Source organism: Lissotriton vulgaris, chromosome 1_1 (genome assembly GCF_964263255.1).
Source record: "Lissotriton vulgaris chromosome 1_1, aLisVul1.2, whole genome shotgun sequence".
Lineage (NCBI taxonomy): Eukaryota > Metazoa > Chordata > Amphibia > Caudata > Salamandridae > Lissotriton > Lissotriton vulgaris.
In genome coordinates this window covers 1,993,504,180-1,993,792,537 of record NC_141685.1, presented here as the reverse complement: position 1 = coordinate 1,993,792,537, position 288,358 = coordinate 1,993,504,180, and the positions used below count along the sequence as shown (strand labels likewise).

Below are 288,358 nucleotides of genomic sequence, written 5' to 3'. Positions count from 1 at the left end.
ACTACACATCCTGGGACCGGTTTCTGGCTAATCAGCCATCATCATCGCATGAGGCATAGGGTCAGACTGATTTGCATATGGCAATGTCTTAACTAGGGTGGTGGAGTGAGCTAAAGAATGATGATGGATTAAACCCAGATCAGTTGACTTGGAGTGAGTGCTCTCAATGTGCAACACTCCGTCCATCATCCCCTTTGGTTTTACAAGCATCTTATCCGCTTTGTTAGCTTCACAGAGTTTGAGACCCTTAAATTTGTTCATCCACACTCCTGCACGTTCACTTAAAATGTTGTTGTATTCATACTTCTTTTGTGTAAGTTGATTGAGAACATTATTGTTTAGAGAGTTGGCATGCAATAATTCCAGTTGTTTAATCTCCTGTTCTAGCTTAATTAGTTCTGCTTTTCAACATTTGTTGATTTTCAGTGTCACTTTCAATGCATCCCAGAGAGTTAACACATTTGTCTCCGGGAGACCGTTATTTTTAAGATTATCCTTAATCGCATTTTAGATTTTCTTTTTGTCATTAGGATCTGTTAAAACATTGTTGTTGAATCACCATCTTTTGAGTGGAGGTTTAGAGTGGCTGCCAGCTAACATGGTGTGAATGCATGAGTGATCAGACACAAGTTTAGGCAAAATATTAGTCTGGGCAATTAGGTGTGTAAATGAGCCCGTTATAAGTATATAGTCAATTCTTGAATACGTGTTATGTGTTGCTGAATAAAATGTGTAATCCCTAGAGCCAAGGTGCCAAGAGTCCTTGAGATTATATTTACAATCAATTATGTTTTATTGCGTGGTAGAGGATCTTTATACACAGCTTAACTGCCTACATCCAGTTGCCAGCAGAGCTGTAGTTTATGGTCGGTACACAGCATATAGGTCTACAGACCGGAGGGCGACCCCGCAAAATATTCAGACCTCCGCACATAGACAAGGCAACTGGCTGAGATACCACTTTTATAAACAAAAGGAACATGAAAATAAACAAACACCCAACCCTCCACCCCCCAGACCCCCAACCCCCACCCCACTCCGCATCAGTCTTTAATCAATACTCCTACCCCACGTAACAACCGATCACAGGCCAGATATATGCAGGCTAAGGTTTTGTGGACCCTGGCTGCTCCAGATGGATGAGTTGCAGTATTTGTAAGTATTTCGGGCACGTGAGTTCCCTCATTTCTTTGGTAAGGAGGTGCAGGAAAGGGGCCCACAGCTTTGCATATTCTGGACCAATCCCATTGCTGCTAAGCGAGAGATGCTCCATTGCCAAAAGGTGCCAAAGCCTTTGAATCCAGTTCCGTGGGTCAGGGTTGGCAGAGGAACCCCATTGTGCTAGAAGAACCTGTCACGCTGCCAGCAATGCTAGGGCTATCTGCTTACCCCTCAACGAGTGTAAAGAGAAGAACTTAGCATGGGGAAGCCCTAACAACGTGTGTTCAGGTGCCCGTGGGAATGTAATCTGAAATGCAGTATCCAGATCATCAAGGACCGCCGACCAGTATTGCACCACTTTTGGGCAATGCCACAGTAAATGCACTAAGGTGCCACGAAGACACACCCCCCGCCAGCAGAGGCCTGATTTAGATCCATCCCATAATTTAATGCATGCTGGAGTATAATACCAATAAGTAACTACCTTATGGGCAGATTCCGCACCCGTAGTAATAGAGGCAGAGTGGTGAGCCCGGTAAAAGATGTGCTCCCATTCTTTGTGCGTTAAAGGGCGCCCTAACTCTGTCTCCCAACAGACCTGTGCCTTTGTACGTTGCTTCTTGGGGCACGCCATAATCATCGCATACAATTCAGAAATGAGCTTACGGTCATCCTTTTTGCAGACCAGCGACTTTTCTAAAGTGGTCAAGGGATGGGACATTAGATCGAAATTGGAGGGTTGGGTCACCCAGTGCGCAAGCTGTGAGTAATGGAAAGTGTCTGACTCTGGCAATTCATAATACTCCTTACTCAGTTCAGGGAAGGGAATCAAGTCTTCTAAATCAAAGAGGGAACCCACCCTTTAATAGCCCATCTCCCTCCAATGGTGAAAGACTGGAGACGCGACCCCTGGCGGTAAATCGGGGTTGTCTACTATAGGAGTCATGGGGGATGGAAACATAGACCAGCCTCTGTGTCACGCTAACTGATCCCATACTTTAAGAGTCGGCGAGGTCACCGGAGAGAAGTAAAGGCCCCATGGCCTATGTTTGCGTGGAAGCCAAAGTCCAAGCCAGATGTTACAACCACCCACCAATTGATCCATTAAGTTACAGTGTTTTCTGGAAAAAAAGTCTGCTCCATTCTGTGATATAGCAGAGACAGGACGCCTGATAATAAGCCCCCACTAGGGGGAAGCCCAACCCCACCCCAGCCTTCGGTGCAGTGACAAGTGATAATGCAAGCCTCTGCTTTTGATTGCCCCACAAAAATGTGTTAAGAAGCCCCTGTAACTTCCAGGGTGTCTGATGGAGGGCATTCTGGGAGCATCTGAAACAAGTAAAGGATACGCAGGAGTACAGTCATCTTCACTGCCGCCTGCCGACCATACCATGTTAGGTACAGACGGGATCAATCAGACAGAGCCTTGGCAGTTTGGTCCATCAACAATTTATAATTGAGGGTAACCGTTTTAGGAATAGTTGACGCCAACCGAACACCCAAATACGTAATGTCGGTGGGCACCCACTGGAAGGCAAATTCCTGCTGCAGGTCCTGGACCTCATCCTCAGGGATAGAGATATTGAGAATCTGCAATTTCAAAAAGTTTACTTTAAACCCTGCAGCCTTTCCAAACTCAAGGAGCTCTCCTGCCAGATACTGCAACGTGGAGTGGGGTTGTGTGAGCGACAGATTGACATTGTCCGCATACATACTAATTTTGTGCGTGTCAGCAACAAACTTGATGCCAACAATATCTAGATTCGACTGGATGCGTTGGGTGAAAGGCTCCATATAAAGCGCGAAAAGCAGCGGGGACAAGGGGCACCCCTTGCCTCGTTCCCCTAGAAAGGGGGAAGAGGGCCGACTTACACAGACACTGGACCCATCGGACAAAGGTACCGCCAAATCCAAAAACCCTTAAGACTGCAAAAAGGTACTCCCAATCGACACAGTCAAAGGCCTTCTCCGCATCGATTGAGAGCAAAAAGGCCGGAGTGCGCGATCGGTGGAGCGAATCTACAAGGTGGAGGAGCCGTTTGTTGTTGTCCCCTCCTTGCCGCGTCGGAATGAAGCCGAACTGGTTTGGATCAATAAGGCCATCCATCAAGGGGGCAAGGCGCGCATCCAGGATACTCGCAAAAAGCTTTGCATCGATGTTCAGGAGGGAAATTGGACGGTAGGATCCGCATTCTTTAGGATCCTTCCGCGGCTTAAGGATAACCGTAATTGCAGCCTCCGACATTGAGGGAGTCTTCTCCCCAGCATCAAGGAAGAAATTAAAAAGTCTCATTAAAAGGGGAGCGAGCTCCATGCAAAAGGTCTTGTAAAACAAAGTGGAGAAGTCATCCGGCCCCGGAGACCTGGCCACTTTCAAACGTGCAATCGCGGTTATGACCTCTTCTATGAGAACGGCGGCATCTTTAGCTTCAGCCGAAGATTTAAGTAGAGGAGTAAGACCACAAGAATTCAGATAGTTCTTTATGCTTTCCGGGCTAGAATCCCCCCTATGTACAGGCACTGATAAAACTGACGGAAAGTGTCAACAATAAGATTGTCCGTGGTGTGCTCCACTGCCTGATTTCCCCAAACGGATTGGATAGCTGACAACTGTGCTTGCGCCCTCAGCCTATGCACCAACATCCTCCCTCCCTTATCCCCACTCAAGTAAAACTTATGTTGCAAGCGCAGTAGGGCATCTTCAGCCCTATCTAAGTCTAAGTGTTTCAGCAGGTGCCACTTTGTTTGCAGTTCCCGCCACACTCTGTGGGCTCCCGTCCGCTTAGGCGCTCCCTCTAGGGCTCCAACCTCCCTCTCCAGCTCTTCACGCTTTTCCTTGCGCAACCGCGCAAAGGAAGCCGCAATCGCGATGAGCTCCCACCATGCCACTAATTTCACGGCTTCCCATACCGACTCAAGGGGTGTGTCCTCCCAATCGTTGTCTGCAAGGTAGTTAACTATAGTGTCCCGGATGCGAGTAAAAACTGATTCCGAGTGCAGAAGGGAGTCACGAAGACGCCAGCCAGGCGGCGATGGGCGCTTGCCATGGGAGGTAAACCGCACTGAGATCCGACAAGGAGCGAGGAGTAATATCTGCTGCATGCAAGTGGGGGAGGAGAGAGAGGATGTGGCTAAGAAGTGGTCTAAGCGAGCATAGGTTTTGTGTGCCACTGAATAGTAGGTGTAGTCACGTTCATTAGGATGCTGAGCATGCCATACATCACTCAACCCACAGTCAATCAACCATTGTTTCCCACTCTAGGACAGGGTACCTGCCTGATGCGATCAATGCTCAGACCTATCCATCCCTGGATCCATCACCATGTTCAGGTCACCACCCCCCAATATCGCCGCGTCTGGAAATGCAAGAACTTCAGAAAGGGCCAAGCGCAGGAAGGATTCTTGACGCTCGTTCAGGGCATATAGTGTCCTTACTGTCATCTGGGTATCTACGCATTGAATGTGGATAGCCAGGAACCTACCCTTAATGTCAGCCACATGAGAAAGTACCTTACAATGGGCGTGCAAACTAAAAAGAATGGCTACCCCATGTTTCTTAGCGGGCTGAGGACCATAGTTGCAGTGGAAAGCGCTTATCCTTCATTCATAGTATCTTTGGAGAGCAGGTGGGTTTCCTGAAGCAGGCATATATCGGCTTCAGCATTTTCTGAGAGTGAAAGTATGGCAGAGAGCTTAACTGTACTATTTAACCCTCTGACATTTAGACTTACAATTTTTAGATCCCTACTAATAGCAGCCCGGCAAGAAGAAAAAGATACTTAATTGCTCAATCTCCATAGTACCAGTGGTATAAGGATTCAAGGACCTTGGGTCAAAGACCTGCCCTACCTGCCTGAGATCTGATGCGGAGCCCCAAAAACAACCCCAAATCACCCACAAAACCCAACTCCCCACCCCGTAATGCAATAAAACACAAAAAATAAAAGAACCCAAAAGGTGATGGCAGTGACAACAGTCAGTCTTGACAGTCAAACGTGTAGGGGGACATGGCACCATCCTAGATCAAATCACGCGCCTGGTACAAGTGAGTCCTCGGAACAAAGGGCAAGTGGTGACACAACTACTCCCCTTATGCAGCACCAAAACATGTGCCCAACTGATGCCAATCATATGTAGATCACGGGACGCCCGTATTATTCGTCACTTGCGCCACCGAAGTAAGGGCTGCCTCCCTCTCTAATATTCTAGCGGACGTATCTGGCTTTGAGGGGGGATGATCTGCCAACGCGTTTCCAGTCGGTGGAGCGCCTGTGTCACCTCGAAGGAGATCCATTGTTCCCAGACTGAGGAGAAGGCCGCTCCAGTCCCAATACCACGTAAGCGACGTCCAAAGAGCGGATCTGCAGAAGCTTGCCTTGATGCTTGAAGATGAGGCGAAGCAGATGGCCCATGAGCAGGGGATGCATTGCTCCCGCATATGATTAGTGATGGGCTTAAAGGCTCTACGTTTGATCAAAGTGGAGGCCGCCAAATCCTGGAAGAGTGCAGATTGATGACCACGGAACTGCACAGGGTTGAGATCTCTGGCCTTGCAAATAATTCGCTCCTGAAGTTGGAAGAAACAAGTATGTCCGGAGGGGGAGCCTTAGGACCACACGGCAGGCCCATACTGTGTACACGATCCAGCTGCATGTCCTGCTCTCCGTCTTCACACAGGATCTGGCGAAAGAGATCACAGGCATACCCACGGAGATTATCACCTTCGCCTTTCCAGGGAACTGCCCGGATTCTGATATTGTTACGCCTGGACTGATTTTCCAAGTCTTCAGCTTGGGCCTGGAGATCCAAATTCTGCTCCGTGAGGCGTATCACATCCTGCTGGAGCTGGTGAAGCTCATCTTCTCGTCCCAAGTCGTGCTCCTCCAAGGTCGCCACTCGCTTTCCGATGGCATCCACGTCTCTCCGAACTTCTCTCAGGTCAAAAGAAAGCTGGGAGCAAAGTTCCAGGATATCTTTATTTTATTTATTATTTTATTTAGGCAATTTGTAGAGCGCATCAAATACCCGTGGGTGTCTCTGCGCGGAGAGCCGGGCTGACCAGTTTGCTTCTGCAGGAGATCCTTCAGAGGCTTGTCCTTCCTATTCCTGGAGGAAGGCATGGCACCTCAGGTAGGGACCTAAGGGCAAGCGCGTAGCACTACGATGGTTCCGCTCGAAGTGACACCAAAGACACTCAGGAGATCCCCCCGTGGGACCAGCCGGTCAAGCATGAAAGAAAGGGCGTATAGCGTGAGCCCCTGCGAGGTACTCAGAGGGGGTCCATCTGTGGCGGAGCCAGAACCTAGACTCCAGTGAGCGAGCCACTGGCCCGCGGCACCGCATGGACAATGTGGCCAACAAGGGAAAGCCAGCACCCAGTACTCAAAAGAGGGGGCAGGTATCAGGAAGGGGGTATCCACGCACTCACACAGTCAAGTAGCACCCACCAGTGCGCAAAGCGGAGCCCCCGCCTTCAGCGCTGTCACTACACCTCCACACTACACCACACCGTCCACCGATACAAAGACCGACCAGCTCCTCTGGGGGGCAGGTGAAGTCCTCTGCTACCTGCCTCCCCCCCACTGAGCATGCAAGGAAGCGGGCTGCCAGGGTCTACCTAGAAAGTGTGCGGTAATGGCGACTGTCCCGGATACCAAAGGCGAGGCAAAGCACAATATAGACCAGAGAGCCGCCTCCCGCTGACCTGCGGGCAGGCCCACTGCTCCCAGCAACGCAGATCTCCAGCCCCCAGTTCCACCACTGAGCCCAGATAATGGCCAAACAGGGGTGGGGCACCCACACCCGCCTCAGCTGCTCAGGCCCGACCGCTCCCAGGGGTCATGCCACACAGCCCCCACAACTAAGGCCAGTCTCCAGCCAACAGCAAAAGATCAATGCCCCTCAGCAAAGTCTCCCTGCTAAACGGGGGGAAAGCGGGAACCGCTGCTGGAAGGAGTGTTGCCCAGGCATAGCCAGCAATGCCCTCTCGTCACCTCCAGTGGGGAACGACCAAACCGTCCGTCGACCCACGGACTGAAACCCACAGCAAGAGGCCTGCCGCCCCGCCTCACCTCAGCACTCCCGGGCCTCCACTGCACCTCCGCTCCTCCTCACATCTCCCTTGAGCCCCAGGCACCACAGCTCTGAATAGAAATAGTGCGGGGGCAATCATCGGCTCACCGGGGGTCCGCCCGCTTCTGCGTCATTGAAAGGGTCCCCTGCACCAGGTATCGCTGGGCCTCCCGCGCTCCGGGCTCCCACTGGCCACAGTCCAGTCATCCTCACCAGCACCACAAGATGGCAGCCATGGAGCGGGCCCTGACCCGGCCCGCTCCTGATAGCTCCCCAGCCCTCTCTGTCAGCTAACTCTCTACGTCGAAGCCCCCAAGAAGCCGCCAGGCCCTGCACTCGGCCACACCAAAGTCTTCAATAAGCTGCTAGACACCCCACCAAGCAGCCAGGAGCACCCTGGACCAGGCAGGTACAGCGGCAGCAGCTCCCCACTAGGCCCGCCAGGCCGCAGCAAGGCCGGGGCTGGATGGCCCAGACAGCCCCCGTACTGCGCCACAAAGAACAGAGACAAGGGCACCGCCGATGCTAGGATAATAGCACGCCGCCGATTCGCTGAAGGGGGCGCTCGCACCAAACAACGCCTAGTCTTCCACGGTCACGGCCCCCACAGGTCTCAGCCAGGCCGTCCGCTCCAGATCCACAAGATGGTGGCCAGAGAGCGGGCCCCGGCTCGCTCCTGATAGCTCTACAGTCCTCTCTGTTGGCCAACTGGCTACATCCAGCCCCCAAGAAGCCACCAGGCACCCCACCCAGCAATCGGGGACACCGCGGGAGGAGATCTATGGCAGCAGTGATCTCCCACTAGGCCCGCCGGGCCGCAGCAAGGCCGGTGCCGAACGTCCCAGGCAGGTCCAGAAATCCGCTACAAATTGCTAAAATGAGCACACCGCCGGTGCCAGAAGATCATCCGAAGCTGCTCCACTCAAAATACAGCGCGGATGGGCATCAGGAGAGTAGATATCCAAGGCTTATGCCAGGTGGCGCTGGAGGGACAGGGAATCACGTTCTACCCCACTGTCATCTTAGCCACGCCCCTGAGATTATATTTAGAGCAAGTGTTCTGTACAACGCCCTGACATTTTGTAGGGTGGTATTTGCAAGTGGAATGGCGGTCTATTATAGAGTCAAGTGGGAGATTAAAGTCGCTGCCTACTATGATTAGGTTGTCTTGGGGTAGGCACTTTATCTTTTAGGATTCGTTTTCCCAAAAATTAGCCTTGTCAGTATTTGGACCATATATGTTTACGACATGTATGGAGTCATCTCCTCTGCACAGGTGAGTGATTAGGAGTCTGCCCTCCTCATCATGAACGTATGTTTCAAGGGTTATGTTGGATTTCTTTGCTATTAGTGTGATTACACGTTTCTTTTTGCGTTCCGCTGGTGAGCTTGAAACAGGCGATATCCAGTTATGTTTGATGAATTCTGAATCCTTGCTAGATAGTTTTGTCTCCTGCAACAGTATAATGTCAACTTTAGTCTTTGCTAGGTAGTCTATACCTTTCCAATGTTTAATCAGGTGGTTAAGACCCTTCACGTTCAAGGAAACAATATTGAGGTTGTCTGTAAAGTCATGTGTCATTGTATGTGCATGAAGTGGTGATTTGACATGAGTTTATGATTATACTAATGCATAATTGGAGTAGTGTCTCCAAATTAGTGATAAGCACAAGGGCGTTCTCAATAGGGAATGTTATAAAGCATGTACCTCTACATGTGTATAGGTGGAGATCTGATGGTATCACTTGTAAGGGAAAATGAGCAGAAGAATAGGCCAAAAATGACAATAAAAATGGTAATGAAAGTAAGAATGACGAAATAAATATCAAAAACAAGAACCCCCGAACCCCCAATCCCAACTCCCCCCCCCCCCCGCACCTCCCGATCCCTGTGGAAATTGAAAGTTGGAGGTGCGACGGCAGGAGCGTCAATCTGTCAACTTGGAGAAAGACATTGATTAAACGTTAGATAACCTTCTAAAGTGTAGATGACAAGTACGTGTTGGAAGGACTAACCAAAACTTGATTTTTGTAACATGAGAACAAAAACATTTTGTTGTGAGGTTTTACAATGACCATGGTACTTTTCCTAAGCTTCAAGTTCTGTATTAAGGAAGTGACAAGAGCTATTATATCCGGACAGTACAACTGAACCACCCAGGGTGAGATAACAATAAGCCTAAGTATACATATTAAGTAGGAAAACATAAACCTGAGTAAAGATGAGCAAAATGACAGACCGCATATACTCAAAGCTATAGAAGAGAATTCCCTCCCATAGGCATGAAAATGAATTGAGGAATCCTCTACATCGCTTATTCCCTGTTCTGCGGCGTTGATTTTAGAGCTGAATATGTTCATGTCAGCCCTATGGCGATCAACTCAAGCTGCATAGAGTCCGTGTTTTGTTTGGTTGGTTTTGCTAGGTCGTGAACATCCACCAGTTTTTTGAGGATCATTTCCATTGTGCTATTCTTATCTGCCTTTTGCTTGATAGGAGAGTAAGATGGAGACGGTTCAGCTTTGGAGCATTTGTAGTGTGCTTTAGAGTCTTTGTCTGCCAAGGCGGTGCTGGTAGTGTAACCAGAAGATGGTACGGCAACTGGGCCACAGAGACTTAGAAGTTTGAGCTCTTTGCATTGGTATCGCCCTTAAATGCACTCTTCTTGTTGGAATTGTAACTCGCACTGCTCAGAGTGACAGTTAAGGCTTGGTTAATGCAGCTACCCCTTGACAGAGTAGGGAACGGTTACGGTGGGTAGTTGTGTGACTTACAGGATCTATCTCTGCAAAGAGCGCTGTTATTGCAGATAGGCGGCAGATACAGCCAGTAAGGAGTAACTCTATCTTATTGATACTGATTAGTGTTGTCGATTTCTAAGGACTATAGGCTGCAAGGTGCAGCTTGATGTTGGTTACCACAGAAAATCGTTGCTAGCAGACACTAGATTTTGCAAACACAACTGTGTGTTACAGTCCTTTCAGCCCCACAGTGAGGTTTTGAGCTTGTGCTGTGCTTGAGGGTCCTGCACTGTCTTTAAAGAGCTTACCTATGGAAAAGGTTTAACACAATGCACACTGCAAACAGTGACTTGGCTGTGAAGCAAACCCCTAATTTTTTAAGGTCAGGCATTGAGGCATGCAGGCATGGCTGGGTTTGCTCCGGTGCCGCTACTGCAGTAATGCATTGATCCTGTTCTGTGGTTAAGGGGCCTGCACTACTTTTAAAGAGCTATCCCCCGGTGGAGGTTAAGCACAGTGCACAACACAATCAGTGGTATGTGTATGAGGCAACATCCTCCATTTTAGGGTCAGGCACTAAGGCATGCAGGTATGGCAGGTTATGAACAGGTGCAGCTACAAGGCTTTCGACACACAGGAGTCAGATGGGTCACTGGGTTAGTTGCCTGGGATCCTGCTGACATAATACATCAAATGCTTTTGGAAGCACTATCGCAGGTAAGGTACAATTTTAACATATGCTGTGCGCCATCCTGTCTGCAAAGCACTCAGGTGACTCTACAAATGTGGACCAAAGTGAGCGATTGAACAGTTATAGCGGAACAAGGGGCCACCAATGAAGAGTTGCTGGTAAGTTAATACTCCACAATACACACAAAACAAATATTGTAGCAAGGAGAGTGCAGACGATGCACGAACGGGGAGATTGAGGCCACCATTTTAGAGTCAGGCAGGTACAGGCAGCATCTTGGTACCGGTCGCCGTGAAGGGCGAGTATAGCATAGCAGTCCGAAAACAAAGGGTACCTTGAGTAGAGGAGTATAGATGGCTTCCTCACAAGTAGCAGCCCCTCGGTGAAGGAGACAGATGAACCGCTAGACTAGAAGCGCTGCAATCGGGTGCGTCCACCATTTTGGAGCTGATGTGGTGTTAATCTACAATGGTTATCGGCACAAAATTATGCCACAATTAGTGTGTCATGTCGAGTTTTGGCCATATATACAGAAGCCACACATCATGCGCTCCCCAAAACAAGTCTCCGAGCAGCCTTCTATGGCGGATGGGCAGATAAGACTGAATTATGTCTCCGCGTCAAGCGGAGAGACGAGGTCAGGCCGCCAATAGCTCTGCCATCCAAGCCACGCCCCTACTGTTTGTTTTGTAACTGCAAACTCTGTACTATCACGTTTTGGTTTGACAATCTTAGCTTTAACACTGATTTTGGGCCTACATCACACTCTAGGGGGCGTTTCTATTCAATATATGACACTGAGAGGGATCTGGTGAATGCTCTTGAGACAGAAGCAAGTACAGACAAAGTTGTCCCTACTTTTATCTGGTCGGGGCTGTAGCACAGTATTTGGCTATTGTTAGATTGGGCGGTCCCTGGGGGGGCAAAGGTGAGTACATCTGTCTCAGCCGGGGCCGGCCTCCTCTAGTTAGGATAGGGGGATATCCCCTTAGTAGTATCACCAAGCAGTCAGACTGAACCTCGAGTGCCAGTGTAAAGCATTTATGAACATATACAGTATTATCTTGCCACACTACAAACGAACACCACACCTGGTTTCTATGAAAATATAGTCTCTTTATATATTGAGTTGACACAAGGCCCAATGACCGTACACTTCCACAATAGGTCAGTTCGGGTGGGGTTCGTGTAGCAAGGGTGACTCGGTTACTCACAGTCTAAGGGTAGGGGTGCGATTCTCAAGGTTCGAGCCGTGACGAAGTCAGCAGGGCTTGCGATTGGGGAAATGCTTTGCGTACAGGAGGTACGATTCTCAAGGTCCGAGCCGCAGCGAGGTCAGCAGGGCTCGGGATGGTGAAATGCTTCAGATACCGGAGGTACGATTCGCAAGGTCCGAGCCGCGACACAGTCAGCAGGGCTCGGGATGGTGAAATGCTTCAGGTACGATTTGCAAGGTCCGAGCCGCGACACAGTGAGCAGGGCTCGGGATGGTGAAAGGCTTCAAGTACCAGAGGTACGATCCTCAAGGTCCGAGCCGCAACACAGTCAGCAGGGCTCGGGATGGTGAAAGGCTTCAAGTACCAGGGGTACGATTCTCAAGATCCGAGCCGCGACACAGTCAGCAGGGCTCGGGATGGTGAAATGCTTGGCGTATATGAGGTACGATCCGTGAGTCGCCACGGGGTCAGCAGGGCTCTCTGGTGTCCCAAAAGCGATCTGATCTCCAGTTCAAGGGTTCCCTAGTTATATCCCAGAAAGTCTTTGAAGTCTTTGATCAGGTAGGGTGTTCCCCTCCACCCAGGTCTCTGTTGTCAGTCTTTTCGGCCAGATAGCACCCTCGTACTTTGCAGGAGGGAGGCCGGGGTGTCAGACGCTCCGTGGGGCATTCTTGTAAGCAGGACACTTGCCAGGACTACCCCGCCTATCTGATCTGGCAGAAGCCAGCTACCCCTAGGCTGTGGGAGAAAGCCCAGACACTTGACTACACATCTAGGGCCCACTACGAGGTTAGGAATGTGGACATTTCTCTGCAAGGTTCGTTTTTATGCTCCGGTTCTAACCTGCATTCCTCAACAAGAATATCTCACATACCCTACCATGACATTAGGGACACTAATCTGGAGCTCCTACCATTTACTCCGGGTCAGATACACTGTTCGTGGTTATACTTTAAAAGGCAGCAATCGCACCGTGGCCCTGGTTAGCGGGGGTGCAGTACGCAGCGCGTCGTAGTCCAGCACAAAAAGAAAGAGGCCATACGTGAGAGGGCGAAAAAGTGGTTGAGGGACCCACGCTAAGGATGTCAGGTCTAACAAGTGGCATACAGTTCAGTGGCATAGAATGCAGTGGTGCAGAGTAGAGTTGCATAGATTGCAGTGGCAAAGAACTTAGCAGTATGCAATGCAGCATTGTAGGAAGCAGTGCCGTAGATAAGAGTGGTGTATAGTAGAGTGCATAGTGCAGAGTGTAGTGGTGTAGAGTAGAGTGGCACAGAGTGCAGTGCTGTGGAGTTCAGTGCTTTAGAGTAGGATGGCAGAGAGTGGCAGAGTGCAGGGGCATAGATGGGAAGCTGAGTGCAGTCACATAGAGTGAAGTGGTGCAGAGTGGAGTGTTGAAGAGTGCAGTGATGCAGAGTAGAGTGGAGTGGCGCAGAGTGGGTTAGAATGGCGTTCAGTGGATTGGCACAGAGTGCTGGGGCATAGAGTTGAGTGTTACAGGGTAAAATGCATTAGCGTAGAGTGTAATGGCATAGAGTGCAGTGGTGCAGAGTGCAGTGTTGCAGAGTGGCGTAGAGTAGAGTTGTGCAAAGTAGATTGGAGTGACGCACACTGGAGTGTTGTAGAGTGTAGTGGTAAAGAGTGCATTGGTGTACAGTAAAGTGGTGTAGGGGGCATTGGTGTAGAGTAGAGAGAAGTGGAGTAGAGTGCAGTGGCCTGGAGAGGTGTTAAGTGGAGCGGTGTAAAGTAGAGGGAAATGGCATGGAGTGGAGTATGCATGGTGGTAGCACACTGCTATTAAAGACAACACATTTTCAATTGAAATTACCGTTTAATTTGTACAGACAGTTTTACTAATAAAACTATACAACGCACAAACGATAATGTATAGAAATGGAATCATCTAGTGTACTGATTTATTTTGATCATTTTAAGTATTTGTTTCCAACACACTTCAGAATTAATTAAAAATGTGCTTCATTTGTACGTTCATAATTCTGATATGTTATGAAATACTTGCACAGTGCATTTAAATCTTGTTGTGTGCTAGAAAAACCACTTACTGCCCCTAGTATCCAGCAAGATTGTCACATAAATCCTCTCACTTTGAAGCATGAGTAAGAAAACAAAACAAAGCTCCCGAAAGACAGAGCTGGCATTTTACCTCTGTCTTTGAATGCACAGCAAATGTGAAAAGATAAGAAAAAGATTTATAATCCTGTTTACAGAAAGGAGAAATCGTGAAAGAATACAAAGGGGGTTGGTGTGAAAAGGCGTTGCTCCTTAGGAGGGAACTCACCCTGCACAGCCTAAAACAAATATAGCCAGCAAATAGGACGCCAGAAAATGTGAGTTACAAGCCACAAAGCCAATGGTAAGCAACTGGCAAAACATATTTCAAGGGAAGCTTTCTGAGCTTCTTAGGCTTATTATAAAGACTGATTTCTCTTTTCACCCTAAAATTACTTTTAAGTTTAATTCCTCACAAGAGATCATTCTTAGAGAAGTTAGAAAGTCTACTGGAAGTAAACTGCGCTATACCTGTTTATCTTGACAGATTCCGCAGCTTTGGGAGGAAAGGTTCGCTGTTTGTGACTGTGGGCTTATGAGTCAAGGTAAAAAAAGGCCTTGAAATAGACTTAGAGTAATTGACTGAAAAAACCTACAAGATTGCCCTACTCAAGTAAGGAAGAGGCAATATCAGAGATTTAACAGGCCGCCCTATCAGATCTGTGACATTTTCTTGGGTAGAGATTCAAGGAATGGCTTTGGGAGGGTTCTGCAGAGATGGCACTAGTGCTTTGAATCACACTGTCATCAGACGTTATAGACTGCCGAACGTGCAAGCCACACAGAAGGTGTTTGGTGTGGGTGTATTAAAATCAGCAGTAGGGTGATAGTTGTTTTCATTATTTTGGAAATGATTACTCCTTTGTCACTATTCGGCAGATAAAAATTCACAAAGTTGATACTTAATTGATTTTAGTTGATAGCCTGTCTAAAAACGTTGGTGGGTTTGGTATACCTCATATTTGTAATGACTGGGACGAGGATGAGGGATGTAGAGAAAAAGGCCTGATGTTGTTTGGGCAAAATATTGCCTAAAAAATATCAGCAGACTGAAATATCGGAAAATAAGTATTGTGATATACAAATATTGTGATGCACAAATATCATTAAGAAGAATATTGTTTTTTGAGGTTAGTAATATCGCTGAAAATAATATTGATGTTTTAATATAGTTTTTTTATCACATTATACAGTTAAGCATTTCTATCAGTGTACAGTTTTTTTCTTTTTACTCCCACAACCAGCAACTCCAGACTAACAAAATGTAAGATGTTTTAATATAGTTTAATAAAAATAAAAATAAAAATATTGCTTTTTAAATATTTTAATGCGTTTTAGTTGATATATAACTTTTATGTGTTATTGTTAATATAAACTTTATTAATTGTTTTTAAAGTATAGCTTGCAATTTTAAATGATTTAGAATTTGTTATTCATTTTAATAGAAATCTATAGTGCTGTAGCACGTTGTTGGGTTGTAGGGGGATGGGGTGGGAAATTAATTAGGTAATAAATAACTAAGAATGATTTAAAACATTTTATTTATTTATATTAATGATATGTATTTTGTGATTTATGTACTACTGTTATGGATCACTGACATAATATTGCTAACATAAATTTCGATGTAGCAAAATATCGGTTAAAAATATAGAATACAAAAATATCGAATCCCCAAACGGGTAAGTGCAAAAATATCGAATCAAAAATATTGTTGTAAAAAATGTATATAGTCAAAATATCGAATTTTTTAAATGTCTTAGATTTAATTGAAATATAATAAATTTTAAATATAATTAACTTAAACATACTTAAAATACTTAAATAACCTTAAAATTAATAAATATTTAATTTAGGTTAAAAATAAATAAACATACAATTTAATTTTTAAATACATACATATATATAAACATAATATTAATAAATAATATACAATATTTTTACCATAGGTTAGCGGGACAGTAAAATTTACTATTACCACTCTACTGAGTGCAACAGTAGGGAAAGCGTTGGATAGCGTAGGGGTAAAAATTACTATTCCCACTCCAGTGAGTGCAACAGTAGGGAAAGCGTTGGATAGAGGGAAGGTAAAAATTACTATTCCCACTCTAAAAAGTGCAACAGTAGGGAAAGCTTTGGATAGCGTAGAGATAAAAATGACTATTCCCACTCCAGTGAGTGCAACAGTAGGGAAAGGGTTGGATAGCGGGAAGGTAAAAATTACTATTCCCACTCCAGGGAGTGCAACAGTAGGGAAAGCGTTAGATAGCGTGAGGGTAAAAATTACTATTCCCACTCCAGACAGTACAACAGTAGGGAAAGCGTTGGATAGCGCAGGGGTAAAAATTACTATTCCCACTCCAAAGAGTGCAACAGTAAGGAAAGCGTTGGATAGCGTAGGGAAAAAAATACTATTCCCACTCCAGTGAGTGCAACAGTAGGGAAAGCGTTGGATAGCGGGAGGGTAAAAATTACTATTCCCACTCCAGTGAGTGCAACAGTAGGGAAAGCGTTGGATAGCAGGAGGGTAAAAATTACTATTCCCACTCCAGACAGTACAACACTAGGGAAAGCGTTGGATAGCGTAGGGGTAAAAACTACTATTCCCACTCCAGTGAGTGCAACAGTAGGAAAAGCGTTGGATAGCGGAAAGGTAAAAATTACTATTCCCACTCCAAAGAGTGCAACAGTAAGGAAAGCGTTGGATAGCGTAGGGAAAAAAAATACTATCCCCACTCCAGTGAGTGCAACAGTACGGAAAGCGTTGGAATGCAGGAGGGTAAAAATTACTATTCCCACACCAGACAGTGCAACAGTAGGAAAAGCGTTGGATAGCGTAGGGGTAAAAATTACTATTCCCACCCCAGAGAGTGCAACAGTAGGGAAAGCGTTGGATAGCGGGAAGGTAAGCATTACTATTCCCACTCCAGGGAGTGCAACAGTAGGGAAAGCGTTGGATAGCATGGGGGTAGAAATTACTATTCCCACTCCAGTGAGTGCAACAGTAGGGATAACATTGGATAGCGTAGGGGTAAAAATTACTATTCCCACTCCAGGGAGGGCAACAGTAGGGAAAGCGTTGGATAGCGGGAGTGCAAAAATTACTATTCCCACTACAAAGAGTGCAACGGTAGGGAAATCATTGAATAGCGTAGGGGTAAAAATTACTATTCCCACTCTAGAGAGTGCAACAATAGGGAAAGCGTTGGATAGCATAGGGGTAAAAATTACTATTCCCACTCCACGGAGTGCAACAGTAGGGTAAGCTTTGGATAGCCTAGGGGTAAAAATTACTATTCCCACTCCAGTGAGTTAAACAGTAGGGAAAGCGTTGAATACCGTAGGGGTAAAAATAATTTTTTCCACTCCAGGGAGGGCAACAAAAGGGAAAGCATTGGTTAGCGGGAGAGAAAAAATTACTATTCCCACTCCAGGGAGTGCAACAGTAGGGTAAGCTTTGGATAGCTTAGGGGTAAAAATTACTATTCCCACTCCAGTGAGTGCAACAGTAGGGAAACCGTTGGATAGTGGGTAGGTAAACATTACTATTTCCACTCCAGGGAGTGCAACAGTAGGGAAAGCGTTGGATAGCATAGGGGTAAAAATGACTATTCCCACTCCAGTGAGTGCAACAGTAGGGTAAGCGTTGGATAGCGTAGGGCTAAAAATTACTATTCCCACTCCAGGGAGGGCAACAGTAGGAAAAGCGTTGGATAGCGGGAGTGTAAAAATTACTATTCCCACTCCAAAGAGTGCAACGGTAGGGAAATCGTTGGATAGCGTAGGGGTAAAAATTACTATTCACACTCCAGGGAGTGCAACAGTAGGGTAAGCTTTGGATAGCGTAGGGGTAAAAATTACTATTCCCATTCCAGTGAGTGCAACAGTAGGGTAAGCGTTGGATAGCGTAGGGGTAAAAATTACTATTTCCACCCCAGAGAGTGCAATGGTAGGGAAAGCGTTGGATAGCGGGAAGGTAAACATTACTATTCCCACTCCAGGGAGTGCAACAGTAGGGAAAGCGTTGGATAGCATAGGGGTAAAAATGACTATTCCCACTCCAGTGAGTGCAACAGTAGGGAAAACATTGGATAGCGTAGGGGTAAAAATTACTATTCCCACTCCAGGGAGAGCAACAGTAGGGAAAGCGTTGGATAGCATGAGTGTAAAAATTACTATTCCCACTCCAAAGAGTGCAACGGTAGGGAAATCGTTGGATAGCGTAGGGGTACACATACTATTCCCACTCCAGGGAGTGCAACAGTAGGGTAAGCTTTGGATAGCGTAGGGGTAAAAATTACTATTCCCACTCCAGTGAGTGCAACAGTAGGGAAAGCATTGGATAGAGTAGGGGTAAAAATAATTATTTCCACTCCAGGGAGGACAACAATAGGGAAAGCATTGGATAACGGGAGAGTAAAAATGACTATTCCCACTCCGGGGAGTGCAACAGTAGGGTAAGCTTTGGATATCGTAGGGGTAAAAATTACTATTCCCACTCTAGTGAGTGCAACAGTAGGGAAAGCGTTGGATAGTGTAGGGGTACAAATGATTATTCCCACTCCAGGGAGGGCAACAGTAGGGAAAGCATTGGATAGCAGGAGAGTAAAAATTACTATTCCCACTCCAAAGAGTGCAACAGTAGGCTAAGCGTTGGATAGCGTAGGGGTAAAAATTACTATTCCCACTCCAGGGAGGGCAACAGTGGGGAAAGCATTGCATAGCGGGAGGGTAAAAATTACTATTCCCACTCCAAGGAGAGCAACAGTAGGGAAAGTAAATACTTCATATATGATTAAAAATAAATTAAATATTAATACCAATTACAAATTAATTAAAATTAATTATCAATTTAATATAATATCATAATGAATCCATTAAAAATAATAAACAAATTACTACAAAATAAGTACCTAATAATACAAATTAATTACCAATAACAATTATTTAATTAACAATCGAAAAATAATTACCAATTAATTCAAAATAAATACAATTAATAAATTTAAAAAATTAATTAATTACAATTAAATTACTTCCTACAGAAAATAAATTATTAACATTTACATAATTATCAACTAATCAATTAATAAAAATTAATTACCAATTATATTTTAATTAATAACCAATTAAATATGTATTAGCAATTAATTCAAAATAAATACAAATAAGTAAATTAAAATATTTAATTAATTATATTACATTACTTCCCACCCTATTCCCCTATAAACCCACAACCCGCTACAGAAAATAAATTAATAAAATTAACATCATTATCAATTAATCAATTAATAGAAAATAATTACCAATTATATTTTAATTAATTACCAATTAAAAATTAATTAACAATTAATTCTAAATAAATACCAATAAATAAATTAAAATATTTAATTAATTATATTTAAATTACTTCCCACCCTATTCCCCTATAAACCCACAACCCGCTCCAGAATTATACTACGCAAAAATTAAATACCATAAAATTAATAATCAAAATAAATTATAAAATACACTTTTAACATATATACTAACATAAAAAACACTTACAAATTATTAAAAAATAAATATTAACTTACCTAAAATTCAATATTTTTTTGTCTATATTCTGTCCTTCTATATTTTTGTTGTCTATATTCTGTCCATTCGATATTTTGTCCATTCTATATTTTGGATTCAATATTACTGCTATTCTATTCGATATTTTTGTAGTATATATTCTGTCCATTCTATATTTTGCCCATTCTATATTTTTAACTCAATATTTTGCCCATTCTATATTCGATATTATGACTGTATACCACTGTTATATTTGTCATATATGTTATTTGTGGGCTGTTAGGTTTGTAGGGGTCTAGGGTGGAAATTTAGTTAAATAATAATTGATTAACAATTAATAATTGGTAAATATTTATTGATTTGTAAATATGTAATTTTTGTACTATTTATCTTACTTATATGTTAGTTGCAGGATGCTAGATTTATAGGGGTCTAAGGTGGGAAGTTAATTGAGTTAATTGAGTAATAATATTAATTACCACTTCATTATTAATTGCTAATCAACGATGTAATTGATTTTTAACAACGTAAAATATGGAATTTATTTTACTTATATTTTAGTTCCCTCCAAAATCCAGTGCTTTACCTACAGGAGTGGGAATAGTAAATTTTACACCTCCAAAGTCCAACACTTTCCCTACTGTTCCACTGATTGGAGTGGGAATTGTAAATTTAACCCCTCCGAAATCCAACACTTCTTCTACTTTTGCACAGACTTGAGTGGGAATAGTAAATTGTACCCTTCCAAAGTCCAACACTTCCCCTACTGTAGTGCTGTTTCGAGAGGGAATAGTAAATGTTACCCCTCTGAAATCCAATGCTTTCTCTACTTTTGCTCTTTTTGGAGTGAGGATAGTGAGTTTCACTCCTCTGAAATGTAATGCTTTCCCTATTGTTGCACAGACTGGGGTGTGAATAGTAAAGTTTACCCATTCAAAGTCCAATAATTTCCCTACTGTTGTGATGACTGGAGTAGGAATAGTAAGTTTTACCCCTCTGAAATCCAATGCTTTTCCTAATGTTGCTTTGTTTGGAGTGGAAAAAGTAAATTTAACCCCTTCAAAGGTCAACATTTTTCCTAATGTTGTATAGACTGGAGTCAAAATAGTAAATTAACCCCCTCCAAAGTCCAACGCTTTCCCAATCATTGCCTAGATGAGAATGTCAATAGTAAAGGTCACTCCTCTGAAGTATGAATCTTTCCCTAATGTTACACTGATTGGAGTAGGAATAGTAAATCTAACTACTCCGAAGTCCAACACTTTTCTTGTTATTGTGGTTGACTGCAGTAGAAATAGTAAACCCAACATTTCCGAAGTCCAAAACTTTCCATACTGTTGCATAATACATAATGAGTGGGAATAGTATATTTAATATTCTCAAACTCCAACAGTTTTCCTAATATTGGTTAAATACATTCTATTGCATTTTTTGTTTTTTCCTTATTTTATATTATTTGATTTTTTTAAAAATTAATTTTAATGTTTATCTTATTTTTTGTAAATGTGTTTTGGGGATTTTTCCATTTTTAATATGTTATTTGTTGTCCACATTAATTAATTAATACATTTTTTCTCCAAGTGTTCATATTTTTATGGTTTTATTGTTTTTGTATGTTTTATATATGTGAGGAACAGTCAAAACGCGTTATGTGAAGCTCAGTAAACTTGAGTACTGGAGATATCCTTTACGTTTGCAAGAGTGTGAGTATAGATATATATATATATATATATATATATATATATATATATATATATATATATATATATATATATATAGTGCAAACCACAGTCTCGAAATCCAAGTCCTTAAAACAAACAGGTACGGGCCACAACATGCTTTCAAAATCAAAGTGCTTTATTGCATTGCAGTCAGCATGACACGTTTCGGCCGCGTCTCCGCGGCCTTGATCACACGACAAGCTAGGGCACATGACAACACATTTTATAGTGATGGGAATGAACCATTGACCAATCAGCCTGTTACATGATGTCATGGAGCTAAACAACTTTCTGTTTTTATGCAGGGAAATATGTATAACAGTAATAATACATACAAAAATTCTTTTTTTTTTTTTTTTTTTTATTTTTTTTATTTCAGGTTGCAAACACACAGAAATTAAGACAATTATATGTTACATACATCCGCGTAACACAACGACATTGTCATTTTTTAGAAGTTTACACAAATGACTATATATATATACATGTACTACTTTGCCCCCCTTTTTTTTTTTTTTTTTAGGTCGTTTCCTCTTGAATCCATTGTTGTACCGGAGCCCAAATTTTCGTCCCTAGTTGCCTCTTCTTCCTTCCCTTAGTAGCGTATATAGCTGATTCAAAATTAAGTTTTGCTAAGAGACGGGCTCTCCACATAGAAAACGATGGTGGAATTGAGTTAATCCACTCCTGAGTTATACATGCTCGATATTCAGCTAACATAATAAAAATCAAATGTTGTTGTTCCAAAATTAATGTATCTGATGAAAGTCCAAATAAAATCAGTTCTGGTGTAAGAGTTATCGATTTTCCTGTAATTCTTTCAATAAAACATTGTAATTGCTGTATAAGCCCATGTAATTTAATGCATGAGAAGAACATATGTATTGAGTCTGCTCCAATATGCATACAACGACTGCACACTATACCAGCCGTGCCCCCCCATTTCATAATTTTTTCCGGTGTGTGATAAAGGTTAAACATTGCCATATAATGCTGAGTTCTTGATCGTCCTGTAATCAGAATATTATTAGCCATTATAATTGATTCCTCCAGCATCAGATTATTTACATTCAACTTTTCTTCCCATTTGTGTTGAATTCCAGAGAGATCATCAGATAGAAAAGTCAAGAAGAGTTTATAATAATATCCTATTTTTCTTTTGACATATAGACTTTCTATCAACAAGATCAATTTTAAGTCTTGATACTTATTACGCATTAACGGGGTTAGAAAGCTAGATAATTGTAAATATTTAAAGTAATCTTGTGAAGGAATTTTAAATTTCTGTTGTAATTCGGAAAAGGAGATTATAGTATTTGCATTAGTCGGACATAGATCGCTCAGAAAATATATACCTCTGTTATTCCACCTTTTCATCACTGCGTCTCTAAAAATGGGGGGAAAGCAGTGTGAAGAATTTAGGGGGGTATATCTTATAACTTTTGGGATCCCCGCCAATTTTTTAACGATTTTCCATGCTTTGAAAGCTGCTAATATGATCTTAAATTTTGTTTTTTTGTAATAGCTCGGTTCTATTATTCTTAAAAATTGATTGTTAGAATCCTGGCCTAAAACTAATTCATAAATCGAGGGAGAGTGTGCATTTGAGATGGGAGTTTTTTTGCCCACAATTAATGGTGCAATACACGGAAATATCGTAGCAAGATAATAAAATAACAAATGCGGAACAGACCATCCCCCTCTATCCCTTGGCAGTATCATTGTTTTATATGCCCTTCTGATACCCTTGTACCCCCATAAGAATCTTCCTGACATTCTTTCAAGTTGTTTAAAATACTCCAGCGGGAATTCCAAGGGGATTGTTCTAAATAAGTATATACATTTTGGCAAAATTAGCATTTTTAATACATTATTTCTGCCGTATAGGGAAAGATGCAAATGGTCTATTCTTTCCAATGTTGAGTTCGCTTCACTCAAAACCGGGGCAAAATTTAAGTCTGGAATTTTTATTATAGGTGTAGTTAATTTAATCCCCAAGTATGGAGGGCAAGATGGCGGACGCGATCGTGTCCGTGTGAGCAGCGCAGAGCAGAGGCTCTCGACCGGCTCCACAAGTCACCGCAGAGTCACTGCAGATGAAAACAGGCAGATAACGGAGCTTAGCGGCAGCAGCGGCATTAAGCGGAGCGGCTGTTCAGACGCCAGAAACTCGGAGAAATAAATAAAAAAAAACTCACGGATTTGTTTGTTTAGCTGCCGGCTCTGGGATGCGGCTAGACCCGTGGAAGAGCTACTCGCGTTTCCTGCAAGCATCGTGGCAGCAGCGTTCCTACCCCTCCCCCGTCTCCACACCTGGTCAGAGTAATCAGAGAGGTCAGAGGGATTACCAGGCAGTACCGGAGCATACAGAACGCCTGCAGCAGATACAGCCACGGCTACAGCGTTCACAGTTACAGGGGAAAAAACGCCATCCTGGTGGACAAACAAAGATAATGGCGCCAAAAAACCCTAATACAGCGGTTCAAAGACAGCAGAAGCCAAAGACAAGAGCGGCTACAGCAGCAACACAGGAGACTAATGATGAGATGGCACCATCAGCGTTATCAGCAACTGGCGCAGTGAGTACAACTAGCACAGTTTCTGTTGGAGCCTCATATGAGAGAGTCTCTCAAAATATGACTGTAATAGATGCCTCTTGCAGCGAAATTACACCAGTAGTACAAACACTAATGGATGCGCAAAATATGAACAAGGTGGATTCTGGGAGTTGTAGGCAAGGTGCAATTCCCAAAAAAATACCAGGAATGTTTGTGAAAAAAATCGGTAGCTCAACTAACGTTCCGAAAGGCCCTGATGCTTCGAATGTACTTCCTGGAAAAGTACCTGCTATCGGGTCAGACAGTAATAATACAAATATTTTGGTGAATGAAGAATTGAGTCAACTTGAGGAGCTTCCAGAACAAATGGGCTCAGGACCACCTAATTTAGGGGAGGATTTGGAATCTATAGACTCTGCTGGAAATTTTTATTCCATGACAGACTTGTCTCAAGCCTTAGACTCAGAAAGTACTGAGGAACAGGAGCTGGAGTCGGAAAGAAGAGGCCAATCTTTGCAAGATTTTGAAAAATCTTTTTCTGATCCGGAACATAATGATCTATCTGATTCAGCAGAGTCAGATCCAGAAGAGTCTCCTAACAGACTAAGACAGGATGACAACGCACCTAATCCAGACAGCATAAATAAAGAAGGACCTGAAACACCTGAAATAACATTGGAGATTTTGTATCAAGTTATGCTACATCACAGGGAGGAGACAAGAACAGAGAACCTCCGTACTCAAGGGGCAGTAAAAAAGCTGCAAAATAATCTGAGAAAAGTAATGAAGATATCCAATGACACAGTGGCAAGGGTTGCTGAGACAGAGACCAGGATATCGCAAATAGAGGATTCTATGGTCCAGCAAAATTCAAAAATAAAGGCTATGGAGGGGCTAAAAGAAGATATCAATTGGAAGATGGTTGATTTGGAAAATAGATCACGTCGGAACAACCTTCGAGTCCTTGGAGTACCCGAAGGAAATGAAGGATCTAATCCCAGACAATATATGATTGATCTATTCACAGAAGCCTTTCCAGAACTAAAACAATGGAGATGGGAGACAGAAATTCAAAGGGCGCACAGATTTCCTTTTCAAAAGAGTAGACAAGATATGGCCGCAAAACCTCGTGCTATCCTGATCTCATTGAATAATTTTCTAGCTAGGGAAGCCCTTTATGACTTGGCCAGACCAAATAGGAAGCGTAAGGGTAAAGATATTGAATTCTTTGTACGTCCTGACTTTTGCCATGTCACGGTTCAGCTTCGGTGGCAATTTCGCCAGCTTATACCTCAATTTCAGGCTAAAGGAGCACAGGCTTTTCTGTTGAATCCTGCAAAATTAAAAATAATCCATAAAGAACGTACTTATTTTCTAACATCAGAGGAGGCTGCCAAAGAGTTATTAACTTCACTATGATCAGGAGGATAGTAACATAAAAGCTAAAGGGGGAAAAAAAGAAAAATAATAAAAAAAAAAGAAAGAGGAGGGAAATAATAACTATGATATGGTGACATGATGACATAGTGATAAGCTGGCTATATGCCCCTATAAGTATCAGGGCATGTATATATATATTTTTTTTGGCACTTTGTCTGTTTAGAACCTCGATACAGTGAGTAGTAGTAGTTAGTTAGTAGTAGTTAGTTTAAATGCACAATGGAGGTATATTATATGTTGTATAAGATCTTAAGATTTAAGAAAGTGGGGCTAAAGGATTCTTACTTGGTGTGATATTGGAGTAATAGTAACAATATGATGTGGAACCTTAGGGAGAGAGCCTCTTAGCGCCTATCACATCATCAACGAGAGGGACAAACCAGTCCCTTTGCCCTGATAGGTTGGGGGAGGGAGAAGGGGTGGGAGGGCTCAGGTGGAGCTTGGGGTGGGTCAGCTGGGGGGGTGAAATGGGGGAAAAAAAGGTTTGCAAACAAAAACAGAAATTATCTAATGGTGTAGCTGTAGGAAATGTTATTATTTTTTTCACTAAATTTTCTTGTTGTCTAAGCTTTGCGAAAGGTATGAGACATATAATAAGATACGAGATGAACTTCGAAATTTATGCTCTCAATAACATTGTATATATGATGAATGTGGTAGTAGGAATAGAAAAAATATATCATAATGCAAACATTGAGAATCTGTTCTTGGAATATATGTGGGATCAATAATAGAAAAAAGAGGGGAGTGGCTGCTCAAATGATACAGACTATGAAATTGGATATCCCATGTTTACAAGAATCACATGTTACATGGAATGATAGAAAAATGTATGATGAGCTGGGGATGAAATTATTAGTATGCACATCACAAGGCACAACAACCAAAGGAGTAGCAATTCTAATTAGAAAAGGGTTGGGGATCTTAATCAGGAACAAGGCCGATCAATATGGTAGATGGGCAATAGTAGAGTTAGAAATTGATAATAAAATATGGACCATTTGCTCAGTATATGCCCCAAATTCCGATGACCCAGAGATTCTAAACTTCTTAAATCTAGAATTAGCTAATTGGTCTCCATTACTAATACTCGGTGGGGACCTCAATCTCCATATAGATATAAAGAAGAATATACGTGACATCTCACATTATCAAGGGATTAAAAAAAAATCTTTTAAATCTCTAAATACTCTATTAATGGATCATGGGCTGTTTGATGTTGCTTTCGAAAAGAATCTCATGATGTATGGATTCACATATTTTTCTTTTCCCCATAAAAAATCCGTACGCCTGGATTATTTCTTTATTAAGAAAATATTACTGTGTGATACTCAATTTGAGATCTTTCCGCGAATAATCTCGGATCATAACCCGATTCTAATTGAAATTAAGGATAATTTGATGACTCCCAAGGTTAGGACATGGACTTTTTTTTGTAAAATTTTTATTTTGCAATACACAGAGAAAAAACAGTAAACAAAGGTACCGCATTGGGTGCATAGATGATCCCACACAGTGGGAAGCAATAAAGCAAGACGAGGCAATAATGCAATGCAGGAGAAGCAAGTAGAGTCCATGCTCCAGCATCTGCAGGAGGGACGTAGTCTCTTAAGTAACCCCAATGCGGGGAATACTCCTGGTCCAGCTGGTAGAAATTCCAAAGTCCCAAAGCCGTGTAACTAAGCCTCGTCCCAGCGGCACAAATATCCCAACAGCGGAACCTAAACTCAACTCCCCTCCCACCTCCCCCCCACCTTCCCACCCGTGACGGTGCCTCATTCACCCCTCACTCATGCAACACACATACTTAGAACTGAAACAAATGTAGGGTCCTCAACGACGCCGGGCACACTGCCGAGGGTAAACCAGCAGAAAGGAAGGACACCAGGGGACCCCATATGTGCTTAAAGTTTTTGTAGTTGCCTAGGAAGATGTCCGCCATTCTCTCAAGACTCAGGAGCCTCCACAGCCTAGCGTGCCAAAGTGAGATCGCCGGTGCCTCCTTGCGTTTCCAGGCCGCCGCCAGTGTGAGCTTGGCAGCGCCAAGGCAAAGCCATAGAATCTTCTTGTCCGCGCGAGTCTGATGCTCGAGGCCAGGATCCCTCAGGCCCAGGAGTACGAAAGCCAAAGAATTATCGATGGGATACTGCAAAATATCCTTGATATGGGATAAAATCTCGTCCCAAAAGGGTTTGATGATCGGGCAATCCCACCAAATGTGGCGGAAGTCCCCCAGTAGCCCACAGCCCCTCCAACATCTATCCGAAACGGCCGGGTAGATACGACGAAGTCGGGCGGGGACCATATACCATTGCGTGAGTGTCTTCAAATGAGCCTCCCGCAGGAGAATTGAGTGGTTAAATTGCGTCATGTCCTTCCACAACGCCGTCCATTCTCCGTCGGTAATGTCCCTCCCCACCATCTCCTCCCATTGTTCCATGTAGCGCGGTCTAGGGGAAAGGGCTGATCGAAGCAACAAACGGTATAGAAAGGAGATAGCCCCCTTCATGGTAGATGTTTTCAGCAGAAAGGCCTCAAATTCAGAAGGAGGCCTCGTGGCAGCCTCCCGAACTCCCGGCGATGTGGCCCAGTGGAGCAGCTGTAAATGCCTATATTTTTCGGTTGGCAGCACTTGGTAATCTCGCACGCAATTCTCAAATGTCAGGGGTTCAGAGCCGTGGAACAGATGGAGCAGTGCACGGCACCCCCCCTCCCTCCACGCGTCAAAGGGGCCCTCGGCTAGTGCCGGCGGGAACGCCGGGTTAAAGTGTAACGGAGTGAATGGAGACGGAAAGGTCGTCCATCGCTCGTCCCCCGCCAGGGAGTCCCATACCTTCAGTGTGGTCCCCGTGGGCGTACTAATGTACGCGTTCACCGGGCGATCGCGCCTGGGTTTCCAGGCCAGATCCCAAATGGACCGGCCAGTCACGCTCCGGTCCATATGCAACCAATGTTTGTCGGAAAATTGCTGTGACCATTCTACCATGACTCTCAGTTGGGCAGCTTTATAGTAGAGATGTAGATCGGGGAGGCCGACCCCCCCGTCATCTCGCAGCCGTCGCAAGAGTGTAAACGACAGCCGAGCTCGACCTCCCTGCCAGATAAATTTCAAGATCAATGTCCGGAGCTGTCTAAAAAAGGAAGTGCTCAATGGAATCGGTAGGCCCTGAAAAAGATACAAGTATTTGGGGAGAAGGACCATTTTAATGGCATGTACCCTACCGAGCCACGACAGGAATTTGGGCTTCCACTTCTCCAGTTCAGCCCGCGTCTTGGCCAGCAGGGGTGGGAAGTTGGCTGCAAATAAGCCCCCCACCGTAGGAGTGAGGTGGACACCTAAGTAAAGTATCGAGCCCGAGGCCCAGGCCAGTGGCGTCGATGTTTTAACCTGGGCAACGTCGGCATGTGATAAGGTTAAATTCAGGACGTAAGATTTGCCGTAGTTCACCTTAAAGCCGGCCACTCCCTCGAAGGCCAGCAATATATCCCGTACGCATGGGAGAGAAGTAGCGGGGTCAGCCACCGATAGTAGAACATCATCTGCAAAGAGAGAGATCTTGTGCTGCTCCCCAGTGAATGGAATGCCCTTCACCCCCTCATGCTCCCGGATCGCCATCGCCAAGGGTTCAATGCTGAGCGCAAACAATAAGGGAGAGAGGGGGCATCCCTGTCTGGTACCTCGTGAGTGCTGGAAGAATGCCGACAGGTGTCCGTTCACCGCCACCCTCGATCGGGGGCTACAGAAATTAGCCCGCACCATAGTGAGGAATCTGTCGGAGAACCCAAACGCCTGCATCGTGTGAAAGAGAAAGCTCCAGTCGACACGATCGAAGGCCTTTTCCGCATCAAGGCCCACCAATACCGCCGGAATGCGGAACCTGTTCGCCTTCTCGATGAGATGAATCACCCTGCGCGTATTGTCGTGCGTCTGGCGGCCTTTGATAAATCCGGACTGATCCGGATGAACAATCGCCGGTAACAAGTCCTGAAGACGACTTGCTAGGATCGCTGAATACAACTTCGCGTCGATATTAAGTAAGGCTATGGGGCGAAAGGATGAACAGAGCTCAGGATCCTTCCCTGGCTTCGGCAGGACCGTTATCACCGCCTCCGCCAAAGTCCCGGCATTCACTCCGGACGCAGCCATGTCATTGAAGAGGGCCACTAAAAAATCACACACCTCAGGCGCGAAGGTTTTATAGAAGACAGCAGTGTACCCATCCGGGCCGGGGGCTTTATGCAATTTCAGCTTTTGAATGGCTGAGAGGACTTCCTCCCTCGTGATCGGAGCCTCTAACAAATCATTCCACACCCTGGAGACTTGCGGAAGCGGTAAGCGCTGCAAGAACTCCCGCTGCGCTGTCGCATCCAGCTCCTCGCCCTTATACAGATCGGCATAAAAGCGGCCAAATACGTCCGCCTTCGCCCCGTCACTATGACAAAGAGCCCCTGTGGAGTCTCTGATCCCCCCAATGTATTCTCGTTCCCTCTTGTCCCGCAATTGCCGGGCTAAGTGCCTGCCAACCTTGTTGCCACTAGAGTACGAATGCCGCCCTAGGCGCAAGAGGGTAAGTTCGGCCCTATTCGCATAATGTGCCTTGAGTTTGCCCCTAACCGCCGTAAGTGGACGTAGGGTCACCCTCGAGGGATTGAGCTTATGAGCCCTCTCGAGTTCAAGCACCTCGGCTTCCAGTGCGTCCCGTTCCTTTCTACGCAGGGTATTAAGTTGCGAATTGAGGCCCAAGCACGTTCCCCTGATCGTCGCCTTAAAGGCGTCCCACGTAGTCGCCAGAGAGGTATCCGACGGTGGATTGCAGTCGAAAAATTCGCGGATGGCCAGGCGCAAGGCCTGGTTAGAAACCTCGTCCCTAATCACCGACGCCGGGAAGTACCACTTTCGGTTCGCGGTGTCGGGTGGCGACCAACGAAGAGTGAGCACCAAGAGGCCGTGGTCCGACACCGAGATCGGGAGAATGGCGGCATCCAGTATGTTCCCCCGTAGAGACTGGCTAAGAAAAATGTAATCCAAGCGGGAGTAAGAGTGGTGTACATGTGAAAAGAATGTGTAGTCTTTCATGGAGGGGTGGAAAAAGCGCCATCCGTCTGCCAAACCCAGCTCCCCCACCCCCTGCTGCGTGGCCTCCGAGAAGACCCCCGTGTCTGCCCTACGTCCCCCTGAGCTATCGAGGTCCCTGTCCCACACCAGATTAAAGTCTCCCAGCACGAATAGGTGTCCCCCCGCAAAGTCCCCAATCTTCACCAGCAATTCTTGCAAATACTTATTCTGACCCGCATTGGGTATATACACCACCACAAACGTACACAGCCTGCCCTGAATGTGCCCCTTAACCATCAGCCAACGGCCCTCCTTGTCGTGTCGGACCTCTACCGGTTGAAACTGCAACGAAGCTCTGAACAGAAGCGCCACCCCCCGGTGCTTCGTAGCTGCGGAGGACCTGTACACAATGGGGTATGCCCTATGGCGGAGCCTCAACTCATCCTTCCGAGCCAAGTGGGTTTCTTGTAGCCCAACCACATCAAGTTGATGATCCATCACATACTTCAGTACTCTCTGCCGTTTCTGTGGCGAATTCAAGCCCTTAACATTCCACGACCCTATACTAAGCGGCATGACGGAAATACACCCCAGAAGTCGCTCTCAGTATGCCAAATGCCATCCATCCCTCGTTCAGCCCCGCCCTCAGACAACAGACACCTAGCAGTTTCCCGATCAATCGCAGTACAATAGTTCCAATAGTAGAGTACGCACTTAGCCGCAGACACACCACAAACATCCCCTTCAGCCCCCCGTCACGGGTCCCCCCCCACCGATCCCAACAACCCCCAGTCCAGCCCCACCCCAACAGACAAGTAAACCAAGCATAGTGCAAGTCATGGAGCCTCCCTGCCCCTGAACCCCCACCCTCCCCAACACCAAACCTTACCCATAAGGAAGGGAACAACAAACAACAGGATTGGAAATCATAAAGGAGAAACAGAATACTCATCAAGTCCAGTAGTCCAAGGTTCCGGAGAGGTCTTCCCAACCGGAAGCGGAGCAGGGGTGCCAAAGGATCGACCCCCTCGGCCACGGTCCGGGGTGTCTCCCCAAAAAGTACATCCATTCCCCAGACCGAACTCCGATGTCCCTCCGGCGCCGAACCTGGTCAAGTCAAATCCGTGGTGGATCAAGCCGCTCCAGAGCCGAGTTGCGAATCCGCCAGCGTGGCTGAGGCCACCGAGGCCACTGTGTCGACCCTTTCCTGCTGACTAGAAGCGCGGTCCGGCCGCCGCCGGTCTGGGGAGGCTCCCACCCTATGCCAAGAGGACGAGCGATGACGTCTCCGAGTCGGCGAGGCATTCGCTCCCTGTGAAGGAGGGTCATCCTGGAGACCCAAGAGGTCCTTTGCTACCTGCAGAGTGTTAATCTGTGCCAGCCGATTCTGCCACCGGAAGATGATCCTGAAGGGGTGGCCCCACGAATAGGAGATGTTGCGGTCTCTCAAGAAGGAAGTCACCGGACGGAACTCCCTCCGCTTCCGCAGTGTGGAGGCTGCCAAGTCCTGGTACAGCTGAGGTGCATGGCCCCTGAATTGCAAAGACGAGATGGCCCTGGCCTTGCGGAGAATACGTTCTTTGAGTTGGAAATCATGAACACAGACGAGGATGTCAGGAGGGGGACCCCCACCGCGCCTAGGCAGTCCCACTCTGTGTACTCTGTCCATCTCGATCTCCGTCACCTCCTCCTCATCCAAAATCTGTAAAAACAAGTCCCGGACGTAGCCACGCAGGTCTCCCGCCTCGCCATCCCATGGCACCGCCCGGATGCGGATGTTGTTCCTCCTGGAACGATTTTCCAAGTCCTCCGTATGCAACTGCAGGTCCAGATTCTGTTCGGTGAGGCGGATGCTATCTTGTGCAGGTGCACATCGTTAGCCATGCTCAGATCATGGTCTTCCAGGGTCGCCACCCTCTCGCCAATGCCGTCCACGTCCCTGCGCACTTCCCTCAGGTCAGAAGCCAATTGAGCCCGGAGCTCAGAAATATCCTCCTTGATGGATGCAAACAGTTCGGTCATGAAGGCCTTAGTAGCTGGCGCCTCGTCGTCCGGCACCTTCTGCGAGCTACTGGCCCCCGGGGATGCCGGCTGCTGAGAGGACTTGGAGGCACCCTCCTTACCCTGACGACCCCCCTTTCGCGACACGTTGGCCATCTCGGCTGGTGGCACGCAGACCGGGAGGTCAGACCACCCCAGTCCGACAGGTAGCAGACGCTATGGGAGCCTGTGGGGCCCGCGAGCCGCAACACTTCCCTCCAGGCAGCTCAAACGGTGCCCCCTCACTGTCCAGGGCTCAGCGGAAGGCAGATCCAAGGCAGGCGGCCCACACGTGAGGGGGTTAGGGGGTCCCCACAACTAACTGCGTGTGATTAGGAGGTAGGGCTAGGCAGGGCAATGCAGGCACACTCCACTCCGCAATCAGCGCCGTCCACGTCGTGGTCTCCAGGAAGGGAACTATAATGGGACCGCGTCAGGCTCTGAGGTACCCAGACGTTCCCATGTGCAAGAGTGCAGCAGTCCGGCCCCAGCAATCCGTCCCTCTGGCGGGTTCGGCGGTCCAGACGGCCCTCCACCACCTACGCTGGGCCGTGGATCTCGATGCAGGTCGCCGTGGCTCCACGCGGCAAATTCAGATGGCCAGCCAGCCCACGCCCATCTGCCAAGAGCAGCGCCGCAGCTGCCGTGTGTAGCGCCAGGTCCCGTCGTCCCAGGCAATATGGCCGCTCCCGCCTTCCCTGGGGAAGCACTCACCCCGCTGACACCGCTGCTGGGCCCCGTCCTTGTCCCTGCACTGCTCGTTCCCCCAGCAGTACTGGGCCCCGTGTAGCTCCACTCCACTCCGCCGGCCCCGCACTGCGCCACCCGCCGGTGGCCCGCCGTGCCCGGATGCTCCGCGGCGCTCTCACCGCACCTCCTCCGTCCTGCCGCCGGAGTCACCGCAACTTCCCGGCCGTCCTCGCCGTCCTCTGCGACAGGGCTCCAAAGCCCAGGCACGTTTCCCTGCCGGCAGGAGCTCCGCTCCCACCGCCGGCAGGTTCTGGATGCGGTCCGGCGGCGCCTCGCCAAGCACCGCGAGCGCCGCAGTCACCAAGCCGGCTCCCCGATCACGGGAGGCCGGTGCTTCGTAGGCCCCAAAGGCTAGGGATCCCGGTAGGCGTTCTCAGCGTCACACCGCTCCTCCAGCGGTACCGCTGCACTCCGCTGTGCTGGGGGCACCTCCGCCACCCTACAGGACCCGGGCAGCTACACCAGGACCGTGCTATAAGTGGCTTTGTTCGGCCCGGCGCCGGAGAGACCCGAGAAAGCGTCTCACTCGGACGCCATCTTGGCCACGCCCCTCAGGACATGGACTTTTGATAGAAAATTGTTAGTGGATACTGAATATGTACATATTATGACTAAATGGGTAAAAGAATTCTTTGATATAAACAGAGGAACGTCCTCAATACAAAATGTTTGGGATGCATTTAAGGCGGGGGTCAGAGGGGAATCACTATCATATGTTATTAAAAAACAAAAGACAGTACGAGCAAGTGTAGATCAAGGCTTTAAAAATGTATTATTATGGGAAAAAAAACTATCAACTGCAATTATTCAAAATCTCCCAACTGAAGATATCGAAACAAATCTAGCAATCCATAAAGCCGCTTTATATGAATCTTTTGCTTTAAAACTGGCAGGGATAATAGCAACCCATAAATCTCAAATGTATGAAATGGCTGAGAATGCAGGGAAAATTTTGGCTAAAAGAACTAGACAAAAAGAAGTCTACAATACAATTGATTCAATTAAAGATGAAGCGGGACATATACATAATAATCCTGAAGAAATTCTAGAGACTTTCCGACAATTTTATCAAAAACTATATACATATAATGTTGATTCCTACTCTTCGCAAGATTGTATGAACTTTGCTAGAGCTAATACTCTACCACTTCTATCTAATGATCAAATGTCAGCTCTAGAGGCTGAAATCTCTTGGGAAGAAATTGAATTATCATTAAATTCTTTAGCGTTAGGAAAAGCCACTGGACCCGATGGCATTCCATTGGAATTTTATAAGGTTTTTAGAAATGGCATAAGACAAGATATACTTGTCACTTTTCTAGAAGCACAGAGAGGTTCCCCACCGGACTCCTGGGCCCATTCGCTGATAATGACATTTCTTAAAAAAGATAAAGATCCATTAAACCCGGCGTCATATAGACCAATATCTTTAATTAATACAGACAGTAAGATATATTCAAAAATATTAGCAACACGATTATCAAAGATAATTGCAACAATTGTATCCCGTTGGCAACACGGGTTTATTCCAAATAGGGATACAGCAGATCATGTACGGAGGGTAGTGGCTATTATGGACTGGGCTGAGGGGACGGAGACATCAATAGGGATTACCCTATTGGATGCAGAAAAAGCATTCGATAGGGTGACGTGGCCCTATCTTTGGGATTTGTTAATAATAAAGGGCTTTGGTCCGGGAATCATAACTGCTTTCAAAACCTTATATAAAAATCCAATGTCATCAGTTAGAATCGGGGCTATGAAATCAGAGTTGTTTCCTATCCAGCGTGGAACGCGTCAAGGCTGCCCATCCTCCCCACTCCTCTTTGCTATTTACATTGACATCTTTCTTAATCAACTAAATCAGGATGAATATATCGCTCCAGTGACAGTGGGGGGTATAAATTATAGAGCCCTAGCATATGCAGATGATCTAGTTGTCCTTACCACGGATATAGAGAGGACGTTTCCTAGAATTGAAGATCTGGCAAATAATTTTGGCTCCTTTTCAGGCTACAAATTAAATCTATCTAAGACGCTATTAATTTATGTTGGTCAAGATTCTCCTCCCATTGCTAATATAGTCCGGGAAGCAACATACTTGGGGATTAAATTAACTACACCTATAATACATACAAAAATTCAAGAAGAAATAAATGAATATATACATACAAATATTTCCTTTAAATTTTGAATACCTGCAGGTTCCAGAGTACTTCACAATCTAATTTGTAAATTTGTGCATACCAAAAGGAAAGTCCTATTGACAATACTGCATAGGAACCAAAGGAGCATTGAAACTCATTCCCTTGATCAGAGTTTGAAGTTGCATCTATTACCATGACAGTGCACGTAAACACCAAATAAGTGCACATGTGGTTTTAAAATTGGCTTTACGCTGTTCCGTATCCACTATTCACATCATAGTCGGATATGGATTATAAAAACAATGGGGCATATTATCAAGCCCCTTATCGCCGCGTTATCGGCACTTTTCTGCCGATAACGCAGCGATAGTGCATCGCCCTATTATCAAGGCAGCGTTAAGTCAATTAACGTGACTTAAAGCCACGTTAATTGACTTCACGCTGTCTTGGTAATAGGGCCTCTTTCACAATAAACTCATTGTGAAAGGGGGCATTCCACAGCAACACCCATTCACTTTGACGCTACCACCTATTGTCAAGCTTGGTGATAATTGGTGGCAGCACCAAATTTAACACCAGAAAAATCCTGGTGTTAAGGTGGCGAAACGTGGAGAAATGCTTAATTTCTCCTCGTTTTTGCTTTTTTCATGTGTGCTGCCCGAGTGGGATGGGTATGCTCAGACGTGAGTCCCATGCTCTCCACACCACTGGAGTCAAGCTATCCTGGCTGAAGATGGCTGATAGCCAGAAACCGGTCCTAGGATGCTTGATTCCGGTCCAGGAAAGATATGGCTTGGCAGTTCGGGCTGGACTGTTCCCATGAGGCACAGGGTCAAGGCTGATTTGCATATGGCCATGTCTGAACTGGGGTGTTGTGGAGTGCAAAAAAATGATGGATTTAGGCCCAGATCTCTGTACTGGGGTAAATGTATGAATTTGTTCTGCATTCTGTCCATCAACTGTGGTTTTTGCATTTGTCACCCCGAGTGGGATGGGTATGCTCAGACGTGAGTCCCAGGCTCTCCACACCACTGGAGTCAAGCTATCCTGGCTGAAGACGGCTGATAGCCAGAAACCGGTCCTAGGATGCTTGATTCCGGTCCAGGAAATACATGGCTTGGCAGTTCAGGCTGGATTGTTCCCATGAGGCACAGGGGCAAGGCTGATTTGTATATGGCCATGTCTGAACTGGGGTGGTGTGAAGTGCAAAGAAACAATGGATTTAGGCCCAGATCTCTGTACTGGGGTGAATGTATGACATTGTTCTGCATTCTGTACATCAACTGTGGTTTTTTAATTTGTCACCCCGAGTGGGATGGGTATGCTCAGACATGAGTCCCATGCTCTCCACACCACTGGAGTCAAGCTATCCTGGCTGAAGACGGCTGATAGCCAGAACCGGTCCTAGGATGCTTGATTCCGGTCCAGGAAAGACATGGCTTGGCAGTTCAGGCTGGACTGTTCCCATGAGGCACAGGGTCAAGGCAGATTTGCATATGGCCATGACTGAACTGGGGTGGTGTGGAGTGCAAAAAAACGACGGATTTAGGCCTAAGATCTGGGGTGAATGTATGACATTGTTCTGCATTCTGTCCATCAACTGTGGTTTTTGCATTTGTCACCCCGAGAGGGATGGGTATGCTCAGACGTGAGTCTCATGCTCTCCACACCACAGGAGTTAAGCTATCCTGACTGAAGACGGCTGATAGCCAGAAACCGGTCCTAGGATGCTTGATTCCGGTCCAGGAAAGACATGGCTTGGAAGTTCGGGCTGGACTGTTCCCATGAGGCACCGGGTCAAGGCTGATTTGCATATGACCATCTCTGAACTGGTGTGGTGTGGAGTTTGAAAAACGTTGGATTTAGGCCCAGATATCTCTACTGGGGTGAATGTATGACATTGCTCTGCATTCTGTCCATCAACTGTGGTTTTTGCATTTGTCACCCCAAGTGGGATGGGTATGCTCAGACGTGAGTCCCATGCTCTCCACACCACTGGAGTCAAGCTATCCTGGCTGAAGACGGCTGATAGCCAGAACCGGTCCTAGGATGCTTGATTCCGGTCCAGGAAAGACATGGCTTGGCAGGTCAGGCTGGACTGTTCCCATGAGGCACAGGGTCAAGGCAGATTTGCATATGGCCATGACTGAACTGGGGTGGTGTGGAGTGCAAAAAAACGACGGATTTAGGCCTAAGATCTGGGGTGAATGTATGACATTGTTCTGCATTCTGTCCATCAACTGTGGTTTTTGCATTTGTCACCCCGAGGGGGATGGGTATGCTCAGACGTGAGTCTCATGCTCTCCACACCACAGGAGTTAAGCTATCCTGACTGAAGACGGCTGATAGCCAGAAACTGGTCCTAGGATGCTTGATTCCGGTCCAGGAAAGACATGGCTTGGAAGTTCGGGCTGGACTATTCCCATGAGGCACCGGGTCAAGGCTGATTTGCATATGACCATGTCTGAACTGGTGTGGTGTGGAGTTTGAAAAACGTTGGATTTAGGCCCAGATCTCTCTACTGGGGTGAATGTATGACATTGTTCTGCATTCTGTCCATCAACTGTGGTTTTTGCATTTGTCACCCCAAGTGGGATGGGTATGCTCAGACGTGAGTCCCATGCTCTCCACACCACTGGAGTCAAGCTATCCTGGCTGAAGACGGCTGATAGCCAGAAACCGGTACTAGGATGCTTGATTCATGCCCAGGAAAGACATGGCTTGGCAGTTCGGGCTGGACTGTTCCCATGAGGCACAGGGTCAAGGCTGATTTGCATATGGCCATGTCTGAACTGGGGTGATGTGAAGTGCAAAAAAATGATGGATTTAGGCCCGGGTCTCTGTACTGGGGTGAATGTATGACATTGTTCTGCATTCTGTCCATCAACTGTGGTTTTTCATTTGTCACCCTGAGTGGGATGGGTTTGCTCAGACGTGAGTCCCATGCTCTCCACACCACCGGAGTCAAGATATCCTGGCTGAAGACGGCTGATAGCCAGAAACCGGTACTAGGATGCTTGATTCATGCCCAGGAAAGACATGGCTTGGCAGTTCGGGCTGGACTGTTCCCATGAGGCACAGGGTCAAGGCTGATTTGCATATGGCCATGTCTGAACTGGGGTGTTGTGGAGTGCAAAAAAATGATGGATTTAGGCCCAGATCTCTGTACTGGGGTGAATGTATGAATTTGTTCTGCATTCTGTACATCAACTGTGGTTTTTGCATTTGTCACCCCGAGTGGGAAGGGTATGCTCAGACGTGAGTCCCAGGCTCCCCACACCACTGGAGTCAAGCTATCCTGGCTGAAGATGGCTGATAGCCAGAAACCAGTCCTAGGATGCTTGATTCCGGTCCAGGAAATACATGGATTTGCAGTTCGGGCTGGATTGTTCCCATGAAGCACAGGGGCAAGGCTGATTTGTATATGGCCATGTCTGAAGTGGGGTGGTGTGGAGTGCAAAGAAACAATGGATTTAGGCCCAGATCTCTGTACTGGGGTGAATGTATGACATTGTTCTGCATTCTGTACATCAACTGTGGTTTTTGAATTTGTCACCCCGAGTGGGATGGGTATGCTCAGACGTGAGTCCCATGCTCTCCACACCACTGGAGTCAAGCTATCCTGGCTGAAGACGGCTGATAGCCAGATTCGGTCCTAGGATGCTTGATTCCGGTCCAGGAAAGACATGGCTTGGCAGTTCGGGGTGGACTGTTCCCATCAGGCACAGGGTCAAGGCTGATTTGCATATGTCCATGTCTGAACTGGGGTGGTGTGGAGTGCAAAAAAACGATGGATTTAGGCCCAGATCTCTGTACTGGGGTGAATGTATGACATTGTTCTGAATTCTGTCCATCAACTGTGGTTTTTGCATTTGTAACCCCGAGTGGGATGGGTTTGCTCAGACGTGAGTCCCATGCTCTCCACACCATGGAGTCAAGCTATCCTGGCTGAAGACGGCTGATAGCCAGAAACCGGTACTAGGATGCTTGATTCCGGTCCAGGAAAGACATGGCTTGGCAGTTCGGGCTGGACTGTTCCCATGAGGCAAAGGGTCAAGGCTGATTTGCATATGGCCATGTCTGAACTGGGGTGGTGTGGAGTTTAAAAAACGTTGGATTTAGGCCCAGATCTCTGTACTGGGTTGAATGTATGACATTGTTCTGCATTCTGTCCATCAACTGTGGTTTTTGCATTGGTCACCCCGAGTGGGATGGGTATGCTCAGACGTGAGTCCCATGCTCTCCACACCACTGGAGTCAAGCTATCCTGGCTGAAGACGGCTGATAGCCAGAAACCGGTCCTAGGATGCTTGATTCCGGTTCAGGAAAGACATGGCCATGTCTGAACTGGGGTGATGTGGAGTGCAAAAAAACGATGGATTTAGGCCCGGGTCTCTGTACTGGGGTGAATGTATGACATTGTTCTGCATTCTGTCCATCAACTGTGGTTTTTCATTTGTCACCCTGAGTGGGATGGGTTTGCTCAGACGTGAGTCCCATGCTCTCCACACCACTGGAGTCAAGCTATCCTGGCTGAAGACGGCTGATAGCCAGAAACCGGTACTAGGATGCTTGATTCATGCCCAGGAAAGACATGGCTTGGCAGTTCGGGCTGGACTGTTCCCATGAGGCATAGGGTCAAGGCTGATTTGCATATGGCCATGTCTGAACTGGGGTGGTGTGGGGTGCAAATAAACGATGGATTTAGGCCCAGATCTCTGTACTGGGGTGAATGTATGACATTGTTCTGCATTCTGTCCATCAACTGTGGTTTTTGCATTTGTCACCCCGAGTGGGATGGGTATGCTCTGACGTGAGTCCCATGCTCCCCACACCACTGGAGTCAAGCTATCCTGGCTGAAGATGGCTGATAGCCAGAAACTGGTCCTTGGATGCTTGATTCCGGTCCAGGAAAGACATGGTTCGGTAGTTCGGGTTGGACTGTTCCCATGAGGCACAGGGTCAAGGCTGATTTGCATATGGCCATGTCTGAACTGGGGTGGTGTGGAGTGCAAAAAAACGATGGATTTAGGCCCGGGTCTCTGTACTGGGGTGAATGTATGACATTGTTCTGCATTCTGTCCATCAACTGTGGTTTTTCATTTGTCACCCTGAGTGGGATGGGTTTGCTCAGACGTGAGTCCCATGCTCTCCACACCACTGGAGTCAAGCTATCCTGGCTGAAGACGGCTGATAGCCAGAAACCGGTACTAGGATGCTTGATTCATGCCCAGGAAAGACATGGCTTGGCAGTTCGGGCTGGACTGTTCCCATGAGGCATAGGGTCAAGGCTGATTTGCATATGGCCATGTCTGAACTGGGGTGGTGTGGGGTGCAAATAAACGATGGATTTAGGCCCAGATCTCTGTACTGGGGTGAATGTATGACATTGTTCTGCATTCTGTCCATCAACTGTGGTTTTTGCATTTGTCACCCCGAGTGGGATGGGTATGCTCTGACGTGAGTCCCATGCTCCCCACACCACTGGAGTCAAGCTATCCTGGCTGAAGATGGCTGATAGCCAGAAACTGGTCCTTGGATGCTTGATTCCGGTCCAGGAAAGACATGGTTCGGTAGTTCGGGTTGGACTGTTCCCATGAGGCACAGGGTCAAGGCTGATTTGCATATGGCCATGTCTGAACTGGGGTGGTGTGGAGTGCAAAAAAATGATGGATTTAGGCCCAGATCTCTGTACTGGGGTGAATGTATGACATTGTTCTGCATTCTGTCCATCAACTGTGGCTTTTGCATTTGTCACCCCGAGTGGGATGGGTATGCTCAGACGTGAGTCCCATGGCTGATAGCCAGAAACCGGTCCTAGGATGCTTGATTCCGGTCCAGGAAAGACATGGCTTGGCAGTTCGGGCTGGACTGTTCCCATGAGGCACAGGGTCAAGGCTGATTTGCATATAGCCATGTCTTAAATGGGGTGGTGTGCAGTGCAAAAAAGCAATGGATTTAGGCCCAGGTCTCTGTACTGGGGTGAATGTATGACATTGTTCTGCATTCTGTCCATCAACTGTGGTTTTTCATTTGTCACCCTGAGTGGGATGGGTTTGCTCAGACGTGAGTCCCATGCTCTCCACACCACTGGAGTCAAGCTATCCTGGCTGAAGACGGCTGATAGCCAGAAACCGGTACTAGGATGCTTGATTCATGCCCAGGAAAGACATGGCTTGGCAGTTCGGGCTGGACTGTTCCCATGAGGCATAGGGTCAAGGCTGATTTGCATATGGCCATGTCTGAACTGGGGTGGTGTGGGGTGCAAATAAACGATGGATTTAGGCCCAGATCTCTGTACTGGGGTGAATGTATGACATTGTTCTGCATTCTGTCCATCAACTGTGGTTTTTGCATTTGTCACCCCGAGTGGGATGGGTATGCTCTGACGTGAGTCCCATGCTCTCCACACCACTGGAGTCAAGCTATCCTGGCTGAAGATGGCTGATAGCCAGAAACTGGTCCTTGGATGCTTGATTCCGGTCCAGGAAAGACATGGTTCGGTAGTTCGGGTTGGACTGTTCCCATGAGGCACAGGGTCAAGGCTGATTTGCATATGGCCATGTCTGAACTGGGGTGGTGTGGAGTGCAAAAAAATGATGGATTTAGGCCCAGATCTCTGTACTGGGGTGAATGTATGACATTGTTCTGCATTCTGTCCATCAACTGTGGCTTTTGCATTTGTCACCCCGAGTGGGATGGGTATGCTCAGACGTGAGTCCCATGGCTGATAGCCAGAAACCGGTCCTAGGATGCTTGATTCCGGTCCAGGAAAGACATGGCTTGGCAGTTCGGGCTGGACTGTTCCCATGAGGCACAGGGTCAAGGCTGATTTGCATATGGCCATGTCTTAAATGGGGTGGTGTGCAGTGCAAAAAAGCAATGGATTTAGGCCCAGGTCTCTGTACTGGGGTGAATGTATGACATTGTTCTGCATTCTGTCCGTCAACTGTGGTTTTTGCATTCGTCACCCGAGTGGGACGGGTATGCTCAGACGTGAGTTCCATGCTCTCCACACCACTGGAGTCAAGCTATCCTGGCTGAAGACGGCTGATAGCCATAAACTGGTCCTAGGATGCTTGATTCCGGTCCAGGAAAGACATGGCTTGGCAGTTCGGGCTGGACTGTTCCCATGAAGCACAGGGTCAAGGCAGATTTGCATATGGCCATGTCTGAACTGGGGTGGTGTGGAGTGCAAAAAAATGACGGATTTAGGCCCAAGATCTGGGGTGAATGCATGACATTGTTCTGCATTCTGTCCATCAACTGTGGTTTTTGCATTTGTCACCCCGAGGGGGATGGGTATGCTCAGACGTGAGTCTCATGCTCTCCACACCACAGGAGTCAAGCTATCCTGACTGAAGACGGCTGATAGCCAGAAACCGGTCCTAGGATGCTTGATTCCGGTCCAGGAAAGACATGGCTTGGCAGTTCGGGCTGGACTGTTCCCATGAGGCACAGGGTCAAGGCTGATTTGCATATGTCCATGTCTGAACTGGGGTGGTGTGGAGTGCAAAAAAACGATGGATTTAGGCCCAGATCTCTGTACTGGGGTGAATGTATGACATTGTTCTGAATTCTGTCCATCAACTGTGGTTTTTGCATTTGTAACCCCGAGTGGGATGGGTTTGCTCAGACGTGAGTCCCATGCTCTCCACACCACTGGAGTCAAGCTGGCTGAAGACGGCTGATAGCCAGAAACCGGTACTAGGATGCTTGATTCCGGTCCAGGAAAGACATGGCTTGGCAGTTCGGGCTGGACTGTTCCCATGAGGCAAAGGGTCAAGGCTGATTTGCATATGGCCATGTCTGAACTGGGGTGGTGTGGAGTTTAAAAAACGTTGGATTTAGGCCCAGTTCTCTGTACTGGGTTGAATGTATGACATTGTTCTGCATTCTGTCCATCAACTGGTTTTTGCATTGGTCACCCCGAGTGGGATGGGTATGCTCAGACGTGAGTCCCATGCTCTCCACACCACTGGAGTCAAGCTATCCTGGCTGAAGACGGCTGATAGCCAGAAACCGGTCCTAGGATGCTTGATTCCGGTTCAGGAAAGACATGGCTTGGCAGTTCGGGCTGGACTGTTCCCATGAGGCATAGGGTCAAGGCTGATTTGCATATGGCCATGTCTTAAATGGGGTGGTGTGCAGTGCAAAAAAACAATGGATTTAGGCCCAGGTCTCTGTACTGGGGTGAATGTATGACATTGTTCTGCATTCTGTCCGTCAACTGTGGTTTTTGCATTTTTCACCCGAGTGGGATGGGTATGCTCAGACGTGAGTTCCATGCTCTCCACACCACTGGAGTCAAGCTATCCTGGCTGAAGACGGCTGATAGCCATAAACCGGTCCTAGGATGCTTGATTCCGGTCCAGGAAAGACATGGCTTGGCAGTTCGGGCTGGACTGTTCCCATGAAGCACAGGGGCAAGGCTGATTTGTATATGGCCATGTCTGAACTGGGGTGGTGTGGAGTGCAAAGAAACAATGGATTTAGGCCCAGATCTCTGTACTGGGGTGAATGTATGACATTGTTCTGCATTCTGTACATCAACTGTGGTTTTTGAATTTGTCACCCCGAGTGGGATGGGTATGCTCAGACGTGAGTCCCATGCTCTCCACACCACTGGAGTCAAGCTATCCTGGCTGAAGACGGCTGATAGCCAGATTCGGTCCTAGGATGCTTGATTCCGGTCCAGGAAAGACATGGCTTGGCAGTTCGGGGTGGACTGTTCCCATCAGGCACAGGGTCAAGGCTGATTTGCATATGTCCATGTCTGAACTGGGGTGGTGTGGAGTGCAAAAAAACGATGGATTTAGGCCCAGATCTCTGTACTGGGGTGAATGTATGACATTGTTCTGAATTCTGTCCATCAACTGTGGTTTTTGCATTTGTAACCCCGAGTGGGATGGGTTTGCTCAGACGTGAGTCCCATGCTCTCCACACCACTGGAGTCAAGCTATCCTGGCTGAAGACGGCTGATAGCCAGAAACCGGTACTAGGATGCTTGATTCCGGTCCAGGAAAGACATGGCTTGGCAGTTCGGGCTGGACTGTTCCCATGAGGCAAAGGGTCAAGGCTGATTTGCATATGGCCATGTCTGAACTGGGGTGGTGTGGAGTTTAAAAAACGTTGGATTTAGGCCCAGATCTCTGTACTGGGTTGAATGTATGACATTGTTCTGCATTCTGTCCATCAACTGTGGTTTTTGCATTGGTCACCCCGAGTGGGATGGGTATGCTCAGACGTGAGTCCCATGCTCTCCACACCACTGGAGTCAAGCTATCCTGGCTGAAGACGGCTGATAGCCAGAAACCGGTCCTAGGATGCTTGATTCCGGTTCAGGAAAGACATGGCCATGTCTGAACTGGGGTGATGTGGAGTGCAAAAAAACGATGGATTTAGGCCCGGGTCTCTGTACTGGGGTGAATGTATGACATTGTTCTGCATTCTGTCCATCAACTGTGGTTTTTCATTTGTCACCCTGAGTGGGATGGGTTTGCTCAGACGTGAGTCCCATGCTCTCCACACCACTGGAGTCAAGCTATCCTGGCTGAAGACGGCTGATAGCCAGAAACCGGTACTAGGATGCTTGATTCATGCCCAGGAAAGACATGGCTTGGCAGTTCGGGCTGGACTGTTCCCATGAGGCATAGGGTCAAGGCTGATTTGCATATGGCCATGTCTGAACTGGGGTGGTGTGGGGTGCAAATAAACGATGGATTTAGGCCCAGATCTCTGTACTGGGGTGAATGTATGACATTGTTCTGCATTCTGTCCATCAACTGTGGTTTTTGCATTTGTCACCCCGAGTGGGATGGGTATGCTCTGACGTGAGTCCCATGCTCTCCACACCACTGGAGTCAAGCTATCCTGGCTGAAGATGGCTGATAGCCAGAAACTGGTCCTTGGATGCTTGATTCCGGTCCAGGAAAGACATGGTTCGGTAGTTCGGGTTGGACTGTTCCCATGAGGCACAGGGTCAAGGCTGATTTGCATATGGCCATGTCTGAACTGGGGTGGTGTGGAGTGCAAAAAAATGATGGATTTAGGCCCAGATCTCTGTACTGGGGTGAATGTATGACATTGTTCTGCATTCTGTCCATCAACTGTGGCTTTTGCATTTGTCACCCCGAGTGGGATGGGTATGCTCAGACGTGAGTCCCATGGCTGATAGCCAGAAACCGGTCCTAGGATGCTTGATTCCAGTCCAGGAAAGACATGGCTTGGCAGTTCGGGCTGGACTGTTCCCATGAGGCACAGGGTCAAGGCTGATTTGCATATGGCCATGTCTTAAATGGGGTGGTGTGCAGTGCAAAAAAGCAATGGATTTAGGCCCAGGTCTCTGTACTGGGGTGAATGTATGACATTGTTCTGCATTCTGTCCGTCAACTGTGGTTTTTGCATTCGTCACCCGAGTGGGACGGGTATGCTCAGACGTGAGTTCCATGCTCTCCACACCACTGGAGTCAAGCTATCCTGGCTGAAGACGGCTGATAGCCATAAACCGGTCCTAGGATGCTTGATTCCGGTCCAGGAAAGACATGGCTTGGCAGTTCGGGCTGGACTGTTCCCATGAAGCACAGGTCAAGGCAGATTTGCATATGGCCATGTCTGAACTGGGGTGGTGTGGAGTGCAAAAAAATGACGGATTTAGGCCCAAGATCTGGGGTGAATGCATGACATTGTTCTGCATTCTGTCCATCAACTGTGGTTTTTGCATTTGTCACCCCGAGGGGGATGGGTATGCTCAGACGTGAGTCTCATGCTCTCCACACCACAGGAGTCAAGCTATCCTGACTGAAGACGGCTGATAGCCAGAAACCGGTCCTAGGATGCTTGATTCCGGTCCAGGAAAGACATGGCTTGGCAGTTCGGGCTGGACTGTTCCCATGAGGCACAGGGTCAAGGCTGATTTGCATATGTCCATGTCTGAACTGGGGTGGTGTGGAGTGCAAAAAAACGATGGATTTAGGCCCAGATCTCTGTACTGGGGTGAATGTATGACATTGTTCTGAATTCTGTCCATCAACTGTGGTTTTTGCATTTGTAACCCCGAGTGGGATGGGTTTGCTCAGACGTGAGTCCCATGCTCTCCACACCACTGGAGTCAAGCTATCCTGGCTGAAGACGGCTGATAGCCAGAAACCGGTACTAGGATGCTTGATTCCGGTCCAGGAAAGACATGGCTTGGCAGTTCGGGCTGGACTGTTCCCATGAGGCAAAGGGTCAAGGCTGATTTGCATATGGCCATGTCTGAACTGGGGTGGTGTGGAGTTTAAAAAACGTTGGATTTAGGCCCAGTTCTCTGTACTGGGTTGAATGTATGACATTGTTCTGCATTCTGTCCATCAACTGGTTTTTGCATTGGTCACCCCGAGTGGGATGGGTATGCTCAGACGTGAGTCCCATGCTCTCCACACCACTGGAGTCAAGCTATCCTGGCTGAAGACGGCTGATAGCCAGAAACCGGTCCTAGGATGCTTGATTCCGGTTCAGGAAAGACATGGCTTGGCAGTTCGGGCTGGACTGTTCCCATGAGGCATAGGGTCAAGGCTGATTTGCATATGGCCATGTCTTAAATGGGGTGGTGTGCAGTGCAAAAAAACAATGGATTTAGGCCCAGGTCTCTGTACTGGGGTGAATGTATGACATTGTTCTGCATTCTGTCCGTCAACTGTGGTTTTTGCATTTTTCACCCGAGTGGGATGGGTATGCTCAGACGTGAGTTCCATGCTCTCCACACCACTGGAGTCAAGCTATCCTGGCTGAAGACGGCTGATAGCCATAAACCGGTCCTAGGATGCTTGATTCCGGTCCAGGAAAGACATGGCTTGGCAGTTCGGGCTGGACTGTTCCCATGAAGCACAGGGTCAAGGCAGATTTGCATATGGCCATGTCTGAACTGGGGTGGTGTGGAGTGCAAAAAAATGACGGATTTAGGCCCAAGATCTGGGGTGAATGCATGACATTGTTCTGCATTCTGTCCATCAACTGTGGTTTTTGCATTTGTCACCCCGAGGGGGATGGGTATGCTCAGACGTGAGTCTCATGCTCTCCACACCACAGGATTCAAGCTATCCTGACTGAAGACGGCTGATAGCCAGAAACCGGTCCTAGGATGCTTGATTCCGGTCCAGGAAAGACATGGCTTGGCAGTTCGGGCTGGACTGTTCCCATGAGGCACAGGGTCAAGGCTGATTTGCATATGTCCATGTCTGAACTGGGTTGGTGTGGGGTGCAAATAAACGATGGATTTAGGCCCAGATCTCTGTACTGGGGTGAATGTATGACATTGTTCTGCATTCTGTCCATCAACTGTGGTTTTTGCATTTGTCACCCCGAGTGGGATGGGTATGCTCAGACGTGAGTCTCATGCTCTCCACACCACTGGAGTCAAGCTATCCTGGCTGAAGATGGCTGATAGCCAGAAACTGGTCCTTGGATGCTTGATTCCGGTCCAGGAAAGACATGGTTTGGTAGTTCAGGTTGGACTGTTCCCATGAGGCACAGGGTCAAGGCTGATTTACATATGCCCATGTCTGAACTGGGGTGGTGTGGAGTGCAAAAAAAAATGATGGATTTAGGCCCAGATCTCTGTACTGGGGTGAATGTATGACATTGTTCTGCATTCTGTCCATCAACTGTGGCTTTTGCATTTGTCACCCCGAGTGGGATGGGTATGCTCAGACGTGAGTCCCATGGCTGATAGCCAGAAACCGGTCCTAGGATGCTTGATTCCGGTCCAGGAAAGACACGGCTTGGCAGTTCGGGCTGGACTGTTCCCATGAGGCACAGGGTCAAGGCTGATTTGCATATGGCCATGTCTTAAATGGGGTGGTGTGCAGTGCAAAAAAACAATGTATTTAGGCCCAGGTCTCTGTACTGGGGTGAATGTATGACATTGTTCTGCATTCTGTCCGTCAACTGTGGTTTTTGCATTTGTTACCCGAGTGGGATGGGTATGCTCAGACGTGAGTTCCATGCTCTCCACACCACTGGAGTCAAGCTATCCTGGCTGAAGACGGCTGATAGCCATAAACAGGTCCTAGGATGCTTGATTCCGGTCCAGGAAAGACATGGCTTGGCAGTTCGGGCTGGACTGTTCCCATGAGGCACAGGGTCAAGGCTGATTTGCATATGGCCATGTCTGAACTGGGGTGGTGTGGAGTGCAAAAAAACGATGGATTTAGGCCTAGATCTCTGTACTGGGGTGAATGTATGACATTGTTCTGCATTCTCTCTATCAACTGTGGTTTTTGCATTTGTCACCCCGTGTGGAATGGGTATGCTCAGACGTGAGTCCCATGCTCTCCACACCACTGGAGTCAAGCTATCCTGGCTGAAGACGGTTGATAGCCAGAAACTGTTCCTAGGATGCTTGATTCCGGTCCAGGAAAGACATGGCTTGGCAGTTCGGGCTGGACTGTTCCCATGAGGCACCGGGTCAAGGCTGATTTGCATATGGCCATGTCTGAACTGGTGTGGTGTGGATTGCAAAAAAACGATGGATTTAGGCCCAGATCTCTGTACTGGGGTGAATGTATGACATTGTTCTGCATTCTGTCCATCAACTGTGTTTTTTATAAAAGTAATTTGAAGCAGATCAGGCACCATTCATGACATGGTTAAATCAGTCTTAATAATGGGCTAGTTCTTATAGATGATTTTTCTTATCTCTTTGTCTTGGCAGCTGAAGGTGGTTATTAATCTTACAGTTTCTTTGTTCTGGGAAAAGCTAGTGGAGCCCATAGTTTTCTTGGATACAGTACCCAAATAGTCATCATGACTAAGGCTATTGGCTTTTGTTAAGGCTGCTTTCAAGTCACTGTTTTTATACCCACGTGCTAAAAGTCTTTGTAGAGAGTCAGCATGGCATTGAATAAGGTCATTTTCTGAGCTACAAATAGTTTTTATGCGTAAAAACTCACCGTATGGAATACTCTTTATCCGATGTTTACGGTGAGAGCTTTGTGCGTGGAGTATTGAATTACCTGCTGTACATTTCCTGTTAAGCTTGGTTTGTATCCTTTTATTCTCAATGTACAGCTCAACATCTAGGAATTGGACAATTCTATCACTAATTTGAGCAGTAAATTCCAAATAATAGGCATTCTTGTTGATGGTTTTAACAAATTCTTCTGCTGTCTCTACCGACCCTTTCCAAATAATACAAACATCATCAATGAAACGCCACCACTGAATAATGTGGGTTTAATACAGCTCCCTATGGGTGTCCCTGAGGACATGCTCCTCCCACCAGCCACGCGTAGCTGGGGAAGAAGCAATGCCCCCATGGGAACACCCTGAAGCTGTTGAAACAATTCTTTGCTGAACATGAAGTAAATGTGACATAGGCACAGTTCAATCATATGTAAGAGCATAGCATTATGTTGGTAAAAGTGGATTTTCCTTTTATCAAGATAAAATTTCACTTCATTAAGTCCATCTGTATGTTGTATACTTGTATACAGTGAACATATGTCCATAACTATAAACACATAGGGCCCGATGTAGGAGCCCTAATAACGGTCGGAAACGGCCGATTTCGGCCGTTTCCGACCGGTATTAGGGTTTTCTAATGTAGGAGCATGCTTTACAGAATCGGTATTTTACCGAATCTGTAAAGCACATGTAGGTAGCACATCTTTGAGTGCTACAGGCCTTTCAGATTCGGTATTTTACCACCCAATCCAATTGGGTGGTAAAATACTGAATCCAGGTGTGCATGCACATCTGTGCATGCACACCTGTGCAATGTGACACACAGACATGCCTTTAGGGCATGTCTGTGTGCCACATGGCACACAAGTCCGGAATTGGGGTGCCAGAGGGTGTCAAAGTGACACCCCCTGCACCCTTGCAAAAATCGGAATTTACTGAATCGGTAAATACCGAATCTTACAGATTCGGTATTTACCGATTCTGAAATACCTACATGTGCCCCCTTCTATTTTACCACTTCTTAAATACCGAATCGGTAAAGTTCGGTATTTTAGAAGTGGTAAAATAGAATTACCTACATCTAGCCCTGAGTCATCATCCCACGTTATAGACTGTACAATCGACAAAAAGTGCCCAGTATCTTTGATAAAAGATGGTAAATCTTCTACAAAATCATACAGGAAGTAATCAACGTTCTTCGACATAGCTTCTAGGAGACTTTTTTAGGCTGACATAATCGATCTTCCTGGTATGGTTACAACTCTCTTGTGGACTTTGGGAATAAAATAAATAAATACTTGGAGATATGGGATGGTCATTTTTCAAAGAATCCGTGTTCATTTTTGTTTAATAGACCATCTCTCTTCCATTGCCCTAGCCCATTGTACACCAAATCCTTCACTTGTCATTAGTTTTAGCTTTTCTTGACAACAATCATAGTTCAAATGTTGATATGCTTCTTCCATATACTGGTTCTTGGGCCAAAGAACTAAATTACCCTCTTTGTCGGCTTTGTTCGCGATGATATCAGCCTTCTTTTTTAATTTACTCATTAGTGCTGAATATTGCTTGTCTCTATATGTGTGTTGTTTTCTTTTGTTAAGTGCCTTCCATTGAGTGTTTTTAGATCATTTATTGTTTGCGTCCCTGGGCATGAGAGGAATAAAAGTCGATGCTGGACGAAATGGGCTAGCAGATGGAGAATTGCTTGTGATACCTTGATCTAAGAGCTCGTCTTGTGTAGAGCCCTGGATTTCACTTGGGTCTTGAGCCAAAGCATGCATTGTAAGAAGAGTTAAGATGTCAGATACCAATAAAGTCTTACTGAGTTTAATAGTAATCTGTACATTGGATGCTGTTTCGTTCGCTTTGCCCAATTTGAAGTGTTTCATTAGTTTGTTTTCGAATAAATTTAAAAACATCAATCCTGGATTGCACATATTTAAATTGATTAAGTGGGGAGAAAGACAAACCTAAAGCTAGTAGCTGTGATTCAGCAGTTGTAAGTTTGATATCCGATAAATTGATTACAGTAGTGTCAGGTTCCATACGCTTCTCAACCTTTAAGATATCTGTTTCGCTGTGCGCCACCTGCCTCTGTTGTTTCCGCCTATTTTTACATTTGTGCCTTTGTCCTCTGTGCCTGTTCCTGCGTCTGTGCCTCTCTTCGCCTGGGTACTTTGCTGCAATGTTTGGCGGCGATCTTGAACTAAAAAAACAAGCTCTTCTGATGGCGTGAAACTGGTAGGTATTGAAATTGCTGTGTTGCTGGGGCAACTTTCCTCTGAATCAGTGCTGCTGGCTACAGAACTCAGGGGCATATTATCAATGCAGGCGATATGCTATTTTCGCCGCTTTAGTGGCCGTTTTCGGCCGCTAAGCGGCGATAATACTATCGCCCAATTAGCAAGCTGTCGCTAACTGATGTTAGTGACAGCTTTGAGGCGATAGCGAGCGGTTTGGGGCCCGCTTTGCATGTTAGCGATAATTATCGCTAATGACATGCAAAGTGGGCGTTCCCAACCCGTTAGCGACTGAAAGCAGTCGCTAACGTCGCTAACGCCTATTAGCAAAGCCGGCTTATCGATGGCAATATTCGCGCTAAGCGCGAATATCGCCAAAAACGAACACCTGCCCAGACCAGTTCTTAGCCATGTTATCCAATGGGAGGTGGATAACATGGCTAAGAACATTTAGTCGCTAATGCGTGAATATCGCTGTATTCTCAGCGATATTCACGCTATCGCCGGAAAAATTATCGCTTTGGAGATAAACGTAGCTAATAGCACGGTATCTCAGCGATAATTTCCGGCGATGGTTAGCGATAAAAATATCGTTGCTAAGCCTAGTTAGCGATAAATATCGCTAATCGTAGGTAATATGCCCCTCAGTTTGGCGTTGGACATCTCAGCATTATGTAAGGTGGACATTGGAACTGCAGGGGCTCTCAGTCCCATCGCCTGCCTCTTTACTGTTTCGAATTTGCGTGCAAATGTAAATATTCTGGCTGTTTCGTAGACTTTTTATCTCTTGCCAACTTGTATATTTTCCGAGCCGTTATCGTTTCCTCCTGTTTCTTAAAGTGTTTATCAATCTCCTCCCTGCTTTTTTTTAATCAAATCTTGTTGTTCATGCCCTGGTAGTTCTTGGTTAAGAGTGTCAATCTGCTTGAGAACCTCATTTCTATCCAGTTCAGCGTATTTTATTAAAATGGAAACCATATTAATCGACGCTTCCAAATTATTCGTGGCCCATTCTTTCAGCATGAGCAGGTTGGGATTCTCGAACGATGGAGCAATGAGAACCATCAACCCAAGTGGTACTCGACCCACCTCTTTGTATTTTTCGAGTTACTTTTTCTCCCACAATTTAGTTAGTTCATTGCGGAGAAGTTTTTCTAAGTTCTTGAGTTACATTTTCACATCATTATACACCCTAGGATTCTTATAATTTGCTGCAGGCACATCATCAATTCCAGGTAAGTCTTTGAACAATGCATCAGCCATGGCCTCCCGGTCCAGTAACTTGTCGGCTGACAAAGTCATTTTAAATTCAGTGAAAGTTGAATGCACCCCAGTTACGGCTACTAGTTAAGTAGCACGTACTAGTTCAATTTGGCACACTCCCTGTCACCCGCTAATGCCACACTATTGCGTAGTTCCCGGCTTACCGCGCTAGGTGCCCGGCTGGCCCTTTGGTGTCCTCCGACTCCTCCAGTCCTCTGTTGCTCCACGGGAAGACGCCAGGGTTCGCTTGCAATCCAATCACAGCTGCGGCGGGCTGGCTCTTGTTCTACTCCTTCAGGGTTACACACAGTATCACGTCTGTGATGTCAGCTGAAGTTGAGCCAGCCACAAAACATAGGGAGGGTCCGTAAAGGAATAAATGGCAAACCACAGTCTCAAAATCCAAGTCCTTGGAACAAACAGATACAGACCACAACGTGCTTTCAAAAGAAAAGTGCTTTATTGCATTGCATTCAGCATGACGCGTTTTGGCCGCGTCTCCACAGCCTTGATCACATATTTATATATATTACCTACTGGCAGTCCCCAGTAGGTAGTTATAGTTAGGACCTAGTTTCCATAGGAAAAGCGTTTTTACTTTTTTCCTTTGCCATTATATATGGCGCCGGTTAACAAATCTTCGTGAAATTTTCAAAATGAATGGGGCGCTCTGGTCAGCTCCTGTCTTGAAAGTATCGGAGCGATTCATCAAGCGGGGCTGGGAAAAAAGTGGGGTCCCAAAACGCATTTCCTCCATGTTGATTTCCTTAGGAAACTTTAGACAAGGCTACAGCCCAAACTGCTGAACGGAATTATACCATATTTGGCAAAAAGGTAGCTCTTGGTTCAGAAAGCGTTCTTTTTGTTAGATGGTGTAAATCCGCCAGTAGTTTCTGAGAGATTCAAAAAATAAAAAATATCAATATCTGGCTGCCGCGGTGGATCCGCGAACCCTCCTGAGCACGACCGTTATTCTGATTGGCTGCCAACACCCCAAATCAAAAAGGTTTGGAAGCCATCTTGTGACTCTGCTCAACTGAGTCACAAGATAAATGGTTAAAAATTAAGAAAAGGGGGCAGGGTGGAAATACTCCGACCCCATAGGCCAAGCTAGGGGGCCCCACAGAGACCCCCAGGGCCCAAAAAAGCATTTTTTTAAAAAGGTTTTATCGGCAGGATTCTCACACCGTACTTCGTTTTAATAAGCCCCCGGGTGGGCCAGGTCCCAGGGGCAATGAGGAAAATATATGCAGGGGCCGGCGGTGCCCTGCAGCCCGAGGGACTGCCGTCTCCCCGGGGCTTGATTACTAGATTGCGGTGAGCACACACATTTAAAAAGCAATATAAAGGGGGGGTCCTGCCCCTCCACGCTGCCCCAGGCACCGCCAGCAACATGGGGCTTTAAATAATTATGGGTGGGCCCCCCAGGCTCCCCCAAAGCCTCAGAACCGCTACCTCCCCGGAGCTTAATTTTAAAACAAAGTGTTGGGGCTGGAACCCCCAAACAAAACAACAAATTCCCTTTTCATGTAGTCTAAAAGAAGAGACTTATGTCTCTGGGGGGGGGGTTTCTACAGAAAGGAACTTTGGATGAGCCAAACCGTGTATTGAGGTTGTGGAGGGATCAGCAAATTTACAATCAGTTTCAAAATGCCTTAATAAACATCATTTTCCCTATCTGAACATGGTTTAAAAATTATCAGGATGTAAGCACTACAGTCTAAGTTGTGTAAAAAAGAAGTTTTTTATTTTTATATTATTCTCTGTTCATACCATGATGTGAAACAATTACATACATTTATTCATAAAAAATATATTAAAACAATTGATATAACATTTTTATCTCTCAAAAACAACAATACAGTTAAAAAGGTTCTTTCAATGCAACAAATTTATCACACAAACAAAAATGTCGACGCGGCGTTTCGGTGATATTATGTCGTCACCTTCTTCAGGACAGTGCGTAAGTTAAAATCACTATAAAATTAAAAAACACAAAAGGATAACATGTTAACTTTTAATGTATTGAATCTGCGGCAGAACAGAGTGTGGCTATACCCTACATGGTTTACCAAGCAATACATCCTATATTCCAAACAATTTTATTCATAGAGCATCAGCTGCGCAATCGTTGACACTCTCTATCTTATAGATATATTTTAAACAAACATATAAAAAGAGTATATAGTTGTAGGGTTGCTCTTTTTAGAGAACAGGCCTATATAGTATTTGGAGATCCCACAACTTTGGTTTGGTCACACCCTTTCATTTATATCCCTTGTTGCCTATTGTTTTGGGGCAGTTGGTTAGGTATACCTGTTTAGCTTGAGGTATCCCCTATCAATTTTCATAGATTAATTATTTTTATACTATTTCATAACCCTTTCGGCTTTTACTTCAAACTGAGGTGTCTTGGCTTTATACATACCTCAAATTGAGCTCTTGACTGGTCAGTCGCTTTTTTTAAAATTGGCGATCTGGGATCGTATCGGAGTTATCTCTGTTTCTGTGAAATGTTTATATAAACATAAACCGGGTCAGTAGATCCCTTTAAGGCATTTTTTCTCTTCTATCTCAGTATACCTTATTTATTTATTTGCCTTTCTCTAGTGAAACTTCTTCATGGAGGGAGTGGGTCAATATTCTTCCGCTGCTCCGTTGTATTATAAAATCATGGTGCCTATCGGAAAATGCCTTACGTTAGTCATAATTATGGCCTTTTTCCCCATTGTTAGACATGCTGGTTTTATTACTATTTTCCCATTTTGATCCCTGACTTTTAGGGTGGAAATCGACAATACCTGGGATGCTTTGCAGGCAGGTCTAGTGCAGAGGACGGTCTTTCTTTCTTTTGCCCGGTATTTCGTTTAGGTTTTTACTTTTGATCTTGATGGAACCAGGAAACAAAAGGAGTGGGGTTTTAACTGAGAATTGAAATAGGGTTGATTCTATTTAGTTCCCTATTTATAGGTTGGTTGCTCTTACCTTAGTACATTTCTTTAAAGGCTCGCTCTTGCTTTTATGGCAAAACTTCCCTTTACAGTACAGGAGAGGTTCTTATTCCATCTAGAAAAACCGAGGGTAGAGCGATTTTGGTAACAATTTCAAATCGGTCCTGTTTTAATTTTTAATTTTAGGTAAAAGTATTTAGGGGTTGGTTATTATTTTAGAAGGGTCGGGCAGGGCTGTACTTACTTCAATTTTAATTCCTTGCGTTTTCCAGGCGTCCGCCTTGGCCGTCTTGCAGGTAGTGAGTGCTATCCCCTGGCATGTCTTGTGCTTATATGGGCCTCTTAATTGGTAAATAGTGCTTAAATCGTTGCACCTGTGATTTAATCTTTTAGACGGGCCTTTTTCGCCCGTTTTGTTTGGCGGCCATCTTGACGTTGTATTTAGATCACTGGTTGCCGTTCTGTATTCTTTATTTATTTTAGCTGTAAGTTTGTTTACACTCTCCTTCTTGGTTGTGGAGTGAAACATAATTGTTATATTGGCAAGAAACTTTATAGTTTACCATCATGGGTTTACGTTTATTCACACCTTCAAAAAATCTCATCTATGCTCATTAACGGGATTGGATACTCCATATGTAAACGAAGCGGCCATCTTTAAAGATGTTAAAGTCTGCAGTTTCTGTGTTATTATCGTGTTATTAAGACTGAACTTCTTAGTTTACTTTTTAATATCTTCTATTTTATTTTCCTCCCTAAGTTTCTATTTATTGACTACAAAGTATTTCAATAAAGATCATGATTTGCAATTTTTTTCTATTTTTATTAGTAAGCATAGTGTCTTCGGTACATGGTTTTATTTACAATTTCCATGATTTTTAAGAGGAAATATGTTCTTAAAATCCCTTGGATAAATATTCTTTTATTGGATGGTGATCTCCTCATTGTAAAACTGTTGGAAACGGCGCTACACGAAGACTCAAGTTTAGACGCGCTCACTTCTCCCGTTGGCTATGGCGGACATCTTAACATTGTGTTTTAATTCACCGGACCCCATATCAAATTCTTTCTTTGTTTCTTTTTGGCTGCAGGTTTATTTATGCTCTCATTCATTGTTCTGCAAGGAAGCATGATTATAATCTTAGGCAGATACAATTTGTTGTCAAATCAGAAACTCATATGTAAACTCATTGGCGGAAATGGGTATTTCTTGCGTAAATGTAACGGCCATCTTTAAAGATGTTTGACTCTGCCGTTTCTGTATCCTTATCGTATTTTCCGAGACCAAAATAGATTTCTTAGTTCGAGTTATGTTGTATTCTATTTAGTTTTCACCTCTGCGTTTCTATTTGTTCATTGCGACAGGTTCTATAATTTTTTGATAGTGGTCGTTCTCTATGTCTAGTTTTTATTTATTCAAATCCCTGTCTATTTGTTACAGAATTTTATTGAGAAATTCCTGTGATTTTAAGGGGAAAATTTATTGTTGGAATCCCTTGGGTCTACAGTTATTTATTGGATATATGTCTTCTTATAATGAGACTGTTGATCGTGGGGCTAGCCTAGAACTTAAGTCTATTTTTTCAAATGATTACTCATATAGCACCGGGAGTGGACCATGATTTCTTTACCGTATCCATTTAGTCTTTCATGGCCTTATTGCCCTATTTTCTATTAATCTGGAACAGACTGTTTACTCCCAATTTTGGGTTTTATAGGATCCTGTCCCATTCCTCTTTGCTGTTCAATCCATTTTTGAAAGTGTTGAATTTGGACATGTAATACTGTTCTCTCTTTCTTCTTTTCATGTCCAAATCACCTCTTCTGTTGTTTAATTTAACTACTTCAATGATGCACCACCTGAGATCCTCAACATTATGTTTCAGGATGTCCCAGTGTTCAGCCAAAGGGGCATTGGCCCGTTTGGATCTGATGGCTGATTTGTGCTCATTGAGCCGCAATCTAATTTCTCTAGAGGTTTCCCCTATGTATGCTTTTTAGCAGGGGCACTGTATCATATATATTACATTTGGGGTCCTACAGTTTACCAATTCATTTTGTTGGTGAGTTACTCCATTATATGTAACTTTGGGCCCCTTTAGAATCTGACTACAGTTTTTACAAGAGCCACAGGGGAAGTTGCCCACTGGGGTCTTTCCATCTATGGTTCTCAGTCTATTCCTTCTGTGATCGTCAGGATATGTGTGTACCAAACAATTTTTAATTGTTTTGTTCCTGCGGAATGCATAGATTGGTTTGGGCAGGGGTGCGCTATTCTGATTTTGAAGTAGGTTCCAATTCCTGTTTATAAGGTTCTTAATTTTGTTGCTTATATTCGAAAAGTTTGTAACACACACTAGCTGTTGTTCTTTTGGTAAAGATTCTGTTTTGGGCTCAAATATGCTATCTCTATTAAAATATTTGGCTCTTTTATAAGCTTTCTTAACCATTTTTTTCGGATAGCCTCTTTCCAGGAATTTGTTAGTCAGAGTTAGGGCGTGTTTTTCAAATTCCTTTTTATCTGTACAGTTTCTTTTCAGTCTTAGAAACTGACCGAAAGGTATATTATTTTTTTGGGTGGACGGGTGGTAACTGCAATAATGCAACATCGTGTTACGGTCCGTGGGCTTACTAAAAAGTTCTACTTTTAGGAGGCCTTCTACATGTTTTATTTTTAGGTCAAGAAAGTTGCAGCTCTGATTGCTGTACTCGGAGGTGAATTTCAAGTTCTTGTCTCCGAGATTTATCCATTCGATAAATTCCTTAAGCTCATCTTCGCTGCCTGACCATATGAAGAACACGTCGTCGATGAAACGATGCCAAGTTTTAATGTTTTCGAAAAAAGGGGACATTTCATTGAATACATGTTTCTCCTCAAAGATTGAAACATAAAGGCAAGCTAGACTCGGTGCGCAGGTTGCGCCCATACTAGTGCCCTTTATTTGTTTAAAAAGGTCTTCTTTAAACAGAAAAATGTTCTTTGTTAGAATAATATCTATACAGTCTACTATAAATTGTGCATGTTCAGACAAATCTTCATCTCCACCTTTTAGAATATTTTCCATCATTATTTTCGTATCTTGCTGCGGGATGTTCGTGTATAATGACTCTATGTCTAGAGTCACTAGCCACTCACTGTCCGCATTGTAGGGTTTATTTTCAATTTTGCTAATCATATCTGTCGTGTCCTTGATATAGGCTTTTTGCTGAGTTACTAAGGGTTGAATGAACTTGTCCACATACTGGCTCAAGGGTTCTGTTAATGAGTTAAGGCTGGACACGATAGGTCTCATTGGTGGATCCCTGAGGTTTTTATGAACCTTGGGGAGCCCGTAGATTGCAGGTATCACTGGTGTCTCATTTTTTAGGAAGTTGAATTCCTCTTGGTTTATAACCCCGTCCTCTAGGGCGTAGTTTAATCTATTTAATATTGTTGTTTTCAGTTCGGACCACTCTTGTCTATTGGAGGATGCATAATGCAAAGGATTTTTTAGCATTTCTTGCATTTTGGTTTCATACTTAAGGGTATCCATGATGACAATGCTGCCACCTTTGTCACCAGGTTTTATTGTTATGTCTTTGCATTCCTGTAAGGTACCTAGGGCATTTTTCTCCTCTTTAGTGAGGTTGTATTTTACCCAAGATTTTTGTTTCAAAAGATCTTCTAGTCCTTTCTCAATTACTTTTTCAAAAATGTCTACCACCAGTAGGCATCCATTTTGATTTGGGCCTGAGTCCTGATTTGTTGTCACTAGGGGGTTTTTCTTTTCCTTCGAAAAATTTGTTCAGCCTAATTTTTCTAAAGAAACTTTTGATGTCCCTCTGCAGATTAAATTTATCAACTGGTTCAGCGATGGCATAGCCTAAACCCTTTTCTAGCAACCGCATTTCATCTGTGTTAAAAACTCTGCTGGATAAATTTATGACTGCTATTTTGGGGTCTAGTCCCAATTCTTTTGGCTGCGAGTCTTCATATACGGACGTGCTTGCCTCTGGTTCTGGGGATAGTAATTCCTCCCTCTCGCTCTTCCTCTTGGGTTCGTGTTTTGGTTGATTTTGCGTCTGTCTAAAAAAGGCAGACTCTCTCTATTGGGTTTGTTAACATTACTGTTACTATTATCCCTCGGGGCAGAGGCTTCGGGATTGGTTTCTACATCAGAGTCAGTGCTCGTATAGGAACTTTCAGAGAAAGTGACTCCTCTCTTAGGACCATTTCTTCTATTAGTTTGCCACTTTTGCTTGTATTGAGACTCTTCTCATTGTTTCTCGTAGTAGTCTTTTTGGAGATAGGGGTAAGTTAGTTCAGGTCTATATTTTTCTACATCTTTTCTGAACTTATTACTTTTTTTGTTAGTTAGATAGTCCCTGTATCCATCTAGTTCTCCCTGGATTTCTTCTAACTTACTTTTGGCGTCTTCAAGTGATGTACTTTCTCTGAGTTTTTTCTCCATTTCGTCAATTTCTTGTTTTTCTGTAATTAATGTGGCATTTGCAGTTTCTATTATTAGTAGAAGCCAATCTCGGCTGCACCTATTTGCAATGAAAGTCCAGGTCTCTATAAATTTTTGGTTCTTAGTAAATAAACTGGGTTCATTCCTAACTTGCAGGCCTTTTGGGATAATTCCCTTTTTACAGTATTCAACTAGAAAATCTGCGTGCAACTCTGTCCTTATTACCTTCTTTTTTAGGTTCCAGAGTTCCTTCCATTTTTCTTCTTCGTTATCTGTTATTATCACGGTATTAGTGGTTTTATTTTGACCGTTCACTAATTTATTGAACTGGTCTTCGGAAAAACTGAAGACTTTGAATTGGTCCATTTTTATTTGGGACCCACACACCTATTAGTGCGTCTCTATTTGTTTTTTAGAGATAGAAGTGAACACTCCTCAGTTAACAAACTGTGCTATCATAACTTCAAATTCGGAAGGAGAAACCCTTTCTGAAAAGGGATGGGGTTCTAAACAAACAAAACAACAAATTCCCTTTTCATGTAGTCTAAAAGAAGAGACTTATGTCTCTGGGGGGTTTTTTCTACAGAAAGGAACTTTGGATGAGCCAAACCGTGTATTGAGGTTGTGGAGGGATCAGCAAATTTACAATCAGTTTCAAAATGCCTTAATAAACATCATTTTCCCTATCTGAACATGGTTTAAAAATAATCAGGATGTAAGCACTACAGTCTAAGTTGTGTAAAAAATAAGTTTTTTATTTTTATATTATTCGCTGTTCATACCATGATGTGAAACAATTACATACATTTATTCATAAAAAATATATTAAAACAATTGATATAACATTTTTATCTCTCAAAAACAACAATACAGTTAAAAAGGTTCTTTCAATGCAACAAATTTATCACACAAACAAAAATGTCGACGCGCCGTTTCGGTGATATTATGTCGTCACCTTCTTCAGGACAGTGCGTAAGTTAAAATCACTATAAAATTAAAAAACACAAAAGGAGAACATGTTAACTTTTAATGTATTGAATCTGCGGCAGAACAGAGTGTGGCTATACACTACATCGTTTACCAAGTAATACATCCTATATTCCAAACAATTTTATTCATAGAGCATCAGCTGCGCAATCGTGACACTCTCTATCGTATAGATATATTTTAAACAAACATATAAAAAGAGTATATAGTTGTAGGGTTGCTCTTTTTAGAGAACAGGCCTATATAGTATTTGGAGATCCCACAACTTTGGTTTGGTCACACCCTTTCATTTATATCCCTTCTTGCCTATTGTTTTGGGGCAGTTGGTTAGGTATACCTGTTTAGCTTGAGGTATCCCCTATCAATTTTCATAGATTAATTATTTTATACTATTTCATAACCCTTTCGGCTTTTACTTCAAACTGAGGTGTATTGGCTTTATACATACTTCAAATTGAGCTCTTGACTGGTCAGTCGCTTTTTTTAAAATTCGCGATCTGGGACCGTATCGGAGTTATCTCTGTTTCTGTGAAATGTTTATATAAACATAAACCGGGTCAGTAGATCCCTTTAAGGCATTTTTTCTCTTCTATCTCAGTATACCTTATTTATTTATTTACCTTTCTCTAGTGAAACTTCTTCATGGAGGGAGTGGGTCAATATTCTTCCGCTGCTCCGTTCGTATTATAAAATCATGGTGCCTATCGGAAAATGCCTTACGTTAGTCATAATTATGGCCTTTTTCCCCATTGTTAGACATGCTGGTTTTATTACTATTTTCCCATTTTGATCCCTGACTTTTAGGGTGGAAATCGACAATACCTGGGATGCTTTGCAGGCAGGTCTAGTGCAGAGGACGGTCTTTCTTTCTTTTGCCCGGTATTTCGTTTAGGTTTTTACTTTTGATCTTGATGGAACCAGGAAACAAAAGGAGTGGGGTTTTAACTGAGAATTGAAATAGGGTTGATTCTCTTTAGTTCCCTATTTATAGGTTGGTTGCTCTTACCTTAGTACATTTCTTTAAAGGCTCGCTCTTGCTTTTATGGCGAAACTTCTCTTTACAGTACAGGAGAGGTTCTTATTTCATCTAGAAAAACCGAGGGTAGAGCGATTTTGGTAACAATTTCAAATCGGTCCTGTTTTAATTTTTAATTTTAGGTAAAAGTATTTAGGGGTTGGTTATTATTTTAGAAGGGTCGGGGCAGGGCTGTACTTACTTCAATTTTAATTCCTTGCGTTTTCCGGGCGTCCGCCTTGGCCGTCTTGCAGGTAGTGAGTGCTATCCCCTGGCATGTCTTGTGCTTATATGGGCCTCTTAATTGGTAAATAGTGCTTAAATCGTTGCACCTGTGATTTAATCTTTTAGACAGGCTTTTTTCGCCCGTTTTGTTTGGCGGCCATCTTGACGTTGTATTTAGATCACTGGTTGCAACCCCCGACACTGCCCAGGGGACCACCGCCTCCCCTGGAAACTAATTATTAAAATACAGTGGTCCGTTGTGGACCCCTGGCCCCAGGGACCACCACCTGCCTGAGGTGTCAAACATATGCTGAAGGTGGGCCGCGTGGCTCCCTCCAGGAGCCCTTCATGGCCCTTGGGCCCGCCACCTCCCAGGGCTGGCTCCAGCAATGTCCTGGGGTGCCTACCCCAAGGACATTGCAGTTTGCAGTGGCAGGGCGGGAGGACTGTTCCCGCCCTGCCATTGCAAATTTCTGCTTCGTTTCATGGAAGCGAGAGCAGGAAACATGCTCTCGCTTCAATGAAGCGAAGCAGAATTGCTTTTGTGCAAAGGGAGCTGCATGTTAGCAGCTCTCCTTGTCCAAAAGCAATGCCAGCACCCGCAGGAGGTGGGGAGCCGCCCGGGAACGCGGGGGCATTGGGGCTCCCCCTGCAGTCCCTAAAGTGAGGCCAGGCCCCAGGGGATGGGGTCCCCAGGGCCAAAAGTGGCCCAGGGAAGGGGGTCCATGCGGCCCCATCCCGTATTAAATATGATTTGTTTTTTTAAAGAGTCAAAGCCCCGGGGAATGTGTTCCCCAGGGCCGAAATTGGCCTCGGAAGGGCAGCCACCTTCTGTTTAAAAAAACAAAATTACAATGTCTCAGGCCCTGGGGAGTGGGGTCCCCAGGGCCCAAAAAATATTAAGAGAAGGGGGCCACACCGCCCCCCATTCTATAAAAAAAAGAAAAGAGAAGCTGGTATTGCGCTAGAGCCCCGCCCCCTCCCTGAACCACTCTGCAAACATGCCTCCTAGCATTTTCTGGGTTGGGGGATTGAGTCCCCTTGATTCCTATAGGTTCTTAGGGGCCAACTAGCCCACCAGGTAACTCCAGTAAGCCCTGCACAGTGGGATTGCTGAGGCCATGCCCCTTTTTACACCACTCTGCAAAGGCACCTCTTGGCGCTCTGCTGGTGGGGGAAAGAGGTCCCCTTGTATCCTAACAACCTCAAGACTTTAGTGGACTTCATCCCCCGAGCAGCAGTGCGCCAAAAGGCACGTTTGCAGAGTGGTGTAAAAAGGGGGCGTGGCCTCGGACCACTCCCAGCAATCCAGCTGTGTGGGGTTTACTAGAGATAACAGGAGGGCTAGTTGGCCCCCAGGGACCCTCAGGAGGACTTCATCCCCCAACCAAGAGTGCACCAGGAGACGTGTATGCAGAGTGGTGGAGAAAGGGGGCTTGGCCTGAGTCCACCTCTCAGCAATCCCACTCTCTGGAGCTTGCTGGATGTATCAGGTAGGCTAGTTGGCCCATAAGAACCCCCAGCAGCGAAGAGGACTTTAATCCCCATCCAAGAGCGTGCCAGGAGGTGTGTTTGCAGAGTGGTGGGCAAAGGGGGCGTGGCCTGCTATGAGAACTTAGCAATCCTGCTGTGTGGGACTTACTGGAGGTAATAGGAGGGGTAGTTGGCCCTCAAAGATGTCCTTGGGGGCCAACTACTACTCCTGTTACCTTCAGTTAGTCCCACACAGTGGATTTGCTAAGAGGTCTTTGGAGGCCATGCCCCCTTTTCTCCACCATTTTGCAAACGCGCCTCCTGGAACACTATGGGTTGGGGGATGAAGTCCACTTAACTCCTGGGAGACTTTGGGGGCCAAGAAGCATTCCTGGTACCTCCTGTAAGTCCTACGCAGCAGAATTTCTGAGCTCTGGTCAGAGGCCCAGCACCCTTTCTCTACCACCCTGCAAACGCGATTACTAGTTAAAGAAGTATTTGCTATGTAATAGGTTTCGCAGTTGCGAAAGTTACGGCTATTGGCATTGTAAATGTAAAAGATTTTTACTAATTTTTTTGGGAGAGGAGTGGATGTACTTTGTGTTTAGTGGAACTATGTGGTATGTTGTACAGTGAAATTATATGGAAAGAAAGTATGTGGTATTGAGTTTGAATTTGAATTTAAAAACATTTATACAGCGCTCTTTTACACAGCGGTTTCATGGCGCTAGTGGTGAAACAGTGGACGGCAGCAGCTGAGGAATTTAAGTAGAGTAGGCTTGCATAAAAAGGAAGGTTTTGAGGTCCTTCCGGAACTGAAGGTAAGAAGGTGAGGTACGCAGGGCAACCGGGAGGGAGTTCCAAAAAGCTGGAGCCAGGACAGCGAACCTCGCTCCACCAGCCTTCTGTTTTTTAAAACGGGGGATGGCTAGGAGGGCCAAATGAGTGGAGCGAAGTTCTCTGCCTGGAAGGTAGGGCTTAATGGCAGAGCAGAAGAATTCGGGAGCAGTGCCCGATCTGGCCTGGTAAGTGAGGCAGCCAAGTTTGAAAAGGGCACGCTCTTTCACAGGAAGCCAATGTAATGCTTTGAGCAGTGGAGTGGCTCGATGGTATTTGGGTAGGCCATGGATCAGGCGGGCAGCCTGATTCTGTACCAGTTGCAAGCGATGGATCGTGTAGGCAGGAGCCCCATTGTAGATTATGTTGCCATAGTCTATACGAGACAGTACCATGGCCAGCACTCCTATTTTTAAAGCAGAGGGGGGAAAAAAGCGGGAGACTTTCCTGATTGTTCTGAGGGAAAAGAAACAAGAGGAAACCACAGAACCAACTTGTGAATGAACAGTGAGTTGTGGGTTTAGGAGGATCCCAAGGGTTTTTACTTTGGGTACAGGGAGTGGAGGGGCACCAAGGGATGGGGGCCAGAAAGAGGGGGACCATGGACTGCAACCACCTCCGGTCAGGACCAGCTCGGTCTTGTCCGGGTTGAGTTTGAGGTGGTTGGAGTTCATCCAGTCCTGAATGAACGTCATTACTGTCTGGACGTTCTGAGCGGATGAAGATGAGTGGGACAGGTTGAAAATTAGCTGGAGGTCATCTGCGTAGTTGAACACGGTGACCTCCAGCTGCTGTAACATAAAAATGAGGGGGAAGATGTATAAGTTAAACAAAAGGGGGGAAAGTGATGAGCCCTGGGGGACCCCACGCTCTACCTTGCGGGAGGTCGCGGCGAAGCCAGCCAGGTGGACCGCTTGAGCTCTCCCAGCAAGGAAGGACTCAAGCCATGAGAGGGCCAAGCCCTCTATGCCCGCCGCCCTGACACGGTTAAGGAGGATGGAGTGGTCCATCGTGTCAAAAGCGGCGGACAGGTCTAGGAGGATCAAGGCTTGCGGAAGGTTGATGTCGATACCTTCGCGCAGTTTGTCCATTACTGAGATGACCACTTTCTTTGTAGAGTGCAGGGGACGGAAACCGGCTTGACAGGGGGAGAGGCAATGATTTGCCTCAACATGGTTGCTCAGAGTGGTAGTGACATGGGTTTCAAGGACTTTTGCTAGGTAAGGCAGGAGGGAGATGGGGCGGTAATTGGAGGGGGAGGATGAGTCGGCGTCAGGTTTTTTTAAGATTGGAATGGCAACCGCTGATTTGTGTGGGCTGGGGACAATACCATGTATGAGTGAATCATTAAGAAGGGTCAAAGGTGGTGTGGGGCAGGCTGAATAGATTTCCTTGAGGATGTGAGCAGGGGCAAAGTCCAGGGGAGAGCCTGATTTGACCCGATGAAGCAGAGGGAGGAGTGTGTCGTTGGTTAGTAATGGGATGTTGGTCAATTTGAGGGTAGTGGGGGGTGGGGAGGGGTTGACAAATGTGGGGGAGGGCGGGGGGATGTTGTGTTTGATTTTGGCAACCTTGTCAATGAAAAACTCGTTGAGCGAGTCGCAGAGGGGCTGGGAAGGGGGGATTGTGGCCGTAGCTCTGCTGGATGATGCTAGTTCATGGACGGTGGAAACAATTTCCTTCGATTGAGACTCAGCTGTCATTATCCTGTTCGTATAGTATTCAGTTTTTGCTTCGAGAATGCCCTTTTTGTAAGTTTGTAAGACGGACAGATAAATTGACTTTTGTGCGGGCTGTAAGTTCTTCTCCAAGCTCGCTCGGCCCTCCTTGCAGCTAGTTTCTTTTCTTTGAGGTCTGGAGTAAACCAACGATTGGCTGCGTGGGCACGTTTGACTGTAAGCCGCCTTAAGGGAGCAAATTCATCACCCGCCATGGTAAGCCAGTTGTTAATAGCGGCCAACTGGGAAGTAGCTGCAAGGCCAGAGAGGTCAGGGCTGGTTTTGGCCAGGGTTGAGCAAAGAGAAGGCATGTCTGTTTTGCCCCATTTCCGAACCCAGGTGTTTTTGGGAAGCGGGGGTTTGGCCAGAGGCGCTAGAGCAAGGGAGAACGTGATGGTGGAATGGTCTGACCAGGAACATGGAGATATTATGGGGGATGTGGATGGGACATTCAATGACCAGATTTGGTCTAGCGTATGACCATGTATGTGGGTGGGACTGTGAATGAGCGGCGAAAAATTCAAGCTATTCATAAGGCTGGTAAACTCTTTTGATTGAGGACTTTCGGCAGGATCGTTAGGCCAAAAGTTAAGGTCCCCTAAGACTAGTACAGATGAATTGTTAATCACCAGAGTAGCCAAGAGGGTCTGAATACTGGAAAGGAAGGAGGGAGTGGGTTGGGGAGGGCGATAGATTAAGACAAAAGTGAGGGGAGCCTGGTGGGAAGTCGAACGGGCTACAAGGTTATCTACATCGGGGATAGGGGGGAAGGGAGAACCTGAAAGTTAAGGTCAGTACGAGCTATTAGGGCCACTCCTCCGCCCCGTCTGCCTTCTGGGCGGTCCGCTCGGATGGCGGAATATGAAGATGGTAAAGCGGCTAGCACGTTGGGCAGGGAGTCGGCCTTGAACCAGGTCTTGGTTAGAAATAAGAGATCTGGTTCATGGGAGTCGATGTAATCGAATAGTTCATATTGGTGATTGACCGCAGACCTGGTGTTTAGGAGTGTGGCCGAAGTGCTGAATGGGGAAGCAGGAGGGGCCAGTGGTGGAGGGGAAGCAGGGGGAGGTGTGGAGGATGATGAGGCTAAATGTGATACAATCTCAGGAAGGGAGTGGGGAGGGGGGGTGTATAGACCGAGATGTACCAGGTAGGTAGATGTGGAGGGGTCGATGGAGCCAGGGGCCCAATGCGAACATAACTGAGATGGTGAGTATGTGACGAGACAGGAAGTATCTCGTGCCCCTAGCCCCGGTCGGCCGCGGACGAGCGCAGACGGGCTTAACTCAGGCGCAACTCCGGCGCGCCTTCGTCGCGCCCGTCCGCTGCGCTCCCAGAAGCACATTGCTTTTTATGTCCTGCCTCCCCAAAAGCGCTAGACCGCTAACTCCGGCCAGGCTTCACGATGAACACAGCCCAAGATGGCGCCTCGCCCTCCACTCAAACAGCACTGTCAGCTGCGGTGGAACGGGGCGAGGGAGGCCGCAGGAGGGGCAGTAATGTGCACAAGATACGGTAAGGAAAGCGGTTGTTAAAAATAGTGCTCCAACATGAAAAGTGACAATTTTAAAATAACTTAGGCGCCAGCATCTAAATCATGCCTGCGCACACTGAATAGCCTGACAAGCTTTACGATGGGATTAGCGAGCTCTTAAGTTGAAAATCAGCTCGCGCCACACAGAAACTCTCCAGCAAACCCTAGGCGCTGCCACCGACCTGAAGTGTATAGGAATTATATAGAGTGGGATTATGTGTTATGGAGAGTAATTATGTAGTATGATAGTCTTTGTTGTGGAGTGGTAACCACAGGTTTAGTCTTCCTCTACTACATAGAAGCTAAACTGTAAACTCAATGGGAGAAAAAGAAGGAACCACTGAGGAGCACTTCTGGACCTAGTCAGAGGTATAAACAGGGCCACTGGAATTATGCGACTGTTTGGCTGCACCATCTTTCGCACAGTTACACATTTTTCGAATTTGCCACATAATCCATCATCTGCTGCATAATCTGCAAATTTGAACCAAAAAAACTTGTTTCTAGCTCAAACGGCTGAAACGTTACCAAAAATGAAGCAACAAGTGGTACAATGTGGTGGAAGGCCTTTTGCAAACCTATAATGGTCACTTGTTACGTGGGTGCTAAATTGGTACAAATGGTGTGCAAACCATTCCTGCTTCTTTCTGTGCCTCTCTTGCCTCTTTCTGCATTTCTGTTGCTTCTATCGACACCTTTCTTTCTTTTTCTGCACTTCTCTTGCCTCTCTCTGCACATCTCTTCTATTTTCTGTACCTTTGTTGCCTCTTTCTGCACCTCTGTTGCCTCTTTCTGTACCCCACTTGCTTCTTTATGCACCCCTCTTGCCTCTTTCTATACCCTTCTCCCCTCTTTCTGTACCTCTCATGCCTCTTTCTGCACCCCTGTTCCCTCTTTCTGCACCTCTCCTGCTTGTTTCCATACCTCTCTTGCATCTTCCTGCACTTCTCTTGCCTCTTTCTGCACCTCTGTTGGTTCTTTCTGCACTTCTCTTGCATCTTTCTGCACCTTACTTTCTTCTTTATGCATCCCTCTTGCCTCTTTCTGCACTCTTCTTCCCTCTTTCTGTACCCCTTTTGCCTCTTTTTGCACCCCTGTTACCTTTTTAAGCACCTCTTCTGCCTCTTTCTGCAGTTCTCTTGCCTCCTTTTGCAACTCTGTTGCTTCCCTCTGCACTTCCATTACCTCTTTCTGCATCCCTCTTGCCCCTTTCTGCACCTTTGCTGGTTCTTTCTGCACTGCTCTTGCTTCTTTCTGCACCTCTCTTGCAAATATGTGCACCCCTCTTGCCTCTGTCTGCTTGCCTCTTTCCGCTTTCTGCTCCTCTCTTGCCTCTTTCTGCAGTTCTCTTGCCTCCTTCTGCACCTTTGTTGCTTCTTTCTGCACCTCTGTTGTCTCTTTCTACATTTCTGTTGCTTCTTTCAGGCACCTCTCTTGCTTCTTTCTGTGCCTTTCTTCCTCTTTCTGCACATGTCGTACATATGTATTATAGTTAGAAATTAGCATTTAAAAAACCTTAGAAATTCACTGAAAACACTAGAGGTTTCAGGAACGTTATAGTTAGTAATAGCGCTTAAAAAAACCTAGAAATTCAATCAAAACAAACAGAGGTTTCAGGGACTTTATAGTTAGTAGTAACATCTTAAAAAACTTCGAAATTCACTGGAAAAAAACACAGGTTTCAGGGACGTTATAGTTAGGCTGACATTTCACTTGTACAAAAGCAGAGAAATTCTGCTGTTGTAGTTAGCTGAGCCCCCGCAATGCATTGCTGATGATGTCACATATTACATCACTCATGACGTGGTCAGTGACATCATTGATGACATCACTGATGTCATCTCAAATGACATCACTGATGGCATCATCCACTTAATATCTGATGCACCTTACATCCTAATATAACCTTTCAGATACCTACTCTAAAATACAGACTACCATTCTCGAAACCATAGACAAACCAATACCAGTTAGTACATACCCACTCACTGATTCATATGTCTACAAACACATACACTCACCCATACAGTCACTCATACACGCAGTCACTCATCAATACAGCCACTTATATATGCACTCATACAACTATGCAGATACTCACATACCGCCACTCACCCATAGAGTTACTCACACACCTAGTCAGTCACCCAAAGAATCAATCACACTGCAATTTACTCATTATATAGTTATACACACACCACGTCACTTATTCATACAGATACTAACACATACCTACTCTCTTATATAATCACTGACACAAGCACACACTCATCCATGCAGCCACTCCCACAATCACTCACTCTCACATATAATCTCTTATATACTCCAACACTCACATACACTGCCTTTCACATATGTAATTACTCAGACATGAACCACTGAGACATCCATTCACTCACTAACACAGCCATACACATACTCACCCACCCATACAGCTCCTCACAGACGCACTCATGAGCCCATACACCCAGTGAATCACCCGCTCACACATCCACTCAGGGTGTCACTATACACAGACACTCAGGCACCTATACAGGTACTCAACAACCAATTGATAACCCATATAGACACTTGTGGAGCTACTCACCAACCCATGCAGCCACTTACACACCAACTAACAGACTGATACAAACATTCACACAGATTAGTCGGTAACCCATTCAGTAAGACATGTTTAATCATTCACTTATACCAAAGGAATATAGTGCACGAATCCACTGCAACCAAAATATATTTATAGGCAGTGTCTAATGTCAAAGGACCGCAGTGATCCAGATAAATACATCCTAATGGTTTATTTGAGATGTAGAGCTGCGTGTGAGGTAGACGTGCAATTGTTGATGGTTTAATTTGTAGACAAATGTCACAATAAAGTACATAATTACGTGTCTGTCTATATAGACCACGCCGCCAATAACCCTGCTGCAAAAGAGACACTGTCGCAGAAACTCCAGCATGAGCAGAAGCCATGCCTTCATGTGCTGCAATGATCAAAGGAAGCCTTCGGTCCTCGTTGGGAATCAGCCAATCCCCAATGGACGGAATGGAAGCAAAGGGACCTTGTTCCGGTGATAAATTATAAGAATATTTAGAAGTGAATCCTTGTGGGAACGCTGACCCATCCCTTGTAGCAGCTGTGGCTGCCAAAATGTAATTATCAATTTAAGTCATGGACCATCTAACTGCTTCTACTGTACACATGGCAACTGCAGATTTGGCTGCTTTGTCAGCCAAAGAATTACCAACAGCCTGTCCTCCCACACACTGAGGGCCAAGAGTATGAATAACATGTGTGAGCGGCAGACACTCCTTAAGAGCTGCCGCTCAAAACCAAAGCGTTTTATGCTTTATTGCGCTACCTAAAGAGTCTTAATAATCTTTTTGAGACCAAAAGAATATATTGTCATTAAAGGACTGTACACAATAGAAAGAATCACACACTATAAGTGTAGGTACATCTGGAGCAGCGAATTCGAGAGCCAATACTAAAGCCCGCAGCTCAGCCAACTGAGCCGTGCAGTCACCAAGAGACTGTGTGTGGACTAAGGAAGACTTAAACACACCGTCAACCATAGAGCCCCCCACAATAGCACAGGTGGCCGAGTAAGCATGTTTGGAACTAACGGCCAGCTGCGCAGATCTGTTGGTCTAAACTATACATTTGTATTGGTCAAGAGGAAGCAAAAACTGTGGCGCGGGATAAACCTGTTCGTATTGTAAAAACTCCTACGTCTGAAAGGATGGGTCAAAGATAAAAGTGACATTAGCCGATGTCAAAGAACTTGCCCACTGAATCCAAGGCAGGTGCAAGACTTCAGAATTCGGTACGCTCGCCTTTGTGACTGCTTCTAGAGTAGGCACAGGCGATACCATAAGAATGCGATTCTGCTGAGCCAAAGAGCGCTCCCTCAGGATCGCCATCTGAACTGCTGTAAGAATCTTCTCAACGGGTGAAAAACACATCTCTGCTGGGGTGTACAAATGCGGTTTGTAGGCAATGGGGACCGTATCACCCTTATTGAAAATCAGGTAAGTGAAACCCACTGCACCTGGTACAATCCGTATGACTAATTTAGTTGTGTTGTCACGAGTTAACAAGAAATTGGCAAAAGCAGATCAGACTGCAAAGACTGAAGAATTTCTGTATGTTCTGGAAGCCAGCTGGAAGCCAAAAAAGAAGTTTGCATCAACGCATAAAACGGTTTTATACGCTGAGCATAATCAGGAATGTATGTCCTCCCGAAATTCAGAAAACCCAGCAAAGATTGCAACTTCTTAAGAGAGGAAGCTGTAATTGAGCACAATTCTCCCGAAAGTGGGGACTAACACCCTTTCTTCATTATTGAGTTCGTAACCCAAAAAGAGAACTGCCAAATAGGCGACGTGTGACTTAGCAAAATGTAATTTGTTTCCTAAATCTGCAAAGGACAAGATGATGCGGTCAACACGCACCAGTTGCGGTATCAATTCGTCATCAGTCAAATAAATGTCATCGATGTAAGAGAAAGCAACAGGATCTATGTCATGTAAAAGTGACACAACACACAAAGCAAATGCACCAAGGCTATTATTATAACCCATTGGAAATCTTGTAAATCTTTTCTGATAGCCAACCGCAGTAAATGTGGTCCAGTCACGGCTCTCAGGAGCCAAATTGTGGCTGTAAAAGCCATTGGAAATGTCTTTTTAATGACAATATTGTTTATTAATGCACAGCTATGTGTTTTTTACAGCAAATGTGCGAACATGACTGTTCAAATTTCTATAATCCAAAACTATGCGATATGAACCGTCTTGTTTAGATATCGGAAAGAGAGGATTATTCATTGATGAAACACAGGGTTCAATTACACACTGATATTCGAGTTTGGCCAAAATGTCACTAATGGATGTTTTCCCCTCGCATTTGATAGGGACAGGAACAGACTAATTTGCATGTAGCCAGGTTCTGAGCTGGGATGGTGCAGTGAGCTAAAAAACGGTGATGGATCAAGCCCTGATCTCTTGACTGGGTAGGAGTATTCTGCATCATTCAGAAACTCTGTCCATCACCTTTTCCAAAATTGATTTTATCCACACTAAGTGTGGGAGGGTATACTCAGACGTGAGTCCCTAGCTCATTGCACCATCAGGATTCAAGCAAGCCGGGCCGATGACGGCTGAAATGCCAGAAACCGGTCCCCGGTAGCTTGTCTCCTTTCTGGTGAAGAATTGGCTTGGTACTTTGGTCTGCCCTGTTCCCATCATGCACTGGGACAGGAACAGACTAATTTGCATGTAGCCAGGTTCTGAGCTGGGATGGTGCAGTGAGCTAAAAAACGGTGATGGATCAAGCCCTGATCTCTTGACTGGGTAGGAGTATTCTGCATCATTCAGAAACTCTGTCCATCACCTTTTCCAAAATTGATTTTATCCACACTAAGTGTGGGAGGGTATACTCAGACGTGAGTCCCTAGCTCATTGCACCATCAGGATTCAAGCAAGCCGGGCCGATGACGGCTGAAATGCCAGAAACCGGTCCCCGGTAGCTTGTCTCCTTTCTGGTGAAGAATTGGCTTGGTACTTTGGTCTGCCCTGTTCCCATCATGCACTGGGACAGGAACAGACTAATTTGCATGTAGCCAGGTTCTGAGCTGGGATGGTGCAGTGAGCTAAAAAACGGTGATGGATCAAGCCCTGATCTCTTGACTGGGTAGGAGTATTCTGCATCATTCAGAAACTCTGTCCATCACCTTTTCCAAAATTAAGTATTACGTGTTCACCTCATGAAGATGCTAAAACAAATGGGGGAGGCCAGTCTGCTTCCGCCAACAAAATGTCATAGGACAAGGTAAGGTTATCCCAAAAGATATCCTTAAATGTTGGTTGTATATCACCTTCAATTTGGAGGACTATCTCATAAAGTCTATCCGACGGTGCAACTCGCGTATCAGCTGTTTCCACAGTAATGCATGTCAGTTGCTCTTGCCTCTAGACAAGGACGGAGAACCTCCCATACTATGGTAACTTCCACCGCGCTGTCGAGGAGGATCACAGTCCATCTCCAATCCAGGAGCAGGGTTCAACTTTTTTCTTTGGAAACGGGACACAATATGACTGCTGTCTCTCCGGTTTAGCCTTTATGTCAAACTAGTGTGGCGGATCACGATGTTGTTGCGTGGTCTCACCTTTTCTACAAGCTTGTCGCTCCCCTCCACCAGACTATTGATCCGACGAGTTCTGCAAGGAATGAGGAGAACGAGGATCAGGAACCTGAAACCTCTCTGGCGTCTTAAGCTTAGAGCGGTCACGCAAATTATACCTACGTTTGGAAGCATCAGGTGTCGGTGAACCAGCATGTTAACCTGGCTTCTGTTTTAGTGGTTGTTGTTGTTGTTTATTCTTGTTTCTATTCTTCTTAGGAAAGAATGACCGCCCCTCATTCTCGGGAGGGGGTTTGTTCTGTGGCAGAGTAAAAGGTTTATTCCCCAAATTATTACGCCCTAACGCTTTATACACCTTAGCGATAATCTTAGGCAGTTTGAGTTGTTTATCAACGTCTGCTACTGCCTCAAGGCGCTGACTCGCTTGCAAGCTAACCACTTCTCCTTTGATATTAGCAATTATCATATCAGAGACTATAGGGAATACCCCAAGCAGCCTCATCCACAACTCCAGGGCGGCCTCCGCCCGTGCTCCTCTTGAACCTTCCTAAGAACTGTCAGTAACACTGTCATGGAGGGGGTGTCAAAGCCGAGAGAATACAGCGCTGCAAACACCTTCCCCCAGGTTGTGCAATTAGCCAAATTGGGAATAAGACCTTTTGGTAAACTCATTGTAAGGATTCTATGCTTATCCAAAGGAGGGGTATTGGGGAATACAGCTTTGAGTTGCTCAAATCGCTCAGCACACCAGAAAGGCAATTAATCTCTATTTTGAGGATGCTTTCCCATCACTGAATTAATCATTATTGGGCTAATTACCATTTCTCCATGCCCTGGTTGCTGAGGAAGGGCCCCAGCCGGAGCCGCCTTGACCATGCGAGACACATATTGTATCACGCTTCTGTGTATATGAACTAAAGTCTCATGTAATTGACGCAGCTCTGCGTGGGTAACACCACGATAATTTGAGTGTGATGTAAAACCCGCCAACACGGGCCATGTGGCTCCGTAAACCGATAAAGGGCCTAAACCGACCCTTGCAACAGAGTGAGATAGGGCGACATTAAACTAGATGGTGTGCTCACAAGCTCACAACGCAACTTCAAGTGACTGATAGGGTCTATAATCCCAGGGGACCGCGGCATGTTCAAGAAAGAAATGATGATTCCCATCTACCACCGGGAACTTATCCCAAGAATAAATCACCTTGACGCGAAAAGCAGCAATCGCTTCAACTACAAAGATAATGTCTGCCTCTGTAGCCAGGACTCCATGTTGAGTCAAATGAGCAGTCAGTGCCGCCCGATTATGAGCAGAGACTGCAATAGCCATTATCTATCAGAGAGGAAAAGAAGGACAATGGTAGCGCAACACTGGGTATTGAAGACGAAAAACAAAACCTTTTAAAATCCAAGCTTGAAAACCTATAATCTCTAATATATGACGGATGTCTCGGTATTTGGTGAGAGAGTATTATGTACAAACCCAAGCGCTACTTAGAGGTCTTGCAAATAAGTACCAAACCAAACGGTGGTGGCTCCATGTTGCAGGGATTCTGCACATACACAGAACTGTGCGCAGGAAAATGGGACATCAGTGTATAGGGGCTAAGCCTCCCCACCACCTTAGTGCCCACGAACCCAGGACCGACTAGGTATTGTGTCTCACTCACTCTACAACTCACAAATGGAGAAACCAATGATTAGACACCCCATAACACAGCACTCCCGTATCTCTCAGGAATCGCTGTAACAAGACACACCTTTTCACTCACATTCTCGTACTTGTCCAGAATATGATCTGACAGAAACACAAAATTAGTTTAAAATATTTATTATAACTAACGTGCTCTAAAATGAGGTCTACAAGCCAAAACCAGCAGCAAAATGCATAATATCAATACAGTTAGCATTGCAGCAAGGCCATATATCATGAAGGGAGATATCATTTTATAAAGACAGTGGATAAAGGAGTAGAAGGCCTAACCACCCTCCCCTTGGTAAGCAGAAGTATTATTATATAATAGAATATCTCTGGGCTTTGTCAGAAGACCCCATACCTTAGGACATAGATCGTATTTCTACATCACAGGTGTGTGTTGCTCTTCTCCCTGGAAATGTCCCTCTCCAAGTGTGTGTTACCTAAACATGCATCCCCATAATATCAAAGTACGATTCTCCAGAAAAAACAGCTACATGTGTATGTTTTGTCTAAGTGCTAGGGCCTGACCAGAACAGAATAACATGAGTTAGTGTTTATCGACCTTGCTCACAATGTTCAGACTAACCTCCAGGAACAAGCAGAGTACGAGCACAGCAGAGAGTTCTCATGTGAAAGGCATTAATAGAGTCGTGCAGTGTTGTGCGCAAAAGCAGCATCATGGGTACTAGGCTCAAGCTAACTTAAAGATGTTGATAATATCTCTAGTAGCCATGTGACTCTGTGTGTATTTCTTGTGTATATCCCTAGGTTTGCACGAGTGACTGAGTGAAAGGTTTCTAGATCTGGTACCACGATTTCTTGTGGAGTCAGGTTTGTCATGTTCTGAGGTTGATCATTCAAAAACAACTAAGGAGTATCTTTAACTATAATATACATAAAGCACAAAAGGAACAACGGTGAGACAGCCAGTCCACCACCACCGATAAGTGCCCTACGCAAAAATATTAACTGTGTCAAAATTAAAGGTAGTGAATTCCCAGTGAGGAAAAAGGAGCCCTCAGGCACCCACACATGGTAGGTAGCCGTTTGTCTTCATCGGGTTCCTGTTGTTAGTACGTGTAGAGATACAACAAACCAAAAAGGTGCAGATTAAAATGAGTGTAGACCACTCCCTCGACCAAAACTTTTAATAGAGGGGTGATTCGAACCCAATTAAAAAACAGTGTGAATAAACGGACAAAAAAGGGTTAAGTAAATTTGAAACCCCTGTCCTAAAAATCGGTCGACATGTTTCAGCTTTAGAGTCCTATTCGACCCAGCATTCCTCACGACCAGTAGTATATTCTCTCCCAGAGGGGCGGGGCGCACCCTAAAGAGCCTACTCACATTGGGAAGAAAGTAATCAACTATAGATACGCGTTTACCAACTTGTAATCGCTGCACTGGTAAAACTCAGGTGCGCAACCTCTGTTCTATAAGGGATATGGAATCTGAAATGAGACCAACAGAACAAAATAGATAATAAATCATTTTAGAATTTTCCTCACTTCCAGGTTTTTTACACAATTATACCTTTAAACTACCCGTCATACACCCAGTGGCACAGTCAAATCAATGTGTACACACACATAACATACCCCTATCCGTTATGTAAAGGGCAAGTTCAAACTTGGGCCACTAACTGCCAGCTTGGTAGTAGTGATCTTTGTATTACTTCACGCATGCTTTCACGCATTATCTGGAAGCATTTATTGTGCCTAATATCTCTAGATCCTGGCTTAACCTTCTTGCCCACGATCTTCATTTTGTAATAAAGTTAAAAACAACAGTTTTCCTTTGAGAAGCTACTTAGGGGCCAAATGTGTTGTGCATCCCTATCAGTATTAACATATTTAAATCACACCTTAATAACCGGAAGACTCTGGTACATGCATTACAACATTCATCATTCTCTAAACTCACTCAGCTTGTTTTCCAACTGCTTCCTAAACACAGGGAAAGACGAACTTTCACCTCAGGATCTGTTTGGAAAAAACAAACTTCGAGTCATTTTCTTTCTCAATATCGTCAAGATGGAATTAATCTAAATTCGATTTTAAATTCGCTTGTAAAGTCTGTTCTCAGTGATGTCAAACTAATTAGTTACACATTACGATCACCAGGACTGGTGACCGTTTAACAACTAAGATGTATTACAAATCCACCTGCAAGAATAACCTGCTCCACTTTACGAGTTTTCATCCGCGCCCTTTGCGGGAAAACTTACCTTTTGGCCAGTACCTACGTATACGTAGAAACTGTAGCAGTGTCACTGACTGTAAGAAGCAGGCTAAGGATCTGACTGATAAATTATCACACAGAGGATATCCAGCAAAAATCCTAAATTAAAGTTGCAAGAGGGCCAGAAATCAAAATAGGGAAGCCCTACTAGAAGATGACACAAGAGAAGGAGAACCTGAAACACTGTTGACTTGTGTAACTACATATAGCAACATTTCAAATGTAGTAAACCGGACTATAAATAAACAATGGAGAATTTTGACCAGTAATGGCTTTGAGTGGCAAAAGCCACTTTTTGCCTACAGACGTGAGAGTAGCCTGAAGGACGCTCTAGTCCACACTCGCCCCAGAAATAGAAACGCAATACAGAATCTAAATGTGCTCACCACCTGGGGTTTACCACTAGTTGTGGGTCATTACCCATGTGGTGGATGCAGCGTGTGTCATTTGACTGCGGCGACCAGAACCCTTGACTTGGGGGAAGGTAAAACCTGGCACCTTAGAAGCCATACCAACTGCAATACGAGTAACGTGGTTTACCTGATAGTCTGCCCATGTCTTTTGAAGTACGTGTGCATGACCACACGAAAAATAAAACTACGTATAGAAGAACATCGAAGCAATGTAAAGTGCCAGAGAAACACAACTAAATTTACAGCACACTTTCTAGAACGGGGGCATGGTCCGAATGATTTAAAATGGACAATAATAGAACATCTTGAGCATAGCAGTGAAAAATCCATCTTTGAAAAAGAACAAAGATGGATACACCGTTTGTCAACTCACCGTCAAGGAGTCAACGATGATATTCCTTGGGGGTCCGTGATGAGACGCTAAAATATTGCTGTCCAGAGTACTGTGAGTGGAGTGTCTGATTACTAACAGAGGCGGGGCTATTATATGGTAAAAACACGGTGACACATTGAATATGAGTGACCAAAGTTTTCGTTTTTCACCGTATAAGAACATAGCCAGACGACTTACAATAGTCCTGTAATATACATGTAGTTCCCAAATTTTGGCTCTGAGAACTTGTAATGACATGCAACTAATAGTGAAAAGTAATATCATCCTTCAGCTAAAAAAACTCATATTAGTATGATATTTACGTCGATTAAAGAGGTATAGACATATAGTGACTTGATTTTAATGAAACATGCTGCTCAGTCTGAATAATTCCTTTATGGATTGTTTTTTCTTTTTTCTTATTAGAATTTAGAATAGAGCTTATCTATGAATACTGAGTCCCATTGTGTGTATATATAAGTGTTCACGCAATTGGTAGTTATTTAAATAGAAAAGCTCCAAATGATGTAAGGTGCCTTTTGAAGAAAATACCGCATTAAAGTAAATGCGTAATGACACCTATACTGCCAAATCAACGGTGAACAAGGTTACTTCGGCTTTAAATTTGCTACAAACGCGATCTGACCTGATCATGTGTTTACAAAGCACGTAGGTCGCGTAAGGTCGCGGGAGGTCAAAAGAGGGCTTCTTCCGTGGTTCGAGTTGTTTGCGAGCCGTGGAAGAGCCCCTTGGCTAAGACTCTCAAGCGTCCTCAAAAGAGCACCCTGTATTTCAGTTCTTTGTCCGTAAGGGCCTTTTCTACAATGATAAAAGATCTGTCTATGCTTCTGCACAGCATTCAATCAAGATTGGGATGATTGAGACTTCTCATCCATCAGTGCACTCCTCTTTCTGACCTTGTGGGAGATGGCATCTCTGTCCCTAAAACTCAGAATGTGAGTAAATATAGCCCTTTGAGAGGGAGCTACAAGGAGTGCAGTGCCACCAGTAACCTTTACCTTCTTTCAAACGAAAAGTATGATGTCCTTAAGGTTTAAACACATTGAGCATCCAGCCCTCTACAAAGTGATGATGCTGTGTCCCACTCATCTGACGTTCTTTCGTCATGCATGGCCATTGGCATCCTCCATCTGGGTTGTCTTAATTTTCATGTCGATCTGGAGCTGTTTCAATTAAACCTGTGGGCTCTTTATGGCCCTTGTATTGTCCTTCATGGATAGTTTGGCTACCGTCACTCCTTTAAATATTTTCTCAGCTCTAAGAAGTGTGATGTTCATCAACGCTGTGTCAATTTTCAGTTCCAGGGCAGAATAATATTCCGTCACTGTAAGCAATATGTCAGAGGTACAGGTGATCCAAGGGCCCCATGCGTTCCATCCTTAAGACTCATCAACTCGCTCAAGTCACACCCCTCAGGAGGTCAGTGGCAGTTTTACAACACATATAACCACAATTAGTATGGGGTGTCAAAAAGAATGCAGAAGATCATTGTATTACATGTTGAATATACCTAGGTTGGAAAACCAGATCCAGTTTTCCTGGATGAGGAAGCCTCACTCACCTAATGTGGCATGCTTCATCATAGGCTTTCTCATCCCACCCTGGTAAGATGGTACTACTAGGGTGGGCTCAACCTCATGAGTATGTGGGAGTTCTTGCTAAAAAAAAAGTTCTGGATAGATACAGATAAAAATAACTTGGAGTTGTCATGCGGCTTGTACCTCTTAGGTAAAACTGTGCGTTTGTTGGACAACATAAACTTCAAGACTGTGCCAGACGGATTTTGTGCACATCCTAAGATATGTTGGCCTGTATTACTGCTAGCCACAGTGCACCATCTACACCCCTAACCTTAGGAGAACAAATGTGTGTGCTTCCTCAGAACATGACAATCCTGATACTCCAACTAAATCGTGGTAACAGATCTAGAACTCTTTCGCTTGGCCTCTCAAGCATACCCAAATAAATACACAAAAAGGGCTCCGCAAGGCAATTCAATATTTATTGAAGCATTGTGATTCTTGTCTAAAATACCTGTGCTGTGATAATCAATAGAATTAAATAGATTAATTACATTACAAGAAAAGGGAAAATTATGAACATTTTCACCATTGTGCTAAGAAAGTGAGTATATTCAGGCATATAAGTGCTGTGTATAGTGTACTCCCTAACCTAGCCTTGCCTATGGTGGGTGATCTGCCAAATCCCTGCTCAGGTGGTATAAGTCCCCATTACCTACGTGTAAGTGACATCAGACTCTACATCTTGGTGTATAGCTGGACATCCCTCGTGTTGGTAAGCAGGAATCAGCTGAGCTGGAACACCGGCATGTAGTGACCTTGCAGTGTCAGCTGAGTGCTCCTCTCTTTTAACAAGGAGTTGGTTCTGTATATAATAAACAGGACCCATGTGGCTATGTTGCAACCCCTGTCACACAGTATTTTTTTATTCTAGTTGGATAGCGTTGTCGCCTTGCGGACAATAACATAGATAACATTTGCGCAGTGAACTTTATCCTTTGTAGTGAATTTTCAAGGTGTTGTGACAGAGTGCCTACGAAGTGGAAATGTAAGCAATGCAGATTCGGAGAATGTTATCCTGCATGGTCACGCATGCAAATGTATGTCAAAAGCCACAGTGTCTAAAAGAGAAGACAACTAAAGAAACATTCGCATGTAAATGGTGGTGTTTCTAACTGGGCCTATCCTGGCCACGTTATAGGGTAACCCTGTAGGGTGTCCCTTTTTTATTAGGTACCCTAGGTATGGTTAAAGGAACAGAGGCATATATTTCTGGGTACTATGGGAAATGCTTTTGGCCAGTAAGGCTCTCACATCTAGTTCCCTGCCAACATGTTTCTGCCCATAAACTAGCCTTAAATACAGTCTACAACATTCATCAGAGCTAATAAAAGTAAAGATAATAGCTCCCTTCTCATTAAAGTAGCACCTCTACATGCAGGTGACCAGAGGAAATCCTACCTTGCCCAACTTGGGAGGGTACTTTATAAAATGGTCAGAAGCCAGGGGGACGACACCTGTAGAAACATTCATCAAGGAGCGGTGTCCGTTCATGTACCTACGGTGATCTCCCCAGTATGATGAACGGTTTTCCAGCACACCCTGAATTCTCTAGGAGAAACCAATCCGAGACAATGGGCCTCATCATCACCTTCTCAAGCTTGCAAAAAGCCACAGAAGCTCGGACAGTACTGATTATCCATGTTCCGCCACCGCCCTCTTGAGCAAACTTGTTGGCCTCTCAGATTGCCTGATCAATGCCGACCTTTAAGTCTACTTCTCACTTTACACTGGGCCAGCCCATATGTCAGACCATGGATACACACACATCAGAGCCAATATGTCCTTCTCAAACTCTCTGCTGCATAGCTATGGGGGGCGGAGAGGGGGAGTTTGTGGTACGACCGCCCCCATTTGTTTCCAATGTCCTTCGAACTTGCTGGTTCTTCACGCACCAAGGCTACCTAAACGCACCTCTCAGCCATGGGCCTCGCAGGCTCACACCAGGATGCATTGTTACTGCTGAACTATTTCTGGCTGGCTGGCTGGCTAGCTGTACCAGCCTTCCGGGTTTCCTGAGTCCTACGCAGGGCACTCTCTGCAACCACCTTGGTCAGCTTATGGCCACACCTACATGTGTACTTACCTAGACAAACTTACTGTTACAATATTTTGGTAGTTGATATTTTGGCCTCAATGTTTTTGGAGTAAAATATTTAAAACTCAAAATTCTAGTTGTATATCTTGTGGGAAGGATGCATTCAGTAATGACCAGAGATTTAAGTTCCCATATCAACTGCCCTGAAGACCCTTGGGCCCTAATGAAGAGAGCCCCGAAGAGGTATCCCATTGCACCTGATAAAATCTGATACCCAGATTCTGGGATTTATTACCTGTGCTAAGTCGCATCTATTTAGAGTTTGCAGCTCAGTAATGAGGAATAGCATGCAGATTGGGCTGAATATACAATATACAATACAACATGTATGCCTTTTTCCCGGTTAAATTCTTGCAGGTTTGCCGAAATTGAATGGGGTGAGACTTTTATTGCATATGGTAATTACTAACATCAAATCACTTATAGTTACAATCGCTTTGCAAACAAGGTGTTTGGACAGGGGTCACAATTCAAAGAGACACTTGTAAGATGGCGCTAGATGATTCAAAGCTGCATTTCACTCCCCTTTGTGTTTCACTTTCACAGTGCTTGCACTGAGGTTGTGAAATCTCCTGTGAAGACCACACATAAATAAGATGGATTAGAGCCCACTCATTACTAACCATTGGTTGGCTTCCATGCTGCTCCAGTTTTCTTGATTCTGATTCGGCAGCGCCTCCTTCTCCATCTTCTGCATCAAGTGTTTGTCCATTCAGTGGAACATAGGCCAAGTACAGCTTCCTGGCTGTGTCTGGTTTTCTTCCACAGTCCATCAGCAACCCAAGGTACTTTTTTGCTTTCTACCTAGCACTCCATTCAAGTGCATGTGTTTGTAGTCAGTCTCCCCTCTTTTTTTTTTTTGTAAAATTTTTATTTTCTTTTTTTTTTTTGAGTTACACATGAAAACAAACAGGACTAGAGCCCCCAAGGCGCCATCAGATCCCACGCACACGGGGCGCAATAAGAAGCAATAGAGCATACAGCATATTGTATTGTATTGTATTGTGGCATACTTATATAGCGCGACCTGTCACCACCAAGGGCATCCTGGCGCTTTGACCCGTACTCAATGGAAACAGTAGCTCAGCCTATCCTGGGGAAAAGATGAGTCTTTAAAGCCTTTCTGAAGGAGAGGAGATCTCCAAGGCTTCTCAAGGATAGAGGCAGAGAGTTCCAGAGTTTGGCTGCCGCTACTCTGAAAGAGCGGCCCCCCATCCTCACTCTCTGGAATCGTGGGACTACCAGTAGCCTGGATGACGAAGAGCGTAAAGCTCTAGATGGACAGTACCAGGCAAACATTCGCCTCAACGGAATGGGGCCTAGCTCGTGGATAGCCCTGAACACAATACATGCTGCTTTGTAGCGCACCCGAAGATGGACTGGCAGCCAATGAAGTTCTCGCAGTGCTGCCGTAGATGAACTATGGTAAGGGAGAGAAAGGGCGAGTTTGGCTGCGATGTTTTGCACCCTTTGCAACTTGCCCAAGAGTGTTACCGGGGCCTCCAGAAGTAGTGCGTTACAATAGTCAAGTCGACTTAGGATGGTACAACGCACTACTTCTGGTCTGGCTTGCACAGGGAGGAGAGGAAGGACCTTGCGCAGCATACGAATCAGCATCATACATGTTGATGAGATCTTATTCACATGTAGATCCAGCTGCAGGTTAGGCCCAAAAGTGACGCCTAAATTGCGCGCTGATTGTGCCGCAGACACCGTCTCTGAAAAGGACGGAGGCCAGAAGTCCACTGGAAGGTCACGAGGAATTCGATCAGTGGAGCAATGTAAAACCTCCGTCTTAGTTCCGTTGAACTGTAACGAGTTCAGCCGGAGCCATTCCGCTGTCGCCTGCATGCACCGATGAAAGGTCTCCAATGTGACTGCCTCCTGTCCCTCCAGAGAGAAGACCAGCTGGGTATCGTCTGCATAATTAAATGCAGAGATACCAAAGGTTTTAATGAGCTGGACTAGGGGGCGGAGGTAGACATTGAAGAGTATAGGGCTGATGGCCGAGCCCTGAGGTACTCCTTGTCCCACTCTCCATTCCTCCGAGCAGAAGGGGGGTAATGAAACCCGTTGCTGACGGCAGTCCAAATAGGAGATTAACCAATCCCTGGCCTTGTCCCTGACCCCGCATTCCTCCAGCCTAGAAATCAAGGTGGGATGGCTGACCGTGTCGAACGCGGCCGACATGTCGAGCAGCACCAAAAATGCTGCCCGACCACTGTCGACTCGCGCCCGCAGGTTGTCTAACACGGTCACCAACGCGGATTCCGTCCCATGTGCTGGGCGGAAGCCGAATTGCGTCTCATCCAACCAGCTGTTCCCTTCTAGGAAACTGGACAGAGCACGGGTAACCAACTTTTCCATAATTTTAACCGGAAAAGGGAGCAGGGAGATTGGCCGGTAGTTAGAAAGGCAGGCAGGGTCGAGCGTAGGTTTTTTTAAAAGCGGGGATACCACTGCCTTCTTCCAGCAGCTTGGAACAGTAGCAGTCTCGAACGACTGACAGCAGATGGCGTGCAGGGGCTGGAAGAGGTCCTCTTGAAACACCCTCCAGAGTCTGGGGGGGAGAGGGTCCAAAGGCGAGCCAGAAGAAATCGTTAGGGCTAGATCGCCGAACTCCTTCAAGGATGGAAGGGGAAAACTACTCAGCTGGCTATACTACTATACTGACAATTGTACTGCAAGACCAGAGCGATAGGTGCTGGCTCAGCGGATGTATAACAAAAAAAAAAAAAAAAGTCTTCAATGTTCCATAAGGAGAGCATGAGAGCACAGCGTAAAACCTCCGAAAGGTCATGCGCCCATTCAGAATGCGGGCAACCGGCCCAGCAATGCGCTCCTCAGGGGCCCCCGAATCCGAAACAGAAGGAACCAAACCCCCCCTCCCTACAACCCCCTCCCTCCCCCATGGTGGTGATCCAACAAACACTCCGGCTGGTCCGCCGACATTCACACTAGACTTGAAAGAGATGAAGTGACCGAATAGAGGCCGGGCAGACGGCCGAGGGCAACCCTTTAGAAAGAAACTCCACCAGGGGACCCCATTGATAACGAAAGTTCTTGAAGTTACCCAAATAGTTGTCAGCCATTCTCTCTAAACTCAGATATCTCCACAGTCGAGCGTGCCACAGAGAGATTGCTGGGGCACCTCTCTGCTTCCAAGCAGCAGCCAAAGTAAGTTTGGCAGCTCCCAAGCAGAGCCACAAGATCCTCTTATCCGCCCTAGTTTGATAGTTCAAGTTGGGATCCCGCAGGCCTAACAAGACAGAGGCGATGGAATCCTCAATGGGATAGCTCAGAATGTCCCTGATATGCGAGAGGATTTCCTCCCAATAGGGCCGAATCACTGGGCAGTCCCACCAGATGTGGCGAAAGTCACCCAGGAGTCCACAACCCCTCCAACACCTGTCGGACGTAGCCGGGTATATGCGATGGAGTCTAGCTGGGCAAAGATACCAAAGCGTAAGGGTCTTAAGGTGTGCCTCCCGCAACTGCATGGAGTGGTTAAATGTAGTGACATCCCTCCACAATGCCGTCCATTCGGTATCGGAGATTTCTCTCCCCACCATATCTTCCCATTGTCCCATATACCGCGGCCTCGGGGCTACAGCAGATTGGAGCAGGAGGCGGTATAAAAAGGAGATAGTCCCCTTCATGGTGGCCGTCCGGGATAAAAAATCCTCGAATGGCGAGGGGGGTCTCGTAGCCGCGTCACGCACCCCAGGCGATGTGGCCCAGTGGAGCATCTGAAGGTGGCGAAACCGCTCAGTCTGTCAAACCCCATAGTCCCTCATGCAGTTGGTAAAGGAGAGGGGGTCTTGCCCATGAAACAGGTGTGTCAGTGCCCTGCAACCCCCCTCCCTCCAGGCGTCAAAGGCTCCATCTTGGAGCGCCGGAGCAAAGGCAGGAGTAAAATGGATGGGCGTAAAGGGAGAGGGGAAGGTCGTCCAGCGGTCGTCCGAGGCGAGCGTGTCCTACACCTTCAGCGTAGTACCTGTCGGAGTGCTGATATACGCGTTGAGAGGTCTGTCCCTCTTAGGCTTCCACGCTAGGTCCCATACCGACCTGCCAGCTACGCTCCGGTCCATATGGAGCCAGTGCTTTTCAGATGTTTGCTGCGACCACTCCACCAACACCCTCAATTGAGCCGCTTTATAATAGAGTTGCAGGTCTGGGAGGCCCACTCCTCCTTCCGTCCTCGGTCGTCGCAAAACCGCAAAAGAGAGACGAGCCCGTCCCCCTTGCCATATAAACCGCATTATTTGCGTCTTAAGGCGCCGAAAAAAGTCGTTGTCCAGTGGTATGGGCAGCGCCTGAAACAAGTACAGAAACTTAGGAAGGAGAACCATCTTCACTGAGTGGATTCTCCCCAGCCAGGACAGAAATTTAGGTTTCCACCTATCCAATTCTACCCGTGTTTTAGCTAAGAGCGGGGGGAAGTTGGCCGAAAACAATTTGCCCACCGTCGGGGTCAGATGGACCCCCAAGTAGACTATCGAATTGACGGCCCAAGCCAGGGGCGTCAGCGGACGAGCCCTTTCCACCTCCGCCAGGGTGAGGTTCAGTACGTAGGACTTACCATAGTTAACCTTAAAGCCGGCCACCGCTTCAAACTGCAGCAGAGCCTCCCTAATGCAGGGTAAGGAACGCTCCGGGTCTACCACCGAGAACAGAATGTCATCCGCGAAGAGCGTGATTTTATGTTGCTCTCCTGTAAACGGGATGCCCCGAATCCCCTCACACATCCGAACTGCCTGCGCCAAAGGTTCGATGTTAAGCGCAAACAGTAGGGGCGAAAGAGGACAGCCCTGCCTGGTACCCCTAAAGTGAGGGAAGAACGCCGATTTGTGTCCGTTTACCATTACTCGGGACCTGGGATTGCTATAATTGGCCCTCACCATATTGATAAATCTGTCCGAGAATCCAAACGCCGACATAGTGGCGAATAGGAAGCCCCAATCCACGCGATCGAAGGCCTTTTCGGCATCCAGCCCCACAAGGACCGCCGGGATCCGAAACCTGTCGGCTTTTTCAATGAGATGCACCACCCTCCGCGTGTTATCATGGGTTTGGCGCCCTTTAATAAAACCGGACTGGTCTGGGTGAATAATCGCCGGCATCAGGTCCTGCAATCTACGTGCCAGGATCGCTGAATACAACTTAGAATCTAAGTTTAGGAGCGCTATGGGGCGATAGTAAGCACACTGGGCAGGGTCCTTCCCCGGCTTGGGCCGGGGAAGGACCCTGCCCAGTCAGTCTCCCCTCTTTGATTAGCCCCGTACCCTTGCTGCCCCTTCCCTTGCTGCCCTTTACACCCTACCCTCGTTGCTCATGTGATAGAATTCAGTGCCAATAGGCGTGTTCAAATAATGCCTCAACCAGTAGTAGCTACTCGCAGGCTGACGGCAATATATAGTGATGCACATTGTCACAATCCACCCTACTCAAAAAACATTGAATTAATGGCTCTGAATGCACTAAATATATTTGACTTGTTACGTGTAGTGTATGTACACGTGAAATGTGTCCTGCTCAGACAATGGAAAGTCAGGTGAATACTTATTTGTCACTTCGCTTTATACTGCATTTAGTCACGCTACAAACCAAGATATGCCACATCTATGCAATTAGAAAAGCTATGTAAGTATGAGCAAACTCAACTCGCCAGAGCGCACCAACAGCCATATTCATCAACATGAATTGCGCTCGCAAATGGCCAGACTCTGAGAATCTGGCCGTTTGCGAGTGCGATTTTTGCATTTGGGATTCATCATCCCAAATGCAAAAATTGCTATTACCGAAATCGCATATTTGCGAGGAATTGGATTTAAGGAATCTCTAATAGAGATTCCTTAAATCCAATTCATCACCTAATTTGAAATTGCGAATTCGCAATATTTGGTCGCAATTTACCACAAAATCTGACTTCGTGGTAAATTGCGAAAAAAGAGTAAAAAGCACTTTAGTGCTTTTTTTTCTTTTGCATGTTACACACACACATGTCCTCTGGACATGTGTGTGCGCAACACCTGTTCAAATGTGCATTTGAGGGGTGCTACAGGGTGTCCTTTGGACACCCCTGGCACCCTTCAAATCGCAATCTTATTTGCGATTAGCAAATTGCTAATCGCAAATAAGGAATACTCCCCATTCATTCCTATGGGCCTTTTGGCCCATAGGAATGAATGGGGAGTTTTTCCTTATTTGCGATTAGCAATTTGCTAATCGCAAATAAGGAATCAGTAGGAATCGCAATACATTTTGCTAATCCTACATGAATCCCGTTTTGCGAGTCCTTAATAGCGAATCGCTATAATTCGCTATTAGGGCCTCGCAAAACGGGAGCTTGATGAATCAGGCTGCAAATTCTTCCAAAAGCAGATCCAAGTTTTTTCTGTTGCATATAGCACAAAAGGCAGATATATACATGCTTTGGCAAAGTCAATCGGTTTCGACTAAGATTGATCTATTGGCTTTGTCAATGTTTTTTAGACATCGTCCACAGCAGCCCGCACTGCTGTGCAACATGGCTGGAAATGATAAGAACAATATGAGGCGGCCAATGCTAGCCTCGTAACAGCTATTTTTTTCCTATATTTCAAGCCATGTTGCATAGCAGTCCGCGATGCTGTGCAACATATCTAAAAACATAGACAAATCAGTAGCTCTTGCATAGGCGAAACCAATTGGCTTAGACAATGCTTGTTTAGGGATGGGGTCTTTGCTCCACCCAGGTGGCAGAATATTTCACTATGGAGTAACTCAGAGTAAGGAGTAGTGCGGAGAGTTAATACCCATAGTTCTGAGCAAACTGCCACATTTTTATTCATTTTATCAATTTTGGATGAAGACTGGTTCAATCAAAAATGGGACGTGGTACTTCTGGTTATATGAGAGATTTGGAATAGACCAGAATTTATTTTAATTAGAACCTTGGAGAAAACCATTTAAAAAAAGACGTGCCATTCGATGTTTTTATGATCTCAAACGAATTGGTGCAAACATTTATTGGAAATGTCAAACGTTTTCGGTAAAAAAAAAGTCAAGAGAGGCAGGAAGAGTAACATGATGTACGCCATATTTTAAAACGTGACTAAACAATGTGTAATAAAAATATTTTATATAAGCATTTAAAATATACATTTATATATATATATTGATAGAAAGATTCCGATAAACTGCAAACATATTGTAATGCCCTTTCTATGTGTTTGTGTGCTTTTATGGTTAATTCGTGATAGTACTACCGCATGAAATTCAGTGAATGGTAAACGCAATATCGTAAACTGATCACCAAGCCATGGTGGCGTTTCTCCTAAATACTCCCATTTTTAAGTCCAGGTCATGAAGTCCACCTGTATGTCCGCTTGAGGATGCCCAGCACCCTCGGCCCCATCGCTGTGTCAGCCATGCAGGGATTACAAGATCAGTTCAGTCGCTGCCCCGCCGTCCTCAGCAGTCATCCGAGTTACACTTTGGTGTATTTAGAGCGGGAGTTCCCTTGATGTAAAGAGTTCATGTGGGGTATTTGGCTGGCCGTGGATGCCAGCTTCTCGCTCAGCTTTTTGTTCACCTGGTCCATGAGCCTATTGTTCTTCCTCGCCTGGCGCAAGGACCTCTTGGCCTTTTTGACCCGGTCTCTCAGCTGCTTATGACGTTTTTCCAGTGCGGCCAGCTTTTGCTGCAGTTTCTTCACCCTGTCTTCTTCTTCGAACAGCGCCTTTTGCATGGATGAGCACATGAGCTGTAGAGAAGAAACCAGAATGAAGTTAAAAAATAAAATAAGCTTAATTTTTTTCATTTTTATTGATTGAGACTTCCACTGAGATCAGCAACTAGTATAATATAGTGCATTTAAAACATAAACCAATTAGTATAATATGGAACATTTGAAACATAAAATATTTCTTAATAACAACTTCTATACAGTCAAAAAAGTTTCAAAATTTAGTTACAAAATTGAAAAACATTATAAGCAGCAAATTATTCAGGTGGAAAAATAATTAAATTATTCAAAGCATCCCAATTAGTTATATTAAATGTACTAAGATTTTTTTTACATCTGACAATATCTAAGTGTATTTATTTTGTTTATGATCTCTGCTATGCACCGACATCATGTATTTACCTATTTTTCAGCCTTGAAAAAGTCTAGATTGACAAAATACGTGTTGGCTGAGTTTTCTCACTTTAAATGGAAACGAGATTGCGGGGTATATTACCAAGCAATAGCGATAATTGTCGCTATTGCTTGGTTAGCGGGCAAAAAATACCGCCGAGCACCGAGGATTTTTACCGCTGAGATACCTTGATATTATCAAGGTTTTTCTCAAAAGCAGTAAAAATCCTGCGAAATGCATGAATATCGCTGAAAAATCAGCGATATTCATGCATTATCGTGACAATGCTCTTAGCCATGTTATCCACCTTCCATTGGATAACATGGCTAAGAACTGCTTTTAGCAGGCGTTAGCTTTTGGAGATATTCGCGCTTAGCGCGAATATTTCCAAAAGTTGTTAATAGGAGTTAGAGATGTTAGTGACTGTTTTCAGTCGCTAACATCTTGGCACGCCCACTTTGCATGTCATTAGCGATAATTATCGCTGACATGCAAAGTGGGCCCCTAAATGCCCGCTATCGCCTACAAGCTGTCGCTAACTGGTGTTAGCGACAGCTTGGTAATAGGGCGATAAAATTATCGCCGCATTAGCGGGAAAAAGTCCCACTAATGCGACGATAATGCCCTTGGTAATATGCCCCTGCGTTCTTTGTGATGACAGACCATTGACTGAACTCATATATACCAACTGTTTTCTAACAATACGTCACTAGTATAAAAATGATATTAAGGGGCGTGGTCTCGCTGCTCATGGAGTGAGACACATGCCGTGGAAGCTCTGGACAGCCTCTACCATTATAAGCCTGTAAAGTGGCGCTAGGGTCTCTCTGGCGGCGCTGCCTGGAGCGTCTGGCCAGTAGAAGGGTCGGGGCAGCTTTTGGGGGCTTGACGCTGACCTTGGGCTGCTGGCTGCGGTGTGTTCGGCAACATCGAGGTGGACGAGCACCACCTGTATAACGCTGCCCTGAGCCCGCTGCTGCCGCTCACTTAGGTTCGTGCCCCTGCATAGTCTCTCCTGCTTCATTGCATTTTGCCCATTCCTCTGTTGCTTTATTGTATAGGATCGCTCAGTTGTTCTATTGTATTTATTGTATTCACTTTTCCTACTGTGACCGTTTTCCCCCCATTTCTCGCCCTTCTTGCCTTCTGTACCCCCGCCCGCTTCCCCCTTCTCTTTTTCCTCCGCTGTGTCCCCTGCGGCCCCGCCCCCTGCTCTCCCATTCCCCGCCCACCTCCCAGCTGCTCCTCCCTCCCACCTCCCCTCTTATTGAGGCCGCTGTGCGGCTGCGTGCAGCGGGCGCGCCGCTGGCGTGCCTAAGGCCAGCCCATCTGCTCCCATCCACGCCTGGACCGTGCCCAGCACCAGAACCCCTAGCCTCGAGAACGCCACGACACCCGACACCGCTACAACGCCAGCACCCTCCATGCGCTCAACACCGGACGATCAAACACCTGCTTCCTGGCAGCACTGAAGCACACCCATTGCCCCGTCTCCTGCCGGAACTGCAGCTTCGCCAGCATCTGATCCGCCAAGCCAACCGCCGTGATAGAACTCAACCACCTCAGATGGATTCTTCTCAACACCCGCTCCGCCTGCAAACATGCCATTGAACTCTGGGACCTACTCTACTCTACCTCCCCAGACGTCGCCTTCCTGACAGAGACCTGGATGAACCCCTCCTCGGCACCCGACATCGCCATAGCCATCCCAGACGGCTACAAGATCCCCGTCAGGGACCGCACCAACGGAACAGGAGGAGAAATCATCCACTGGAACACTCTCAGAGTCTCGACCAGCACCGACGACACCCTCAGCACCGTCGAACACCTGCACTTCCAGATCCACACTGATCCCAACCCCACCCTCAGAGGAACCCTCATCTACAGACCCCCCGGACCCCGACCACAGTTCAGAGACTCCATTGCCGACTTCGTCTGTCCACACGCCTCCGCCTACACGGACAACATCCTCCTCGGGGACCTGAATTTCCACCTCGAGAACAACAAGAAGTCCAACTCCACCACCCTGATCGACAACCTCGCCAACCTCGGACTCAGACAGCTCGTCCCAACACCCACCCACTCCGCCGGCCACACGCTCGATCCCATTTTCTCCGCAAGCCCACATGTCTCCTTCAGCCACACTACCCCATTGGACTGACCATCACTGCATCCACTTAACCTTCTGGGATCCCACCACGCACCACCGCACCCAGCAATTCCCCCGCTGCTGCTGGAGCAAAGTCACAGAAAACCAGCTAACAACCACCCTCGCCCAGAAGCCACCCGCCGACCCCACCGACTCCGACACCGCCACCCGCGACCTCAGACAGTGGATCCACAACTGCGCCAACACTCTCACCCACATCAAGAAACCACCAAACAGGCACACCAGCAAGAAAGCCAGCTGGTTCACCGAGGACCTCCAGGCCTCCAAGCAAACTTGCGGAAAACTGGAGAAAATACTGCACCGGGACCAGACACTGGACAACTATGCAGCCCACAAGAATGCCATCCACAAACACCACCATCTCATCAGATCCGCCAAAAGAGCCTCCGTCAAAATCCGCCTAGATCTCAACGCACACAACAGCAAAGAGCTCTTCAAGATCGTGAAGGAACCCTCCAACCCCAGCTCCAACACCAACAGCATCCCATTTTCACAAGACCTGTGCGACTACCTTGCCACCTTCTTCCAGCGCAAGATCGCAGACATCCTCGACAGCTTCAACGTCACAACCGCCTCAACAGCCACTGAGACCTCCATCCCCACGGCCACCATCCGAACCGATCCCCTGCTCTCCTGGACCAACATAAGCAACGACGACACCATCAAAATCCTGAACACCATCCACTCACCATCCGGATCTCTGTCAGACCCATGCCCACACCACATCTTCAACAAAGCCAGCACCACCATCGCAACCCATCTCCGTAAAGCCATCAACATCTCCTTCGAAACAGCGACCTTCCCGGAGAGCTGGAAGCACGCCGAGATCAATGCCCTACTCAAAAAATACAAGGCTGACCCTAAGGACCTCAAGAACTTCCGGTCTATCTCCATGCTCCCGTTCCTGGTGAAGGTCATTGAGAAGACCGTCAACAGACAACTGACCAGCTACCTCGAGGAGAACAGCATCCTGGACCCATCGCAGTCCGGATTCCGCACCAACCATAGCACCGAAACTGCCCTCATCGCCGCCACAGATGACATCAGGGCCCTGCTGGACAACGGCAAAACCGCGGCCCTCATCCTCCTGGACCTGTCAGCCGCCTTCGAAACTGTCTGCCACCACACCCTATGCACACTGGGCTCTGGACTGGACCACCTCCTTCCTCTCCGGCAGAACCCAGAGCGTCCGCCTCCCCCCTTTCTGCTCCGAAGCCATCGAGATCATCTGTGGCGTACCCCAGGGGTCATCCCTCTGCCCGATATTTTTCAACATCTACATGGCACCGCTCGCCCAAGTCGCCCGACTACATGAACTCAACATCATCTCCTACGCCAACGACACCCAGCTGATCCTATCCCTCACCAAGGACCCCCTCACTGCCAAAACCAACCTCCACGAAGGAATGAAAGCCGTCGTCGAGTGGATGAAGAACAGCCGTCTGACGCTAAACTCGGATAAGACAGAAGTCCTCATCCTCGGCTCCACCCCCTCGGTCTGGAACAACTCCTGGTGGCCGACCGCACTGGGACCAGGTTCACTTCTTTACGGAAAAGGAGGCCATCCTCAAGGCAGCGCACTCCAAATCGAAACTTACCTACAAGGGTCCTACCATCCAGTTGTTCCAGGACCTCACCCCTACCACGCTCCGTCGCTGTAGGGATTTCAAACCTGTCACCGACAAGTTAAGGGAGCTGGGCGTTCAGTACCAATGGGGCCAACCATTCGCACTAATTTTCCAATGGGAATCAAAACGGCGGTGTTGCGATCCTTCCAGGCGGCTGCGCAGCTGCTTCACCTCCAGGTCACTCCACCATCCAGCCCTTCAAGACTACCATCCCTGAACCGTAAACATGCGAAAACTCAATGAGCCAGGGTGCACCAATCTAGAGGCCCATCTCACCGAGGGGAACGTGCCTCCTCTCAAGCCAAGCAAGACATTATCCAACACCTTCGCTCCTTAGATGGTGGGCAATCTCCCTCAGGCTCTCAGCCTTCAGAGGACTAACGTCTAGGCATCTCTCCACGTCTCACAGATCTTCGTCATCTTCACCCGCCATCTGCGGAGGCGGGGTTGGTCCCTCGCTACCCAGGCTTGCCCACCCCTCGCCCCAAATACATCCTGGCAGTGGCACTGGAGTGTGCTCCTCGACGACGATGCTGATGCTCCTATTCCTCGGAGAGTGACATCTCTGGGATGGCTTGTACCTTTGAGCCTGGTTTGCTCCTGGACTGGAATAGGTCATCTTGGCCAAGTTGGCCACTGTTTCACTTTGGCATTTGGTTTCTATTCTCTTGCTCTCCTTTTCCTTTGTTTCTTCTCTTTCCTTCCTTCCTTGGCGGGAGGGTGGTCCTACCTACCATGGGTACGCTACTCTACGTGAACACTGCTTCTCCTCCTCCCTGCTTCATGCTGGGTTCTGCAAAATGCTTCTACTATGCCTGCTTCTTCTGGGGGTATGCCAGGGGTGGTGAGATGGTGCTGCGTTCCACTCTAATCCCTCTGTCTGCTTGGCGCTTGCGAGCTGTCTACCTGTGTCATGACATATATCCTGTCTGAAACTCCTTTCCCTTAATGTAAAGGGTCTTAACTCCCCAACAAACGCCACCAGATATGGTGATATTTACTGCAGCAGAATCCGGATATTGTCTTCCTACAGGAGACTCACCTGCTGAGGTCAGATATCTCCTGCATGGTCCGCCCTCGATACCCCCTCCAATTCTGGGCATCTGCACCCACTAAATCGGCTGGGGTGGCTATCCTTTGTAATGCAGGCATCCACCAGGGAGACCCCAGGGTGATCCATAGCCAAAGATGGCAGATTCCTCAAACTGATGGTCAAGATCGGGCATTGGGCTCTGACCCTTTGCAATGTTTACGCTCCCAATCACGCTCAAGAACTCTTCCTTAGGGATCTCCAGCAATAACAGATAACACATGATGACTCTCACCTCATCCTGGGGGGGCGACTTCAACCTGGTCTGGGATGCGGGTTTGGACCCCAGCGACAGCTCGTTTCATGGGACGGGGACCATATCCTCCACTTTAAAGAGTCGTCTAACTGATCTTGGCTTAACAGATATTTGGCGTTACCATTCCCCAGCAGCACGCGACTATTCTTACTATTCCCATGTCCATCATTCTAACTCGCGCATCAATTACATCTTCGTTTCGCACTCTCTGATCAGCGACATTCTCTCGGCGTCTATGTCCCACATCTCGGTCTCTAATCACGCTCATGTGGAACTTCTCATACAGGACTACTCCTATCGCCCACACCGTCCTCCCCATTGGTACCTCCCTCCCCAAGTTCTTCGGGATCCTGTGAATGTGGTGGAAATTCGGGATGCTATCACGTCCGACTTTGCGTGCAATGATCTTCCTGAGACCCCTTTCCCTTGGCCGGAGGCACATTTAACGCCACGATTCGAGGTTGTATTAGGTCCATTGCCATAGCTCAGGCTCAGGAAGCCCATCTTTTTGAAGACAACCTCTCTCGGGATATAAAGGCACTTGAAAGATTAGATCAGGAACGCCCGCTGGCCCCCCACAAGAGACACCTTGCCATGCTTAGAGGCCAGTTAAGGGTGCATAGAACCAACAAGGCAGAACATGCTCTCTTAGCCTTGAAACAACGGTATTATGAGGGGGGAGACAAGGTGGGTGCGGTCCTGGCCCGTTGCCTCAGTACATGGGCCACTAAGGCACACATTGCCAACATTAAATTGGAGGATAGCACATTGGCCACCACTGAAGCCGCTAAATTAAAAGCCTTTCATTAATACTACTCGTCCCTTTATACAAGGGAAACCGCCTAGTCCAGAACAGACACAGGCTATATTGGGAGACTGTGCCTGGTCTCCGATTGGCCGCTATCATGCGCAGCTCCTGGAGGACCTGCTTAACCCAAATGAACTCACTGGCGCCCTGAAGGACCTCCCTCTCGGTAAATCTCTGTGACCAGATGGCCTTCCTGTCTCTTTGTATCACACTTTTCTCCAGCAACCTAAAACCCATTTACTTCATCTTTTTAATTCTTCCTCAGATACTGAGGGGCCCTCTGCATCTATGCCAATGGCCGAATTTGCTTTACTCCCCGAACCAGGGACGGATCCCACACTATGCTCCTCTTTCCGCTCTATTGCGCTCTTAAATATGGATCTTAAACTCTATACTAAAATATTAGCCAAGCGACTTAATCCGCACCTACCCGGGTTTATTGAACCTGATCAGATTGGCTTTATTCGTCATTGTCAGGGTGCGGACAATGTGCGACGCATCGTACATTTAGTCGGGAAGGCTCATCACTGGAAGATATCCTCCTGCTTGTTGTCGCTCGATGATGAAAAAGCATTTGACCGGGTGGATTGGGTATTCCTCCGGGCTGTCCTGCATAAAATAGGGCTGGGTCCTCAGATGATCGGTAGGATCATGGCTCCCTAACTCTCCCCTCTGGTACAGGTACAGGTTAACGGCGAACTCCCAAGCCCCATCTCGATCCATAGAGGCACCTGCCAGGGGGGCCCCCTTTCCCCATTTTATTCGCCCTTGTAGTAAAACCCCTTGCTGTCATGATACGCCAGTCCCTCGATATTCTTGGCATCACACTCAGTGGGTTAGATCATAAAATAGCCTTGTTTGCGGATGATCTCCTTCTTACGCTATCACGCTCGTTAATCTCTTTGCCTGCTCTTCGTAGATTGTTTCAATCGTTTGAACTGGTCTCAGGCCTTAAAATGAATTATGCTAAATTGTGGGCCCTGAACCTCACGATCCCGGAGGTGGAGATCCCTGTGCTCCAGTCTCTTGTCCCATATCAATGGGCCTCCCATTCCATTCGGTATTTAGGGCTTAACTTGACCCCCGACCTAGCCACGTGGTCACAAGCTAACTGGCAGGCGAGTAAAAAGGTCGTACTAGAGGATCTGAGAGCATGGAAAGTCCTCCCTCTCTCCTGGCTGAGGCATTTGAACACTGTCAAAATGTTGGTACTCCCAAAAATATTATACCTGTTTCAGATCCTTCCCACGCCCTTCCCAGAGCACCAGATCCAGAGCTTTCAGCGTGAGCTCACCAATTTCATTTGAGGAGGGCATCAACGCACTTCTCTAATAAAATTCTCTTGTTACCACGAGTCAGAGGGGGGTTGGCTTGTCCCAATTTGTTAGAGTTTTACTGGGCGTCTCATCTTTGTTTTATTTTGGAATGGATGGCGTGGGAGAGTGAGAAAGTCTGGTTTCACATAGATAGAGTGATGACCTGTCGACCCATCTGGGATCTCACTTGGCTCCCATGGGAGGCCCGCTCACCTAGCGCCTATATAGCCATCCCCACACGGACGGTGCTTGATATCTGGGATAAACTAGCATTGTCTAGAAGCCTTACCTCCTTCCCGTCCCCTTACACTCCTATTGCACGCAACTTCCATTTCCCGCCTGCCTTCCACCCGCATTCTTTCTCGGACTGGTCAGATGGAGGTTTTCAGACGCTTCGGGACCTCTTTTTGGGGGATTCCTTTAAATCTTTTGATCAATGTAACCGGGACTTCCAGCACTCTCAGGGGGCTAGGGTTCAATATTTTCAACTCCGGCATTGGGTTCAAGCGTCATCCTCGGCACGGGCGGTCACTCGCCCCTTTACCCCTTTTGACCAGCTGGTGCTTTCCTTTGACAACTCCAGGGTTCAAATTTCTGTGCACATATCAAGTCCTCCAACACCCCCAGCAGGTCACCCCATATGCTTACCAGTCATGGTGGCAGTAGGACACATGCACAGACATCACGCCCACACAATGGGACCACTTGTGGTGCGACGTTCCGAAGGTTTTCCGTAGCATTTCCCAACGCGAAACCACGCACAAGGTCTGAGACAATGGTGTTACACTCCACAGAGGTTACACAAAATGTTTCCTATCTCTTCACCTCTCTGCTGGCATTGCACGAGTGACCCCGGGGACTTTCTTCACATATTGTGGATGTGCCCGCTCTTGACCATCTACTGGAAGGAGGTCCTTAGCCATATCAAATTGGTAATTGGCTATCTGTTGCCCGAAAACCCAACCACAGTCATTTTGGGCCTCAGGCCAGTGAACCTGCATGCCATGACCCACAGAGATTGGCACCTAAGCCTCCATATGCTTGACGCAGCCAACCAAATCATAGCTCTTTATTGGAAAAATGCTGAAACGCCTCCGGTAAATATCTGGTTCACTCGCCTGTGGCGTACTATGGCAATGGAGTTGCTTAAGGTGCTCTTGCAACTTCAAGATACTAATTTCACCAAACGTTGGCAACCGTTGGTAGATTACTTTTGTAGACTGGAACATGCCCGTCTCCAGCCACCAAAGCTCTGGGCTTTACGCCTATTTGAAGATGCCGTATCCCCTCCGGATGCAGATATCCTCTGGAGATCCAATAGTGGTACCGCTAGACCCCTTCCTTTGGTGGGGCTCTCTCCGCAGGCCCCCGGCGCCCCACACTCTCCCTCAGCCCTCTTAGTCTTGAATATCACCCATGACACGTGCTGGCCTTGGGTATTGCAGCAGCCTTGCTTCCTTAGCCCCCATTCTCCGTATTGGGGGGACGTTGACCATACCCACCTTACCCATTATCGGTCTCCCTGCTTTCTTCTTTTTCTTCTAATCTTTTTCTTTTCCCCTTCTCAGTTTTCTATCGATTTTGTTGGCTATATTGTCCTCATCTGAATTGTAATCCCAGCACACAGATTTTACACAAAAGACATTACCATGGAGATCTCCCCGTTGGAGCTCCTACTTGAGATGAGTTGGACTATCCGACAATTACAGATACACAAAGTTTGGAGAATAAACTGCAGCAGGTACAATTATATTAGCACAGCAGTACCCAGGAATATTAAGCATTACTGTTTATAATGCATATGTTGTGACCCTAGCTGAATACGGTAGATGATGAGACTGAATACTGTGCAATGGATCTACTGCTGGTGTGATGTACTGTAGTAAAATTGAAGAATGAAAGATAGTAATGACTGTATCTGCTCATCTGTGATTACTTTAAATGTCAATAAAAAATGTTTAAACAAAAGTGATATTATGCACCTTGTCATATGAATAAGTATCCAATATAGTTCTGGATAAAGTGACTTTCTTGGAGAGTGCTTGTTGCAGTTCCTACAAACGGCCATATTTTACACATTAGTGTGACTAATGTGTAAGGGCAACCTTGGGTAGTAGGCTGCCGGAACTATATTAGCACCTTTGTAGGTTTCTGTGTATACATTAAGCATTAGCATTGAGAGTTTCCCACGGTAAAATAGCCTTTGGGTACAAACATTAATACGAAGTGCAATAATTTCCCTATTTTTGGTCCCCAACCACCCCATTCCTTTTTTTGCATATTCAATTTAAAATAGAAAGGCAAAATATAACAAATGTGAGGTTGTGCAATCAACAGACAAATAAATGAAACATGAGTTAAGACTTGGATCCCACCTTTACATAGGTCACAGAGACCGGTCTAAAGATATTTTAACTTACAGTTTAGTTTTTAAAGGACAAACCTAAGATTACGAGTAAATGTAAAATTCGAACTAGAATTTACAAAATACTTTTGTTTTAACAAATCCTTGAGTGTATCTTCTGAAGCATGTAACAAACTGTGGATCCAACATATAATGCTAGCCATGGCAAACGCAAACGAACAAATTAATGATATTTCTAGACATAAAGCCTATACTGCGATTGCTTGGCACATGGGTAATTTTTGGCAGACTTCCCTTCATACAAGCGTAGAGGGAAGCATTTCTCAATAGGGATCAGGGCTGAACTGGGGACCCAAAGCAGCCCTGGCAAATTTTGTCAGACCAGTCCCCGTACAATGCGTAGCAAGGGAGCGCAGCGAGCGATCCTGACCACTACAAAAGGGGGGTGTGGGGGAGGGGGTAGCCCCCCCCATGAAAATGTGGGACAAAATGGTTCATTCTACAACACATTTGTCTTCGTATATTCAATGATATTAGCTTTTCAAGCATAATAAATGATTACCTTACTATGCACCGCAATACGAAATTCTTTGTTGGGGCTCTCCAATCCTTCTCACACTATCACCCTCCAACAGTGCCTCTCATCTCTCTATAAACCCTCTCTCACATGTATTTTATTTGTTCAATAGCACTTCTCATATCAGTATAGGGTGTCGGGCACTTTACATCACATACAAAGACAATGAATCATACATGTGTAAATTAGTGCATATAAATTGTTACATAAGGCAAAGGGGACAAAAGGTGTAGGATTCACTTGCCAGCCATACTGGTAGGGACTTTTTAAGAGGGTTTGGTCTGGAGAAGCACAAAATCTCAGGATTCAGTACAAAACACAGTAGTTAAGGTTGACTTCAATAATAAGAATTATTTTCTACTGCAACAAACCTTTTAGCAACATCAGGATGATGAAAAACTGGGAAAAACTTAACTTTCTAACCTGTACCATGCAGCTTGCATGCAGCTCTTTGATGGCAGTTCATAGCTCTCATAGCTCACTGTGCTGAATTACGATTGTAAATTATGAACTGCACAGTAACAAAAAAATCTCAGTGACAAAAGCAGTAGCCCACTGAGCTATGGACATAAAATATTGTTATTTGATATGTATGGTACATGTTCATGTTCTTTGTGCAGGCATATTAACCCTCTGCTTTATCTTAGATTAGTCAAAACTACCATTAGACGAAACTCCCATCTCTCTATCAGCAGGTAAATTATTCACCAGAGTTAACTTGACACTTTTATTGTTGCCCGAAAACTGCTGAATATACAAGGAACTTTGCAGTACTTTTACACACTCCACACCCCACCCCCACCCCCACCCTACCATCCTGCTGGGGAAATGCCTGATGCCCAGTACGGCCAGTCCGGCCTTGATAGGGATATGTTTGCATGAGTGAGTGAGAGTGGAAGAAAACGTGATTTTAAAAATGCCCAATAAAACATAAAATGACTACTGAGTCTATATAGAATGTATTTAAAATATCAACCTGTACTACAGCCTTACTACCTAAATAAGAAAGATGGAGTTTGCTATCCAGAATTTAGGCAAACACCCTTCCAGGGTTAGTGTATGTTTTCACTATTTCAACAAACAAACATAAGCAAGCAAAAACCAAGGTGACCCCCTTTGAAAACCAGGTTGTTTTGTGATAGGTCATTTTGAAGTCTCCTCAATCGTTTTGGGCCCTTGTCTGTCGCGGGTACTTGACCCACCCACACAAGTGAGGTACCATTTTTATCGGGAAACCTTGGGGAACGCTGAGTGGTAGGAAGTTTGTGGATCTACGTGAATCCCAGAACTTTCCACAACAGAAATGTGAGGAAAATGTGTTTTTGACACATTTTATGGTTTGCAAGGGATTTTGGGTAACAGAAACTGGTGAAAGCCAGACAAGTCACCCCATTCTGGAGTCGCCTGGGTATCTAGTTTTCAAAAAAGTATAGGTTTGCTAGATTTCCCTAGGTGCCGGCAAAGCTAGGGTTCAAAATCTACAGCCAGGCACTTTGCAAAAAAAGGGCCAGTTTTCCCTCTGAATATGGGGTGTGTCTTTACGTTTTGGGACGTTTCGTGTCGCGGGCACGTAGGCCTACCCACACAAGTGAGGTACCATATTTTCTCAGAAGACTTTGGGGAATGCGGGGTGGGTGGAATTTTGTGGATCCACACAGATTCCAGAACTTTCCACCACAGAAATGTGAAGATAATGGTTTTTTTTTTACTAATTCTGAGGTTTGCAAGGGATTCTGGGTAACAGAACCTGGTGAGAGCCAGACAAGACAACCCATCCTGGATTCCCCTAGGTGTCTAGTTTTTAAAAAATGTATAGGTTTGCTAGGTTTCCCTAGGTGCCAGCAGAGCTAGGGTTTAAAAATCTACAGCTAGGCACTTTCCCAAAAATATGTTTGTTTTCACTGTGAAAATGAGGTGTGTCTATGTTGTGTTTTGTGCTTTTTCTTGTCGCGGGCACTAGACCTACCGATACAAGTGAGGTACTATTTTTCTCAGAAGACTTCGGGAAATGCAGGGAGGGTAGAATGTTGTGGATCCATGCAGATTTCAGAACTTTCAACCACAGAAATGTGAGGAAAATGTGTTTTTTTCACAAATTTTGAGGTTTGCAACTGATCTGGGAAACAGAACCTGGCGAGAGCCAGACAAGTCCCCCATCCTGGATTCCCCTGGGTGTCTAGCTTTCAAAAATGAATAGGTTTACTAGGTTTCTCTAGGTGTCGGCAGAGTTAGGGTTCAAAATCTGCAGGTAGGCACTTTGCAAAAAATAGGGTCAGTTTTCTGTGTAAAAATAAAGTGTGTTCAACTAGCGCTTTGAGCCGTTTCCTGCCGCGGGCACTTGGCCTACCCACACAAGTGAGGTACCATTTTTATCAGGAGACTTAGGGTAACACAGAATTGTAGAGCAAATTGTATTACCTATTGACTTTCGGTGCATTTCTGCCTTCCAAATGAAAGACAATGTGTAAAAAAAGTGTCACTTTAAAAAATGTCCTATAATTCTCATGCTAGTATGGGTACTCACAATTTTGGAAATATACAAACATCTACTGTTTCTAATCTATATATTTTGTTCCAACTTCAGAAATTCATAGCTGTCTTTTATGTCGACTTTTCCATGTATATATTTTCCCAAATTAATTACTATATACCCGGTACATAATAAAAAAAAACCATTGAAAGACACTGCTCAGTTATTGGGTCTGGGTTCCTTTGGTTCTTGGTGAACCTACAAGTCCTATATATCCCCACAACCAGAAAGATCCAGTGGATGTAACGGTATATTGCTTTCAAACAGCTGTCATAATTAGAAGAAGTAACAGGTCAAAACGTTGGCACAAAGGGCTGTTTTCTTCAACTAATTTTCAATTTTTCCTATATTCATGGCACACAACAACACATTCAAAGCTATATTAGACAATTATTTAATTGCAAAGAAAATGCTGGGATTCTTGTTTCTCTTATGGTGTATTCTATAATTCTTTTTAGCCATACGCCAATGTGTTTCGTCGCAGTGGGGAAATCACCCGTTGCAACTTTCTCAGGGCTAAAATATACCCACAAATCTTTTGTGGTAATATACATATCTATACTACTATAATAAAGGAAGAACTTTCAGCCTTTGAGGTGGGTAAACTCGGGAACCACAGCGCCAATCCACACACCCGATACACCGTTGGAATCGTCAGGGTGTGTAGATGGTTATAGGCTATATAAATTAAAAAAAACGTTATTTAAAAAATTCTATACTACTATAATAAAGTAAGAACTTTCAGCCTTTGAGGCGGGTAAACTCAGGAACCACAGCGCAAATCCACACACCAGATACATTGTTGGAATCGTCAGGGTGTGTAGATGGTTATAGGCTATATGAATTTTAAAAAAAAACGTTATTTAAAATATTTACAGTAAAAAAAAAGTAGTCCCTCCGAAGTAGCGCCGGCCGCGACGTGCGTGCTCACGTCAGGAGCGTGGGGAGGAGCGGCGTCCAGGAGCACGACGAGGAGAGGCAGACATGGAGCGGTAACGTGAGGAGCAGTGGACAGGCCAGCGGCGGTGCGAGCAGCGGACAGGCTGGAGGAGCGGCGGCTGAGGTAAGGGAGCGGCGGACATGGCGCTGGGGAGGAGCGGTGACGTGAGGAGCAGCGGACAGGCCAGCGGCGTTACGAGCAACGGACAGGTGGGAGGAGCGGCGGCTGAGGTAAGGGGACCCATGTCGGGGCAGGCAGGGGACGGGCTGGGCGGGGGCCCGGGCTGCTGGACAATGTCGGGGCGGGCGGGGGTCGGGGAAGCCTGTTGCTCCCGGACAAGGTCGGGACGGGCTGCTAGTAGTATATATTCTTCATATATGTACATGTCTGGCACCCGGTGCAAAGGCACTATAGACAATAATATGCCTAATTTTTTTAACAGCCTGAACCATCACCAAACCATTATAGTTTTCTTTTGATTACTTATTCAGATTCATAATTAGATAAACACATACAAATTTCCAAGTTAATTATATCATAGCATTTTTGTTATTCGTATCCACACCCTACCAGTGGCTATAGCGGGCACTGACCTATAGAAGTGATGAGGACCCAAAACAAATAATATTAATAACCCTACCTCGGCAGTCATCCCACACAATACGGACACACACCCCACATAGGATGAAAACAAGATAACGTCCTTCCAACCACACACCATGCACCCATGTAGGCAAGCGCTCCAGCGCCCTGCATAAGGTAGTAAGCGCTACATGAATGTTGCAATACAATGCTAAACAGTCATTGTGAGTGATAAAAAGCACAAGTATGCACCCACTAATACTAGCACAAGGTAAAAGCTAACTTAAAAGTAAAGATCGTAGTCAGATTTGTTACATCACAGGGATTGGAAACAGCAACACAGTGACTGTATCAGTCACTGCCATGATTGGCTACCAATGTATAACTATCCACTCACATGGTGGCGCCAGTCCAACTCTGGGAAAGGTTGTAGAGAAGATGTTGTCACATAAGGCAGTGATTTCCCATTGTTATGTAGTTTGCGCCGAAAACAGTCCTTTTGGGACGCAGTATAGTTTGTGCCTCGTGTGTTTGCTGTTCTTGTTCGTACTTTTCACAGGAGCGAAGTAAGCAGGCTGTTTTAAGAAGGAGGTGGAATTTTAAATAATTTTAGGGTGATTCATGTAGGTGATAGTTTTCTCAACCACTAACTCCTCTTTCAGTTACTTCAAAGACATCTGTTCTGAAAGCATCAGGAGAGTCGTGTCTTAGCATGGGAAAGGAATGCACACTATAGCTGCTGGCAGAACGGTTGTGGAGTGATTGACACCACGGCACCCACTGCCAGATAAACATACCGACTATACAACCTGCCACTCACGGAATATTCGGAACAATTACATTTTCAAATTCATCGTAAAAATAAACATCAGCTATGATTGGAATTTGCAGTTTTCCTCAGTGCTTTGTGGCTGAGGCTTCTAAGTGCAAATTTAAGCCTGGAACAAAAAAAGGCACTCCTGGAGCGCACGTCTACTTGTGTCAAAGGCGCCTGCTCTTCAGTCTGTCATCCTCCAATCATCGATATCCAAAAGTATGGCGGGCTTCAGGAATGTAAAGCATATTTCTGCTCGAAACAACTCAAGAGCCGTCTGTAAAGGCAACCTGTGCGTAGTTTGTTAAAGGCGTGAGTTCAGGAGCCCGAATGTCTCTAAGCCATGCTGCCAGTGCTTTCGAACAGCAGGTGAGTGCTTGTTATGTCACCCTGGATGACCTCCAGTTCCCAGGGCCTTAAATGTGGCAAAAAGGAAGGGCTCCTCTTTGGCAAGTCCTCGCTCCAGAGCTCCGCCTGCAGCCCTCAGATCTGGGCCCCCCTCAGGTTTCCACCTCCGCCGCTCACAACCTTGACATTCTGCTCGACCATCAGCTGTCCTGGGCCCCACAAGTTATTAAACACACGCCGGCTGCTTCCTCCTGCTGCTCTGCTTGGATCTCCCCAGATTCCCCATTTGCTGCAAATCCATAGTCCAGGCACTAATCATCTCTGCTCTTTTTCTTGGACTTACTTCTAAGGCCTCTGATCTCCAGACTTCGATGACTTCAGACTGCAGCATCCAGGCTGGTCCTTGGCCACAACTCTTCCCAGCTTCAGTCTATTGACTGGTTACCCATCAGGAAGCGAGGTCTCTACTTATACTGCAAATTAAATAAGATTAAAGGCGGGATGGACAGATGGCTGCTCCCTGGGGGGAACTATGAGACCGCACTCTACTCTAAGGTGGGCAAACATCACCTCACTGGGCCTACACAACACTCAGTACAGATTTGGCACATAGCTCAGAAAAAACTGGGATGGTCCGGGGTCCTCACCATGGCTACACCTCTCTGGGCCTCTGAAAAACTAGGCAACTTGGGCCGTTCAAAAGGGTTCCGGGAATGGGACCTGATTGGGATCTCGCAAATAAAAGACATCTGGGGTCCTGAAGGTATTCACACATTTGCTCATCTGCAGGACACGTACGAGCTGGCACCCACCGAACACTTCAGATATCTGCAGGTGAGGCACGCCCTTCAGACGAACATACCACCCCACACTAAACTGCCACAAATCTCCCCTCTTGAAGATAGACTACTAGATGGCCATATGCCAGAACACGCCATATCTCTCACGTACAAAAAATTGATAAATAATCCCCCCAACCTGCTCCTACCCTTGAAAGAGAAATGGATGGCGGATGGGTTGGAAATTGACGAGGAAGAATGGATGTATGCTCTTGCCTCGCGAGGTGGCGATATCAGCCCGAATGCGCCTAATTCAACTGAAAATACTACATAGAATTTATATTTCTTGTACGAGGCTGCAACTTATGGGAAGAGGGGGGGACGGGCTATGCAGGAGGGGATGTGGGGCAACAGGTACCTTTTTTCATATATTGTGGGGATGTCAAAAAGTGCAAAAGTACTGGAGGAGGGTGGTGCACTGCATGCAAGAGGTGTGGGAGGTGGAAATTCGTCTAGAGGCCAAGAGATGTCTTCTTAACATCTGGGAACCCACTGACTTATCGCCTAAAGGGAAACTCTGGGTAACGCTTGGGCAAATGGTGGCAAAAAGAAATATTGCTAGATTGTGGGGTGATCCTAACCCACCGAGGCTGAGAGATTGGCAATGCGACATGGACTGGCGTATGTTACAGGAGAAGACAGTGTATGTAACTAGAGGTTGTCCCCGTAAATGGGTGCAAGTCTGGTCCAGGTGGAACGACTACAGGGGTAACATCTGCGAGCCTCCTCCGACCACACAGACTAGCTCGCTGGACATATAATGCATCTTCTTACTCACTGACTCTAAGCACCTAAATGAGATTGGACATTCTCAAGCACCGGAACTGCACTGTACCTAACTGTGAAGTAACTTAACGACCAAGTTAAGGGGGAGCTTGTTCTTTGTTTGTTTCCCCCTTTTTATAAAAAAGAAATTTAGAAACTGTTGTCGTTATTCTATGCACTGAACTAAAAATGGACCTTCATCATCCTGCCTAATACCTTATGATTGCAAGCACAAGCACTTTAAAACGCTGCCGTACTCCCGAGTTGACGGCACAGGGGCTGTGTCTTTCATGTTCTGGTAATAACGATGCTCTGATTGTTTGGCCTGCCCGCTGGGTTGTAGGCGGGAATATTGTATGTTGTGCTCTGCTAAATAAAGGTCTTCAAAAAAAAAAAAAAAAAAAAAATAAGATTAAAGAGCTGGGGAAAAATATGCATTAAGATCTGGATCGTATAGGAAGTTTAAGAAATTATGGAAATCGTTGGATTAAATAGATGTTTCTACTGTTTCGTCTCTTAAAGGTTCTGAAAATATGAAAAAATGTTTATTTTTTTTACATTTTCTCATATTTTATGCATTTGAGATGACTTTTGGAGATCGGCTATAATGCTTCTGGTTTAGAAATTTCTTGTTTGTGAGAAGATCTGGATTGTGCAGCATGTGAAAAAAATTCTATTGTCTCCAAATGTGCTGGTGTAATAATGTATTATGTATATATGAAATATTCCAAAATAAAAAAAAATAAACTAAAAAAAAAAAGGGAAGCAAAGTCTCTTCAATCCCTTTTGCCTCTTCTGCAAAGCTGCTTATGGCAATGCGCAGATGCACTTGTGGAATTTATTCACTTTCTACAAACCTGTTTGCTGTGAGACTGCCCACCTTTTGCCCCTAATTTTGTAGTAGTTATTGCACAGGCCTGGAATACGCTCCCTTTTTCACTCTAAACTAGTAGAGCCATCTCTCTGTTTGTAAACTTTTGAAAACACACCTCTTCTCCTCTCATTGGTTGCTGTGCTCAACTTGATGTTCTTCTTACCCGCTCTTGGACCTGGACTCTGTTTCTGTGAAGCTATGCCATTTACAACCCTGCTATTCATTCATTCCTTCATTCATTCAGAATGAAGGCAGAGGCAGAGTGCTTCATGACAGAGGACATCTCTGTATATCTCAGCCTCATGTACAGCTTTTTGTAACAGTGCTACTGCAGAAATGACAAAAATACCAAACGCTGTTGTCTTTGAGGTTCTCATTTATGTAGCCTTATCCATCAGGTGCAAGTCCACAACAAATATTTTTGCTCGCCCCATCATTTCAGATATATTGAAATGTTAGTGTTAAGGACAAGGTGATGTGATGCTGGTGGTGTACGCAGTGGGGAGTTCTAGCCAGAATAGAATTCAGAGCGGTATATTGATTACTATAGAATAGAATTCAGAGCGGTATATTGATTACTTCACTGGATATAGATTATTTTTCCTTCCCCCAGTAAGGTGTCAGAGTATTTCTATTTCTTAGTTTAAGCCAGTGGGGGCCAGCAGCACTTATTTTAGTGAACTTTCCTTATTTTGGTAAGCAGCCCTCACAGCGGAGCGGTCACCCCGCATGCAATTACAATGTGATCGTTACAACAAACTAGTTGTAAGAACGCATACCACTACCCCGCAAGTCGAAACAATGACTTGCGGAGGGGGGAGAAGGTGTTGGATTTAAAATCCAACACCTTCCCTACTGTCCGCACAGACTGGAGATGGAATAGTAAATTATTCTATTACAACATCCAGCCCTCCACCTGCGCAAGTCGTTGTTCCGACTTGAGGGGTAATTGTATGCGTTGTTACAATGCGGTCGTTGTAAATGTAGTGTTGTGCTAGGTGGGCGCAACCACCCTGGCCCACAAGTAGTGTTACTGTAATTGTTATCTCCCCCCAAGCGTAAGTTAAATGGTTCCGCTCGACGTAGAGACGGAGGGCACGTTCCTAAGATAATAAAAGCCCAGGGCCCTGGGCGTGGCAGGCATTGCACTGACCACTACCGTTACACCGTGTGGTCTCCTTCTGTGTAGCTAATAGGCCCAACCAAAACACGACAGTAATGACCCCCTTGTAATTGCATGCAGGGTGACAGCATGTGTGAAAAGGAGGCATATTCCATTATTTTTGTGCATTAGACATTTACCAAGAGGAAGAAAGAGAAAAACATACAAAACAGAAAGATGGGAAAATGGCTATAAAGGGAGAATGCAGGGACCTGCCAGGGAGAGATACAGGAATTGGGAATGTCTGGTGGTGGATTAAAGAGGCATGGGTGGAATCAAGACTATTCCATCTCTGTATTCGGTGCCCCAACATTAACTGGCACTGGCCGCGGTCTTCCGAGCAGAGCTTTGGGACTCGGAGCGAATTCTTTTACATTTAAGCACTATTTCGAAGGCGATCTATGAGTGTCTTTGGGTATTGTACCATCAGCAGAAGTACCGCCTTGGGAGACATGGGCTATCTACCAAAGCTGTCATCCTAGCATCATGCTTGGCAGGAGACAGATTTATGAGGGCTGAGCAGAACGTACACACTTTAGTGTTTGGGGATCTTGGTTTCCTGTGAATACCCGCATGGCTAATTCCACTGACTGCTGATGAATTAACCCTGGTGACTCGAGAATTTCTTAAGGTTTTCTTGTGCAATGTATGACATCAGCTGGCCTGCTATGTCTCACTATTCAATGTTCACATATACATTATACACAGATTAATGGCATATATTCTGAAACCAAATCGCCATGAAAGAATTATAGCAAATAGTGCAATAGTGCAATAGTGAAAGAAGAGTTGTAATGAAAAAAGGCATTAAACAAATGCAAACTGCATTTCACTTGGCGTTAACTAGAAGGGATTTCCTATTTATTTATTTAAGGCTACTGTGATGTACTGCATGCTGCTGTTAAGCTGCCCTGGAGGACTGAGGTCAGTGCAGCTGCATTATGCAGGTACAAAAGCCCTAGCGATGCCTGCACCAGGGCTCAAGTGTGGTCAAGTGCTTCCATATGAGTCTCCACAATAATCGCCTTTGATTGATAGAAAGATGTTGAAGTCTTAACAGTTGCAAAAACAACAGGTGATGGACCGAATGTGGATCAATGTTGCACATTCAACCCAGTTCAAAGATCTGGGCCCAAATCCATCGTTTTTTTGCACTCCACACCACCCTGGGTTAGACAATGGCGATATGCAAATCAGCTCTGACCCTGTGCCCCATGGGAACAGTCCAGTCCGAACTACAAAAGCCATGTCCTTCCCAGAACGGAATCAAGCATCCGAGGACCGGACCGGTTTCGAGGTAACACCTCTCATCAGCCCGGCTAGCTTGACTCCAAGTGGTGTGGAGTTCCTGGGACCCACGTCTGGGCATCCCCAGCGCACTTATGGCAGCAATTGCAAAAACAACAGGTGATGGACCGAATGTGGATCAATGTCACACATTCAACCCAGTCCAAAGATCTGGGCCCAAATCCATCGTTTTTTTGCACTCCACACCACCCTGGGTTAGACAATGGCGATATGCAAATCAGCTCTGACCGTGTGCCCCATGGGAACAGTCCAGTCCGAACTACAAAAGCCATGTCCTTCCCAGAACGGAATCAAGCATCCGAGGACCGGACCGGTTTCGAGGTAACATCTCTCATCAGCCCGGCTAGCTTGACTCCAAGTGGTGTGGAGTGCCTGGGACCCACGTCTGGGCATCCCCAGCGCACTTATGGCGGCAATTGCAAAAACAACAGGTGATGGACCGAATGTGGATCAATGTCACACATTCAACTCAGTCCAAAGATCTGGGCCCAAATCCATCGTTTTTTTGCACTCCACACCACCCTGGGTTAGACAATGGCGATATGCAAATCAGCTCTGACCCTGTGCCCCATGGGAACAGTCCAGTCCGAACTACAAAAGCCATGTCCTTCCCAGAACGGAATCAAGCATCCGAGGACCGGACCGGTTTCGAGGTAACACCTCTCATCAGCCCGGCTAGCTTGACTCCAAGTGGTGTGGAGTGCCTGGGACCCACGTCTGGGCATCCCCAGCGCACTTATGGCGGCAATTGCAAAAACAACAGGTGATGGACCGAATGTGGATCAATGTCACACATTCAACCCAGTCCAAAGATCTGGGCCCAAATCCATCGATTTTTTGCACTCCACACCACCCTGGGTTAGACAATGGCAATATGCAAATCAGCTCTGACCCTGTGCCCCATGGGAACAGTCCAGTCCGAACTACAAAAGCCATGTCCTTCCCAGAACAGAATCAAGCATCCGAGGACCGGACCGGTTTCGAGGTAACACCTCTCATCAGCCCGGCTAGCTTGACTCCAAGTGGTGTGGAGTGCCTGGGACCCACGTCTGGGCATCCCCAGCGCACTTATGGCGGCAATTGCAAAAACAACAGGTGATGGACCGAATGTGGATCAATGTCACACATTCAACCCAGTCCAAAGATCTGGGCCCAAATTCATCGTTTTTTTGCACTCCACACCACCCTGGATTAGACAATGGCGATATGCAAATCAGCTCTGACCCTGTGCCCCATGGGAACAGTCCAGTCCGAACTACAAAAGCCATGTCCTTCCCAGAACGGAATCAAGCATCCGAGGACCGGACCGGTTTCGAGGTAACATCTCTCATCAGCCCGGCTAGCTTGACTCCAAGTGGTGTGGAGTGCCTGGGACCCACGTCTGGGCATCCCCAGCGCACTTATGGCGGCAATTGCAAAAACAACAGGTGATGGACCGAATGTGGATCAATGTCACACATTCAACTCAGTCCAAAGATCTGGGCCCAAATCCATCGTTTTTTTGCACTCCACACCACCCTGGGTTAGACAATGGCGATATGCAAATCAGCTCTGACCCTGTGCCCCATGGGAACAGTCCAGTCCGAACTACAAAAGCCATGTCCTTCCCAGAACGGAATCAAGCATCCGAGGACCGGACCGGTTTCGAGGTAACACCTCTCATCAGCCCGGCTAGCTTGACTCCAAGTGGTGTGGAGTGCCTGGGACCCACGTCTGGGCATCCCCAGCGCACTTATGGCGGCAATTGCAAAAACAACAGGTGATGGACCGAATGTGGATCAATGTCACACATTCAACCCAGTCCAAAGATCTGGGCCCAAATCCATCGATTTTTTGCACTCCACACCACCCTGGGTTAGACAATGGCAATATGCAAATCAGCTCTGACCCTGTGCCCCATGGGAACAGTCCAGTCCGAACTACAAAAGCCATGTCCTTCCCAGAACAGAATCAAGCATCCGAGGACCGGACCGGTTTCGAGGTAACACCTCTCATCAGCCCGGCTAGCTTGACTCCAAGTGGTGTGGAGTGCCTGGGACCCACGTCTGGGCATCCCCAGCGCACTTATGGCGGCAATTGCAAAACAAGCATTAGAAATGCAATAGGTCTCGCAGCATTAGAGTTAGTGCTTTTAGAATTGTTAATGGGTTTTTTTGTAAATCTTTAGCATGAGGTTGAGGGTGAGTGAGGGTGAGTGAGGGTGAGGGGTTGAGGGTGAGTGAGGGTGAGGCTGAGGGTGAGGGTGAGTGAGGGTGGGTGAGGGGTTGAGGGTGAGGGGTTGAGGGTGAGGGGTTGAGGGTGGGTGAGGGGTTGAGGGTGAGTGAGGGTGAGGGGTTGAGGGTGAGTGAGGGTGAGGGTGAGTGAGGGAGGGTGAGGGTGAGTGAGGGTGAGGGGTTGAGGGTGAGTGAGGGTGAGTGAGGGTGAGGGGTTGAGTGTGAGTGAGGGTGAGGGGTTGAGGGTGAGTGAGGGTGAGGGAGGGTGAGGGTGAGTGAGGGTGAGTGAGGGTGAGTGAGGGTGAGGGTGAGGGAGGGTGAGGGTGGGTAAGGGTGGGTGAGGGTGAGTGAGGGTGAGTGAGGGTGAGTGGTTGAGGGTGAGTGGTTGAGGGTGAGTGGTTGAGGGTGAGTGGTTGAGGGTGAGTGGTTGAGGGTGAGTGGTTGAGGGTGAGGGTGAGTGAGGGTGAGGGGTTGAGGGTGAGTGAGGGTGAGTGAGGGTGAGTGAGGGTGAGGGGTTGAGGGTGAGTGAGGGTGAGTGAGGGTGAGGGGTTGAGGGTGAGTGAGGGTGAGGGGTTGAGGGTGAGTGAGGGTGAGGGGTTGAGGGTGAGTGAGGGTGAGGGGTTGAGGGTGAGTGAGGGTGAGTGAGGGTGAGTGAGGGTGAGGGTGAGTGAGGGTGAGTGAGGGTGAGGGGTTGAGGGTGAGTGAGGGTGAGGGGTTGAGGGTGAGTGAGGGTGAGTGAGGGTGAGGGGTTGAGGGTGAGTGAGGGTGAGGGGTTGAGGGTGAGTGAGGGTGAGGGAGGGTGAGGGTGAGTGAGGGTGAGTGAGGGTGAGTGAGGGTGAGGGAGGGTGAGGGTGAGTGAGGGTGAGGGTGAGTGAGGGTGAGTGAGGGTGAGGGGTTGAGGTTGAGGGTGAGGTGTTGAGGGTGAGTGAGGTGTTGAGGGTGAGTGAGGGTGAGGGAGAGTGAGGGGTTGAGGGTGAGTGAGGGTGGAGGGTGAGGGGGTGAGGGTGAGGGGGTGAGGGTGGGGGTGAGGGGTTGAGGGTGAGTGAGGGTGAGGGGTTGAGGGTGAGTGAGGATGAGTGAGGGGTTGAGGGTGAGGGGTTGAGGGTGAGTGAGGGTGAGTGAGGGTGAGGGTGAGGGATTGAGGGGGAGGGGTTGAGGGTGAGTGAGGGTGAGTGAGTGTGAGTGGTTGAGGGGGAGTGAGGGTGAGGGTGAGTGAGGATGAGGTGTTGAGGGTGGGTGAGGGTGAGTGAGGGTGAGGAGTTGAGGGTGAGTGAGGGTGAGGGTTTGAGGGTGAGTGAGGGTGAGGGGTTGAGGGTGGGTGAGGGTGAGTGAGGGTGAGGGGTTGAGGGTGAGTGAGGATGAGTGAGGGGTTGAGGGTGAGTGAGGGTGAGGGGTTTAAGGTGAGTGAGGGTGAGTGAGGGTGAGGGTGAGTGAGGGTGAGGGGTTTAAGGTGAGTGAGGGTGAGGGTGAGTGAGGGTGAGTGAGGGTGGGGGGTTGAGGGTGAGTGAGGGTGAGTGAGGGTGGGTGAGGGTGACTGAGGGTGAGGGTGAGTGAGGGTGAGGGGTTGAGGGTGAGTGGTTGATGGTGAGTGAGGGAGAGGGGTTGAGGGGTTGAGGGTGAGGGAGGGTAAGGGGTTGAGGGTGAGTGAGGGTGAGGTGTTGAGGGCGAGTGAGGGTGAGGGGTTGAGGGTGAGTGAGGGTGAGGGGTTGAGGGTGAGTGAGGGTGAGGGTGAGTGAGGGTGAGGGGTTGAGGGTGAGTGAGGGTGAGGGTGAGTGAGGGTGAGTGAGGGTGAGGGTGAGGGGGTGAGGGTGAGTGAGGGTGAGTGAGGGTGAGGGGTTGAGGGAGAGTGAGAGTGAGGGTGAGTGAGGGGTTGAGGGTGAGGGGTTGAGGGTGAGGGGTTGAGGGTGAGGGGTTGAGGGGTTGAGGGTGAGTGAGGGTGAGGGGTTGAGGGTGAGTGAGGGTGAGTGAGGGTGAGGGTGAGGGGTTGAGGGTGAGTGAGGGTGAGGGGTTGAGGGTGAGTGAGGGTGAGGGTGAGTGAGGGTGAGGGTGAGTGAGGGTGAGGGGTTGAGGGTGAGGGGTTGAGGGGTTGAGGGTGAGGGGTTGAGGGTGAGTGAGGGTGAGGGGTTGAGGGTGAGTGAGGGTGAGGGTGAGTGAGGGTGAGGGGGTGAGGGTGAGTGAGGGAGGGTGAGGGGTTGAGGGGGAGGGGTCGAGGGGGAGGGGTCGAGGGTGAGTGAGGGTGAGGGTTTGAGGGTGAGAGGGTGAGGGGTTGAGGGTGAGTGAGGGTGAGGGGTTGAGGGTGAGTGAGGGTGAGGGGTTGAGGGTGAGTGAGGATGAGTGAGAGTGAGGGTGAGTGAGGGGTTGAGGGTGAGGGGTTGAGGGTGAGTGAGGGTGAGGTGTTGAGGGTGAGTGAGGGTGAGGGTGAGTGAGGGTGAGGGGTTGAGGGTGTGTGTGTGACAGTAACTTGTGTGTGTGAGGGCAGTGTGTGTCAATGCAACGGGGCTCATGTTATCGACCTCAGAAGCATTAAAAGTGTGTGTCTTGGAACGTCTGAGGGCAGCTCGTGTTACAAGCTTGCTTTGAAGATGGTCATGCAGTGCTGGGAGTGGAGCAGATGGTCCTGTTTATGACCTGCAGAGCGCGTGTGAAGTGGGCGCGGATGAAGTGACTGGGGGGTGAGGGGTGTGCAGCCTGGTGTGCTGAAGCCTGGCAGCAGAGGCGGCGCGCGCCAGCAGAGGCGGCGCCTGCACACAAATTGGCTAAGTGGCTAAGTGGCTGGTGGCAAATGGACGCACATCAAAGGAGCCGCGAAAGTAGCATGCAAGCAGAGGAACCAGAGACTCATCTGATATCAATATTGTTCTCCTTCTGGGAGTGAGAAACTCCAGCTTTTAGAATGGTTTCATCACTCATCAAAAACACAATTTTACAACCAGAGACACTATCATTTTCCATTCTGCGTACAGATCTTCCCATGTGTAGGAGTGGTCCCAGTCACCGGATAAGTCCCAGCTGCGGCATTTTTTGCATAGCCATCTTTTTATTTGCGTACCTAATAATGTTTGATCTATACACCAATGCTATCGGACTCCATTCTGCCCCGCTCTATCATGGGCCGATTGCAGGATGCCCGATAGCTTCTTGCGACCTTTGGCGCCCCTAGACCACCTTCGCTCAGTAGTAAATACAATTATTTATATTGGAATTGAGTAATGTCTTTTCTGACTTGCTTTTCATTTCATGCATCACAGCCTCCCTACAATGTAACTACGAAAGGTTGGTATGGCAGGAAAGCTGCCACTTTAACAAGTGTCTGCTTGCAAAATGTGATTACCGCAGCCAGGTCTAATAGTTTGAAGCACACACTTCCAGCAGAAACAAGGAGAAGGGGGACTTACGGAAGGGCAATGCACCCCATAGGTCAGAAACAAATACCCCAAACATGGCAGTACACACACCACAGGGCAGGAAGAAGGGGCACCGACAGGGCAACACACAGGGCAGGGAGCAGGGATCCCGACAGGACAGCGCACAACACAGGGCAGGGAGAATGGGCAGCGCACACTACAGGGCGGGAGAAAAGGGAACTGACAGATTAGCGCACACCACAAGGCAGGGAGAAGCGTTATTGATAGGGCAGGGAAAAGCGGTACTGACCATGCAGTGCATGCAATGGGGAATCGAAAAGTGGCACTGACAGGGAAGCGCACAGGACAGGGAAAAGCGCCACTGACAGGAAAGCACACACCACAGGCAGGGAGGAGCGCCACTGACAGGGAAGCACACACCACAGGCAGGGAGAAGCGCCACTGACTGGGAAGCACAGGGCAGAGGGAAACTGCGCTGGTAAAGTAGCACACAGACAGAAATGCGAGATGCGCGCAGTGAGAGGGCAGGGAGACCGGCGTGCACTGGCAGAAGCGAGGGAGGCCTATTGTGCGAGTGTAAGATGGAGAATGACCTGTGCTGGGAATGGACCGGAGGATGCGCTCAATCACAGGGAAAGGCAAACGCTGAAACTGAGGGTGAACGGATGCGCAAAGAAGCATGCAGAGCAGCAGCGCTAGAAAAGCGAGCCAGCAACAAAGGATGACTGCCCGGAGGTCGTGATCAGATGTGGGAACAGAGACAGAATATACAGCTTCAGAGTGAGACGACGAGTGTCGACGGGGGATTGGAAAGAAGAGCAGTCAAGGGAACGGATTCTGCCATGATATGGCCGTAGAAGCTGAAGAAAAAGATCCAGTCGATCAGGGAGACTGAACAAGAGACCAAGAACGCTGGACGCCAAGCAGGAAGGCAGCGTTTAACAAGTATCAACAAGGCTAGCGGCAGGCAGGCAGGGGAGGAGAGGAGGAGGGGGGAGGAGAGTAGGGGAAGGCAAGGCGACACGGCGGGAGGGGGCGGAGCGGGTAAACAAAGACGGACATGCACGCGCCCGTGACTTTTAAGGTCAATGCGCATGCGCATAAGCTTAATGCGCATGCGCATTGACCTTAAAAGTCACGGGCACTGCAAGGAATCGCCACGATTCCTTGCAGTGCAGATAAAGAGTGGATAACTCGCAATACTCTCGCCTTGCTCGATGCGCATGCGCATCGACAGGCGAGACCTAAACAACAGGTGATGGACCGAATGTGGATCAATGTCACACATTCAACCCAGTCCAAAGATCTGGGCCCAAATTCATCGTTTTTTTGCACTCCACACCACCCTGGATTAGACAATGGCGATATGCAAATCAGCTCTGACCCTGTGCCCCATGGGAACAGTCCAGTCCGAACTACAAAAGCCATGTCCTTCCCAGAACGGAATCAAGCATCCGAGGACCGGACCGGTTTCGAGGTAACACCTCTCATCAGCCCGGCTAGCTTGACTCCAAGTGGTGTGGAGTGCATGGGACCCACGTCTGGGCATCCCCAGCGCACTTATGGCGGCAATTGCAAAAACAACAGGTGATGGACCAAATGTGGATCAATGTCACACATTCAACCCAGTCCAAAGATCTGGGCCCAAATCCATCGTTTTTTTGCACTCCACACCACCCTGGGTTAGACAATGGCGATATGCAAATCAGCTCTGACCCTGTGCCCCATGGGAACAGTCCAGTCCGAACTACAAAAGCCATGTCCTTCCCAGAACGGAATCAAGCATCCGAGGACCGGACCGGTTTCGAGGTAACACCTCTCATCAGCCCGGCTAGCTTGACTCCAAGTGGTGTGGAGTGCCTGGGACCCACGTCTGGGCATCCCCAGCGCACTTATGGCGGCAATTGCAAAAACAACAGGTGATGGACCGAATGTGGATCAATGTCACACATTCAACCCAGTCCAAAGATCTGGGCCCAAATCCATCATTTTTTTGGACTCCACACCACCCTGGGTTAGACAATGGCGATATGCAAATCAGCTCTGACATTGTGCCCCATGGGAACAGTCCAGTCCGAACTAAAAAAGCCATGTCCTTCCCAGAACGGATGCTTGATTCCGTTCTGGGAAGGACATGGCTTTTGTAGTTCGGACTGGACTGTTCCCATGGGGCACAGGGTCAGAGCTGATTTGCATATCGCCATTGTCTAACCCAGGGTGGTGTGGAGTGCAAAAAAACGATGGATTTGGGCCCAGATCCTTGGACTGGGGTGAGTGTGTGACATTGATCCACATTCAGTCCATCACCTGTTGTGTTTGCATATTCCGCCCTAAGTGCACTGGGGATGCCCAGACGTGGGTCCCAGGCACTCCACACCACTGGAGTCAAGCTAGCCGGGCTGATGAGAGGTGTTTCCTCAAAACCGGTCCGGTCCTCGGATGCTTGATTCCGTTCTGGGAAGGACATGGCTTTTGTAGTTCGGACTGGACTGTTCCCATGGGGCACAGGGTCAGAGCTGATTTGCATATCGCCATTGTCTAACCCAGGGTGGTGTGGAGTGCAAAAAAACGATGGATTTGGGCCCAGATCTTTGGACTGGGGTGAGTGTGTGACATTGATCCACATTCGGTCCATCACGTGTTGTGTTTGCATATTCCGCCCTAAGTGCGCTGGGGATGCCCAGACGTGGGTCCCAGGCACTCCACACCACTGGAGTCAAGCTAGCCGGGCTGATTAGAGGTGTTACCTCAAAACCGGTCCGGTCCTCGGATGCTTGATTCCGTTCTGGGAAGGACATGGCTTTTGTAGTTCGGACTGGACTGTTCCCATGGGGCACAGGGTCAGTGCTGATTTGCATATCGCCATTGTCTAACCCAGGGTGGTGTGGAGTGAAAAAAAAACGATGGATTTGGGCCCAGATCTTTGGACTGGGGTGAGTGTGTGACATTGATCCACATTCGGTCCATCACCTGTTGTGTTTGCATATTCCGCCCTAAGTGCGCTGGGGATGCCCAGACGTGGGTCCCAGGCACTCCACACCACTGGAGTCAAGCTAGCCGGGCTGATGAGAGGTGTTACCTCGAAACCGGTCTGGTCCTCGGATGCTTGATTCCGTTCTGGGAAGGACATGGCTTTTGTAGTTCGGACTGGACTGTTCCCATGGGGCACAGGGTCAGAGCTGATTTGCATATCGCCATTGTCTAACCCAGGGTGGTGTGGAGTGCAAAAAAACGATGGATTTGGGCCCAGATCTTTGGACTGGGGTGAGTGTGTGACATTGATCCACATTCGGTCCATCACCTGTTGTGTTTGCATATTTCGCCCTAAGTGCGCTGGGGATGCCCAGACGTGGGTCTCAGGCACTCCACACCACTGGAGTCAAGCTAGCCGGGCTGATGAGAGGTGTTACCTCGAAACCGGTCCGGTCCTCGGATGCTTGATTCCGTTCTGGGAAGGACATGGCTTTTGTAGTTCGGACTGGACTGTTCCCATGGGGCACAGGTCAGAGCTGATTTGCATATCGCCATTGTCTAACCCAGGGTGGTGTGGAGTGCAAAAAAACAATGGATTTGGGCCCAGATCTTTGGACTGGGGTGAGTGTGTGACATTGATCCACATTCGGTCCATCACCTGTTGTGTTTGCGAAGTCTTAACAGTAGCAGTTACGTGGAGATCCTTTGCCGACCCCGCCGTATACGGAAGTCTAGAACAGACTTATGCACAAAAGAAGCTGGCAGGGAATGGACTGCGGGCTGGCAAGAAAGCTGCCTGAAGATGGTGATGTCCAGCCATAGGGAGTGCTGACCCCCAAATATCTGCAGTGTGGGAAAGAACCACGTTCACGTCTTTAAGACATTTTGAGATGGGTTTCTTTCCAGTCTGAGTTCTGCTTAGGATGGCGTTTCGAAGTATAGTGCCTTTCACATGGTTGCATGGTGTCATGTCCCCCCCTATCCAATCTTCATCTGCATGCCTCTGCCGCCTCCCTCCTGTCCTCCATGGCCAACCTGCTCTCCCTGCTCAATGCCCTGAATAACTAACTTGCTGCCCCTAAACCCCTCCTGACTGTCCTACGTTCTGCAAGGGTGTGCCCCAGCCCCCTCCCGCCTGCCCTCTGTGGTCTGCTGTGCTGCCTTTGACCATGCCGGCCTGGCCTCTGTGGTCAGCTTGCTGTTTCAGCCCATAACCCCTTCAACCTCCCCTCCATGTGTGAGTGTGTAAATCTTTATTGTATGAATACCTAAAATTATTTATAAATGACAATGTAAATTGTCACATAAAAACGGGATCACATATATAATTAGGCAAGTGAGACCTATGCAAAATCATTTAAGAAATCTTGTTTAGATTGTATTAAAACTTTATTTTTTTTATTTTTTATATAAGGCTCAAACAATGCAGGGAACCTATATGTATATGACGTAAAACATAGATTATGAATATAAAACCAACTATGGAGGAATATAAAAAGGCACAACATTTATAGCCCAAACGTGTGTGTGCCCTTGACCTCTTCCTTCTGCCTTCAGTGGTCCATTGTGCTCCCACTGCCTATGCAGGTCTGCCACCAATGTTATGCATGCTGCCCCTGCGTGCTTGCCCTCCTCGGTCAGCTGCTCCTACCCCCCATCTGCCTGCCCTAAAGAACGTTGATGTGTGCCTCTGCCCCCACCCTCTTGCCCTCTGTGGTACAATGTGTTGCCCCTGCACATGCTGGCCTGGCCTCCGCGGTCAGCTTGCTGTCCCTGCCCCTCCCCCCTGCCCTCTGCGTGAGCCCGTTATCCCTTCCTCCTGCCCTCCATGGTCCACTGATTGTCCCTCCCTCCTTCCTTCTCTCTGTGCCCACGTTGGCCTGCCCTCTGTGGTTAGTTTGCTTTTCTTCCCCCGCTCGTCATACGTTATCTGTATGCATGCCCCGATGCCATCCCTTCTGTCCTCTGTGGTCTCTTGTGCTGTCCCTGCTGGGCTTCTCTCTGTGGTCAGCTTGCTGCACTGCCCCACCCGCCCCCGTCCTGTGTGTGTGCTTCTGACACTTCCCTCATGTCTTCCGTGGTCCTTTGTGCTTTCCCTTCCTATGCTAGCCTAATCTCCATGCTTGGCTTGCTTCCCTCCACCTGGCCCTCCGCTCTCTATCTACGTGTATTGCCCCCACCCACCTGTTCCTCATGGGCAGCCTGCTGCCCCTGCCAACCGCCCCTCCATGATGTCAGCTTGCTGGCCCTGCACCAGGGTCCCTCCCTCTGCCCTCTGTCCTACGTATGAGTGTCTCTGTCCCCTTCCTCTGTCCATTCTTTCCTGCCATGAATGATCAGCATGCTGCACTTGCTGCAGACCTCTTTTCTTTCATATCCGCTTGCTACTTAAGTCGATGCCGCCTGCCCCCGTTGGTCAGCTGTCTGCCCTAGTTCCCACCCCTTCCCATCTGCCTTCCATTCTATATCTACATTAAACCAGCCCCTTCCTCCTCCCCTCCATCGTCGGGTTGCATCCCCTGCTGATGCCGTCCTGCCCTCAATGGTCGGCTTGCTGCCCCTGCTGATGATGCCTGCACTCCTCCATGGTCAGCTTGCTGCCCATACTCCCATATCCCATGCCCTCCGTGTGTAAGCCCCTGTCATTTGTATTAATAAAAGGTGCGTATATATGCCTTTGTAAATACAGCAGTGATGTTTGTAGTGATAGAAAGCTGCTAGCTTACATATGAGAAAATAAATTAAATCTAATGCAAAAGGGAACTATATCTGCCCCATGTATCATGGAAGATCAGGACCAAAACAAATGCTGCTTAGAGGTTCTGGGTCATTGCAGTCAATAAATCGCATGAATTTAATTCAGGCTGTCTAGGGAGCTCAAGGTCGAGGAATGGTGTTTGCTTGTGGTGGTTGTATTTTTCACCCGAAGCCATACCGGATGTGTTTAGTCAAGTCTATTATAATGAATGTCGATCTTGGAGGCTTTAGTTTGTAGGAATTCTTCAAAGATGGCCTTTTATCATTCTTATGAGTGTTCGTTTGTAGGACCCTAAACAGATCATGACGCATCTCTGATGTATTGATGTCTTTTTATGATCTGGTGCTTGTTTACTTGAGCATAGTGACTGTCACCTGCAGCATAAAAGTCTTTTGGCAGGGAAAATGTTTAAATTTACAAGTAAAGCCCTGTGTTCTCAGACTTAGTTAATAAAGTTATATATTGTGGAGAAGTGTGGCTCACCGGTTAGAGGAGGCAGACCTGGACACAGAGGTCAGACCCGGGACCAGGGTTCAATCCCCGACGCGGCAGGGTCTTGAGCTCAGAATGTCCACGGACTCGATAATTCTCGCCTCAGTGCCTACTCGAATCATGGGTTCACACTCTGCAACTCTGGGCAATAGTTTGCCTAATCCTCACTACGGCCCCACCGCGATGGGATGCCTGGCTTTCACCTTGGGGATGCCCAGCAGGGTTTATCTCGCAGGGAAAAGCCATGACGGGTTCCCAAAGCAAGCGCCTTGAGACCTTATGGTGAAGGGCGCTATATAAGAACGTATGATTTATTTATTTATTTATTTATATATAGGTAGCACACTGGACTCGGGCCACTCAGCAATAAATGGAAATGATGCTGTGTACAGGTACCCCCTCCACTGTGCTTGTACACTTGTTCAGAGTGTCTCAGATAAGAGCATCCTACTAAGCTGATGCAGTGCACTCTCAATAGGGTGCCGTCTTTTGTCCCAGACCCTCACGACTCACCAAGGAATAGGATATACACTAATTTGCATCCACCATCACATGGAAACAGAGGCAAAACACAGGCCCGCCCTGCAGACTCTGCTGTGCAGGAATCCCCTTCAGGAAGAAATAGATCATCCCAAGGCCTAAGCATATCTTAGAGACATGGGAGTCTCAGTGGACCCTGCATTCTGCCAAAGGAATCATTTTGCATTTGTCACTGCACAGAAACACTCATCTCCTGGTGGTTTTGTTGGGGGGGGGGCACTGTCGTGCTGCTCCTCACTACCGGTCTCTGGGTCTTCATTGGTTTGTGCTGTGGCTGGGAGGGTGTGGCATTTTTACTAGTGATCCACAAAATGGCTGCCGGGGTTTGGGAGTGTTGTGAAAGGTGCAGCGGGAATCACAGCTGCCACAGGAGGATCCTAAAACATCACAAGGGGAGATGCCGCTCCTGCGATGTTGTGTAGGAACTGCTGTCAGGCTTTCCAGGGGTTCCCGCTCTCTGACCATCTCCTGGTGGGTGGATGTTGGTTGGTCATCATAGCAGAGAGTGGAGTAGGCACATGCTGAGAAGCACAGGAGGTTAGGGTGCAAGGAGTAGCCCTAGGCTAGGTGGTAGCCTGCTAGTCTAGTTACCCAATAATGTGGGTTCCCTGGAGGGCGGGTGAGTCTGACAGACCGGGGCTGAGCATCTAACTACTTCTTCTCCTGGTGGGGTCATTTATGTATCCACTCAATTTACAATAAACCCTCTCCTAATCTACTGGCGTTCTCTGCATATTTCTACATGCCAATTTACATCAACACATGCTAGTTTCTGATAGCAACGCTGTCCTTGAATGCCAAGTCTCAGATTACCAACCGCACTCTACCGCTGTTCAGAGTAGTGTTCTCGCACTCTCAGACTTGCTGTAGCACAATAATGGAAAAACAGTCACAATCCCCAGAGACTGGCAGTCAGTCACACACTACCGGCTGCCCTCTCAAACTTCTGGGAGCCCTCTCATGCCCCACACAGATTACCACGCGACACTCTCAACAGCACTCTAACCAGTCCTCACAAAGTAGCAGCACAGCATCAAGGCACTCTTGAATGAATTGTGAATTTCTGCATTTATTGTGGATGGGTGAGTGAGTGAATGCAAGAATGAGTCCGGAGGATGAATAGATGCATGAGAGTGACTGAGTGTATGGATCATTAGCGATTAAGTACATGGATGGACGGATGAATGTCTTGATGGGTGGAAGCTGCAGTGAAAGCCACATCTAATGATTTTGCCAATGCTTCTTTTTCATTGGTTTCCCATTTAGGAACGCAGACACTTCCATTAATCAAGGTCCAAACACTGCCAGTTAAGCTGTTTGCACGACCAGGTCTCATTGTACGTGCGAAACACTGGCATCCTTGCGTGCTTTCACTTAGTGATTCACTAACCACTTCCTCAGCACTTCTCGGCCCAGGGAGGTCTGTACTCGATGTATGTTCTAATCTCAACCACTGCTGACTTCTAGCCATGAGACATGTCGTCACCCTTTGCCCCAGTGTGCTGCCACTACTGCCTTACAATCATGTGGTTTAAGGGCTAGAGCGGCCAACTTGGCAGCTGGCGAACCATCTTCGAGTCTGTCAACAGGCTCAAACAATTTTTGTGATTCTGGGAAAATCACATAATCTCCCTCTACCTAAAAAAAAAAATATGAACCTGTCCGTCTGTAATTCAACTGGTGCTCATGTAAAGCTCTCTGAGTCTGATACCTGCTGGTTGAGTTCGCTCTGTGTAAAAAGGCAATAAAAAGGACATTCTAACTTCTGTAACAATTATTTTAAGCTCTATGAGTAGGTGAGTCGTGAGTGGAGTGCCATATACAACCAACCCACCAATTTTAGATCTCTAACTGTTACCAGTGGCTGCCCTCCATTTATTGTGTTGATTCAATTACTCCTGGTATGTTAAGTGTACATTATTTATGCAATAGTTTCTAATCTTTGGTATATTTCCTATGATGAGAGTATTCACTGGAGGCCGGTACATTAGTATGTACAGTAAAGCAGGGTTTTAGATTCCTCTCTAACATTATGCTTAGGATTCTCGCTGTTCTGTGGTCATTCCTTGGCAGTCCAAAAGTCTAGTCAGACCCATTCCTTCATTGGGTTCAGTGGATTGAATTCTCATTCATTTTGCTGTATGGGTGACATGCGTTCTTGTTGCTGGCACAAGCAAATTAAATGTCCGATTTTCTCAGTTGTGGACTTAAGGCTGAGAATGTATTGCTATTACGTTCGTTTCTTGCGAGAAGTCTGCCATGATAAACATCTCGTGAATGTTCAAATAAAGGGGGCTCTTCATTTATTAGCATCATAGAGTATTTATGTGGCCTGTTGGTGTCTCAGAAGGCTTTGCTATATCTGTCCTCTATCTCGGTGGAGGGGATTGGAGAGGATAGGTAGGGAGGCTATCTCATGCGGAGTGATAACAGGCTGAAATCGCCTCGAGGTGCCCCACTGCACTGCCCAGGGCGCACTTTCAAATCAGAAAAACAGTTCTAGCCAGCAGCAGCACATTTTTCAGCTTTTATCATTTACAATGCTTTCTGTCATTTAAGGTGCGCAGAAAGCAACTGTTTTCTACACTACAAAATTCTGATTATTAAAATTTGTTATGACCAAGAGTCTAGTAAACAGTTACTTTTTGGTCCGTGGAATTTGAATGCACATCAACTGTATTGTGGAAACACATTTGGATTTGCAATATTTAAATTTGCCTGCAGTGTAAATTGTTATAGTTATGTTTATATGTCAGTAGTAATTGTGTGGTCCATTATTAGGGCAAGGCCACATCCTATAAACAATGTTTTGGTCCACCGTCTAAAGCATTTGAATTTTCCAGCACTATTACCAGTTATGAAGCTCTGGTTATACTGAATAAGCACCTACCTATGTTATATGACATCTCTTTAATAATGTAATACCTGCACTTTCACAATTGCTCGGGGGGAATTCCCCACAAACCCTCCTTTGGGGGTTGGGGTTCGGGCTCGCTCGCTACGCTCGCTCGCTATGGTGCTGTATGATTAGCATTTTACGCACCACCACTTTCAAATGTCACCAGCCGCAACTGGTCGGTAAGGCTCCGATTTGTAAAATAAAAACCTTTCTGACCGCTGAAACTATTTTTTTTATTCACCAAACCCAAATAGTGATTGAGTAATATGTTACAAAATCTAACCGAATCGCTAATTGTGTTTGGGAACAAATACAAATTCAGTATTTAGAAGGGGCTTGCTAAGAGTGTGCCTTACATATACCAAATCTTTAAGCTATGTAGGAATGTTTTGCCACCGAAATTCAGTCCGCAATGGAGGTGGTAAGCCATTTGCAAATGTAAAGAGACCGGTTCCCCTTTGTGAATGTTCACAAAAATGTTTTGTATGAGCTTGCGAAGGTACATGAGACCCCTGCGTGTTATTTTGAAAAGGTTTGTGTAATATTTCTTTCTTTTTTTTTAAACACAGCATTTAAAAAGAATTGCATTATTTAAATGTGATCACAGATATTGTGGTCTGCTGCCCCCACGATGCCTGTCAATGTAGCCAATCGAAGTGGATCACAATTTTCGACCTACCTCATGCATATAAATAAGGTAGTTCTATTTGTGACTCACTACGAATCAGTAGTTTTAGAACCAACCTTTTAATACATAGCTTGTTTCCCAAAATACCAATGGATTTATTAGAAGTCGGTGCACCTAAGTAGTAAAAGGTTGGTTCTAAAACTACCAATTCATAGTGTGTCTCAAATTGTGGCCACTTCTCACAAATCCATTTTTGTACACATAATTTAATGAAGCGTAAATCATATTTTTGTCGCAATTTATGATTCCTAAAATGGAATGTTTGTAGATAAGGGCCAACATCCCAGGTAATAAATTAAAACTGCAACATTATCATATACATTCATAATATAATCAAGAACCCAAAAGCAGATGTCTAAAATGCTGTTGAATCATGAAGGCCACTAGTGACGGAGTTGCATTTTTGAAGAGCATTCTAAAACCTTGGCACATCATTAAAACATCACTAATTGCGAGCTAGAGAATGTATATTATCCAGGAAATACCAAAGTGAGCGATAAATTGTTTCCATGTTTTATTTTGTATTTCAATTTTTACAGATTCAGGAGTTCAAATATTTCTCAGTGATGTATCACACTTTCTGAATTAAACTCAGAAGATCAGATTTAAAATTCTAATTTTGTTAATCTCTTACACACAACTCAAATGAAGGGAGAGGGGTTGATATTTAACACACTGCAATTACTTCTACATATATTGAAAGTGGATCATATATTTACTGTAAATATTTGAAGCGTCATAGGTGAAACAGAATAGTATAGTTAACATACAAACATTCACCAGCATCACATCAGACCACTTGTTATCGCCATGTTTCGTTCTTTAGAGAGATATATCACCTCATAGACCTTTTGAAGCCCTTCTCGTCATAGCGAAAAGCGTTTTTTCCTATCTTCAGTCACCATTGCTGGCGTTGCTCTGCAGCTACCACCAGGGCCTGGCTGGGAAGCCAAAGGAGTTGCAAGTGTGAGACACTGCTGCACTTGTTCCTGGGGGGCCGATATTGCAGCACCGCTGAAAAGCCAGCCCCCAGTAACAAAACTGACCTCCACTGCTGCAAAACCGACCCCCAGTAACAAAACCGGCCTCCACCGCTGCAAAACCGGCCCCCGGTAACAAAACCATCCCCACACCCTTCACTGCCGGACTGGGACTCAAAACTGGCCCTGGCAAAGAGCTCGGCCAGCCCCCCGGGAGCGGCTGAGCTGTTTGCCAGGGCCGGTTTCGGCAGATTTTGTTACAGGGGGCCGATTTCGCAGCTATGCTGCAAAATCGGCCCCCACAATAGCGGCCCACCGGGGAAATGCCCGGTGCAGCTATGGCCAGTCCGGCCCTGCCACCCTTCCAGCCTCCAGGGGAAATGCCCGATGCCTGCTACCGCTGGTCCGGCACTCCCATAACATCTGAGGAAAAGCCTGCAAGCCTTCAAGGAAGTGTCTGTCGGCTGTCATTGGTGGTTGTACGGGTGGAGACACGTCAGGCAAGTGGACCAAAGACTGGGAAAAAAGGGTTTGTGGGTATGAAGTCAGTGGCTACAAGAGGTCTGTCTATGAAGCAACATACCTCATGTTTTCATGAATAGAACCAGGAGGAAGACAAGACATGAAGAGAATTACCTGATGTAATCCAAACATTAATCACCCTTCATCTCAAAGTGTCACTACAACACTCTCACCTTCACGTCAAGGCAATAGTAAAGCCCATCCCTAACAGGCATCACTGGATCGAGAGGCCCTACTGCAATTAATCTACATAAGAATAGTCACTACTTTCACCAATACAGTGCATGCTCTTAGGGTGTGAGGGACAAGGCATGTTAGGGCAGGACAAAAAAAACATCTATTTGGAGATTTAAAAAAAACAACGGCACTGGGGATTGGTCGTAGGTTGTTTTTGAGTCTTCATGCGTGTGTGAGTAACACCACTGAGGTATGAGATTTTATCCTGAAAGCTCTTTAAAGCTGAGACTATTTAATCGTTATAGCTGTCTGCTAAGTCGTGACTTGTGCACAACAGACGTCTTCGCCATGTATCAAGGTGAATGGCTCCAGCTGTATCCAGCTGCAGGGCCCTTGGAGCTGGTGTAAAAACACAAAGAGGACAATTTACAAAAACATCCATGAATATGAGTACTACTACTTCACATACTCTGAAATACCTTTGCGAGCTAGCCTCTAAACATCCATAATGAAAATATCTGTGAATATTCAAAGAACATTCATATGCATTTAGTGCAGATAGAAAGGAATGCGCCCATACTCGGTAGTTGAACATTCTGGGACCAATTTACGAAGGCATCTGTGAGTGTGTTAAGTAATACTCCTGCAGTTCTAATTCACAAAAATGTCTTTGTGAATCAGCCCCAATGCAAATGATTTTCTCTAGAACTTCCTGACTGTCGTGCTCCAGGCCTGCCAGTATGTGCTGAAGGAGAATGGAAGACAGAAATGAAGCAATGAAGGTCAACGTCTAGGTAGACAAGCCTGGCGCCAGTGGCGTAACGAAACTTGAGGGGGCCCCCCTGCAAAGCACATGGAGGGGCCCCCCGTGGCGCGGCCCACCATGCCTTCCCCCCCGGCGGCGTGGCACACCATGAACCACTTTGCCCTACCACGCAGAAATCTAGCATATTTTTCTTTGAAACCTCCAACATTTAAATAAATTGCCTCTATATTGTCTTTCTGTAAGGTCTAGTGAGAAAGTGGGAAACACTCAACATACACACTATGCCATTTGCAACAATCCTGTCAAAAGCAGATTATTTAACGGAGGCAGCAATCAGAACAATGCCTAGGAGTGATACTATTGTCTCATCAACTGCCTATGGCTGAAGAAAAAAGAACAACTATGAAGGGTCTGATATAGAATACCTTGAAACTTTGAAAGAGGCCCCTTACCCCTTACACTTCAGGGGTACACGTCCTCCTAATGCAAGCGCTCCACCTCACAACCTCCCACCTTACCCGGCACACAGACATCCAACGCTGCGGCGTGCCAGTGCCACTCACCATCTCCTGGCTATTACCAACCCCTGGTCCTTTGGAATGATACCTTCCAGTTCACACACCCACCCCCTGCCTTCCACTCCCCTCCCTTCACATTTTATTTTGACCTCACGAACAAACGTTCTCCTCTTATGGGCTGCTACCACCCCACAGACGCCCATATACCCCACTTGTGCTCCCACATTCCCCCCCCCTGCACCGTTCGCACTATGCCCATTCAAAGCTCTACGCACACCCCATCCTGTGATGATGCGCCTCCCAACCCAGGGCACACCCTGGACACCCAGAGCGCAAGGCTAGCCAGGACAGGGGCCGGGGCGGCGTGCCGGATAATTTAAATTATAAAGGTCCCGCAGGTGACGTCGGCACGGACTTACTTCCGTGTCTTCAGACAGTGATGCGGCACCCCAGGGCACACCCAGAGCGAGAGCGCAAGGCTAGCCAGGACAGGGGCCGGGGCCGAACAATGTAAATTATAAAGGCCCCGCAGGAGTCAGGACAGGTGCCGGGACGGACTTACTCTCGACTTCAGACAGTCCTGTGTGCCGGGCAATGTAAATTATAAAGATCCCAGGTGACGCCGGGACGGACTTACTTCAGTGTCTTCAGACAGTGATGCGCCACCCCAGGCCACAGTGGCACACGCATACCCAGAGAGCAAGGCTAGCCAGGACAGGGGCCGGGCCCGGGCAATGTAAATTATAAAGGCCCCGCAGGAGACAGTCAGGACAGGTGACGGGACGGACTAGTTCAGTCATGGACGCTCCCTGGAAGTAAAGAATCACAAAGTACAGGATACGTTTACTTTTTGTTACTTCTTAATATTTTACCAGTGCAAAACATTTTTTTGTGCTGGAAGAAAACCCCAAATCAACATTTTATGCCAGTTTGCCTCACGTTTGGTGACTTTGCAGCAGTTCAAAGTGCTGATAAACCTTGCCCTACTTGTATACTACGTGCTTACGGTCGCAGTCTGCAAACAGCAAAATAGAAAACTCATCGTATGCATATGATATGGTGCAATAACTCATTATATACGCGGGGGTGTCTCAGAATCACAGGTAACCTACAGAGTGTCTGTCACATCTCAAACATACATTAACGCCACGACAAACGTAGAAGACGTGTAAGAAATTACACACCACATTCGATGGAGGTGGCCAGAGCTCTCTGTAGAGAACACGTTGAACATTTTAGACAACTTTGTTCAGTCTAGACTTCAGACAGTCCTGTCTGCCGGGCAATGTAAATTATAAAGGCCCGCAGATGGTGACACTTACTTCAGTCTTCAAATCAGACAGTGAGTGATGCGCCACCCCAGGGCTCGCACACCCAGAGCGCAAGGGGCAGTCGAGTGTGTAGAGTCATTTAGGGTTGATATTATCTGAATGTACCATCATGTTTAGAGGCTGCTTAGATGCAGGAACGGAAATCAGTATGAGAAAAAAATCAGTGTATTTGAAGAAATCAGTAATTCACATAGATTGTCATATGCAGGTATTATGGAACATAATTTACAGGAATGACGTAATCTTGGTGAAATTACACATAACCTCGATTTACAATTGGTATATTCAGCCAGGCCCAGCCTCAGTGAAGAGTCTCACTACAAACAGGAGAGCTGCCTACAACCGCTGCTGACTCTGGGACCTCCCACTCGAGTCCAAAAGGGGTCTTGATTGCCCACGGTCCAGAGAATGGCTAGTTGGTGTTTACACTGGTAGTCCATTCATGACCTTTGGAGAATGTGTATGGGTTTTCGAGGAAAGGGCGCAGATAGCAGTCCTCAGTGCTGAAGAGGGATTTAACAAACCCTTCCTCCCAGCACTCACCAGGCACCTGCGTGACGCACCTCTCTCCGACGGCTACAGCATTTAGCCGGCAAGATCCTATTTTAAAATAGTACATTAACCCCATTCAGAACATATCGACATAATAAAGGCGGCTCTCGGCGGGCACTCCCTCGTCTTTCGGTTCTTGAAGGCCCAACACGCTGAGCCCCCTCACCTAACCCCTCCCCTGCCCTCCGTGCACTGATGCCCTGGCAGGGAGAGGCCAGTGCTGTTCCCAGGCCTCTCAAGTCCAAGCCCAGGTGCTTCAGCCTGTGTTGAAGATGAAGCAGGGACCCAGAGTCTGCAAGGCCCGGGCTCAAAAACACTCAGCTCCAGGTTGACCTGCACCACCGGCTGTCAGCAAGGGGAGCATCATTGGGGCATCGTTATTAACATAACATGAGTGGCTGTAATGCACATCCAGGAGGTTGTCTTGACGCTCAATAGCAGATGTTTATTGTTACCCAACTCAAAAGTACTAATTTTATCGACCTCAGAAAGATGAAAGGCTGAGTGGACACGCTGGGATTTGAACTTGTGACCAAGAGGCCGAACTACGCCCCTAGGTGTCGACTGGGCCACAAGACCCAGAATTTCCTCGCTCCTAGAGGCAGTCCAGTTTGTGTTGGCGCTTTCTAAATGGCTAGAATTACTAACATTCTATTTACAGCGCCCCTCTCGTTACAAGTCTTCCGGGAGGCTAGCCAGGACAGGGGCAGGCCACTTCAGAATGAACTACAAAAGAGCATAAAAGCACGTCGTTAGCTAGATGGAAGAGCTCAGTCATTCAAGCAGAGTCAATTTAAATATGGTGCAAATCTCCGCTCACTGTTCTACAGTAGCACCGCCGAATACAATTGACAGAAGAGTGTCTCGTGTCTCATTTTGAGAAATGACTGGCACAATTACATCACACTTGAAAAATGGAAGAACTGTGAAGCGGCGCAATGAGACTGGCAAGAAAGATTCAGATGGAAGTGTCTTTATATTACCCAGAGCCTCAGACCTTGTTAATCGTGGCGTTTGCAGAAACCCGCTGCGTAACTGTCTATGTCTGCATCATAATTGTGTTTTTAGAGTCCGACAATAGAAATCTGGTAATGAACCAAGAACACAGAAAAGCAGTAAATGCTTGGACCAACAAGGAAGCACGTGTATTTTGCAGAAACACTTTGGTATACTATTTGATAAAGTCTCCTCTTGTAATTTGAGCGTGGATGTGAGTGTGAAAATGAATGGACGAAATAACAAAAGAATGATAAAGTGAGGATGTGTGGTGGGTGCTGGGTGATATTTGAGTACCAGGGATGCAGTTTTCGGAGTGCCCCTTTTGATCCCCGCCTCACATGCAGCACACATCCACTGTTGGACAGCCGGGGCCGGGCACGGGCAATGTAAACTATAAAGACCCCGCTCGCAGGACAGGTGACGGGACGGTCGCACTTACTTGTTCAGACAGTCCTGTCTGCTCTGCCGGGCAATGAAATTATAAAGGCCCCGCAGGTGACGGGACGGACTTACTTTTCAGACAGTCGTGTCTGAGCGTGGGCGGGCCTGGCTTTGTCTTCTCTCTTCGTCTTCTTGACTATGGCTTGGCTATGAGATTGCGTGCCCCTGATGCCACACGCCACGCACACACCTTGCATTTGCCTGTTTGCGCCGCCGGCGATTGCGCATGTGCTATGCCAAATGTAATGAAAGCACCAGCCAGCCCTGCCCCCACCGCCCGACCCCAACGCGCATAAGCGCGCGGCGGAATTAGAAAGTGAAAGTCAACTGAGGGAGTAAACATTCATTCACCCCTGTCCCAGCCGGTACTGAAAAGGCATTCAAATTCTTTTATGGTGTGCGACCCAACCTCCGTGTTCCCCAGTGGCCTGTGGTGTTGGATGTTCACCCTCGACAACAAGATAATTTTGGAAATTTGCTGCACCATTTCGAAGACTCGGGCGGCGGGCCCCGGGCCGCACCATTACAATTTCGAACTTGAAAGACTCACTCTGACACTGACGGGGGGCCCCGGCCGGGCCCCCGCCCACACCATTTCAAAGACTCGCTGGGGCCCCCCGCACCATTTCAAACTAGCAGAGGCCCGTGCTGCGCACCATTTTTGTCACAGCCTAGCTTAGTGTGCAGTGCGGCAGATCTTACGTGTTGTGAGGGTGAGGGGCCCGGCCGGGAGCCCCCGGAGCGCGGGGCCCCCCCCGCACTGCATGGGCTGCGGGGGCTTGTGTTACGCCCCTGCCTGGCGCTCATAGATCTGAAAAGCAATTATACTTGAAATGTCATGAACTTTATAGGGCACGAGTGTGATTGTGTAAATGAGAGTGTGTGCACAAGAAAAGGTCACTACTGAAATTCTTGCTGCGGTGCATGTAATTATTCTTTTTGAAGAAAAGGTACAAATGTTAAGCATTTCACTTCACTACCCGTAACCACCTTTTCAAGTTACCCATCGAAACAGATGTTTCTGGATAAGAAGACCACGTCCACTCTATTGTGGCATGCTTCGTAATAGGCAGGACCACTGGATTAATGTGACTCTGCAACTGAAACATGTTCTGCATATTTATGAACTTGGTGCATTTGCCACATAATCCATCGCTTACTGCATAATAGACAGATTTTAACAAAAACAAATTGCTGCAAGCTCAGACATTCAAAATTGTTATTGTTATTGTTATTGTTAAGTGTCAAAATCTACTAACAACCGGGTGACAGGTGTTACAACGCAGTGAAAGGCCCTATGCAAGGGTTGGCTGGTCACCTTTCTGTTGTTTATTACTGTATTTAGATGTTAAACAGGGATTAATGAGGAAAAACCTATGTCCAGACAGTGTTAACTTGTGTAAAAAGTACAAAATTGTGAGGCAATACTAACACAAAATGTGCTGCATTCCGACGCATAATCTGCTTTTTCCTGCTGCATAATTTAGTCAACCCTTCCACATAATGCGTCCTCCCCTGCCGCTTAATTCCAGTGACCTTGCTTATAATTACTCTACTGTAGTGGCACGGTATTGGAAAATAAACAAGGACTACTATGAGGTGTCGAGAAAAAAAGTGTAACTAGAAATTGAAATAAAAGCAGGTGAGACTAAGAGGTGGGTCTGCAATGGCACTACACCTGAATACGTCATTCACACCAGCTCTAGCTGTGACATTTGTTCTTTTTTTATGTTTCCTGCTTAATGGCTGAAATATAAATTTGTAAATCGCTGGGCACCAGCTTCGGGCGCTAATAAACTGCATTTCTACATGTGACAACCTAACTGTGCAACATTACAAATTGAATTAAAGTCAATTTTTCAGTCATCAGAGCGCTCCATTGTTGGATTTCTTTAAAGCTTTAATGGAATAAAATTGCTCCTTCTCATATTCAGTCTAAATTTTTCTCTCTCAATCTTTTACATTGGACCCTGGCTCGTTTGTATACCCTCAAACTCAAGGATAATGATCTCTGTTGGAGTTGTAATTTAGCTGCTGGTACATATCAACATATGTTCTTTGAATGCTCTTTACTCTAATCCTTTTGGGAGCTGGTTCACAAACATCTCCTACTCATTTTCAATATTCAATTTGAGCTCTTGTTACCTCTAATTTTGTTGGGTCCATGGGCCTTTGGATCCTCTTGATTTGAAATTGCTAGACGTTTTGCTGTCAATTGCGGTCAAGATCATATTAACAGAATGGAAATCCTTTGGGTCCATATCCTATCATACATGGTGAACTTGGGTATCTTTTCTCCGAGGGGCTCATACTTCTGTGGAGGAGAAACACTATACACCCTTTGTTTCTAGCGGGGTCTGGAGATCTCTTGATAGATATATGAACTTAGCCTTACAAGGCCTAGTGGTGCAATATCCCTTTGTGTCTTTTCCTTAACTTACCCTCCCTATTGTAGCAGGGGTCTCGATCTCTCTCTTGTTTGCTTTATTTTTACTTCTCTTTCTCTATACTTTCTTCTCTTTTTTTTTCTTCTTTGTTTCTAGTGGGGTCTGGAGATGTCTTGATAGATATATGAACTTAGCCTTACAAGGCCTAGTGGCGCAATATCCCTTTGTGTCTTCTCCTTAACTTACCCTCCCTATTGTAGCAGGGGTCTCGATCTCCCTCTCTCTCTTCTTTGCTTTATTTTTACTTCTCTTTCTCTTCCTCAATACTTTCTTGTCTTTTTTTCTCTTTTTTCTTCCTTTCTTTATCTTGCTGATTGATGTATACAAGTGATACAACTGATATTCTCGTATTGCTTCTTATTTGCTTTTTCCACCATATTAATTGATATGTCGGTGATATATATGACATTGCTTATATCTATACTGATGAATGCTTATTTATCTATGTATTTATTGTGTAACTCTCTTTTTGGTTGTATTGCTTATTATGGTATTTTAATTGTTTATATTTCTTCTCTCAAACTAATAAAGGCATTTGAACAAAAAAGCTTTAATGGAATGTATGTTCATGGCGTCCGTCCTGGGGGTCTGCCTTCACTTTCACTTTAAACCACTTATTGCAATGATGCCGCCACTGCAGAGGAAACGCATAATGCCTCCCCATATACTTGAACATAAGTTGTGTTTATTATTATTAATAATAGCAATGATTCCAGAAATCTGAGCCAATCGAAACATGTCACTGGGCTGAGGGGAAAAGCGGGCAGACACCGCTGCCATATACAGCAGCATCCTGCTTAGGGTGAACTACTTTTTGGCTTCGTCACGCATGGAAATCATATAGAAAAAAGTCTGAGAATCTGTGAAATGCAGGCTTAAGAGGCATGACCAAAAGCCCCGTTCTCTCTTTTTCTAGTGTGCGTGTATTATATACGTTGTGTGCATTTTATATATGTTCTGTGATGTGTGCTATATATAGTTGGGGGGTGTAACGGTAACAAGAGGTGTGGCTAAAGCTGTCTAGCCAGTCCTAGAAAGACGTGGACTTCTGCGACTGAGGATCTAGCCACAATGCCTGTCATCCTGCCCTTCTCCCGATCTCCATTTGTAATCATAAAGACAAAAACAGCTGGAAGCTATGCCAACAATAGTTGAACATCTATAAACATCAGTTAGGGATGCAGTACATACTCAATAGTTATCAGTACAAAATGGAGGTGCTATCATGGTACTGAACACTCGGCCACCTGGGATGTATGTCTGCCTAGGGTAACGCCCGTGGCAGAAACTGGACCAAGAATAAGTACCGAAGCACATACAAAAAGTATGTACAGTTGAAATAAATCAGAACAAGTGAACTGAAGTAATCAGAGCTGTGAAGTCCATAGAGTTCTTTTTTTCTCATTGGTGGTTTTATTCCTTTTAATTTCCAATAGCTTGGTATGTACAAGCAGAAGCAGCCGACACCTAAAAAAATGTCCTTCTTTTTCTTGTGATTCATTCTTGTATACTGATATTCACATATTTTCTGCAGCCTTGAAAAAGTCCAACAGACTAAACAAATTCTTACTGCTTCACACAACATTGTGCAAGAGTGGCACAAGTCCAAAATGTGATTTATGAAGCCACGCAAAGCCACCTTGCGTGTTCCTGAGTGGCTTCACAGACCTGGAGTAACACAACGCACCGCACATTGCTGTGTTGCATTACTCTGCCTCAGGAAGGCGTTCCATGGGCTTTCCGTGGCTGTTCCCATGCATTTTCCACGGCATAACAAAGAGGAATATCTTTATTTCTCCTTGTTGCTTCCTCACTCCATATGTGCTGCATTCCGCAGCACACATGGAAAGAGGAAAATGCCTCTCAGGATTGTTTTTGCGTAGGAGAGCGCCCCTTTCTGCACTAAAACAATCCTCTTCACAATGCAGGCACCCTTGCACTATAGTACAAGTGTGCCTGCGTTGAGGCCAGGCAGGAAAAAATGGCGCCAATTGACGGACAAAGGCAGGAATGCACAATATTCTTTTGAATACTGAGATTTCCTGCCCTTTCCCTGTGACGCACCATAGTAAGGTGACTTAATGTGCTGTGCGACTCCCTCATAAATATGCCCCAGTGTGAATAGATAAAGAACATTATAAACCATATTATGCTAAAAAAAATCCTGGAAGCCAAAATTCCTGTCAACATCACACCCCAAAAGAGGAGAGATCTCTCTCTTTCTCTAATTGGCAACAGTATGAAATGTGTTGCATCATGATCATTCATTAGTCATACTTGCATTCCTATAACCAACCTATGTCTTAGCTCCAATAACCAATCATAACAAGTAAGTGTTCTCTTTTCTAGATTAACTGCCACTCATATGTATCGTACCCATTCGTACAGACAATGCATACAAACTAGGCTTTGTTTTAAGTAAAAAAATCTCTCCTCCTTTATTTACATGATAATTATGCAAATCTTTTAAAAAGAAACAAATCAGTCCATAAAACCTTTGCTTGTGAGTACACAATTCTCTTTTGGTAACCTCTATCCTGTGTATATCAAAATCCTTTGCCTATGTCTCAATGACAAATTGGCACATCCCTTAGTGGTACAAATCTCACAGATTTGTATTGTTTCTTACTACATATACTGCAATGATATATCGTGTGCAAATGAGGTTTGTATTTTTAAATATTTTGTTTAGAGGCATACATACAGGATATACATATTAATAAAAATATGTTAAAAACAAAACTATCTAGAAAAACTGTTTGTCACGAGGCTTGTATGTTTAAATATTTTGTTTAGAGATATACATACAGGATATACACATTAATAAAAATATGTTAAAAACAAAAGTATATTGAAAAACAGTTCTTGACGCAGCGTTTTGGTGAATGGGAATTGGTTGAAACCACCTTCTTCAGGACAGATTTATAAATTAAAGACAGTGTTGATGATTTTAAAAGAGTTATTTCAACTTTTATGTATTGATATTCATCTTATATGATTCCTGCCCTCTTTTAAATTCGATCCAGAGATTTTGTACGACTGTACCATTCTTGATGATTTCGAACATCAGCGTTGAGCTTTTTAATTTTTGCGCACATTAGCCTGTTTTTTGAAAATCTCCTCTGTTTATATTCAGTTACAGTATCTCTTAGATGGATACGTCTGATTCGATTGATAGTTCCCCTTGAATTAATCTCCCAAGTAAGCTCCAATAATGTCATTTGTCATTTTTGTCATAAGAACGGCTCTGGACCTGGCAGACATGGATTCTAATTCCAGTATTTGGACTTAAGCAAAATTGTGTGACCTTAGCCAAATCACTAACAAGGTCAATTAGAATCATTAGGACCAAAAGAGTGCAACCAACAGTAGTACTGGTAATGCAGGCAAATATTTTTAAGGTGCCTAGGAACTTACTGTTAAGTATTAAGGACTAACGTAAGAGAATAGGTTTTGCACAATATAGAGGTAACTCTCTCACCAAAACACTGGAGCAAGTGCCATTCGCCCTCATATAATGGGAACAAAACCTAAAATGGATGCATCTGTTATCCGCACCAGTCTTACCATTTACAGATAAAATTGACCCTATAAATCTTCCAGCGCCTCAGCTTCCTTATGTCTCACATTTGAGTGAACTGGAAAGCAAGCTGGACACTAGTTGTAAGCAATAAGTAGAACCAGACAACTCTGTAAGCCTCTTGTTGATTTATTTATTTGCAGAGTTTTATATAGTGAGAACATGACCCTACAGGGTGTCAGTGAACTGTACATGTGGCAGTCAGATCATACATAAAAGGCAAGATGCAGGAGGGACAGAGCAGAGTGTAAAAACCACAAATAAATACAGACACAATATATCAAAACATTTGGAGGATCATGAACCCAAGAAGTCTACAAGTAAAAGATGAGGCAGGATGACTAGTTAGGGTAGCTATTCCTCAATATCATTTGTTCTTCCTTTTTGAAGAAGGAAGAGGGGGGCTTTATCCTAATTTCAAGGGGTACTGAGTTCCATATTATAGGGGCTAGATTGAGAAGGAGCAGTTGTACATCTTCTTCTTTTTGAACTTCTGTGGCTTCAGCAGTAGTGAGTTTGAGCTTCTTGAGGAGCGACTACTTTCGGAAAGTTCACGTTTTTTGGCCAGGTAGACAGGTGTGTTATTGTGAAGGGCTTTGTGTGTCATGCAAGCTACCTTCAGCGCTGGATTCTTGCTTCAAACTGGAGGCATTTGGGATGATTGAGGTCAGGTGTGATGTGGTTGAATTGTTATGTTTTTGTAATGTACCCCAATATAGGCCTGGGTAGTCACCTAACCTTTCACCTACATTTTCCCTGCATTGTACTACATAATGGATTTTTGGCATTGACCTTTTACCTAGTTAGGTGCTGCATAAAATATTGTTGGGGTTTCCCAGAAAAATAGCCTCATTAATTATGCAAGAGGATTCTCAGAATCACAGCAGGATTACCATCTTCTGCTTAATAACTATGTGGAAAGGTCATCTCTTCTGTCATCCTCGGCCGACATGACAGAGCAAGGTAGAATCCCTGACGGTACCTTTTGAGTATATTCACACACTATATTTACTGGGACAGGCATAGGAGAAAGACGTCCATGCTGACACACTGACGCGAGACGCTAAGGTTCCTGCAGGCAGACACTCCAGCACGCAGTGGTCTGACATCCCTTGCAAGGTGTCCATCTTGAGACCAAGCTGGGGTCCTTCATTCTCTCACACCAGGTAATGGGGTTGGCCTCATCCTATGGGGTTTCTTGGCTCTACACCTGCATAAATGCTAGCTATACTTAGTAACATCAAGTTGGGGTTGCATCGTAGGAGTACGTATTATTACTGTCATGTATGTATATGCTTGCAAATATTCATTCTACCGTCCATTTACTCTGTATAATCATTTATATCTGTTTCTGTCTTATGGTTGTTTCAGCACACCTATTTTCACACTAGAATGACGCTGCTCCAATAAATACTTGTTGGAAAAGTTCCCACTGTCTATTCTGTGTATCTCTCTGAGACAAAGTGAGCACGAGTGACTGAGCGAAAAGTACTGTACTGTTTCCCCGATCCCTGGTGGGACAGGGTTGTCATGTTCGATAGTTCCCAGAAACCTTTCTCTCCCTGATAAGAGGGGTTCATAGTGGCACTGTGAGCTAGCTGGTCTACAGGCCAACATATCTGATGGGGGTGTCTGTAATCAGTCTGGACACCAATCCTATAGTCTATGTTGTCTAAACGTGCAGATCCTTTATAGTTTTATAGGAACTACACAACAGAATCTTCTGGATCCAGCTATGAACCTGGCAGTGGAGTTTAAAGTAGCTGGTGGTGGAGCCAGCTGTGCTTTGGGTTAGCCAGCAAGAGTAGCGCTCCCATAATCCAGGCGGGAGATAACCAAGGATTAGACTGCTAACTGAATGTCACCTGGGGGCAAAAAACTTTGATTTTCCTTAGTTTATTTAGATGGTAGTTAGCGCCCCTAATAGTGGCTCTAATATGATCTTGCATATTCAGGTGTTTGTCCAACATTATACCTAGTGATCTAGTGGAATCTAATAAGTGTGGGACGTAGTTGAAAGCAGTCAGTTGCTTGAGGAATTCTTCTACAGGGGAGCACATGATGTCGGGTGGACATTAAAACCAAATTGGAGACAAGTGAAAGCAGACTTAGGAGCCCGGAGCAAGCACCACCTCTCACTGCTTGGAAGAATAGCAGCAGTAAAAATGTCTCTCCTCTCTAAAGCACTCTATCTCTTCCAAACCCTTCCGGTGGTGCCCCCTCCTGGGGCGATCACCTCGATGCATCAGGACATTAACCACTTTATCTGGGCTTGGGCACGCCCGCAGATAGGCAAAGGTCGTGGATACGGTCGGCCCGAGCAGGAAGGGCTGGGTATACCAGACCTCCTCAGTTACTACAAGGCGGCTCAACTGCGCTACTTGGCGGAATGGGAGTGGCCAGAATCTGAAAAACGATGGATTTAGGCCCAGATCTCTGTACTGGGGTGAATATATGACATTGTTCTTCATTCTGTCCATCAACTGTTGTTTTTGCAATTGTCTATGTCAAGAAGGCTGGTACAGAGAACATTGAGAGCCTAACAGAGTGCTTGGAATCACACCTCCCACCCTGTTTACGGTATGGGGGTATGATTCCCATTTGTTCGATGCCAAACATGATAGGATTCGTTACAGCTGTTTTCAAGATGTTCATTGCGTAATTACTCGTTGCCGCTCTATGTAGTATATGGCTGCTTTACTGTCAACCCGGGAGAATGGACTCCGTAGGTTGCAGGGGTGTCCTGCTCATTCAGGGGCACCCTCTCACTTAGAACCAAGCACCCTGCTTCAGTATTGCAAAGGCATGCTATAGGGGTGACTTATAATTTTTAAATGCAGTGACGCTAGATATAGGAAACCTATATCTTTAGTAAGTGGTGCGAGCACCAACTTACACAGGCTGCAATGGGCTGTAGTTCCATTTTGAATGATCTCTCATGGGTGGTTTAATACATGCTTCAGCTCATGGGAGACCTCTGGGGTACCTATGCCCTGGGTACACGGGTGCCATATACTAGGAACTTATAATGGTACCCCAGTATCCAATCTGGGATGTAACTAAGTACTGAACATACAATTTAGGGAGAAAGCTGATAAACTGGGGTCCTGATTAGCAGAAGCTCAGTCAGACTAGTCAAAAAACAGCATAGCACCAGGCAAAAAAGTGGGGGTAACCATGCAGAAGGATCCTACCTTCCTACATACCTCCTATGTTTATTTCAGCCAGGATCAGACGCCATTTTAAGGAGAATCCAGCATTTAAGGGAAAAGGAGGGTAAGAGGGCCCCCATGGCCCAGTGAAACCCCAACAGAGAAAAAGGAAGACACAGAAGGAGCAGCTGACCCCACTGCACCCCACAGGAGTAGGGCACCAAAAGTACTTCTGCGCTCCTCAGCCTTGCCAGAAGCATGCCCTATCAGTCAGCGGCGGAACCGGGACAGGAACGTGCATGCAGGGATAAGTCTCTAGGAATTCAGCATGCTTTGTCGCTATGGAAGTGAATGTGAGATGACAGTCACTAAGGCAGCCAAGCATACTGGCATCGGGAAGGCTGGGCAGAATGGGCACACTCATGACATCAGAGTGATCGTGGGAAACCCGGGTGTGCAGGTGGACGCAAGAATCCTCCAAGGAGACATTAGCATGCTGGGGCATCCTGACAAACCTCCAGCAGAAAGGGCAAATGGGTAGGCCAGCAGCTGAAGTATTTCTCAGGAGTCCCAGGTAATTTCTGCAGTCAACAGGGATGCAGCTCCACACAGCTTACCGATAGGAGAGGGGGCAGGCAGGGTGAAGACCAGGCAGCAGACTGAGTCAATCCACAGGGAGTCACTGCAGATCGAGATCTCAGGAATCAACTGAAGAAAGTAGGAGCCGCTAAGCGTCCTCCGATAGAGCATTCATGCACTATGCATAATCCTTCTCGTGAGTATAAATCGTCTCACCTAGTGTATTGCAATGAAGCTCCTGTATCGATGTTGGAGCGCATAGGGTTGGATAGCTGGGTACATTCAAGGATATTTATAGATAGATCCTAACCCAGGAGCTTCCCTATGAAACTCTGACTCTGCAGCCGTCGTGGTGATCCCCGGAGAAAGAAGGTCCTCTGTCCAGCATCCAGGGGTTAAATATCCTCATCGCCCCCAAGAGGCCCAAGTTACTCTCTAAATTCATGACTCGGCCAGTCCACGAGTGCTGCTAGTGAACTCATGCATATTTCATGCATTCTTTAGCTCACTCTATTACCAGTCTGGGCTCTACTCCCTGGGGGTGGCCTCCACTAAGGCTCTTGTTCTAGCCATATACCCTCCCCTTCAGGAAGGGTGGCCAGCGCAAGGGGCATAACGGAGGCACTCTCCCCCCCCAACTTGGCCGCCCTCCTGGATCCCACATACTCAGACCTCACTGATAAATCTTCATGAAAGAATTGAGGCCACAGTTTATTTAGGCAATTTCCCAACTTCCACACCATTTCTATTCATTACTCACTGAAATTGTGTCTTCCTTAAAAATACTCACAAGCACTGTTCCCTACATTCAGTGCCTGGGTGAATGTATGCATGGGAGTTTCTGTGCAGCTTCTATGGGACCGTCACAAGAAGTGTGCAGCTACGATTAATTTCCCTGGAGCCTCTCTAGGCAGGGCTTGTCTCCCCACCCCACCCTGCACGTGACAACATACATGTTAAAAATGGGATTTCTGGTTGGCTAAGGCATGCGCCAAAGCCAGGCAGAAACCACCACTCTAGTCAGGGCAAGGAAGTCACCCGCCAAGATAACCCCTGCTCACCCCTTTGGTAGTTTGGCACGAGCAGTCAGGTTTATCCCGGAGGCAATGTGTAAAGCGTTTGCGCACGCACCCAGCAACAACACCTAAGGCCCACCACAAAGGAAACTCCACACAAGGTTATATATAAAAATAGCCTTTGTATTATACCAAACACATTAGATAATAAACACACAATTTACACTGTGCCACTGTCACGGGCAGTATTTACAGGGGATTATATACACAGGACAGGGCCCCCTGGACCACTGTCAGGAATAAGCACTTGGTAGCACTAGCACTTTGTAGAAATAGCACTTAGAACATAGAATAATCGTAGCACCAAATAGCAAATGTAGCACACAACCAGTAACCACTGGTAAAAGGTAAGTACACCGTACGCAATCCTAAACATCTTAGGCATATATCACGCAGGGAACCATGAACTTACTAGCAGAACCTATACTTGGAAAAACAACCTCATAAGCATAAACACACATTTAGAGGTATAGGCAAAAAGGCATGGCATATTATGCAGAAATCACATTAGGCAAGTATCACATTTGCGCAAAAGATCACAGAACTGACCCCAGGCCAACTGGGCCTCTCAGGGGCTCACAGAACCAATGTCCAGAATGTCTGGGCTGGCTGCGCAGGCAGCCAAAGAAGAATGCGCAAGGGCCTAAATGATGCAGCTGCCCACTAAGTGCTGGGCAGCTGGGGAAACTGAGCCTGGCACCAGCGTGCCTCCTGGCTCTCCTCTGGGGCCCTTAAAGCAACAATGGTGACCCCAATACAACGCTGGAGCCACGGGGCTCGGAATGACCAAGAAATGCCGACAAAACACGGTGGGAGCAGCCCGCTGCCAACCGGGGCCGCTCTATGCCAACCCAAACTGCCCCAGCACTGGTGGAGCCTCTCAGGCTCTAAATACACTGTTGCCCCTCACGTTAGAGCCACAAGGCTCTCAATGAAACAATGCCACCACGTTGCAGTGGCCCGCTACGGCGGTGCCACTGAGAGAACTTGGCCCAAGCACTGGGGACGGACTAGTCCTTACGTTGGAGTCCCGCACTGGGGACTCGGAAAACAAAGGCCCCCAATGTTGCCTCACAGCTGGAGGGGGGGGGGGGGCGGGCACCGGCAATGTGCCCCGATGCCCCCCTATAACCTTAATGAACCCAGGAGCCCCACTCACCGGTCTGTGGTGGGGACTCCCCTCCGGCCCTGCTCCTGGTGCGGCTGCTCCAGGACTCCTCTGTCCTCGGCAAGGCTGCAGACGGCGGGGTTGCCATGCGGCGGGGGCAGGTACCGATAATGTGCCTCGTGCCCCCCCGCGTTACTGCCAGACGCTGCGGCTCCTCCGTGGAGCTCCCGAGGCTTCAGGCAATGAGGCGTACGCAGGGCTCAAAATCCCTAGGGGAGGCCCGCTCCGTAGGAGCCTCACTTCACCCGGTCCCCCTCCCCGGGACCGGGACGTTGTTATGGAGCCCACGAGGCTCCGGGTCACTTCTGCCCGCACTTTGCTTCCTGCTTCCGTCCGCTGGCCCTGCCCACAACCAGGCGGGCTGCGGTTCGCGGTGGCAGGGCGGCAAGAGGGGTAGGCTACCTCCTAACGGCAAATATCGTCAAAGTCGCGGGGTGGGCCCCCACGCACCTGAAATAATTAAATAAGCGGGGTGGGCACCCGTTAAATAACGCAGACGCAGGGTGGGCACCTGCGCTCTGAAATGAAGAAACAAGGGGGAATCCCCACACCGGGGAATCCCTCCAGAAAAGGATTGTCGCACCAGAGGCGCAATACGCTATTTGTGAGGGGGAGGCCAGTGCTTCCCAGGCGCTTTCCGGCCACCCAAGTCCCAAAGTTCCAGGGACAAAGTCCAAAAAGGAAGGAAGCAGGCAGGGGGCGAGGCTGGGCCCAGGGGCCAGCTCACAGGGCCCTCCAGGCAGGGAGGCTGTCCATCCAGCAGCAGCAGCAACCTCCCTTAAATCAGGTAAAAGAGAGAACAACTTCCTGGGGTCACAGCCCCTTTTTATACACATATTCCTTTTGTCTTAGGGTGCAGGGTGGGGGGAAAACCAGACGCAGCTGTTCTGGAGCAATCTGTTGTGCTCTGCCCCTCTCCCCATTCACTGGACAGGCTAGGGACATCAGTCACACCCCAGGGGGCGGAGCCAGCATTGTGTAGGGAAATCCCAGCCCTATTCAGGTCCCAGGTGCACTCCTCCCACCCATCTGGATGTAAATCTCCCTATTTACCAGCGGGGCGGACCCATCCTGACTCCTGGAGCCAGGCACACCAGCCAGCTCCAGCCAATCACAAGCCAGACAGTCACTTCAGATTTATTTCACAGACATGCCAACTTCTGCAAGTGGCACTTCCACACTAGACACATTAACACTGCAAACATCATCGTGCAGCATTCAATCTCACGAGTTCGCACATACCAAACTTGACCCTGCACTCCTCACGCATCAGGAACTACCATGGACACATACATTCCCCATGCATTCCTATGGGAGGGCAGGCCAACCTCACAACACGCATGCACTTTACACTGGGACACAGTGTTAAAGTGCGCAGAAGCCAAAAATCACTACCACCAGGTCATAACTAGGAGCAAAAAGTTTAGGGGTTAACCTGCCAGAAGGGCCAAGTCCAACAATACATGATTAATGGCCCATAGTAAAATGAAGATACCAAGGTCTAACCATGACATTCTGATTTCAGTCTTGCTGTAGAACTGCTTTGGAAAAGCGAGTAAGACCCATTTTCTGCGGGCCAGGATGTGTAGAGGAGGAGTGATGGCTCTCCCTATAAAAAACCAATACAGCAGTGTGTGCACACTAGTTTAAGGGTATTGATGAAGCCAATTGCATTATGTAAGACTCACTGAGCGCAGAAACCAGCAAGGAGACCACGTATTCTAGAGCGCTGGTAAAAACAAAATTCACACGTTTTTAACTTGTGTTAGAAATGTATGTTATTTTGAAAATTGAAAGCACTCACTTTACTAATTGCGCCGCGTTCGTGTCCCCGGTCCACCACCAAAAGTTTGGTTTGTGTGGAGGGACGGCGAACAGCCCACCACGGAGGAAGTGATTACGACTTCCTGACCCCCAACCAATCAGCGATTAGCAGCTGACTCCCCACAGGCTTATAAGCCGCTCCCACAGTCACTCTGTTGACTCACTGAGCACAGAAACCAGCAAGGAGACCACGTATTCTAGAGCGCTGGTAAAAAAGAAATTCACACGTTTTTAACTTGTTTTAGAAATGTATGTTATTTTAAAAATTGAAAGCACTCACTTTACTAATTGCGCCGCGACCGTGTCCCCGGTCCACCGCCAAAAGTTTGGTTTGTGTGGAGGGACGGCGAACAGCCCACCACGGAGGAAGTGATTACGACTTCCTGACCCCCAACCAATCACCGATTAGCAGCTGACTCCCCACAGGATTATAAGCCGATCCCACAGTCGCTCTGTTGACTCACTGAGCGCAGAAACCAGCAAGGAGACCACGTATTCTAGAGCGGTGGTAAAAACGAAATTCACACGTTTTTAACATGTGTTAGAAATTTATGTTATTTTAAAAATGTAAAGCACTCACTTTACTAATTGCGCCGCATTCCTGTCCCCGGTCCACCGTCAAAGGTTTGGTTTGTGTGGAGGGACGGCGAACAGCCCACCATGGAGGAAGTGATTGCGACTTCCTGACCCCCAACCAATCAGCGATTAGCAGCTGACTCCCCTCAGGCTTATAAGCCGCTCCCACAGTCGCTCTGTTGACTCACTGAGCGCAGAAACCAGCAAGGAGACCACGTATTCTACAGCGCTGGTAAAAACAAAATTCATACGTTTTTAACTTGTGTAAGAAATTTATGTTATTTTGAAAATTGAAAGTACTCACTTTACTAATTGCGCCGCGTTCGTGTCCCCGGTCCACCGCCAAAAGTTTGGTTTGTGTGGAGGGACGGCGAACAGCCCACCACGGAGGAAGTGATTACGACTTCCTGACCCCCAACCAATCAGCGATTAGCAGCTGACTCCCCACAGGCTTATAAGCCGCTCCCACAGTCGCTCTGTTGACTCACTGAGCGCAGAAACCAGCAAGGAGCCCACGTATTCTAGAGCGCTGGTAAAAACGAAATTCACACGTTTTTAACTTGCGTTAGAAATTTATGTTATTTTAAAAATTGAAAGAACTCACTTTACTAATTGCGCCGCGTTCGTGTCCCCGGTCCACTGTCAAAAGTTTGGTTTGTGTGGAGGGACGGCAAACAGCCCTCCACGGAGGAAGTGATTACGACTTCCTGACCCCCAACCAATCAGCGATTAGCAGCTGACTCCGCCCCTATCCATATAATCCCATTTGTCCTCAGCCACTATCCATACCCTCCGCAATTAATTTGGAAACTGCCGACTTCCCACCGTCACGGCCTACACAAGAACTTACTCCACTCCGAAACTAACTCTTTTTTATTAGTCTGAACTGTAGGTCATTACCAAAACATAAAACGGATATCTTTGATCTACTTACGACATCACAACCAGCCGCACTTTTCCTTACTGAGACCTGGTTGAACAACAGCTCGGGCCAGATATAGCAGCAGCCCTACCCGCAAACTATACCTACATTAGCAAAAATTGACTGCATAAAGAGGGAGGTGGGATTGCAATTATTTTTCAAAATATATACACCTGTAAATGGATAGATCTTGACATCCAAAACTGCGAAGCTGGATCTTTCAAGCTCCTACTATCCCCAAATTTCACCTTATCCGGGGCGTTAATCTATCGTGCTCCTAGCACAGCCAGCACCTGGGCAACATCCTTTCCTGAGTTCATTGCCCCGTTCCTGTTAGATGCCACTAACTTTCTGATAGTCGGAGACCTAAATATCCACTTTAATGATATCTCTTGTCACACCAGTACCAACCTCATAGCTGACCTATCAGCATTAAACCTTACTCTTTGCAACTCTGGCCCAACCCATAAGGCTGGTTATCTTCTTGAGCCGATCTTGTCCATTCTTGACAATATTGTATGTAAACCACATGTACCTATCCCCTGGTCCGACCATAACTTGGTGGAATTTACAATAACTGTCCCCCTACCTGTCACCTCTCAGAATGCTCCTACAGGACCTAGGGTAATGAGAAATTGGAAAAAACTCGATACTGCCCAGCTGAATGCACGCCTTGACGAAACCAGGCCCCTCACTAACATAACAAACATCGAGGAGGCTGCAGTTATTCATAACTGGCTTAGTTCTGCCATCAATGTATGCCTTCCACAAAGAAATAAAAAGCAGAACTCACATCATCCCCTGCTCCTTGGTTTACAGACTCAATTAAACTTAAAAAAACTGCTTGTAAAAATTTAGAGCGGCGATGGCGTGCACACTACGACCCCTCAATAAAGCTATTATATAAAGCTGCCCTATCGAAATATCATGCTAACTGTAAAATAGCCAGAGCTGAATATACCAAATTAACTATTGAGAATGCTCAAAACCGTTCCAAAGCACTTTTTAAAATTGTGCAAGAACTCTCTGGTTCTACCTGTCAACCAAAAGCCCCTTGTTTGGACTCCTCACAGTGCAATGTTCTCGCAGAATTTTTCATAAACAAAATAGCTAAAATCTATTCAGATTTCAAAGACCCAACTTCTTCTCCAATAGTACCTGAATTTCCCAAAATGATTTCTCACTCTGACGATGCTAGACCGGATCCATCTTTAGGTGACACCTCTCAGCATTTAGCTAACTGGGATCTGCTCAACCTGTCATCATTACGTGAAATCATCAAAACTATCAAATCTGGTTCCCCTCTGGATCCCTTTCCCCCACAAATCCTTCTGACACTCGACACCCCCTCCCTTACGCTCATTCTGGAGCTCCTTAACTCCTCCTTAAGGGAAGCCAAAGTCCCCAAGGCATGGAAACATGCGATGGTATCACCCTTATTAAAGAAAGCTACTGCGGATCCAGATGACCCTTCTAATTTCCGCCCAATCTCGCTCCTACCCCTATTTTCTAAAATCTTGGAAAAACATATTGTTACCCAACTTACTTACTTTACAGAAACAAATAACCTCCTTCACACATCCCAGTCGGGATTTAGGGCAGGTTTCTCTACCGAATCGACCGTTTTAGGGGTCTCCGAGACCATACGCCGGCAAGTTGACAATGGGGAAACCGTGGCACTCATCTTACTCGACCTCAGTGCCGCGTTTGACACGGTTTCCCACACCATCCTCCTTAACACCTTGCAAACTTGTGGCATATCTGGATCTGCCCTTGCATGGCTCAAAAGCTTCCTTACTGACAGAACCTTCCAAGTCTTCTCTTCCACATCCTCCTCAAAACCACATGACTCTCAATTTGGGGTTCCCCAAGGCTCGATTCTCAGCCCCATTTTATTTAATTTGTACATCAGTCCCCTTACTACTTTAGCAGAACAATCTGTGTTGACGATCTACTCATATGCTGACGACACTCAGCTCATTTATTCACTCTCCGCTAATGCACATTCTAACCCGTCTTCCCTCTGCTAGGCCTTAACAACATTGCCAAATGAATGCATGATAACAAACGGAAACTCAATGGAGGAAAGACCGAACTGCTTCTGTTTGGTAAACACACTGCCTTGTGGGGCCCCCAACATTGGCCACCTCAGATGGGACCCACACCCTCTCCCTCTAAAACCACTCGCAATCTTGGCATCATTTTTGATGACCAAATGTCTATGAAACAACAAGCGGTCAGAGTTGCAGCCACTTGTTTTACCATCCTCAAGTGGCTCAGGAAAATCATGTGGATGCTTCCCCAGGACACACAAAAAACCGTAGTCCAGGCCCTAATCACATCTAGACTGAAACGGCAACATCTTGTACCTGGGAGCATGTAAAGAAGTCACGATGAAACTCCAAACAGTACAAAATGAAGCGGTTAGGCTGCTCTGCAAACTGCCCAAAAAATCTTCCACCTCCTCTGGTCTACGTAGTCTTCACTGGCTTCGAATCGAAAGCCGCACAAAATTTAAAGCCTTGTGTTTCATGCACAGAATAAGGCAGGCAAAGCACCATCCTACCTGAGCACCCTTGTTCACCAATATTGCCCCCCAAGAACCCTCCGCTCTTCAAGCAAACATAAGTTTCAGGTACCCAGGATTAACCAAGCAAGAATGGGTGGACGATCCTTCTCATACCTTGCCCCTTCTCTGTGGAATTCTCTCCCCATCCAGCTTCGCACGGACAAATGCTACCTCCAATTCCGTAGGAACCTAAAAACAAGGGGCCTTATTTATGAAGGTCTTGTGCCACTTTTGCGTCACTTTTAAAATGGGAAAAAATGACGCACCCGTGGCACAAGGCCTACATACATAAGGCCCAAGGTTGTTCAACCAATAATCCTCCTATAAGCCCTTCTGTCCCCTTACTGTGTTTTCGCTCATAATGTCTTTAGCGCCGGGAAACCTCCGGGTAGCTGCGCGCTCTATAAAAATAAATATAATAATAATAATAATAATAATGTAGCAAAAACAAAGTTCCATTTTCACGCTCCCACATAGGCACAAGGGCAGGATAATTTGGGTAGAAAGAGCACAAAGAATGTGGAGTGTTTGTTTTGGGAGACTAGGGGTAAAGGTCCTATTATCGTCATCTGTGTGCACACTTTTGAATCCTGGCAGATCCACTCAGATTTTCATCCTTCCAAGATCAATAAGTGTTTATTGGCTGGGGGGGCACCACAACAGATTTGGACAGCTTCCCGAAACCCCCAGTACCCACACCCCAGCAATCCTCCTCTGGCCCCTGCCACCTAAAGATCCTGCCAGGACCTTTGGCTAAAAGGCGTCTGAGAAATGACCGAAGAGTTCCCAACTGTGCTTGCAGTGAACATGAAAATACCTCTGCAGCCCTCAGTTAGGTCTCTTCCTGGATAGCTGCATTGGGAAGGCTACAAATGAGTTTTCCCACACCACTTTGTGAACGATTTAGAGCTGGGAACCCGACCTTACATGTAGACGTTTTAATTTTTGACAGGATGTAATGATTAAATCCTATTATTCGTGGGTCACCCGTCATTGACATAATTGCAAACAGCTTCTAATAATCAGCACATTTGGAGTAATTTATGTATACTTGTGGTATGCAGCTTCTATTTTTATTGGCAACAATATATATTTATCTAGGTTAAAACAAGCAGTGAAGTGACAAATAGGTGTGGTGCCCAAATATAAAGGAAACTGTGAATACAACGTTGTGGGTAATTCAGAAATGGCTGAGTTGGTCCATGACTTTTAATCTGATGCACCTCCTTCATAAATATTCTTAGAGCATTTTGCGTGAGATAAATGCCACGCCGAGGACGCAGTTAACGTTTCTGATAATCTACATACAGTTAAACCTTTCAAATGCAAAAAACTTTGTGCATGTGACCCCAACTTTTCTACAGCCAACAATTTCACCAGATGCAAAAACATACCTAATGTTTTGCACACTTATTTGTGCCTGGAAGCTTTTCCTCCAAGTATCAGCATGAAAATGGTGAGTCGCCCTAGTGATAAAATGTCCAAAGGAGGATATTCAGCCAGATCTTAATAAACACAAATATATTCCCACTTTTCTGGTGTAATTTTCATTTCAACATTTGCAACTGGTTTCTACTGGATCGCAAAAGACATTACTGAACTTCAAATTATAAGGGAGATATTAGATTTCTGTTTGAAGAACAGTTCCATCAGAATCCTGCAGTGTCTTCTGGTTGTAAGCAGCTTTCTATCAGATGTACTTTCCCAGTGAATTCTGGTACCTTGCCAGGACACAAACAGGCAGTTACAAATTGCATCTTAAACCGGGCCCCTTTTCCTGTTGTGACTCGGTATTTGAATTTGTAAATGCTAAAAGCTGTCAGTGGTATTTTCATTTGTTGACAGTGAAAGGTGTAGAGCTCGATGTTACTCTGATAGTACACCAATGTATTTTGCATTTTTGTTAGTGGCATTTCTATACGTACTATTTTGCGTCACAAATTACGCACCTCTCACCCATGGACTATCTTTCATCATTGTCATGTATGGGGAAGGTCAAAGCCGGGGCATTGCCTGAAGTCTTCATATATTTTTGCAACATGTTCCAATTGAGTAAATGTAGCAGTCAAACAGCAAAGTATATGGATATGATATAGAAATTAGAGAAAGGTCAAGCTGATTTGGAACTCAAAGCAAGAGCAGAGCACAAATGTATTACATAAACGTGCATTACAGTGTGAAAGTAGTATAGCTGGAGGAGCGGTATTGTCTTCCATTATATTCCTCCCTGGCAAACATACTAGGAATGGATCTCAAACAGCACTATATTGATAGTAGGTTTGCCTTCCTTTGATTTACCATTGCTAGACTTACTTTTCCCAGTGTTTCGGCATTAGGTTCTCCCGTCACAGTGTCCAGGTATTTTGATTCTGACACTCGGTGATACTGAAGTAGCTGTAGGGTTTGCAAAAAATGGGGGAGGGCAGACATTCAAAGCACTGTAAGGTGTGATGAATAATTGTTGTGGTCTAAAATGAAAAAGGGTGTGGGGTGACATAATAACTCTCTTATGAACTGGAGTACTATGCAGCTCTTTGAGTTTACCCAGATTCAGTCAAATGTTCTCAATCCCAGTGAAACTCTTTCAGCTCCAGGATCAAGTAAAATTCCAAGAGGCTCTTCTGGCCATCTCAGCCTGGATGGTAGATAACTGCCTACAATTGAACTCTACCAAGTCTGCGGTGATTTTGGTAGGTCAGGATATCCATCTATGAGACTACCAACGGTGGCCGAGGGCTCTAGGTACTCCTCCTCAACCAAACATTGCAGTCAAGAACCTAGGGGTCCTGATGGACAATGCCCTTTCATTTGAGAACCACGTGAAAAAAAGCGGGGACTTGTTTCGGCCTTTTACGTGGTCTGAAACCCATTTTGGGCTTCTTTGATGCACCTATCTGCCAAATGATTGTCCACTACTGTAATAGGCTCCTACTCGGAGCTAATACAGGGTGTCATCAAAAGACTCCAACGGGCACAGAATGCGGCACCACATACCCTTTTTGCCTTATCAAAACACTGTCATGCTTCCATTCACCTTCGCCGTCTCCACTGGCTACCGATTGAGCAACGGGTCCAGTTTAAGACACTCTGCACTACTCATAAGATCTTACATTGCCAAGCCCCCCAAATCCTGCAAGGGCTCTGTTCTTCATACAAGTCCGGCGCGGGCTCTGCGCTCTGTCAATTTGCACCTGGCTAGTACTCCAAGAGTGCGTAGGCAGAGAGCGGGAGGATGCTCCTTTAAGGCACTGGCCCCCGCCCTGTGGAATGCCGCCCCACTTGCTGCTCGGAGTACAATAGATCACTGGGCTTTTAGGAAACTGATTAAAACATGGCTTTTCTCATCCCTTTAATTCATCTTCCCTAGTCTCCAGTCTGCTAGCGCTGGGACGCCCCGATGTTGGGGCAGCCATGCGCTTTATAAAGCCGCCTAACATAACATAGTTGTAATGTGTTAAAATGTTTTAACTTTCTGAAGTTACCTAATTGTTTATGACTTTTGACAGCATTTTTAATAAAATTCTCTTAGACATAAAGGTGTTTGCTGTTTAATTATTTCACACATTGGATACGCATTTAAAAATGTTTTGTATACAGCATTCCTAACTGTATGTTCCTGCTATGAAAGAGATTAGGACAAATGTACTTAAACAAAATCCGTATTCCTGTAACATTCGTATTTCTTCTATGAGTAACTGTGGCAATGTGTAGAAATTAATCATAGCAGAATGAGTAATCCAGCCCTACACTACCTGCCTTCTTGAGCAAGCATCAATGAACTCAAAATCATACTCCTACTATGGTGTGCCCACTGAATATTGTATCAATAGGACAGAATAGCAAGAGTAAAAATCGACAGGTAAATAGGACTAGGTTTTCTATACCTAAAGCCACATGTACCTACATGGTACATATAACTTCAAAGTACTTGGATATGGAGTTATGAATAGTTCCTTTTATACTTCACTATATTCACTTACTTTTCGGTATTTGGTCACTCGATATTATACCATGATATTGTTGGTGTTGATATCCAGTACACTCCTTCTGTTACATGAAAAGAAATGGTTCTAGAATGCATGTTTCGTTGACAAGGAACTCCTAATCTTTAACAATGGTGTAAAACTGAACACAATTTTGGGCAGATGAGAGCTAGTCTTCTTAAAGCTTAAAAACTTTGAGAAGCAATACTCAACAATGCCGGGAGGGCTACTAAATGTCAGTAGAGCGCTTGAGTGATTCAAATACCTGATCATTAAATTAATCATAAATCAATGCATCAAGAGAGAAAGTTCTTCATTCAATCCATAGATACGCAAGAGCCATAACCTTGAATATTCAAAAGACTTTTATTCTTCATAAACAAAAATCTAGCCCAGCCAAAGAGTTTCCTCGCTCCAAGAGGATTTCATCAGGGATAAACATATTTCTGTCAATACTCTCAAATTCCCTCTGGCGCATGTGTGGAAAAGCTTGTAACAACCACCATGTGTTGAACAGTCATCAATAAACTGTCCATCTAAATATCATGAAGTCTCATGTACTAATAATTTCCAGTGATCTCTTTTCAACTCGAGCATGACATGTTTTTCTCACCATCACCTTCTTCCAAACACCTTGGTCCCACGAAAATAAACATAGCAATGTTCTACAATTTGGCCGCTGTTTGGTCATCCAAAACACAATACAAAAAGATGGCAATGCCCATGATTGGTGTGTAAGCATAGGGAAGTGGAAATGAAGGACAAAATAGAGAAAAAGCTGGGTGGGGGTACAGAGGAAGATGAAGTGAAAGAAAGAGCAGCACAGGAGGAATCGAGCCACACGGAGGGCAGGCGGATACCGAATGAGGCTGAGAGTTGAAAAACACATACACTCTCAGGAAGTGTTTAACAAAAAAGAAAAAAGTAGATCCCTAAAAGTGAAAAAACAAGTCTGCTAATCAAATGGATAGTTAAGAGCCTATTCCCAAGAAAAGGGACAAACACAAGACGAGGAAGAAAAAACACTGAGTTAGAAGCAAGCAAATGAGAGTGACAATAAAACTAACCAATGAATGCAATGGGCAGGCTCTAAGCCCACTAGAAGTTCCAGGCATGGCCCACAAAAGGGTCTTTTGCAACCAGACTGCTAATACCTTTGTAGGAAGGTGGGTTATTTGTAGGTGCAGGTAGGCACCTATAGCTAGTAATAATACCATAATCACTAATAACGTCCAGTCAAGTCTCAATAAATGAATCCTTTCTCAACCCTTGGTAGCTTGGCAGATGGGCAGTCAGGCTGTACTCAGGAGACAGAAGTGTAAAGCATTTATTATCACCAAAATAGTAAATAAGTAAAAGACACAACACAATACAAACCAACATCAATTTGTAGAAGTAGATGATATTTGTATCTTTAAAATGACCCCAAAAGGACAAGAATCCAATGTAGGGATCCTGTGATATGAACCTTTAAAGAATAAACTGTAATGTAGTGCCTAAAAGCATAAAGCGCCAACTGGGGACATCTGGTCGTGCTAGACTCAGTCAAATCTTAAATCTCAAGCCCACTGTTGGAGCGGGGATTGGATACAGTCCAGGGCAGGTCCCACTGAAGGTTTACCTTCTTATAATTGTGCCAAGTGTCCCGTTCATCTCGCAGAACTTTGTCGGCAGCAAGGGCAGCTATGCTGGCGATCGTCTAGTGGCGTGAAGAGCCGCTGGGTGCTGTGGGTGGATAAGCTGGAGCCTCTCTTTGCGAACAGTGATACTTGACAAATTTGCACCCATTCGCGCTGATCTTTTGTGCGAGAATCACGGTTCCAGAGCACATAGGCACATTTTTAAAGAACCCAAAAGCTTGATTTTAAGGGCTACAGACTCAGGGATCTCCGAGATGCCTCTTGGGGGTCAGGAAATCATTGCAGATGGGATCAGGAACCGTTGTCTAGTTAATTCAAGGCTCGTTTAGGGAGAGCAGAGTCTTCTAGCGCTGACCAAGGGTTCAGAAGCTCTGGATTGCCACATGCGGGCTAGGATTCAATCTCCTACATTCAGCTGGGCAGTCAAGGAAAATCCAGGTAAAGCTAATTAGTTGGATTAGTTCTCTCTTTGGGCTGTTGCAGGTGACTTTTTCTAGCACTTTTCTACCTGTTGCTGCTCAGTGAGTCTACTCCTTATCCTTTAACACAGACTCAGTCCTTTCTTGCGTGGAGCCTTGATATTCCAGCAGGTGCAGTCTTCCTGAGTGCAAACCTTCTGTGGTCCAGTTCAAGGGTCCAGCAGGGCAGTCCTTCTTCTCCAGATGTTTCAGGCGGGGATCCGAGGGGCTACTGCAGCTCTCCAATATTTATTCTCCATTCTGGGCTGGCAAGAGGCGGAGACACCCGAACCAACCAATTAATCAATCAACCAGGATTTCGAAAGCGCGGCTAATCACCCAATAATGTATCCAGGCACTTGCAGGTCCAGACGGCTTAATCGAACATCCAGGTATTGAGGGCCATTCAGAATTCTAGAAGTGACGTGATGCTCCAGAGGTGTGTGGGGAGGCTGTTCCAGGTCTATGCTGCAATGTGGGAGAAGGACCGTCCTCTAATTCTGCTTCAGTCGATGCAGGGAGTATGGGCAAGTGAAATGGAGGAGCAATGCAGTCTTCTTGACGGTTGGTGGAAGTTCATGCAGTGGTTAAGGTATGCAGGTCCTTGTTTGTGGAGAGCCTTGTGTGTGTGGGTCAGCAGCTTGATTTGGTATCTCTTCTGTACGGGGAGCCAGTGGAGTTGCCTGAGGTGGGGTGTGATGTGAGTTCATCGGGAAAGGCTGATAATGAGTCTGGCTGCGGCATTCTGTATGGTCTGAAGTCTCTGTAGGAAGAATGAGGCGAGTACTATGTATAGGGTGTTGCCATAGTCCAGTCAGCTCGTGATGAGGGCCTGTGTCACAGTGCGTCTCGTGTCCAGGGGTAGCCACTTGAAGATTTTACCCAGCATGCGCAGAGTGAGGAAGCAGGCGGAGGAGATGGTGTTGATCTGTGATTTCATGGTGAGCCTGTTGTGAATGATGATTCCAAGGTTTCTGGCGTGGTTGAAGGGAGTGGATGAAGTTTCTAGGTCTAATGGCCACTAGGAGTCGTTCCATGTATTGCTGCTGTTGCCAAAGATCAGTACTTCCATCTCAGCTGCAAGCAGTTATTCTTCATCCAGTCAGTGACATTTTTCATGTATCTGTGGAAGTTGGTTCTGGTGGTGGTGGGGTAATCCGTGAGTGAGAGGATGAGTTGGGTGTTGTCTGTGTAGGAAATGATGTTGATGTTGTGACTATGGAATCTGACGATGTTGGCCAGGTGGGCATATATGCGTCAAAGAGCGTGGGACTGAGGGATGAGTCCTGGCATACACTGCAGGTGATCTCCTTGGGTTTAGCAGTGAAAGGTGGGAGGTGGATCCTCTGGGTTCTTCCCCTTGGGTGCCGATGTGGTGGAGTGTTTTGGTCAGCATGTGGTGGGATACAATGTCGAAGGATGTTAAGAGATCAAGGAGGAACAAAGCTGCTGTTTCTCCTCAGTCGAGGAGGGTTTGGATGTTGTCAGTCACTGTGATAAGGGCGGTTTCAGTGCTATGATTGCTGCGAAAGCCAGATTAGGAGGCGTTGAGTAGCTGGTTTTGCTCCAAGTGTGTCATGAGTTGATTGTTGATGAACTTTTCCAGCACCTTCACTGGGAAAAGCAGCAGGGAGATTGGCCGATAGTCTTTGAGTTCGCTGGGGTCGGAGGAGGGTTTTATTTTGAGGAGGGGTCTGACTTTGGCATGTTTTCAGGTGTCGTGAAATGTTGCAGTGGTGATAGAGGTGTTGAGTAGGGTGGTGAGATACTGGCCTATCCTTTGGTGTCTGAGTTTGAAGATGTGGTCGGGGCATGGGTCTGTGGGAGCTCCCAAGTGGATGGATTTCATGGTTGAGGTGGTGTCCTGGGTGGATAGGATGTTTCAGGTGGTAATTGTGTGGTTTGTGTTGGTTACTGTGGTGGTGTATCTGTTGTGGAAGCCTGTAGGTGTGAATTGGGGTAAAACATTTCTATATATGGTTGCGATCTTGTTGTGGAAGAAGTGGGCGAGGTTGTCGCACAGCACCCGTGAGGGTATGATGTTGTTGTTGCTGGCAGCCGGGTTGGGGAATTCCTTAACAATGTTGAAAAGTTCCTTGGTTTTGTTGCCGCTAGCTTCAATGCGTGCGGCAAGGGCTGTCTTCTTTGTTGCCCTCAGCAGGCAGTGGTAGAGGTTGAGGGAGGTCTTGAAGGCTGCCCTGTCAGTGGTCTCTTTGCTGGTGCACCATCTCCATTGCTGTCCCATTTTGCTGTTCTGAGTTCTTGTATGTACCAGCTGGCCTTTTTGAAGGATTTTCACTGGATGTTGCTCTTGATGGGGATGATGCCGTCTGCACAATTGGTGATCCAGGCATTGAAGTTGCTCACATCCTGTTCAAGTTTGGTTGCAGTAGCAGGGTTGTAGGTGTTGAGGGCACTTGAACAGCTGGTCCCTGAGGCTGTGTTTCACCTCCGGTCGGAGGCGTTGATCACCTTGGGGGTGGCAGTGCATGGGCTGCAGATGCTGAAGAGGACGATGGAGTGAACGTCCATGTGAGTTCTATGGAATGGTTGTATTGGTTGCTGGAGGTGAAAATTGGGTCTAGAGTGTATCCTGGTGTATGTGTAGGGTTACAGACTATCTGGGTCAATCTGAGGTTGCTCATACTGTTGAGGAGGTGTGCAGTGTTTTTGTCATGGGGTCATCGATGTGGAAATCTAGGTCACAGAGGAAGATGTAGTCTTTGGAGTCTAAGGCTAGGGGTGCAATGAAGGCTGCAATGGTGTCGAGGAAGCTGGAGCGCGGGCCTGGGGGCCAGTATGCGAGGGTGCCTCTGAAGATAGTCTTCTCAACTGTGTGGAGTTTGAAGTTGAGATATTCCATGGGGGTGGTGGTGTTGTAGGTGGTGGTGGTACACTGCATGGTCTCTTTGTGGAAGATGGATGTTCCGCCTCCCGGCTCATTGATGCAGGCCTGTTCAGTGATTTTATAATGTCTGGGGTGGTTGTGGGGTTGAGCCAGGTCTCAGTGAGGAAGACGATGTTGGGTGCAAGGCTGTTGATGAGTTTCCCCAATTCAGTGGAATGCTTGCAAAGTGAGCATGTGCTGAGAAGGGCGCATGCTAGTTGGTGTTTTTGTTCATGTGGTGTGTTTGGGTTGGGGCTGTTCAGTGGGCAGGTTAAAGGTCCTACCGCACAGCGTTGGTCGGCGCGGTGTCAGTGTTTATTGCGGCGTCCAAGGTCGAGTGTGTACAGCTCAGCAATGGTGCATCTTTGGGGGCGGGAGGGCCAAGGATTGTGGCCCTGGGTGCTGTCCAAGTGCACACGGGCTTGCCTTTGACATGCCTTTGGCGCACCAGGGCACAGTCACGCTGCGGCCTGCATTAAGTAGGTCCTGGGGTGGGCTGTGCTTATATTGGCGGGAAGAACGGTAAGTAGGAAAACCCGGTCGGGAAAACCCCAGCGGGAAAACCCAGGAAGCTGTGATGTTACTGGATCAACCAATGGGGTTCAAGTTGCCACCTTCTCTATGACCACGTTCAGGGAAGTGTGGCATATTTGTGACCCAGAATGCACTATTATCCAAAAATCAAAATGGAGACATTTTCTCCTTGGGGTGCAAGTCTGGATAATCCAACCCACAGATGTGGCTAAAATTTCCTTACACTCCCCTTCCAGCTCCTCTCCTAATATACTAAGGAGGACTCCCATCTGGCTGGGAATCACAGACATTGGGGCTAGCCTGGGTCCTGTGACATCTGTTCTTCTACCACTGACGCTCAGTCTATCTCCCCAGCCCCCTTCCTGACCCTGGCTTCTCCAGGAGGCAAACCTCCTCCCACCAAATAGCTGTATTGGTTCAGCTCCAGGCCTCTTCGCACCTGTTCTGGAAACAGCTTGGCTCAGGTTTTCAGAGTCTTGCCAATCAGAAGAGGCTGCTACAGGACGGTTATAGGTAACGTCATGATAGTACGTTCTTAAACAACTTTTCTGCAATAGTTATAATGAAGCTGAGAGTAGCAAGTTGTTAGATTTATTGTAACTAGTTAAGAGCTAGCTAATTCCGATCAAAAATTACACTTTGTTAAAGTTTAATAAAGCCTTCCCATATTAGCCTATGGAGCTAGCAGCAATGCAATGGGAAAACGACGTAGGCTGTTTTTCCCTCACCAGAGCATATAAAACATATTTTATAATGTCCCTGCTTTTTATAACAAGGAACCCCACCCTTGGGGCACCTACGGCAGACCTCAGGGGGAACATATGTAATAAAAGGGTAGTTTGGGAATTTAGAAGTAATTTTAATTCTGGCTTTAAAATGACACCAAACACCACAGCAGTGCACTCTTAAGTGCATTAAGTCCACTGGGGTCTCTAAACCTACATGCCCTACCATACACTAAGGACTTACAGGTAGGCTGTCTTAGCCGATTGTAACTGCACCAATTACTATATACCTTCTAAGGACAGACAACTGGTCCTGGGCCTAGTGAGTAGAAACCAGGGTGTTTTCACAATCAGGAACCACCAATATCACTGAAAAATGAGGGCGATCAGGGGCAAAAAGGATGACTTTCCAACAACCTGTCTGATACTAGATCTAAAAACTTTTTGGTGAGATACAGGGTGTTTAAAAACCTCAGAAGCTCTCAGCAGCTTATTTTGATCTTCTTTGACAGATGGTACTGGCCATTCATGTCAGTTGCGGCAGAGCAGCACACATCGAATTGTTCTTACCTGTAATTAATGACATCAAGGGACAGCAGGAGCTGTAAAAGAAGGGATATATAAGCCTCCTTAGTCCCTAACTCTCACTTGGTTCTGCCAAAAGTGTTTGGTTTGGTAAAATAGAGTGAGAGGCGGGGCTGTGAAGGCTTCCCTATCCCTACTTCCACTGCTCTAGCACTGTATCTACATACCAGAAACATTAAGAGCTATAAGGGGAGGGTGGGACGTGCCTGAACTCTTTTACCCTGCCCACAGTCTCCATCTCTAACTTCACGCACATGTCCAGCTGCCCCAAAAGAGAAACATAGCAAGGGGAGAGTCAGAGGTGACAGAACAGGGTATTGTAGTGTTGACAGCAAGAGGCTATGAGCCCTCCCTTGTCTTCAATGGAGCTCTCAACGTTCCAGGGTTCTAATATTATTATTTCAATATTATTTCAAGGTTTTCTAAGGCGCTGGCTTGTACCAGGATCAGGAAGAGGCAGCTCTTATCATTTTCCAGGGCAATAAAGGAGACAGACTCTTGGGTTCACTTCCCAAGAACATTTGCGGACTTCAGTTGTGCACTAATGGTGCGTGAAGGGAACATTTATATCTATTCTACTGTCCACCAGTGCAGTCTGAAGGGTAACCATGTGCATTATTATCTCAAATGTTTTGTAGATTTTTGCAGAAACGCCAATTTTAAATAATACCAACCCCTTCCTGTTTTGTCAGTGTGTCTGCGTGAGTGGCCCTCTCTGGAGAAGGGACCCCCTTCAGTGGCACCGCCTGGGGTGGTACATGTGTTTTCCGCCTGGAGCAGGTAAGAGCGGGTAGGGGTCGGTAGATGCCAGGCGACTTGTTCTTGGGAGCAGAGTGGGAGTCGACAAACAAGTGACTTGCTCACCTCGGAGTGGGGTGGTAGTCGACAGACGATTTACTCACCTCCGCCTCCGGCCTCCCCCAAAAGAGTGCCGTCCAGGGCAGAATGCTCCCTCGCCCCACCATAGCTCCACCACTGGCCCCCCTTAAAGACTTTTCATGTTTAATTGGTCTGTACGTAGATTAATTGGCTTAATCTGATAAACGGTACTTAAGTCTCCATAGGAAGTATTTTCTCTTACATAAGGAGGGTCTTCTTTAAATTCTCCTAAAAAATCAAAATGTAGTAAACCGTGCCCAGCTTGCGCTATTCAAACTCTTATGTAGACATTTTCATTTAAACAGATATCACAACGTGGTCCTAATTAATAGAACAATCTGGAAAAAGGAAATATTTCCGAGTCGAGTTCAATGCCTTCTAATGTCTGCCTCTTAGTGCTAGTCTGCTTTCCATCACTGTCGAGAGAGGAAATGCAAAACACACACACAGACACACAAGAGAGGGAAGTTGCCCGATATAGGTTCCAGGGCGGAGTGTGTGCCGGCACCAAGGTGTATGCTTTCGTTGTGCTCTCGGGTCAGGACTGAAATGAACTTCAGGGAGAGGATGGGTTTTGATGTGGAAGCGCACCAGCGCACCATACCAGGACTTTTTTTCTAGACTCGCTCATTGTCTAACTAATGCAAACCACCCACGCATCCTGGGAACATATCGTATTTTAACAGACCTCTTTGCCCTGGACAAGTCGAATTTGGAAGACATCACATGTGAAGTCACCGGGAACACGTTTATTCTTTAAAATTGCACAAACCAAACAGTCGTCTTGAGAAGAATTTGCAAGGTAGCCAGGAAAATATATTAAGCTGTATTTAGACAAATCTTCACACAACTCTCAGTGATTGTGTGAGAAAATATTCTTTTTGGATCTCTGTATTGACTGGATAATGTATTCAGACGTCTTCTGAATAGCCATGCCAAGAAAATACCTTATTTGAATGTAATAACTATTTTTTAAGGAGCCTTTTACTTGTGTTCTTCCACTGCTCATGTTTAAGGAATACTTCTATTTTCTTTTTGCTTAAGCACTTCGCAAGAGTGCATGTGTTTTCTAGCTGTCTCCCACAAGTGCTCCTTTACCCCTCCCCCATTTTGTATTGCTTTCTATCTATAATCAGTGTGCTTTACTCTACTCCACACTGCTCTTTTTTGTTTCTTTTTACTTAAGGACTCCATGCTTCTCTCCCCTCACCCATTCCGTGACCGTGATGCTTTCTTTCGTCCATGTGCTTCTCTCTCGTCGGGGGCGTGGCTTAGGCGCCGATGAAGCAGGCGGCGTGAGCCGATAGCTCCGCGCCCGATCCCCTGATTAATCCTGCAAAACGGAGTCACAGTTGGCCTGGGACCGAGGGATCAGTGTCGGAACGAAGGCGGCACAGTTCGCGACCGACATCCTGGCTGGAGGAGGTCGAGCACCGGAGTTATCCTGGTTGAATCGGAGCCGGGACAGTCCGAGACGGAGCACCCAAAATGGCGACGGTCCCTTCCTGGTGACCTTGTGAGGAGCGGACCGGCTTTGAGATCGGCGGCCGCCTGAGCGGAGGTGCAGCGGAGGAGGGTTGGCGGCTGCCCGGCGCGGAGTTCTGTGCCCTACGGAGGGTCGCTGCGGGGGACAACCGGTGCCGCCTGGTGGCTGGGGAGACCGGACCTGCGCACCAAGATGGCGGACACCGGGCGGACGATTGCGGAGCAGCAGTGATCCCTGGTTGGAGATCGGAGCTCGGTGGAGGCTCGGGGCAGGTTCTGGCTGGCGGCGGCCACTGCCCAAGGACAGACCGGAGCCGAGCTGCACTGGCCGCTATTGCGGCGAAGGACGGACTGTGCCTGCTTCTGGTGGCCCGGGAGGGGACACGTCCCAACACGAACGAGCGTGGGCGACCCCCCGGTGATAGCGTGCACTGAGGAGCTGAGAGGGGCCGCTGGATGTGAGGGGTGCCCCTGGTGCGACTGCGGATTACCCGGTGCTCATCCGGGTTGGACAGAGCCGCCACTGGACGATTGGGCCTGCCTGACGGAGCCCGCTCGCGCAGGAGGAGACGGAGAGCCCCGGAGGAGCGTTGAGGAACTGAGCGGTGCCCACCCGCGCGTCTGGTAAGACTGACCGGCCGGGGGGCGGGCCGCAGTGCGGGACGTCCTGGACGAGAGCCCTCCTGATAGCTCCTGATACCTGGGGACTGGAAGAGAGGCCTGGAGCGAGGAACGCAGGAGGGACACCTTCACGCTGCACGGAGCCTAGGACGGACACAGGCTGCCCGACACTCGCCTCCGAGTACAAGCGGTGTTCAAGCCTACCTTCACTGCGCAGCTGATGAGTGGTATATCAATGGGGCAGCGAGGATATCTGGTGCTCTGTGGTGTGGAGGACTGAGAGGCCCTGGAAGCGGGCGGTGCTGCCCAAGGCAATCCGGGGATACTGGACAGTGGAGAGGACAACGGGGCCTTGGAAGGTGAGGCGACATTAGTGGGGTGCCCGGCTTGATCGGGGAGACCCTGGGCGAAGAGCTGCCAGCTGACGGTGGGGAGGGCCCCCGGAAGGGTGTGAGGTGCGGGACCTGGACTGGCTGAGGCGGAGGGGGCCTCCCTTTGGCGCCTCGATTATCGGCTGAGTTGGAGTGTGGAGACTTTGGGGCCCAACAGGCACAGGTGCTTGGGGACCCGGGGCGGACCGGTGGACCAGGACCCAAGTGCGTGCAGGATACTGTTGATCAAGTGGGTGCCCGTGCGTATGCCTGGCATGCGGGGGGGCCTGGGACTGTAGTGTACGCAGGAGGTTGATTGGATTATCCTGGGCTCAGCGGAGGTGTTTGTGGAGGACCCAACTGCGCAGCTACAGGCGAGCACGGCCGAACTATAGCGGAGCCCTGCAGACCTCTGAAGCGGAGAGTCGCTCCCAAAGGCGCTAACCAGCGGGACGGTGAGGAGTGCGGTCGGAGCGATGAAACCTGGAGCGGCGGAGGGAGACGTAGCACCCGAGACTGTCGGTCCAAACGGTGCAGAGGCGATGGCGGGCTCGGAAGTGGAAATAAGACTGGGCAAGCGCCTAGATCAGATTCTGGATGCCATTACTGCAACCAAAGACTCCCTCCATAATGACATTGCACAGGTTGCGACGGGGTTGGGCCTCCTGAAGGCAGATCATTCGAAGCTGGTGGACAGGGTGAAGGACGCTGAATCGACGGTGCAAGAACTGAAACCGGCGGTAGTCATGGTGGAACGGAAGCTGGAAGGCGCGCTGCAAAGACTGTCAGCTCTTGAGAAAAGGGCAGAGGATGCAGAAAGTAGGAACAGACGCAATAATGTGCGTGTGGTCGGCCTGCCAGAAAAAATTGAAGGGGCGGACATGATCACATACCTGGAGAACTGGCTGCGGACGCAGGTGGCCCCGGAGGGCCTCTCCCCTTTCTTCACGCTGGAGAGGGCACACAGGGTCCCGGCCAGGCCGCCGACACTGGGGGGTCCTCCTAGGCCGGTGGTGGCTCGCTTACTCCACTATAAGGACAGGGATCTGCTGATCCAGAATGCGCGAACATTGGGCCCATTTAAAGTGGAGAACAGTTCGGTGACTATTTTCCCAGATTATACCCAAGAGATCCAGAGGGCTAGGGCTTCCTTTCTAGCGATCAAGAAGGAACTCAGGAACGAGGGGATCCAATATTCTTTACTGTTCCCAGCCAAATTGCGGATTATCCTAGATGGCATGACTCAGTTTTTTATGACGCCCGACGAAGCCTGGACCTGGCTGGAGACCTATAGAGCGGGTACTGACCGCAGGCATAAATCTGAGACTGACCGGCCGAAGCCGACTAGGGTGCGGCAATCTCAACGGCTCCGGAAACGGCATAAGACCCAGCAGGCCCAGCTGCTTGCGCAGTTGGCGGCGGATAGACAAGGGGCCCTGGAGGCGACGGCGACCATCACGGGATCGAGAAAGGAGTTGCTAACGGAAGGTTCTGCATCTGAGGACGACAAGAGACAGTCGGGGGCTGAGATTTCGGATGTTGATAGCAACTTGGGGCCGGAGGTGACTCCCCGATCGGCGGACGATTTGTGACTTGGTCGGCCCCCAGAAGGCGAAGCGGGGCAAGACCGCCTATGGCAGGCAACAGACGTCATGGTATCCTTCCAGTGCACAGTACACGGCCCCAGGCCAATGGGGAGGGGATCATGGGGCGGAGGGAAGGGGCGAAGGCTGCCGCTTGTCGGGTCATAACCACCCTCCTATTGCCCTTAAGGCAACCTGCAGTGGCTACTGCAGGGTAGAATTGTTCATTTGATGTGGGAGGTTTGGATGGGGGCAATTGCGCTGTTGCTGGTTGCTGGTTCCTGTCCTGGGGGTCGGGGGGTTGGGGGTTTTGAGGGGTGTTTGGAGGGGGGGCATTTTTGTTGCTGGTGTGTGCTGCGGAGCTGGGGTTGAAACACGGAGATTGAAGGGTAGCAATGGGGACGGTGCCTGAGCTGAAGTGCGTCACGTGGAATGTGCGGGGCCTACACACCATGTCCAGACGTCATAAAGTGCATGCATACCTGGTACGTCGGGGAGTCCACATTGCGATGCTCCAAGAGACTCATCTCACTAAGCTGGAATGCGCGGCGCTCCAGAGGCGATGGAGGGGGCAAGTGTTTGGCACAACGTACTCAGCCTTTGCAAGGGGGGTACTGATTTGGGTACGGGCGGGGATTCCCTTCCAGGTGACGAGTCAGACGATTGACCCGGAGGGCAGATATGTGGGGGTGGCGGGGAGACTCTATGGTAGGGAAGTGGCGTTCTGCAGTATCTACACCCCGAACACTGATCAATCCCGCTTTTTTGACTCCATTTCGGGCCTACTAGCTCAATATCTGGCAGGGCAGGTCGTATTGGGAGGTGATTTCAATTCTGTCACTGATGTCACCCTGGATAGGTCACACCCCCCACTGGTCACATCCCCGGTGCGCAGAATGGCGAAGCATAGGAGCGAATGGCAGGCTGAATGGGGGCTGATTGATGTATGGCGGGGACACCACCCTAGGGACAGGGATTACTCCTTCTTTTCGGCTCTACACGAGTTGCATGTCAGGATTGATACGATCCTCTGCGACCCCACCACTGCCTCATTGGTAAAGCACACTGAGTACCTAGCGAGGACGATTTCTGACCACAACCCCCAGCTGCTCTCTCTCCAATGGCAGAGGGTGAGGACGGCGATTCCCAATTGGCGACTGAACCCGGATGCATTGGAAGATCAGGTCTTCAAAGCTACGGTCCGGGAGGGGGCAGAATCATACTTTGAGACTAATAGGGGCACGGCCTCTACACGGGGGTTGGAATGGGATGCATTCAAGGTGGTCATGAGAGGCCTCTGTATTGGGAAGCATTCTGGAGAAAGGAAGGTGGTGCTGGAAGAGGTCAGGAAAGCGGAGGATGCTTTGAGGGAGGTGGAGAAGCAGAGACCAGAGAGGGGAGCATTGCAGGCGCGACTACTGGAGGCTAAAGAATTAGTGGCCTCGGTGACCGAGAGGCTCAGATGTTATGACTATAAGCAATATATAGCAAGGGTCCATGCTGAGGGTGACAAGGTGGGCACGCTACTAGCGAGGCTAGCGAACCCAGAGCCACGGGGATGTGCGATACTGAGCGTGCGGTTGGAGTCGGGGGACACTGTCCACTCCCAGGGGGCGATACTATCTCGTTTTACTGAATATTATGGGGCCCTGTACCAGAGCCGATTGGAGTTGGAGGGTGCCGAGCTATCCGATTACCTAGCAGAGGTCACTTTTCCACTGCTTGAGGTTGAGGAGGCTAAGACCCTGGGCGATGTGATCACGCTTGCGGAGGTTAGGGGGGCTATCAAGCACATGGCGCGAAGGAAGACTCCGGGGGTAGATGGCCTCCCGGTTGAATTCTATGCCCAATTTGTGGACATCCTGGCACCACAGCTATTGGAGGTCTACAATGAGGCGCTGAAACTGGGCCGGCTACCTGGCTCGATGAGGGAAGCGCTGATTGTGCCTCTGTTGAAACCGGGTAAGGATGGTACGGACGTGACCTCTTATAGGCCACTGTCTATGCTGACGGTTGATTATAAAATCTTGAGTCGTATCCTGGCCACCCGACTGCAGCCGCACATGACATCCTTGGTGCACAGCGACCAGGCTGGTTTCATCCCCACTCGGAACACCTCCGCTAATATCCGCCGGCTTGTCCGAGTACTGGGTAGTGAGATGGATCCGGGCGACGGGCCTGCGGTACTATCAGTGGATATAGAAAAAGCGTTCGACAGTCTGGAATGGGGCTACTTGGACGAGGTGCTGGGGAGGTTTGGTCTCGGGACGGGGTTCCGGCGCTGGACGAGGGTGTTGTACTCATCGGCCACTGCCAGGGTGCGACTTGGCTCGGTGATCTCCGCTGCGTACCCGGTCCAAAGAGGCACACGGCAGGGATGCTCGCTGTCGCCCCTATTGTTTGCCCTAGCAATAGAGCCATTAGCGATTCGAGCGCGGTCGGGGCTGATACAGGAAGGGATCATGTGTCGAGGTGAACGACATCATATCTCGCTTTACGCGGACGATCTCTTGCTGTTCCTGGAGGACGCGGAGGGGGCACTGAAGAGAGCAGTGGATGCGCTTACGGGGTTTGGAGTCCTATCAGGTCTTAGAGTGAATTGGCGCAAAACTTGCCTTTTCCCGGTGAGAGTGGGGACGCCGCAACCGCAGTTGCCGGCGGAAGTGATCTGGGAAGACTCCTGTTTCACCTATCTGGGAGTTAGGATCTATCATACGGCTGAGGGGTTGCTGGAAGGGAACTTGAGTCGATGCATGAGGGCCCTGCGGGGCTCGATGGCGTTCTGGGCCACGCTTCCGCTGGCGGCAGTGGGGAGAGTGGCACTGCTTAAAATGGTAGCACTGCCTCGACTATTGTATTATTTCAGGACTCTGCCTATCTGGGTCCCACCTCGGTTCTTCAAGGACCTGCGGACCCTCACCACTGGCTTCATTTGGGGGACGGGGAGGAGGCGAGTAGCGCTGGACACTTTGCAGAGGCCGAAACTCGACGGAGGGATGGCTGTCCCTGATTTCGAACTTTATTATCTTGCGGCACAGCTACAATTCCTTACGCAACAAGTTGCGAGGGAATTTCGGGGTCCTGATCAACACAGAGGCATGGGGGTCCCGAGACATGTCCTCTCTTATATTATAATGGACCAGCGGCTGGACGTTCGGGATCTGACGCTAGAGGAGAAAACGTTGAGGTTATGCTGGAACAGAAGTCGGAAACGGGCGGGGGTGGTACACCCATATGCCCCGGAGATACCCCTGGGCATGTTAACGGCACTACCGCATGGAGGGGATTGGACCCCCCTTTCGGACTGGGAAGAGTTGGGACTCCAGGTGATAGGCGACTTATACGCTGAAGGGGAACTACTGCCTTTCCAGGTGGTGCAGGACCAGTTCGGGGTGCCAGCAGGGCATTTCCTTTTACACATGGCTGTTACAGCAGCGATTAGGAGGCACTGGGGCGAAGGGCAGGGAGAACCAGCAACTGCACTGGCTTGCCAGTATGTTGTGATGGCTGCGGGGACGGTCAAGGCGATCACGTGTCTCCAGTCGCGCATGCTCCGGGAAGGACAGTCGAACCTTCCTGTTTTGAAGCAGAAATGGGAGGAAAGTATAGGAAAGCCAATACCGGATGCGACATGGGGCCATCTCCTGCAGAGAGCAGGGAAGGGCTGCAGGAATGCGCGCTTTCAACAGGTGCATTTCTTTGTGGTCCACAGGGCCTATCTCACTCCGGGTAGAATACGGAGGCATTTCAAGGTGGAAGGGGCGGCTTGCCCCAGGTGTCATCTTCTGGGGGCAGAACTGGATCATATGTTCTGGGATTGTCCGAACTTGGGGTCGTACTGGATAGATGTGGGTGAGCTCCTGAACGAAGTGACAGAGAGACAGGTGACCTTTGATAAAGCCGCCTGCTTACTGCTATGGTTTCCCCACACGAGGAAGACGAAGGTTACCAATAAGTTTATTGACCTGGGGCTCATACTAGCTCAGAGAGAACTGACGTGGCGCTGGAAATCAGTTGAGGGCCCCTCTAGTAGGCGGTGGGTGGTGGAGCTGAGTAAATGGGCCAAGACTGAGAGTATGATTCGGCTCAGACAGGCAACGCGCACGGCGGATGAGAAGGAACTGGAAGTGGCGCGAGCGTGGGAATGTCTGGTGCAAGCGTTGGAGGACTACAGGTCACAGGAGGAGGCTGAGGAAGAGTGAAGCGGCAGATGCATTCCGAGATGGCGCACAGGTGCCTGAGTGTTGTTCCCTTAGCTCCTGCACCAAGCTTTACCATTCCGGCAGTAGGCACACACCAGCGGGGGGTTTGGGTTTTGTAATTTTATTTTTTATTTATTTTATTTTTATTTTTTTTAGAGATTGGGTGGGAGAGGGTGGGCACGGGGGGGGGGCTCCTAGGGAAATTAGAAGAGGATCAGGGGGCGTGCTGACCATGAGCTGTAGTTAGGCAGGCTGACTCCACCCTGTTTCTTAGGAGGGGGGGAGGGGGCTACCCTGCATCGTTATACCTTGGGGCTTCACCAGAGGGGGCGTTTTCGGTTTGGGGTTGGGGGGGGGGGAATAGTTATTGGAAAAGCAGCGACATATGATGGGCCAGTCGTGAGGGACATTGAATGGATGTGTGTATAATTGTTTTGTCACTCAGCACCTCCCAGGTCGAAAACTTTTGCCGCCCAGCCTCCGGGATGTGGGCTGAATGGCTGTGTGATGCAGGTGGGACGATAGAGGGGTGGGCGGAGTGTGCAAACTGACTGGGAAATACGTAAGCTGTGTAACTTTGATGCTGCAACAAAAATAAAGTTTAAAAAAAAATAAAAAATAAAAAAATAAAAAAATGTGCTTCTCTCTCGTCCTGCGCATTTCTTTCATGTTGTGTTTTTACCTCTCCCACTCTGTGCTCCATGTTGCTCTCTCTTTCAACTGTGTTGTCCTCTCCCAGTTGTCCTTTGCCCCCTTCTCTTCCGCCCTATATGTGCTGCTGGTGACGCTTTGTCACCATTTTCTTTTTCATTTTATTTAACATATATTAATCTGCACATCATATGTAGCCATACATTGAGTTTGATGTTCACGTTAAGATTGACCATAGTAAATGTGTTCATGGTAAGTTAGCCATCTTTAATGTAGGCCTCAGCTTTTATGACTCATTCTAACTTGAAAATGTATTTTGGCTGATGTGTTCTGTGTCGCTCTCTCGATTCAGAAGCCAAGCTACAGTAGCAAGAATTAATTAAATGTTGCAAATGTTTGATTTCTATGCGAATTAGTTATTTGTTTGTGCTCCATGACAGTGAATAGTGAATTTCCACACCTATTCCTGGGTACATCTTCCTGTTACAAGATATCTCTTGCAGGCAGCGCAGCTGAAATCTTCCATTGTGCGAAGAAGACAGCAAACGTTTTATCACGAAATGTTAGATTCTGATTGGATCTCTTTATGGGAACCATGTGTAGTTGTTCTTTACTGTAGAGAAGTGTATGCTTCAATTGTGCATTGCTGAATTGAAATGCCTCTTGAGGCCCCTGCTCATAGAGTTAGATCCAGAGTCCTTTCTCATTTACCTGACTTGGGGCCAGATGCATCAAAGGGTTTTGGCCATTCTGTGTCTATGGGAAAATGTGTTCATGCATATGGCCCTTAATCGTCATTCGATTCTGCCTTTTAGAGGCTTTATTTGTTGACATCATCCTTTGACCCTACTCTTTCATATTCCAAGCTTAGCGTATTAGGATATCTTCCCTTAATGGAAAACAGAATTTGCTTGATTTGCTTATCACAACAATAAATAGTTTGTCTTTATATTTGCTATTTCGAATCGCTTTGAATTATATTGACTATTTATATGATAATCTTTGATTTATGACTAATTTTCATAAACTGAATTTATAACTTTGCTAATCTACTAACAAGCCTTTATGGTTTACAAATTACTACTATCTGTCATTATTGTTTGGCCTAATGTGCTTACCTGTCATTGATATATTGATGAATTGTTGATGTTACTCCTCAGCCAAAGACAATCTGCTCGAGTGCAACTTGTATCTGAGTTTGCACCAAAGATCTGAACCGTGCAAAATTCATCAGTGTTGTGGCACTACATTTGCCCACCTGCTCCTTAGTTACTTATACCCCAACACCTGTATTGCATTTTTTTGTTTAATTAGCCCCTTCATGCTGAAAAAACGTTTCATTTTAAATATACCAATCCAAGTGACTTTGCCATTTTTGAATGATAAATAAAAAAAATACGTAATTCCACTGGCACGCACATGCATTCTCACGCATGCGCATGCCAATGGAATACCACAATCACCACTGCACTTTTTATTTGATTTTGGCAGGGCTGCAGATTGTCCCAATGCCATATAGCACTGTTAAAAGCAATTGAAAAAGCCAGTAGAGTCCCAAGGTGACATATTTTGGCTTTGCATTGCTTGTTTAACATTCCACTTGATATTTACTGGGCTGGCCCATCAAGAATCCTTTGGAGGTAATTTACAATCAGGTGCAACAGTGTACTCGCCAGAAAATTACAAACTCACCATTCCACCAAACTCACAGTCCACTATGCCATTGGGTTTCTTTGTCAGCTCAAAGGGTAGAAACCCTTAACCCAGCTGTCTGCAGGATGTTCCTAACCATAGCTTTTAATGAACTTATTTAAAGGTCTGATCCACATTGTGTTTTGTTCTTTTGTGTTATGCCAGGCCAATCAGAATGCCCCTGTGAAAATGCTATCTGGATTTTGCCTGCCTGGCCAAGGTAAATAAAACACCTGTCTCAGATATGGCACCAAGGGCCCGATGTAGGTAATCCCAGATTAGCGATTCTTAAATACCAAATCATACCGATTCGGTATTAAGAACAGGAAAATGGGATGTAGGTAATTTTACCGAAAAAATTACTGAATCATTAAGTTTCGGTGCGATTCGGTAATTACCATTCATTCCTATGGGCCTGGAGGCCCATAGGAATGAATGTCAATTACCGAATCGGTATTTACCGATTCGGTAAAAGGGGAAAACATTGAAGGGTGGCAGGGTGTCACTTTGACACCCTGTTGCACCCCACAATTTTGTATGGGTGCACATGTTGCAGACATACATGCCCTAAGGGCATGTATGTCTGCAACATGGCACTGTTGGAAAAGCAAAACAAATGCTTTTTCCAAGGTTTTCATTATTTACCACCAACTTGTAGTTGGTGGTAAATAACGAATCCTGAAAGGGGGAAAGCACTCATTTGAGTGCTCCCTACATAGCAAAATCGGTAATTTACCGATTCTGTATTTTAAGGAATCGGTAATTTACCGATTCCTTAAAATACCGATTTGGTAAATTACAGAATCAGTAAAATGCCCACCTACATCTCATTTTCCAAAGAATTTTGGCCGTTACCGACCGGTATATGCCTACCTACACTGGCCCAAAGTCACATATATAGAGCCCTTCACCACTAATTTTTTTTATGTTTTTAAAACCTTTATTATCTTTATGCACAATACACAGCTGTCTGCCTACAACCCAACTGGCCGGCCGCTATGATATTTAAGCAGTATAACATCTCACGGTGGGGCTCCCACCTTGCATGTGGTTTAAGCGACCCGCAGTATTTCCATGTGCATAATGTAAAATCAAAAGACAAGCACAGTAGGTTTCAGTTTTAAATTTTGATAAATTGAACGTTCAACAAAAAACACAGACACATGGCAAAAGTCAATTGCAGGGATTCAAGAGGAAAGGGCAAAGAATCCGATTATCATACAATAATGAAGCACATGTCTCGGGATGAAGGGCGGCGAGCAGCTCAATAAATACATATTTTGACAGACAAACGTCCAGAACGTCAGCTAAGGGGACAGTGAGATATCAATGGTGTAGTCCTGTGGGGGAGTGCAAATATTTCCACGGTAAGCGTTCCATTGGGACCAAATTCTGCCCCATTTCTTAGGTCGGCCCCGAGCAACATAGACCGTCTTTTCCCTGAACATACACCAGTCCATGTTCTCCTTCCAAGCCGTTATCATGGGTGGTCTATAGGAACCCCAGAGTTGTGCAATATCCCTCTTGGCAACTATGTTACCAAGAGTCGCCCAAAAAGTCTGGGCCGTATTATAGTCTGTCGGTTCCCAAACATTAAGAAGGCATCGTCGGGCCTCAGGCAATAGAGAGACCCCGGTGACCCTTTCCATAGTCGCATGCACTCTAGACCAGAAGGCAGACACCTCAGGACACTCCCAATGGTATGCAGGAAGGTACCACTCATACCGCAGCCGCGCTTGCATAACCCGTCAAGAGAGTAACCTATTCGCACCAGACGCGTACCAGTCACATATACTCGATGGAGGATCTGCAACTGTACGAAACGGAGGCGGGCAGGTATGGCCACCTCCTTAGGGGAGGAGACGGCCATTTGCCAATCCTCATCATCGAGTTCCAAACCGTCCGCGATCCATGAAGCCCTGAGTTGCTCAAGCAGATCAGCCCTGTTATTGATGAGTTTTTTGTAAATCAGGGATATAGTACTGTCCGGCACATGGCCATCAAGAATGCGATCATCTAGCGGCGAGGGTTGGGGAATCTCTGTCCCCGGGTGGAAGACAGAGGTCAAGGCATGTCGCACTTGAATGTACATGAAGTGTTCCTTGTCGTCGAGCTCATATTCTATTTTGAGCGTCTCAAAAGTCTTAACACTACCTTTGGACCAGAGATCCTCCACCTTGCTAATACCAATCATGTCCCATTTATCGAACCCTTTCGTTCTCCACAAATTGCCCAGTCTATCAGAGTCATACAACGGTGTCACTCGGGTTAACCTATCGCTCCACCCCATAGCAGCATTCGCATCTCGCCACACTCGCACAGCACTTTTCGTAGGGCCAGTCAGGGCGCTAAATGGCTCCTTAGAATACAGTGCCCTGTTAAAATTCCCACCTGGCAGGAGATGTTTATCCCTATCAAAGGCAGGGGCATGACCAGGGGCGTAGGTTACGTGATTAACTGCGCATAGCTGCGAGGCCCAATAGTAGCGTCTGATGTCAGGGAGGGCGATGCCACCATTGTACCACGGTAAAGTGAGTTTGGGTAAGGAGATACGAGCACGCCCGTCCCAAATCAGTTGTCTCTGAAGGCTCTCAACCTCCCGAAAATACCCGGGGGGTATGGGATCAAAAATGTTCTAAAGTGCATACAGGAACCTAGGGAGCGACATCCTCTTAAAAAGAGTTGCACGCCCCAATGGGGAGAGGGGCAAGCGACGCCACCGTGAGATGTCAAGTTTGAGCCTCTGGAGAGGAGCATGAAGGTTACGGTCGTAACGGATGGTGGAGTCCAAGGAGACATGAATCCCCAGGTACTTAAAACCAGTCTCGACCACCTGAATCGGGAATCTACAGGGCAACGGAGGGAGATCCCCGACCAGAACATAAACACAGGATTTAGTCCAGTTAATAACAAGACCCGAGTTCTTCCCGAAGGAGGTGAGAATATCAAAAAGCACATTAAGAGACTTCCGGGGTGAGGTGAGATAAAGAAGAATGTTATCTGCATATAGCGAGACACGATCTTCAAAGTCAGGGGCCCATTGGATACCCCTGATCAAAGGCTCCCAACGAAGCCACTCGGCCAACGGCTCCAGGGCAAGGGCAAAAAGCAACGGAGACAGCGGAAAACCCTGACGTGTGCCACGCCCAAGTGCAAAAGAACCAGACACCCTGCCATTCACCACCACCTGGGCTAGTGGTCGTTCATAAAGGAGCTTCACCCAGGCAATAAAATTCGAGCCGAAACCAAACTCGGAGAGAGCTGCCCAGAGATAAGGCCATTCAATTGTATCAAAAGCCATTGTGGCATCGAGGGAAGCCAAAATGGCCAGTTCAGTCAGAGTTCCAGCCCTCACGAGAACTCCATGGAGTCTCCTAAGGTTAAGGGTGGTATTTCGATGCGGGATGAAACCGGATTGATCCGGATGGATCAAGTCGCCGACCACCTTAATCAGACGAGTAGCCAATAATTTGGCAAGTATCTTGGGCTCAGCATTAAGCAGTGAAATGGGTCTGTAGGAAGCACAACGATCAAGTGGTTTACCTTCCTTGTGGATGACAACGATAGTGGCCAGGCGTTGGTCAATAGGAAGGAGACCAGTATCGAAGGCCTCGAGAAACATATTTCTCAAATGTGGCGCCATTTTGTCAGGCCGCAACTTGTAGAGCTCAATAGGAAATCCATTGGGCCCCATGGCCTTACCAGATCTAAGGGCACGAATGGCACCAGCGATCTCGTCCACTGTTATAGGTGCATCCATCAAGGCCCTGTCCTCATCAGAGAGGCAGGGTAACGCGATATCACGCAGGAGCAAACGGGAATCGGGCTCATCCCTATCACTCACAGAGGCATAGACCGTCTGAAAGTGGTCCACAAAACAATCAACAATCCTAATCGGGTCAGAAACACGATCCCCATTCGACTTTTCAATCACCGGAACAACTCGATTCGCTCTCTCAGACTTGTCCAACCACGCAATAAGCTTACTCGCCTTATCACCCACATCATAGAGTCTACCCTGCTGGTCTCGATTCATGATTTTGGCCGCGTCTGTCACCAGGGCTCTATAGTCTGCCTGCTTCAAAGTTAGGGAGTGTAAAGTCGCAGGAGTGTCATTTCCACCCAGTTCACTTTCAAGTACAGTTATTTCATCCTCAAGACGCAATAATTCTTAATGCTTGGCCTTCTTAGTAGCAGCAATCAATGACAATGAATAACCCTGAATAACAGTTTTGAAAGCCTCCCATAGAGAAACAGGAGAGGAGACAGACCCCACATTTTCATGAAAATAGCAATCAATGGCCTTGACCAGCTCAGAGCGCGTCTTGGGGTTTCGCAAGTACCACAGATTAATAGGAGCAATTCTGCCCTCGCTACCTACCCCAACCGCAACCCTTAGCCACAGGGGGGAATGATTAGAAATGCCCCTGGGGAGGTGACGGACCATCCGCACGGAGGGAGAGTGGGCCGACGGCAGTAGGAAATAATCGATTCTAGAAAGACTGCCGTGAGCTCCAGAATGGAACGTATATTGCAATTGCAAGGGATGTAGCAGCCTCCAAACATCCACCAATCCAAAGGTTTCCAGCAGTTCAGAAAGCCACATCTGGGAATTCGGTAAGACTCTGGGGGGGTATCGATCAGAATTACCAGAGACCACAGAATTAAAATCCCCCCCAAGAATAAGGAGACCATCAGGAAGCCCCAACAAAAGCCGACCGAGGTCAGCATAAGTAGTGGCCTGGAGACCCGGGGGGACGAATACATTAACTATTGAGAGAATCTTACCCTCCCATCTCCCCGAAATAGCAGCATATTGACCCCTATCATCGAGTGTTATCTCATCTATTTCAAGGGGCAGAGAGGATCTAATCAGTATGCCCACCCCTCTGGAACCGGAGGTGAATCCAGCATGAGCAACCAGTCTATAACCACGTCTATCCAAAGCCCGGCAAGCGTTCCCTATCAGATGGGTCTCCTGTAACTAAGCAATGTCAGGGGACTGGCGTCGAAGGAACTGAGAAACAACGCCACGTTTTATCTTATCCCCCATACCATTAACGTTCCAGGTCAGCAACTTGAAATCACAACCCCCCATCCTGGTAAAGGACCGCAACCCTCCCCCCTCGGACCCCAACTACAGAAGGATAAGAGCAAAGCATACAGTGCCATGTGAAAAAAACAAATACAATAACAAAAACAAACTCTCCCCCCAACAACCCCCCGTTACAACACCCCCCACCCTGCACCCCTGTGTACGACTGAAAAGCCACCCCAAATTGCAGTGTGCCTGTCGCCCTCTCATAACTACACTACACAAAGAACCCCGGAGGAGGAAAAGAGTCAACCCACACCCGAACCACCCTCGGGCTCAACCCTAACAAGAAAGAAGCAAATGGCATAACTCAGCTGATAAATAGTAACAAGAAACCAGACATCGAGAACCACAGTGTCACTCCTGGGCCGATGCACCCCCCTCTGCTCCACTGGGGCGTCCGCTCAGATCGTCTCTTTTCGGCAATGAGTCAAGCCAGTCACTGGCGCAGTCTGGTCGATCAAAGAAAAATGTTCCTTCCTCATATTCAATGCGTAGTCGAGCTGGAAACAACATCGCATACTTGAGGCCCAAGTCCCGCAAGCGCCTCTTTACTCCCTGGAACCCCATCCTTTGTCGCTGGACTTGAGGAGTAAAATCCGGGTAGATGTTAACAGTACTATTGTCGAACTTCAATGGGCCACAACCTCGGGAGGCCTGGAGGATAGCATCTCTGTCCCGAAAATGGAAAAGCCTCGCAATAATAGACCTCGGGGGTGCCATGGTTTAATCTTCCCACCCGGGTAGCGATAAGCACGTTCAACAGCAAAGAATTTGCTGAGTCCGGCGGGAGCAAGATGGTTGAGGACCAGATCCTCCACAAGGAGGTCAACAGTGGTGTCATCTTGATTTTCCGGCACTCCCACCAAGCGTATGTTGTTTCGCCGGGCCCTATTTTCATATTCGTCCAGTCGTCAGGCCATCAAGTTGTGCGATGATCGCAGGTTACCAATCTCCGACTGTGCGTCCGCCATATCAGTGATGAGACTGGAGGTCTTCAAATCCAAAGCCTTGACCCTCTCATTCGTCTTAGCCAAATCCGCTCTGATAAGTGTGACATCAACGGCCACAGTATCGATCTTGGCGGCAATAGCCTCATATTGTAGCCTCATATCAGCCTTCATCCCAGTGATGGCACTCATTAGGTCCTGGAGCGAAACCTCAGATGGTAGAGTCCGTCCTGGGGTCCGCAAGAGTACGGCCGGTACTGCCGGAGGAACCCTTTGGTTGCGTGTAGCGATCCATCACATTAGCCTGGATAGGTCCCCCACGGGTTGGCGTCTTCGTCTTGCGCCTCTCGAACTCAGGTGTGGAAGCCATATTGGAAGCCGCGCCCCGAAGGGGCCCTCTGGACCTGGTGAAAATGGCCGATGCTGTTGAGATACCAAATCAGAATTTCAGGCCAATACTGTAGAATGCGAATCGAGGGATGAAGCTGGGGTAAAGAGATATGGCAGGACAACACATGGGTCGAAGCTGCACCGACTTGGGAGCCGAGCCGCTCTTAGAATAGTCAACCGAGGGGTCGAGGAGAAATCGAAACTGAAAGCAACAATGAGGCCGACTGGAAGGATGTCCCTAAGGCCGTTGTTGTTGACTTACTCCTCGGCCCACCAAAGCAGCAGAGTCCCCGGTCTCGATCGGGGCGGGCCAGAAAGATGAAGTTGACATAAAATCGGTTCCCGACATCCAATTTCGATTCTTGAAAGGATATTGGAGTCAGCAAGAGTAGATCTTCAAAAGCCCATAATAAGAACCAGGATATTTCGAGGATAGTCGCAGGAGGGCGGCGCGGGTCCCGGGAGCCCTCTGCTTACGTGACCATCTTGGACGCCCGCGTAGCTCCTCCCCCCCACCACTAATTTTAATATTGATGCCCACCTGTGTGTTTGATCGCCTGAGGAACTATGGTTAATGTCCTTAAGCAGAGGGATGTGTGTGCGTTAAATATTTTCATATTGTTCCCAATTTGTTTGTTAGATAAATCAAGTATTATCTAATAGTTCACTTTATGACCTGTAAGTCTGACTTAGTAATGATACCATCTAACTCCAAGACTGTCATACGGAAAATTGTTAAAAATATTTTATTTAATGTTAATGTGGTTATTATTTATAGCAACATTAGCCCTGGGGGAGAGGCACTGTTCTTGTTTGTTGCTTAGGTCATCATACAGCTATCCTCGCTGATATGTTCTTTTAAAAAAAATATATGGATATGTTTTTGGATTTCAACAACTAAATAATTGTATACAGATAAAATCTTAGAACTGTCTATATAAAAGTTATGATAGATGGATATTTGATTATGGAAATCAAATGATTCTACTCAGATTGTATTTTAAAACTTGGACTGTTCTAAAAGACTATCCCCAGAATACACTTTTCATTAGTGCAGGCAGGTGCCCCAAAGAACAGTGAGTTGCAATCTCATACGTGTAACTACATGTTAATCTAGTACTGAACAAAGAGGATAGTTGCAAGGATTTCCAGTAATCCTACCACATCAATATTAATAACACAGTATTCATTCTGAAAATCCTTACGACCATTAGCAAAATAAAGAGATGAAGGTCTGCAAAGGACAGGACGTCTGCACCTGCATGCTCAAAGGTTCAATATTGCAACCTCTAGACTGAAAGGGAACAAGAGTTGCAGTGCAAAGTATAAGTGGCAGGTTGCGCAGAGGCATGCGCGAACATGAAAACAGCCACGCATGGGACAACTGCCTTTTGACAAAGTTTATGCTTTCGACGTTATAGCCGGCAGTGTACAAGCCCCCATCGCCACCACAATGTCACTTTCAGTGACGTTGTGGTGGTGATAGGGGCTTAGCCCTTTTCACAAGGCAGCGTTAAGCCACGTTAAGTTGCTTAACGTTGCTTAACGCCGCCTTGTAAATAGGGCCCCCTTCACGATGTTTTTGGGGTGAAAGGGGCGTGCAGTGGGTGTTGCAGTAGGCGTACCACCGCAACACCCATTGAGTTTAACGCTACCTCCTATCCACAAGGGCAGCATAAATAAGAGGTAGGGCCAAACTTAAGACCAGGAAAAATCTGGTCTAAAGGTGGCAAAATGAGGATAAATGCTTTATTTCTCCTCGTTTTTACTTTTTCCATGTGTGCTGCCTTGTGCAGCACACATGGAAAAAGCAAAATGCCATGGTTTCTTTATGTACAAGAAGGTGTCCCTTCCTGTACAGAAACAAACCTTTTTTTTAAATGCTGTTTTGTAACTTTCAAGTGTGCTGCATGAAGCAGCACACATGTAAGTTGCAAACAGGCATTTAAGGTTTGTTTATGTGCAGGAAGGGACACCTTCCTGTACATAAATAAACCGCACTGCTTGTAGACACCCTTGCACTCTGGTGCAAGGGTGCCTGCGCTGGAACTAAGTTGTGAAACTTAGCGCCATCGCGGGGGGAAACGCGAGGCTGCACCCTATCCTTGAGAATAGGGTGCAGCCTCGCGTTTCCGAAGTGGCGGAGAGAGGGTTTAAGCCAAGAAGGCTAACGCCCCTCTCCGCCACTTCCTTGAGAATATGGCCCAAAGAGCCTACAAACCATCCATGTTTCTTTTAGATTCAAATGAAGATTGCCAATCCCTTCTCCTTGCAATCTGCAGTTAATTTCGATTTTAACATTGATAGCCACAAAGATGTGCAGTTGGCAATGTACTCATTGGTCATGTATTCATGTTTTATGTGTCTCGCAAAACCGGCCACTTTCTAAACGTTTTGTGAGAAAAATCTTTAAATACATTATGTGCAAGCATACCATATTGTCTTTCATATGCATACAACACCCTTGCTTCCCATCACCAGAAAGTGCTTCGAGAAGAGGAATCACTAACTTTACACAAATTCTAAGAGAAATAAACACAAACACTATTATTATCCTCTAATTTACCTTCCACCATTCAAACTTTAATACCTTATCATTACTCTGCTCTTCTTTCATAATATATGTTTCCTGTATCACCCATCTATTCTTAGTTCGACCACATACTTAGTTACAGGGCCGGACTGGGAACCGAAACCGGCCCTTGCAAAGTGCTCGGCCGGCCTCCCCCTCCCCCCAGGGGGTGGATTGGGGTGCGACCGTGCTCTTTGCCAGGGCCGGTTTTCGCCGATTTTGTTACAGGGCCGTTTTTGCAGCTATGCTGCAAAAAACGGCCCTCTAACAAAACCGGCCCCCTGGGGCCCAAAACCGGCCCCCACCCGTGCGGCCGACCGGGGGAGTATATTTTATTTTCCCTCACCACATGTTCTTTATGTTTTTATGTGTTTCTTCACAAAATTAAATGTAGTTCAAACTGCAGTTGATGCATCCTGATAAATCCATCAGAAGAACATTCATACACTTGAACTGCATTGTATTAGATTTTACCACCAGAAGTATGATTCATCCATATTTTATCTGCATGTGAATTGTCGGCAGTAAATGTGTATGCCAAAGAGGACAAAGCTTCAAGAGCAACTTAATTAAGCGTAAAACACTATTCACTGTTGAAGGTAATTTGCCTTAAACAAAAAGGCCTTGAGAAGAGAATTGTCAAATAATAACAGACCAGCTCCACTCAATTGTCAGAATGAGAAGGACAAGGCCAAAATTAAAACGCTCTGGAATGACATCAATATGTGGAGTTTACAGCTTTCACTTATAGGTAATTCTAACCAGAGGAATGGGCAATCTCAAAAGAAGTTACGATTGCTCTATTAATATTACCATATTTGTTTAGGAAAAAGAGTTTAGTCTTGGCCGACCATTGAAGGATCAGTTGAGGGATAATTTATAGAGGTTGGGGCATTCTAATAGAGCTAGAATAGGGATAATAAAAGCTTATATCTGGCAAAACAGTACATTGCCCAGCAGACAAGATTCCCAATTTCACTGAGATTATCTTAATACATAGAACGACACCAGTAAGCATTATAGTCTGCTGCTGAGGGCAATAACGATTGTTAAAAAGGGACTATAATGAGGTGTGGGCCTTTAACAATTGTATTAGCCTACGTAGATGAATTATAATTAAGGCTCCCTGTTTTCTGTTTTTACTGATTTTTACAGATAAATACAGACAGAAACCCATTTATTTCCTTTCTGTATTTTTAAATGTGGATGAAAACGGAAATATTTTTTGAGTGATTCTAAATGCTGTCAATCATGACTGACAGTCCAATAGCTGTGCAGATTGACAGGCAAGGTAATAAAAAAATATAGGGATTTTAATTAAGAGATTTAAACAGCAGTTGATTTGCAGAACCTTGATACAAAAATTTACATATTTTCTTACAAGTGTATATTTTACCGTCTGAGTGTATATACATATAATTGAAAACTATCAGGCGTTCAGGCACGAGTGCACATTACCTAGTTAAATAAATGCAGAAATATACACATTTCAGCGTAATTTTTTTGCAAAACCTAAAATATGTATGGACAAGTAAAGGGAAAATTAGCAAAAAATGAATATGGATAAATGCAGACGGAAATGACAAAGATATAAAGATATAAATACCATATAATGCTCCTAGAATATTCCAACCATTGGGGGTAGAATGTTATAAATGAAGAAGGGAGAAACAGAAAGACAAACATTGAAATGTTGAAGCAGAAGTTCTATACTAGCCATTATATGCGCCACTTCATTGTCTTCAATGTAGTGATAGTGATAGTGAGTTATTGCAGTATTATGTCAGTAATTGGTATACCATTGTAAGGGCACAATGGAAGCAGACTTAGTCTTGCAGCCCTTGAACTATATTCAGCTCCATGCTGCATGAAAACCATCTTTCACAGTAATATTTGAGGGGTTTGTGTCCTTTTATCAGTCTTGATATTGCTAGCTAGAATCAATAGAAAAACACCGTCAATGATAAATGTGGAAACTGCAATACTCCGGGTTTCATACCTTTTCGAACCTGATTGCAAGACCACAGAACCTCCATCAATCAGCCACAGCCCGTGGATGGAGTTTCGGTGGGGCGGAGAGGCGGGGGAGGAGCAGGGTGGGGGGTGCTAAAAACTGGAGTATGGATAATTGAAGGTAAGTAAACAATTTAATAAATAAAACGAATTTCGTAGCGCACCCTGCATCGCATTTTGCGATGCCCCACTGAAACTCCCTCCACGGGCCGTGGCTACCATCAATACAATGATTTGATTAATGGCCGAAATTTGGAAATTGATGTAGGAGTACTGTATATTTTTAGGCTTCATCATTGCTGGGTGTTTCCTGCAAAATCTTCTCACACATATGCTTTTCAGGAAGGGTTGTTTGGGTGTTGGTCCTCAAGACTTGATTGCCATCCTGAAAATCATAGGAAAGTGTGAATTTTGTCCAGATTTTCAGAATAGTCTTTAAATAATTTGCCAATCCTCAATCTACTTTCCAAGAATGGCAGGACAACACAAAGACAAGCATAGGTTAAAATCTAAAATATGGGCTAGATTATTGTGGCCTACTTATATATATTTAAATGGCCTATCTTCTCCTGGGAGCTATGTAATACTGAAGTAAAGCATTGATGTCTATCTCGAGCCTATGTTATTTATACTTTCCCACAAAATGTCAGCTTACATCTTTGACGATAATTAAACATTAAACCCCATAACACTGAAAAATGCATATTTTGTCGCGGCTTCTAAATTTAAGAGGTCACAACTTCCCAACTTAGCCGTGCTACAGATGTGGACCCTCCACCCACTATGACCCATGCGGCTGCGACTGTTTTCATATATTATTTTGGTCAGATCTGGCACAGAGAGACCATTTTAAGGCCAGCGGGTGTGTGTTAACATTGTATATTTCCCCACCTATTCTTTGTCTTTACTCTCCATGTGAAACAGTGGCCCGCTCACGCATTTTACCCTGCTGATCTTAAAAACAAAAAACTGCAATAATGAAATCCAACAACAGAGATGGAAATAGCTGCATTTACAATGCCGTCCGGAAGCAGGAACATTTCCAATTACTGTTATGAAATGGTTAGTTAAATTCTGGCACCTCAATCTCTTTTCTAACACAACATGCTTCCAAATATTACAAGAGATGCAGACTTTATCGCACCCCGTAATTATTGGGTGCAGTAAAGTATGCACCCCCTTTTCAATTTCTGCAGGTGAAACATACCGCAACATCTGGAAAAAAGCCTATTAATTAACAGAACATGGAAATTGTGGTCAGCATCAAGATCCACGTTACCACCCATTTTTGCGAAAATCTCAAAACCAGTAGCGGTCGGCAGTAGGTGTTTCTATAGGGCGGTGACGTGGGCAGGAGGAGGGGCAGGGTGGGGGGAAATAATGTATGGATTACGGAGTTTTACAGGTAAGTAAACATTTAAATACAGAAAACGAATTTCGTTGCGCGCACTGCATCACATTTGGTGATGCAGTGTGCGCAACGAAATTCGTTTTATGTATTTAAATGTTTACTTACCTGTAAAACTCCGTAATCCATACATTATTTCCCCCCACCCTGCCCCTCCTCCTGCCCACGTCACCGCCCTATAGAAACACCTACTGCCGACCGCTACTGCTCAAAACACATGTTATTTCTGGCACCTGAAAAGTTTGATTTCTGTGGAGTCGCATTACATCAGGTAGGATAGCATTGCACCCTCATCCAGGCCAAATCTAGCGAGAGCCCTAGTTTGTTCCAAAGAGTGAGGTGGTCTCTATGCAGTGTGTTTCGTCTACTCGAGCCCTCCCCTTGTGCTTATGACTTACATATTACAACACTCATGACAACTTCTACAGTGTCATTGATAACATCACTGATGACAACTGAAGTGACATCATTGAAGCCAACACTGTGCATGGCCGGTACAAGTTATGATTACTTGAAATACTGGAACTGGCGATTTATAGTGTTTTTAAATTATCATGTTTAAACTAACATTTTCCCTATGTTATAATGTCACCTTTAGTTTTGTTTTTTTCGGTGTGTTTGTGTGTTTTAACATATTCCTTAATAACCAAGCTGCACTGTGGATCTATGACGTTGTAAAAGTATGCATTGTTAAGGTAATCCCGTTGTAATGACTGCATTGTAATGTACCACATTCTAATGCAATGTGTAGTAACAACTGCAATTCCTTCAACTCTTCTGAAACCTTTAATGATGAGAGTACAGAAGTAGCCCAATCAATCAATCAATCAGAGTACTTGTAAAGCGCGCTACTTACCCGTGAGGGTCTCAAGGCGCTGAGGGGAGGGGGTGTCCCTACTGCTCGAAGAGCCAGGTCTTGAGGAGTCTTCTGAAGGCGAGTAGGTCTTGGGTCTGCCGTAGGTGGGTAGGGAGGGTGTTCCAGGTCTTGGCGGCGAGGTAGGAGAAGGATCTGCCGCCGGAGGTTGTTCGTTGGATGCGGGGGACAGCGGCGAGGGCGAGGCTGGCGGAGCGGAGCTGGCAGGTCGGGGTGTAGAAGCTGAGTCTGCAGTTCAGGTAGGCTGGTCCAGCGTTGTGGAGTGCTTTGTGTGCGTGGGTGAGGAGCTTGAAGGTGATCCTCTTGTCGACGAGGAGCCAGTGTAGGTCTCTCAGGTGGGGGGTGATGTGGCTGCGGCGGGGGACGTTGACGATCAGTCGGGCGGAGGCGTTTTGGATGCATGCCTCTGCCCATTGGGCAGAGGCATGCTTGACCACCACTTCACTAAGATATATGACAGCACTTCTGCCTTTTTTCTACTCTTACGTAGAATAACAGATTAGAGAATTGTGGCTTTTAGTTGGTGTGTGGTAGCTCACTTGCCAGCAAGCAAGACACATTCTGTAGATTTTTGTCATAGCTGCGAATTATGAGGCGGTAATCGCCAACACAAAAGAAGAATCTATGAAAACAAGCAACATTTGACTGCTGCTACATGTTTAGAGGTAAACAAATGTATACAATCTTAGTATATTTAGTGTTTTAAATATAATTATATTGGGAGACCCCATTTTGCTTTCATTTCTTACCTTTTTGTCATTGAGAAACCAAATCTATAATAATGAAATTCCAGAATGGGTCATTTCTACCGAGAGCATACCTATCAGTCTCTGGTTGCCTCTAAAGAAAATACTTAAGGCCCAATTGCGGTGTCGGATGGACCGGAGCCCACCTGACATCGCTATAAAAATGGAACCGAACGACCTCCTGTCATCGGTTCCAGACCAGCTATTAGGATGCCTCTACTTTGCTATAGGAGCATGCATTCTGAACGGAATGCATGCTCTCATAGCAAAGAGCAGAGGTGCAGTTCATCCCTGCACCCTGTGGCAGTCACTACAAGGTGCCTGCCACAGGGGTGCAGGGATCCCTACCATTCAACAGCCTTGCACCCATGGGCGCCCTGCTGGGGGCCCTCAAAGACAGTTTCCCAATGCCTTTCAGTGCCGGAAAGGCTGGCACAGAAAGGCAGTGGGAAACTGCCATTGTAATCCCTCGGCCAGAAAGAGCCGGCCGAGGGATTACTGCAGGCCTTCCGAATGGTGGACGGGCTCTCCGAACCCATCGTTAGCCATTTGGAACTCCTGTTTGTGATCATTTCCGACTGACTCCATCAAAATGGGTCGGTCAGAAATTATTAGAAACAGAAGATTACGATGCAGTAAGGATTCCTTACCGCATCGTAATCGGGCCCTTAGTGTGTAATACAGTGGTTCCAAGGGTTAATATTTTAATGGTGTACAAATGATCTTGGGCAAGAGAGTGGGACTACAAAGGAGTGGGACTACAACCTCTCCAAACACGTGTCTCCTAAAAATGAAACAGCAATGAGCCCAAACTTCATATTATAAATAATTTATAGTAGAGTTTAGTGTAGTGGTGACACTGCCATACAAGTGTAAAACAGTGTAAATCACAATTGGTGAGGTACTCATCAAAAAAGGTCCATAGTGAAGACAAAGTGCTTGTGTGTTGTGTGCAAATAGAAAATTAAATAGACAAAAAAACTAAAGTACAATTAGATTCAGAAATTGCTGTTTAGGATTATGAAACCAAGTAAGGTGCAGTTTCAATAGTAAAGTTCCACCCAGTGACATTTGTAAAAACAGTCCTGTCCGTCTAAAGAACAGGGCCTGATTGAAAAATATTCACAAGCAGAGATTGTGTATGCATGGATGGCGGTCCACTGTCCCTCACATGCTTCCCTCCCTGCCTTTACATGGGGTTGCAAAGTGTCTCCTGTCTCATAAATAATAATAAGGAAAAGAGGTTGTGTGACCCCCGCAACCATGCATTTTGCGATGTAACAAATTAGTACACCAGTTGCATAACGAAATTAAGACCAAGTTGCAAACTACTAAGAGTGCTACAAACACTGATTGGTTTACGACTTGGGCTTGGGACATCAGGCCACATGTTATTATTTAGGGCTTGTTCCGTATGAAGGATCAATTGTCCACGTGAGTGGTACTGATGCCTGCAGCTCCTAAGGCTTATTCCTATTGAGGAATTCATGCTGCAGACTTATAAAACTGACAAACGTTTCTGGGCACCAATAAGGCTTTGCTGGATTATTTCAATCTACCACAATTCCAGAATCCGGAAGCCTCCCTCACAGTACCTTTCGGAGCCATATCTGTACCTCACACTTTGTTAAACCTACACGCCTCTGAAAAAGATAATTCTTCAAAAGAACCTGCCTATGTTAACAACCAGGGAGGTGAAGGATCAGGACAGTCAGAAACCGAATACTATCCTTCAAGTTAGGAGCCATTGACTTCCCTTCTCGAAGATTAGAGATCCAGGTAGAGTCGAAATACTCCGTTTCTTACCTTTGTGGATGTTGTTTGTGTCATTCAATTTTTACCTGCTCCAACAATCCGAGCCCTAGGTGTTCTGTGGCCTAACCTGGATGTTAACCCGAGAATACTCCTAAGCAGATCAGAATTACTGGCTCAGTCAACAAACCTCTTCACCCCATCTGGCGAGTGGTGGAGCAAAGAGTCATCAAGGGCCAGAGAGACAAATTGCAAGGTACCTTAATTGTATTAGTAGTTTTCTATTTTGAAACATGTTTCTCACATACACCTAACAGCCACTAAAGAAAATGGTAGGATGAGTGTGCATTTTCTAATTGGAGTGAATCAGTGGAAGGAAAGCTGTCAGGGTTATATGCCCTTCTATAATATATGCCAGTGGTTCTTAACCTTTGAATTCTGCGTACCCCGAGTCAATCACTACAGGAAGCTGCCGACATCTACCTATGCACTTTCTTCAAAATGAACTTCAAAACTCTACACAAAAATACATAAACAAGTGTATACCAAACAAATACACAAATGATGGAATATTTAATTCACAAACAAAAAATATGCAACATCGAAATTATAATGGGAAGGTAGGATATGTACAAAATGTAGTTCTATTTACAAAGACGAAGCAATATGCTAGACTCTAAAAAAACCTTTGTCTTTTTAGTTTCTAATGAATACTCTCTTTTTGTTAGTGCATAGCTATGTTGCTTTAATTGAGGTCACCAATTGTCCATACTAGATTCCATTTGCTTCACTTGTGCTGCTCCCACACACCAAGATAAAGATTACAATTTAGGGGCCCATTATGATGTCGGGCGGATGACCACCGCCGACCCGCAGTGGCGATCGGTCCGACATCTTTCCCTGCCGGCCCGCCATTTACCCCCGCCAAATTACAAAGGCGGGGGGCACAGCTTCAGACGGAAAGACCGTCTGCTGCTTTTCCACCGGTCGAATTGCCGTCCGGGCAGAAAATGCCCACAATATGGTGGTGGTACCTTGCGGGCAACGCCATCCATATTATGATGCCTGTGGTGCGTATGCCTTTCCATGGCAGAGACTCCACCATTGAAAGGCATACAGTAAATGGCAGAGGGACTTGGGGGGTAGGTGGCTGCACTTGGGGGATACCCATGGTACCACCCTACATTGGCATGCACAAGGTGGAAGGCACCACGCGGTGCCTGTCATGTTGTGCATGCCAATGCACAACATGTATATTTAACATTGCAGCAGTTGCTGCTTACAGCACCGCCTGCCGCAATGTAAAAGATGTGGGATGTGACCACCAGGGTGGCGGTCGCATCCTAATTGGTCCTGCAGGACCGCTTCACCTCTGGCGGTCAGTCCCATTTTCCGTTACCGTCTGCCCGCCATCGTAATGGGGCCCTAAATTCTTAGTTTCCAATTTAAAACTTCTTCACATAAACAGAACATTCTAAAACTTCAATTTTGCCTTTTTATGCATCTGTACTTCTTTAATTTCTAATATTACTTAATGTTCGGAACAGTTGTGGATCCCCTGAGAAGGCTTCGCGGACTCGCAGGGGACTGTGAATGACGGGTTAAGAACAACTGTTATATGCAATATCAAAAGCGAATGTACTCTATCACTTGAGACAAATGTTGCATTGGTACCTGTCATAAACCTTGTAAACATACATTTTACTTAATAAAAGTCAAATTTCTATTATATATAAACTAACTAGATGCTGTGCAGGGGGCGGGGGGGGGGTTTGGGTGGGGGGGCGGAAGGGTGAAGGGAGGGGGGATGTTGGAATGTTACTTTATTATTTTTATTCCGCATACAAGAAAACACTGTTGTTTGAATTGCCTAAATGTGATTATTCCACTAATGCTCACAGCTTCTCCGGTGTCCGGGGCGCTGTGCTTGTCAGACATCTTTTCAACAACATAATAAAATTTTGTTCTGAAAAAAAAATGTGAAATTTCTGAGGCCATCGCTTGACTTTGTGGGTACACAGCTCAGCACTGCACGTGAGGTATGGCCCAGAGCCATGATCCAAACTCCCATTTGGCAGAACCAAAGGTCGGATCGCACTGTTAACATTTCTGAATGTAATTAAACAGGCATTTGGGACAAATCTGCATTTACATTCTGTTCTTTTTGTTACAGGCGACTCTAAACTATAAAAGGAAGCATGTTGTGCTTGATTGGTCTCTAAAATATGAGAGACATTTTAAGACATGCTTGTTTGATGGAGTGAAGACAATGTTTAATTTGTAAAAAAAAAAAAAAAGTGCCCGTGCCTGAAGCTCTGCGCAGAGCCTGCGGCCAGTGCAAATAAATGTTGGTGCACTGAATACCAAGGCTGGTAGTCTTTAATCCATCTCATGTCCATGTTAGCCACTATCAGGCACTCCCCGCCCCTTTATCTCACTCTTGTAGGTCCCTGATTTCTCACTTTGTTACAGTTTTGCTGTCTTTTTCTGCCCCCATCGTCCCGAACGGTGTGTTTTAACCCTTATTCCGAAAATAAGTGCCAGTCTCCAAAAATAAAGGCCAGTGGAGGGACGTCCCAAACTGATAATGTTATTTGTACAATATTATTTCAAGGGGTTTCTATGACATTTTTCAGCGGCAATATTCACTACAGCAGATGGTGACACGTGAATCAACGCAAGTCAAGCAAGCATGCAAGTCAACACCGTCTCACCCTCCTGCTTCAACACGTGCCGCATGCTCCGCAATATCTACAGGTGGATCCCCACGGGAACAAGAAGAACGGTCACCCAGGCCCTTGTCAGCAGCAGGCTGGACTACGGAAACGCCCTCTATGCAGGAGCCTCGGCCAAACTCCTGAAACGACTTCAACGCATGCAGAACGTCTCTGCACGCCTGATGCTTGACATCCCTCGTAACAGCCACATCACACTCCATCTGAAAGACCTGCACTGGCCTCCCGTGAACAAGAGAATCATCTTCAAGCTCCTTACCCACGCTCACAAGCAATGTTCCCTCTAATTTTTTTCCTCTGTGTGCGGCAGTGTAGGGTCTCTGTGCGCTGCAGCCATGGCAATGTGCGCCAGGAACCAGACTGTGCGTGTGTGCAGCGCCAAATATCCCTCCAAACTTTTGCTTAAAAATCTGGTGATGGTGCATTTCCACACATACAGTGTCACGTTAAACTATACTGTGTTGTGTGGTTAGGTTTGCCGTAATTTTTAGCTGACAAAATAGCAAATACAAGTTAAAAGCACTTAAAAAGTATTTTAAAGTTGTGTAAACTAATTACATCGGTGGTACTCATAGTACGGCCCGCAGGCCGCCAGAGGCCTAGCAGGCCTTCATTGGCGGCGCACACACCTTGCCTTGTCGTTTCTAGGCAAAGTGGAGATGCATGGGCTGTAAGAAGGTGTGAAAAAAACAACAAAGCCTCATTAACAAGTAAATGGAAGCCCTGTAAAGTACTCAAGTACAGCTGTGTGCGCGCCCAGGAAGCTGTCTCAGCCAGGGCTGCCACAAACGAATGGGTAAGTGGGGGAGGCTGGGGCTTAAGCCCTTTGAGCCCAATGGGCATTGCACGCCTGGATGTAAGCACATTCAAAATTTGGACAGATAGGGACAGAGACAGACAGTTAGAGACAGAGAGGTAGAGAGAGAGAGGAAGGTAGAGGGAGGGAGGGAAGTGGAGGGAGGGAGGGAGAAGGGGGTAGAAGGTGGGAGAGGGAGGTAAGGGAGTGGGGGTAGATGGAGAGGGAGATAGAGGTAGAGGGAGGTAGAGAGAGAGGGAGAGGGAGGGGCAGAGGGGGAGAGGGCGGAACAGAGAGGGAGAGGGAGGGACAGAGGTAGATGGAGAGGGAGGGACAGCGAGGTAGAGGGAGGTAGAGAGAGAGAGGTGCGGAGGGAGAGGGAGGTAGAGGGAGGTAGAGAGGGAGAGGGAGGGACAGAGAGGGAGAGGGAGGGACAGAGAGGTAGATGGAGAGGGAGGGACAGCGAGGTAGAGGGAGGTAGAGAGAGGGAGGTGCGGAGGGAGAGGGAGGTAGAGGGAGGTAGAGAGAGAGGGAAAGGGAGGGGCAGAGGGAGGGAGCGGGAGGGACAGAGAGGGAGACGGCAGAACAGAGAGGGAGGGACAGAGGTAGATGGAGAGGGAGGGACAGCGAGGTAGAGGGAGGTAGAGAGAGGGAGATGCGGAGGGAGAGGGAGGTAGAGAGAGAGGGAGAGGGAGGGGCAGAGGGAGGGAGCGTGAGGGACAGAGAGGGAGAGGGCGGAACAGAGAGGGAGAGGGAGGGACAGAGGTAGATGGAGAGGGAGGGACAGCGAGGTAGAGGGAGGTAGAGAGAAGGAGGTGCGGAGGGAGAGGGAGGTAGAGAGAGGTAGAGAGGGAAAGGGAGGGACAGAGAGGGAGAGGGAGGGACAGAGAGGTAGATGGAGAGGGAGGGACAGCAAGGTAGAGGGAGGGAAAGGGTGGGAGAGGGAGAGGGAGCTAGAGGAAGAGGGAGCTAGAGGGAGGGACAGAGAGGTAGGAGAAGGACGAAGGAGAGAGAGGTAGAGGAAGAGAAAGGGAGAGGGAGGGACAGAGAGGGAAAGGGAGAGGGAGGGACAGGGGTAGAGGGAGGTAGAGGGAGGGACAGAGCGGGAGAAATAGGTAGAGTCAGAGAGGGAGGTAGAGGAGGGAAAGGGAGAGGGAGCTAGAGGGAGAGGGAGGGACAGAGGTAGATGGAGGGTCAGAGAGGGAGAGGTAGGTTGAGGTAGGTAGAGACAGAGAGGGAGGTACAGGGAGAGGTAGGGAAAGGGAGAGCTAGGGAGAGGGAGCTAGAGGAAGAGGGAGGGACAGAGAGGTAGAGGGAGGGAAATGGAGAGCGAGGTAGAGGGAGAGACAGAGAGGTAGAGGGAGAGGGAGGGATAGAGCGGGAGAGGTAGGCAGAGACAGAGAGGGAGGTGGAGGGAAAGGGAGGGAAAGGGAGACGGAGGTCGAGGGAGGGACAGAGCGGGAAAGGGAGGGAGATAGAGGGAGGGAGAAGGAGGTAGAGGGAGGGAGAGGTAGAGTATTTGCTACTTCTGTGGACATTGTGGACAATGTGCAGCCTTTAATTTTAAACTTTTGTGCATTCTAGGAGAAAATTTGAATGTTTTCAGATAGGTTTTTGTCCTACCCTAACAAGGGTGTAAATGTTGATTTAGGTATTTCACTGGTAGTAAGGTCAACATGTCATGTCTTAATTTCGGAGGTCGGTTGTGGGGTAGAACATTAGCATCAAACAGCCCGAGCATTGTTCATAATAATATCAGTGTTGAGGCAATGCTATCGTTTTTAAGAGAACAATGAGACTGTTTTTATTAACCATATTTTGCTTAGTAGTATAGAGTATAGCCCTCATATGCTAGAGTCTGCATCAGGGCAAAATGAGATAGTGAAAAGGAAGGCACTCCTTTCTTTTAACAAAAATATGATTTTGATCCTCTTTTTTTACACATGCGTGCTGCAGGAGAAGTCAGAGAAGGAGCAAGAACAAGGAGCACCAGGTAAACTTGGTGATGAATATTTCCAAAACAGAGTTAACATCTGATGAACTTCAAGTGTTGAATAGAGGACTAGGTTTTGTCCCGACCTATGACACAAATATTTTGGAATGTGAAATAGCATTGTTCAAGTTTATGAGAGTGTTAAGACTCAGGCATTTCTTCACTAATGTGGTTCCCACACAAGAAGTTAAAGAGCCCACCGAATTCATGGAATTCAAAGTCAAATCTAAATATCAATCACCAGTTTCACACAAAATTTTGGATGCATTTGAAAAAACAGTGAGGAACGATTTAGAGAAATTGAGTTTTCACAGATCTAAAACGAAGAATCTATCTGTTCATGAAAGGAACATATTAAAAAAACTTCAAATGAATGAGAATATTCACATTCAAAAGGCTGACAAAGGAGGAGCAATAATTGTGATGGACAAGGAATTTTATGAGGCAAAGTCAACGAACATGTGTCCGATGAATCCACATATCTGGAATTAGATAAAGACCCCATCTATGATCTGGAAGTAACCCTAAAAATTATCTTAGATAAAGCTTGTGAACTTGGTCACATCTCAATGGCTACGAAACAATTCCTCTCGGTACAACACCCCAGGCGACCCCGCCTTTATATGTTGCCCAAAGTTCATAAAGACAAATTGAACCCTCCCATGAGGCCCATTGTCACAGGTTGTGGCACGATTTTTGAACCATTGGGGCAGTACATAGATACTTTTTTACAGCAATTTGTTCAAGAGTGGCCATCCTACACAAAAGATACCAACCATTTTTTACAGAAACTGAAGAACACCACCATAACACAAGATCTACTACTATGTACTATAGATGTAAAATCTCTTTACACTTCGATACCTCACCAAGCAGGACTGGAAGCTGTGGAATGGGCGTTGTTGGGGCTGGAAAGTATTAGAGCAGAAAAATCTTTCATTCTAGAATTGCTGCATTTCTGCTTATATCATAGCTATTTTCAATGGGACAAAAAAAATTTCTTGCAACAGAATGGAACATCAATGGGATTTGCGGGGGCCCCCGCATATGCCAATACGTACATGGCTAAATTTGAAGCAGACTATATTTACTCGGACAAAGAATGGCAAGATCACAGCCTGATATACCAAAGATTTATAGATGATATTTTTGTATTATGGTCAGGCAACAGAGAAATGTTGGAAGAAAAAATCTTGACTTTAAATACTCATGTGGATCAAATTAAGTTTACTCACACCATCAGTGACCAGGAAATAGCATTTTTGGATGTTTTACTGACATTAAAACATGGAACATTACAAACTGAAGTGTTTCGGAAAGAGACCGATGTCAACAATTCTTTATTGTTTCAGAGTTTTCATCCTCAGAATTTAAAAATGAATTTGCCCTTGTCACAATATATGAGAATAAAACGGATATGTTCAGAGTCTGAGACTCTGGAAAAACATTTGGAAATACAAAAAGGAAAATATGCATCCAGAGGTTACCCAGAGAGTGTGCTTAAGCAAACAAAGGACAAGGTTGACACGTTCAGTAGGGAGAATCTCTTGGAAAAGAAACCGAAGAAGACTCTGGACAGACAGGTGTTTGTTTCAAAATATTCTACAAGCTCATCAAAAATAAAAAACATAATAACAAGACACTGGGAACTGCTGCAACATGAACCAGATTTTGGAGGCATTTTTTTGCAAAAACCGATGTTTGCATATAAAAGATCTAAAAACTTAAAGGAGCTGTTGAAAACACCAATAATCAAAAAAAAACTAACCCATAAAGGGATGAAAAGATGCATGAACTGTGTGCATTGTCACAATGTGATAGTTGGGAATACTTTGCAACACCCCCAGACAGGAAAAACTATTGATTTACACTATGACAGTGATTGCAACTCTAAAAGCGTGATTTACTACATCAAATGTCCATGCGGCAAATTGTATGTGGGGAAAACTGAAAGAAAATTAAAGACAAGAATATCCGAACACAAAAGTACTATCAGGAATGTTAATGTCAAAAGCAATTTAGCTAAACACTGGTCAGAAAATAGGCATAACATCTCCCAGCTACAGTTTTCAGTTTTGGAGAAAACTGAATTGCAAGAAGGAGTGGATCTCACCAGATGCCTCCTACAAAGAGAGATATTTTGGATCCGGTTCCTAGGGACCCAGGAACCAAAAGGGTTAAATGAAAAGATAGACTATACATGCTTTCTGTAGAAGAGACACTGTCAGCTAGGCTAGAGGCATGTAGAGGTTTTGGCCAATCCTCTCTTTAGCATGTGAATATTTGACTACATTTACAACACATGTATATCTGAATGTTTGAAATGTAAACAATGCACTGTTATCGCATATTATTGTATCTGTATTGAAACTCCCTCTATGTTGTTTTTTTGAGCACCATATTATTTTATTTTCCATTCATTTATTATTGAGCGTTAGTGGTTGCACGAGAAATATAAGGTTTTGTTAGGGCGGTATCTAGTGATTCTGTTCGGTTTGTGTTTCCCGAGCGCTGATGGTTCTCTGTTTCGTTTCGGAGACTGTACCAAAATGGCGCGCCCCAGCGATCGGACCTAGTCCGTTTTCACTGTTGTTAGTTCTCCGAGAGACAAACGCGTTTTAAACTCGGACAGCCCGGTGTTGGGCTTGAAATCGGCAGGGAGTGAATGTAGGAGTTGGTGTTAAGCTTGAAGGTAAGAAGGGGCGTCCGCGAGGGATAGCGGAGGTATTGTTTGGAACTAGAAGCACGAAGTTAAGGATTGTTTTACATTTGTTGTAGGTGGCACTTTGAATAGAACGGAAACGCGGTGGTTTCCAACTAGAAAAGACTCGAGGTAAGAGGAAGCTTCATGAGGTGGCTCTTTTTGTTTCAGGGTGCTGGTAGATGAATTGAGCAGGCATTTATAGTCAGAATTTTTGTTTACAGGAATTACAACTTCTTGGTTCTGTTGTGAGTATACGTATTTTTTAACACATTCACTCTTGAGGTGAGGTGGTGGAGTTTTCCAAGTTTAACAGTGCATGATGTAGTCATTTTTCCTCTATATGAAATGTAAAGTGATTGTTCGTTGTTTTGAGCATCCGTATGTTTTTGAAACTTGAATCTGATGAAAAATGGATAATATTATGAAATTGCTGATATTAGATGTTCATATTTACAGGCCCCTGAGGAAGAGTCCAATTAGGACTCGAAATGCATCGGGCTACATCAACTATACGTTGTCAAGAAAGACTTTGTTGATACAGTGAATTTTTGAAATGTTTTGTTTTTTGAATATATGTTGGAATTTATTGAAAATGAACTGATGATTAAATATCATACTTTCAAAGAAGAATGGTGAATTTGGTTATGTGAAAACTTAAATTGCAAAAACTAAGATGAAAAATTAAAATGATGATATTTCTAGTGTGATTCACTAGCAGCAACAGTGCGCAGGGGTTGAGAGGTTCATCCACTCAAGTTAGGTTGAGAGTCTGCATCAGGGCCATCGGATACTTTTTAGGTCAACACTATACTTCCTAGATTACATTCCACATCACTATATACCACTTCATAACACACCATAAAACACAACTCCGCGCCGCTCCATAACAATGCACTCTACTCTATGTTAGAAGGCTTCACTCCACGCCACTTTGCACCAGTAATTTTTAGCCATACTGGATAGCAGCCACACTGCTGTAAAACATGGCTAAGACATATTGGCAAAGCTGTAGGCGAGATCTATTGGCTACGCCAGTGCTTGTTGTATATAGTTAAGCATACATTATAGGATCTCCTTCATATTTTGTCACTTTTGATGTCAATACCAGCTGGGTAACAGGAGTTTTAAATTCATCACTGGACAAATGGACCATCTCAGTCTCCTTGCCCACTCCGTCTTGTTTATTGCTCTCTATCAAGGGTAGACCTTTATTAGAAGGAGAGTTGACTGATCTTTTTCCGCACAGTAACTACAAGTTAAAGGCATTCAATGCTCTATTCTTTCAATCTCCATTCTTTTTCGTTAGTATACTGCTGATTTTCTTCGTGTTGTCTGGTACGTTGTTTTCAGATTCCTGGGTATGTTGTGGTAAATAAATAATTTCTGAATGGCCTTCAAGACGATGTGGTTCATTAAAAAAACGATGTCCATTAAACGTTTAATTAAAAGGTTTTGCTTTCAACTTAAGTTCAGTTCAAGATCTAAAGAAATCTGGCCTTGGTTTAGGTTTCATCCGCTTCCCAAGTCGAATTGAAAAGTGTCTCATCACTTCACCTTTGCAGTGTTTCATTGTCATCTTGTGTCAACAGAAGCAGTATAGGTCCAGACGATTTTGACATTGCCAGTTTATAGTTTTTTCGAGAAAGTCAGAATTGTTTTTTGATCAGATATACTAACCTATGGCTCCTCTTCCTAATACTCATCAGAATGGGAAAATTGTTCCATTGCGTTAATTTGCTGCAATTGACATGTAAACCTTTCTTGTCACTACTGAAAACCGAAATCTTTGGACTGCAGTCTTCATATATTGTGCCACTTTTAACTATCTGCACTACAGTTTGGTTTAAACAGAGTGCAGTTGTAACAAATAATATTGTCATGATCATGAGGGAGGCACTGATTGCTGACATCATGCAAGCCTAACGTAGGTAACATCATTTACACAGTAGGCAGACAGAAAATGAAACATCCTGAAAAGACAGACACTAAACATAACCCTGTTTTCTCGCAGCACATTGGAAAAAATCGTCTTCATGTCAGTTCTCAGTGTTTTTTAGATCCTCTGCACTTTGTTGCTCATGTTCTATTTTCTTCTTTCAAGGGTAGCTACAGTGGCGTCACTAGGATTGGTGTCACCCGGTGCGGGCAACTCATGGTGTCACCCCCTCACGTCTTACCGCATGGACCTCCTCCGCTCCGAGTCCGCCAGTGGACACAACAGATGGCAAATAACGGGAACATACAGAATCCTTAGTAACGTAATTTAGTTCCTATATTTACAAAGGACATAGAAGAAAATTTTAATTCAACAAGGTCGGAGGTAAAAGATGGTAAGAAGTTAAGAACTAAGATTAAAAGCTGCGAGGATGGACAATAAAGCAGCAGGATGAAGACGGGCCAGCAAAGCAGGCATATTTCAGCCAAAGCAATTCACTTCATAGTATATGTATGAAGAGAACTGTGAAGTGAACCACCTGCAATTGACGAGTTCAAGGAAAGGCCTGCTCCCTGCCTTGAGCAATGAATCATGCATGTTTTGTGATGCATTTTATTCAGCTTGAATAAAATGGAGCTAATCCGTTTTGCATTTGAATGGTAATGTTTGATGTAGCTCTAGTAAGTTGGAGGTAAGTATTTCCTAATCTGCTGACATGGTCTGGTGTCAATTGTTGTATTGCTGGACTGTTCTAGTGTTTGATTGTTGTGTTGTGTCAATTTTTTAGTATGCATCTACTAGAGGAGGTCATCTTTGTGTTTAGAGATCGTCTCAACTTTTTCTTGTAAAGTTTCCAGAGGATGCAGTACTGTGTACAGCTTAAGCGCATTTGACGTCCTGACACTTGGTCATGTTGGTTTGGCCAGCTAGAGTGACTGGGTGCTGGGAGTGTTGGAGTATTAGGCTGCACATTGTGGGTCCATATGTGGTGCAGTGTGGTGTCTTTGTGGCGATGTGTGTATTGTTTATGGAAGATGGAGAAGGTATGAGAGTTTGTTGCGCTGTGTAGCTTGATGAGGCGGATGTTTGGGGACATTGTGTAAGAATGTAGTTGTGTTGACTGGTTTTGTGTTCGAGTCTGGTCAAGGACATTTTTTAGGGGAGGTGATATATGGTTAAACTTTCCATTTATGTTTTGGGCATTAAGTGTGTAGACTCATGGATGACAGGGAAATCCTTTGTCAAAGGAAGCTAGTCGATTCTGTACCCTGGCTGTCGCGTGACTGGGTGTCTGTGACTACATATTCACCATGCATAACTGATGTAGGCATTATTACCAATATGCAGACAAGTGGCGGTAGCGCAGCATGTCACAAGACTGTGTAAGCTAATCATGTTGAAGATTGAGTGATTGTTATTGATTGTTCATATACTTTATATACAAAGGAATAGCCCTTCTTTGGTTGGTTCTTTGTAAGAAAAGGAAGTGCGTATTATCCTATGTGTCCCCATTTAGTGTATGTCTGATCTGGTGTTTGGAATTCTGAGGGTAAAGGATCTAATAAAATGTTGGTGTATGGTATGATGTGGAGTGGTAACTAGAAGATATGGGCACTTTGAGGGAGGAATAGGCCTGACGTACTTGCTTGTGCTGTAAGAGCCAGAATGGAATTGCCACTAGATGGGAGTCTGCCTAAACATGAATTGAATTTGGCAAGTGCTGCGGAGGTCTTAAGCAGACAAGATGTATTATATTTGTGTGTGATCATTGAGAAAGGCTTTGCAATTGTTTTCCCATCATGGAAAAGCCTCGCTGCGATTGATAATCAGCCAAGAAGTTGCTGGTATTGGTGAAGCATCAGCACAAAATCAAGCTGAACTTGGTTGGTTGCTATGGCCGGCGCCGGCCGTGTCCAACTGCAAGCACATGCACGCTCGGGTCAGGACTAGCCTAGGAGGCTGGAAGGGCGGGCAGGACAGAGCCTTAATTTAACCATTACTGCAGTCCCCAGGCCTATCGTAACTGCCCAAGGAAGAAAGCTCTAGGTGCACCAGACACCGAGAGGGGCATGTTTTCGTTTGTGCGCCCGCTGCGCACCACAGAGTAGACCAGGCTGTAAAAATCCATGGGACACACAGATGACCGTTGACGTTTTTATCTTTTGCATTAGTGTGCCACTGCACTGCCACATTCATTTCTAACTTAGTTCATTCATTATATTTAATTTATACAGGATTATGATATTTCTCTCTCACCGACTGCCTGCCTCCGGAGTCCTGACCCAAGAAGTCAGTCCCAAATTTGATGGGGAGAGGGAGACGACGGGCCGGCGCTCGCAAATCGCGATATCCAAGATGATGGTGGTGTGTCTGATCATGTATAAATTAAATATAATGAATGAACTAAGTTAGAAATGAATGTGGCAGTGCAGTGGCACACTAATGCAAAAGAAAAAAACGAAACGAAAACATGACATGGCGGCTGCAGTGCACACACTCACTGCACTGACTGCAGTAGTAGCAGACGCAGTATTTTAATTTGTAAGCAGCAACTGCGCACCATGGTGGCGTGCGCTAGATGCGGCTTGCACACACTATAGTATAAATAAAAAAAAGCAGCACTAGCACTGGCAGCAGGAGAGGACGAGGCTGAGCCGAGACTCAGGCTGCACACCAGTGTGCAGTGCAGAGCGAGAGCGAGCGAGCCAGGCCAGCCAGCGCGAAACTATCCAGATTGGTGTCACCCCAAATGGGGTGACACCCGGTGCGGTCCGCACCCCCCGCACCCCCCTAGTGACGCCGCTGGGTAGCTATAAACTCTTTCTGGGACTGACAGAGGAAAATTATTTCTGTTTGTGATTTGGATAGTGCTTCTGAATAGTATGGTGGGAAATATAAACTGAAGCTAATGGGCACTAAGTGGGGAACCCTGGCCTTATGGGCAACCTTTTTTATTAAATATACAGACTGCACCTATGAATGCTTTTTCCTCACCAACCCACCAGCTGGTGGAACGATGCATAGCATGGGAATCCTGAGTAGAATCACACTGCAAAGTATTCACAGCCTCAGCCACCAAGCACCCTTTTTGTTAGTCCAAGAATCTTTCCATCAACAGCATAAAGTTAATGTCAGCAATTTTATTTTCCATGTCATGCTTCATCTTATCTTCATCACTCAATGATGCTACAGTCCTGCTCTTCCCACCGACTAACCAGGCCCCCAAATCCGTTTTGTTCATCTTTTCTTTCCCTGTTCATCAAATTACTCCAGTACACCATGTACTCGTTAATCATACCTTTTTTTTTATTACTGGCTTATATAATTTACTTCACTCCCTAGTCTGACAGTTACTCTAGGCTTACCCTGATCCAGACTTTATAATTTTTTGACTTAAAGCCAATTGCTGTTGACTGACAGTTGCCCTTAAACTGAACAGGAACAGGGTTACGATTAAAATATTAGTGCAGCAATATCTACTGGGGGGGGGGGGACACTCAAACTGCTCCTTCTGTGGACAATGTGCAGCCTTTAATTTTAAACCTTTGTGTGTTCTAGGAGCGAAGTTGAATGTTTTCAGATAGGAAACGATGACTTGTCTTGCAGCATTTTAAATACACGTTCTTCCAAAGCTATTGCAGCGTTTTTAAATAAAGGTGCTTGCACTTGCCTCTCCCCCTTCTTTCTTTCCTCTATGTTCGTCGCTCCTTTCTCTCTTTCTCCTTTCATTCCACTTGATCACCCATCACCGACCTCACCTCGCTTCGCAATATTAATCTCTGTCACATATTCCTGAATGAAGAGGCTCAGAGGTCAGGGCAGGGCAGAAGCCCGGCTGGGGCCGCTCGTGCACACTGCACTACTTAAATGTAATGAGAGAGAGGCTCGGCTGTGTGTGTCAGGAAAAGGCAGGCTGAATGTGATTGGTTGCGGATTTTGATTATGCAGATTTTTAAAGCAGTGAGTTACCCAGGATCTACTGAGAATGCTTTATTTCAAAGAATGCGTCTGCCTGTACATCTTTAGATAGTTATTTTGTGGTGTTATACATCCCTATGTTTTTGTTAGAGTTAGCGATGTTGAAACATTTCTCACTGTATGTAAGAAGGGTTTTTACTTTTCTGTGGGTGTGAGCTGCAGTCGTCCGTTTTATCACCATACTATCAGAGATTGTTTCCATAGTGCCACAGTAAGGAATCGAGTTTCTATAGTTTGTGGCATCGCGAACTGCGAGGAAGAGTTTTTACTTCCGAGTGTGAAGCGATCGGATGCCGCGTGTTTCACACTCTGCATTACACTATTAACAGTGCCCAGCTGCTGATGTGCATTGCAAATAGCTTTACTACTATTACATATCCCTCAGCTGTGCACTGTAAGAACTGTCAGTCTCCCGCAAAGCCGCTCGTATTTTTAAAGCAGCGGTGGCGCGAACGGTGTTGCAGGGAGTGCGCGGTAAATACAGTTCACTGCGCGCTTAGGGTGAGCTCTCTGCGCGCGCGCTCACCCGCGCGGCTTATTGGGAACAGTGCTCACAAGGCGCTCCACAACACCGGACCGGCACACCTCAACATACGACTCACCTACACCCAAACCGCCAGCTCCGCTCCGCCGACCTCGCCCTCGCCACCGTCCCCCGCATCCGAAGGGTGACCATTAGCGGCAGATCGTTCTCCCACCTCGCCGCCAAGACCTGGAACATCCTCCTACGGCAGACCCAGGACCTACTAACCTTCAGGAGACTACTCAGGACCTGGCTTTTCGAGCAGTAGCAGCACCCCCACGCATCGCCTTGAGACCCTCAAGAATAAGTAGTGCGCTTCACAAATATTCAGACGAGGTTGGAGGAAGAATATGACAGCATTGCTTGCAAGCATTGCAATCCAAACAAGCATTTTCAAAGCCAATAGGTCTGGGTTTAATATTCTAATGCATGGCAGCATTGGCACATTACAGCGACACATGGGCAGGAGCCAGTGTGGTCCTCCAGCCATCATTTTTGTTTGAATCCTTTAGCCACCAATACCCATAATGTTGTGTCATCTTTCTAATTCAGTTCAATAATTTCAATCATTAAGAAAACTTTATCTGGTTAATTACAACCATAAAAGTATACCATATACATAAACTTACTATTAAAATATAGCCAAGGTCATATTAAAAACATGGTATAAGTACATATCATAAAATACACATTTCCTTCATACAAGATACAAATGTCCACCTACGAATAATTAGGTCGGGTAATTCTTTCATCTACCTCAGGATCCTTCCAAGGAATTCCATGCCGTACCATTACCCTTTACATGCACAGCATCATCCTACCCCAAGTGCGCAGTAAAAGATATTTACTCTGTACACTTGAGGAACACCCTGACCTATGTCTAGGTTCATCATTTCAACTAAAAGGCTAACAGCTTGCATCCTATTTCTGATCATATATTTTTTAAATATCGGACATAAAATCTCTTTCCGAGAATCTAAAAACTTTGTACAATCTAGTAAAATATGCACAATATCGCAATGATTACCTAACGCGCAAGTACAGGTACCATTACTATTCAACATAAAATTTTTGATCTCAATATTCCCATAGCAGGGGTTTATCCCCATTCACACTTTTCGTACCTCCCGTCTTAGGTGGAAGCTCTGCAATCTATTTAAATAGGGATACTGTTTGTTAGATTCCCAAGCCAGAGTCATATGTGACACCGAAACTTTGTTCCAAGGGTACTATCTGGTTATCCTCTGCAAGAGGTACTCTATATCATATGTGCGGGAAGTCTCAGCTCCCAGTGTTCTTAATTCTTTCTTAGCTATGCTTAGGGGACCCAGTTGCGGACATAGTTTTAAACCCAACTCTCCATATGCTTCACTTAGTGTGGCGCTTTTCTGTTTCGCCCAGGACAGTTCACTAGAGACAATTTCCCTTTTACACCACTGGGAAATTTTTTGGTGCTCTTCAGACCCTAGGCGCTGCCAAAAGCGAATTAGTGCCATACAGGCAGTTGCCGCCCAAGAGGTAATTCCCAACTCAAGTCTTGTACCATAGAGGATTTTGGCAGTGAGAATAAGTTTTTTAGGATATTTCCTTCTTCTTTATCCCAGCCTTTTTTCTCACTTAAATAAAGCACTTCTGCCCCGTACAAGAATAGAGGAGGAACCATTGCTAAATAGGCTTTTATGACCGGCCTATCTGAGTTTTCTCCATAAACACTGTTGAATCTTTTTAGTCCCTTCACAGAGGCAGATGCCCTCATTTTAAGTGCCCCCAGATGGGTATACCATTTAGGGTTACTCATAAACCAGATTCCTAGGTATCTATATTCATTCACCCTCTCAAGTAAATTTGCGCTTAGACACCAAGGGAACCGGGATTTACTCTTACCGAAGCATAACATTTTGGTCTTTTCCATGTTCACTATTAGCTTTTTATTTAGGCAATATTCATTGAACATGTTTAATTTTCTCTGGAGACCTATCTGCGTCAGGTCCATAATCACTAGATCGTCTGCGTATAGTAGACACGAGACATGATTGTCACCCACTTTTGGGCTAGCCCCTTTTACTTCTCTTAATTTTACTGGTAGGTCGGTCAAAAACAGGGAAAAAAGCAGAGGGGCAAGTATGCACCCCTGCCTCAAGCCATTTCCGATCTGGATACTCCCAGATAGTCCACCCTCCTCGTCCAGGATTATCTGGGCCCAGTTTTCAGTGTGTAAGGCTTTTATAATCGCCAGTAGGTCTCCATGTAGATTGTATCCTTCCAGGGTTGACCATAGCTGCTCCCTACTCAGAAGACCGAAAGCTGCGCGGAAGTCCACAAAACAGCAGAATAAATTACCCCTCTGTTCTATCGACTTCCGCGCGATGGCCCTTAAGAGAAAAACAGTGGTCCACCGTCGAGTGCCCTTCTTTGAACCCCCCTGTTCTGGGGGTACTATCTGGTTATCCTCTGCCCAGTCCTTTAGCAGGCCTAGAATTACTTTTAAGAATACCTTTTCCCCAATGTTGAGGAGATTTATTAGGCGGTAATTCTTTGGGGATTAGGCAGTAATTTTTTGGGGAGTAATTCAGTTGATTAAACATCACATCGCAACATCTAAATCTTTGTGTAATTTGTCATGAAGGTAGTCAGGAGTGTCCTGGTCACTATTCCTCAGCTGGCATGAAACGTCCTGGTGTGTCTAGGGAGGCCCATCAATACCCGTCACTAGTCAGTTTCTTGTGGGTAGTTTTAGTCAGAGAGTAAATTTAGTCACTGCTGTGCCATTTGTGTAAGCAAATGAAACCTACCAGTAGTGTCTGCTATGCTCGTCATAACAATGTTTGCTCATAGCTGCTTGAAGTAGTCACCGCTGATTTGGCCATTAGGATCAATTCTTAGTTGCCCTGAGCGATCAGTTGCTCAAGTAAGGCTGCTAGTGGAGTGTCTGTTTCCAGTCGCAAGCAAGCTACCTCGGGTGACGATCCCTCGCATTTCCAAAAATGACTTAAATGTCATTACAACGAATATGTTTTTGCATTTCTTAGTAGCACCATTCTGATTGCCATATTGTCTACACTGCGTAGAAAGGCATTGGCTTTTAAAACAGATTCACATTTCCCGACCTGCTGCTACCCACTGTCTTAGTATATTCCATGAAAGCTTGTTCCCTTCTAGGTCTTCCAGTTATTGGCATAGAAGTTTAAGCCTCACGACTTCAATCAATGATTTAAAAAGTGAGATGGTTTTTAAAATACTTTTTTGATGCACTACTTTCAAAGGTGTACGGTGGGTCTGAACTCTTTTATAACATACTAAAGTGCTAATCCACAAAGGCCTCTTGGAGTACAAAAGAGAGTACTCCTCTTGTATCACTTCCGGTACTGCTGAATGCTTTCGTGATTTGCCCCTCCCCTGCAGTCTGTTTTCCTTGCTCTTGTTCTGGCTTTAGGAGAGCTTTTCATCTCTGTCCATGCTCGACCCTGCAGTCGCAGTGCAGTGGCAGCAGCGCCCTGGGGAGGGGCAGTGCAGGGCCAGGTCAAGTGCCTTACACAGAGGCAGTTTGTTTAGATCTGCTGACATTTCCTGCATGAGCTTAGCTTGTTTTCTTTGGCCCCCTGTAATTTGCTATCTCTGGCAGGAAGTAATACAGAATTAAATGGCCCTTGACAGCCCGGTAGCTACGACAAGGAGAGGCGTTTTAAGGATCTGTTCAGAAATGGATTTGTCTTTCTTCAGGAATACCACGCATTTTTCTTTTTACTGTTGTTTTATGGAATTTAGCTCACTGCAGGAACCACATCCTGTTAAAGGCATTCTCTGTCCGCCCCTCCTACACTTCTAGGGCGAGCTTGTTAGACTTCCTGCTTCCTACAACTGTAGATAGTAAAATGACAGAAGAAATAACGATCTTGTTTTTAACTGAACATTTTTTCTATTAAAACTTTGCTGCAGTTTAGCTTTCTAACATACTGTCCCATTGACTTGCAGTTATTTATTTGTTGTCCAACAAAAATGAAATATATTTGTTTTAAATGCTGTTGAACTTGCATCAGTCAACATTATTAAGAGCCGGAAAGCCAGACAATCGTTTCTGTAAACCCCCAGCAACTGGCAGGCGATGGAGGCTGTCAGACACTTTTCCAGGCATGTTTGTTGTGGATGCTGATTTATGACATTCGGGGTGGAATGTGTCTTAACGTGATCGCTTGTGGCTGCAGACTCTCCAACGTGAGAATACAGGCTCTGGAGTTTGTATGCCTTCAGTGCATTGTTTCTTCTCTGGAAGGGATTACCTTAGTTGGTGGCAGAAAACGTAACTTTTTTATACAGCACTTTGTTCAAATGTAATGAAAACCGTACAGTTGTTAAGAGTTGTAAATGGATGTCTGTAGTAAATAAAGATTATGCACAACCCTTGGCGCTTTGAAACAATCATTTTTTAAATAATTGTTCATCCCTCCTGTCCTCTGTAAATAAGCGGTTGCCATACCTTTCGTAAGCTGTAGGAATGTACAACTAGAGAGACAAGGCGCAAAGGCCGAGGTGGAAAAACACAGAATTCAAGTGTGACCAGATTGAGACCACTTTTTTAAGTGATGCCAAGGGCTGCCAGGGGAATAGGAGAACTAAAATGCAATGTTGGTTTCTCTTTGCTTTCTAGTTGAACTTAATAAGCCTGAGGCTAGACTCATAACTCCTGGGCCCCGCTACTCTCCTTCTTCTACTTCAGTCCCAGAATAGGCAGGGGCATAGCAAGGATGCCGTGGCCTTCATGCAAACAGGGAAAATGTTCTATTTAAGGTCACCCATTGCGTTAAGAGGCGGAATAAGAGAGCCTACACCAAAACCGAAAGGTCACTTATGCTAACCCTCCGTAGGGCTATCATTGGAGGATAACATGTACACAGAAGTGGTTTTGACCATACAGGATCTTTTTGAAGATTAGCCCAAGTGTCAGCCATTAAGGAGAGGTCAATGGGTAAGAAGATGTGGTGGCTACTTCTAGGTTTCAGGCGGCATATTAAATACATTCTGTGCAAAGACTAAGGGCCTAATTATGTCTATGGAAGTCCGATGAACCGCCATAGCCACAGTGGCGGAGCGGACAACAGCAGTCCGACCATGCTATTATAAGTTGGAAGAACTGACCCCCATGGGATCACCGCAACTGCCAGGGATCAGATATCCCTGGCGGTGTTGCGGCAGTCTTGAGGCCGCAATTGACTTGGTGATGCCGCTGCGGCTTCGCCGAGCATATTACAAGTTTCCTTTCCGCCATGGTTGTCATGGCGGTGAGCCAGCCATGAACCCAACAGTGGTCCACTTGCCAAAGTGAGAGTTCACCAAAAGTGCTTATGCTAACAGCGCAAAAGTGCTGTCGAAAAAATGAAAATTACTACTGGCCCATAGGATCATGATAGCATGAGGTGTATGATGAGTTTCTAAGTCAGCTACCCCCAGTTATCACCAGTGTGACCTGGAGTCCTCCGGAGCATGTATGGGATGGTGCTCCTCTTCCCCAGCGAGCTTGACAAAGGAATCGCCTCACCTGTACCAATATGAAGCCGTTCTCACATTGTCAAACACCAGTACAGTGGTTGTGCGTGAGCTGCAGCACCAGAGGCGAGCAGTGCTTAACTTGGGAAATAATAAATGCCGGGCCCCACACCACAGTTTTGCTCACCCGCCAGTGTCTGGCCCTAAAGAATGTCAGGGTTCCAAACACCAAAGGTACCTACTCTTGACTTCATCTCATGGTTCTTTCCACCACTACCAAATATTCCATGCCCCTTTGTCTACCTTTTTTCACAGTTTTTCTGTCTTTCGCTTCCTCCTTATTCCCCCTTTTGTGTTTTCCTCTCTCGTGTTCTGGATCAAAGTCTGGTGAGAAAACGTAAGTGCTGGTCCCCTAAAATATGTGCTGGGACCCCACATGCAATTCTATTGAATTCAAAGGGGGATTATTTAGATATCAATACACGAGTAGAAAAGTGTCCATTCATGTTTATGAATTCATGCATTTGAACATGCCTAAGTTCTCAGGCAACAGAAGACTTTACCACACACAGCATTGCAGTTAATATATTTTATAAATATTAATTGGTGCACAAACGCTCACACCTTTGTAGCATTTGTAGCACCGGGGGTGTCCAACGTGGGACCAGGATTCCGTGATTAAAGACAGATTTTGAGGATACCACAAATAATGATAATCACCTTTTTAGGGCTCGGGCCTACGTCTCCACGAAGTGGGGGCGGAGCTTCCGAGCTCTTTTGTATTCGAAAAAAAAAAGAATTCTGAAAGGGGTCCAGGCTGGCACATTCCTTTGTGCGCGCCGCGTTTTTATGGCATCTGCCTAGTGATTTGTCTTCGCTGTGCTGTCTATTTAGTAGCCTTGACGTGAGAGGCTATATTTACTTTTCGTCCGTCATTTATTTCAGTTTCATGGCATAAAGTGTGCGGTTACGTGCACGGAAGACTTATTAATCTTAATTAGGAGCTGTCAGGGTGGCCGTGTAATGCATTCCAGATGGTGTGCGCGCGTTCACCATAGAGCAGTGAGTTTGTCGGGCGCGCGTCCTCCTCACGTGCACACAGGCATAGCGAATCAGTGTCATAGCGAAAAGACAACATTTTGTCACGTCTGTTATGAATTTATGACTTGTAATTTCCGGTAGGTTACATCAGCTCGATTAATGTTTCAACCACGGCCTGTTTCGAATACAAGTTCAGTTGTTATATAGTCCCGAATTGGTCTCTCGCAGTAAAGTTTTCTACGAGTTGAATTTAATTCTGACAGGGTCCGTTTTGCATGCATGTGTTTAAATCACAAAGGCGACATGCAAGGGAAGTGTACAATTGATGCGTTTTTTTTTTCGGTTTGTGTTTATTAAATGAGTGCAGTTGGAGGCATGAAAGGGCTCTTGGCAACAGGCGGTGAAAGCTGGGAGGCGGGATGTGGCCTCTTTGTTTCCGTAGTGCTGGTCGGTGACGGCGCGCTATTCTTCTGCTGCGGTTGATCGATGACCTGCTCAGAGGAGGGCAGATCTGAGGGAATGGCCTGCCGACAACGAAACGTCATCTGTGTGACTGGAGGGTTTTTAAATACTAAAGTTGTGGCCACCAACGAGACTTGCCTCTTCTTCGTAGTTCAAGAACTTTTCTTAAACAAAAACGTCACAGCTTAATAAATCATTATCTCGCTTAAGACCGCTAGCACGCTTTTTAGAAGCAGTTTGCACCCGCACACAAGTTTGAGGAAAGTTCTTAACACGCTCCACCCCTTGAAGGTGACCGTGACTTCTTATGCTTCGTTTTTCGGTCATCTTTTTTATTTCGGTTAATGGGGAAATATGATGTAGGAACCTACCAATTGGATAAAGGCGATTGTCAGAAGGCGGCACCATGAGCAGAAGACTTCAGGACAGGTAGGCTACGTATTGCAGTAATACCCTCAGCTGTAAAAAAAAAAAAAAAAAAATCTGACAAAATGTTAAGTTGTCCGGGGCTTACGGTAATGGTTACAGACTACATTAAATGTTCTTTGGGGATAAACCAGCTGCTGCAAACAACTGTCTGTCTTGCAAGTCTTGGGGTATAATAGTGGTAAGATGAGACCTGTGGTTATTGCGCTCGAGAGATCTGTGTGTAACCTCTGGCCGTAGGTTTGAATGTTAAAATAGTTCAAATGATTAATATGCCTATTTCAGATTATAGCGTATATTTGTAGATCACATATTTATGTGTAACATAGACTAGTGGGATAGCAAGTTTGTTGCTTAGAGCCTTGTACAACCCGCATGTTTTAGACTACAGGTGAAATAGCTCAGGGAATTATGTCCTAGCTGCAAACTGCAGCATAAAAACAAGAATAACAGGGGAGATAAATAAATACACCTTCTCTTTTTTTCAAATGGATATCCGCTTCAAAGTCAGTACATTATGTATGTTGATGACCTTGGTCTTCGTCAACCACATCTTTAATAATATGGTGAATTTACCTTGCTAGACGTGCACCTTCCAGCGAACCATGAAACCCAGGCTTTTCACACCTTGCTTTTGCCAGCTGCAGGCACTCACTAGGAGAGAACACAGTCTCCCTGCTCGTGCAGAGTGTAGAGTGGTAGTGCAGAGTGCAGATTGAGAGTGCAGAGTGCAGATTGAGAGTGCAGAGTGCAGATTGAGAGTGCAGAGTGCAGAGTGGTAGTGCAGAGTGCAGAGTGGTAGTGCAGAGTGGTAGTACAGAGTGGTAGTGCAGAGTGCAGAGTGGTAGTGCAGAGTGGTAGTGCAGAGTGCAGAGTGGTAGTGCAGAGTGGTAGTGCAGAGTGCAGAGTGCAGATTGAGAGTGGTATTGCAGAGTGCAGAGTGGTAGTGCAGAGCGGTAGTGCAGAGTGCAGATTGAGAGTGCAGAGTGCAGATTGGTAGTGCAGAGTGGGAGTGCAGAGTGGTAGTGCAGAGTGCAGAGTGGTAGTGCAGAGTGCAGAGTGGTAGTGCAGAGCGCAGAGTGGTAGTGCAGAGCGCAGAGTGGTAGTGCAGAGCGCAGAGTGGTAGTGCAGAGCGCAGACTGGTAGTGCAGAGCACAGAGTGCAGAGTGCAGATTGAGAGTGCGAGTGGTAGTGCAGAGTGCAGATTGAGAGTGCAGAGTGCAGATTGGTAGTGCAGAGTGCAGATTGGTAGTGCAGAGTGCAGAGTGATAGTGCAGAGTGCAGAGTGGTAGTGCAGAGTGCAGAGTGGCGGTGAGTGCAGAGTGGCGGTGAGTGCAGAGTGGCGGTGAGTGCAAAGTGGCGGTGGCTGCAGAGTGGCGGTGAGTGCAGAGTGGCGGTGACTGCAGAGTGGCAGTGAGTGCAGAGTGGCGGTGAGTGCAGAGTGGCGGTGAGTGCAGAGTGGCAGTGACTGCAGAGTGGCGGTGACTGCAGAGTGGCGGTGACTGCAGAGTGGCGGTGACTGCAGAGTGGCGGTGAGTGCAGAGTGGCGGTGAGTGCAGAGTGGCGGTGACTGCAGAGTGGCTGTGAGTGCAGAGTGGCGGTGAGTGCAGAGTGGGGGTGAGTGCAGAGTGGCGGTGAGTGCAGAGTGGCCAGTACTACCAGTACTACCACCATCAGTACTACCAGTACTACCACCACCAGTACTAACACTACTACAGCCACCAGTACTACCAGTACTTCAGCCACCAGTACTACCAGTACTACAGCCACCAGTACTACCAGTACCACCACCACCAGTACAACCACCACCACCAGTACTACCAGTAGCAGTACTACCACAACCAGTACCACTACCACCACCAGTACTACCACCACCAGTACCACTACCACCACCAGTACTACCACTAACAGTATTACGGGCAGCAGTAACACCACCACCAATGCTACTGCTACCAGTACCACCACCACCAGTCCTCCCGCTACCAGTACCACCACCACCAGTACCACCACTACCAGTACTACCACCACCAGTACTACCACCAACAGCACTACCATTACCAGTACCACCACCTCCAGTACTACCACTACTACCACTACCAGTACCACCACCAGTACTACCAGTACCACCACCACCAGTACTACCAGTACCAGCACCATCAGTTCTACCACTACCAGTACCACCACCATCACCAGTACTACCACCATCAGTACTACCACCACCAGTACTACCACTACTACAGCGACCAGTACTACCACTACTACACCCACCAGTACTACCACTACCACCACCAACAGTACTACCACCACCGCCAGTACTACTAGTACCACCACCACCAGTACTACCACTACCACCACCACCACATTAACACACTCCATAACACTTAGCAAAAATACATTACCATTTACAATGCCATTAGCTCAAACTCAAATAAATCCGAGCCCGATTGCATTTCTAATGCTTGTTATGTAAGGATTCATTTCTCATTCCTGCCATTTCTGAGCACTCCAAACAGAGGTTACTATTACACAATTTTTGGCACTCAATTTACCAACCTTTAGGAAAATGTAAGGCTGAGCTCTCCTTACTGGGATTCAAACTCCTGACCTGCTGACCACCAAATCTGGCATACAGTTGGATCTCTTGGCCCTATGTTGGACACCCCTGATCCACAACCTTATCAAGATGATGCTGTCAGGCCAAGTTCTCCTAAGACCCAGTGTCACATAGCTCCTATAGTCATATAACTGTTATAGAGCCATGTTCCGTACAGGGTAAATTAACATTTGGAACCAGATGTAAAGATAAAGTACTAACTGACAGTGCTTAGAAATTAGTGGTCTCATCTGGCAAAATCTTTCCATACATTATGACCAGGAACAGACTTCTTCCTTCCTGTGCGGACTTATTATTGAGCATATTTTCTTATTATTGTTTGTGCTTACTCTGTTAAGCGCTCTGAAACCTCTGGGTCAAGTTTGCGCCATATAAAACTCACAAATAAAAAAAATAAGACATTTTGCTTCAGAGCTGAGCCCACTCTAGCATGGGAATCCTTTATCTACACCAACAATTCAAGTTGATGCAGAGAGCAGGGCCATGGTTCTGTGGGGGTGATGACAGTTGGGTTCACCTGGCACATCAGATTTACACTAAAGTGCAATGCACTGGGATCCTTTGCATTGCTCACATTCCTGAACTTTTTTGGGAAGAGAGAAGCGTTGTAAGAATGCACGCCCCTAGATTAAACATGGCAGACCATAAAGTGTCAGGAAGGAGCAGACGTGACCGAGTGCTGACAGAGGCAAGCAGCAAAGTGTTACACTGTCTGCTCTTATCAAATCCAGGCCTGTCAGCGACCTGGGACTGTGGCCTGATTTATGTGCTGCTCTGAGAATTCTGAAACTGGTGGGATGAGGGCTGTACTGGGGTGGGAAGCTTTCTGAAATTGGTTCACACAACTGTAAAAAGAACAATGTTCAAAAGTATGAAGAAGTCACAAATAACCATTGCGAAGACTACCTGTTATTAGTGGAACATACTAAAAATTTAAGTAAGCATTGTCCTCCATGTTTTCTTCTGTTTTGTTTGGCTTTACTTTGGGAGGGGCATTTTCAACACAGTATTTGTTTTCCTGTCTCGTTAATTTATAGGGCTCTAAGCAGTGGCGTCTCTAGATAAGGACCAGGTGGGGTCCTTGCCCCACCTCTATTTGTCTTGGCCCCCTTTGTATTCCACCAGCATAGCTGCTGAATGTATATCAGGAAGGTACGCAGAAAAAAACAGACCCTACAACTTGCCAGACACATTAATTTGTCCAACCACACTTCATTACAAAGTAGGCTGCTTTGCATAAAATGTTTAAACCCGACATTGTATGTATGCGTGTACATATCTATAATTATACAAATTCATATATATATATATAAATATAAATATATCACCTACTGGCGGTCGCCAGTAGGTAGTTATAGTTAGGACCTAGTTTCCATTGGAAATCCACAACATTCTATTTAGAATAACTTTGGCGCTAGTGGACGAATCTTTAGGACATTCTCCAAGAAAATGACCTGCTCTGCTCCGCTCCTTCCCTGAAAGTTTGGGGGTGATTCGTCAAGTGGGGGACCGAGAAAAAAGGGGGGTCCCAAAACGTGTTTTCCCCATGCAATTTTCCATAGGACCTTCAGCCAGGGCTACAGCCCGAACGGCTGAATGGAATTACACCAAATTTGGCAAAAATGTAGAGTTTGGTTCGCAGATTGTGCTTTTTGTCAAATGGTGTAAATCTGTTCAGTAGTTCCTGAGAAAATCAAAAGTAAAATCATAGTGATATCTAGAGACGAAGTACCGTACTGTGTACTGTACTCTGTACTGTACTCTGTACCTTCCCGAGCACGAGCTGCATGGTCATTGGCTGTCAACTGTCTGTCAACACTCCAAACCAGGAGTGTTGGCAGCCATCTTGTGCCTCTGTAAAACCGAGGCACAAGAAAGCAGTGAAACAAACATGCAAAACACGCAAAGGAGGCAGGGTAGAAACACCCTGATCTCCTATGCTTGCTCAGAAGGTCCCACAAGGACCCCCAAGCCCCCCAAAATGTTTTCATTTTTTTTTAAATCGCGGAGTACGAAGTACCTTACTCTGTACTGTACTCTGTACTGTACTCTGTACCTTCCTGAGCGCATACTGGAGGTCCCTGGTGAGCTAGTTGGCCCCCAGGGACCTCCAGTATGAAAGGGGAATTAGTTCCCCCTCTACAAACGCGCCAGGGGGCTGCGTTGCAGAGAGGTGTAAAAAGGGGCGTGGCCTCATTACACCTCTCTGCAATGCAGCCCCCTGGCGCATCCTAGGGGTTCCTGGTGGGCTAGTTGTTCCCCAGGGACCCCCAGTATGCAAGGTGAATTAGTTCCCCATATGCAAACGTGCCAGAGGGCTGCGTTGCAGAGAGGTGTAAAAAGGGGCGTGGCCTCATTACACCTCTTTGCAAGGCAGCCCCCTGGCGCATACTGGAGGTTCCTGGTGGGCTAGTTGGCCCCCAGGGACCTCCAGTATGCAAGGGGAGTTAGTTTTCCCTCTGCAAACGCGCCAGGGGACTGTGTTGCAGAGAGGTGTATTGGGGCCACGCCCCTTTTTACACCTCTCTGCAACGCAGCCCCCTGGCGCATACTGGAGGTTACGGGTGGGCTAGTTGGCCCGAGGGACCCCCAGTTTGCAAGGAGACTTAATCCCCCAACTTAGAACACGCTACAGGGCGCGTTTGCACAGTGGTGAAGGTAGGGGCGGGGCTTGAGGTGATGTGAGTGCAAACATGCCCTGTGGCACGTTTTAAGTTGGGGAATTAATTCCTCTTCAATCCAGAGGTCCCCTAGGGGGCAACTAGTCCAACAGGTATCTCCAGTAAGCGCCACAGAGCTGTGTTGCAGATTGTTGTAAAAAGGGGGCGTGCCCTCTGAACACCTCTCTGCAACACAGCTGCCTGGCGCATACTGGAGGTACCTGGTGGGCTAGTTGGCTCACAGGGGACCTCAGGATTGAAGAGGAATTAATTCCCCAATCTAAAATGCGCCACAGGGCGTGTTTGCACACATGTTACCTCAGGCCCCACCCCCTTCCTTCACTATTGAGCAAAATATTCCTGTAAAATCAGCCGAACTACGAATTCCGATTTACTCACCTGTTATCACAAGAAACGTCAGTGCTGCATCTTTGAGCGCACTACTGATCCTGAAAAGTAATTCTAACCATACTTACATTAACTTGAATTTCCTTCCATAGTCTAACATTGACTGGTTTCACTTGGAAATTTTTTTAAGTGTGGAGTTTTGGAACTTTAAAAAATTCCTCTAAAATCAGCCGAACTACGAATTCCGATTTACTCACCTGTTATCAAGAGAGACCTCAGTGCTGCATCTTTCAGCCCACAACTGATCCTGAAAAGTAATTCTAATCGTAGTTACAGTAACTTGAATTTCCTTCCATAGGATATCATTGCCTGCTATATAAAATATATAAAAATTAAAAAGATATTAAATAAAAAAATATATATTACAATTTCAATATATATATTTTTTTTAAATTTCAATTTACATTAAAAATATGTAAAGTAATTTATAAAATAAAACATCTAAAAATAAATACTTTAAAATAATGTAGTAAATTAGTATAAAAAAATATACCAATTAATACATTTAAAAATTATCATTTACAAAACCTTTGAAATTCACTGAAAAAAACATAGGTTTCAGCCACGTTATAGTTAGGAATTAGCATTTAAAAAACTTTGAAATTCACTGAAAAAACCATAGGTTTCAGCCACGTTATAGTTAGTAAGGCTGGGCGTAGTGGGCGTAGTGGGGCTTCGCGAAGCTACGCGAAGTGGGCAAAAAACTACATCCACCCACGCACTACGAGTAGCCCCACTACGCGCCACCCGCCTCCCTCCAACCCTCCCTAAATGCTTTAAATGAATATATAAATGAATTATAAAACCACTTCCTTGTCCGCCGCGTCCCCGGGGCTCCTGCTCGTCATCGCGCCGCCGGCGCCGCTATTTTAGATACTAATGCGCATGCGTGGCCGCCCGCGCATGCGCATTAGTATCCAAGACGCCTGCTCCGGCGCCGCGATGACGAGCGGGAGCCCCGGGGACGCGGCAGACAAGGTAAGTGGTTTTATAATTCATTTATATATTCATTTAAAGCATTTAGGGAGGGCGGGAGGGAGGCGGTGGCGGGCAACTTCGCTACGCCGATGAAGTGCGCGTACTGTTGCCTGCTTCGCCTACTTTGCAAAGGGCGAAGTAGGCAACACTACGCCCACTTCGTGGGCGTTGTGAAGTGTCCCGCCCAGGGTTAATAGTTAGGAATTAGCATTTAAAAAACCGTGCAAATTCACTGAAAAAAACATAGGTTTCACACATGTTATAGTTAGCTGGACACTTCACTCATACAAAACCATTGAAATTCCCCAGTTGTAGTTAGTTCAGCTAACTTTAACTCGCGCGCCCGCAATGCACTGCTGATGACGTCACACATTACATCACTCATGACATGGTCAGTGACATTACTCATGACATCACTGATGACATCTCAAATGACATCACTGATGACATCACTGATGACATCATCCTTCTGACAAGGGCGGGACTGTTTATCAAATATAGGGTCCTTCGCAACTGCCGCTCTGCTTATTGACATTTTGCCCGTGAACAAGAGCACACGGAGTGCTCGAAACGTGTTGGGCTTTGATCATTTGAATGGGACACTGTTTGTCTGCTGCCTGGTTGTTCCTCCATTAAAGGTCTCTAAACCTTTGTTATGTGGTATTTCCTCATTGGGCAACTTGTTTTGTGGATATGAAGGCGGCCTGGCCCAGGTCGCGGATAATGCCCTGCCGTCAAGCGCATGGAACCGGTGTTTGGAAACCTCCAGACACAGCGGAACAAAAGGGCTGTGTGGATGGATGTATACTAACCAGCATGGCGAGATGCTCAGCCCCCACTCAACCCACTGGGGTAATACTAAACATTATCTTTTGCAAAACGGCACCCACTGGGGTCTTCACTATTGAAAGGACCACAAGAACCATAATGCTTGAGTGCATACGCCCACAAGGGCGGGACTGTTTATCAAATATAGGGTCCTTCGCAACTGCCGCTCTGCTTATTGACATTTTGCCCGTGAACAAGAGCACACGGAGTGCTCCAAAAGCGTTGGGCTTTGATCATTTGAATGGGACACTGTTTCTCTGCTGCCTAGTTGTTCCTCCATTAAAGGCATCTAAACCTTTGTTATGTGGCATTTCCTCATTGGGCAACTTGTTTTGTGTATATATATATATATATATATATATATATATATATATATATATATATATATATGCATACATACATAGTAAGACTTAAACATTTTAAGCAGATATGTATTTGTAGGTGGCCCCACCACCTGTATCTGTGGCCCAATGTGTAGCCCCTCTAAAATGTACTTCTAGATACACGGCTGGCTCCATAAGGTCTAAGACATTTTTATTTCTGGTCTGTGAGGTGATAATTGATCCAAATTTTGTTGTGTGCCCGCTTGTATATGCAACTTCCAGTTGGCAAGCATTAGCTTAACTGCATTGTTGACTATGACAGGAAATGGAGCCGCATCAGGAATATGGCGCAGCATATAAATGTGAGCGGTCTGTGGCAGCCTCACGTGGGGAATCTATATTCCTATAGTATTTGCAAAACCGATTAAACTGCACCCGATTAAACTGCACTCAGCACCAAGTGAGGCATTGCCACGAACAAACTAACGAAAAAGAGACGCAAAGCTGAGTATGTCAGAATAATTATTGTGCACAGTCCTATGCAGCACCTCATACCCACTGGGTTTCTTTAAAATATTACCTTCGAGTTCCTGGGGCACATGGGAATCTACATATGAATTGCCAGAAGACTCCTCTCCTCTGAGTCACACCCTGCCTTCATGAATAAACTTTTTATAGCTTTAAGCGTGTCTTCTAAAATAGAACAAACGCTGGAGGCAAGCTTCTCCAATAACATGCAGATTTCTTTAACATCTACACGTTTTACAACTTTCTAGAGACAACCCTTATCTATATCTGGAATGTCCCAGAAAAGAAGACGCAGAAGGCTCTAAGAATGCAGCTGTTAGACTTTGGTATGTGGCAATCTCCCTCCCAGGCACTGAGAGCCCTGACAGACTCCTTACTAGGGCCCTGGCTCATCTTGCAGAGCTTTGTGCCTGATATTACCACAAAAATTGTCTGCAACAAGCACAAATACATGCATTCTCCCATTCCTTTCAAAACACTTATACAGTGTGATTTTATAAGTTCAAAACGGCCCGATTTGCAAATGTGGGACACTTTTTTATAGCTATCTGAATTGCTAATGGTGGTCCCTTATTTTTTGATGCCCAGGCCTGCTTTTTATCCCAGTCGTTTACTGTCTATGAACTCATTAGCGGTGTTGCCACTCAATATCCAACCAAATACATTGGCTATGTACTCCACTCTCAAGACCCCCATCTTCTGAGAAATGTAAAATGTGCATTATACTTAATTAGTAGGGGGGTGGTAACTCACATAACTCTGTGTAGCATAATCATGCAGAATTACCTACAAGAAGAGTTATTCTCTACTTAGCAGACGAAAATGGCCCTCTCATCCAAAGTCGACAAAACATGAAGAGCAAGCACAAGGGCAATGTGCACTTGGGGTAGGATTTTCCTCCAACTTACTACTGGCATTTTGCTCTAGTTTCTTAGCACAAAATGCACCCTTACATCCAAAGTGGATGCAAGGATGAATTTTGTGCTAAGAAAATGGCACCAAATGCAACAGAACATAAACAGTAGCACGGGCAGCCGCTTGTGCTACCTAAATGTGCTCTTGCTGTAAGATTTTTGCCCCCAAAATGACTCCTAAATACGCGACGGGCGTAATCAAGTTAGTATTGTTATTTCTGTGTCAAATAGTAATGCAGAATTACCTAAATTACTCCAATTACTCTAACATAATTACAATTACACCTAGACCCATTAGGTAGGGGAGGTACTTTCAATGGCAGAGTCACTCATTCCTCTGGTTATACCATGTCTTGAGCGCTCTTTGTTGTTTTGCTACCTCTTGGTAAAGGTATTTCAACCACAACAATACACATTTATAATTGCTACTTTACATACCCACTCTTGAACCTGCTGGGTGTGAGTTCTTCTCTTACGTTCAAGAGGGTAGCATTGGTCCCACAATAACAAGAGTGTTCGAAAGCCTATACAGAAAACTATGGGGTATATTTATAAGAAAAGTGATGGAGCACGGCTTTAGCCTTCTTGGCTTAACACGGCGCTCCATCACTTTTAAAGCGCAGGGTTGCACTGTATTTACAACAATATGGTGCAGCCCTGCGTTTCCCCCTGCGCTGGCAAGAGTGACAGCTGCTAGCGAAAGCACCCTTGCACCATAGTGTAAGGGTGCCTGTGTTGTGGGAAAGGATTGTTTATGTGCATAAACAATCTTAAATGGCGAGTTGTAACTTCTATGTGTGCTGCTTTGTGCAACTCGTCATTTTAAAATGACTGTTTATGTGCAGGAAGGAACACCTTCCTGCACATAAACAATCATGCATGGCGTTTTGCTTCTTCTATGTGTGCTGCACAATGCAGCACACATAGAAACAGCAAAAATGAGGAGAAATAAAGCATTTCTCCTTGTTGCGTCATGTGAAGACCAGGTTTATTTTTGGTCTTAAATTTGGAGCTGCCATATAACTATGCAGCCCTTGCAAATATGGGGCAGTGTCAAGATTAATGGGTGTTGCAGCGGAACGCCCACGCTACACCCATTGCCCTCCCCTTTCACACTAAGTATAGCGTGAAAGTGTGCCTTATTTACAAGGCAGCGTTAAGCCACATTAAGTGGTTTAACACTGCCTTGTCAATAAGGCGCAGTCCGTATCCCACAAGCACATCGAGAAAAGTAATGTTCCTGTGGCGAATGGGGCTTGTAAATATGCCCCTATATGCTTCCAAACATGAGTCAAGATACATTGTCACTACCAATTTCCTAAACTTGTCCACACAGTTTAAAATCCAACATCAGTTAACAATTGAGCATTATCTCTGGGTGGGCATTCAGTGTTTTTACGGTTCGCTCATTTGTTGCCAGATCATGTGGCCCCTGTACCTTGGTGCACGATAACTCTTAATGGGCCATTTAGAAGCGAATGCCCCTGTGCACTAGAAGAAGGTCAAGGTGCGAATGACAGAATATCATTTAGAGAGCAGTGAGTCCAGTCCCTCGCAAGGAATCTCTTACTAGTAGAACTGGACCATTAAGGAAGTTTGAAGGTGATGGGTGCAGTGCCACAGGAGATAACTACATGGCAACGAAATGTGCCTTGTTGTCTACATTTCAGTAGCCTATGCTATGAGAATGTGGGGAGTGGTGCTGTGTGTCTTCTTTTCTAGACAGAGATGGGTCACTGCAACTGATACCCTCACTTAGGTAAGCAAAATTACTGCACTAGCCCTGACACCAATGTTTCAACTCTATTGGTTTATAAGATGCCAGGTTATGTGCTCATTCAACAAATCTCCTGCTGAAATCCATTACACTCAAAAGCTACATTTCCTTTTCAGGACTAATATAAATTGAGGGTCGGAATCCCCTGCCAATGACCCACCCTAAGAAGGCCAATCAGGCGGAAAATAATAAAGTTTTGTCAAAATGAATTGATTGAGTATTTAACTTCCATAATAAATTAAATAATTATTTATTGGTTTTTGCACTTTCAAAATATTGGCTGCAGAAACACCATGTATTTGAGTTCAACTGCATGTGGCACTAATCATTCCACAACAGACTTTCTCCTCAATGGTCACAGTGAAATCAGTGTTTTAATCTCTGGTCTGGTCAGACCATCTACCCAGGACCTCGTCTCTCACTGAATCCTTGTATGTTGCTAGTCAGTTCATTAACATTTTCCAGGCACACTTTTCCTTCTTTTATCTTCATAAAATATCCAAATCCAGGATTTTATTCGGTTACAACAGTAAGTTCTCCATTAAAATCTCATCACACTACCATTAACTATATATCTGTTCCAATAGGCATGTAGAACAGGTAAATTTGCTTTGAATAACTTTCAGTGCTAGTCAGTACAAGGTACAATTCAGCGCTCCTTGTGATGTAAATGTAAATGTACAGGAATTTATATAGCACAAATCACCGAGCAGTTTCTAAGCGCTTGCTTAGGGAACCCGTCCTGGTATTCCCCTGTGAGATAACCCCGGCAGGGTATCCGCAAAGTGAAAGCCAGGCATCCCACCACGAGGGGCTGTTGTGGAGATTAAGCAAGCTATTGCCCAGAGTCACAGAGTGTGAACCCATGAATCGAGTAGGCACCAGAGCAAGAATTGTCGAGTCATGGACATTTTTAGGACTCAAGACCCCGTCGAGCCGGGAATTGAACCCTGGTCCCAGGCTGACCTCTGCTTCCAGGTCTGCCTCCTCTAACCAGTGAGCCACACTACTCCACTGTGCTAAACTACAGTAACATACTATTGGCTTTCTGTCCCCAAATTTGACACACCGGTAGCCCTCACAGTCGGAAAGCTGTCCCATGGAAGAGATAACATTTTAGTATAATCTAAATCTGACTAACTTATTTGTACATTCCACAATAGAATGACAGGCCAATCGACTGATTATGCAGCATGTAAGATGGGACCCCCTCAAAAAGGTTAAGTCGTGGCCACGGAACAGAGGGGAAGACTAACAAATTGTTGTAGGAAGGTTGTTCCAACAATGGCCCTAATTACCCAAAAGTGATGTACATCCTATTACTTCAAAACAAGTGACAGAAATGTAAAGAACACGTTTTCATTTTTATTTCTATTTTATTAGTATTTATTGTACTTTTTCTTTTTTTTCTTTTATTCGATATAAAACATATTATCTCAATTACATTTTTTATAAATATTTTTTCTCAAAGGACATGATTTTTGACAAGTATATACAAAATATCACAAAAGAATTATAAATACACATGACTCAAAAATTGCAGAAAACACCACCTGATATCATATACAAAAACTCCACACACCCTCACATCCAAACTTCATTCATACCACACCAATAAAGGAAAAAGGAGTAAATAAAAATACACAGTAACAGTATATAAAAGAAGTATCCGATAAACAGCAGTAAATGAGGATGATAGTATGAACCAGCCCCAGCAGTATCAGAGAGCTTTATCAAAGTTACCTTAGCAGCAATTACACAAGATACATATGGAGTAAATAAAAATACATATCAGCAATGTATAAGAGAGGTATACTCCAGACAACAGGATGTGTGGACAATATAGGGCTGAGGTAGTTATGTTAGGGTGTTGTGAAGGTGGAGAGAGTAGAGACATAGTTTTTCCCAGAGGTACTGATGCTCAGATTTATTTGGAGATTGTGGGTCAAGGGCAATAGGTCAGTCAGATGGTTTAAGTGGTAAGGTATAGGTATGTATTGAGAGATTAAGTTAATTACTGAATTGAAGGAGTGATTGGTTGCCACACAGATCCTGAGGCAGTGAGTTCAAGATTTTGGAAGCGTTCACGGAAAAGGAGCGGGTGTGACATTTTTCTTTCTTAAAATTGGGTGGAATCAAGAGTAGACTGTTGGAGCTTCTAGGAGGGCTGTTTTAGCTGTCTTTTTATAGTTTGTTTGTGAAGTAGTAATAAGCATGGGTGAATTTTGCGAATCTGGCGTTCGCGAATTTGCGTATTTGCGAACTCGCAATCTGTAAAATCTGCGAATTCTCGCTGATTTTTTTTTTTGTGTGTTCGCAAGGGTTTCTGCCAGTTCTCGAGGGTTTTGTACCAGTTCGCAATTGCGAACTTACTTGTCGGCTTGCAACGGTCGCGACTATGTTGTTTCTACGTCTGATTCATCATCATCACAGGTTCCCAGCACCCTCTGTTTCACCCATGCCACCCTCTGGTACATCAATGCCACCCTCTGGTTCATCACTGTAGATTATGGGGGGGAAAAGCAAGCACACCTGCACTGCTTCAACTGACATGAATTAATTTGGGGTTGATTTATTAATGTGTCACTGTTTTAAAATTCCAGTCTGGCACCTGCTTCCTTATCTGTAATTTGCTTTCTGTTGCCGTGCAATTTTTTTCCAGGACCTTTGTGGCCTACTTGTAGCTATTCTATGAGCCTGCTGTGAGGGTCAGAGCAGGGTCATAGAATTGTTGCAACTAGCAACTGAACTCTGGAGGGGCCCCAGTCAGGAAGCACTACAGGGAATGGTTACTAATGATGAGTTTGAACTTTTGCACCTGCTGAGTGCTTTCAGTTTTGCAAAACTCGTTTTTCTGCAGAACAGCAACTGTAATGCCCCAAACAAACCTAGGCAACTGAACTCTGGAGGGGCCCCTCAGGAAGTACTACAGGGAATGGTTACTAATGATGAGTGAACTTTTGCACCTGCTGAGTGCTTTCAGTTTTGCAAAACTCGTTTTTCTGTAGAACAGCAACTGTAATGCCCCAAACAAACTTACTTGTGAAAGTTGATTTCTAATCCAAAAGTGATCCAAAGAAAGTCAAAAGGCCTCAAATCCAAAAAAGTACAGGCAAATGTCAACCTGAGGAGTTATTCTGATAAAAATCATCATTTTCAGAAGGTCTATGCTGCTTGCTAGTGGATTTCTTGTGCAGAATTGCAGAATTTGTAATTTTGCGAGTGCGAGATTGTTGCTGCCCGCCGCACCTACATGTTCGCAATTGCGAACTCTCACGATGCGTCGCCAAACTCCCGCGGAATCCCGCAGCAAGATCCAAAATGGCGCAGCACTCGCAAAATTTCGAGAAAAACTCGGCAAACGCTGAATGACGGTAAGTGTACGCCGCACGCCGCAATATTGTATCACCAAGAAAAAAAATCCGCTGCGTGCGAATTTGCGGATTTTTGGTAAATTTGCGTGAGTTCGCAGATTGCGAATTTACCGAAAATCCCCAAAATCTGCAAGCGGAACGGATTTTCCGCCCATGCTTAGAAGTAGACTGTTTTTTCCGTGTAGAGAGTTTTGTGGGTTATGCAGGCAGTGTTGAGAATACATCTTGCCCCTATTGGTAGCCAGTTGAGTTTCTTGAGGGTGGGAGTGATATGCTCTAAGCAACTCTTGCCACCGACATAGGCTGGTTGCTGAGCGAAGTGTATCTTTCAAAGGGATGAAGTGTGTTTTAGAGCATCCGTGAGCGTTGACTTACCATAGTCCAGCTTGGAGAGGACTAAGGATTGCACCACAGTCTTCAGGTCTTTAATGGAGATGAGGGGTTTTGATATTTTTAAGGTGCTTCAATGTGTAGAAGGCACTTTTAGTTGAGGCAGTAATATGTTTTTTCATGTTCAGGTTCTCTGTCAAGTGTAATCCACAGAGATTTGACAGTTGGAGGCAGATAATTTGCAGTTTAATGCTGTGAGATTGTCAAGCCAGATATTTAAGGGAAAGGACTTTTTTTATCAGTTGGATGAAGAGGAGTTTTGTTTTGTTAGGGTTTAGCTTAAGATGGTTATTGGTGAGCCACGATTGAACCATAGAGAGAGTGCTGTTTAGGTGCTGGATGACTTTAACTGACGAAATTTTAACGTAGAATTGAGTGTCATCTGCATAGAGATTATAGGCAATACGAGCTTCTTTCAGGATAATTGCAAGGGGTTCCAAATAGAGGTTGACTAAGGCAGGACTGACCCTTGAGGAACTCCTTGGGAGATTGATGTTGCTTTTGAGGTGTAGTTGCTTAGTTTCATTAGCTGTGAGCTTTGGTTCAGGAAAGAAGCAAACCACTGAAGGACAGTTCCATTGAAACCTGCACGCTGTGAGAGGGTGTTTAGGAGGATGTCATGATTGACAGTATTAAAGGCAGCCAAGAGGTCTATGTGGACTAGGAGGCAGGCCTGGTCATAATCCAGAGATCTGTGTAGGTCGGCTGTGAGGTTCAGTATTGCAGTCTCTGTACTGCAGCTTTTCCTGAGCCCAGATTGTAAGATGTCCTGCAGGTTACATTTTTCAATGCGGTTATTGAGTTGTGCAAGCACATTTTTTATGGGTTTGGCAAGGAGAGAGAGGTTAGTTATATGCCTGCAATTGTTATGGTCGTTCTGGTCAGAGTCTTTTTTTATGAGGGGGTGATTTGGCCAAGTTTGAGGGAGTCTGGCATGGAGCCGCTCAATAAGGAGGTCATGATTTTGGCCCATTTGGGAGGAATGATGAGACTGATATTTTGGTCAAGTGTAGCTTAGCAAAGGCCCCTGAGGCCCTCCCCTCAGTGTTGAGCAGTAGTGGCACTGATTGCCTCGCCCCTTGGCACTTTAGTTTTAAGCACTGAAGTGCCCAGGGTCAAGTGTCCATCAGTGACACTTCATCACAGAGTGGGGTGGGGTCAGCAGTCTCACTGACCCAATCTCACTCTGTGATGACGTTCGGACTGCTGCCTTCCTTCATTGGCTGACTTTAAGTCAGCCAATGAGGGAAGGCAGCAGTCCCAAGCCTCCTAGAACCTCCGAGGCAGAGCTGGCTGCAGGTAAGTTTATGTTTTGTTTTCCTTTACATTCATGTTTGGTGCGTGCGTGTATGTATGAATGTTTGGTAAAGAATATTGTGAATGGATGTGTTTGTGTGTGTGTGTGTGTGCGTGTGAGCTTGTGTGAAGGCCTGGCTGTGAGTTTTATGTGTATGTGTGCGTATGGGTGTGTGTGTGTCCCGTCCATCCCCTCCCTCTAAAACTTACCATCTGCCACTGAGAAAGAATACCTAAAGGTAGCATTTAATGCAACAAAGAGTCAGATTACTCAAAAAGCAATAAAATACTGCTTCAGACCATAAGGCAGCCAATTCATCAGTACACTGATTAAAGTTTTAAACTTACATTATTGTCATTTAGAAATAGGTAGCAGTTTAATGTTTAGACGCACTTTTTATATTCAATCAATGAACGTTTTAACACAATGAAATGTTATCTGTATTATTTACTGGTTTAGATTATTTTATTGCAATTGATATTTTTTACTATGTCTATACATAAACTTCCAATGTATTCATACATTTAATTGCCAGTAACACGTTCTTCACACTGCTCTCTGTTTTCTCTACTTTGGAGCAGCTCCCTATTTCCATTCTGCTTTTTTTCTGTTTTCTGCTGTACTTTTTCACTTAGTTGGCTTTTCTGCATAATTCAAAAACAGTACCTGCTGATGGATCTAATGGATCACTCAATTGCTATTCTGAGCTATTTTTTATAATTCATTGATTCTCTGGGAGTGGACGATGCTGCCTGCCAGCACTTGATGTGCACAGTCAGTGGGCCCTGGCACTCTTCGGATACCCTTAAATCACTCTCCCTAGCCTGGATACACACCACTGCATGGCCCTTTTTACACCTCTTTATGGCTAAGAAAGGTGAGCTTCTGGAGAAGGAACTGCACTATTCGGATAGCTTGTATCTGTACAGCACTGGCCATCACTAGTGAAGCCGTGTGGACCCATCAGCTGTAAATGTACTTTCCTGAAGCTTCGACATTGACAGGTTTAAGGTAATGGCGGGAGTGAGGCATAGATGGAAAAAAGGGAGAGGTCGAAGCTGGTAATTTTAAATAGGTATGTATGGCATCTGTTTTAGGAAGATGCCGGCAAATGTTTGAGCATCTGCACAGACAAGTTATAATTAGCAGAGATTTAGACAGTCAGATACAATACAGGGTGATTGCTGCAGTGAGTGACTACCTACAATTACAATACTTTCATGACATGCTTCTGCTTCTACAGGTCCTGTAGCATGCAGACTGTCTCATCGAGCAATAGGAACAGTTACTGTTAAAGATACATTGAAAGATAACTGGGAGGGAAGAACACTCCAAACAAATACTAAGCATACTTAAAGAGGTGCCTTGATTTGCATTATTCTTTGCATTCTAGTTACTTTGAAGCCGTAAGTGAATTTCTACAACTTTGAAAAGGCACATGCCACTGACAGATAAGCACACTGGCTACACTACTACGTGGTCACCGGGACGTCATAGGGCTTTTTACTCATGGTGCTTAGAGAGGGAATAAGCAAGAGTGATAACGATTGGATGGGAAGGAATAGGGGATTAGGCAACTGAGGGAATTAGCTTCGAGGAGATGGAAAGTAAATAAGCAACACAGATGGGGGGTGGGAGGGGAAGAAGCAACACAGGCAGGGTGGGAGGGGAAGAAGCAACACGGACAGGAAGTCTGAGGGGAATAAGCAGCACAGAGCGGAGGATGGGCAGTGTATTGGGAAAAAGCAACAAGGATGGGGTGGGAGGGGAAGAAGCATCATGGACGAGGGTGAGCGGGGAAGAGGTAACACGGACAGGCGGGGAAAGAGAAAGAAAATAAATAAAAATAACTCCTCAATCAAAGCTCAAACAGTGGAAGGGCCCTAATCCAGGTGAAGCAATCAGTACTTAGTCCATGCTCCAGCCGAGAGAAGAGGAAGTGAAGCCAGCTCACGCTGACGAATTTGAAGGCAGCACATGAGAGTGACAATGAAGCCTTTGAATGGTAAGCAATGGGTAGGCTTCAAATCCTTCTTCAACACAATATCTCTTGCAGGTGAAACCTAAAAAACTGCTGTCTCCTGCACATGGGCCACCAGACTCTGCATGCATCTCATTCTCGGTTAATGTCTGATGTTTAAGAATAAGTTCTGGTCCCCAAAAAAGAGTGCCCATGAGCCCCACCTGCAATCACCGATCCCCCCCACACCTCCAGTCATGCCTGAGATCTCCACCGTACCCCCAAAAGAGTCTCCCAAGGAGGTACACTAACATGAAGGGCAGTGCCTGGATAATAGATATCCTGCACATTTTCTAAGGGATGTATGTTGGTGCACGTGCTCCTGTAAGGACAGCATGGGCAAAGGCAAAGAGGGTTTCCATATTTGTATGGGGGCACATCGACATGTAAGTAAGGAACGCTCTCTGTTGAAAGCATTCCCACTTCAACAGTGAGAACAAGTTCAGTATTCAACAAGGGGCCTTGGGCCACTTTCGTAATATCAAATGTGCTTTTTGCAAAGGGGTCACATTATCTACAATGTGGACCAAGGACTTCAGAGGGGTGATTCTCAGTAGTATTAAAAACAGTACGTTATTAATTTTTATAGCTCACCTGAGCGTAGACTTCAGAAAATCCCTAAATATACTCAAAAGAATACCAGACCAATTGACACATCTTAGCAACCACATTCACCATTTAGACAGTGGAAATGTTCAAAAAAGTTTTTGCTATTTCCACCCTTTGTGAAAGTTCTTCCTCAAAAAGTCCTACTTGTCCTCCCACTTTAATCTTGGAATTTACATTATAAATGGATGGCTAATCTAGTTCACCCTCATTGCTTTAACAGACTCTGAAAGTGAATGCACAGTGACGTCTAAAAACGCCCACCTCACTGATTAATTTGAGCCAGTGGTTTCCGGTGCTCGGCACCAGCAATTGTACATCACCGGCACTTAATTGTCAAACACTGACACTTATTACAGCTGCCACACGGTGGCACTGTTTGTATAACTTAGAGATGAGCAGAGCAGCAATTGTTTATCAATTCAGTATGCATTAAAAACAACTAATACCTGCTTCCCAAGCTATTTGACAGCTTTGTAGGCCTGGAACAAGCTGAATTGTCACACTTGCTGGTTAGTAGTAGTTGAGTAGGTAGTGTCATTAGCAATGATGGCAGTGGATGGTGCAAGCTGTCGAGGCCTCCTGAGTAAAGCCCTGGCACTTATTTTACAAATTAAGCACTGCCCCACCCCGCCAGCCTTTATGGCATCTATGCGCAAACTTTTTTCCCAGAATGTTCCAGTGAGTTCATTATGTGCTCAGTCTTAAGACTTCACTTTACAAGTCTTATTTGTAGTCTCTTCTACGAACAATAAAAAGCTAATTACAATCTACTGAAAGCATTCTACACGAGGTGAGAGATTTTTGACGACTGACAAGGCCAATGTAGTGAAATGGCGCGGTACACAGTAAAGTTTAGCTTGGTACGTGGTGTATTTGTTGCGGCAGAAGCCATGAATGCACAGCTGTGGTGCACATGACTGAGGTGGCATTATTCGACTTGAAAGCTTGTGGAGACGTTTGCTCGCACTGCAGCCTGCGCCGCTTTCTGTGCGTGGGTCTGTGGCAGTCAACGGAGGCTGTCATACACTGCAGCATGCTTGCCTGCCACAGGACCTGAACAGCACCTCTCAGGTGGACGTCCTTCCCAGTGCTAAATTTGTAAAAGAACAAGATTTGCTTAAAAGACCGCGGCTGGCGCCATCGAAGGTCAGGATGCTGAATACCAAGGATGCGTAGCTTTCATTCCACCCCATGCCTCTTTAGTCCGCCACCAGACACTCCCTCACATGATCTCACTCTTGCAGGTTCTTTTTCATCCCTCTTTCGCTCTTTGTCACTGCTTTGCCTTCTTTCTCTTCTTCCTTTCTCCCCCCCTGGATGTCTTTGTCACTATTGTTCTGAATGAAAGTGCAAGAAAAGTGAGGAAAATATTGCCAGTCCCCAACAATCACTGCCAGTGGGACTCACCTGCAACCACCGGCTCAAATTAAGTACTGGTTCTCCTTCCCCTTGCCGGCTCTTGCACCGGAAGCCTGCCATGGAAATAAGTGACAGAACAGAAGGAACTTGCATACACCCGCCCAGTGTCCCACCTCATGGAAGCTTGCATGTGGACATGAGCCCCCCTGAGCCGGATCGGTGGATTCTACGCTCTAAGGCTGCATCACACCCAGTGTCACGATCAGAGCCCAGGCACCGCCTTATGCAAGGAGCACACAATAATAATCTGCTCCACATGCAGAGACACAGGAATGTTCTCGCCCTCTCCTCGTTCACTGCGCCCTGGAAGTCCACTTCCTCACAGCCCTCAAAGAGTAGCCACAGGCAACATACAATGTGTAGGACTCTGGCCATCACCCCTACCCCTCAGATACTGGTGGCAATGTACTCAAATACAAACAGCAAAGACCCGGATACAACTGCCCGTGCCCAGGGGCACTTCAAGCCTAGAATTATTTTTTTCACCAGAGTCCTCCCTCAAGGGTATTAACTAGAACTGCAACCCCATTGGTTGAGGAACATAGATATATATAAGATGTTCTCGGCCTCCTCCCAAACATCCCCAATACGTGTCCCAAAAGTGAAGGTCTTCCCTTCCCATATGTTGCACAGAGGCACATGAGACACTGGAAGAAGCGAATCAATAATTCACATCGGGCGCTCATCCCTGCAGGTGAGGAAACTCAGGTAAGTACACCGTAATAGAAGTGGTCATGGCCAGTGTATTCACTAATGTAGATAGGTCCCTCCTGACTTAGTAGAAAGAACCGGGTCAAGTCACACACCGGGCAAGATTAAAGGATACAGCAACTTAGTATTGCATTCCATGCCATAGTGCTAGTCTCTACTTTCAGGGAAATTTGGGAGCGGTGAATTTAGTCCTCCCACCAAATTCTACTCCGGGGGTGGTGAGGCTTCGTGCATTGGCTCTCACCAATTTTACACACTGGGGTGTGAACATAGCGAAGCATAGTAGCGCTAGGGGGAGTGGATGCTTTAAGCACCAAGCTCAAGTTATGTCATCAGGCCTTTGGTCACCCATAATGTATTTGTCTTCGTCAAAGTAAGAAAAAGGCAGCTGCCTTGTTCCCAGTTGCATAAAAAGGGGGGTACGGTGGGTGCGGATCAACCCGGGTGTCATCACTGAGGGTGCGACAAATGGCAAAAATATGTGTTTTGAACACGTATTTTTTGCCATTTTGTCAAGCCGGGGGGACAAGATGTTTTCCGCACCGGGTACCACCTGACCTTGCTACCCCACTGCTTGTTCATATCATAAGCCGCTCTCCAAATGGACAAACTGATGTCTCCTTCTCTTCTCAAAATCTATCCCCAACTCAGCCATAGCACACAGATCCTAACTCATATCCCCCAAATATGAGACGAAGTCACTTGGATGCAATATACAAACGTGCACCCTAATGCAAAGTCCACCAATAACTCAACGTGGACACAACATAGAGAAGGTGCGCTTCGCTGTCAATGTACTCTATTGCAACCTACGAAATATTATTGGACAAAGAGAACGTATGGAGAATGTACGAGCCAGTTGAGGCATACAGCTTTAGTTTAAAAAAAGCATAAAGAACACAAAATGTAATTTTGATGAGAAAATGCCTTTTTTAAGCTAAGTCATTTTTTGGTTAGTTTGCTTTCGAGAAAGCTTGCAACCAAAATTATAACTTAAAATAATAAAGTTATAATATCTGAAAGGCTGCATTACTCTTTTTCTGCTTCAAAAACTATTAAATAAGTATATGTTCATGGCTAAAATGACCATACTAGCGGTTGTTCTAGGAGTACCGGATTCATAGAAACCTTTCCAGATGTCCAGATAGTGTACATTTCCATTGAGAGATGGTAAATAAAAAAGTAAATAAAAAGAATTTACTCAGTTGGTGCCGATCGTGAAAATCTCTGATGGACCTGTCCCCACTGAGTCTATGTAGAACACTCTCCTACTGTGGGGACAAGTCAGTACTTCTTTGTAAGAGATCAAGTAATGAAGATTGTATCCTGAACACCAAACATCAAAATAGTTTCTACGCACTCGGGCGAGATGCTTCAGAAGTGCAGGTAGTTATTGCAAGTGGGATTTGAGAGTCTCCTTGTGCTTGGAATGGTGAGGCTAGGTTCTATAGGAAATTAAGAGTTTCCCATGCAGTAGAATATTGGTGAAAATGCAATAATTAAATAATTTTACATTTGCTATGTTAGCTAGAGCAGGTGAGGAACAATAGGCTGAGCTACCATTCCTTTCCCTTCCTTGGACCCCTCAGCAGCAAATAGAGGGCAGGTGAGGGCCTAATGGACAAAGGGTCACCCTGTGATGTCATCAGAGGTCAATAGATGCATGATGTTACTATTGCTGCCCCTGGCATTTAGGTAAATCAATGTCTAATACAGCTGCCATGACATTCCGCGAGGTCCGACAAACCATTCTCATCAGTGCTCCAGAGAAAAACAACTAATAGTATTTCTGAATAATTGATAACCCCAGTGCCAATTATGTTCTTGCAATGATCTCTCAAATCCTACTCTATGTATCGCCTTCATTTGCAGCTAGCTTGCAAGCAGAGACACCCTGCTGTCCACACATTGGCAACTCACCAATTAAATGTGTGTATATCTCACACAGCTTCCTACAACAAAGCACACTTACAGTTCCTGACTAAAGCAAATGATTGAGAAAAATAACACCTAGCTTCACCTCAAAGTGGGGGTTTGTTGAGAAAACCTGAATGGCATCATTGATTAATGCATGAAGTACATCCATCACTGGATGAGGTAGATGGTCCATGCCTCAAAAGGATATAACTAGAGGTGTTTAGGATGGGCAGCAGCATCACAACTATCTTCCCGTCCAATTGGTCAAGATGACGATCTGAAACCATGAAGTGAGGGCAGGAGGCCAGGAGCCTGAGCATCGTGTTTGACGGGGACTCTCCTTCGCACCTCAGACCAATCCATAGGTCATGGGTGTACGGTAAGAACTGGACATGCTAAAGAAGGTACTCTTACTGTTTAACATCAGTTACTAAGTGGAAATTATGAGACAACAGATGTTTAGGAACACTGTATATGCCAGCCTACAAAGTATAAACTACAGAGACTGCAGACAAAGGCAGCATGGTAGGCCCCAACCTCAGAAGATATGAGCATATTACTTCAACGCTGAAAGCACTCCTGTTACTTTTGGGTCAAAAGATAACGGGCTCAAGGTTTTGTGCACCCTGAGATCCCCTTCCCTCTCTGGCCTCTCTTTCCCTGTCACTTTGAGTTTCAGTAATATACTATGCAGGTCTTTCCAGTATGCCCACTTCTTGGTTCCCTTCTCGTCTCAATTTACACGATACCACTTGTGAATTTGTCTCTTAGTCAGACAGTCTTATAACCCAAAGCTTCTCCTCTTACTCACGAGTCATACAACAGCCTCTCTCTTGCAAACAAAGAACGGATTGTCTCACAGTCTTCTGCACTCGATGACCCTCTAGTCCTCCAGGCTATAGGCTGCCACAATTCAGATTGTGCACTTAGCCTCAACCACTGCAAACTTTCACAATCGTTCTTGTTCCCTTCACTCAGATATCCTCTCTCTCGACCGAAACTAGGAACGTTGCTGTGCATTTTGACCCACAAGTTAAAATGATAATCACTTTCACGCCAACAGTAGCCCTTTACCGCCTTCCCAGCATAAGCAGAATGTGCTATCATCTCTCATCCCAATAGGCTAATAATGTGTCTAACTAGGTGGTGCTAAACAAGCTTGGGCACTGCAATACTACCTCTCTTCTCATACCAAAGTTATTAACTTCTCCATGTGGAAATGGTGCAACCTGTGAAATTCCAACCATGCAGGTTGGCACCGGGCACACAACTCAGACCCTGTTCAAGTTAGTTACTCTTGTCTTCAAAGGAATCTGTGACCTGCTCTACTCTTATCGTGCAAATTACATAAGTATCTACATTCCCATCCGCACCCTGTACTCTGCAATGCAGCAGCTCTAAGCAACCCAAACCCTCCAAAGGCAGTGTCCTACCCTTTTTCCCTCCGTGGGAGATCTAAGTAGATGAACACTCTTCCCATATCTGAGATGGCTGTTTCCCACACTGCATTCAAGAAAACCTTGAAATGACCTTCAGGTCATGGAAGAGCCATTGCAAGGACAGGCAAGGGGAAGCTGGTCTATCTGCTGATATTTAGACTACATCTCTAGGCCCGCGCCTGAACAGTAATGCCATTTATGATTGATTAGGCTGTTCCACCTATCACCCTCTTACTACCAGATTAATGGAACCACCAAATACCCACTTCTTATGAGCCACCATTGTTCTTGTAAATGGATTGTTGCAGCCAATAAATACAAAGGAACAGATTTACAATAACTGGCGCACCCCTGCATATCAGCAGGGATGCGCCAGTTATTGTGCGCGTAAGCTCCGCCAGCCTGAATGCGCCGCATTTACAATGCGGCGCACCATGGGGCAAAAATGGCACAGATGTATCACACTTCTGTGCCGTAAAAGCAGCGCATTGCTGGAGTTGCGTCGCAAGCACGACGCAGCTCCAGCAGTGCTCTGGGGGGGCCCTATTCCCACAATGCTGCGTCAATCCTTACGCCTGCTTCAAGCAGGCGCAGGGTTTTGACGGAGCATGGTCCCAAAAGGGACAGAGTGAAATCTTGTAGATTTCACTCAGCCACTTTTGGGAGGCGTTCCTGCGCCGGAATTCCCTCCCTGCGATGGAACGCCTCCTTCTGGCGCAGGGCTTTACAACGTGACGCATCTGGGAGATGCGTCACGTTGTAAATACCCCACACCATGGCGCATCTTTTGTGCCGCCACTGCATCACAAAATTGACGCAACGGCGGCGTAAAAGAGGCGCAGGGGCTTGTAAATCTGCCCCAAAAATGACCAGGGCGCAGTTTACTTCACTGACATCTTACATCTCTCTGGCAGAGGTCAATATCAATATACCCATAATGAGGAGCATCTTAGCTGATAGCCTCAGTTCTTAGAAGGCTTAAGTTTGTCCTTCTGCCCACACACCAAGGCCATTGCTTTGAAAACGGTAACTCTCAGGGAAAGACTATTAACGTACAGTAACAATTAAGGACTGATACGTATCTGGACTAAAAAAAATACACACAGTTAAAAAAACATTATTATTCACTTGAAGGAACAGAATTGGCCAAAAGACATTTTATCAGAAATAACAGATGTTCCATGCGAGATCTGCCTGAAGTGATTGAACAGCCAATGTTTTAATGCCATATTGACTCGTACGGACATGATCAACATTTATAAAATACATTATTTATACATGACAATGACATTCGTAGTTCCCAGACACTGTTAAAAATCTTAGCTTTATCTTTTCGAAGCGGTTGCAGATTAACATGAAGAAAGTAGGCTTTCCCAAGTGCTGTAGCCGACTCTGAATTCCAGTCACGGAAGAAAGCTCATGAAGCGCGTGAATCACTGAAGGGGCTCAGCAGACAGGAGGAAAAAGTTAGCCACAGTGTTGTGGGACTTCAGAGTCGATGCCCTCCCTGTTTAATTTGTAAAATAATGAGTGCCGGTGCCGAAGCTCTGCTCAGAAGCCCTTGGCCGGTGCAAATGCACTTTATGCCTGCTTAAACCACTACCAGACGCTCCCTGCACCTTTATCTCACTCTTGCAGGTTCCCGTTTCCTCCCTATGTGACGGTCTTGCAGTCTTTCTTTAATCTCTCCGAGTTGTGTATTTTCCCCTCTCTTGCATGGTGAATAAGTGTTGGTCCCAAAAATAAGTGTGGATGGCCCCTCCGGCAACCACCAGCTCAATTTGAGCACTGGATGCCCTGAATAAGGTGTGGAGGAACGCCAACTCGAGGCTATTGGTAGTTCCCACATCTGCACCTACAGTGTCTCATAGAATGAATGACTAGAATATCAGATAAGCTGTTTGAATTCAGGAGTGGGTCTGCTGATGACATGGTCTTTTGACCCTCCCGTGTTCTACCTGTAGGTGGACATCAAACTGCAGCTGAAGGCGGCATGGTTCTACTAGTTTTCGATTCATCAGAAAGCAATGAGAGAATTTTATAAACTGCTTATCGCAAGAAAGGAGCCACTTTTTGAGGCAGCGGCCACCTCCCCACCCCACATGTGAGCCTCGCCTCCATGAGCAACAAGAATTGGCATAGCCAAAAGATCTCACTTTTGGGACCTTATAAGTGTTTAGCCATGCAACAGTTGATGTTATTGCACCAAGGATATTGTGCTGCATAGATAAATACTTATAAGGTCCCAAAAGCGAGACCTATTGGCTATGCCAATGCTTTTTTGTTTTGCAGGTCCTTGTAGCTGGAGCACGATTTAGGTCCTTACAGCTGGAGTTTCTATGACGACTTGGAAAATGGGCTGCAACCTCAATGCACAGAAACGTACTTACCAAACAATTAATTACACAACGAATGGGTTTACGGCTAGACTAACGTTTGTAAGGTTCAAAGTTAATAACTCTAATTTATGTTAAAAAATAAGCAAGAGGATAAAAATCCACAAATCCTACAGATGCAAGGGAGGTCACTGTTATGTTGGGTTGTACGTAGCTCGTATTCCATGTTGATGTTGGAATGCGAGTTAAGGGAACCGTTGGAAAGGTGTGAGGGGTAGGGAGGAAGTCACCCTGGGGTGAAAACACAGTGAGGCGTGAGACAAGGAACTGGGGTGATAAAGTGCCATTGTCAGCCTAAACCGGGGCGCCATTGTGATGGAGAAGTGTGGCTCAGGGGTTTGAGGAGGCAGACCCGGAAGCTGAGATCGGCCCTGGATCAGGGTTCAATTCCCCGCCTCGGCGGGTCTTGGGCTAAAAATTCCACGGACTCGATAATTCTCACTCCGGTGCCTTCTCGACTCACGGGTTCACACTCTGCGACTCTGGGCAATAGCTTGCTTAATCTCCACAATGGCCCCTCGCGGCGGGATGCCTGGCTTTCACCTTGTGGATACCCTGCCGGGGTTATCTCACAGGGGAATACCAGGACGGGTTCCCTAAGAAAGCGCTGGGAAACCCACTGCGGGTAGCTGTGCGCTATATAAGCTCAAATACATTTACACATTTACATTTACATATTCGACAGCTCTGACGTTATAGAAACGCCGACCACCACATAATACCAAGCAGGGCTAATTTGCCCCCCCAGCTGATGCATAAAAGTGTACACATATAATAAATAGCATCTTGAGCCTTCGTTCGGCCAAAGAATTCCCATGCCCTTATCAGAGAAATCCAATTGTATTGCTGAGAGCAAATGATGCACTTGTGAGAGCACCAGCAGCATGAGAGGAGACCGGCGTCACTTCTGACGAGTATGATATGCAGAACAAACAAAACACAGTGAAAAATAAGGGGAAGGTGGTCGGATTAACCCGCATGAGTCTCAAGTTGCAGGCGCTGTCTTGTCAAATTGCACTGCAGAGTTGTCCGATTTATTTTAATTAGGCTTTTTTGTCAGCATCACAATCGGTTCCCGTTTTAATGGATACACAATTTCACTTTCTCTGTTTGGGAAATGCGAACAAAATAGCTGTTAAAAAAAAATATATATATTCATGCAGGCACCCGAGAGGTCGTTACAGAAGAAACAAACTTAACACTAAATTGTAGCTACGCTAAGAGGACTTCCATGTTGTGACGTATCTGTACAGCAGGCAGCAAGGCATTACCGCCTTGCACTTTAAGATCAGTGGTTCCTGGAGTAAGATGGCGGGCAAGCACTTTACCGTGATCTTGTTGAATTTCATCAGTTTGCCACCCCTGATGACATTTAACAAAACCTGGTGTTGTGGGCTTGTTGCTATGACATCCGGTTCCCGTTGTGGAACTTGTAGTCATGAGTTTTCTGGTTGTAGGAAAAGAATACAGGAGAAGGAACAGACAAACGGACAAGCAGCAAGGGCAGACGCTCTGGAGAAAGGCAATGCACATCCTTCAGGACAAGCATTTGCCGTGCGGCCGTGAACATAACACCGCCGTCAAAGCCAGATGGCAGCTGTGCGTGTAACCGCGCGCGTAACCGCAAGCTTTTGGCCATGGTCGGACTTTTTAAAGCTCACTTACTAAATGTCTCATCCGACAGCGCATGCGCTCGCTCAGGCGAGATCTAAAAAGGAGCTCTGCTGGAAACCATGGGGCTTATTTACAAAGCCCCTAGTGTTACTCTTTTTTCCATTTTGAAAGTGCCACACTGGTGGCTTAAGAGGCTTGTAAATAAGCCCCTGAATATCACCTTAATAACAACGGAATATGGCCCTTAGGTGGCCTTATACTCAAGTTAAAAGTAGAGTACAGTGGGAAGAGGTATATGTTCAGTCAGGTTGACACAGCAAGGTCTTTTCTGAAGTTTGGACTATGAGTGCTGAGATGACGAGTTTTCCTGTTTGTTCGATGTGTGTGGACGAGGCCTAGGCCATGGTGTGTAGCCAAGTGTCCTGGGCCATTTGCTTGCTGCTGGTTCCCTTCAGAAAATGGGAGCAGGAGTTGTTAGTGATACCTATTCTACAGCTTACTTACAAACTGAGGCTCCTCTTTATTTTCTCCTTGTTCCTCCCTTCACACCCCTTTCATCTTTTGAAATTTTAAATCAATAATTTAAAACCTCCAATTTCCTCTTCTCCCTTATACCCTCTTCCCACTACTTTGGCTACAATATGAATACATATGTGTGCATGTGATTTCATTTGTTCTATATAAAGTGCTGTAGTACTGATTGGTGCAGGAGTACTAAATAAAAAATAAAACATATAAATAAAATAAATAAATAGATATAAGAGGATTTTTGATATCGAGCCTACCCTAATTATAATGAGCCCAACTAGCATACTTTGCCTCAGAAAATGACCCAAATTCGGTTTCTCAGGTCTCTCCTAAAGTAACTGCTGTGCTTGAGCTCTCTGTTTATTACCTGAAATATGGCTGATTTTGCCCAAGTCATTTGTTTTGTTATAATGTATCTCTGTTATATGTGGAGTGCATTAATGCCCGCGCTGCAGCAGCACTATATAAAACTGTCAAATAAATCAAAGCAATAAGAGCTTTGATGTTAATAAAAACAGCAGTCAATTATTAAACAGAATTCAAACAGTCAGTCAAAATCTCAGGATGATAGCACTTTCGCTGTTTTTATGATTTGTTTTTTCCAGAAGATGATTAAGTTCAGAAAAAAAGGTTAGACTCTTGCTTTTGTTAAAAGAAAATGCAGATTGAGCCAAGCAAGATATTTGACTCGCGCCATTTCACATTTAAGTCTTCAATGAAATCTGTCTTTACTGAAAAATCCCTATCCGTGCACTGACACCAACCGTGAATGAAGAGAGCACCTCCCCATGAATGAAGAGAGCACCCTCTGTGTAGGCCCCAGGGGGGAGGGAATGTACCACTCGTGTACTCTCTGATCCTGCACTTGCCATTCATAACTGTGGCCTTCAATTACCATTAAAGCCTTTTTGTCGTCAATTCTTTCACTCTTTTTAAACATATAGTGAAAGTCAAGTCAGGCCATTAAATGCACATTTGCTATGAGCAACTTGCACATAATCAATGTAATTTGCATACATGTAGCTCCGATATGTGCAGGCATGTCTGCAGTGTGTAAGTATGACAACGCCCAACAAGTACCCAAGCAGGTTGAGGGAAATCCGTGTAAATCTGACCCATTCAATGAACCGACCAAGATCACGCTTCTTTTCTGAAAATTGATAGCATTGTATCATTTAGAAAAGTGTATATTTACTCTTTAAATGAAATGCAAAAGCGTGTTAATCGCAGAATACCTTGGTTACATAATTACTAGTAATCTTCCTTCCTTTGAGCGCTGGTGTTCCTCGTCACAGTCCTTAGTGAGGTATGCCTCATTTGACAGTCAGCTGTTACCTTTCTCTACTCAACTAACTTTCTTTAAATTCTGAGAATCATTCCTAAACCCTTGGATATACTCTTCCTCTGATAATCAGGACAAATGGGGGTCACGCTTATAACGCTTCCTGAAATACCAAGCTCACAAACCCTGCATTCTCCAGACCCCCAGAGCAGGGTTTGAAACTCAGGACTTGGGAAGACTGGGACTTAAAAGTAATGAGGATTACTGGTAAAACCAGGTCCCTGCTCCCATGGTCCATCTCCTCCTCCAAATCCTTACATAGTGATAATGTACCACGCTTAAAAAGGGAACATATGGAAGAGAAAAGAATTCATAGGATCCAAAATGATGCAGCGGTAAACACCCTAAATATCGATTCCAAAATATAGACTGCCCAAAATATCGATTCCAAAATATAGACAGCCCAAAATATCGAATTACTAAAATATAGACAGCCCAGAATATCGAATTTAGGGTATGAAATATCGAATTTCATAATATCTAATTTAAAATATCGATTTTCATAGTATCAAGAAAATTGTGTTATGCATGGTAGTATATGTATTAAAATTATGTAATAGCCTCTTAAGTGCTGCACCTATACCAACGGCCGACGGCGCCACTACCTCGGGAGTGCTGCCGTCGGCCGTTGGACGTTCCAGCTGCACCTGCGCAATGGAACGTTCAGCACTGGAGCTGGACGTTCCAAAGCAGCTAAGGTGTTAACTTTGTAATGTATGTTTAATTTTTTTAAAGTCATTAATGTTATGTAATTACATTTTTGCGTAATTTAATTCCGTAGCGGGTTGTGGGTTTATAGGGGAATAGGATGGGAAGTAATTTAATTAGAGTAAATTAAATGTTAATTTTTATATATAATGCATTCATAATTATTTGATTGATAATTAATTTTTAATTGGTAATTAGTTTTTATTAATTGGTAAATAATTTTTATTGATTGATTAATTGATAATTATGTTAATTGTATTTATTTAGAGCGGGTTGTGGGTTTATATGGGAATAGGGTGGGAAGTAATTTAATTGTAATTAAGTGAAAAATTATTTTTATTTATATGTATTGATAATTAATTCATAATTATTATAGGTAATTAATTTTCTAATTAATAAGTAAATAATTTTTAATAATTAGTCATTTTTTAATTGGTAATTAATGTTTTCAAGTTGGTAATTAATTTTTATTATTTGGTAATTATTTTTAATTAATTGTTTTATTGGTATTGATAATTATTAAATTTAATTTTAATATTAAATCATTATTTACCCTACTGTTGCACTCTATGGAGTGGGAATAGTCATTTTTACCCCTACGCTATCCAATGCTTTCCCTACTGTTGCACTCACTGGAATGGGAACAGTAATGTTTACCCTCCCGCTATCCAACGCTTTCCCTACTGTTGCACTCTCTGGAGTGGGAATAGTAATTTTTACCCCTACGCTATCCAATGCTTTCCCTACTGTTGCACTCATTGGAGTGGGAATAGTAATTTTTACCCTCCCGCTATCCAATTATTTCTACTTTGGTCAGCAAGCCCTGAATGACCTATAAGAGAGCTTTATGGGGAAGAAGACATGACCAGGATCTTCCAAAGTAAATCCGATCCCCTCTACCACTTTCAGTACCCAGGGGCATGTCACTGAATCTTTTGAAGCATCTTAAAAACCTCAAAAGCCAACTCCTCAACAGGAAAATGAGATGACCGGAAGTCATGCTTTGGGGAGGAGGAGGGGTAACTCAAGGCTGAAGTCAGGCATTGTCCGAGGTAGGGGCCACCTGGCCTAGACCCTTCCCTGAAAGGTCTTATTTGAACCCTTATTAGCAAGGAAAGGAGAAGCAAAGTGTAATTGACTGAAGCCTCGGTGCCTTCCAGGGCACCTAATTATTTTCCTAAATGTATGGTTTTCTGCAGGGCATTTTACCAGCTCCTCTAGAGGTGGACCTAAAATCTTGCCTTCCATCAAAAGAAGGTGAAGGAGAATAGATTTCTCCAAGATATCATCTATTTGTGGTCACGAGCTGCAGTATGAGACACCAAGGCAGCTTATGTTGCATTTAATCAGTCAAAGGATATATCAGAAACCAAGCTGTTGTTCCATAATGAACGGCTGAACTATAAAATGTCTGCCTGATGGAGTTTCTTCTGATAATGCCTGAAAGTCTCAAATGATGGGTCGTGCAATACAGGTGGGATAAGTGCTTGCTCTTACAATTAAGTTAGAAGCAGAATAGGCTCACTTTCTTGCTGTCTCCACTTTGTATCTACTGTATCAGAAGGGGAAGCATTATGCAACATCATAGTACCCCATAACACATGAAAGCCAAGCCAAAATACAGCCGACTTATACCACTGATGGAAACCCTCCCCAAAATTAGAGATACTGTATGGATGAGCTAGAAAATCTGGGCAATACGGGATGCTCATCTACCTCCCTCTTCCAGCACAAAAGCGAACAGACTGAGCAGTATAAAGGAAGATTCACTTGTTCCTTTCTTTGGTGTTAAAGAAAGAAATTCTCTCTGAACTGCGAAGGACAACTGTGTTGTGTCACACGTTGTAGAACCTAATTTACATCTGGTCCCTGTATATAGCGACCCCTATGGTTCCACTACGTCCTCTTCATCAAAGTCAGAATCTGTACATTCAGAACTCCTGGGTGTTTTAGATGGAGGGGCTCCACCTTAGCATTTAAAGCAGCCGCCACTGCCTGTGTGATGCGTTGTGGTGGCAGATCATTAGGAGGAAATACATGAGGGTTCTGAGGAGATCCTGCGCCATCTTGCTCAGAGGCTGATGACTATAAGGCTGATAACTCAGAGGCCTCGAGGAGGGATTGACCGCAATGGAAGACCTCCTGCTCTCCATGACAGCTCTAAAAAGACATTCTTGCTAAAAGAGACTTTAGACTCAATAGACTCTTCCCATATATGCTGGTATCAAAAAGAACTAATTAGCGCTGTTGCCCAACTCTCTCTGGGCCAGCACCATGACTACATCTTGCAAGAGGCAGTGGTTGTGTGATATGTCTCTTTTGATTATTTTGAGAATATTGGCTTTGACTTTACTAGTAATTTTGTTTCACTGGAGATGATTATAATCTATATTCTGTACATATTATATTTTGTATATATGTGGTCATTGTAACTGATTATGTTTCAGTAGTGCTAAGCTGTTCTAGGATCCTATGTCTGTATACATGTACCCCTTAATTGTACAATAACAGCTATGTTATGTCTTATTCAGTTTCAGTGCAATAGACGGTTACCTGATTAAGGCCACAATGCCAAAACGCGCGTAGTTCACATCTACCACATTGCCCCCATCAATTCTTGTCTATGGTTGTTTTTGCTGTTTTTAAAAAATCTCTCTGAATGTATATATGTATGCTCAAATGAATACTATTTTTGATATCAATTATGAACTGAAATGCATATGGTTTGGTTGAAATAGAAACACATAAAACAAAAACAAACCTATAATACAAAATATCATTAATTAATAAAATGAAAATAATTCCTTATATTCATGTTTGACAATTTTGGTCTATTTGTGACGGGTTTGGTGAACTTGGTGGGTTGTTACATGTTAAAATTAGACCTAGAACTGCTTATATCAATTGTTTGACTGAACTGGCTATAGACCTTTACTTAAAGTGAAGGGGAAACCAGGACGGGGGAGCAAAGTGGCACGTCTCATATGCTTAGTGGAGAAGTGAGGCTGGGCTTCCTCAGCACCCCAAAAGAGCGATATTTTAAGATCGACCAGCGGTCGCCTTCAACAGAGACAACACTGGACACATTAGGTGTCCGACAGAGAAGGAAGAGTGCATTGGGCTGGAGGAGCAGGGCCCAGTGTGCTAGTAAAGCACCAGATCCCAAATGCACCCTGCTCTGCCCGGGGCACAGCTGCAGGGTTGCTTGAAAATAAACAACTACTAAATAAATGTTCTTACCTTATGTATTCCTTGGAGTGAAACGTGCAGTGTTTTCCACAAGACAGAAACAAAACAGGCAGCATGAAGTGTGTTGCCCCCTTTACCCCTGCTTTGGGGGGATGAATATAGCCCAGGGATCAGGAAATCAATTGGGTTAGGATAGGCAGCAGCTGTCTGTCAAAGGAGACAAGCATTTCCATGTAAGGACTGGGACATGAAGGACGGATGAAGGGGTATTGTAATCTATTATGAGGTAAAATAAGGTGTGTTTCCATCTAGGACAATTCGCAGTAACAGTGACTGTCTAAGCACCGCTGCTGCCAGGCCTCTATAATAGAGTTTGTTCTCCACGTTTAATAAAATTGTCTTCAATTTTTCCAGTACTAATGTAGTATAAAGGTAGGCCCGCTGCGATCTCGCAGACACTTGGAAGGGAGTGCGGTGTGATTCTTGGAATGCCCCAGATAGCATATATCTTTAGGTAGCGCTTAATCTCCACCTGACACTCCTTTCATCTTCGTATCAGGCTACCATTATGAAAATGGTTGTGGATAATAAGTGACAGTGTGGGCCATGCAAGCAGATGTGCCCTCAGCAAATGAAGAGGAAGCGATATCCATAAAAGATGACAGCCCTCAGATATTGAAGAGATTTCCGTTGCTACTTAATCAAAGACAAATGTTTTCAGAACTTTTAAAAAACTCATAAAGCATGTATTAGTTATTAAAGGGTTTTGTGAGACAGCAGACTGAGCAATACACACTTCCGAGAAAAGCCGGCCAAGTTCTGCAAGAAAAAATAAACTATTATTGCTTCAAATGTGCTTTACTTTAACTCATCCAGGTATGGGATAGTGGACTATTAATACAGACAAATATTTACAAAGGTGTACAAAATATCTTAGAGAACTGTACTATAGCTGCGCGATATAGGGTACAGATGTTCCATCTAAGCATCCCGGGGCAAAGTTCACACTTTACAATAATAAGAAGCCTCTCATCCTCAATAACTTGTCACCTTTAAACAAAATGCACATGTGTTGTGTGTGATGCATAGTTCAATGGCTAGGTTACACTGAGAGCTCGTGGCAGCAGCTGCAGCTGCACAGTGTGATCTAAGACACCGCGTGCTGCTGATAGGCACGAGAACGCGCGATCTCTTTGGAGTAAACGCCAATTAAATCAGATGCCCGTCATGCCCTTTGCGATTTTCTTAGAGGATGTCAGTGGCTGCCCCTTGAAGGAGAATCTCGACTTCATTCCCTGCTGAACACAGCTACAAGTACCACCTCACCAACCAGTAAGAAACACCTGACAGGCATCTCCCTGAAACTGTCCTAACCAAGTCCACAAAGCATCCGTTTTCTGAACCAGCCACCAAGAAGCCCCTCCCCACCACATTCACAAGTTGTTGGCATCTATGCACCCAGAGATGTGCATGCTTCTTTCATCTACAACAAAGGCATGCCTGCCTGGTCTTAAGTGCAAACTGGCAAAACGTTAACAGTATTGAGATGGGCTTTTATGCAGGCAGCGCATACTGTAAACAATCCAGGAAAGGCTTCCACAAAAGATGAATTAAAAGACCTTTTATGCATTGCCCGAACTAGCACTATCTACATCTGAAGATTAATCAGCACAGACAGGGGCTTCCGCTCTATCAGCCTCCTACTCGAGAGCTGCACTACAAGGACATTATTCAAGCAGTGAGACAGCTCAGCCTGTCACTGCCTGAGAAATGCTGGAAGAACAGAGATATTTAGATTAAACCCTGGCACAGGGGGGTGAGTGAAACGGGTCATAGGCATCGGCAGAGAGGGGGTCAGATTCATAAAGAGACCTCCTGTTGGTCAAAGTATAGAGGAAAGCTCATGCAGCTATGGGATCTTAAAGAACATGGACTTCTTCCATTGTAAATAAGCACAGGCAATGCCAATCGGTCTGTGTTTTTCTCATTCATTTCTTTATTAAAGAATTTGAAACATTCAACATACAATACAAACATTCTAAGGAGAAAAAGTGAGCATTTGATAACAACTCATAAAAACAACACACAGCTATTCAAGTGTTCGACAATCATTTATAGACAAGGAAGTACAAAGATATACATAGAGCTTTCATAGTGGTGTGAGTGGAAATGAGATAACCCGTCCCAGACGTGCGAGTGCCCCCCGCCCCCCTGCCCGTGGCCTCCTTCGTGCACCTTAGCTATCCCCCCCATACCAGGTAATCAGACTCAAAAACTTAGCTGGTGCAGAAAGGCCGCAGTTTATTTTGAGAGCATGAAACATAAACATCTCATTTCCGTGGTGATCCATATGTTTCATGATTTCATCACATCTATAAACTTATCACACTATGTTGCATTGCTCTTTACACTCCTTCCAGCACTTCAGCTCAGCCCCCGTGCGACGGCCTCCCTTCTTTGGTGCCTAGTGCTTGCCTAGTGCTTGCGGCCTTTAGACTACCCTTGCTAGTGCCAATTTGTGCCAGTGGCCGTTAGGCCCGACCCGGGTTGCCAGTAGGGCCGGAATGGCAACCGGGCGTTTTGGCATGCTGCCGAGCTGGAGGCTGATTTTGTTGATGGGGACCTGCGTGTGCTGAATGAAATTCGTTTTGCTTTGTTTATTTCGAAGATACGCAGGTCTCCCTCAACGAAATTAGCCCCCACATCAGTGACATCAGCCCCCAGCTCGGCAGCATGCCAAAATGCCCGGTAACTAGTCCAACCCTGGCTGCAAGTGCTGTGACCACCTGCTGCTGACCCCACGCTGGCCTGCGCCTGCTCCCTCAGTGCCCCTGCCGAAAGGCATCCCAAGGATACAGTTTTGCTCATCTACCGAGGCTTGTGTGCTGTCTTGTCTCGCTATTTTTAGGTCTCGCAACCTATCTCAATGCGCATGCGCATTGAGTGAGCGGAGCGAGATATAAAGGGGCTTAAACAGAGGTTTAACTAGCTGGCGATTTGGTGCTGTGCCCGTGAAATGCTCGTGCACAGCATCAAATCGCCAGCCATCAGCCATCTGTTCCCCAGCAGCTCCACCCCACAAGCTTCCCCCAGCGTGCGCTCTGGCTCAGCCGAGCCGCACTCCTCCCACACCTCTCACACACAAGTGAAGCTTCACCTCAAAGCTCCCACAGATGATGATAAACACCCGCAGGCACGCATTCACACGGAAACAGTCGCAAACACACAAACACTTCTACAACAGATGTCCCTTCAACCATTTTCTAACAAAGACTGACAGAAACACACAGACCTTCCCAGAATAAATGCATGTGAAAACGGACAGACACGCACCAGGACACACCACACAGACGCACACTGTAGGGGTGTAACAATGTCCTACCACTCACGCCTCCAGGGTCACCAGGTCACGTGCATGTTACCCACCTGTGTGCCACTGCTGTTATGTCAATAATGCCCAGCTCTGCTGATACAAGGCTTCTAGACAATATACACAACCACCCCATCCACCACCACCACCGCATCCACCATCACCACATCCACCGCATCCACCACCACATCCACCATCACCACCACATCCACCATCACATCCACCACCACCACATCCACCATCACCTCCACATCCACCATGACATCTACCACCACCACATCCACCACATCCACCACCACCGCATCCACCACCACCACCACACCCACCACCACTACATCCACCACCACATCCACTACAACCACCACCCCATCCACCACTACCACCACCACCGCATCCACCACATCCACCGCATCCACCACCACATCCACTGCATACACCACCACATCCACCATCACCACCACATCCACCATCACATCCACTGCCACATCCACCACCACATCCACCACCATCACATCCACCACCGCCACATCGACCACCACCACCACATCCACCACCACCGCATCCACCACCACCGCATCCACCACCACTTCCACCACCACCGCATCCACCACCACCACATCCACCACCACATCCACCACAACCACCACCCCATCCACCACCACCACCGCATCCACCACCACCACGTCCACCGCATCCACCACCACCGCATCCACCACCACACCCACCATCACCACCACATCCACCACCACCACCACATCCACCATCACCTCCACATCCACCATGACATCCACCCCCACATCCACCACCACCACATCCAACACCACCGCATCCACCACCACCACACCTGCCACCACTACATCCACCACCACATCCACCACAACCACCACCCCATCCACCACCACCACCACATCCACCACCACATCCACCATCACCTCCACATCCACCATGACATCCACCGCCACATCCACCACCACATTCACCACATCCACCACCATCACATCCACCACCGCCACATCCACCACCACCACCACATCCACCACCACTTCCACCACCACCGCATCCACCACCGCATCCACCACCACCACCACCCCCACCACCACTACATCCACCACCACATCCACCACAACCACCACCCCATCCACCACCACCACCGCATCCACCACCACCACTGCATCCACCACCACATCCACCGCATCAACCACCACCGCATCCACCACGACATCCACCATCACCACCACATCCACCATCACATCCACCACCACCACCACATCCACCATCACCTCCACCACCACCACCACCACATCCACCATCACCTCCACATCCACCATGACATCCACCACCACCGCATCCACCACCACCGCATCCACCACCACCGCATCCACCACCACCACACCCACCACCACTACATCCACCACCACATCCACCACAACCACCACCCCATCCACCACCACCACCCCATCCACCACCACCACCGCTTCCACCACTACCACCGCATCCACCATCACCACATCCACCGCATCCACCACCACCGCATCCACCACCACATCCACCATCAACACCACATCCACCATCACATCCACCACCACCACATCCACCATCACATTCACATCCACCATGACATCCACCACCACCACATCCACCGCATCCACCACCACCACATCCACCACCACCACCACACCCACCACAACTACATCCACCACCACATCCACTACAACGACCACCCCATCCACCACTACCACCACCACCGCATCCACCACCGCATCCACCACATCCACCGCATCCACCACATCCACTGCATCCGCCATCACATCCACCGCATCCACCACCACATCCACCATCACATCCACCACCACCACCACATCCACCACCACATCCACCATCACCTCCACATCCACCATGACATCCACCGCCACATCCACCACCACATCCACCACCATCACATCCACCACCGCCACATCCACCAGCACCACCACATCCACCACCACTTCCACCACCACCGCATCCACCACCACCACATCCACCACCACTTCCACCACCACCGCATCCACCACCACCACATCCACCACCACCACCACTACATCCACCACCACATCCACCACAACCACCACCCCATCCACCACCACCACCGCATCCACCACCACCACCGCATCCACCATCACCACATCCACCGCATCCACCACCACCGCATCCACCACCACATCCACCATCACCACCACATCCACCACCACCACCACATCCACCATCACCTCCACATCCACCATGACATCCACCGCCTCATCCACCACCACCACATCCAACACCACCGCATCCACCACCACCACCGCATCCACCACCACCACACTCAACATCACTACATCCACCACCACATCCACCACAACCACCATCACATCCACCACCGCCACATCCACCACCACCACCACCACATCCACCACCAATTCCACCACCACCGCATCCACCACCAATTCCACCACCACCGCATCCACCACCACTACATCCACCACCACATCCACCACAACCACCACCCCATCCACCACCACCACTGCATCCACCACCGCATCCACCACCACATCCACCGCATCCACCACCACTGCATCCACCACCACATCCACCATCACCACCACATCCACCATCACATCCACCACCACCACATCCACCATCACCTCCACCACCACCACTACATCCACCACCACATCCACTACAACCACCACCCCATCCACCACTACCACCACCACCGCATCCACCAATACCTCCGCATCCACCACATCCACCACCACCACATACACCGCATCCACCACCACATCCACCACCACATCCACCATCACCACCACATCCACCATCACATCCACCATCACATCCACCACCACCACCACATCCACCATCACCTCCACATCCACCATGACATCCACTGCCACATCCACCACCACATCCACCACCACCACATCCACCACCGCCACATCCACCACCACCACCACATCCACCACCACTTCCACCACCGCATCCACCACCACCACATCCACCACCACTTCCACCACCACCGCATCCACCACCACCACATCCACCACATCCACCGCATCCACCACCACATCCACCACCACATACACCACCGCATCCACATCCACCACTTCCACCGCATCCACCACTTCCACCGCATCCACCACCACCACATCCACCACTTCCACCGCATCCACCACCACCACATCCACCATACCCACCACCATCACTTCCACCACCACATCCACCACCACTTTCACCACATCCACAACCACCACATCCACCACCACCACATCCACCACCACCACATCCACCACATCCACCACCACCACATCCACCACATCACCACCACATCCACCACCACATCCACCCCCACATCCACCACCATCACCACCACCACATCCACCATCACCACCACCACCACATCCACCACCACCATATCCCCCAGATCCACCACCACCACATCTATATGTGTGTGGCTCTGTGTGTATGTAGGTGCAAATGAAATGTTCTTGGATTTTCGTCACAATAAAATACACTGAACATAATCTTCACAAAAGTTATTTACAAACATTTAAGCTAGTGCCATTATAAATTACAATAACTTTTATTTAAGTATTAATTATTTACAAAATTAAAAGCCACTGTTATTTGTAATATCAATACATCTAAGTCATGTAAATACAACACACATTGCATTACAAATGCTATAGGTGTCACATTTGCAAAAGTTAAAACTATTGACATTGTAACTGACAAAGCTATTAATTTTGCTACTTTCAAAACCAACACAAGTGTCATTTACAATACCAATAGCTCAAACTTTCCTAATACGAGACCTATTGCATTTCCAATGCTTGTTTGTGGTGTTTACTTTTGCCCTTTCCCCAACATTACGGCTGCGGCGCCCGCTCTTTGGTGTGGGTGGGTGGGCCAACTTCAAGAATTGCTTCCTTGTCCTTGCCTCTTTCTTATCCCTTTTTCCCCTCACCAAGACCCCAAGCTGATTGGTGGGTTCGAACTCCTTCCTGGTGCCAGGCTCTTTTCGCAGGCATTTCTTTGGCTCTGTGAGGCCCCGCCCTCGGGAGACATGCCTCGCCGGCCTCTTTAGAGTCTGGCTTCGCCTTCCCGGCCTGCGCCATATTACAGCATATGGTATACAAGCGATATCTTTTTGGCATCCCATTGCTTGGCCTTTTCTATTTCCTCATATGATTTGCTAGAATAAGGGGTGTTTGGACCTCAAGCATCACATTCTTATTTTAAATATTTCTCATTTATATACTTTCTTTTTCATTGTGTCCTCTCATTCGAGAGTGCCCGACCTACCCTATTGTATGCTTGTGTTATTATTTTAATTATTTTATTTTGCAGCTGGATTTCCTTTGCAATTATGTCTGACTTCCGCCAGACTGAGGGCAGAGAAAGTAGCACTTCTAAGGAAAGCCTTACACCGCTCACTAATTAAATTGGGGTACAAAAGGGGGCGGTAATGGACGGAGCATCTGAACCAATCAAACACTCACACCCAGTCAAAAGATCTGGGTTTAATCCATCACCGTTCTTTAGCCCACTCTGCCACCCCAGTTCTGACATGGCTATATGCAAATCAGTCTGACCCTGTGCCTCATGGGAACAGTCCAGCCCGAACTGCCAAGGTCCAGGGAAGGCATGGCTTGGCAGTTCGGGCTGGACTGTTCCCATGAGGCACAGGGTCAGACTGATTTGCATATGGACATGTCAGAACTGGGTTGGTGTGGAGTGCAAAACAACGATGGATTTAGGCCCAGATCTCTGTACTGGGGTGAATGTATGACATTGTTCTGCATTCTGTCCATCAACTGTGGGTTTTGCATTTGTCACCCCGAGTGGGATGGGTATGCTCAGACGTGAGTCCCATGCTCTCCACACCACTGGATTCAAGCAAGCCGGGCTGAAGACGGCTGGAATGCCAGAAACCGGTCCTCGGAAGCTTATTTCCGGTCCAGGGAAGGCATGGCTTGGCAGTTCGGGCTGGACTGTTCCCATGAGGAACAGGATCAGGCTGATTTGCATATGGCCATGTCTGAACTGGGTTGGTGTGGAGTGCAAAAAAACGATGGATTTAGACCCAGATCTCTGTACTGGGGTGAATGTATGACAATGTTCTGCATTCAGTCCATCAACTGTGGTTTTTGCATTTGTCACCCCGAGTGGGATGGGTATGCTCAGACGTGAGTCCCATACTCTCCACACCACTGGATTCAAGCAAGCCGGGCTGAAGACGGCTGGAATGCCAGAAACCGGTCCTCGGAAGCTTGTTTCCGGTCCTGGGAAGGCATGGCTTGGCAGTTCGGGCTGGACTGTTCCCATGAAGCACAGGGTCAGACTGATTTGCATATGGCAATGTCTGAACTGGGTTGGTGTGGAGTGCAAAAAAACGATGGATTTAGGCCCAGATCTCTGTACTGGGGTAAATGTATGACATTGTTCTGCATTCTGTCCATCAACTGTGGTTTTTGCATTTGTCACCCCGAGTGGGATGGGTATGCTCAGACATGAGTCCCATGCTCTCCACACCACTGGATTCAAGCAAGCCGGGCTGAAGACGGCTGGAATGCCAGAAACCGGTCCTCGGAAGCTCGTTTCCGGTCCAGGGAAGGCATGGCTTGGCAGTTCGGTTGGACTGTTCCCATGAGGCACAGGGTCAGACTGATTTGCATATGGCCATGTCTGAACTGGGTTGGTGTGGAGTGCAAAAAAACGATGGATTTAGGCCCAGATCTCTGTACTGGGGTGAATGTATGACATTGTTCTGCATTCTGTCCATCAACTGTGGTTTTTGCACTTATTAAATTGGGGTTGATTTGTTCTTAGCTCTCAGATGATTGAAATACCGCGATTATATACAAGCATTATGTTTTTCTTAGCCCATACTTCGAACTTTCTTTATTTCGTCCTATGCTTTGCTACAGAGACAGGTGCTTGGACCTTATGCATCCCATTCTTATTTTATCAATTTCTCAGTTCTAATTTGACTTTCTGTCTTCATATTCAATCCTTCGAGTATGCATGGACTCGCTTATTTTATTATTGCATTGTGTTTTTTAATTACTGCCATTGGCAGTTTGGGTTCTTTGCCACACTGGTCTGACTTCCGCCTGGTTTTAATCAGTGACAGTAGCATTTCCAAAGACTGCCTCACCCCCTGACTTATTTAATGATCGCAGCAAAGGCGCTCCGGCACTGGCATACGACTAGCTTGCTTAAATGGGTGCCTAAGGTAGCCCGTCTGCACCCGTCCGTAGCCAGTGGTCCGCCATGTTGATTCCCAAACCAGAACTTTAAGCCGAATTTCACAATCAGGGGAGGTTCTCTTATCTTAGTTTCCTCCAAACCACACACTAGATCCTGAAGTATATGGAGGCTTGCCACCAGAGAGCCTGTTTAGAGGCTGGCAGGTTGGCTCCTCTCCTCCAGGCAGTGATAGATATACCCCGCGGAGCTGGAGCTTAGAGATCGTTGCTACGGGGTGGAGACCTCTCTGCCATCAGACGAGCCGCCACCAGGGCAGCTCTGCTGAGGCAGTGAAGCTTTGCTGGGCAGGCGTCAGGTTCAAGGCTCCCGCACAGCAAACATTTTTGATTTTCAAAAACATACTAGTTTTGGGTATGTTTGCTTTTGAGAAACAAAATAAAAGTCCCCAAAATGCTGGGAGGCCAGTGTTTGGGGGTACTTTATTTGTTTTCCTTTTTGAGACCGCCAGGCTTTCAGCTGCTTGCTCCTCATTACGCACATGAGGGGAGTGACGTATGTATGAGAGGTGCAATGTCTTCGGCTTTGAGAGTTCTCCTCTGGCACAAGAAGTTACAGGGACAGAGGTCCCTGTAACTTCTTGTGCCACAGGGAAGGCTTCCCTCATGCCTTTCAGCAGGGTCCGAACTTCTCCTCAGAGCTATCCTCATTGAGGGTCTGGGAACAGAGTGAAATAGCCCACTCACTGCAACTTGATGCTGCACACCCTGCACATGCCGCTGATCCTGGCCACTCCACTGCTAGGTAACAGCCTGGTGTTCCTGTGCCCCCCCCCCCCCCCCCCCAGTGACCGGCTAAAGAAATGCAAGATCAACTCCCTCTGCTACCTCTCCTGTGCCTGGATTTCCCAAAACATGGCGTTGTTCATGAACCTAGTTAACCACAGGCGGCTGTATGAACTGTAACATGGAAAAACTTGGCACATAAAAGCCTTAAGTGTTAGTTCCCATGTAATTAATCAGAAGGATGGGCATTTGTTCTACCAATCACAGTATTTAATAGGAAGGCACAAGCACAGGCCCTTCTAGAACAGCACCATAGCTTATCAAACTTTTCAAAAACATATTTATGATTATCTCCCTTTGCTTCTGGCAGTTGAGAAAGGTGGCCATTATACTGACCTATCTAACCTGTGCAGGTGCAATGACAAGCCTTCAAAGATCATGAATGAAAGTTACTGTCAGCCAATGGCTGATAAATGAGGGATTTTAAATATTTGCATAACACAACAGCCAGTGGCAGAGGTGCACCGACATTATGACCCCCTCCCTCGATGCATCAATCTTATTTGCTCCTTGATAAATCAATCTCTATCTAGATCAATAAGTACTCCATACACTACATTAGGGGCCATTAAATGTGACATGCTGCATGACAACATGAACTGAAAGTTTGTCAAGGGCTGGGTGCTGAGAAGGTCTGTTTAATGCCTGTCTTGATTTCCAGAGGAAAGGGAGGCTCCTTAAGGTGGCCACGATACCACCCTTCACAGAATAATGTACTTGAAAGTGCCAAGTGTCTACTTAGAGTGTCCCAGGTAGAAGAAATAAATACAAAGGGTAAAAAAGCCTTATTTGGTAATCTTATAAATCTTGACTTAAGATGATAATACTGGAGTAATCAGCATGGCACCAAACTACAATTAACATCAGGAAGCATAAACAAGCCAAGTAATACCAGAATAGGAACATAAGAAAACAATCCAAACTGCTAGAAACAACATTTAGGGATGAAAATAGAATTAGAGTATGAAGCCCACGACAAAATCTCAGGCAATTAAATGCAGTGCAACACTATCTTCTTATCTTGATGCCCCCTTTAAATGAAATGAAACTTAGATGAAAACAGACATCATAGGAAAATGGTTTACTACATCTTAGATTGAATTACTGCATCTTGGATTGGGAACCACAGACCTCCTCCAATGAACAAACCACCATCTTGCAAAGGGCTGTTTACAAGGTCTGTTACCGCGTCTTAGACTTAGCATCTTTGGTGTAGTTTACCCTGACTTTTTGCCTCCGCGTCCTGTATTTTTGATACTGTGCTGGATTTTGTTTTTGAAGGCTTAGATGCTCTGGGCACTTTGCCACTGCTGATCAGTGTCAAAGTGCAAGTACTCCCTATGCAAATTGATATTACAAATGGTTCTCCCTGTACAGTGCACTGAGTGTGCCAGGGCCTGTAAATCAAATGCTCCCAGTGGTCCTGCAGCACTGATTGTGCCACCCACATGAGTAGCATTGAAAAGGTAACTCAGACCTGCCACTGCAGTGTCTACGCACAGTTTTGAACTGGCAAGTGCACCCACTTGCCAGGCCCTAACCTTCCCTTTTCTTACATGAAAGGCATCCTTATGATAGGCCCAATGGGCACGGTGCAGTGTATGCGAAAGGTAGGACATGTACTGGTGTGTGTGACATGTACTGATAGTGAAATACTGCCAATTTCGTTTTTCACTATTGAAAGGCTATCTGCCCCATAGGATACTTTGTAACATCTTACAAGTATAACTTCCCATTGGGACAGGATGGAGAATTAAAGTTTAGGCTTTCTGAACTCAGAATTTAGTAAGGATGGTTTTTAAAATATGTGTTTGAAAATTCCACTTTTGAAACCAGACATTTTCTTGTTTAACCATTCTGTGTGCCTCTGCCTGTTTGCGGATTGATCAATCAATCAGTACATTTGTAGAGCGCACAAGTTACCCGTGAGGGTCCCAAGGCGCTAGGGGGGGGATGCTGCTACTGCTCGAACAGCCAGTCTTGAGGAGTCTCCTGAAGGCCATCAGGTCCTGGGTCTGTCATAGGCGGATGGGGAGGGTGTTCCAGGTTTTTACGGTGACGTGAGAGAATGATCTGCCAATGGCGGTCGCTCAATGGATGCGGGGGAGGGTGGCGAGGGCCAGGTCAGTGGGGTGAAGCTAGCGGTTTGGGGTGTAGAACATGAGTCGTTCATTGAGGTACGCTGGCCCGGTGTTGTGGAGAGCTTTTTGAGCGTGGGTGAAGAGCTTGAAGGTGATCCTCTTGTTGACGGGGAGCCAGTGTAGGTCTTTCAAGTGGGCTGTGATGTGGCTGTGGCGGGGGATGTCGAGGATGAGATGTGCTGAGGCGTTCTTTATGCGTTGTAGTAATTTCTGGAGTTTGGCTGATAGTCCTGCATATAGAGCGTTACCGTAGTCCAGTCTGCTGCTGACGAGGGCCTGGGTGACTGTCCTTCTGGTACCGGTGGGGATCCATCTGTAGATCTTGCGGCTCATGTGGAGGGTTTTGACTGTCTGGTTTTGGAGTGACGGGGGCAGAGGATGTGCATTCACTGCAGACATCCACTGGGGAGGTTGAGGTTTGCATGGCCCTTCCTGGATGACTCAGAGTTGAGCAGAAGGGGGCTTGCCTGCATTTAGAGTAGTGGGAGGAGATTTCCTTGCACCCGAAAAGGGCCTGTCTCCCTTGCACAATGCTGTCTTCACCCCGTGTAGTCACACTGCACCAGTGAGGACAGAACTGGTTTATACTAGGCTCAGAGACCCTTGCACAAAGAGAACAAAGACAAAATTGGGTAAAAGTAGTAGACCTTAAACCCCAGAACTTTAGACCACTTCTAGACTCAAGAAGATCCTTTGCCAATGAGAAGAGCGGAAGAGCTGTGAGGAGGAGTATTGCCCCTTTGCTGTGTAATATGTGGGGTTGGCCTGCAGTTGCTGTTTCTGCTAAGGAAATGACAAAGGCTGGACCTTTGCTGTGAACCTGATTGAAGAAGAATCTCCAAGGGCCTGAGTGTGCTGGCCTCCTGTTCTGAAGTCTAAGGAACACAAAGACTTCACCCCCAGACTTCACCCCCAGCTCACCTGAACTCGATTGCTGAGAGTTCTGAACTGCCAGGAGGTGCCTATTCCATTTTGGGCCTCAGGAGGTTGTTTCTGCTGTTGGGAGCTGAAAGAAACCTAAGAGAAGTAAGAAAACCTGTCTCCGACATGGGGCCAATAACCAAAGAGGGTGACTCAGCGAACTCACGGACTGCATCGTCACAGGAACCCATGCCTCACTGCCGATGCAACCATCTTCCCCATGTCCTGGACACGACACGTCGCCTCCGTGGGGACACGATGCCTCGTCTCCCATGGCAACCGGGGAGCCGGCCTCAAGCACGCCACCGATGCCTCACCTCCACGACACTGTGCATAGTCATAGACTTTGTTTCCAAGGTACTGTTTGTTTGGGGGTGATTGTGACTCTGTGCCGGATGCTGTGCTCCTCTCAGACGGGGCCATACTTTGCATTTATTGCTGTCACAATGCCGCACTAGTCCCAGGTAGAGCTATTTGTTTTCTACAACCTTTATTTTTACAATAATTGTCCTGAAAGTCATATTTTATTTCCTTTATGTTGAATTGTGGTTGTTTTGGTCGTGTTGAGTTTAGATAAAGATACTTTATTCTTCTAAACTGGTGTGGTGTCCATTTGTGGTGTTATCACTGTATTACTGTGTGTTTTGAGTACAAATACTTTACACATTGCCTTTGGGATAAGCCTGTCTGCTCATGCCAAGCTACGCAGGGAGTGAGCAGGGGTTATCTAAAGTGTGTATCTCCCTTAGCCTGACTAGAAGCAAGGGTCCTTATTTGGACAAAGGTACCAGCTCTGCCAACTGGAGACCACCATATCTAACACATCTATACATTGATACGATAAAAGCACGTAGTTTTTGACACTGTCAATCACCAGGTCTTAATCCAGCGTCTGAGAGACACGGGAGTGAAGGGCACGGCCTTGAAGTGGCTTGCCTCTTTCCTTGACGGCCGTTCCTTCCAAGTCTGGGAGAACGACAGCCACTCCCCTGCGGTCCCCCTCCGTTGTGGAGTACCACAGGGTTCATCACTAAGCCCAACGTTATTCAACGTTTACATGTCCCCGTTGGAGGAGCTGGTCACCCCGTTCGGAGTGACGATTATCAATTACGCTGACGACACCCAGCTGGTGGTGACCCTCTCACACCCCAAACAAAGAACACTCCAATCTTCACAGCTGTCTTACGGAAATCCATGGTTGGATGAACACCTCCGCACTCAAGCTCAATGGGTCCAAGACCGAAATCTTGCTGCTTGGACAAAAAGGACCCTCCCTGCCACCAAACATCTGGCCCGCCTGCCTAGGCAATCCCCCTTCTCCCAAAGACGAGGTTAAGAGCCTGGGTGTATGGCTCGAGAAAAATCTGACCTTCAGAGTCCAGGCAAAAAAAACGGCGGGAATATGCTTTGGACTTCTCAGGGCATGCAGGAAGGTGCTCCCCTTGCTACCCCCTACCTCCCGGAAACTGCTGATCCATGGCCTTATTTTGTCCAGGCTGGATTACAGCAACGCAGTCTACTTGGGAGCCCCAGAAGCCACATTCAACACCTTACAGAGAATCCAGAACGCTGCTGCCCGGCTTCTACCTAACACCCCAGCAAGATCCTCAGAAAACCAGCCTTGAAGCAACTTCACTGGCTTCCAGTCAGAGAGAGGGTGGTTTTCAAGGCCCTCTGCCTGGCCCATAAACTCCTTCATAACAAAGGTCCACCAATTCTCAAAAATGTTATTATTCCATGCATAGCTACCAGGTCACTCCGGTCAAACCAAAAGAACTTCATCACGGTCCATAGAGTGAAAAAAGCCAGGTCGGGTGGCCGCCGCTTCTCGGTAAACACAGCAAAACACTGGAACAGTCTCCAGCGCAAACTAAGAACTGAACCAAACATTCTCCATTTTAGAAAAGCCTTAAAAACCCTCCTTTTTCCCTGATCTCCCTTCTCTTCCGCTGCTGCTCCCTCTTGATTCTCTAGGTTCTAGCGCTGGGATGCTCACGGGTTACTACGCGCTCTACAAAAACCTTAAATAAATAAATAAATAAATTTTATGTTTCCATGTGTTCAGCTATTTGTTACTATTAGGCTGCCAGTAATTAATTAAATGTTCACATAAACCATCTGTTGAATATCGTGTTTTCAGTATAGCTGCCCCCATTCATGTTTAAACAAGAAGAAAATGAGATTACAGGCACACTGCAAAAACAATTGAAACAATCCCAGGAGGTGACTCAAATATGACAGGGCAACCGTATATGCTCAATACCAAAGCAAGTTTAATAGAATAAGCTGCACAAAGATAAACTCATGGTTTAATTATTCCTTATAGCATTCGTTCATGACGGGACCTCAACGTCCTTAGCACTTGAGGAGTGCAATACCATATGATGAATCACTGACAGAATACCCAGGACAAAAATATTGTGTGGACAGAATATCGTTTCAAAAATATCAAAGATCAAAATATTGAGAAGGTACGCGCAAATAGGTAAGTATAGATTTACTGTTCTTAACTCAGCGTCTATAGACCTTGAAGATATAGTTAAGGTGCTTACCCATAGAAGCTCTGTATACCCATAGGAACGTACATTCACAATATTCTTGTCCTTGATAATGTTGACGCAATATTTTGTCCACACAATATTTTGGACCCTATATTTTGTTCAAACACCCGGAATGCAAATAATAACATAGGGTCTCACAGACAATGATTCAGACAGCGGGCCCCCTTTGTGATGGGAGAGGTAGCTGTGCACCGTTTTCCCTGCACTGCCTGGCACTCAGGTCCGCCCGCCATCGTAATGAGACCCTACATTGGCAAAATATGTAGTAAAAACAATGCTCCCCGGGGTCAAGGGTCGAGGTGCCTTTAATATTCAAATCTAGGAACTGGATCATTTTATGAATTGAATTTTGAGCCACTTTGAATAAATTCTGCAGCGCAGAAACAAAGATCTCACATCGCATCATGCATCTGTTCCTCACATTAACGTCAAATACTTTGAATCTCGAGTAACAAAACACAGGCCCGAAATGTACAAAGAGATTTTCAGCAAGAAAAAAACAGGGGGAAATATTTACTCGTGTTTAAATACAAAGAGCAGAGGTTCGTTCCCAGGTCTCGACGGGAAGCAGACAAGTGTAATCTCAGTGACGTGGCAGCTGCTTTAAAGGAGGCTTAGGGGTGAGGCGCAGGCCCGTCTGCATGAACAATTAGCTGTACTTATGTGAGATCAAAGACAAAGAGACACGGTGCAAGGAAACAGAGTGCTACTTAACGACTGAGAGAGGACGTCCTACTTGCTGACTTTACCACACGCTGCTGTTTTCACTGAGGGGCGAAGGCATTGGGAGAACAGCCACAGACACCCCCACACCCACCCCTGCCCCAGCCAGAAGCGCTAGTAAAGTACTGTCCATGACGAATCTGGGAGACAAGCATCTCTCGAAGGAACAAAAACACGTCTGGTGCATCATCGAGCACTTTCTTGAACATCAAACGTCAAAATGTTGCAGAGAAGTGTTACCTGTCTCAGAAGCACAAAGACTGGATCTGCGAGGCAACCAATCACTCCTTCACTTCAATAAGAGATGTAAACTTCCTCTTCTCAATAAATACCTACACCCTCCCACCTAAAACATCTGACTGACCTGTTGCCCTTACCCCACTCCCTCCGAATACTTCTGAGCATCACTTCCACGCGGAAAAAACGGTGCCTCTACTCTCCCCACCTCCGTGACACCTTACCATAACTAGCTCAGAACGATATCGGTCACATCCTACTGTCTGGCGTATGTATACCTCTCTTATATACTGCTATGTAGTTTTATTTACTCAATATATATCTGGTGCAATTACTGCTATGGTAACTCCATAAATACTCTGAATCCTCTGGGTCTGGTTTGCGCTAATGTCCCCATATACTACTGTCTACCATATACTTCTTTTATATACTGTTACTATGTATTTTTATTCACTCCATATGTAGCTCATGAACTGCTGCTATATTAACTCTGTAATGTGCTCCAACACCTTCGGGTCAAGTTCGTGCTATATAAAAGTCTGTAAATAAAAGAAATAAAATATTCAGCACTTTGACATAATATAAAAGGTGCTATAAAAGTAATTTGGGGGGAAACGTGTTCACCTCCACGTGGTCCATCCTTGAACTAAGTACCAATCTCCATTCAAACACTATTCCTACGCCACTGAAGACTACTGGGGCATCCTTCCGCACCTTTCTTCACCAGACGCCTCAACCAGGTACTACTTATTCACCTCTATTCTCAAATCCCAAGGAAGACCAAAACCTTACTCCTAAACTTTCACTGCTCCCAGCTCCCTTCATATCAGGGTTAGTCCCTGTACACAAGAGACAGGGTTTCTGCCCAGTTTAAACTCGAGCTGACGATTGAGAGTGCGTAACTTAACAATCATTAATAGAGCATTGACAAATGTGAGGTCGACGTCCATTGTCTGAGTGATTATAGGAACAACTAGTACATTTGTCAGGGCTCGCCTACAGACAGCTCTGTTGACAAACAGACCTATTGTATCCACTAAAGACTTAAGAGTGGGCTTTGTGCACACCCCGTGCTCATCATTCAATGGCCTTCTTGTCTGTCTTACTTCCCTATTCCTCATTTGGTGGCTTTCCACCCTAATCTTGTGTTTGTCCTTCCCACGAGGCATTTCTGTCTCACTCTGCTTGGACTGGGTGAGTTCTGTTCTTCCATAGCTGTCATAAGCTAGCTTTATAGTCCACGGGGAACTATTTTCTCTTCCTCTCTAGGGCTATTCTTGCTCCTCCGCCATCCTCTGGGGTCCTCTGCTCTTGGTATAAACTATTAGCCTCCATCCCGCAATTGACCTCACCTCCTAGCACTGTCACCACCACCGCCTGCTCTATTGGAAGACAGCGGTTGAAGTGTTTTTATTCATTAGAAAAATATTCTCTAATTCAATTAAGCCTAAATTAGTACAGCTAGGCCAAAGCCAGCTTATATTTGCGTATGTTCCTGTTTGCAGAAAGGAATGTGCTCTTTTATTTTTATGTGAGAGCCTTGTCAATGTGGATGTATTCTGTGTGCCTTTCCACATCAGAAAATTGATGAAATAGAAGCCTAGCTCATGGTCTCTGTATTAATAAACTGTTTTAATGTGTGTACCTCTGGATGAAGCCATGCTCAAGGTGTTCCTGTCTTTATAACGTTCATGGCCCTTTGCTCAAATCTTTACCAGAGTTCATTTATTTGTTGAACTATATCATATCATATTAATATCATATAAATGTCATATCATTTCCTACATTTCCTATGGACACTTTATACATTAATATGCGTTAAAGTAGATGTTTCTAGATCAGTTCTTCCCAAACTTTTTAGGACCACAGTCCACTTTTTAGAACAAATCATTTTGCAACCCACCTATCTTTAAAGGATACGAGGGAGGCACTTTTTTAATGTAACCAAGGCATGGTAGGTAACGCACTGTCATTTACAGACAGCACATTTTCCATTGAAATGCCACTAAATTTGCACAGACATACAGTTTTATTGAAGAAACTATATTGCACACAAATTATTATGTGTGGAAATCAGGTTTCAGTGAATATTTATCTTTTGTGCATCACCAAGTAATGTTTCTTGAGTTGTTTTGATCCTGTTAAAATCTTTATTTCAATCATGTTTCATAATTAGAAAAAAAATGCTTAATTTTTGCTTTCTTGGCTCCTGAATCTGTACAGTTCATTTAGAGGTATTTACATGTTGCTGTGTGTTACAAAAAATGACAACATACAGCCATTAGTTCTACACGCTCTGTACCCTAGCAAGACTGTCAATTAATTCACTCTACTTGTCTTTCTCTGACTGAAAAGGGAGAGAAGTTTTTAAACACTAACTTCCTTGTTAAAAGAAATAAGCAACCATTTGTCAGAAGACATAGCCTGACATTTCACCTCTGTCTTTGAAACGCAGCAAATGTGACAAGAAAAATAGAAAATTTAAAGGCATCTTTATTTAGTGCTTGGAGTTTCCCGACCCACCAATAATTGGCTTGGGCAACACCACTGTATGGGAAACACTGTTCTATATGTATCTGATTGAATGTACCTTACTCATTTGAATAGAGAAATTGCTAGCACAACCAAATCAGATCATTTGAAGTAACTAAATGTGTGTGGCTTCTCTATCTAAAACCCTATAAAAGATTATGTTTTTGGGACTTGTGTCATTTTTTTATGGCTTCCTAACTTTGTAATGTCTACAGTAGTCAGATATTTGATTTATATTTAGTGTTCTGACTTATGTCTTTGGGAGCAGGCTCTATGTCAGTCATTTTATTCGCTATATATTTTATTCTGACTTTGACTTAGTGCAGAGGCTGACTTTATGTTAGTCCTTTCAGGTTATGACTTTGACATTATATCTGAGTTAATTAAATATTGACTAAATACTTTTTTCCTTCAGTAATGATCTTAAATTTGAATAAAACTATAATGTTGAACTTGAAATTCTGTCACGTTTAAGTTTTAATTTTGTTCGGATGAAGTCTTATGACGACTTGGGCAGTCTTGATTCTATGCATCAGCCCTCTTAATTATTTCAATTAGAGCATCAATACAACCATCTTTAAACAGAGCTCAAACCATTCCAAGATGGCCACCCATGTATGCGCATGTATAGCAGCAATCTTGAAATGTTTTTCTTTTGTTTTAAGAAAAATCATTCAAATATGGCTGCAATCTTTTGCAAAAAAAGCAATGGCAAAGTCAGTATGTGATATAGGAGACAAATGGTGACTTTGACAATACTTGATCATGCTTTCACCAAGTTGTATGATCGCAGCACATGGTTTCATATGTTAGAGAGTTTATTAGTAGACTCTCTCCTCCTAGTGGAGATATGTTTGCCCTGTGGGTCAGTGAACTTCTCCGCAAACAAGCACTGGAAATGCCAGCCTGTTTGACTGTACACCTCGAATGCTGACAAAAAGTACTACAAAGTGCTATGCAAAACAATTTACAAAGGATTGGCTTGGGTATACCAAGCAGTAACAGCTAAGCCACATAATTAAATGTGTAATAACAGAGTTCCCTTTCAGTTCTAAAATAGTCTACTATTCATTCTAATGGAGAAGGTAAGATATGTTCAAACAGCCAATAGAAGGAAGGTAAGATTAAAACACTTGTGTGAGCTAACCCAAAAAGCAACTGATAATGTCTCAAGCCTTTGGCTGAAGGTTTCTGAGCCAAAGAAGCCAATGGCTGACGGAGGCTGAGCCAAAGCCCCTTTGAGTATGCATAGAATACAATATTTTTCATGGTGCATGTTCAACTAAACATCAAATCTTTAATGGCCAGGCAAACAGGTAAATGGTCTCCATGGCCAATTTTTCTCACCTGTCAGGGCAGAGATGGATTAATTTCTGTAATCCCACTCCACCCACTTTTCTTTGTCCAATTAACAAAATATTTACCCAAGTGGACAACAATGTTATATAATTAGCTTCAGTGCACTGCCTTTCACGTATACATTCATCTCGTATTGCCTATCATGGTTAGAAGTAATCAATGATTTTCACTGACCAGACCACAGGTTCAACTAGTTAAAGCATTATTGCTTTGTACGCTTCCGACGGTTGTCAAACCAAGGTAGATTTCATTAAAAATATCCAACAGTGATTACATGAATGTGTATACACTGGTGAGGTGCCGTAGAAAATCAAACAAAGTGTAATTCTTTAAGAGAAGTTTGTGGTAGAAACAAGATTGCGAAATTCTATCCATTTGAGCAGTTAGAGATAGCCCGGGGTCTATTTTCACTCCTAGAGTTTTTCCAACTGAAACAGAAACAAAGGAGAGTCCATTTCATTTGGCCAGAAATGTCAAGATGTTGCATGGTAACACATCTTGGTATTTGGTGGTATAAAAAGTCTTGGAACTTGCTGATACTGGCATTGAGATGTGCCTCTGCCTTCCATAACATCAGCCTACATAAGGACAGATAGAACAAAATACTGCAAAAGACGAGATTAGAAGTAGTGAAATTACAGAGCCCCTGAGGTCTTCATAGGGCAGGCTCTGCTCTGCACTGAAGCTGTGAACGAGAGTAAAGCAATCTGTTACCTATGTTCAGATAAAAAACTTATATCCAGGCATGTATACGATCTTGGTTGGTGGTACCACGCTGGTGCAGAAGGGCCAGGGTTTATGCCACTGTTGTCACTTACAATGAAATGGGAAGTACACAAAACAGGTGGTGAATTGGCAAAGCCTTTGGGCGGATAACAATTAAGAATCTTGTCTTTCTAATCGTAACATGTGCATGTTAGTTGTACAGCTGCTGGTTATAGCTGCAGCCGGAACCACAGCTACTTGAAATGCAGAAAACGTACCAAATGTCCAAGACCAGAAAATGGTCAAATTAAAACATGAATGAAAAACAAAATTGCCCCTTCGATCATTGAAAAGCACTAGCAATGCCACGAGATATAGAATCCATAGTAAATTTTGTAGAAACCCAGCAACTTATGGATTCAAGTACCCAATACTGCTACAATATCTAACATGCTTTTGCTGAATGGTATTGGTGAAGAAGGAAAACATGGGGTATACCTCAGCGTGGCCATATGCACATCTGTTGGCCTGTTCCAGCGACATTGCTCTCACCATCACCACTACCCTGCTTGAGTAAATTAAATACCCAGTGCTGCCAGCTCCTCAGTGTAGAACCTTCTGCCTCTTCTGTCAGCACAGAACATACCAGTTTCTTCCCTGTTACTGATCCCACACCTCCAACCACGTTCTGCAACCGAATAAGGTGAACCTCAACACGCCTGCTGCAATGCAGGTCTGGTGGGAGGAGTAACTCACGCTAAAGTTCAACACGCCTGCTGCAATACAGGTTTGGTGGGAGGAGTAACTTACGCTGCGCTAAAGTTCAACATGCCTGCTGCAATGCAGGTCTGTTGGGAAGAGTAATTATTACTCTGCACTGAAATTAAACATGCCTGCTTCGATGCAGGTCTGGTGGGAGGATTAGCTTACTCTGCACTAAAGTTAAACACACCTACTAAAATGCTGGTCTGGTAGGAAGAGTGATTGTTCACCAGCATCAAGTTAAGCACGACAAAATGGCGAAGTACGGCAGCTGTTTTCTCATCCTATGTGAATGTGAAAGATGCTGCATATCCGCTCAAAGAGGCAGAAAAACACTCCAAAAACTGTTTTTTTCAATTTCTTCTTGTTTCTTGTTTTCTGCTGTACTGGCCAGACTTAAAGCGTTGCAAAGGTTCTTTAAAGAAGAAGCAGATTCTAAATAGGAACCATGTGAAAATATGTAAGAGCCCATGCACGTAATTTGAAAGTCACCACGAACAAATTGATGTAGCATTTTTCCGACAACTTTAATAAACAGGTTTAAAAGGACGCAAATCTTCCAACAAAAGAAGGCAAACGATCTAGTGCTTCATGGATCTGGTGCTGAATGAAGAAGATGGGAGTGTGTTCCTTTTATGATGCCAGGGCTCACATTCAGGGCATAACAGAAGCAAACATACATCACAATCAATAAAGAGGGGCTTGGGCAGCCATGTTGCACATAAGTCACTCTAAGAGATATGATCAGCTAGGTGGACGTCATCTGCCTTCATTTCCCACAGTTCCCTGCTGCCCGGCATTTCCCTTCCTGTCTGCTTGTGCTTCTCTGCTGCAGATTTGGAGGCACTGCATTTATATGGAGGATCTCCCCAGCACAGCTGGCTGGGGAGGCCAGATGCTCTGCTGGGCTTAGTACAGAGGCTGGGTCACCACTGTTTATCGCATACATCAGTTCATCCTCAAACTCAACTTTATAAACATTTACTATCCTAGAATGAGGCTGGTCCCTGAAGGTAGGTCGGTGTCCAGGGTACGCCAGTGGGGCTTAAGAAGCGAAATGCGAAACAAATGTGCCTTATAGGGTGCATCAAAAGATAAAAGCCTCCTTGCATATTTTTCCTATAGGCTGTAGTTCAAATGCTCGCTAGAGCTCCAAAAAGAATTGTAATCATCTTGGGAGCCAAGTTCCCAAGGTCAGCAGCTGTGTCTGCCATGTCTGTAAAACATAACGTTGTGTGGTAATGCACACGAGGTTTTATGATTACATTTGGGGTTCTCGAGTCTCCTCCACATTAAGGTTATTTGTGCAACCTGAGGACGTTCATGCACCAAGCTTTCCTATGTCCACAAGTAAGTGTCTTAATCATTCGGGAGTTACACCTGCCCCAGGAGTACGCCGTGCAAACACACCAAAGAGACCTTGTAAATTGGGACCTGGATGTTTAAAGTGCGACGTTGTGCTAAATAATGTAGTTAACCAGTTCTTTTTCTGCAATCTAAGGGGCTTATTTACAAGCCCCTTGCACCGTTGGTACGTCACTTTTCCCATACATTGAGGGACGCACCAAGGCGCAAGGGGCTTGTAAATAAGACCCTGAGAATATAGTCAATTGCAAGAAAGCTCTGATGGAGCTCTTCTGTCCCCAATATAAGGCCATGTGGCCTCCACTCCTGGGTGGAGAGCTGAAGGTCATGGAGGAGTTTACAAATCAGTTAAACCAGGAAGACCCCGTTGAACACACGGAAGCCAATAGACAACTTTCTTACCCGGTGGTCCTCCTGAATCTCCCAGTCACTGGAGAAGATCGCGGCTTGCTGATCATGCGAGCAATTGGAAAACTGGAAGAGGCTGGAGAACATGCGCCTGTTCTCTTGAGTGTCTGCAAATATTGCATCCTGGAAGTTGACGCCATGAGGGAGAATGTTGTAATTCTCATCCAGCCTGAAACAAGAAGGCACAGGGTCAGTATTAGCACCAGTGATATACTGTACACTTCGCTAGATGTCAATGTTGGATGATCTGTTGCTTCTCAGTATGTCTCATGTTTCTATCTCTGCAATCATACTAAGATACAGTTCCCTACGAGTCTTGAACAATCGCCTCTCCTGAGGCACAGTTTGCACTTGTCTGAAAAGACAAATAGCTTTCGTTCCAGGTGTGAGCAAACGCTGGGGCCAGGTCATAAATGTGCAGGAATGTGACTGGAGTGAAAGAGAATAACAGCCCCTGGAGCAGGGGGCGTTATGAGGCCAGAGCACAGGAGGTTTGGAGGATGAGTACAGCGGCGAAGGACAGAGCACAAGGAAGCACAGAGCAATACAGAACTTTGGACTTGAGTAAACTGCATAGAAGGGAAGTGCGTCACGGCATGTGTAGTTCAGGATTGGTAGCAGCCATTTACAGCATTTCAATTATAAGAAGTGCGGGGAGGGGGTAAGGTTTGTTTTGTTTTATACACCCACCCCTGCATCGTGCCCCCGCAAACCCCAACCTGTGCCAGCCGCTCCTGGAGATTTCTGCTGCAATAGGCTACCTTGCTGGGGGCTGGAGGATAAGCAGAATCCTGGAAGGTGAGGTCGGTCGAGTGCTTGTCAGCAATAAACTACAGGGGGGTAAAAGGCACCTAATGCACTTGTCTGACTCTAGTTTTATCCTCATTGAAGAGCATAACCCCCAAATGTAAATTTGAATGAATTAGACCATGAAAAACCTTTAAAAATAGGTTTCCTGGATTCTTTATACAGTAACTGTAAGGTATGAAGACGACCCTTCCTGAATGGAAAACACATCATTTGGGGACCTCTTGCTCGGACTGAAACGCTTAGTCTGGATTGACCTGCTGCAATTCAAAATTGTCAGTCTATGACAAGCGATTTTTGGACTCTCTGCTACTTTTCTCTATGTAACGCATTTCCGAATTTAGGGGCCGATTAGGATGGCGGACGGATTGCCTCCGCCAGGCCGGCGGTAGCCCCCGCCGGCCCGGCGGAGGCAATCTGTCAGCCATCCTCACAGAAAAGACCCCCTGCCACATTAGGATGGCTGGGGGGTCCGCGGCGGATGGCAAGACCGTCCGCCGGTCGCCTTCGCGACCGGCGGAAAAAGTGCATACATATGGTGGCTGTGTCTGCAAGACACCGCCAGCCATATTATGATGCCGGTGGTTCTATGCCTTTCCACAGCGGCATTGCCGCCGTGAAAAGGCATTTGGTCTTTGCTTTGGGGGCCCGTTGCGGGCCCCCCGGGGTGAAGGGGGTGGGTGGTGCACATGGGGGGTACCTATTTACATGCACAAAGCGGCAGGCACCGCGCAGTGCCTGTCGCTTTGTGCATGTAAATGTAAAACATGCTTTTTTTAACCTTGCGGCGGGTGCTGCTTCAAGCAGCACCCGCCGCAAGGTTAAAGATCCAGGATGTGACCGCCAGGGTGGCGGTCACATCCTGATTGCACCGGAGGGACTGCTGCTGCCCCTGCGGACGGTCCCTCCACCTCGGGGTGGCGGACGGACGAAGGGCCGTCCGCCATCCTAATGAGGCCCTTAGTCATGAGATATGCATGTTTTGTTTGAGAGTGTGCATCAATATGGGTTGGCAGGGAGGAGCTTAATGTCTACGAGAAAGTAAATAAAGCCAAATGTATGCTTTTTAGGTTTTAATTTCTCCTGTACCTATTTGATATTTGATTGTGGGTTATTTAAAAAAAAATCTATTCATTTGCTCCCTTTATTACATCTCGTCTACTAGACAGAGCATGTGATGTCTGTTGCGAGGCATATTCTTAGCTTGCAGTGGGCGGAGCGCCTGGCCATTGCTTGCCATTGGATAGCTCCATTGTCTCTCTTATTTGCTTGCTACTTATACGTTAGTGTGTGTGGGCTTTTCTTCCACTTTTTGTGTTTGTCCCTCCCATGGAGCATGGACCCATTACTTATTTTTTAGAACCCAACAAGAGTGTGTGTTTTCCAGCTGTCTCCACCGTGCACTTCTTTGTCTCTGCCTCGCCCGCTCATGATGCTATTTCGCCGCCTGTGAGCTTTTTCCTTGCCCTCCTCTGGCATGCTTTTGTGTGCTTATTCCTCATGTTTCTTTTTCATCTGTGTGCTTGTCTATCCCAATTCCACGCTGTGCTCTCTCTTTCTCTCTCTCATTCAATTACTCCCCACTCCACATTCCTCTTGCTATGTTTGCTTCCCCCTACCCACATCTTCCGTATTACTTCCCCCCTCTCTCGCCCCCGTGTTCCTTCAGCCTTCTGCAGTCCAGGGACATCTTAAAGATTTTGAGGATTCCGTGCTAAGCATGATTTAGGACCCCTTGCACAGAACAACTCTGAATGTTTTATCCATTTTCAGCTCCTTCCCGCCCTCAGCGACTTTCTTTGGAATAATGAGAATGCTCTTCCTTGGTCAGCCTACATCTGGGCCCACTCACGGAGCAAACATGTGGCCTTCATGCTAGAAAAGCAGTAAGACTAGCGGTTAGGCCAAGCCTTCTACCCACAATCTGTGTTGTTACACTGTAGCTAGTCTGTCAGACCTATTACTGTGCTGATTGTTGCTTGTGTTTGCTGCACTGCCTGTGCTGTGAGCGACAGGTAATCGGAAGGCAGCAGGCTCTGATCTCACTGCCTGGCAGCAGCTCCACGAAGCTGATGCAGGCACAGAGGGGCCAATCCATGCCAGTTCTTACTGCAAAGTAAGTGGCACATGCTGAATAACGGCAAAGGCCTGGGTCATGCACTTTAAACGGTTAGAACACTTATTGAATCAAATCAGCATCAAATTGGTATTTTCCTTAACTTTCTCTCCCAGGCAGGGGGCAGGAAAGCCAGAGGGCCTGAGCTGGCTCTAAAAAAGAAAGTAAACAAACTGATTATTCTATTACTAGACGGTGTGGGACTGTCCCGAAAGGTTAACGACGGGGGCCTTGATAGGTTGGGGCGACTGGGCCATAGCCCACTTTGCTAATGCCTAAAAAGCCCCTGCCATCCTCCTGTTACTTTCTCAGTGATTCCGCATTTCCCTACCCTTTTTTTAAAAGCTAGCTACACAGCATCGGGGATGCTAAAGAGCATGACTAAAGCATTGGCAAAGACAATAGGTGCCAATGATTGTTCTTGTAATTTACTTACACGATCGTCTGCAATGGACCTAATGGGCCAAATTAAATATTGTGTTGTGGTGTTTCTCTTGGAGACTTTTAAATGAGCACTGAAACAGTTAATGAGTATCAATAGGTAGATATTGTGTTTTAAGAGCTCTGCTCAATGAAATTAATACATAATTAAAATAAAATAACCCCCAATGACCACTTCCCCTCTTTTCTGTGAATCTAGGGTTTGTATTCCATGGAGTCTATGTCTATCCCCTAGAATGATTACTGGTGCTCAAAAGGATGTCCATCCCCTAGAATGATTACTGGTACTCAAAAGGTGGAATAGTCATATACATCACTTTCCTGTAATCCATCATTGGGTATTTCCTGCCTCAGATGCTATAATAACCCTCTTTTTGAGCCATGACAACAAATCTAAACTTCGCTCTTCAGATGTTCTCTCCCTTCCCATCCTATCTTCGCCCCCCCATGACTCCTTTTACCTTCAGCAGGGATGCTCACTTCCTCCTTGCATCTGTGTGGGTCAGCATCACACTCAGGGCGCGTTTTTTGCAAATTTATACAGCGCAAACTCGACCCGAAGGTATTGGAGCGCTTTACAAGAGCACCAGTTACGTTACACAAGGGGACAATCATTTTTTGGTATGCGCTGGGAGATTAAGAGGCGTATGTATCAAAGGATACATTTGCGATTCTCAGATAGCGTTTTTTAGAGAATTGCTATTTGAGAATTGCAAAACGCAATGTATGTAGGATTTGCTAAAAATTTTGCGAATCCTACATATTTCTTATTTGTGAATCGCAAATTGAGATTCGTAAATAAGGAATACCTTCCCATTCATTTCTATGGGCTAAGAGGCCCATAGGACTGAATGGGAAGACATTCTCAATTTGCGATTACCAATTAGAAAATCGCAAATTGGGAATGCAATTTCAAGGTTGCAAGTTTTCCAAATGGACACCCTGTTGCACCCCCTGAAATGTGCATGTCTGCACATGTGGCGCACATACATGTCCTCAGGGCATGTATGTGTGCCACATGGCACCTTGAAAAAATCAAAAAAGTGCTTTTTTAAAGGAAATCGCATATTACCACCAACTTGAAGTTGGTGGTAATTTGCAATTCCTTAAGGAAATATCACAATTTGCGATGCCTTCTAGCATAGCATTTAGAGAATCGCAAATTGCAAATCTCTAAATTCTTGCGCAAAATAAGGATCGCAATTTTTGAGATTCCTTATTTTGATAATAGGTTTAAACTTACCTACGTAGCACAAAGCTAAATTGCGATTGCAAACTCTGAAATTCTGCAAATTTCAGCGTTTGTGAACGCAATTTAGCGTGATACATTCCCTAGAATCTAGATTTCCCTAGAATCATGAGCCGACGCCGAGGATCAAACTCGGTTCCCCAGCTCCAAAGTCGGCAGCTCTAGCCATAAGGCCCGATAGCTCATCCACAAGGCAATGACGGTATATATGGCACCCTGCCTGGCTACAGAGATGGCAAGCCCAGTGCGATACATAATACCCTGACATGGGCAAAGGTGGAATCTAAACCTGCCAACAAAGTGGGAGAAGAACCATTTCCGGCTGCTGACCCAAGAGTACTGGACAGAGCTGACATGGGGCAGCATGTCTGCCATCGAGGGGACCCAGCCGGATCCTCCAGTCGCCTAGGCGAAGAAGTGCTCGCCTATACACAAGCATGAGCCACCATGACACGCCCTCCTATGCACACAGGCCAATTCTTTCACTGCTAGGTTTGCACTACATAAATCCCAACACATACATACTATGACCTCTGACCTGGTGCCCTCCTTTCCTTATCCAAACAACCTCCTTTCGGTCTATTGTGCCCCCATGTGCATTTTCTCATTCCTACGCTTTCAACCTCCCTGGAGGTACAGCGAAATAAGCAGTGCCCTTCTTTGCACAGCGCCACACTCTGACAGTTATCCACACCCAATCCCTCCTGCCCTCCCCTACCCCGCCCCATGCTTAGGGCCTCTCTCTGCAAGTTTGGCAGCCCCCAGCACCCACAAGGCAACTCTATCTGCAAAAAAAACTGCAGCCTACAAGAAATGACAGGCTCACTCAGAACCAAAACATGCCTGCAAGGCAGCTGCCTGGGGCTGTTCACTGCTGTCTGAGAGGGCAGGGTGGCAAATCTAATCAGCAGCAGAGTGGAACCAGAGTGCCTCAGAGACTGGTGTGTGGACCAACACATCCGATCCAATGATCTCTGTAACCCTGGTGCCAACCTCAGATCTCCAAGGGACCACATCAGCCACACTGTCTCTACATTAGGTTGGCAGAGACTCTGCTTACTTTCAACCCAGCATTAGTCCTGGGCATGAAATTCCGCTCTGCTCGCAGAGTTTGCACAGTTTTTCCAGTGAACACCCTAAATATATATTCCAAAATATAAACAGTCCAAAATATCAAATTACTAAAATATAGACAGCCCAGAATTTCGAATTTAGGGTATGAAATATCGAATTCCATAATATCTCATTTAAAATATAGATTTCCATAATATCGATTTTTTTTAGTATTATGTATGGTAGTATATGTATTAAAATTATGTATTAATTTTGTAAGGTATGTTTGATTTTTTTAAAGTAATGAATGTTATGTAATTTAATTTTTGCGTAATTTAATTCCTTAGCGGGTTGTGGGTTTATAGGAGAATAGGGTGGGAAGTAATTTAATTATAGTAAATTAAATATTAATTTTGATATATATGTCTTAATAATTAATTGATTGATAATTCATGTGTAATTGGTAAATAATTTGTATTAATGGGTAATTAATTGTTATTAATTGGTAAATTATTTTAATTAATTGATTAATTGATAATTATGTTAATTGTATTTATTTGGAGTGGGTCGTGGGTTTATAGGGGAATGGGGTGGGAAGTGATTTAATTGTAATAAAGTTAGAAAATATTTTTATTTATACGTATTGATTATTAATTGATCATTATTAATTGGTAATTAATTGTTATTTATTAGTAATTAATTGTTATTAATTAGTAATTACTTTTTTTAATTGGTAATGAATGTTTTTAATTGGCAATTATTTTTTATAATTTTTTTTATTGGCATTGATAATTAATTTAATTCTGTTTTAATATTAAATCATTACTTACCCTACTGTTGCACTCTCTGGAGTGGAAATAGTAATTTTTACCCCTACGCTATCCTACGCTTTCCCTACTGTTGCACTCACTGGAGTGGGAATAGTCATTTTTACCCCTACGCTATCCAACACTTCCCCTACTATTGCACTCACTGGAGTGGGAATAGTAATTTTTACCCTCACGCTATCCAACAATTTCCCTACTGTTAAACTCTCTGGAGTAGGAATAGTAATTTTTACCCCTCCGCTATCCAACGCTTTCCCAACTGTTGCACTCACTGGAGTGGAAATAGTAATTTTTACCCCTACGCTATCCTACGCTTTCCCTACTGTTGCACTCACTGGAGTGGGAATAGTCATTTTTACCCTCCCGCTATCCAACGCTTTCCCTACTGTTGCACTCTCTGGAGTGGGAATAGTAATTTTTACCCCCCCCCTGCTATCCTACGCTTTCCCTACTGTTGCACTCTTTGGAGTGGGAATAGTAATTTTTACCCTCCCGCTATCCAACGCTTTCCCTACTGTTGCACTCACTGGAGTGAGAATAGTAATTTTTACCGTCCCGCTATCTAACGCTTTCCCTACTGTTGCACTCTCTGGAGTGGGAACAGTAATTTTTACCCCCGCTGTCCAACGCTTTCCCTACTGTTGCAGACTTTAGAGTGGGAATAGTAATTTTTACCCCTCCGCTATCCAACGCTTTCCCTACTGTTTCACTCACTGGAGTGGGAATAGTCATTTTTACCCCTACACTATCCAACGCTTTCCCTACTGTTGCACTCATTGGAGTGGGAATAGTAATTTTTACCCTCCCGCTATCCTACGCTTTCCCTACTGTTGCACTCTCTGGAGTGGGAATAGTAATTTTTACACCCCCCCCCTGCTATCCTACGCTTTCCCTACTGTTGCACTCTTTGGAGTGGGCATAGTAATTTTTACCCTCCCGCTATCCAACGCTTTCCCTACTGTTGCAGTCACTGGAGTCAGAATAGTAATTTTTACCCTCCTGCTATCTAACGCTTTCCCTACTGTTGCACTCTCTGGAGTGGGAATAGTAATTTTTACCCCCCCCCCCGCTGTCCAACGCTTTCCCTACTGTTGCAGTCTTTGGAGTGGGAATGGTTATATTTAGCCCTCCGCTATCCAACGTTTTCCCTACTGTTGCACTCACTGGAGTGGGAATAGTAATTTTTACCCCTACGCTATCCAACGCTTTCCCTACTGTTGCACTCTCTGGAGTGGGAATAGTAATTTTTACCCCTCCGCTATCCAACGCTTTCCCTACAGTTGCACTCTTTGGAGTGGGAATAGTAATTTTTACCCCTACGCTATCCAACGCTTTCCCTACTATTGCACTCATTGGAGTGGGAATAGTAATTTTTACCCTCTCGCTATCCAACAAATTCTCTACTTTTTTTTACATTACATTTATTATTTTTATATTTTAAGAATTTTTACAATATTTTAAGTATGTTTTTTTCAATTGTTTTTAATATTTAATAAATGTTATATTATTTTTAATATATTTAAAAAATTCTATATTTTAGTTAACTATATTTTTAACTATCTATATTTTGGATTTGATATTTTAGTACTTACCTGTTTGTAGATAGGGATTCTATATTTTGTCCTTCGATATTTTGGAGTCGATATTTTGGGCATCCTATATTATGTCCCTCGATATTAAGTCACTGAACCATTTTCTAAAAAAATATTTGTCTTTATTTGTATGCCGTGAGCAAAAGACTTAAAAATTATCTAATTCTATTGCACATTGATTTCGAAAGCACAAGGCCAATACTCTTGATTTGTATTTGCACCCTTCTGTGGCTGTCTTTTTCAATTGTGCTCTTCTTTAGCGTCAGGAGAGCACAATTTTAGTTTTTTCGTTTGTCTCGATTAATCAGGTCATAATTGATGTATATGGAATGTGTACATGCGCACTACGTGCCCCACATCTAGGGCCACAACGATGCTAACGTCTGTCTCTGCGTTCGAGCAATTCACTAAAGGACATTTGTTTTACAATTGACCGGACAGGCGGCCACCTCTGATGACCTTCGAGAGGATAAAACACAGGAAAGTCCAACATTTACACCCAGTGTTTGCCCACAAGTCTGAGTCTTATGTGCGTTCGTCTGTGTGTTTTCAGTCAGAGTGCGATTGTGTTTCTTAAAAAGTGGAAAACTGTTATAATCCTCGTGCACGAACGACCCAACACTTGGCATAGACGCAGGAAGGCTGCTCGCTTTCCTCAATCCCTCGTGAGTCTTCCTGATGGATGCAGGGTGGCTATCTGCGCGAACGCGTGCATTACAATGGGTCACTCCTACGTCTACCTCATGACAGCCCTGCACCCCCACCCGGAAGTACATCTCTCCCTTAATCACCTCCACTCTTCACAGAAGTCGCCTTTCTTCACAAGAGAACTCCTGCTATTGGGATCTCTTGGCTCTACTTTGGGCCCTTCCCCCCTCAAAGCATTAGTAACGAAGCACACATAGTGCCACGCCCTGCCGGCTCTTTTGTCGCCTGCCGCAGTGCCACTCTGCATAAGCAGGTTTCTGCACACACCGTTAGCTATGAAGTCCTCTGCATGCGTACACCATGCCACCTTTGCAGTGCCCTGCCTTGCTCAAAAACAGTGCCATACTCCCCCTTTCCCGCAAACACAGTGGCGCACTCTGCACGGTCCGAAGTCCGTCTCACAGAGGTGCCACCTCTGCAAGGTAAGCAGTCCCCTGCACGCACAGCGTGACACTCTACAATGTAAGGAGTACTCTGCACGCACAGTGCCAAACTCTCTAAGATAAGCAGTCCTCTGCACACACAGTGCCACACTGTCCAAGGTAAGTAGTCCTCTGCATGCTCCTTGCCACACTCTGTAAGGCAAGCAGTCCTCTGCACGCACAGTGCCACACTGTCCAAGGTAGCAAATACCAAAGGGGGTGATGGACAGAGTGTTGAACATTGCAAGCACTCACCCCCAGTCAACTGATCTGGGCTGAATCTATTGTCATGCTTTAGCTCACTCCACCACCCCAGTTCAGACATATGCAAATCAGTCTGACCCTGTGCTTAATGGGAACAGTCCAGCCCGAAGCCGTGTCTTCCCTGGACCGGAAACAAGCATCCTGGGACCGGTTTCTGGCTAATCAGCCGTCATCAGCAAGGCTAGCTTGAATCCAGTGACAAAGTGAGTAATGGGCCCACGTCTGGGCATACCCTGCCAACTTAGGGAGAACAAAGTAAAACCAAAGGCATAATGGATGTAGCCCCTGATTTCTGTACTGGGGTGAATGTATGACATTGTTCTGCATTCTGTCCATCAATAGTTCTTTTTGCATTTGTCACCCCAAATGGAACGGGTATGCTCAGACGTGAGTCCTGTGCTCTCCATGCCACTGAAATCAAGCTATCCTGTCTGAAGAGGGGTGAAACCATTCCTAGAATGCTTGTTTCCAGTCCAGGGAGGACCTGCCTGGCAGTTCGGGCTGGACTATTCCCATTGGGCGCAGGGTAAAGAAAGACTGATTTGCATATGGCTGGGTCCAAACTGGAATGGCATGGTGAGCAAAAAAAACGATGAATTTATGTCCAGATCTCTTTACTGGGGTGAATGTATGACATTGTTCTGCATTCTGTCCATCAATAGTTCTTTTTGCATTTGTCGCACTGTCCAAGGTAAGCAGTCCTCTGCACGCACAGTGCCACACTCTGTAAGATAAGCAGTCCTCTGCAAGCACATTGCCACACTGTGCAAGGTAAGCAGTCCTCTGAACGCACAGTGCCACACTGTCCAAGGTCAGAAGTCCTCTGCACGCACAGTGCTACACTCTGTAAGGTAAGCAGTCCTCTGCATGCACAGTGCCACACTCTGTAAGATAAGCAGTCCTCGGCACACTCAGTGCCACACTCTGTAAGGCAAGCAGTCCTCTGCACGCACAGTACCACACTCTGTAAGATAAGCAGTCCTCTGCATGCACAGTGCCACACTCTGTAAGGTAAGCAGTGCCCTGTCCGCACAGTGCCACACTCTGGAAGGTAAGCAGTCCCCTGCCTGCACAGTGCCACACTCTCTAAGGTAAGCAGTCCTCTGCTAGCACAGTGCGACACTGTACAAGGTAAGCAGTCCTCTGCACGCACAGTGCCACACTCTGTAAGATAAGCAGTCCTCTGCATGCACAGTGCCACACTGTCCAAGGTAAGCAGTCCACTGCACGTACAGTGCCACACTGTCCTAGGTAAGCAGTCCTCTGCACGCACAGTGCCACACTCTCTAAGGTAAGCAGTCCTCTGTAAGCACAGTGCGACACTGTACAAGGTAAGCAGTCCTCTGCACGCACAGTGCCACACTCTGTAAGGTAAGCAGTACCCTGTCCGCACAGTGCCACACTCTGGAAGGTAAGCAGTCCCCTGCCTGCACAGTGCCACACTGTGCACGGTAAGCAGCCCTCTGCACCAGCGGCGCAACTAGACCCAAACTGGGGGAGGGAGGGGGCAGTGTGGGGGGGAGGGGGGGAGGGGACTAACACTCCCAGCCAGGGCTAGCCCTATCACTGGTCGCACACAGTGCAACAGTCTTTTTTGGCGCCCCCCATTTCCTCCTTCATGAATTCCCTCACAATCACTCACCAACAATGCACCTCAGCTCGCTATAGCACATTTCTGACAAACATTTCATTTTTTACAATGCTACTCATAGTTTACTCTAACTCAGTTCTGTGATCTGCATGGTACACGTCCTTTGCAGCAGGCACATTAAACTTCGGCGCTGTGAGGGTGGCAGGAGTGCCCATGTGAGTGTACAGTGACAGTGTGAGAGTAGAGTAAGATGAGGGGCTGCAGGGTGAGTGAGGTGGCCATATGAATTTGGGTGCAGATGTTTAAGTACAGAGTGGGACGAATTAATGCAGCATGGTTAGTGAGGGGCTTGTTTGAGTGAGATTGCAGATTGAGCAGTGAGGGGACAGGTGAGTGAAGTGTCACATGAGTGCAGGGTGAGTAGTGTTCTTGTGTGACTGCAGGGTGCGGTACAGGGTGAAGAGCACGATTGCACTGTGAGTGCAGAGTTGGGAGGAATCAAAGTGCATAGTGAGTGGGTGAATGGGGTGAGTGCATGGTGATCACTGTGAGTGCATGGTGATCACTGTGAGTGCAGGATGAGGTTGAAAATGAAGGGCAAGTGACGTGTCTGAATGCAGGGTGCATTCCCAGACACGTGAAGAAACTCAGCATCAAGGGTGGAGGAAATAAATAATGTGCTGATCCTGCAACAAACTTCGTCTTATGATTAGGGTTGCCACCTCATTCTTTTGATGTCCCAGAGGGGGGGGAGTTGGGGTGCTGAAGCCCTTTTAGCCCTAGTGACACGCCGTGCAAGGTAGGCAGTCCTCTGCAGGTGCAGCGGCACACTCTGTAAGGTAAGTAGTCCCCTTCCCGCACAGTGCTACGCTGTGCAAGGTAAGCAGGCCTCTGCACGTGCAGTGCCACACATTGTAAGGTACACAGTCGCCTGCACACATAGTGCCACACTGTGCAGAGTAACTGGGTAAGCAGTTCCATGCACGCAGAGCGGTACACTGTGGAAGGTAAACAGTCCTCTGCTCGCACTTTGACACGCCGTGCAAGGTAAGCAGGCTCCTGCACGCACGCTGCCATACGTTGCAAGGTTAGCAGTCATCTGCACGCACAGTGCCACACTCTGTAAGGAAGGCAGTCACCTGCACGTGCAGTGCCACACTGTACAAGGTAATCGGTCATCTGCACGTGCAGTGCCGCACTCTGTAAAGTAAGCAGTCACCTGCACGTGCAGTGCCACACTCTGTAAAGCACGTGCAGTGCCACACTCTCTATGATAAGGTACACAGTCGCATGAACACATGGTGCCACACTGTGCAGAGTAACTGGGTAGGCAATCTCCTTCACGCACAGAGCTACCATGTGAAAGGTAAGCAGTCCTCTGCCCGCAGAGTGACACGCCCCACAAGGTAAGCAGTCCTGTGCACGCACGTTGCGATACGTTGCAAGGTAAGCAGTCCTCTGCACGCACTGACACGCCCCACAAGGTAAGCAGTCCTCTGCACGCACACTGCCATAAGTTGCAAGGTAAGCTGCTCTCAGCACGTGCAGTGCCATCTATACTCGTTATACAGCCCCCTGTGCCCTGCACACAGAAGCCCACCCTCAGATAAGCTCCTGTGTCGGACTGTCGTGTGCTCGGCTCACCTGAGGAAGAAGAAGTAGGCGTCGTCCTGCAGCACGGTGTGCGAGTGGCACGAGAAGTAGCCGAGGCCGGTGAGGTTGAGCCGGGAGCCGGCGGGCACCTCCAGCATACTGCCCCAGGCCTGGTCGCACAGTAACTCCACCTCGGCGGAGTAGAGCAGCCCCCCGCGGGAGGGCGGCAGCTGCCAGGGCAGCTGGTTGTGGGCGCTATACTGCTCGGGGTGCAGCGCCAGCACCCGCGCGTACACGATGATCTCGGCCAGCTCCGCCCTGCAGCCCTCGCTCAGGGGTCGCCAGTCCGAGGGCAGCTGGCACCCGCGGCCGGAGGGCATGCCGAAGAGCAGCAGCAGCAGCGCGGGGAACATGGCTGAGCTGGGAAGAGTGCAGGATACCATGAGCGTGGGCAGGCGGCGGGTTCACGGACAAGGGAGCGCGCCCTCCACTGAGAGCCGCCTCAGCATCGCACCCTGCGCGCTGCCTGCCTCCGACCGTCCCGATGCTGCTAGAAAGCCATGCCGGCCCCTCTGCTGCAGGGCGCCCTGCTCCCCGGCATCGCTCCGCACTCTGCGCTACATCCCAGCGCCCCCGCCCCTCCGCGGGGTACACTCCCCGCCTCCCTGCCTGACATCACCGCATGGGGGCGCCGGGGGAGGGTCCGACTGACCCTCACCAGCTGAGGAGGGGCAGGGGCGTGCGCTCCCGCCCTCCGGTGTCTACTGTCTGCTTGGCGGGCGAAGGATGGTGGGGGCAACTCTCAGCATGAAAACACAACTAGCACCAACTTTCACCCAAAACTTCAGCAGAGAGTGAGGAAACTAGCACAACCCGTGTACATGGCACAGCGGGGTTCACCTATCCTCAGAAAGGGGCTGGCAGTCACTGAGTACTGCCCCCCGCCTCTACAGGAGACACGCTGCTTACGCGCTTCGACGTCTCGTCCGCGGCAGTAAGCGCTATATCAATACAATTGCAATTTAGAATTACACAGTGCTGTCCTGCTGTTTGTCATCCACACCCGGGCTCGGCTCGCATGTCCTGTAGGAACCTTGCTCATCGTACGCAGTGATAATGGTCCCACACCATGGTATTCAAGGTCCTAAAATGCTTCATTCAGAGTCCTTTTTGTCAGATTTCGTTCCCCGACACTTCTCTTTCCACACAATTGTTATACACTTGGACCCATTTGAAGTGACATGGCCCATTCTAATGTAGGCATAGGAGCCAGGCTCACCAAGGTATTGGTGGGGCCAGGTCATATAAGTAGTTTCACTGGGAGGCGAGAAGTCATGTGTATTTGCAAAGCCCACCATCCTGGCACTTTGCAGGTGTGTGTGCCTTGCACTGCGTATGGTGGGTTGGTTAATTCAAAAGAGAGGTCTTCAGCTTCTCGCAGAATTCTAGATGAGAAGGGGAGGCTCTGGTGTGGAGTGGGAGACCGTTCCATGCTTTAAGAGTGATGTAAGAGAACGCTCTTCCTCCTGATTGGTTGTGTGTATGTGTGGGATGTGTGCGAGTAAGAGTCCTGCAGAGCGGAGGTGTCTGGATGGTTGGTGGAAGAAGACGGTTTATGTTAGGTGGGGCTGAGTTGTGTAGTGCTTTGAATGTGTGTGTAAGGAATTTGAATTGAACAAGTTTGTTTATCGGGAGCCAGTGTAGTTTCCTGTGGTATGGTGTGGAGGGATGTGAGTTCTGTGTGGGAGGTTGAGGATCAGTCTGGCTGCAGAGTTCTGGATGGTTTGTAGTCTTCTAGTGAGTTGCTTGCTGATCCCGGCATAGAGGGTGTCTCCACAGAACAACTTGCTAGGGACTTGGGCATGAGTGACAGTTTTTCTAGTGTTGCTTGGGAGCCATTTGGAGATCATTCTTAACAGTTACAGGGTGTTGAAGCAGGATGGAGTTGACTTGTTCAGTCATGTCCTGTTTGCTGTTAAAAAAAATTCCAAGGTTTCAGGCGTGAGTTCTGGGTGTGAGTCCAAGTTCGGCCAAATACCATTTGGAGTCCCATGGGGAGGTGTTCTAGCCAAAGAGCATTACTTCTGTCTTGTCAGTGTTAAGTTTGAGACAGTTGGCTTTCATCCAGTTATCGACTTCAGACATGCAGGCGGTGAATTTGCTTCTTGTGTTGGAGGTCTTATCCGAGTGGAAAAGTATGAGTTGCGTGTTGTCTGCATAGGAGAGGACGTTGATGTTGTGGGAGCAGGGGACATTGGAAAGAGGGATTGTTTATTTCTTGAATAGGGTAGGGCTAAGAAAAGAGACTTTGAGGCGTTCTGCAGATAAGTTTGCAGGCTTTCGATTAGTAAGGTGCCAGGCTGACAGCTTGTGTTCTATCCGTCAGGAAAGAGCTGTTCCATCGGTGAGCGGGTCCTTGGATGCCAATCTCGTTCAGATGCCTAATGAGGCTAGGTTGTGAAACTGTGCCAAATGCTGCAAGGGGGTCCAGGAGAATGGGTGGTACTGTGTCTCCTCCGTCAAGGATCATGCAGATGTCATCTTTGGACGCAATGAGTGTTGTTTCTGTACTGTGATTGGGCCTGAATCAAGACTGCATGGCGTCCAGGTACTGATGCTTCACCTACCGGGTGCCCTCACTCACATGCATGAAGGTCAATGGAAAAAACACTGGAACGAAACAACTCACCCTAACTCAAGAACAATATATAAACAAGTTATTTATATATTTTGGCACTGGTCCTGGACAAACAAGCGTGCTATCCCTAGAACCACGAAAGAAGGGACAGAGTTCTAATAAAAATGGATTGAGTAAAATATTTGTGTAGGCAACGCCCATCAATATCACTTCATCATAACAAGTGCAGTCACAAACTAATCACGCCCTCCTTTACAGTCATAGTTTAGGTAAAAACATAGCCCTATGTATTATATGTGTATGCAAATTTACAATAAATAGAGCATCTTTTCGTATATAAATCCCTTGCAGGGGTGTAAGAGGTTTGTGGTCATGTTTTGTTTTTATAGATGCTCCCAACTGGTTGGGTATTATAAAAAATGAACTAGATATTATCCCAAACGGAAATAGGAAAATAACCTTTTACTAAAGTAAATTAAATGCACATTTTCTAGACCTGTGTAGTTGACATCGTGAATGAGTCAAAATTACATTTTAAAACTAGGGTTGCAATTGCTTGGTGCATTTCCAAATGCTTTTTTTCAACAAGTAGCGTAAATATTCTGTCTTGAATGTTATAATGCTTGGGTGCAAACAGTCTAAGAAAGGGTAGCTGACTTCGAATTGCATCTTTACCTGTGCCTCTGACTTCCCACCTCGGTCCGCTTTAAAATGCTGCTCTCGCTTCATAACTTGACTTTCTGGAAGAAGGAGCCCCTCAGAATTTATTTATTTATTTATTTATTTTATGCGTTTTTATATAGCGCGGACTTTACCCGAAGGTGTCAGAGCGCTTTACCCGAGCCTCACTCGTGTGCGCCCAGAAAACAGCAGGAAGATCCTGGCCCAGCCACTGGGCTCGTGTCATAGAGTATTGAAAGAGCCCAGTACATAAGCCTATGAATGTGGGCATGTCCATGGTCATTCAAATAACTTGTTCTCAGTTGTGTGCACGTCTCGCCAGGTTAACATCCGTTTTCTAAAACCCCACTAGCAGAATTTGAACCGAAAAGTCGCGAGCCTCTGTCTTCGTTACTGAAACGAGCGCATCGCCGCTGCTATAGAGAGGGGGGCATGATCAAAGCGAGGGTGGTGCCAGGGGAGGGTCGGTGTGAGGACGGGAGCGAGGCCAAGTGCAAAGAGCACACCTGTTTCCGAATCGTGTCAGTCTAGCTGCTTCCAGAACGAAAGCGCGCGCCTACAGCCATGTGCTAGCAGAGTGGGTTCATGCTCCCACGCGTGCAGGTCGAGGTTGGTCCACTCATGCTATCACGAGGAGCACTGGGTAGTTAAATGCCCGCAATTTAAATGTGAAATCGGCCATGCTGTTCATATTTAGTCGTGCGGCCCTCAGAGGCCAGTCACAGGGCTCTGACCAGACAGCTGCCCGAGTACAGACAAAGAGGAGGATTTAGTGAGATCCCGGGGTCGGTGATGTCCAGTTCCTTCTTAAGGGGGTAGGGGGGCTTCTTGTGCTGTCTAGAGGTAGGTTCATGGCTTCCATGAAAGCGCACATCTCCAGGTCTCACTTGAAGGCTGCCAGACTGAGGGCCTCGTTTACTATATTTTAAGGCACTGCAGGACAGCATGCCCTCCTGCTGCGCTGCCGAGTGTCAAAATAAAAAGGCAGGAATGGCTGTATCTACAAGATACAGTGAAATCCTGTCCGTCCCTCCTGCGCCATGCACAAACATCCGCGTGTGCGCCATGGCAGACACCTGTGGTGCAAAGGTGCCTGTGTTGCAAGGTGCCTGTGGTGCAGGGATGATTGAGTTTGAGCTGGACAAAGACCATTATTAATGGCATTTTGATCCTTCTATGGGTGCTGCAGAATGCAACACACATAGAAAGAGCAACAAATGGGAACAAATAAAAGTATTTCTCCTGGTTGCTCCACTCCTATGCCTCCCGAGACGTAGGAATCTGATGCATTTCCAAGTTCATGACACTTTGTCAATCTGCGAATGTGTCAGGTTCCATGGATGCTGCTGGGAATGCCCAGATCAACACTCATGGGACGCCCCTTTTACGCAGAGTAATGCATGAAAGGGGCCCAGATTTTCAAGGCCATGAAAAGTCACGCAGGGTGACTTTATGTGACCTTGTAAATAGGGGAGGCCCACTCCACCACTGGTGCACCCAAAACAGTGAAGCAGGGGTGGCACAATGGGCTGATAAATAAGCCCCAGAGTGTTTTGGTAATTGGGCTGGGCTGGGCTTGCACCAGGGCCCTTGTCATGCATGCTGAAGGTCAAGTTCTGGGAGGCCCTGTTGGGTGTCAGTCAGCCATTGGTTGTGGCCTACCCATCTTATCTTGCTGGTGGCTCAGGATGTGGAGCAGACCTCTGCAGGATACTAAAAAAGAGCACATAATGCTCCGCTTGGGTTTACAGTGCTGCTGAGCGTGTTTAGTTGTGTGCCTGCGCACTGAGTAACTCAGAGACAGTTCTGCAGGAGGGCCACTGATGAAGTTTAGAGCCCGCCACTAGGCCCTGCAGACAACAGAGAAGAGCTGGATATGCTGTGTGGCCTCTAGATTCTGCCAGAGTGAATGCAAGGCGTCCCGCTTTAAAGAAAGGCATCTGGGTAAGACATCCAGTATAAGAAACTGAGAAATAAAGAGAGACGCCTGGTTATGTGGATACCGCTTTGCTACATTGAAAAGGAATCTTGTTGACAACTAGGGTACAATGGCTAATATCTGAAATCTGCATCTGCAGCATTATGCCACACGAAAAGCATGCCAAAGGGTTTTGCAAAGGAGGTGCCTGATTGATGCTTTGGGCAGAGATCTCAAGAAGTTACAGGACCAAGTGCAGGAACTGACCACAAATGATCATAAAAGTGAGAGGCTGCAGAACTCTCATAAAATGAGCTATGACCATGTCAATATTAAAGCAGTGCTGGAATGCTGCGGAGTAGATCCTGAAATGCATTGAAAATGTGGCCGTCTTAAACAATATTACTGACACAAGCTATGGAGGCACAAAACTAGACACAGGAAGCTGTCGATAAAATGATGATGGAAAACAACTATTTTTGACCTATATCTTACTGAAAAACTATGTTGACTTCTATGCTTGTTTCGTTGGCACATATACTAAAATTGGAACGATACAGAGACGATTAGCATGGCCTCCTGCGCAAGGATGACACCGAAATTTGTGAAGTGTTGTTCAAGACAGTAAAAGCCCAGAAAGGATCCCTTAAGGAGGTATTGAGAACTATATTTGAGGGAGCACTGAACCCATGGCAGAAGTACTGTCTGGAGACAGTGGCGACGCTGGGCTTATCCATAGCGTCCTGGTTCCAAGAAGAACTAAATTATCCTGCAATAAAGAGGGCGCTAAACAATCACATCACCCAGAAATCAAGGAGGGAAGATATAGCAAGACTGAAGGCCATCAGAGGGTTGACAGGCCTAACTAAAGCATATGAGTCGCACAAAACTCAACCATACATGAACAACGCCCTAGGAAAGAAGTGCTTGAAAGAAATTCAATGGGCACGGCTAGTCCCCCTGCCAATAAAAGAACTGAATCTGGGCTGGAAATCGCTGAGCAACATAGCCAGATGCAGGATGTGCAATTATAGAGCAGAATCCTTGCTACACCTACTATGTTGCTGCCCTACATAACTGCAACACCGATGTAGATGGTTAAAACCAATGTTTTTAA

The 288,358-nt window shown here is 46.2% G+C and overlaps 1 protein-coding gene and 1 non-coding gene across 2 annotated transcripts; one reads left to right on the top strand and one right to left on the bottom strand.

Annotated features, from left to right (window-relative positions):
- Positions 1–89,537: 89,537 nt before the first annotated feature.
- Positions 89,538–282,728, bottom strand: CCDC3 (coiled-coil domain containing 3). The gene is made up of 3 exons (XM_086919863.1): positions 282,056–282,728; positions 269,336–269,510; positions 89,538–90,178 (listed from the first exon to the last, which is right to left on the bottom strand). The coding sequence occupies exons 1-3, from the start codon at positions 282,445–282,447 to the stop codon at positions 89,903–89,905; spliced, it is 843 nt and encodes a 280-aa protein (XP_086775989.1). The 5' UTR covers positions 282,448–282,728; the 3' UTR covers positions 89,538–89,902.
- A 5,029-nt stretch (positions 282,729–287,757) lies between these two features.
- On the top strand, positions 287,758–287,865 carry LOC147751511 (U6 spliceosomal RNA). The gene has a single exon (XR_015300344.1). It is a non-coding gene; the product is annotated as a U6 spliceosomal RNA (small nuclear RNA).
- Positions 287,866–288,358: the final 493 nt, after the last annotated feature.

Coding starts and splice junctions, on each gene's coding strand:
- CCDC3 (XM_086919863.1), bottom strand. CDS start 282,447: ATGGTATCCTGCACTCTTCCCAGCTCAGCCATGTTCCCCGCGCTGCTG. Junction 269,511..282,055: donor GCCTACTTCTTCTTCCTCAG/GTGAGCCGAGCA, acceptor TTCTTGTTTCAG/GCTGGATGAGAATTACAACA. Junction 90,179..269,335: donor AGATTCAGGAGGACCACCGG/GTAAGAAAGTTG, acceptor TCTTCTCTACAG/CTCATGTGCTCATCCATGCA.